Source organism: Ovis aries, chromosome 3 (assembly GCF_016772045.2).
Source record: "Ovis aries strain OAR_USU_Benz2616 breed Rambouillet chromosome 3, ARS-UI_Ramb_v3.0, whole genome shotgun sequence".
NCBI lineage: Eukaryota > Metazoa > Chordata > Mammalia > Artiodactyla > Bovidae > Ovis > Ovis aries.
Genome location: NC_056056.1, coordinates 203,187,918 through 203,476,275, shown reverse-complemented (window position 1 = coordinate 203,476,275; position 288,358 = coordinate 203,187,918). Strand labels below are relative to the sequence as shown.

Genomic DNA, 288,358 nt, shown 5'->3' with positions numbered 1-288,358 from the left:
TTACTCAGCTATAAAAAAGAGTGCACTTAAGTTAGTTCTAATGAGGTGGATGAAACTGGAGCCTATTATACAGAGTGAAGTAAGTCAATATAGTATGTTAACACATATATATGCAATTTAGAAAGACGGTCATGACAACACTATATGAAAGACAGCAAAAGAGACATAGATGTAAAGAAGAGACTTTTGGACTATGTGGGAAGTGAGGCTGGGATGATTTGAGAGAATAGCATTGAAACATGTATATTACCATAGGTAAAACAGATGATAAAAGCAACTTTGATGCATGAAGCAGGGCACTCAAAGCCTGTGCTCTGGGACAACCCAAGAGGGATGGGTTGGGGAATGTGGTGTGAGGGGAGTTCAGGATGGGGGGATACATGTACGTATGCCCATGGCTGATTCATGCTGATATATGGCAAAAACCACCACAATATTGTAAAATAACTAATCTCCAATTAAAGTAAATAATTAATTTTTTCTAAGTCAGACAAATTCATTTACAAACAAGCAGAAAGCCCCATGAAAATGTAATAACCAACAAGGACCTACTGCATAGCACAGGAAACTCTGCTTAATGTTATATGGCAGGCTGGATGGGAGGGGAATTTGAAGGAGAATGGATACGTGTATAAATATGGATGGCTGAGTCCCTTTACTGTCCACCTGAAATTATCACAACATTGTTAATCAGCTATACTTCAACACAAAATTAGTTTAAAAAAAAATTTTTTTAAGTAGTTTTTGAGGAAAAGAAAGGGAAAAGGAAATTCAGAAAACTGTTACTCAGAATTCCAGGGACTATTGTTTCCACCAAATCACCTATGACCTCCACACAGATAATAGCTAGGAAAGAAAACCAAAACCATTTTTTTAAGCTATTTTGTTTTTTCAAAAGCAAATATTTCCCTGGCATAAGTTAGCAGAGTAAATACAGACTTTTCCTTCCCTGCCTGGTGAAAACACAGGTGACTGAATGGATTTACATACTTGAAGAAGACCTGGCAACCTTCTCACTCTAATTTCAAGAATATTATTTATTTGAACTGAGGTCTCCTTTCTAAAAAAAAGCTCTTTGTGTCTTGAATAAGCATGTGTTAATACATTAGATAAACCAAAACAAACTCAAGCTAAGACTGTTGCACTATAGAAAGAGTTATCCTTTTATTTCATTATTTCCTAAATTCTTCTTTGCTTGTGGTTATGTTGCAGAACTATTTCATTAACATAAAAATTCAAAGCTTTACCAAAGAATGTAATTTTATAATTATTTCATTGATGTGTTTTTCACATCAATCAAATTCAAGCCTGCAAACACTGGTTGAGAGCCTTCCAGTGTGCTGGGCCCTAATGAATACAAAGATGAAGATTACTATGAGTTAAGGTGATAAATGCTGCTTTGGTAATAAGATCAAATTGTTGAGAGAACAGAGGAAAGAGCAATTAATCTTGTGTGGGCCAACTGGGAAAAGAAAAGTGGATTCAGAGTGACGTTGGTGGCTTTCAAGAGCTCCAGAGAGCAGTCTCTGGGTGTTTTCTGGGACAGAATGGTGCTGGGGGGCAGGGTGCCCAGCGCCCACTGTTGCTTCAATCCAAGTATATCTCCTTCCATCTGGTTTCTGGGTTGGAAGTCTGCATTAGACTTCTCAGACAAAATGCTTATCATTTGAAAAGTAATATTTTAAAACTACTAAAACAAGATGCCCTTTGATCTGAGCTTTCAAGGTTATAGAATTTATCCAAATGGAGATGAAATGCAGTGGTTTCAGCTCCCTTCAGATATTCAAATTCCCAAGCCCAAGTATTTAACCCTAACCTTTCTCCTAGCTCTAGTATCCCCCTTCTCCAGTCTACCGTCTATACTCTCTACCACATCCTAGAACTATCAATGGCTCCCCACTGCCTACCAGATAAAGTCCGGTCTCCTGACATGGCCTATGAAATCCTCCCTAATCAGGCTCTAAATGCCTTCCATCACCCATTTTCTCCACTTATCCAAAGATATTGCTGGAGACAGTTCTCCACAGGTCTTCCACGTTTCTGTACTTTCTGCAAATGGAGGCACTCACACATGTTGTCCCAGAATATCTCTCCAAGAATGTTTGTAAAGTGAGCAACTTTGGAAAACAGTGACAGTGAGTCTTCCCAGAATGGAGGGAAAGTCTGCTTGCTTTCCATCAAAGATAATATCTCCAGATGAATGAAGAAGATGCAGTGCACATATACAATGAAATGTTCAATTCAGTCAGTTCAGTCACTCAGTCATGTCCGACTCTTTGCGACCCCATGAATCGCAGCACGCTAGGCCTCCCTGTCCATCACCAACTCCCGGAGTTCAGTCAAGCTGATGTCCATCAAGTCAGTGATGCCATCCAGCCATCTCATCCTCTGTCATCCCCTTCTTCTCCTGCCCCCAATCCCTCCCAGCATCAGAGTCTTTTCCAATGAGTCAACTCTTCCCATGAGGTGGCCAAAGTATTGGAGTTTCAGCTTTAGTATCAGTCACTTCCAAAGAACACCCAGGGCTGATCTTCAGAATGGACTGGTTGGATCTCCTTGCAGTCCAAGGGACTCTCAAGAGTCTTCTCCAACACCACAGTTCAAAAGCATCAATTCTTTGGCGCTCAGCTTTCTTTATAGTCCAACTCTCACATCCATACATGACCACTGGAAAAACCTTAGCCTTGACTAGACAGACCTTTGTTGGCAGAGTAATGTCTCTGCTTACAATGAAATATTACTCAGCCATAAAAAAGGAATGAAATTGGGTCATCTGTAGAGACATGGATGGACCTAGAGTCTGTCATACAAAGTGAAGTAAGTCAGAAAAAGAACTGCAAATACATTAATGCATGTATGTGGAATTTAGAACAATGATACAGATAAATCTATTTCCAGGGCAAGAATAGACATATCAACATACAGAACAGACACGTGGACATAGGAGGAGGGGAAGAGAGGATGGGATGAATTGGGAGAGGAGCACTGACACCACCATGTGTATGACAAAAAGCTAGTGGGAAGCTGCTGTGTTGCACAGGGAGCTCAGCCTGGTGCTCTGTAATGACCTACAGGGGTAGGAGGGAGGCCCAAGAGGGAGGGGATATATGTACACATACAGCTGATTCACTTCATTGTACAGCAGAAACTAACACAACACATAAAGCAACTACATCCCATTCAAAAAACAAATAAATATAAAAAGATAATTGTAAAGTAAAATAAAGTAAAAAAAAAAAAAAAAAAAAGATAGTATGTCCTTTCAGGACAAAGTTCGGGCAGGTTGGTTCTAGTCCATTATAAAAAACTTGGGTTTCCCAAGCTTGAGGTTCCTTGGCTGTGACACACACCCACTGGGTACAGCATCCATCTGGGCCTGCAGGAAAGTGAAAAGCTGCCAACCACATGCCCAGAAGGATTGAGAGTTGGGCTATTCCTATCAGTAAGTCCACCCAATGACCACCAGAGCACATTGGTCTCCATTCGCATGAGATGACAGGTCTTCATGCAAACCTGCTAAACTCTCTCAGGTCTGTGTCTGGATTTGCAATTTCTTCTTCCCAGAACACAATGCTTCTTCTGGTTTCTTCACTGTTCCCATACCTCTTATTGCCTGGGAAATTCCTACTATTTTTCAACACCCAGCCTAAATATCACCTCTTTTTTAATGCTTTTTCTAACCACCCTCACCCAGAAAAATCTCTCTCTTCTTTACACTTCACTAGCACTCTATATAGTTCTATCAAGGCAATGAACACATTGTTTCATGCTGACTCATGAATTTAAGGTTTTCCATAAACCAAGATCTCCTGAGTAGAGAAGATGGAGATAAGCCTATCTTCTAAAAGATCATAAAAAGATGATTTTTTTATCTTTATGCAAATCTATTATTTTTATTAAAATATTTCAAGGACTTCTATTACTTAAGATTAAAAACAAAAACAAAATCCTTAACACATCTACAAAGCCCACAAAATCTAGCCACCTCCAGCCTTCAAACCCCACACCTTTGCCTCTGCCTGAAATCCCCTTGTTTCCCCATCCCCAGCCTTGTCTAATTAACCCTACCTCATCCTTCAGATGAGCAGAAGCATGGCTTCCTCAGGCAAGTCTTCCTGCCACCCACCCCCAGCCTAGACCAAATCCCCTCCTTGCCCCCGTTATAGGATCTCATGGTGCTGTGGACTTTCCCATCGCTGCACTTGGTGTAGCTAGTATTTCACAGTTATTTGTTTGCCCATTTTACTGTGTTTCATCCACTCTTGACCTGAAGATATGAGTTCATAAGGGCAGGAACCTTGCCTGATTTTGCCGCCATTGGACCTCTAGCACTTTTGGTATATTATCTGTCACGTGACATGACTCAACAAATACAGGTGAGTGAATAAGTGAATGAGTGGATGTAATAAGACATTCAATGTATGTGGGCTGGATTGAAGAATTCTAAGCAGAGGGGACAACAGAAAAGAAAAAAAGAGAGAGATGTACAGCCTGCAGGAAAAACTCTTTTTGAATAAAAAGAATAGCCAGGGAGACAAACCAAACTTTTCATAAATCCCCCATGGTTTTCATCTCAGTTTAGAATCTGAATTCTGAACAATCAACTCAGCAGACACTGGATTTCCAGGAGAGCTTAAGGATTTAATCTCATCATTTTGCAACTTCCATCTCCATGTATAGTTTATATCTAATTCTCTAAACAAAAGGAGATCTTCAAAGCCTGTCACTGTCATTATCTAATATTTATTTGATGATTTATGTATTCTCTTATGCTGCTATATTTTACACTAAACAACCCTAATAATCAAGATTAAAGTCATAGGCTCTGACTTTGATATCTTTATAAGATAATCTTTGGCTATATTTGTGTAATAACTATATGACAGGTCAGACAGAAAAGAGGCCCCCCCAAAGGCAAGAAGAGCAGAGACACAGGGAGGAAGATTAGAAAACAAAGAATTGAAAGGGGACAGGATATAACCTACAAGTCATGCGGGGGTGGTCTATGCAGTTGACTGACTGCTTGTGTCCCCTCTAAATCCTTAAGTCAAAATCCTAGCTCCTAACGTGAAAGTATTAGAAAGTGGAGTCACTGGGAGATAGTTAGCTCATGAGGGTGGCCCCTCATGAATGAGGTTAGTGCCCTTACAAGAGCCAAGAGCTCTCTTGCCTTCTTTCTCCCCTTTGAGAGCACAGAGGAAAAACTCACAGTCTGGAACTCAGAACCATCCTCTCACTGGAACCCAATCAAGCTAGCAACTTGACCTTGGACTTCCAATCTCCAGAACTGTGAGAAGTAAGTGTTCACTGTTTAAGACACCTGGTCTACAATAATTGATTATAGCAGCCTGAACTAAGACAGCTCACAAAGTAGGGAAGAGGGGGTGGTGATCTTTGAAGTTGGCATCAGTGAGTTGTAGAGAGTGGAGACAAACAACTGTGTGGTTTAAGAAATGAGTGAACATCTTATTAAAGGGACAAGTCTTAGAGGGGCAAGTCCCTGAGGCAAGAAAGACATAGAGTCTATAGGGAGCTTATAGGGACAAGAACTTGTCAACAGGAACATAAAATATAGTTTAAGGTGGTGGTGGTGGTGTTTAGTTACTCTGTGACCCCATGGACTGTAGCCCGCCGGGCTCCTCTGTCCATGGGATTTCCCAAGCAAGAATACTGGGGTGAACTGTCATTTCCTTCTCCAGGGGATCTTCCCAACCCAGGCATTGAACCACGGTCTCCTGCATTAGCAAGCAGATTCTTTACTACTGAGCCACCAGGGAAGCCCATAGTCTTAGGTGTGCATGCCATTAATAGATTTCTTATATGGGTGGATGGAGGTTGGAAGTTTTACTTAGAATTGTAAAATTCTAGAGATTAGGTAAGGCAATTGCAACGCACTCCAGTACTCTTGCCTGGAAAATCCCATGGAAGGAGGAGCCTGGTAGGCTGCAGTGCATAGAGTCACTAGGAGTCGGACATGAATGAGCAACTTCACTTTCACTTTTCACTTTCATGCATTGGAGAAGGAAATGGCAAACCACTCCAGTGTTCTTGCCTGGAGAATCCCAGGGACAGCAGAGCCTGGTGGGCTGCCATCTCTGGGGTCGCACAGAGTCGGACACGACTGAAGCGACTTAGCAGCAGCAGAGATTAGGTAAAAGGTCACAGAAAATGGGAATTAGTTATTACTGTTTGTCCTTGAGATTCCATCAGTATCTGGGAATGGGTAGTTGGGGAAATGAGCAACCTGAGAGTATGTAGGTGGGAATGGAGGTGGAGGGTGGAGGACACAACAGGATCCAAACAGGCTGGCAAGCTGTGAAGTAGACAATAAACGCCCTACTCATTTCACCGAGACATATACCATCTCCTGATGCCCCAGGAGCTCTGAGCCACTTATGGGAGGCTTGAGGAGACCTCGGAGCCCGAGCTGCCAACAGAGGCCTCTGTGGTCCTGGTTGGCATGGAGGCAAGGCTACTCCCCCAGTGGAGAGCCTCCAGCATGGCCAGCCCAGGGAACACTATAACCTTCCAGCCCCTAGCAAACACCTGGACGTTCTCCTTAACTTTTCTCTCACTTTCCTCCCCACGTCAGGTTGATTCTATGTTCTTACATCTCTCAAATCTACCCACATCTAGCTATGCCCACAACCTTAACACAGTTCAGGAAACCAGCCCTGAAGCAGGTTCAAACTTCCTCCCACCATCCACCTGGCTCCATTCCCATCTGTTTCTCATGCTGCAAAATTGCTCAAAGTCCTTCTTTGATTACTCTTTGTGAGCTCCCTTTGACCCTCAGGATAAAGTCCAAAGTTCCTAACATGTCTTCAGTACCCCTCATGAGCTGGCCTCTGGTCCCACCTCCAGGACTGGGTCCCTCACGCAGCTTTTGCAGCCACAGTGAACTACCTGAATCCCACCCAAGAGCCTTGCTATTTTTCACTCCTGGACTCAGAAAATGCTTCTTGCTTTCCCTGGAAATCCTCTTAACCTCACGTGCACTCCGTCCTGATTCCACCTGGTCAATTCCTACTCTTGACATCTCAGCTGTGATCTTTTCCACTTTACAAAATTACCCCAACTCCCTCTAGGCTGGTTAAGTGGCCCTGTCTATGTGCTCCCATAGCAACATGTATTTGCCAAAATCAGAGCATATGATGCTCTATGTTGTCAGGTTTTTGTTTTTTTTAAGCTTATCTGTAGCTCCATCTAGATCAGTGAATCTCTACTCTGCATGTTAGAATACCTAGAGACCTTATTTAAAAAAAAAAAAAAACATGAATGCCAGTTAAACAAGAAATTCTTAAGGTGGATCTGGACACAGGTGCTTTATTTTTGTTGTTCAGTCACTAAGTCACGTCCGACTCTTTGCAACCCCGTGGACTACAGCACAGCAGGCTTCCCTGTCCTTCACTATCTCCCAGAGTGCTCAAACACGTCTATTGAGTGGATGATGCCATCCAACCCTCTCATCCTCCGTCACCCCCTTCTCCTCTTGCCCTCAGTCTTTCCCTGAAATAGGATATTTTCCAATGAGTCGCTTCTTTGCATCGGGTGGCCAAAGTACTTGCCCTTCAGCATCTGTCCTTCCAATGAACATCCAGGGTGTTTTGTAAGTTTCCCCAAATAATTCTAATGGGTAGCCACCAGAATATCACACTTAGATGTTGGTAGCTAGGCACCACTGAGTAAACCATAATCCTTTGCTCTCAGAGAACATGCCAGATCCGTATCTGCTCCCCAGCACCCAGCAGAGGAGACAAGTCTCAGTGTTCGTCACCCAAACAAATCTTTGATCACTCTACTTGGGTCTGCAGGGTGGAAGCTCTGCTGAGCTGGTGTGGAGAAGAAGAGGTAGGTCTTGGAGGAGACCCTTCCCCTTCAAGACAGAGTGACTTGGGGTGGAAATCAGTCTCTTCAGCTTGTTCGAGTACAAAATCACACTCATATACAAGTGTGTCATTGTATGTCTACATTCTAGGAATCAGCGAACTAAAATGAACTGGAATGGGTGAATTTAACTCAGATGACCATTATATCTACTACTGCAGGAAGGAATCCCTCAGAAGAAATGGAGTAGCCATCATGGTTAACAAAAGAGTCTGAAATGCAGTACTTGGATGCAATCTCAAAAACAACAGAATCATCTCTGTTCATTTCCAAGGCAAACCATTCAATATCACAGTAATCCAAGTCTATCCCCCAACAGTAATGCTGAAGAAGACCTACAAGACTTTTAGAACTAACACCCAAAAAAGATGTCCTTTTCATTATAGGGGACTGGAATGCAAAAGTAGGAAGTCAAGAAACACCCGGAGTAACAGGCAAAGTTGGCCTTGGAATACGGAATGAAACAGGGCTAAGGCTAATAGAGTTTTGCCAAGAGAATGCACTGGTCACATCAAACACCCTCTTCCAACAACACAAGAAGACTCTACACATGGACATTACCAGATGGTCAACACCGAAATCAGATTGATTATATTTTTTGCAGCCAAAGATGGAGAAGCTCTATACAGTCAGCAAAAACAAGACCGGGAGCTGACTGTGGCTCAGATCATGAACGCCTTATTACCAAATTCAGACTGAAAGTGAAGAAAGTAGGGAAAACCACTAAACCATTCAGGTATGACCTAAATCAAATCCCTTCTGATTATACAGTGGAAGTGAGAAATAGATTTAAGGGACTAAATCTGATAGATAGAGTGCCTGATGGACTATGGAATGAGGTTCGTGACACTGTACAGGAGACAGGGATGAAGACCATCCCCATGGAAAAGAAATGCAAAAAAGCAAAATGGCTGTCCGGGGAGGCCTTACAAATAGCTGTGAAGAGAAGAGAAGCAAAAAAGCAAAGGAGAAAAGGAAAGATATAAGCATCTGAATGCAGAGTTCCAAAGAATAGCAAGGAGAGATAAGAAAGCCTTCCTCAGCAATCAATGCAAAGAAATAGAGGAAAACAACAGAATGGGAAAGACTAGAGATCTCTTCAAGAAAGTTAGAGATACCAAGGGAACATTTCATGCAAAGATGGGCTCGATAAAGGACAGAAATTGTATGGACCTAACAGAAGCAGAAGATATTAAGAAGAGGTGGCAAGAATACACAGAAGAACTGTACAAAAGAGATCTTCACAACCCAGATAATCATGATGGTGTGATCACTCACCTAGAGCCAGACATTCTAAGTGGGCCTTAGAAAACATCACTATGAACAAAGCTAGTAGAGGTGATGGAATTCCAGGTGAGCTATTTCAAATCCTGAAAGATGATGCTGTGAAAGTGCTGCACTCAATATGCCAGCAAATTTGGAAAACTCAGCCATGGTCACAGGACTGGAAAAGGTCAGTTTTCATTCCAGCCCCAAAGAAAGGCAATGCCAAAGAATGCTCAAACTACCCCACAACTGCATTCACTAGTAAAGTAATGCTCAAAATTCTCCAAGCCAGGCTTCAGCAATACATGAACTGTGAACTTCCAGATGTTCAAGCTGCTTTTAGAAATGGCAGAGGAACCAGAGATCAAATTGCCAACATCTGCTGGATCATGGAAAAAGCTAGAGAGTTCCAGAAAAACATCTATTTCTGCTTTATTGAGTATGCCAAAGCCTTTGACTGTGTGGGTCATAATAAACTGTGGGAAATTCTGAAAGAGATGGGAATTCCAGACCACCTGACCTGCCTCTTGAGAAATCTGTATGCAGGTCAGGAAGCAACAGTTAGAACTGGACATGGAACAACAGACTGGTTCCAAATAGGAAAAGGAGCACGTCAAGGCTGTATATTGTCACCCTGCTTGTTTAACTTATATGCAGAGTACCTCATGAGAAACACTGGGCTGGAAGAAGCACAAGCTGGAATCAAGATTGCTGGAAGAAATATCAATGACCTCAGATATGCAGATGACACCACCCTTATGGCAGAAAGTGAAGAGGAACTAAAAAGCCTCTTGATGAAGATGAAAGAGAAGAGTGAAAAAGTTGGCTTAAAGCTCAGCATTCAGAAAACTAAGATCATGGCATCTGGTCCCATCACTTCATGGGAAATAGATGGGGAAACAGTGGAAACAGTGGCTGACTTTATCTTTCTGGGCTCCAAAATGACTGCAGATGGTGACTGCACCCATGAAATTAAAAGACACTTACTCCTTGGAAGGAAAGTTATGACCAACCTAGACAGCATATTCAAAAGAAGAGACGTTACCTTGCCAACAAAGCTCCATTTAGTCAAGGCTATGGTTTTTCTAGTAGTCATGCATGGATGTGAGAGTTGGACTGTGAAGAAGGCTGAGCACCCAAGAATTGATGCTTTTGAACTGTGGTGTTGGAGAAGACTCTTGAGAGTCCCTTGGACTGCAAGGAGATCCTACCAGTCCATTCTAAAGGAGATCAGCCCTGGGTGTTTTTTGGAAGGAATGATGCTAAAGCTGAAACTCCAGTACTTTGGCCACCTCATGCGAAGAGTTGACTCATTGGAAAAGACTCTGATGCTGGGAGGGATTGAGGGCAGGAGGAGAAGGGGACGACAGAGGATGAGATGGCTGGATGGCATCACCGACTCAATGGACATGAGTCTGAGTGAACTCCAGGAGATGGTGATGGACAGGGAGGCTTGGCATGCTGCAGTTCATGGGGTCGCAAAGAGTCAGACACGACTGAGCAACTGAACTGAACTGAACTGATACAAGTGTGTCCTATTAGGAAAGCTTTGAGGTCAAACGGCAACATATTTCCCTGCACAGAGGAGACAGTACCCTTGGAAGGACGACTTTACTCTTCAGATGTCACTACCTCTCCAGAGAAAGCAGACAGATGGGTGAGCTGAAGCTCCATGAGTGGCCCACACTGTCATCCTCTCTAGCACAACACAGAGCACAAATCCACAGATGACTCACCAAGAACCCTCTGCTTCACAGCAGGGGACACAGACCCCCACTTTCCTGCCTCCCAGAGCAGGGCTTGCCCACTGTGCCATCCTGCCTCCCAGTGTTGATCGAGACACACCTGCAGGGCAGGAATCTACCCAGGAAGGCAGCAGAGAGCCAGAGGAAGAAGAGGAGTTTGCACCTGAGTGGCTCTTAATAAAAACAGGATCATGTTAGTTCCGCCTAAGGGAGGTAGCTGGAGATTTTATCAGGAAACCTATGGTCCTAATTAACCTCCCAGGTGGCGCTGATGGTAAAGAACCCGCCTGCCAATGCAGGAGATGTAAGAGATGCGGGTTTAATCCCTCTGTCAGGAAGATCCCCTGGAGAAGGGCGTGACAACCCACTCCAAAATTCTTGCCTGGAGAATCCCATGGACAGAGGAGCCTGGCTGACTACAGTCCATGGCGTCGCAAAGAGTAGGGCTTGATGGAAGCTTAGCTCGCATACATGGTCTTAATTAATACTGGAAGACAGATGTCTGTTAACATCACGCTGACTGGCCTCCTCCACACCACTCCCCCAGGGGGGCTCACAGTTAGAATCCTGGGGCTCCCTTCCCTGCCCAGTGGGTGTGACAGAGGCCGGGCAAGCAGGCAGGGCCAGGGCTGTATGGACTACTAGATGCCTGTGGGGCAGGATGGCTTTGGCAACACACCTGAACTCGAATCCTGCCTGGCTGTGACCCTAAGCAGCTCTTGACCCTGAGCAAGTAAAGATCATGAGTCTGGACTGTTGTTTACCTCTTAACAATGTCAGGATTTATTATTGTTGTCGTTACTGTTATTTTTGTTTTTACAAGGAACCCACTTTGTAGCTGCACTGAAAGCCCCTCATCCCAAAAGGGCAACAACAAACTACAAAAATGGAGAAGAACCCAGTGACCCAGCAAAGCTGCAAGCGAAACCAAACATGGTGTCCCGCTGTGGTTTGTGGTGTTGAATGTTCTTCCTCCGCTGATCATTGGGGAAGAGGTCAATGACCCTCCGAGGACCATCCGTGCTCCCTTCAAAGTCTCACTCTGACCAGGTGGCCCCGGGTTTGGCCACCCCAGTCTGATGCTGTGGCTCAGAATGCCTGGGACCTCGGGCAGGCTCCACACATTTCCTGCCTGCCTTTCCCCACACGCAATGGCTCCTGCGAAAGCGGAACCAAGGGCCATCCAGAATCCTTCCATAGATGACAACAATTGGGTTCCTGTTCTGAGCAGCCAGGCCCTGAACGTTATCTGCCACTTCTGTTCACAGTCAGCAAGGAAACGAGCGGACAGAGGGGTCCTTGAGCCACTGACCACCTCGGCCGTCAGGAAATAGAGATGGTGCTCCTTTAAGATGAAGGTGGTGGGCAGCCACCCATCTTCCCTAAACACAGACTCGCCTTGTTCTTCCATTTCTGGCTCAGTGATAAAAACGTTAAATGTCATTTCCTGTATCAGTGGTTAACCACGAGATGCTGGATCAGAGATTTACCAGAAGTGCTGAAGTTAAGGAAAAAAAAAAAGAAAACAACCCTACTGTTTTCAATAACCCTTTCTTGCACCCTGTGGGAACTACTTAACCTTTCTGGTAGGTGGGAGGGGAGCGGGGGACAGGAGCGGGTTGCTGGATTTGGCCTGAGCAATAAACTTCAGATTAGATTGGGCAAAGGCTTCCTCGCGCCACAGACAGGAAGTGGATGGAGGCATGATTTCACCGTTCTGCGTTTCTCCCAAGAGACTGAGTGTGTGTGCAGGGAAAGTGGGAGAAGACAGGAGGAACAACCTTCCACGAGCATTCAGCGCCCACCTCTCTCTCAGGACATCCGTGGTCATTTGGTTTTATTCACCCGATGTTTTTGTGGAGGACTGCGGCTCTGGTTACTTGTTTCCCCAGCTTTCTGCAGCATCATCCAGTGACAAGGAAGCATCCCAGCATCCCAAGAGAGAGGTACTCCCAGAACCAGGTTGAGCAGCTCTGGTCTTAAGGATGGAAAGCCCAGCTTGACTCCATGCTGTGTCTTCTTGGATTTCTCCATCATCTTCATTTGTGGGTTAGATCCATGGGTCGGGAAGATCCCCTGGAGGAGGGCATGGCAACCCACTCCAGTATTCTTGCCTGGAAAATCCCATGGGCAAAGAAGCCTGGCAGGCTACAGGCCATGGGGTCGCAAAGAGTCGGACACAACTGAGCCTGGTTTCTCCATTCAGTGAATTAAGTGCTTGGAAAGTGCAGCAGGGGAGGTTTGGCTTGGCCCCATGAAGACGTAGATGACTCACAGCTTTGCTCAAAGCCCCTGTACTCTGCTGGGCACTGTCTGCCCTGGGGTGACCTCCAGGGACAACACACAAACCCCTCCTGGGCTCCTCCTTGCTGTCCCCCAGGTACCCCTCTCAGTCTGGGCAGAACACACTAAAGAGCTCACTTTGCTCCAGCAAAAGCGTTTCCTCCCCCAACACCCTCTAGAAAGTTCTGCACACATACCAAGCAACCCCAGCGCTTTATGTCCATCTGGGGGACCAACAGTCCAGCTCTGCCTGGGACTAAAGGGATTCAGAGGAGGCGGGGCTTTTGTTTTTAAAACTAGGAAAGTCCCTGGCAAACCTGAATGAGTTGCTCACCCCAAGAGAAGCGTACATGCACGCGTGCTAAGTCACTTCAGTCCTGAGACTCTTTGTGACCCTCTAGACCATAGCCTGTCAGGCTCCTCTGTCCATGGGATTCTCCAGGCAAGAATACTGGAGTGGGTTGCCATGCCCTCTTCCAGGGGATCTTCCCGACCCAGGGATTGAACCCAGGTTTCTCCTGCATTGGCAGGCAGGTTCTTCACCACTAGTGCCACCTGGGACAGTGTGTGACAGGCAAATAGACATGCCACTCCTCAGCTGAAACCAATCATTTAGAATGGGCTCCAGCCAGGTCAAACGAGAAAGGGATGTCATGGCAGTGTAAGAGTTCCTTGGGGAAAATGATGTCTCACTGCTCCCCCACCACCCCCAGCACATTCAGCAGTTACTGGTGGAAATCTGAAATCAAAGTCAGAATTGGGAAGGAGGGCTTCCCTGGTGGTACAGCTGTCAAGAATCTGCCTTGCAATGCAGGGGACTCAAGTTTGATCCCTGATCCAGGAAGATCCTGCACATCATGGGGCAACTGTGCCTGTGTACCATAACTACTGAGCCTGTGTTTTAGAGCCTGAAAGGCACAACTGCTGAAGCCCAAACACCCTAGAGCCTGTGCTCCACAATAAGGGAAGCCACCGCAATGAGAAGTCCACTCTCTGCAACTAGAGAAAGCCTGCACACAGCAGTGAAGAATCAACACAGCCAAAAGTAAGTAAATAAAAACAAAATAAAAGAGTAAATATATTTTTAAAGTAAAAATTATATATTGGACTTTCCTCTTGGTTCATCGGTTAAGAATCTGCCTGCCAATGCAGAGGACATAGGTTTGATCCCTGGTCCAGAAAGATCCTACATACCAGTTAAGCCCATACATCACAACTCCTAAGGCCCAAGTACCTAGAACCTGTGCTCTGTAAGAGGAGAAGCCATGGCAATGAGAAGCCCAAGCACCATGACTTGACAATGCCCGCTCACAGCAATGAAGACACAGCACAGCCATAAATAATGTTTTCTTTTTGATTATATATTAATTATATATATTATTATATTAAAATTATATGATTATATATGTGTGTACATATATATATGTACACACACACATATATATATAAAGAACTGAAAGGGAAAAGATTCTGGAGGAAAATATATTCCACCAAAGTTCTTGGAAGTCGATGAAACTCAAACCCATTCTCCTTTTCATAATCTTGAGTGAAAGCACCCTTACCCACAAGAAAGATATAAAACTCAGAGCACTGTCTCCTCAGCTGACCTCTGTCCCGACCCCGCCAGGCCCCCCACCCCAGGCTTTCAACAAGCCCTGACTTTTCTCCCACCTTTTCGCTCTTCTCCCTCCTGCCGCTGCTACCTGAGCTCAGCTTCCAGCGTCCCTTGGCTGCCGCTTCCATCTCCCTCAAGCTCCATTCCATCCGCCCCCTACTGTCCCCTACTGACCTGTCCTACTTTCTCCTCTTTTCTAAATTTTGTTTCCACTGCACTTCACCTGTGTTTGAGGGGGTGGACTGTTCTAGGTCTTCTTTGCTACTCGCAGGCTATCTCTAGTTGTAAAAAGGAGCTTCTCATTGCAGAGGCTTCTCTTGGTACGGAGCATGGGCTCTAGGGTGTGAGGGTTCAGACGCTACGCCTCCCTGGCTCCAGAACACAGGCTCAGCAGTTGTGGCTCACGGGCTTAGCTGTCCCACAGCAGGTGGGGCCTTCCCAGACCCGGGATCAAATCTGTGTCTCCTGCATTGGCAGGCAGATTCTTGACCACTAAGCCACCAGGGAAGCTCTCCCCATTTTTGTTAAAATTAAATTCGAGAAACATTTATTCAGTACGTAGATCAGGAATGATGCCATGGATGTCATTCTCTGGATTTCATACGACTTTGGACATTTCTCACGGGCGACTTTCTAAATGAAATCACCTGCGATGTCTTCTCCACAGAATATCTCCCTGACATTTCCAGGCAAAGACAAGCCCTTCCCCCAAGCATGCTGGTTAATTCATATTGCCCTTGAGCCCTCATCACATTGCTGTGATGACTGGTTTATATTGCCATCACATCTACCAGCTGTGAACCCCTGGTGTCTCATTTATCTTGTTTCCCCAGAGTCAATCCCAGGCCTTGATAGATTGTAGCCATTAAATAAGAACAGAAAATGAGGTGGTCAGAGTTAAGAAAGGAAAATATCATCTGGGTGCTTTGTATACTTAGATGGGTCTACAGCCATTTGAAAAGATAAAATCCAAAGGTTCTTGATCATGGTTAGATCAACCTGGTAAGTCTCTAGTGGAGACCAAAGGTCTCCCTACCTTCAGCCACACCCTAACCAATGGTTTTATAAACATCCTGGATAAAGGTATAAACGGCATTTGAAACAGATTAGCAGAAAAACCAATGCTGTAATGGACCACTAATACATAGGATGTTAGGATAATGTTGCAAAATTATCTCAGCTTTGATCAATAGACCCAAACTAAGAAGATAAAAACTCACACGAATAAATGTAAATGGTACCACCCATGTGGTGACCTTATGCACTAGCCAACGACGCAGATCTGGTTTAGCAGCAGCTCAGATGAAAAACTTCTAGCACTTCTCACGGCCTTTGAGCGAGAAGAGAACCCAGCAACTCTCCAGTATGGAGACTCTCAAGTTTTTTTTTAACAACAGAATATTGTAATCGATTAGAATTTCACAGAGGCCAAGGAAAGAGATGTTTCAAAGGTACTGCTCTGAGGAGGCATAGACAAGTAGGCCATCACCTCTCGCTTCCACCTTAGGAAGACCCCCTAAGGCATCTCCCCAAGATTCTAGGCTCCGCTAGCACTATTTGAAACAGCTGATCTGAGTTCTCTCTTTGCTCAAAGGTGGAGTCTTGGTAAATTCGACACAGCTAGCTAGTGTCAGAACTCCTTCAATCCTTCACCCAGCTTTATTTTTGCTTGCTTTTAGTTTTTATCTATTGTTTCTGTCCCTCTCTGGCATTATACTATCCATTTGCCCACTTGTTCATCACCTGCCCCTTCGCTGGAGGTCCGCCATCTGTTTTGCTTATTGGTGACCCCTGTGCACAGCACAGGTGGGAGGAAACACCTGTTGGGAAAATGAATGGAAGAGCAGGAGAAGAACCCAGATGCCTTGACTCCCGCCCAATACCACACTCCCAGAGATGTGTCCCAAAGAGCAACAACACAAGTCAAGGTCATTAGGCTGCATACGACAGTGGGGTCCTCCCAATGTAACAGTGGGCAGAGAACCTAAACAGTCATTCTCCAAAGAAGATATACAGATGGCTAATAAACACATGAAAAGAAACTCAATATCACCCGTTATTAGAGAAGTGAAAAATTAACACTACAATAAGGTATCAGCTCATACCAATCAAAATGGCCATCATCAAAAAATCTACAAACAAGAAATGCTGGAAAGGGTGAGGAGAAGAGGGACCCTTCTGGCACAGTTGGTTCAGTTCAGTTCAGTCACTTAGGCGTGTCTGACTCTTTGGGACCCCATGGACTGCAGCATGCCAGGCCTCCCTGTCCATCACCAACACCTGGAATTTACCCAAACTCATGTCCATTGAGTTGGTGATACCATCTAACCATCTCATCCTCTGTTGTCCCCTTCTCCTCCTGCCTTCAGTCTTTCCCAGCATCAGGGTCTTTTCAAATGAGTCAGCTCTTCGCATCAGGTGGCCAGGAGTTTCAGCTTCAATATCAGTCCTTCCAATGAATATTCAGGACTGATTACCTTTAGGATGGACTTGTTGGATCTCCTTGCAGTCCAAGGGACTCTCAAGAGTCTTCTCCAACACCACAGTTCAAAAGCATCAATTCTTCAGTGCTCAGCTTTCTTTATAGTCCAACTCTCACATCCATACACGACTACTGGAAAAATCATAGCCTTGACTAGACGGACCTTTGTTGGCAAAGTAATGTCTCTGGTTTTGAATATGCTGTCTAGGTTGGTTATAACTTTTCTTCCAAGGAGTAAGTGTCTTTTTATTTCATGGCTGCAATCACCATCTGCAGTGATTTTGGAGCCCCCCAAAATAAAGTCTGACACTGTTTCCACTGTTTCCCTATCTATTTGCCATAAAGTGATGGGACCAGATGCCATGATCTTAGTTTTCTGAATGTTGAGCTTTAAGCCAACTTTTTCACTCTCCTCTTTCACTTTCATCAAGAGGCTCTTTAGTTCTTCTTCACTTTCTGCCATAAGGGTGGTGTCATCTGCATATCTGAGGTTATTGATATTTCTCCCGGCAATCTTGATTCCAGCTTGTGCTTCCTCCAGCCCAGTGTTTCTCATGATGTACTCTGCATATAAATTAAATAAGTGGGGTGACAATATACAGCCTTGACATACTCCTTTTCCTATTTGGAACCAGTCTGTTGTTCCATGACCAGTTCAAACTGTTGCTTCCTGGCCTGCATACAGATTTCTCAAGAGGAAGGTCAGGTGGTCTGGTATTTCCATCTCTTTCAGAATTTTCCACAGTTTATTGTGACCCACACAGTCAAAGACTTTGGCATAGTCAATAAACCAGAAATAGATGCACAGTTGTTAGGAATGTTAATTGATGTAGCCACTATGGAGAATAGTACAGAGGTTCCTTAGAAAACTAGGAATAAAACTACTATATGACCCAACAATCCCACTACTGGGCATATAACCTAAGGAAACCATCACTGAAAAGGACACATGTTCCCCAATGTTCATTGCAGCACTGCTTACAATAGTCGGGACATGGAAGCAACCTAGATGTCCACCGAAAGATGAATGGATAAAGAAGTTGTGGTGCATATATACAATGGAATATTACTCAGCCATAAAAAGTCATTTGAGTCCATTCCAAATAGTTGCAGTAGGCTGAGGTTGATGAATCTACAGCCTATTATACAGAGTGAAGTAAGTCAGAAAAATAAGCATATATTTACTCATATATATGGAATCTAGAAAGACAGTACTGATGAATCTATTCGAAGGGAAGCAGTAGAGATGCAGATGTAGAGAACAGACTTGTCCTCTAGGGAGGGAAGGAGAGGGTGGGACAAATTGACAGAGTAGGACTGAAACATATATATTATCATATGTAAAATAGATAGCCAGTAGAAATTTGCTGTATGATACAGGGAGCTCAATTCAGTGCTCATGACAACCTAGAGGGGTGAGATCGAGTGGGAGGGAGATTCAAGAGGTAGGAGACATATGTATCCCTATGGCTGATTCATGTTGATGTATGGCAGAAACCCGACACAATATTGCAAAGCAATTGTACTCCAATTAAAAATAAAAATTTTTTTACAAAGAAGGTGATTGTCCTAAGTACAGATGAAATAAGTACAGATGAAGCAATTATCCTCTGATTAAAAATAAAAATTTTTTACAAAGGTGATTGTCCTAAGTACAGATGAAATTGCACTCTTCATTGTTCAAGTCATATCAGCAATTTGGTATTAAGTTCTGAAAGCGCCATCAAAGAAAGAAGAAAGGAAAGCCAGTGTGGCAGGGCTGAGATTATAAATAATATTTGAGAGGCCAACTTTGCGCCAGGCATATTACACATTCATGTCATTTACTCATCACAGTTATAGTATAAAGTAATTATTATATTCCTTTTATGTCTGCAGAAATGGAGACTCAGAAAGCTGAAGTAATTAATTTCTCCAAAGCAACACAGCTAAAGACCCAGGATTAAACCCCTGGCAGGGCTTGTGTTTCTTCTGCTTCACCAAGATGCCCTGTGGAAGAGGTCCCCAAAAGGGCAAGCTGAGTGTGGAGGGTCTGGATACCATGACCAACGAGATCTCAGCCTGGAGAAGCCTCGGGATACATGCCGGACTGAGCGGGGCATGAGACGATGATAGCAGCAACCAAAGAGAGGAGGGAAGTACTGCAACTCAATGTCAACGTCCCCGTCCCCTGTCACGGAAGGTGGAGAGGAGACCCTTGGGTGGGTAGAAAGTTGGTCCAAGTCACTCTAAAATCTGTGCATGTGGGTCTACCTGCTCCTTGTGGGGTGGAGACAGTGCCTTGCACCCATTCTGCACATTCACACCATGCCTTCATCCCCGTACTTTACGTGCTACTGCCTCTCAAAAGCTATGTGAGGGGTTTGTTTTTCTTGGAGCGTGAATACTAAGCTGCTGCTGCTGCTGCTAAGTCACTTCAGTCGTGTCCGACTCTGTGCGACCCCATAGACGGCAGCCCACCAGGCTCCCCCGTCCCTGGGATTCTCCAAGAACACTGGAGTGGGTTGCCATTTCCTTCTCCAATGCATGAAAGTGAAAAGTGAAAGTGAAGTCGCTCAGTCATGTCCGACCCTCAGTGACCCCAAGGACTGCAGCCTACCAGGCTCCTCCGTCCATGGGATTTTCCAGGCAAGAGTACTGGAGTGGGGTGCCATTGCCTTCTCCCTGAATCCTAAGCAGAAGCTGTTTATAAGAACTGCCTGCAAGCTGTAGATGGAATCATTTTTCACAGCTGCTTGGCTTCTATGGTTAAAGAAACAGCCCCAGACGGAGCAGCTCACGCTGCAGTAAACAGTCACAGATCACAGTCTCAGGACAGTGGGCACCAAGGGGCAAGGCTGGGGTCCAAGTCAGAGACCTGGGCACTGGGGTAGGAGCAGTTAGGCCACAGGACCCCCTCCCCACAGGGCCAGCTTCTAATCCAGTGCTCCACTCCAGGTTGTGGGCATAAACTCTTGATCTGGTCTAACACCCAAAAGCCAAGAGCTAGAGAGGGAACTCAGAGGAAAATGGCCTTTCCCCAGCTAGAAGTCTACTGAGACCCTTCATAGAGGTTGGTCCTTGTCCCAAACCCACAAGAAAATCTGGCGTGAATCTGAATTTTCAGGGACACGAAGTTGACTGCAAAAATACTGGCTCAACTTGTTGATCAATATATAATTGTGACAACTAAGAAATGGTCTTCTGCTCTAATTTGAAAAGATACATGCACCCCAATGTTCACAGCAGCACTGTTTACAATAGCCAAGATAGGAAACAACCTGAGTGTCCACTGACAGATGAGTAGATACAGAAGATGTGGTGCACATAGGCAGTGGAATATTACTCAGCCATTAAAAAGAATAAAATAATGCCGTTTGCCGCAACATGGATGTAACTAGAGATTATCACAGTAAGTGAAGTCAGTCAGACAGAGTAAGACAGATACCATATGATGCTTATATATGGAATCTAAAATAGGACACAAATGAACTTATTAAAAAAAAAACAGACTTTGAGACACAGAAAACAAACCTAGGATTACCAAAGTGGAAAGGGGGTAGGGAAAGGATATATCGGGAGTTTGGGGATTAGCAGATACAAACTATTATATATAGGATGGATAAACAATGAGGTCCTACTGCAGAGCACAGGGTACTATATTCAATATCCTACAATAAACCATAATCTGGGACATAGTGGAGGACAGGGAAGACTGGCGTGCTGCAGTTCACGGAGTCACAAAGAGTCAGGCATGACTTAGCCACTGAACAACAAGACACCAGACCAGAAAAGGATATGTACATGTAATCGAGTCACTCTGCTGGACATCAGAAACCAACACAGTGTTGCAAATCAACTATACTTACTTTTTCTTAAAAGGCGAGCTAACAGGAATGGTTTTCTGCTCTATGTCCTACGTCACCACCCTCCCACTCCCCGTGGCCCCTACCAAGGTACCTTTCTTGAGAGCCCTGGGTTTCCAGCAACATACTCCTTGAATTACGCTTCCCTTGGCCGAACCCATCCAATCAGGACAGGGAAGGGCCAGATGGAGAATTCACAGGGAGAGCTGATGCCGATGGGGAGGTGGGAAGACCTCAAAGGTGAAGCAGTGCCCTGTCTAGAATGTGAGAGCCACGAGGGCCCTCCAGAGTCATCGGGTCCAGGGACTGGCAAACTTTCCATGAAAGGCCTGAGAGTGAACACCCTGGGCTTTGCAGGCTGTGTGTGGCTCTGTCACAACCCCTCACCTGGCACTGAGATACCAGAGCATGCATAGACAATACGCAAAGGAATGGACACGGCTGTGTCCTGTGTCTGGCTAGGGACACCTAATTTTGAATTTCAGATAATTTTCACGTGTCATGAAAGTGGTGGTCTTGGACTTCCCTGGGGGTCCAGAGGTTGAGAATTGACCTGCCAATGCAGGGAACACAGGTCCCATCCCTGGTCTGAGAAGACTCCACATGGCATGGAGCAACGAAACCCATGCACTGCAACTGCTGAAGCCCTTCCACCCCAGAGCCCCATGCCCCACGACAAGAGAAGCCACCACAATGAAAACCAGTGTACCACAACTAGAGAGTAGCCCCTGCTCGGTGTAACTAGAGAAAGTCTACTCACAGCAACAAAGACCCAGCACAGTCAAAAATAAACTAATTTTTAAAAAGAAAAATGTTGGCCTTAAATTTTTTTTCAATTATTTAAAAATATAAAAGCCATTCTTAGTTTACAAAAACAGGCCACAGGCTGGATGGAGCCTGTGAGCCACAGTTGGCCAATCCCTGGCCTGGTCTAAGCCCTTCCTGAAACATGACTCAGGGCAGCACAAGATGGGAGTCCACACGTGTGACTCTGTTGTGCTCTGGGCCCACAGGGAGAGGGGTCCTCTGCACCCCCCTCCCTTGAACACCAAGTGCCTCTGCTGCAGGGGTGGCAACCTGGGCCCCGCCTGCTGTCCCCTCCGGAAGGAACACCTGGACACAACACACTCCATGTCTGTCCCATTTCCATACCCCTTCACGGGACAACGTGGGCGGTCGATCCCCCTCCCTGGACTCAAACAGAAAGTACACACACGGGAACTCAACGCAGTCATCTCCAAGCCGGCCTCCATCCCACATCCCAGCCAGCCCCCTGCCTCTCGCTGTCCCGGGACGTTTTGGTCCTGGGACATCCTGGCCCCCTAACCAGTTGGTCCTGCCCACTGCCCTCACCAGCTACCACGGCAGCCACTGGTTGTGAAGTCACCAAAGGATAATGACTTCTGGGCAGGAGAAAACGCGAAACGGAAGCAGATGAAGTGTCTATTTTCGTGCAAATGAAGCCGTGGGAGGCTACATGATTCATGTGTGGCATGCTTTCTGAAGAGCGCGTTTCTCTCATTTTCTGGAAGACAGAGAGTTGGCTTCCCCTGGGGTGACTGGTGAGAATGTTTGGGGTTTCCTCTTTTAAAGGGGGGATTTGATTTGGTTTTGGTTGATGTTGTTTGGTTGGTGTCTTAGTTTTTGTTGTGCTGTGATTTGTTCCCAAGAGGAGCTGGAGATAAGAGTATCAAGGGAGAACGTTGAGCCCATGGATGGTACCTTCTCTCTTCACACAGAGAAGGTCCAAGTGGCCCAAAGTCATAGAGTCACATGTCTCAGCATCTACCAAACACCAGATGCCTTAGTTAGGAAACTGGTAATACTTAGACATCAGGGTTTCATGCAACTGCCATTCAAAGATAAGAAAGGAAAAGGGGAGAGTCCTGGCATGGAGGCCTGGTCTCATCCTTGCCATCACATTAAAGAATGTGGCCACTCTCCCTAGTTATGCAGGAAACCATGGCCCAGAGCCTGATCACCATCCAACCCAGAGAAGTATTCAGCACTGGTTCCCTCTGCTATTCTTTCCCAGGGCATCCAACTCCCAGAGAGGGCAGAGACCTTCAGTTAGACATGAGATCACTGGATCTTCTCGGGAGGGCTTCCCAGGTAGCACTAGTGTAGTGGTAAAGAATCTGCCTGCCAGTGTAGGAGATGCAAGAGACGCAGCTTCGATCCCTGGATCAGGAAGAACCCCTGGAGTAGGAAATGGCAACCCACTCCAGTATTCCTGCCTGGGAAATCCCATGGACAGACGAGACTGGCTGTCTGGCTTGTCCATGGGTTTGCAAAGGGTCAGGCACCAACTGAGCACATATACACGTGCGTGCACACACACACACACAACCCCCAACCAGGGTCTAGCTCATTGCTCCACACAGACCCCTGAGGGTAGGGATACAGCTAGGGCCCCCCCAACATAAGAGCCCCCTGGCTTATCCTTCAGTAGGACTCAGCCTGTGGCTATGTTTCATGTCCCTTTGGCTCACATCCATCAGATCACATTCAGATTGAGTCCATCCCCAGGCCGGTGACTAACATGAATACCACTCAACATCAATGTTGGAAAACTAGGTCCGTCCTGAGCAAAGCTGGTGAGTGGGTGCAACCACCTTCAGTGAGTCTTCCCACCTCTTGCCCACAATTCCAGGCCTATTCCTAACTCTTCATTGTCTTAATACTGGCCTGGCCCTTCCAAAAGAAAACACTTCATCAAAAACCTTTGTAGTATATTCCCTCCCTTGCTGTTGTTCAGTCACTAAGTTGTGTCCAGCTGTTTGCAACCTCATGGAGTGCAGCATGCCAGGCTCCTCTGTCCTCCACTGTCTCCCAAAGTTTGCTCAGATTCAAGTCCATTGAGTCAGTGGTGCCATCTAACCATCTGTCTTCCTTATTTCCACCCCCCCACCTCTTGCCACGAAACAAGGCCTGACAGCCATCGTTTCACAAAAGGGTAAAGAAACAAGGACCCCCTCCCACTAGACATATATTCCCTTTACTTCTTTTAATCTTATTTTATGTATTTATTCTTTTTTTTTTTTCTGCCACACCATGTGGCCTGTAGGATCTTAATTTCTCAACCAGGGATGGAACCCATATCCCCTGCAGTGAAAGTGCAGAGTCTTAACCACTGGACCTCCAGGGAAATCCTCCTTTACTTCTTCAGACACAGTTCTCCCCTTTCTGTCCTGTGTTGCCCTGTCTACCACAGGGTTGAAGTTTTCCACCTGCCCTGAGTCCTTTATCACTATAGCTATTCTTTATCATTATCTCTATTGTATGTCCTGGATGTCATTCACTCCCCTACCCTCCATCAAATCAGCTAAGGCAAGAAGGAAAAACAAAAAGCATCAGAAATCACTACCATTTAAATAGCACTTTGTGATAACAATAGCCTCCCAAAGCTCTTGATGAATTCTGATAACAATCCAACGCAGTAGACACACTCATTTTTACAGATGAGGACACAGAGGTTCAAAGGCTTTATGGCTCTTTCAGCTACCAAGTAGAAGACCTAGAATGGTAATCTTTATTCATCGAACTCCAAGGGCAATAGCATAACCAGGGTACTCCCTAAGAAATCACCTAATGAGAATCTTCAGGAATATTTGCCTTTTAACAGCAGTGTCTTAAAACTAGAGCCTAACAATCTAGCCAACAACACTCTAAGGGGCCATCACCAGCCATGGCTGATGCAGTCATACAGTAGGTCCTAAATGTGGGATTCGCTTACTGGTAACAACAGCAACTAGATAGACAGTCACCAGTGCAGCGGACCATAAAAACCAACCATACATGTAAACAATAAGCCTCAATCCCATGGGTCTGGAGGCTGAAAAGATGAGGCCCGCAACCCTAAATTCTGAATCAGAAATGGAGGCACAAACCCATATGCCAAAGTCTGGGCTTTCATCCACATCACTGAGGGAACCAGCACAGTAAGAGGTTCCCCAAGGTTGCCCAGCCCCTGGGACAGCAGTCAGGCTGTGCCTTCTCAAGCCCCCTGTGGTCTGGGACCTGTGTTACAAAACCTGATTTCCAATTCATTTTGGATGAACCCAAAGTACAGACTTGCAGGCCTTCCCAGAAATGAAGAGTAAGAAGTGTGAAGTAAGTGCAGACCACCAGAGGACTCTGATATATCTTAGAAACTTTATCAGTAAAAAGGGGTCCGGGTACTACAGGAACTTTCTGGTGCTTCCACTGGGAAGGTCCAATCTAAAGGCCACGTTCACAACTACAGTATGACTCAATTCGTGAGACTTGGGGAGTGATTAACTATCTTGTAGGACTAATAACGGTTGAGCATTGTAGAGCTTAGACTGGGGAAGTAGGAAATTGAACAGCTATCAGAAAAGCTTGAAAGAGTGGATATGTATATATGTATAACTGATTCACTTTGCTATATACCTGAAACTAACAACATTGTAAATCAACCAGACTCCAATAAATTTTTTTAAAAAAGAAAAAACAAGCTTGAGATATTTTCCTGGGTCTTTTTATATACAATAAAGACCTGCAAAAGAGGAAGCTCAAGAAATCATCTGAGTGTAATGTGAAGTCAATCTTTCAGCTACTGAGAATACAACCCTTACTACCTAATGTGTGTGTATGGCCCTTTGCTGAAGAACAGGCAGGCAGACTGTTGAAGAGCAGGTCATGAAAACATGGAGGCTGGAGCAGCTGGGCTGGATTCAAAGGTGCAAAACAAAAGGTGAGCTGGGAACACCTACCTGCTCAAATGGATTCAAGGAAACTACGTGGGACTGGGAGGCAAGGGAAGGGGTTCAGCAGAGCTTCCAGGAGGGAGGAAATAAAGACTGAGTTCAGCCTGTGATGGGGAACAATAGGGAAAGGAAAACCAAGAAAGAGGCCAGGGTATGGTGATCAAGTGCCCTGAGAAGACATCCAGGAAAAGAAAACTTCTGATGAGGAAAGGAGCCTAAGAGATAAGCCTGACTCCAGGGGGGATGTTCTGTGAAGTGCATGAAAGAAGAGGAGGAACAGCTATTCAAAGAGATAGAAAAGCTTGGCCAACACACTGTGGATGGATCCCAAGTCCTGGAGGAATGGGCGGAAAAAAAGGAGACAGAAGAAAGTAACTTTAAAAGGAGGCTTTGGAGACTAATTATATTTTCAACCAAAGAGGACAGTGAATAACTCAAAGTAAAAGCATGAAATTATCACTAACAAGAAGGCAAGCATTACTGCTCAACAGGCTCCAGGGAAAGAACGAGGCATGAGTTTGTGCAGGAAGTAGTCTGGGTATGACCTGTTTGGAGCAGATTATTCTCCAAATGGAGAAGAGAAGAACCAGATCCATGGGTTTCCCTACCAGGCAGTTTAAAAGAGACTTTTATTTATAGTGCATAGTGGGAACTTTCCAAAGATTTGTAGGATCTGGAACTGATGATACATAATGATGCTTGTTAATTAAAGAAGCAATTGATCTGCTTCATGGATATGCATATCTCCCCCAAAAGAAATCTTTATAACCCCCAAAAGAAATATGAAAAAGAAAAGCCATATATAAAACATCACTCATTTTCTAAATGCCACAAGAGGAGTATGAGGACTGGGTGGGAAGGAAGATTTCTACCAATTCCTCAGAAAAGAATGAAACGAGAGAGCTAAGAAAAGTTCCCTAACAAACCAAATAACCCCAACTGTACGTGCAGAGAATTAAAAGATGTTTGTTTAAACATATTCTCCAACAGTTGGCCACATGATTATCAAAACAGAAACTGAGCCAGGAGGGTTGACACTATTCATGCACAAAAAAGAAGAGAGGTGGCGACACGTAATGTAACTGACTCTCCCATTTTTGCTTTGTGAAGGTAATAGCCAAAGTTTGCTACTCAAAACCTAGAAGTCTGGCAGAGGCATAAAGAAGGGGGTAGATGACTGATGGAACAAGAAGAGATTAAAAACAAAAGAGGAAAGATCAAGCGGAGGGCAGGCCTCTGCTCTTTCCAGGCTGGCAGGGGTGGGTGTGTTAGAAAATGACATGATATGAGGAAGTGCTCAAGGACAGTGGCCCTGAAACCAAGGGTTTTAAAGAGAAAACCAGACTCCCTCAAGTAGAAGCAATAAACAGAGAGGCCTGGATGAAGAAACTGGAGTAGAAATGATGAAGTTTAAAGAACCACAGAGAGGTTTCTAGAGGAACTTGTACCAAGAACAAAATGAGGGAAAAGGAGAAAGATACAGCAAAAATAAACTGCATATGAAATTTTAGAGTATGCTAGAAATGTAAGGGGAAAAAAGAATAATGGTAAAAAGAAGAGAGAGAATTGGACAGATTTTAGTGGCATGATTGAAATGGATCATAAGGGGATCTTCATGAAATTGTTTCCAGGAGAAGAAAGGTATAGAAAGAAAAAGCAGTGCGCTCATTCCAGTATGCCAAGAATAATAAAGAAATGCATGAATCATCAGCCGACAACCCATAACCAACAAGAACCACATTCAAGCTGTGTATGGAGAGGCAGCTGGGCTCCCCAGCCTCCCCTTGACTCCTCAGGACCTGGGCTCCTCACCGAGGCCTCCCTGAGCACCTGTTTTCAATGGCATATGAGAAAAGGGTGAAAAGATGCATGAAATGAAACTCATTTCATCTTTGGTTCAGTTAAAATGTATAAAGCTATTAGTCATTCAGTCATGTCTGACTCTTTTGCAACCCCATGAACTGTAGCCCATCAAGCTCCTCTGTCCATGGAATTCTCCAGGCAAGAATACTGGATTCGGTAGCCATTTCCTTCTCCAGGCAAGAATACTGGATTCGGTAGTCATTTCCTTCCCCAGGCAAGAATACTGGAGTCGGTAGCCATTTCCTTCTCCAGAGGATCTTTCCGACCCAGGGATCAAATCCAGGTCTCCAGCATTGCAGGCAGATTCTTCACCATCTGAACCACCAGGAAAGTCTAAAATGTATAAATAGAAGTCTATATAGTGCTTTATGTGTAGAAAAACAAGAATAAATAAGAACCATGACTAGATATTCAGACATAAATAGAAGCAGAAAGGAGAGGGTAGATATTTAAGTTACAAATTGTGCCAGATAGGATGGAGCAAAGTTCAAAGCCATGAAAATGAGGGACAGTGGGAAATATGATAGAACTGAAAGTGTGACAGTGGACAAGAGATCACCATGTAGTCTTTTTAAAGAGAAACAAGATGGAAAAGGAAAAGTGATACAGAAAGGAAACGTGATCAGAAAGCCCTAGAACCAGGCAAGTGTGGGCTCAGAAGTGAGTCCCAGCCCTTACCCACTTGGCTCTGCTGTGACCTTGAGCAAGGTCACCTATGGACTCTGACTCTCCAGTCCCTCGACTCTTCAAGAAACCAATAATGTTTAACTACAGAGTAACCTCTGGTGTCACCATGACAGAGTAAGCTTATTGGGCTCACCCTTTCATCATAAACAATAAAACTAGACAAAATAGATTAAACGACTATTTTCAGGTGCAAAACTACAGAGGGTAGAGGGATGGGAACATCCCTTGAGAGAAGAGAAACAGAAGAGGTGAAATCCACATGTAGACTCATCTTTTGCCTGGGGGCTTTCCAAACCACAGCACAGGGAAGTAGAACCCAAACCAAGGTGGGAGGAAAAGATGACGGAACTCTAAGGCAGTGAAGAGGCTGAAATTAGCAAGGAAGGTCTCAGAGGAAGAAGCTGCACAGAGAAAAACAGCCTGAGTCTTTGGCTTCAAAGAGAGTTGCAAGTGTGCAGAGTGAAATGCCAGAGCCTAGGAGAGAACAGGGCTTGAACAGAGATCCCAAGCTCATGTGGTAGGGGAGACACTGATGTCCTTGGTGGGCATAAGGAAGAGAGTTCGATGAACACTCTGGTCATTCAACAGAGGTCCAGGAAAGGCCACATCTTAGGAGCTGGGCCACCTGGTCCTGGAGAAGGGCTGCACTGGACCTACTGTAACAAAGCCAAAAGCCAGCACTCAGCACCAGCAAGCTGACCCACCAATAAATCAGCTGCTACCAGAATAAAGTCAACACTCTTGAAAGGAAGACAATAAAGTCTAATAGAAAATTATGACATGTTTCAAAGAGGAAACAAAGCAGTCAAGAGATGATACAGATGGAATTAGGAGACAAAAACGTGAAAATGACTAGGATAAACATGTTCAGGAATTTCAAAGACATAAGGAATGAATAGATGGATAACCTTATCAGAGAATAGAAACTATGAAAAAGAACCAAACGGGAACTGTAAAATTCAAAAATACACAATAACCGCAATAACTCACAGGATGGGCTTAACAGCAGATTAGACACTGCAAAAGAAAAGATCAGTAAACTTGAAGACAGAATAATAGAAAGTATTCAAGTTGAAGCACACAGAAAAACAAGAACTGGAAAAAAGAATAGAGATTGAGTTACATGTGGTACAGTATTAATCAGTGCAACACACACATACATACACATACACACACACCTGAAGTCTCAAGAGAAAAACAAAGAGGAACTGGGGCAGAATAAACATTTCACAAAAGGAATGACTTTCAAATATGATGGAAAACACCAAGAATCTCAATTTACATACAGCAAGACAAACTAAACTATACTAAGCTTAGTTTCGGAGAAGGCAATGGCAACCCGCTCTGGTACTCTTGCCTGCAAAACCCCATGGACAGAGGAGCCTGGTAGTCGCTAAGAGTCAGACACGACTGAGCGACTTCACTTTCATTTTTCACTTTCATGCATTGGAGAAGGAAATGGCAACCCACTCCAGTGTTCTTGCCTGGAAAATCCCAGTGACAGGAGAGCCTGGTGGGCTTCCATCTATGGGGTTGCACAGAGTCGGACACGACTGAAGCGACTTAGCAAGCTTAGTTTGCCACATCTAAGTATGTCATAGTCAGATTGCTGGGAAACGAAGAGACAATCTTAAAAGCTTTCTGGAGACAGAAGGAAAAAAAACCTACCTTACTATAGGGGAACAATAAAAAGAATTATCACCAACTTCTCATCAGAATCTGTGCAAACCAGAAGACAGTGGAAGGACCTCTTAAAGCTCTGAGAGGGAAAACCCTGTTAACCTGGAATTCTATGTCTAGTGAAAACCTCTTCCAAAAATGAAGGCAAAAGAAAGACATGTTCAGACAAACAAAAACTGAAAGAATTTATCACCAGCTGAACTGCACAATAAAAAAATATAATGTCCACCTGATGTGAAGAACTGATCCATTGGAAAAGATCCTGATGCTGGGAAACATTAAGGCAAAAGGAGAAAGGGGCAGCAGAGGATAAGATGGTTGGATGGTATCACCGACTCAATGGACATGAATTTGAGCAAACTCTGGGAGATAGTGAAGAACAGAGGAGCCTGGCATCCTGTAGTCTGTGAGGTCGCAAAGAGTTGGACACAACTTACTGACTAAACAACAACAAAGGAAGGGAATTCCCTGGTGGTCCACCAATTAGGACCTCAGTGCTTTCATTGCAAGGGGCCCAGGTTTGATCCCTGGTTGAAGAACTAAAATCCTACAAGCCCTGCAGTGTGGGGAAAAAAAAAAAAAACTCAAAAAACAAACAAAAACAAAAATCAAAAGATGTTGCAGGCAATCTTTCCAGCCAAAGAGAAACATTACCAGGTAGAAACACAATCTATAATACACACTCTACAAAAAAAAAAAAAAAAAAAGATTGTTGAAAATGGTAAATATATGTGGTAGATATAACACGCCTTTTTTCTCTTTTTTTAATTTATTTAAAATACATTGACTGTTTAAAGCAAAAATAATGACAATGTGTTTCTGGGTTTATAATATATGTGGAAGAAAAAGGTATACTAACAACATCACAGAGGACGGGACAGGGGCAAATGGAAGTATACTGTAGGAAGGTTCTATTTCAGATGAAGTCTTATTAATCCAAGTCAGACTATGATAAACTGAAGATGCACATTTTCAGCAACCACTTAAGTAAACAAAAATTGTAGCCAAATAGCTAACACAGGCGATAAAATGGAATGCTAACAAATACTTCACTAATCCCAAAGGAAACAGGAGATGGGAAAGAATGAACAAAAGGCAACACAATAGAATTAGACACAACCTAACTTAGATCTGTTGTGAAAGTAAAATGGAAGCATGAACATGGAACTCTGCATCAAGCTGGCCTCAAAACAGATATGAGGTCTGAACAGAGGGTTTCTAGGTGAAGGAGAGGAGAGTAACAATTAAGGAAGTGGAAAAGTAACCCTGGGGTAAAGGGGGGATGTGAAAACTCTAAAAGAACAGGCTCTAAGTGGCTATGCAAGTTCCCACACTGACTTTTCTCGATACACATAGCCATGAGCCACTTATACGAATGGGGCCTGGAGCTGGTTGATTGAGTGCCATCTTCATGAATTTATGGGACAATGGCATGAACTTGGCTTAGGATCTACCCCCGTGGGAGGGGAAGCTGAGCTGGTCTGCAAGGCCTGTACTGGAGAGGTACGGAAGGCAGTACATGAACAACCAAATCTGCTCAAATGAACAGCTGCGGGGACAAGGGCATCCTATTAAAGAGAAAAAGGAAAAGGCTCTCTTCACTGAGAGGATCACATATAAAGATGGCAGAAGAGAACAAAGGCAGCAAATCCCGGCAGAAAAATGATAAGCAAACAGGGACTTCCCCGGTGGTCCAGGGATTAAAACTTTGTCTTCCAATGTAGGGGGCAAGGGTTCAATCCCTGGATAGGGAGCAAAGATCTCACGTGCCTTAAGGCCAAAACCCAAAACATAAAACAAGCAATATTGTAACCAATTTAATAAAGATGTTAAAAATGGCCCACATCAAAAAAAAAAAAATCTTAAAAAGATAAGCAAACACATGACATAGGAAGCGGGTAAGTGTAAAATTAAAATTCGACAAAGTACTTAACGGGCCAAACAGGTGTAGACAAACCTCGGGTATTTAACCCAGGAAGACTCTAAAAGTGTAGACACAGCACCATCTCAACTAAATGTATTCTCTCGTATTCGTAACTAGTCAGCAAAGAGAAGCAGCCAAGTATGATTCAGTGCAGCTCACGAATTTCCTGAGGACTTTCCAACACCGGGCTGTTGTGTGTCAGGAGCTGGGGGACCAAGATTACGGAGACCATATCTCTGCCTTCAAGAAATACCCAGCTCTCATGGGGGAAAGGCACCCGGAAACCAGTCAAAAAGTAGTGTGGCTTTGGTTCTTGTATCCCTCGGCCACTCACTGGCTGTGTGACTGTGGCCAAATGACTTAACCTCGGTTTTCTCATCTGTGAGATGGGGATAATAATTAGCAGCAGGCCAGACTATTATGAAGATCATTGTGACCACGAGTGAGAGAGCGCCTAGCGCACTGGATGGCCTGCAGTAACTCAAAGACTCTCAACTTGACAGCAGGAGGCATGTTCGAATGTGGGTAACAAGGAGAGCCCCTAATCCCCTCAATGTCTTGACTCCCCCAGGAGATGGTGTCCATCTATGCTGAGCCCATGACAAGCCCAGGAATAGGTAAACTTTGAGAATCACTCTAAGCGTCTAATACAATTCAGTACTTACAAAGAATTTTCTGTATGCCAGGTTCATAAAAACACTATAGTTAGCATTATTTCAGCATAGTGATAGAAGAATGCATAAAATGTTGCTGCTAAGTCGCTTCAGTCGTATCCAACTCTGTGCAACCCCATAGACGGCAGCCCACCAGGTTCCCCTGTCCCTGGGATTCTCCAGGCAAGAACACTGGAGTGGGTTGCCATTTCCTTCTCCAATGCATGAAAGTGAAAAGTAAAAGTGAAGCCGCTTAGTCATGTATGACTCTTAGCAACCCCATGGACTGCAGCCCACCAGGCTCCTCCATCCATGGGGTTTTCCAGGCAAGAGTACTGGAGTGAGGTGCCATTGCCTTCTCTCTGCATAAAATGTTAAAAGAGTACAAAAGAGACAGTTCCCTTACCTGACAGGGTCAGGTAAGACACAAAGACCCTGGCTGTTAGCCAGGCAAACAAGGGTGAGAACAGAAAGGCAGGAACATGGCTGTGTGCAAGGAAATACAACCCAAACTTTAAATGGTTGGCAAATTGTGTGTCTGGTAGACAAGGGCAAATTCATGAAAGACACACATGCCAAGAAACTCACCTAACCCTGGGGAAGGTGAGTGTACCTGAGAGTATGGACGGTGTGAAAGGGAGGCTCAGGGTTTGCGCTGTGCTCCAGGTGGTCTGGGAAAGCAGGTCCCAAGCTGAATGTAATGAGAGCACAGCCAGCCTCAGCTAGCCCAGTTTCAAAAGAAATTCCTCAAAGGTAGGGTCCTGCCTCACTCAGCTTGGCTTCCCAGACACCCATCAGAGTCTGACCCACAGGAACCATTCAGTTGAACAGAATCAAAATGAATCAACTTCCTTATCCAAACCTTTTGCATTTTAGACCTTATCTCCAACTCTGGGATTCATTCCATCACAGTTTTATTAAGCCACCCGATGGGTACATCCTCAAGTGGGGAGGGAAGATATGAAAGCAAATAATTACAATACAGTGAAATAAAGGTTATAATTCAAGTACATGCAAAGTACCTTAGGAGATAGACAAAGAAGCAATACACTGTCAGGGAAAGCCAGGAAGTTTTCACTATAGAAGGAATATTTGAACAGGGTTTTGAGGGAAACGTAGGAGTCTGGTAGTCAGTGACCTGCATCCTGAAGATGGGTAGAAGGAGGGAGATGCAAGAGAAGAGCTGGAAGCATTCCAGGATGGATGATCAGTACTTCTGTTCACTGGGGATTAGGTATAAGAAGACAAAGAGAAGAGCCTAGAATAGCAGGTTTCCATCTGGGCTGCACATTAGAAACACCTGGGAAGTCTATAACCATCAGATGCCCTAACCACCTTCCAAACCAATTAAATCAAGACCTCAGGCTGGGAGCCAGTCATAGGGATTTTTTTTAAAGCTCCCAGAGTGATTCAGTGTGCTGCCAAGTTTCAGGACCACTAGTCCAGAAAGAAGAGAGAAAGATTTGCAGCCCTCCCTGGAGGTCAGGCCCTTGCCCCCGCAGTCCAGGCACACATGCCCCCGTGGGAAAAAAAGACCAGCCAAACCACAGCCAGGGGCTTCCTCCTGCTGCTTCTCTTCCCCCACCAGGTCTGAAAAAGCGGTTCTCAAAGTGTGGTCCCCAGGCAGCCTCAGCCTCACAGGGGAACTTGGTAAAAATGCAAAGTTTCCACCTGTCCCTGAGACCAAGGCCAACTAGAGCGGAAAGTGCGGCCCAGCAGTCTGGCTTTCCAAGCCCCCAGATGATTTCGCTGCCTGCTAAGGTGTGAGAACCACTGCTCTGGAACACTGATTCCTCCAAGTTGTAGCCCAGCAGCATCTAGGTGTAGCTCTGAAAGTGTGGAGGTGGCAGCACCCCCAGGACCTGATGGAGTCTCTGCTTAATCAGCGGAGATACTGGAAGCTGACCTGTGCCTGGAGTTGAAGGGGCCAGAGGGTGGATACAGCAGGCTGCTTTCTATCAGACCAGGAAAATGCTTTAGGGTAGGGAGGCATGGGTTTTGCTTATTTTCTCCTTTCAACACAAAGTGGCCCCTTGTAAGCCTGCCAGGCTCCTCTGTCCATGGGAATTTTCCAGGCAAGAATACTGGAGTGGGTTGCCATGCCCTCCTCCAAGGGATCTTCCCAAATTCAGTGTCAAACACAGGTCTCCCACACTGCAGGCAGATTCTTTACTGTCTGAGCCACCAGGGAAGCCCCTTGTAAGCCAACCTTCAAGATGTTTTAAATCAGGACTGACAGGAAAACCCATGAGCATGGATCTACCGTATGCATTTTTCTTTTTGCAGAAAGCGGTCAGTTGGGGTGCTATAGGGCTTCCCAGGTGGTGCTAGTGGTAAAGAACCTGCCTGCCAATATAGGAGACATGCAGGTTCAATCCCTGGGTCAGGAAGATCCCTGGAGGAGGGCATGGCAACCCTCTCCAGTATTCTTGCCTGAAGAATCCCACAGACAGAGGAGCCTTGCAGGCTTTGGCCCATAGGGTCAAGAGTTGGACATGACTGAAGCAACTCAGCCCACGAGATGCTGGAAAGCCTTAGTAGGGGGAGGGGTGGGAAGGAAGAAAGGGCACTCACTGCTGGTTCACAGCTTCTTCCCTGCCCTCCTCACAGGTCCCAATCTGGCTGAGAATTCACAATTCTTGGGAGGAAAATAAAGGAAGCAACAAAGGAAATGAGTTTTCTGTATAGAAATGGAAATTGCCTTTCCCCTTAAGGTCAGACGGTCAGATGTGAAGGAGTACACCTTGCTGAATGACCCCGGGCTTTCTTGTTGCTGGAGCCAGTCGCTTCCTGAGTCCCCCACTCAGGGGACTTCCTGAGTCCCCATTGGCGAAGTCAGCCAGTTTCTCATTTACTCAGTGAATTCAAAGAACACTAGTGGATTCTCTGCCTCACAAATAAAGAGTGCTTTTGGGGGGCGGGGGCGGGGGAGGGGGTGGGCGGGTATACCATCTCCTTTCAGCTCTACTGGCCCATGCTGAAAAACTAGAACCGCGTGTTTGGTTTTCGTTTTTGTGTTTGTTTTTTCTGTTTCAGTAGACCAAATTCCCCAGACTGGGGAGGAAGAAAAGCTCATCTTCTGCTGCTAAGTCGCTTCAGTCTTGTCCGACTCTGTGCGACCCCATAGATGGCAGCCCACCAGGCTCCCCCGTCCGTGGGATTCTCCAGGCAAGAACACTGGCGTGAGAAAAGCTCATACACGTTGTTAATTTGACAGCGAGTGTGTAGCGCCACCTGGTGACCACTACTTATCAGAACAGCTTTCTTCCCAATTCTCTTGCTCATGTTTGTATCAAAGGCTCCAGCTTACAGACAGGTATACGTTCAGATCTCATGGCTGGTCTACTTTCCCGTGGGAATTTCAACCTTGGCTGAACACCTCCTGTGTTTTCACAGGCACCAACCACAATATAAATAAGCAGCAGAGCTTTTTCTCTCTCCCTTAAATAACCAAGCATTTTAAATCTCCTAAGGTAAAAAAAAGCTGGAGCTCCAATACTTTGGCCACCTGATGCAAAGAGCCGACTCATCTGAAAAAAGCCTCATGCTGGGAAAGATTGAGTGCAAGAGGAGAAGGGAGTGACAGAGGATGAGATAGTTAGATAGCATCACTGACTTAGTAGACATGAATTTGAGCGAACTGGGAAATAATGAAGGTCAGGGAAGTGTGGCATGCTGCTGTCTATAGGGTTGCAAAGAGTCAGACATGACTTAGCAACTCAACAAGAACAAGGTACAAATTAACTGACTGACAGAAGGAAGTGAGAAAGCAGTTTCTGGCTGTTCCTATCAATCAGGAAAAATTGTCAGGGGATACTTTTTCTCTTTGCCGACTAAGGTCCGTCTAGTCAAGGCTATGGTTTTTCCTGTGGTCATGTATGGATGTGAGAGTTGGACTGTGAAGAAGGCTGAGTGCCGAAGAATTGATGCTTTTGAACTGTGGTGTTGGAGAAGACTCTTGAGAGTCCCTTGGACTGCAAGGAGATCCAACCAGTCCATTCTGAAGGAGATCAGTCCTGGGATTTCTTTGGAAGTGACTGATGCTAAAGCTGAAACTCCAGTACTTTGACCACCTCATGCAGAGTTGACTCATTGGAAAAGACTTTGATGCTAGGAGGGATTGAGGGCAGGAGGAGAAGGGGATGTCAGAGCATGAGATGGCTGGATGGCATCACAGACTCGATGGACATGAGTCTGAGTGAACTCCGGGAGTTGGTGATGGACAGGGAGGCCTGGCGTGCTGTGATTCATGGGGTCGCAAAGAGTCGGACATGACTGAGTGACTGAACTGACTGACTGACTTTCTCTGTTACTTTGATTCCTGTGGTCCCAGCAAAACAAAGAGCTGAAGCACCTTTGACACTATTTATCCTGGTTTTTAAGTTTCCAAAGCAACATATTTTTTTTCAATTGAGGTATAATTTACGTACAACAGTGTTAGGTGTACAACATAACAATTTGACATTTGTATACACTGCAAAATGATCACCACTCTAAGTCTAGTTTACATCCAGCACCACACACGGTGGCTCCCCTGGTGGCTCAGTGGTAAAGAATCCGCCTGCCAATGCTGGAGACACGGGTTTGATCCCTGGGTCAGGAAGATCCCCTGGAGAAGGAAGTGGCAACCCACTCGAGTATTCTTGCCTGGAGAATCCCATGGATGGAAAATCCCAAGGACAGAGGAGCCTGCAGTCCATGGGGTCGCAGAGTCAGACACGACTTGGCGACTAACCACACATGGCACAGTGTTACGGTGACCAAAGAACTCTCTGGGGCTGAGACAGAAGGATGGTCTGCAGAGCTGCTGTAGGTAGTGGCTCTTGCAGACAATGAGACACCAGGACAAATCAGTCCTTGTCTGGGCTGCTGCTAACCTGCTGTGTGACCTTGGGCAGGAGTACTTCATCTATTTGCAAACAGTGTTCCAGACACATTACCCTCTTCACTGTTTTCCTATGATCCCAAAAGACGTTGCCTTCCAAAACGCAGCTCTAAAAGTAGCTAACAACTTCTCTATCTTTGGGAATCAGATGGACCCATGTCCACCGGAGCTTCTGAACATCATAGAGCAACCAGAGTTACTGCAATGACTTTACATTCCAGACAGAAGCCGAGACACCATATCCCTCCTTATCCTGATCCTTGGAACATGTGTGATTTCTATAAGGCTTTTAGAGTATCAAAACTAACTAACAGACCCTAGTTATGATGTTCCCAGGTCCTAAGGGCTGGGGAAGCCCAATGTGGGAATCAACACTGGATAATCTTGAAAGCAACTCGAGCTCTTATGAACTAACACAAGGGAATAAGGTAAGGCTGTGGTATGTGTGTACAGGCAGCATCTCGATTTAAGAAACATCATTACAAGGAGTTAACAGTTAAGAAATGCCTGCTCTGTGCTAGTTCTCAATGCAGAATGCCCATTGGTCCCCACACTAACCTCTGAAGTAGCCATGCAGACGAGGAGATAAGCATAGTAAAGTCAAATAAATTGCCTGCACCACACAACTGGGATCAGAATCAGGTCTAATCTCAGAGCACATGCTCATTTAAAATAGCGAACTTGTAAAATAAAACATGGTAATTCTTGAGTAGGAACCAACATCCCAACTTAAATCACTTTGTTGAATGAATACCCTAGGCATTGCAAGTTCCCATTTTCTTAACATGGATCATTTTTGGTTTAGTAGTTATGGACAAACCTCTTGGATATCTATGCAATGTTAATTATTTTTTACTATACAATCGTTTACTGTAGTAAAGCCAATTTCCTGACCTCCTGTCCACTTATCTGAAAGCAAACGTTGAAGTACTTCCATTCTACATCCTGCCAGTTTCTAGTGACTTGAACTCATGTGTTATTTCAAGATATGAAAGCCCAGTTTTGGAATATTTTCTTCTATTATTCCTTTGATAATTTTTCTACCCGTTATCTCTGTTCTCTCTTTCTGAAATTCCTAACAGTTGAATACTGGACCACTTGAATAGATATTCTGGTTTCTTAACTTTTCTCTTTGTATTAGGGAATATGATTCAGCTAGGAGTAGAAGAATAGCCAATTAGACAGTAATGTGAATAAACTGGGTTTGTTTTCCCCACACAAGAAGTCAAGAGCTAGCTGGGCTGGTATTATTTCCGAGGCTCGAGACTATCTGAGCAAGGCTCTCTGGAACTCTCTTGGCCTGTTAATCACGGCTGCACAATAATTGCTGCGGCTCCAGCTGTCAAATCCACATTCATAAAGAATAAGGAGGAAGCAGAAAATGCTGCATCTGTAGCAAGAAAGTAAAGGTTTTCCAGAAACCCCCAGCAGACTTCAACTTTTGACTCATTTACCACACATGTGTCAAAAGTCAAATCTAATTATAGGATAGTCTAGAAAAGGAAGTTTAGTATCCCACCCCCAACAGTGAGTGTAGAAGAGAGATGGGGCAGCATGATTTGTAAAGGAGAAAAGTACCAACCAGGTGTCCCACTGTACAGTCTTTTCTTTTATAATACTTTATACAAGAATTCTTCAATTTCACCTTCCAAATTGATTTTTTTAAATTTCTGCTCTAATCATTTTAGTTTCCAAGAGTTCCTTCTTATCTTCTAATACTCCTTTATTTTGTTGTTTTAATGGCACCCATTCTAATTTCATGGCTGCAATATTTTCAATAATTTTTCTTTAAATGTTTTGCCTCTTCCTTACAATATTTTCTTTTTCTTCAAATTGATAGTTTACGCACACACACTTTGATCTCTTTCATGTTGGTGGTGTCTGGTTTATGCTCAAAAGTGAAGTCTATCAGTCGTGTCCGACCCTTTGCGACCCCATGAACTGTGGCCTACCAGGCTCCTCCCTCCATGGGATTCTCCAGGCAAGAGTACTGGAGTGGGGTGCCACTTTCCTTCTCCAGGGGATCTTCCCAACCCAGGGATCAAACCCGGGTCTCCCACATTCCAGGAAGATGCTTTAACCTCTGAGCCACCGGGGAAGCCCCTTATGCTCAAAAATGAGACACAAAGAAGTTGTTTGGAGACGTTGTGTGATTCGATCAGTATTGTCACCTGACAGTTTGCAAAAATATCAGGTGTTGAGCCACTCTGGCATTAGGGGAGCACACACCTCTCCCAATTGTCATTCTGCGTGAGTATTTTCTCCGGGGCAAGTAAATTTTTCCATTGACTTCATCTGATCTTCTCTGACTTGATGGAGTTAAAGAACTCGGTCTGAGTAATGAGCCTGGAGCCATAGACAGAGAAGGGAGTCTCATGGGGGCTCACCCTAGTATGTCCCAGAGCCGGAGACTCTGGTCAATTTCTCCTGAGAAAGAACGGTGCTCTACACTAATCAGGGACAGGTTGTCCCATACTGGTGTAGGTCAGAGGGATAACAGATCCTTAGAGAAACTTTTAAACCGTCTCCCTATCCACAGTCCCCTGAGGGGCCCCATGTGCCCCCTCCACTGTCATTGTGTCTTCAATTGTATACGTTTCCACGGTTCTAGCAAATAAACCTGCTGTTGATCAGTCTTCCTCTCCACGGGCACTTGAGTTTTAGCCACCTCTTCTCAGCTAAGCCAGTGGCCGTCCTTCAAAACACTTTTCAATTCTCAGATGCTATCAGATCTCTCCCCTAATTCTTATCTCTCCTCCAATTCTCTGTGTCCTATGGATTTCTGCTCTTTATTCCTTCACTGTAATTTTAGATGGGGAGAGGGGAGGGAAGGTACAGCACAGAATATGTATGTATTTAATCTGCCATGCTTAACTGCAAGTCTCTCTCTCTATATATACCCAATTCCAAAGCACATCTCAAAAAAAAAAAAAAAACCCATATAGTTATTTATTATGAATGTGGCACCAGGCTTCTCTCATAGTAATAATATGTCTTAGCAAGTTTTTAGGCTTATACCAGGTTGAAAAAGTTTGACAAACACTATTCTGAAAACCACATTTAGTTGGTAATCCCTATAGATTTCTCCAAAATAAATAATTTTTTAAAGAGGAAGAAGGTGAAACAAATTCAGATTGTGTTCATGTTTATTTAGTAAGTCAAAAGTAGAGAGGGTTTTGAGAAGAAAACTCAGATCTTCCAACATTACAAGATCTGGAGGGCCAAGATAAAGTGAGCTAGGCTGGTATATTACCAAAATAGCTGAACACCTATTTTAAAAAATATGATTTCCAGGGAAAACCAAACTGTGAAATTTTATGAACAACCTCAAGATAATCAAACAAAAAAAATGCATTTTCATATCTAGGAATAAACTTACCTAAGGAGGCAAAAGAACTGTACACAGACAGTTATAAGACACTGATGAAAGAAATCAAAGACAACATAAACAGACGGAGAGTCATTCCATGTTCCTGGGCAAGAAGAATCAATATTGTGAAAATGACTATACTACCAAACACAACCTACAGATTCGGTGCACTCCCTACCACATTACCAATGGCATATTTCACAGAACTAGGACAAAAAATTTCACAATTCATATGGAAACACAAAAGACTCCAAATAGCCAAAGCAGTCTTGAGAAAGAAGAATGGAGCTGCAGAAATCAAGCTTCCTGACTTCAGATTATATTACAAAGCTACAATCATCAAGACAGTATAGTACTGGCACAAAAACAGAAATATAAACAAATGAAACAAGATAGAAAGCCCAGAAATAAACCTATGCACCTATGGGTACCTTATTTTTCACAAAGGAGGCAAGAATATACAATGTGACAAAGACAGACTCTTCATTAAATGGTGCTGGGAAAACTGGACAGCTACATGTAAAAAAATGAAATTAGAACACTTCCTAACACCATACATAAAGATCAACTCAAAATGTATTAAAGACCTAAATGTAAGACCAGAAAATATAAAACTCTTAGAGGAAAACATAGCAGAACACTCGATGATGTAAATCAAAGCAAGATCCTCTATGACCTCCCCCTCCTAGAGTAATGGAAATAAAAACAGAAGTAAATAAGTGGGACCTGATTAAATTTATAAGTTTTTGCACAGCAAAGGAAACCATAAGCAAGGTGAAAAGACAACCCTCAGAATGGGAGAAACTAATAGTAAATGAAACAATTGACAAAAGATTAATTTCCAAAATATACAAGCAGTTCATACAACTCAATACTAGAAAAACAAACAACCCAATCAAAAAGTGGGGAAAAAGACCTAAACAGACATTTCTCCAAAGAAGACATACAGATGGCTAACAAAAACATGAAAAGATGCTCAACATCGCTCATTATTCAGTTCAGTTCAGTCGCTCAGTCGTGTCCGACTCTTGGTGACCCCATGAATCACAGTATTCCAGGCCTCCCTGTCCATCACCAACTCCCAGAGTTCACTCAGACTCAAATCCATTGAGTCAGTGATGCCATCCTGCTATCTCATCCTCTGTCATCCCCTTCTCCTCCTGCCCCCGAGAAATGCAAATCAAAACTACAATGAAATATCACCTCACACCAGTCAGAATGGCCATCATCAAAAAGTCTATAAACAATAAATGCTGGAGAGGGTGTGGAGAAAAGGGATCCCTCTTGCACTGTTGATGGGAATGTAAATTGATATAACTACTATGGAAGACTGTATGGAGAGTCCTTAAAACTCAGAATAAAACCACCTTATGACCCAGGAATCCCACTCCTAGGCATATACCCTGAGGAAACCAAAATTGAAAAAGACACATGTATCCCACTGTTCATTGCAGCACTATTTACAAAAGCTAGAACATGGAAGCAACCTAGATGTCCATCGACAGATGAATGGATAAAGAAGTTGTGGTACATATACACAGTGGAATATTACTCAGCCATAAAAAGGAATGCATTTGAGTCAGTTCTAATGAGGTAGATGAACCTAGAGCCTATTATACAGAGCAAAGTAAGTCAGAAAGAGAAAGATAAATACTGTATACTAATGCATATATACAGAATCTAGAAAAATGGTACTGAAGAATTTATTTACAGGGCAGCAATCGAGAAACAGACATACAGAATAGACTTATGGACATGGGGAGAGGGGAGGAGAGGGTGAGATGTATGGAGAAAGTAACATGGAAACTTACATTACCACATGTTAAATAGATCACCAACAGGAATTGGCTCTGTGTCTCAGGAAACTCAAACAAGAGGCTCTGTATCAAACTAGAGGGGTGGGATGGGGAGGGAGATGGGAGGGAAGTGCAAAAAGGAGGGGATATATGTATACCTATGGCTGATTCATGTTGCGATTCGACAGAAGACAACAAAATTCTGTAAAGCAATTATCCTTCAATTAAAAAATAAATAAATTTTTTTAAAAAAGAAAATGCACTTTCAGAAGCTAAGAGACACAGAGGAAATAAGAGCTAGCTGAACTATATGGAGAATATTAATGAACCAAGGACTCAGCTATTAAGAGTGGCTTGTGAGGCTCACCTTTTGATCTAACAAAACTAAGTCTAGGGATCTGTTGTATGGAAACAGTTGCCCAAGTGTTCAATTATACTCATTCAGGTATGTTTATTTTGAAGTATTTAAAATAATAGCACAAAATGGAAACATCCTATAGACCCTTCAGTAAGGCCCACGAGACCCAGAGGTCCATGATATCTGATACCTGGGGAATGACACCTGAACCCTGAGTATAAACCAAAGGACTGTAAACCTGGGCCAAAGTTCAGCACCAGAAAGGTTTGTGGTGCAGCAGTGGGTGATATCTCACTGGGCTGAGCAGGGCCCATTCAACAGCAGAGGTTTAAGGCTGCTGGTGCTCAGCCTCTCCAACTCTCTGCCTGGCATCTGGAAACCACACTAACTTCTTAAAATTGAATAAATCCCTGGAATAGACCATGTGAGGAGCCAGGACTTCCTCCTCCACCTGGTGGTAAAGAGGAGGCTCTCCCTTCCCTGATGGGGTGATATCAAAGGAGGCAGGATTCTCACCACTGCCCAAAGGCTATGAGACCACTTTCCCATGGTGTCTGTGGGAGCCACACAGAATCTCAAGAACCCATGAAAGTGTTAGTTGCTCAGTCGTGTCCAATTCAACTGTCTGCGACCCCATGGACTGTAGCCTACCAGTCTTCTCTGTCCATGGAATTCTCCAGACAAGAATACTGGAGTATGTTGCTATTCTCTTCTCCAGGGGATCTTCCCAACTCAGAGATTAAACCTGGGTCTTCCACATTGCGGGCAGATTCTTTACCATCTGAGCCACCAGGGAAGCCCCCAAAGACCCATAGGATGATAATAAAAGATCTAATATTCATGTCATTGCGGTCCCAGAAGGAAAGAAGAAAGAAGGCAGAGCTAAAATAGTATTATCACAGACAAAAATAAATATGGTTGAAAACTTACCAAATTTGCCAAGACATAAAGCTAGTTTCAAAAAGTTGACTGAAACTCAAATAGAATAAACCCTAAGATACCCACACCAAGGTATGGCACAGTTAAATTTCCCAAAACTGAAAACAAAGAAAATCTTGAAATCTTCCAGAGAACAATAGGGACAAAACAGTTAATGACAGTAGACTTCATATCAGAAACCACAGATGCTAAAACGAAGTGGCAAAATGTCTTTCAAGTGCTAGAAAAATACTACCAGCAACCCAGAATCTTATACTTGGGCAAAAAAAAAAAAAATCCTTCCAAAAATAAAGGGAAATCAAGATATTCTCAGATGAAAGAATACTAAAAGAATTTGTTACCAGGAAGCTAAGAGAATTTGCTAGCCTAAAAGAATGACTAAAGGAAGTTATCCAAATGGAAAGGAAATAATAAGAAAGAATCTTAGAACATCATGAAGCAAGGCAGAGCATATACAGTAAGCAAAAATATGGGCAAATACAATAGACTTTCTTTCTCTGAGTTTCCAAAATTACATTTGATAATTGAAGCAAAATTGATTTACAGCACTTAACACTGATGTAGTTCTCAATGGGCATGAGGAAATATTTACAATAAATATACTATGTAAATAGAGAAGTCAAAGAAATGTAAAAGGGGAAGATTTATATGCTTCACAATAACCGATAAGATAATGATAGCAGTTGACTATGATAATTATATAAATTACGTATATATAATTTAATATGTAGAGCAGCCACTAAAAAGGCTATACAAAGAGACATTTAAAAACACTATTGGTAAATCAAAATGTAAAAATGTTTAACCCAAAGGAAAGCAGGAAAATGTATAGAGAAATGAAACTCAAGAAACAGGAAACAAAAACCAAAATGTCAAATCAACATTGACAAACCTCTAGCAAAACTGACCAAGAAAAAGATGGAGAAAACATAAACTACCAATGAATGAAACGGGGATGTCATTACAGACCCTGAGGACATCAAATGAATACTGAAGGAATTCTACAAGCAACGATGCTGCTGCTGCCAAGTCGCTTCAGTCGTGTCCGACTCTGTGCGACCCCAGAGACAGCAGCCCACCAGGCTCCCGTGTCCCTGGGATTCTCCAGGCAGAACACTGGAGTGGGTTGCCATTTCCTTCTACAATGTGTGAAAGTGAAAGTGAAGTCGCCCAGTCATGTCCAACCCTCAGCAACCCCATGGACTGCAGCCCTCCAGGCTCCTCTGTCCATGGGATTTTCCAGGCAAGAGTACTGGAGTAGGGTGCCATTGCCTTCTCCGACATAAATTTGAATACATTGATGAAATGGAACAATTCCTATAAACAACTAAACAAAAAACTGCAATTCACGCAATTTGAAATCAGTAACTTGAATAGCCTTGTGACTAATAAGAAAATTAAATTCATAATTTTAAAACTTGCAAAGAAGAAATCTCCAGGTCCAAATGGTTTTACTAGATAATCCACCAAATATTTAAAGAGTTAACACCAATTCTACATAATCTCTTCCAGAACAAAGAGAAGGAAACATTTCCCAATTCATTTGATTTATACCACAACCAAAGGCAGAAAAGCAGAAAACTATAGACCAACATCCCTCTTGAGTACAAAAGTCCCTTAAAAAAAAAAAAAAATCAGCAAATAGAATTCAGAAACATTCAAAAAGAATTATACACCATGAGGAAGCATGGTTTATTCCGGGGATATGACTCTTTTAATATTTAAAAATCAGTCAATGAGTCAATCACATTAACAGACTATAAATGAAAAAAATCACATGATCATATCAACTGACTATGTCAATATCAATATCCTGACTATGATACCGTACTACAGTTTTTGAGTGATATAACCATAGAGGAAAACCAGATAAAGGGTACTCAGGATCTCTTTTTATTATTTCCTACAAGAATCTGTGAATTTACAATTACCTCAAAATAAAACATTTAATTTTTTAAAACTCATGCATGACATAGCAAAAAAACCACACCACTTTATTTTCCATAAATCTGCAAGGTTCAGCTGATGTAGCTGGCTCTGCTGATCTTGGTTGGCCTCACTGATGTGCATGGGTTTCAACTAATCTAGGCTGTGTCCCTCTAAGTCAGTCTGGGAGCTTGGTTCTGATCTGTGTATCTCTCATCCTCAGCAGCCAGGCCTGGACATGTTCTCCCAGCTACTGCAGAGGTCATGAGAAAGCACATTATAGTGGATAAAGGTCTCTCAACCTGGACTTAGTCATGCCTTTTACATTATGATGGTTGAAGCAAGTAACATGACTGAGTCCAGTCTCAAGCGACAGAGTAGTTTATTCTACTCATGGGAGGGTCCTGGGAAGGTACAGACATGGACACAGGGAGCAGTGAAAAGCTGGAGCAGTGAGGGACTCTACCTCACCATCCCTGATCACCTCCAGGATTAAAAACACCTACTGCTACTCTTCCTTCCCGGAGGCAGGCTGTGGTTATTCTCCACTGTTTCAAGGGTCACATAACAGGATCTGAGTGTCTCTTTACCAAAGACAGGTCACAAGGGAAGAGAATATACGATGTCTAATAACTTCCTACACTGAGCCAAGCTCCCTCTAGACTGTCCCACCGCCCTTGTCTCCACCTTGCCCAACCCCGATCTAATCCTTATTCCATCTGTGACCCACCGCTGATTCTCTTCTCACCCCTTAATCTTGTAGACTGAAGTTCCTTTCCTGGCATTCACCAGACTCTTTTTTTTTTAGAATCTCTGTCTAAAGTCATTAAGATCAGTCTGTTTTGGTCTCCATTCTCATCTGTAAAGAGGGAATAATAGCAGTACCTACACTGCTCCATCAGAGGGTCCATGTGGGGATGAAACAATACAACTCACATAATGAGTTTACACTGCCTGGTACATAGTAATCTCTCAATAAATTGTATTGTGGTTTGTTTTTTTCTCCTTTTCTTTCAATATAGAGGTGAGAGGCATTCTCAGTCTAACTACAGTTACAGGAGAGTCAGCATTCCAAGTTGGAATTCTGAACATATTTTCCCATAGAAACACTGTTCTACACTGTGATGGTATTTTACACCACCATTACCACTCCTAAGGATTCCATAGTGCTGGTACTTCAGCTTAACCCTACAAGTTAAATGGGCTCTCCTGGACTGGTCTGGCAAAACTCACCACCATGAAGAATACTACTTCAAGAGAAAAATGTGAGTTCTAAATAAGTCCCTTACAAATGAACTTTTGAAGTAGAACCCACTCTTAAGTTTAGTGCTGGCTATAATGTTGTGAAGCCAGATGCTTTGGAGACTGTAGATGTATCAGGTTGACAAAGGGTAGATATTCCACAGACCTGACCTCTCTGAGCAAGAACCTTAGGGATGAGGCCAGACGGCAGAGAGGCTCAGGGCCAACGGTGAGAAGCAAAATTGTGTCGTGAAGAAAACTAGGTCGAACTTGGGGGCAGAGGCAAGATATGGGGATAACAGGAGGTCACAATTGATAGCTGGGTATACAGAGGCTGGGGAGATGTCTTGGAAAGGAGGCTCAAAAACAGGGCTTGAGGGCAATGCCAAAGGAGTAGGTACATACTTGTTGGTGGGAGGCTGTGAAAAACGAAACATTTTAAACCAGAAACTTATAGAAATATATCTGGAATCCAAACATAGCTAGATCCATCATTTGAAAATGAAATGGAGGGACTTCCCTGATGGTCCATCGCTTAGGATTCTGTGCTCCCACTGCCAGGAGCCCTGGGTTCCATCCCTGGTTGGGGAACTAAGACCCTGCAAACTCTGAGGCTGTGTGCAGCAAAAAAAAAAAAAAAGAAGAAGAAGAAAGAAAAATGAAAATGGAAGGGGATGATCAGAAGAAATGTAAAAACAATAGCTCTAAGGCTAAGAACCGAGAAGAGATAGATTGGGGCCTTTATGTGGAATGCTTGCAAGGTCTGAATCACCCTATAACCGGATGTTAAAAGCTAAGCTGAGAGCTTTGGGATATAACTGAGACACTCAGGACACTCCACTCTAGAAAGTTCACAGTGAAGGTGACCTTCTGGGTACACATGACAGCAATGAGCCGAGGAGGAAAGGGAAGGAAAGAGATTCTGCCGAACTAGAGGAAGTAGGGAGAGGAGCTGGCTGTCTGTGGCGGTGCAGGCCCTTTGCACCCTGGACTAGCAAAACTAAGAATGGACCTGAGAGAGGCCCAGGTGTCCCTGGGTAGTGCTGGGGTCCCTCTCAACCCTGCTGGACATCCTAAACCTCTGCTGTGTCTGCAGCTACATGTGGACCCTAAAATGGTACCAAGATCTTGAGTGATGCTGAGCGTAGCTAGCGAACAGGGAACTTGGCAGATATATCCTGCATTCCTGCTTACTTCGTCCCTGACGGTGGTCACCAAGCTTCCATCTGAATATCTTCACTGATGGAGACTCATGTCTCATAAGGTCCCCCTTTCCTTATTAAATGTCTGTCATTGCGAAGGGTTCTCTCCAAACAGCCAGACCAAATCTGCCCCCACCCTGGTCCTCCTCCTGTTCTCTGAAGCTAAGTAGCTAAATCCAATCCATCCTCCTCCTGAGAATCAGTTCCATTCCCTCCAGATCTTCTCCCTTCTGAGAAATAGTCCACATTGCACAACCTTAATAACCAAGTCCAACGATCATGTCAGGTTGGCCCATCTATGCAAAGCACCATGCAACATGCTAAGTGGGATCCTAAAGTGAATAAATGATCTCCTTGTTCTTCAGGCAAACAGGGTGAAGACAGAGGCGTAGACAATGGACCCTAATACAAAGAAGACTGATAAGTACTATAATCAATGTTCAAAACTTGCTATGGTGTAGCTAAGGGGAAAGAGGAGACCAATTCCATTCGGGAGCATCTAGAAAGGTTTCTAGGAAGAGGTGTGGTTTGAGTTGGAGTTTGAGAGACTTTGATGAGCAGGGGTGGGGAAGGGGTGGTGAGTGGAGAGAGCACACGATATGGACTAGACCTTGGTTCTTAACTTCCTATGTGACCTTGAGAATACTGAAAATGAGGGCACTGAATGCACTGATCACTAAAGTCTAGTGGTGGAGACCCCAAAGGGTATGAGTTTGAGCGTTCCAGTTTAGGGAAGAGTCCGAAACTGTTCTGAAGCCCCTCCTGTATCACGGGAGTGGTGGGTGTGTTTGAGCCAGGGGTAAGCGGAGAGGAGGAGGAGAATTTATTCAGTATTCTGCCTGTCACATGGGTGCACCCAGCACCATTCTGCTCATGTCATTGGGGGAAACTGCCAATGCCCTTCTTAGAATGGTGATGATACCACTACCACCAGCAGCAACAACACTTCTTTGGCAATTATTATGAGCCCAGATTTTAGAAGCACTTTATATGTTGACACTGACATTCCCATTGAATCCTCATGACAGCCCTAAGAGATAGGTATCAATTATACTATTCCTGTTTTACAGATGAAAAAGCAGAGGCACAGAGAGGTTGGGTAACTCACTCAAGGTCACAGAGCTAGTCTCATGGCAGAGCTGGGATTTGAACTCCTGCAGTCTAGCTTCCTGCTTTACTTCCTCAGTCAAAAACACAAGGGTGGAAATGACCCCAGCTCTGTAGGCGTGTTCTGCCTCCCCAAGAGGAGAGTATAAATGGCACCATAAGCCTCTCTGCACCCCCATTAATGCAGCCTAAGACAACACTGACTTTTTTGGAAGCCATACCACACTGATGATTCACATTCATCAGGCAGTTGTCCAAAATCCCTAAAATGATTTTGATATGAACTGCTCTTAAGCCAGGTCAGTCTCATCCTGTTCATATGCAGTTGAGTAGTTAATCCTAAACGTTGGGCTTTAGGCTTTAGTAAACCAGACTACATTCTAACTCTAGGCTCATAGTTTGGCCCTACAGTAATTTTTAAAACATACTATGTTATCCAATATAAATTCTCCCAATTTAGTGATAATGTAACAATAAGCGCTAACAATTATTGGAGAACTGTCTTTGGGCAAGGCACCTTGATAAGTCTTTTTTCATGTAGTATCTTATGTAGTTATGTAGTCTTTCAGTTCAGTTCAGTTCAGTTGCTCAGTCGTGTCTGACTCTTTGCGACCCCATGAACTGCAGCACGCCAGGCCTCCCTGTCCATCACCAACTCCCGGAGTTCACTCAGACTCACATCCATCGAGTCAGTGATGCCATCCAGCCATCTCATCATCTGTCGTCCCCTTCTCCTCCTGCCCTCAATCCCTCCCAACATCAGAATCTTTTCCAATGAGTCAACTCTTCACATGAGGTGGCCAAAGTACTGGAGTTTCAGCTTTAGCATCATTCCTTCCAAAAAACACCCAGGGCTGATCTCCTTTAGAATGGACTGGTTGGATCTCCTTGAAGTCCAAGGGACTCTCAAGAGTATTCTCCAACACCACAGTTCAAAAGCATCAATTCTTCAGCGCTCAGCCTTCTTCACAGTCCAACTCTCACATCCATACATGACCACTGGAAAAACCATAGCCTTGACTAGGATGGACCTTTGTTGGCAAAGTTATGTCTCTGCTTTTGAATATGCTATCTACATTGGTCATAACTTTCCTTCCAAGGAGTAAGTTAGTCTTTACATGGATTCTATTATTATTGTTACTGTTTTTGTTATTATTCAAGCAAATAGAAAATCAAGGCTAGCGAAGTTAAGAAATCTGCTCAAGATCCAGTTAGGAAGTGACAGACCCAAGGTTCATATTCCAGGATTGTCTGACCCTGGGGCTTGAACTCTTCTTCATCCATGTGTTCTCTCACCTCGTTGTATCAACCATGTACTTGCCATTAGATAAGTCAATCATGAAAAATGTCAAACAGAATCAAGGACAGAACTCAGAAATAAATTACATCCCTCCAGGCATACGTGAACCAATTTCTCATGGAGTTATAAACAACTAGAGATTCAAGCATTTTTTATATAATACTGAGAACCAGGGAAGCTGAGCGATTTGCCCAAGCTCACACACCCAAGGCAATGAAGGAGATGGAGAAGTAAGCAGTCCAGAGAATCAAGTGCTTCATTCCATCAACACACACTTTGAGTATAAAGGAAAAACTAACTGAAAAGTTTTGCAATTACAGCATCATCTAAATTGCAATTTTCCAATTTGTTCACATTGATCTCATGAGATTTTTACCAAAAACCTTGCTGGAGTCAATGTTCACTTCATCAAAATCACCCCCTGATCTGGGGAGATGGGATTAAACTGTCCCAACCAACTCACAGTGACACGTGGAACTCCCTACTCTAAAGGTTCATAAACCGTCTGCCTGATAATTCAGTAGAGGATTTTGTGGAGAATTAACATCGGTGTGAGGTTTTGCAAGGCTGCCAAGTCCTGACAACTATGCAAGTTATCCCCAGTCACCAAGCAAAATCCAACAGTGTTACTGAGTCCAAGCTCGTACTGCTCACCAAACCAAAACCATTTGGGTGTCGTTTCAGGAGCTCCAAAGAGCTCCAGGACCATAGTCCTTCATGTCTCAGCACAGAGAAGAATCCATCGAGAGCAAAGAGATAGATAAGAAGTGATTTATTAGAACAGGACACTTGTGAGGCTTAAAAGCAGGCAGGCGAGGGGGCGCCCCACCCTGAGAACTTACTGGGCTTTATAATCAAAGGAAAAGTGGGGGAGGGGAGAAGAACTTCTTTGTCTTTCTTGAGTGGATGTCATGCTTCCATCATCGCTTCCTCCTCCAGGTCTGGCAGGGGAGTTTTCTTGTCCCTACATGGTCAAGCTAGGTCTACCAATTACTGTCTTTTCTGTGTGCAGAGAGCATGTCCTAGGGATCTTTGAGTTACTGAGCTCTCATGTCACCATCATTTTATGGTGAGGGGCATGTCTCCTACTTCTGTTGCAATTTTTTTTTTTTTTTTTTTTTTTTGCTAAGCAAGCCTGCTTGGTTTTGTGGTTAAGCAAATCTGCTTTCCTGAGCAATCGTTAGCTTACAGAGAGTCTCCCATATTTTTTCTAGTTATTAATACAATCCCCTAGTGGGGTTAACTATTTAATCACCTGTTTTGTCTCTTCACTCTGTCCCTATCAAAATGACAAGTCAATTAATTGAGAGATGAGGTTTGTGGCAAGGAATAGTGATTTTCTTTGGAAAGCTAGCAGACGGAGATGCTGATGGACTTGTGTTCCAAAGAACCATTTAACTGCCTTCTGTACTAGAACAGGAGAGAAATGTGACTGCTTGTTACAAGCTTCTTAGTGCGGGAATCCTTTGTTCTTGCAGCTGTCTGCATAGGTTTGATCACGATGTTCCTATAAACCTCCAACAGGACAAATGTTATTCTCTGTTCTGCAACTTTTTATCTCTGTATGAATGGGAAAGTGCTGCCTCTTTAAAGGTCAGAGACCTGAGAATATGCTATCCTGTATATTTCAGGCTACAGAGAACATTCTTTTAGGAAAGATTCAGAGCCAGCATGACCAAGCACAGGAACACCACACCGGGGTTAGAGCTAAAGGAACAGATGCAATATGGAGTCAGATCTGTTCTTCTCTGTTACAAATGGTGGTTCTGGGTCTTCCTACTGTGGGCCTGAGACCAACTTAAAGACGCTCAACACATCTCTGTCATCTAAAGCTCCAACTTCTCTCTGTCATTCCCAAGTGAGACTGCTTTCCTTGGTACGGGAAAGAGGAGTCAAATTGAATCAGAGTGGTTCTGTTTTCTTTCTGCCTTCTGTTGTTGTAACTGAATCTGAAAAACCCCTTCTTTTGTCATTTACATTTTCAAGAACCTCGGCTCATGTGACACTTAACTCCAGACCTATCTTTGCTTTTTGTCACAGTCCTTGTCAAAGACTGTCCCTGAACAAACGTTAGTCAGGTTCCTCTGAGCCCAGCTAGGTCCCATCATTGGGCACATTATCCAAGAGCCCAGTTTTGGCAAGAATCCTGCTAAGTCAGTTTAGCCAGAATCTCCTACCCTTGATATCTGATTAAGTTCTTCATCCTCGATCATTCCTCAGGTAATGTCTGGTTACCCTGGCTTGCCTTCACCAAGAATCCTATCAGGTCATTTCAGCCAGAATCTCCCCTTACTCCTAATTCTTCCTTAGTAGTTTTTCATCTGCTGGTGCCATCTTCCCCCACCCCTCACTCTGCTGCTTGGCTATGAATTCCCACTTTTCCTTACTGTATTCGCAGCTAAGCCAAGTCTCTCTTCCCTATGCAAAGCCCCATTGAGGTAGTTCCTGCACCTATCACAACAGTCCTGATCACAACAGTGACACAACACAAGAGACAGAATATGTTTTCTTTAGCATCTCCTCCAGACATGTTTCATACGTGTAATTTTTAAGCCCAAGAACTTCCTTTCAGCCTCAACTTCAAATGTCTTTCTTCTACTTCCTTCTTCAGAAAACTCCCCTACCCCTCATTTAGTAAGAGGTGGGATCAGTATTCAACTGCAAACCACCTTTGGAGCCTCAGCCTTTTACTACTGTGCTATACTATACCTGCTGCTGCTAAGTCACTTCAGTTGTGACCGACTCTGTGCGACCCCACAGACGACAGCCCATCAGGCTCCCCCGTCCCTGGGACGCTCCAGGCAAGAACACTGGAGTGGGATGCCATTTCCTTCTCCAGTGCATGAAAGTGAAATGTGAAAGTGAAGTCGCTCAGTCATGTCTGACTCTTCACGACCCCATGGACTGCAGCCTACCAGGCTCCTCCATCCATGGGATTTTCCAGGCAAGAGTACTGGAGCGGGTTGCTATTTCCTTCTCCAATGTTATGCTATACCTCTATTACCTGCAAATGCACCAATAACTAAGGCATTGATTAAAACACAGCCACTAACAGAATATTGAGATTTCTACCCACCTGTCTCTCAGTCAGTTAAGCAGACAGTCAAAGAATAGCCTGAAGGGAACAGGAAGGGCCAGAGATTTTGAGTAATTTAATCAGTGTTAGCAGATAATTTTTTTAAAGGTAAACTCATGACTCTGGCAAAGACAAACTCAATAAATGTGCTAAGGACAGACTTTAATCAGTCATAGACTATGGCAGTAAAGAAACCAACGTGAACTGAATTTGGATTTGTGCATTTTGAAGGGAGAATGAGGGAATAGGGACAGAGTGGGGACTCGGTAGAGTCACAGGAGTGGTACATTACAGAAAATAGGAAAGGGAGGTTGGTCTGCACGAAACCATCTGCCTTCATTAGGCTTCTCTCCTCCTACAGACACTGGGGAACAGGGACCCTACATTTAGGTGCTGGTTGGAACAAATAGCAAATTATGTTCTCAGGTAGGCACTTGAAGGTGGGGGGTGGGGTGATGCGGGGGTTGGGTTGGCTCATCCTAGGGATGTAGCTATGAGCTGTTGGTGTTGTGTTCACATCTTTAAAGGACTAGTCAAGAAAGTCTCAGAATTTGATGAAGGCCAGAATCCTAGTCAACTCTCAGAACATGAGTCAAACATTTTACTTAACTCATTAATTAATAATAGAACCAATTAAAATGTTACAACCAATTCAAAGGAGAACTCAGGCTACTGCACACTTATAGTCAAATAAGACATACTGAAATGATTTTACAAATAGAGGCAAAAGTGGAAAAACCAGTCCATACTCATGGACTGGTTTTTCTCCACAATGATAAACAGTTGCATTACACAAGAGACAATTTGCACTTTATGAAAGGAATTATTTGCATTACTATCAAATAAATAAAACCAGAAATCAAAAAGGAGACATTACAAGTGAAAAATACAGAAATACTAAGAATCATAAGAAACTACTATAAACAATTATATGCCAACAGATTAGATAACCTAGAAGCTGCTGCTGCTGCTGCTAAGTCTCCAGTGCATGAAAGGAAAAGTGAAAGTGAAGTTGCTTAGTCATGTCCAACTTTTAGCAACCCATGGACTGCAGCCTACCAAGCTCCTCCATCCATGGGGTTTTCCAGGCAAGAGTACTGGAGTGGAGTGCCACTGCTTTCTCCATAACCTAGAAGAAATAAATACATTTCCTAGAAACATACATCCTACCAATATTGAATCATGAATGGAAAATCTAAATAGAATAATTACTAGTAAAGAAATTGAATCAGTAATAATAATAAAAAAAACTCCCAACAAACAAAAATCCAGGACTAGAGATGGCGTTAACTGGTAAATTCTACTGAGCATTTATAGAAAAATTTACACCAACATCTCTCAAAATTCTTCCCAAAAAAACAAAGAGGAAGGAATACCCAAAGTCATTTTATGAGGCCAGCACTTTTCTGATATCAAAACCAAATAAAGAACCTACAAGAAAAGAAAATTATAGGCTAATGTTCCTGATAAACATAGATATAAGTTCTCAAAAAGTACTAGAAAAAAAGTACATTAAAAAGATCATATACCATGATCATGTGAGATTTAGCCCTGGAATACAAGAATGTTTCAACATACACATCAATCAACGTGATATACCACATTAACAAAACGAAGGATAAAAATTATATGATCATCTCAATAAACATCTGAAGCAGCTGATAAAATTCAATCCTTCTATGATTAAAAACTCTCAACAAATTACGTATAAAAGAAACACGTATTATCTAAAGCCATATATGACAAGCCCACAGTTAACATACTCAACACTAAAAAGCTGAAAAAACAGGAAGAAGACACTCTTGCCACTTTTATCCAACATAATACTCAAAGTCCTAGCCAGAGGGATAAGCCAAGAGACAGCATCATCCAAAGAAGAAAGCCTTTATTAGATAGATAGATATTAACAGAGAGAAAGAGAAAGAAAGAGAATATTTTCAGATGTGAAACAGAAAAAAATCTTGCCATTTGCAAGAACATGGATGAAACTAAAGGGCATTATATCAAATGAAATAAGCCAGACAAAGACAAACACTGCATAGTATTACTTATATGTAGAATCTAAAAAAAAATTAAAATCAAACTCATAGAAACCAGAGATTACAATGATAGTTTGAAGGGAGTGGGGCAGGGGGCGGGGGGGGGGGGGGTGGGGAGAAGCAGAGAGGCTTAAAAGAGCACAAACTTTCAATTATAAGATGAGTAAGTTCTGAGGTTCTAATGTGTATCATGGTGACTACAGATGATAATACTATACTGTATTATCAAAATTTGCTGAGGAAGTAAAACCTGAGTGTTCTCACCAATAGGAAACTTAATAAGTAAGTATTAAATAAGTGAGGGGATGGATGTGTTCATTAATTCAATGGTTAAAACCCTTTCATAATGAAATACCTGTATCAAATCATCAAGTATATTTTAAGTATAGTTCAATTTTATTTGTCAAATTACCGCAATAAGACTGGGGGGGACAATAAATTTGTAGAGAAAAACAAGCTAAAGGAAAAGGGTTTCAGGCTTTGAGGGTGACAAACTGTGGGAAGGTAATGCACACAGGGAACTAATGGAAAAGCTGGATGTTTTTAGCAAGGGTTAGGGTTAGGGGTTAGGGTTAGGGTTAGGGATTAGTGGTTAGGATTAGGGGTTTTAGCAAGGTTCATTGTATAGATTCCTCACATGGAAGCTCTAAGCTATTAAGACTCGAGTTGTCTCCAGGGAGTAACAATCCTCCTTCCTTTCCGGTAGAAGTAGAAGGCAGAGAGCTTTTTTATGCATGCTTCTGCTTAATGACCTTCAACTCAAAATATCCCTGAGCCAAAGTGGCATGTTTTTGGGTAGCATACTATGAACCCCTTCACAGGTATTCTTCATAGTAACTGGTGCTCCTTTTGTCAAATGTTTCATTTAAGCCAACCTCATTCTTTGCTGTGGGAGGTTCCCCCTTTCAGGTAGTTCATATTGAATGATAACAGCATTACCAGCTTGGAAATTCCTTTATTCGCTTGTACAAGATGACCCATCAACAAACAAAATTAGATCAGGATTAGCCAAAGTGAAGTGAAAGTCGTGTCCAGTGCTTTTCAACTCCATGGACTATAGAGTCCATGGAATTCTCTAGGCCAGAATACTGGAGTGGGTAGCCTTTCCCTAGGGTCCCCATAAGTGGGGACACGGTGTCACAAAATAGGACATTAATGCCTCACAGTCTGGGGGCTCACCTTTGTGGCTCAGGGGTCATAATATAAAGGGCTTCCCTAGTGGCTCAGATGGTAAAGCGTCTGTCTGCAATGCAGGAGACCCAGGTTCGATCCCTGGGTTGGGAAGATCCCCTGGAGAAGGAAATGGCAGCCCACTCCAGTATTCTTGCCTGGAAAATCCCATGGACCACGGAGCCTGGTAGGTTACTGTCCATGGGGTCGCAAAGAGTCGGACACGACTGAGCGACTTCATTTTCACTTTCATAATATGGCAGGACTGAGAAAGCTGCAGTGTTAGCAAAGTGGGTGGACCTAGAGATTATCATACTAAATTCAGTATATCAGAAAGACAAATACCATACGATATCACTAATATGTGAAATCCAAACTATGACGCAAACGAACTTATCTATGAAACAGAAACAGGCTCATAGACATAAAAGAACAGACTTGTGATTGTCAAGGGGGAGGAGAGTCGGGGAAGGATGGATTGGGAGTTTCAGGTTAGCAGATGCAAACTATTATATATTTAGGATGGGTGAGCAATGAGGTCCCACTGTATAGCACAGGGAACGATATTCAACATCCTGCGATAAGCCATAGTGGAAAAGCATATGAAAAAGATACATGTATGTGTGTAACTGAATTGCTTTGCTATACAGCAGAAACTAACACAACACTAAATCAACTACACTTCAATAAAATAAATTTTAAATCAATAAAACATACATCACACACCAAAAAAAATTGCAGTGTTTAAGATGTAGGTTAGGTAGTGAAAGATCTCTTCTAGCAGAGAACCGGTCACTGTGGAGTTTGTCGATGTCTTTCCCTAGAGTTAGATCTGCTGAGGTTCTACTAACTTTGCAGCTGGCGCTCTAGCTTTGAGGCAGTTGGGACAGGCACCAGCAATTGGAGCTATCTGCATGCTGTAATAGGCAATCTGTGCTTATGGCCGTGTTCTTGTGTGAACATTCCCAGAGCTTGGTTATCTTTCTCATGTACAAATACGGTGAAAAGTTTTGAATCATTAGGTAGCCTGAGGGCAGGTGGCTCTTGGGGTGCTATTTTTAGTCTTAAAAAGGCCTGTTCCAGTTTCTCTTCCCAGGAAAGGGGCTTGGGAACTGAAGTTTTAGTAAGTTCATAAAGTAGAGAGAGCTTCCCTGGTGGCTCAGACAGTAAAGAATCCAACTGCAATGTGGGAGACCTGGGTTTGATCCCGGGTTGGGAAGATCCCTTGGAAAAGGAAATGTCAATCCACTCTAGCATTTTTGCCTGGAGAATCCCATGGACAGAAGGGCCTGGTAGGCTACACTCCATGGGGTCACAAAGAGTCAGACAGGACTGAGCAACTAAGCACAGCATAAAGTAGAGAAGCAATCAGAAGAAAATTAGGACCCCATAGTCTGCATAACCAGCTAGGCCTAAAAATTCACAAAGCTGTAGGCCTAGCTGTAGGCCTAGGAAATTCTTGGAGTAACTTAATTCTTTTTGGAAATAAGTAGATGACTTCAGTGCTTAGGTTCTGACCTTGGCAATGTTTGTGTGTGTTCAGTTGTGCCCAACTCTCTGACCCCATGAACTGTAGCCCTCCAGACTCCTCTGTCCATGGGATTTTTCAGGCAAGGACACTGGAATAGGTTGCCATTTCCTCCCTCTGGGGATCTTCCTGACCCAGGGATTGAACCCACATCTCCTGTGTCTGCTGCCCTGCAGGTAGATTCTTTACCTAGCTGATGAACAGCGTCCAAAAATAATTGGAATTCTATTCAGAGACTTCATGTCCTTTTTCAGCTAAGCGTTGCACAAGTAGATGGAATGTTTTATCGGTGCTTCTTTGGTAACTGAGCATGGCAAGAGGTCATCCCCATATTGTAAAAACATCGATTTCCCAGGGGGACTGGAGTGTGCTTAGACCTTGATGAACTAAGAAGGGGCCTCAGTGAATGCTTGGGGCATGATTGTCCAGGTATATTGTTGATTGTTCCAAGTAAAGGTGAATAAATATTGACTTGGGTCTCCAGGGATGCTGACAAAGGTTGAACAAGAGTCTACAGCACTGAGCCACCCTGAAATAATGACTAATTCTTAAGTCTTGGCTAAATCACCAGGCCCTCCCATCAGGTTTCTGGATTGGCAAGATCAGTGAGTTACGGGATACAGGGGACAATCCTGGGCAATTAGGTCTTTTATTATTAATATGAGGTCCTGTGTGGCTTCAGGTTTTAATGGATATTGAGGCCACTTAGGAAGAGGTTTAGTCACATCTCTGGATTTTTATAGGCTCTGCGCTTTTAAATTTCCCACTGTCAGAATTAAGAGCAGCCAACCGATTTTCAGGCACCTCGGCTACATGAAAGCATCTTTATTGGAATTCTTCTTCTTCTATTTCAAAGACAGATTTGTTTAAAAAAAAAATCGGAGATCATGTTCAGTTTGACCACGAAATTGTAAGGTGAGCAAAACATAGCTTAGCTTTTTTTAATTTAGAAAGGAGGTCTCTGCCATTTATTAAAATGGACCAGGGGTGGGTCACAGAGCAAAGCAGAATGCTCTTCAGTAAAAAGTCCCAGAACCATTTGTTACTGGTTGAGATGGTGTTTCTTTCTGAACTTCACTGGATACTCCCACTAAGGAAACCTTTTTTTTTTTTACACAAAGAGATTTCTGAGAGTGGGATTTAAACAAGCAAGTCTAGCCCTGGTATCTACCAAAATTTGGTAAGATTTTCAATTAATTTTGATTTCCTCTTGGCTGTTTAAGGGTAGCAGTTTACCTCAGAGTCCCTCAGAGCTGAATGAGTCCTGGGAGGAGCCGTATGGGGGTCCTTCCTTCGGGGCATTTGAGTGGATTTTGAGGAATTTGTATAGATCTTTGAAGATAACCTTTTTTTCCATTGCCCTAATTAATTACAAAGGAAACACCAATCCTCAGGCTGTGCTTGGATGGTGGAGCCCTAGGAGGGAGCCAGGTGGGGAAGTCAGGTGTTATTTAGGTCTCTGGCCTTGGAGCTGTTGAAGGGTCTTTATGATCTTGGTCCAAAGTCCTTTCAAAGTGGTTATGAGTTCAGTCAGGTCAGTGCTATTTTCTGCTTTCTTATCGACCCCCTGATCTTAGGGGATAATCCATTTACAGGGCAGCTAGGACGGGTTGGATGTCCTCCTTTGCTGTGTGTAATCCAGAATGCACTAGGAAGAGCCATTCCAAATAGGGCTTTCAAGTCTGCCACAAATTCACCATTTTTTTGTCTGCATGTTTGAATAAAAGACCAACCCATGTGGGTGGGAAGACCCTAAGATGGCTTTTAAAAGGTCAGATACTATCTTGTGAGCTTTATCTGGTCATAAAAAGGCCACCTGGAGACTCAGTCCAGTGGCTAAGACTCTGTGCTCCCAATGCAGGGGACCCAAGTCCGATCCCTAGTCAGGGAACTAGATCCCACCTGTGACAAGTAAGAGTTCAATGCCGCGACTTCACATGCTGGAAGATTCCGCATGTTGCAGCTAAGACCTGGAACAGCCAAATAAATAAATGTTACAAATAAATAAGCTGCTCATATTAAGAAAAAAAAAAAAAAAGGACCATGCTGGAGAGGATCTCTATTATCCTTAGGATTATGCCTTCTGTTTCCCTCATCTATCTTCAGGCTTCCCAAAGCCTACTGACATACTGTACAAGCTGATAAACAACTGGCAGCCTGCAGCAATAAACCCCAATAAGGATTCTGAACTCTTAAAAGAAAATATGAGGACCCTCCCTGAATTGAGGAAATTCTTTACTTATGGTCCTTCATTTTGTCTTTGACCAGGGAATGAACAGTTCCTAGGGAGGTATTGTTCTTAGGTACTGTTCACCTGCACCTTGGGAGGTTTTAACAGGTAACTGTTTAACAGTCTCTCCAATGGAAAGGCAGTTCAGAGAATCAGGAAAATGTGAGTTTTCACGTAAGGACGGACAATGGGGAGAAACAGGTGGTACCTCTTATCTCCTGTGTAGTTCATTTTTCCCTAGCCTTCCATAACAAGTTTTTTAATGAAGTTATTTTTAAGCTTTTGAGGAGCTCTGTAGACCAATTTGGTAGGCTTTATTTTGGGAGGCTCTAAAATCACTGCAGACGGTGGCTGAAGCCGTGAAATTAAAAGACGCTTACTCCTTGGAAGGGAAGTTATGACCAACCTAGACAGCATATTAAAAAGCAGAGACATTACTTTGCCAACAAAGGTCCATATAGTCAAGGCTATGGATTTTCCAGTAGTCATGTATGGATGTGAGAGTTGGACTATAAAGAAAGCTGAGCGCCAAAGAATTGATGCTTTTGAACTGTGGGGTTCGAGAAGACTCTTGAGAGTTCCTTGGACTGCAAGGAGATCCAACCAGTCCAACCTAAAGGAGATCAGTCCTGGGTGTTCATTGGAAGGACTGATGTTGAAGCTGAAACTCCAGTACTTTGGCCACCTGATGGAAAGAGCTGACTCATTTGAAAAGACTCTGATGTTGGGAAAAATTGAAGGTGGGAGGAGAAGGGGACGACAGAGGATGAGATGGTTGGATGGCATCTCCAACTCAATGGACATGAGTTTGAGCAAGCTCCAGGGGTTGGTGATGGACACAGCTGAGCAATAGAACTAAGAAGATGGCATGCTTGACTCTAGAATTTAAGAATCCAATGTAAAGAGAGCCCTTTAGAGAATGAGTTTGGGGTCGGTGGGGGAGTGGAAAGGGATAGTTAGGGAGTTTGGGAGGGACATGTACACACTGCTATATTTAAAATGGATAACGAACAAGGACCTACTGTATAGCACAGAGAATTTCACTCAATGTTACATGGTAGCCTGGATGGGAGGGAGTTTAGGGGAGACTAGATACTTGTATATGTATGGCTGAGTCCCTTCAAGTGTCCACCTGAAACTATCCCAACATTGTTAATCTGCTATACTCCAATACAAGGTAAAAAGTTTAAAAAAAAAAAAAAAAGAAAGAAAGAATTTAAGGATTCTGTGAGCTCAGTGTTTGGGTTGCTGCTGCTGCTGCCAAGTCACTTCAGTCGTGTCCGACTCTGTGCGACCCCACAGACAGCAGCCCACCAGGCTCCCCCATCCCTGGGATTCTCTAGGTAAGAACACTGGAGTGGGTTGCCATTTCCTTCTCTAATGCATGAAAGTGAAAAGTGAAAGTGAAGTCACTCAGTCGTGTCTGACTCTTAGCGATGCCATGGACTGCAGCCTACCAGGCTCCTCCGCCCATGGGATTTTCCAGGCAAGAGTACTGGAGTGGGGTGCCATCGCCTTCTCTCAGTGTTTGGGTTACTTGGAGCCAAAGGAAAAGGCTGCGAAGCTGGTTGGGTATTTTATGTGTTCTGCAGTGCACCTTGTTGCACAAAAGTTTCCCTGAAATTGGCAGGTAACCTTCTGTAGGTCTAACCTATTCCAAGACCAACTTGTCTTTACACTGGAGTTTTTGATTTAGGCAGCAATGGGTCACCTGTGCCCACCAATTGTTGCAGCTTTTTGGTCTCTGAGACTCCTGCTAGCTATAGCATTTACATAAAAAAAGACAAACATGTGCACTTTGACATACCAGCAGTGACCAAGAGATGCCACTGTGACCTGGCCCAGAGAAGGCCTGTGAACCATAACAATTTCTGCAGAACCTTGACCAGGCTAAAGGACTGAACCAACCATGGGGATTTAACATGTGAAAGTGCAGACGGGGCTCTACATGGACAGAATCAAGGGCTGGGGTTTTTCCACTTAAAACCTGCAAATTCTCTGAAAGGCTAGGGGCTTAACTCAGTTGGCGGGGGGTAGAACCACTCACCAGCAGAAGCTGACCTCCTCCATATGCCAAACAGATCAGGAGCTGGATGCAGAGAGAGAGGGATGGGACTTCTTTATTGGTTCAGTGGTCGAGACTTTACCTTACAATGCAGGGGGTGCTGGTTCGATCTCTGGTCTGGGAACTGAAATCCCACATGCCTCCGAGCCCCCAAAATCAGAACATAAACAGCAGAAGCAATACTGTAACAAATTCAATAAAGACATAAAAAAAAAAAAGAACCTAGAGGAAAATTACCCATAGCCCTCACTCAGAAAGACAGTGACCTCAAAAAGGGTCTCACAGGTACCTCACCAGTGTTTTTCATTGTCCGTGAAGCCATCAGGAGTCTCCTTCATCCCTCTGCTGCTGTCACATCTGTTAAATAACAAAAAGTCAACTGTTAAGGCTCTAATTGGCTTTATTGAATGATTCACGAACCAGGCAGGATCCCATCTAGCAAGTAAAGAGGAACTCTATTGAGCTGCAGAAAAGGAAAGGTTTTTAAAAGGCAGCAAGGGAGCAGAGGAAAGGAAATTATCAGCAAAGATGTATTGTTTTAGGCAAGGCCTCACTCCTGAGGGGAACAGAAGGGTCTATCTGCAAATTTCCCAAGACTGACCAGGAAATTCCAGCTTGGCTGGAATCACGTTCCTCGGAAGGCTGAAATTATAATCAGCTTAGGCATCCAGTCCTAGTCTTCTGCCATGGGCCCAACACAAGTGACTCCATTTGGGGTCTGTTGTTTCCTTCTTAACGAGGGGCAGGAGTCACTTGGTCCATGTGACTGCAGGGGAGCATCCTGGTAGATGCATGACTGAGGGCAGTAGGCAGAGAGCAGGCGGGGGCCACACACACACCTCAAGGGCAGCAAAGTGATACTGTCACGGAGGGAAGGAATTACACCAAGTTTTTAATCATTTATCACTGGATGACTGGATCATGGTGGTCTTTATTTTAGGTATGCTATTTTTTGTTTTACAAGTTTTCTACAACAAATGTGCTTTTTTTTTGTTTTACAGTGTTGTATTGGTTTCCGTCATACATCAGTCAGCCGTAATTATACATAGATCCTCTCCCTCTTGAGCCTCACTCTCTAATGTGTATTTTTAGAATCAGAAGAGAGTAGGTTTTGCTTCGTCTATTAATATATAACATGTATTGAGCCCCATCTGCTTTGTGCTAGTGTGTTGGGGGTGGAAGCCACAAAGCTGATGAATGAACATTCTCTGTCTTCAGCGAGCCTGACTCCCAGTGTTCATACTTCCTTGTGTTCATACTTCCTGCCAAGACCTCTAAACGGTTTCTGTCACCAATGTCATTAAGTTATGTAGCTCTGAACTCCAGTAACAACTGTCATCCCTACTATGTGATTTACTTATTGATTACAAGCATTTGTTGATTCTTAAATTATTTTGAATGAATGTATCTTTTCTTTCCCAAAAAAAGACCAAGCTGGTTTCTTTAAAAAAAAAAAATAGTAAGTATTTCTTTAATATCTCTCAAGTTGACTAGACTGGTATACATTATGGACAATAATATGAGTTTGCTGGTTAAAATTCACTTCAAATCACCAAAGAACTTTCCCATCACTGTGCACACGCTTCCTTCATCTTTACATTTTGACTAGCCAGCGCTCATGGATTTCAGTCAAGAATCTGGATAGAGCACAAAATCATATGTTTCTTTTTTCTTTTACATAGGAAATTCTATCCCTAAGCTGTGACACGTGGCCTTTATCAGCGTTTGCGGCTTTCACTATGGCTGGCATTGGATTCCATTTTGGAGGTGTTTCCAGTGGTTCTATCCGAATACAACCTATGCTATAGTGTAAAGCCAAAAAGACCTAGCTTTGGATTTCAACTCAGCTGATGGGGGACCACTAGCAAGATACCTTAGCTCTCTGAGCCTCAGTTTCCTAGCATATAAAATGGTAACCCTAACACCTGCCTCTTGCCGTGAAGAATACACATGTGTGACCATACCTGCCGCAGAGGCAATCAGCAAACATTTGCTAAACTGGTGAAGGCTTCCCAGGGGCGCAGTTGGTAAAGAACGGCCTGCCAATGCAGGAGACTCAAGAATGCGGGCTCAACCCCTGGGTCGGGAAGATCCCCTGGGAGAGGAAATGGCAACCCACTCCAGGATTCTTGCCTGGAGAATTCCATGGACAAGGAGCCTGGCAGGTTACAGTCCATGGAGTCGTAAAGAGTGGGACACAAGTGAGCCACACACGCGGTTGATTCAACTTGATTAAAACTGATGAAAGGAAAAGTCAAGTCCTATGAGGGGAGGGCATCCACATAACTGTCCCCGTCCTAAAGGGCAGTGAGAGTCCTTAATAAAGATGCAGAACTCCTAGAGTCAAATTACTTGGGCAAAGGTCAGTCCCTCCTTCAGCTAAATAGCTGCGGGCAGGGCTTAACAAGGAAGTGACTCCCTTCCTAAGCCTCCCTCCAGCCTCAGTCCCAACCTGAACGCGCTACACTCCGGTGGCGTCTTAGATCACAAGGCCCTTCTGAAATTAGGAGCCAAGAAGACTAGGCCACAGTTTCCTCTTAAGTTTCGTGGAAAGAGACTCAGATATAGACATATCCTTACAGCCACCTGACTCGAAGCAGGAGCAACCGCTGACAGCCTGAAGACCAGGTAACACCAGGAGAGAGTCAGCCTTCCCAGCAGGATGGGGGGGAGGGGGGCGGGAAACTACAGTCCTGGATGTGTTCATTAGGCGCTCCAACTGGGGGCTGGTAAACCTAATGTTTACTGCGTTTGTTTAGGAGTTCTGATCCTGTAAGTCTCAGGAAGCAAAAGTAAGAATCTAAAACTAAAAGCTAAGTGTACAGTTTATTAGGGGTTTTCAGGCAAGGGAAAGAGAGACATTTAGGTTTCCCTTTCATTTCTCCTTTGCTCCAGAATGGCTGGGGGAGTTAAGAAAATATAACTGGCTGAATCATTTTTCATATTATGCAGACCACTGAGTATGTGGCAGCATAACAGAAGCCCGTGGAAACACTAGGTCCCTCCCCCAGAGCACAGATGGGCTGAGGACAGGAGCCCCTGGATTTGAGCCCAGAGCATCTCTGGGCACAAGGTCTAGTCCTCCCAGAGACTTCCTTCAGTACCCGGCTCAGGTGAAATGGGGGATTCCCCCTCCCCTCTAGCAGGCTCCCTCCTGAGTTCCCTGCCCGCTCTGTTCTATAATCAGAGCCTGAGTCTGTGTTTAATTCATGAGACCTGAGGTTCTCTCAGTTTAGCTCCTATTGTGGAACAGTAAGACATTTTACCTCATTTCACCTTTAGGATTAAAGACCGTGTCCTACTCAGAAATGACAAGTGGGGGCGAGATAAGTATCCCAGAAGGTCTGAAGTTCAGGGAAAAAAGGGGAGGGGAGGCCTGTGAGAGGGCAGAGAGTGTGAAAGGAGAGGCGCCAGGCAACCAGACAAAACCCAGCTCATCAGCTGGTCTGCATACGTCCCTCTGGGATGAGCATCCCCCCCCCCACCCCACACCGTCTTACATGCAGGCCTTGCCTGTGTGTCCAGAGCGATGAAGTCAGCTCTGTGGCTGAGTCTGTTGGGCCAAGGGGTGTTCCATGCCCCTCACACCGGGGAAAGGCCAGGGCAGAGTTCTGTCCAGCTTTCTGGGTCACAGCCTCTGTGCACTGGGATCATGGAGCACGCGTGAGGGCTGTTTGCTCCACGACCTGTGACAGGAAGAGAAGCGAGATCTAAGCTTGACCAACAAATCCAGAGCTAGAAAAATCCCTACAGTGATTCCTGTGTATCCTGTGATCCTAGAGGTCAGCTGCAGCTCTGTGGTGTTCCCAGGGGATGAGCCACCACTGGGGACCCGGAGGACTTCAACTTGGGAGGGTGGTGGGGGGAGGAGAAGCAAGTCTCCAAGAAAGAAGAGAGACCAGGAAAAGATGCTGTGTAACCTAGCTTTGGGGAGTAGGTCTGCCAGAGTTTGTTGTAGATAAGGAAGAGAGTATATAAAGGAAGACTGGGTCAAAAGGGTAGGGCCACTGAGTCACTGAATTATAACAAGCCTCACGGAGAGCTTGTTATTCTGGAGCTATTCATAATTTCCACTCCAGGCTCTGAACTTACATTCTGGGGCCCCACCCAGGGCTTCATTTCCATCAGCGTTATATGTATAAAATTCATCTGTACGTTTCCATTAGGAGAAGCTTGACTTTAAATAGGAACAGCAAAGAGCAGAAAGGCTGCAATTTGCTATAAAGAAACTCAATCCTTTGCTTTAAAATAAGACTTCACTATCCATTTAACAGCTCTCCCTTCATTCCCAATGCAGATTAATAGGAAAAATACCCTACGCTTGTTAAGCACATCCAACGTGTTTTAACTGATACTTCGACTCAGCTGCAGGCACTTGCCCAGCCTGACTACCCTGCGCTCCTGGGGGCTGCCAGGCCCTCTGCTTCTTTTGCCCTTGGCCCGGCCTCTTGGTTGGGCCAAGCACTCAAATGCTTTCTAACCTGGAAAACCACAAAACCCTCTTCTTTCACCAACTGGAAGGGCTGTGTTCTCCACCTTGACCTCAGGTTTCCCCCTCTTTTCAGATGTTGCTCCTGAATCAATAATTAGCAAACTCTGGTTTCTTAAAGAAGTCAGGCCCTTTCTCTCTCCAACAGCAACGCTATTCCGGACCCAGGTGTAAGTCCTGCCTAAGGCATCCAGGGCTGCCCAACTCAAAAGGAAGGTCCAAATTAAAACCCTCATACATGCTCTCCTGGGGCCTTCCAGCGCTGCCCTCCAGCCCCTTCTACACCGAGTCACTGCCCCGAATCTGGAACCACGTGTCACACTCTCCTCTCACTTTTTAACCACTCTTTCTCTGGTGATACTCAGGTCGCTCAGTCTCCACCTGGGTCCTCTTTACTTGCTTCCAACAATCTCAGATCTCAATTTTTACAAGCAGCACTTGTTAATCACAGAATTGCCAGATTTGCACAAAAATACAAGAGGCCCTGTTAGGTATGAATTTCTGATAAACAGCAGACATGCTTAGTGTAAGCATGTCCTACACAATATTTGGGACTACCAAAAAATTATTTGTTGTTTACCTGACATTCAGATTTGACGAAATGTCTCATATATTATCTGGTAGCACTGTAACAGTTTTTTTCATTCCTCAAATATTTATCAAGAGGTTACCATGTGTCAGGCATTATGTTAGGTGCTGGGAAAGCCAGCCACGTTCCAGGCTTCATAGCTTATGGTATGTATACTTTACATAAATACACATACACACACTCTATGGTCATATATAGGCTTCCCTGGTGTCTCAGACAGTAAAGAATCTGCCTTGCAATGCAGGAGATCTGGGTTCAATCCCTGGGTTGGGAAGATCCCCTGGAGAAGGGAATGGCTACCCACTCCAGTAGTCTTGCCTGGAGAATTCAATGGACAGAGGACCCTGGCGGGCTGTAGTCCATGGGGTCACAAAGAGCTGGACACCACTGAGCGACTAACACTTTCACTTTTATGCAGTATTTTAAGTGATTCACATGTGCCAATTTTTTTTCTGTCCACCCACCCATGTTTTATAGGTTTAAAAAAATTTTTATTAAGGTATAGTTAATGTACAATATTGTATAAGCTTCAGATGTATAACAATTATTCACAATTTTTAAAGGCTATACTCCATTTACAGTTATTATAAAATATTGGCTATTTTCCCTGTCCTGTACAATATATCCTTGTAGCTTATTTCTTTATACCGAATAATTTGTACCTCTTAGTCCCCTACTGTTCTCTTACCCCTTCACCTTTTCCCTTCCCAATTGGTAACCACTAGTTTCTTCTCTGTATTTGTGAATCTGTTCCTTTGTTGTTATATGTATTAGTTTGTTGCACTTTTTAAGATTCTACATATAAATGATATCATACAGTATTTGTCTTTCTCTGTCTGGCTTATTTCACTTACTCTCCACGCTGTTGCAAATTTCATTCTCTTTTATAGCTTATATAATAGTATCTCACTGTGTGGAGTGGGTGTGTATACATGCATACCGCATCTTTTTATCCATTCATCTATTGATGGACACTTAGGTTGTTTACATATCTTGACAACTGTAAATATTGTTGCTATGAACATTGTGGTGCGTGTGTCCTTTTGAATCAGTGTTTTTGTTTTTTTTTCGGATAGATACACAGAAATGAGATTGCTGGGTCATATGGTACTTTTATGTTTTTTTGAGAAACAGCCACACTGTTTTCTGCAGTGGACACACCAATTTACATTCTCACCAGCAGTGTATGGGAGTTCCCTTTTCTTGATATCCTTGTCAGTTTTGCTCTTTGTAGACTTCTTGGTGAGAGCCACTCTGACAGGTGAGAGGTCATATCTCATTGTGGCTTTGATTTGCGTTTCTCTGATGATTAATGAGACTTTTGATATAACTAATAAGTTTTATTTTATAATCACATTTAGCAATGTACCTAACAACTGGAGCACACATATTCTGATCAAGCACACATGAAGTGTTTTTGAGAACTGACCATATAATAGACCCTCGAGCAAGAGTCAACAGATTTTTCAAAAACTGCCTCACATACAGGTCATATTTTCTCACCATTAGAGTGGGCGGCCATTCCCTTCTCCAGGGGATCTTCCCAGCCCAGGCATCAAACCTGGGTCTCCAGCATTGCAGGCAGATTCTTAACCATCTGAGCCACCAGGGAAGCCCAAGTTAGAAATTAATAACAAAATATAACTATGATAGAAAATACTTTAATAGAGAAGTAATCAACTGATTAGGTAAAATTCTTCTTTATAGAACAATTCAGCTATTAGATGCAGAAGTAATAATAGAATTAGGTGTTATTTTCAATAATTAATAAGATATGAACGCAGGCAACTAGGATTATTAACAATGTTGTCTCTTTTCCTGTACCCATTGGCCATCTATATTTCTTCATTGAGAAATGGTCTCTTCAGGTCTTCTGCCCACTTTTCAATTGGGTTGTTTGTTTTGGGTAGGGAAGTTTTCAGTTATTATGTCTTCAAATATGTTCTCAGCCCCTTTCTCACTCTCTTCTCCTTCTGCATCCCTAAAATGCAAATATTTGTGTGCTTTATGCTGTCCCAGAGGTCTCTTAAACTCTTGTTTCTTTTCATTCTTTTTTTTTTTCTGTTCAGCATTAATGATTGCCACGACTCTGTCTTCCAGCTTCTCTGTCATCCTCTGTATGTATGATGATGCAGAGGATGATACAATCCATTCCCCTGTATCATCCAGTCTATCATCATCCAGGCTTCCCCGTCCTTCACCATCTGCCTGAGCTTGCTCAGACTCATGTCCATCAAGTCAGTGATGCCATCCAACCATCTCATTGTCAGTTCCTTCGAGTGCATTTTTCATTTCGGTTTTGTATTCTTCATCTCTGGTTGTGCTTTTCTTTTCTCACTCTTTGTTAAAAGCCTCTGACTTCTCACTCTCAGTTCCTTCTCCTCCCCACTTCTTGCGTCATCTTTATGACCCCTCCCCTGAACTCTTTCTTGAGTAGATTGCCTATCTCCATGTCACTCAGTTCTTCTCCCGAGGCTTTATCTCATTCCTTTGTTTGAAACATGTTCCTCTGTTGCATCATTTTGCCTAACTTGTTCTTATTTCTATGTAGCCAGTGGGTTGGTTACATTTCCTGATCTTAGAGAAGTGGCTTTTTGAAGGAGTTCTCTGCATCCCAGAATTCACTCCCTTCTCATCACTAGTCTCCAAGGGTGCCCCCTACGTGGTTGCATGGGTCCTTCTGCTGTGGTGGGCTGCCTACCATGGGCAGTCTGGTAGGCTTGGTTGGCCCCCGACCCGGTTGGATGTCAGGCCCTGCCTTGTGCGAAGGCTTCCAGCTGCTGGTTGGCAGGGTCAAGTCACAAGGTGTCTGACTCTAGAACCCCAGGGAGACCCAGAGTTATTGCTGAGTTAACTAGAGGATTGAGTTAGGGTTCAGGGGGACTGTTGCCTTCCCATTGGTGGGTTGAAACCACATCCTGGGGCTAGTGCCCGCTTACTGGTGGGTGGGGCCAGGTCTGAGGGTCCAGTTGCAGGGCCCAGGGACACAACCTAAATTCACCTATGGTCTGCTCTGTGCCCAGATTGTTCTAAGCCCCAGGATCCAGCCACAAGGAGCCTGCACTTGCCTCTATTTGCAGCTCTCTGTTCCTCCCCCACCTCCTGTGTTTGCTCCAGTATCTTTGTTCAAGCTCCTAGCTCACTCTCTTGGTCTGGAGTTACCTATGTACACATCTCCTCATCTCTGCAAATCTGAACTTGCAGAAAGAACCCTGGCTTTTCCATCTCTGGCTACCCCCTGCCTCCTAGCACAAAGAGAATTTTTTCAGTCGCTCAGTTGTATCCGACTCTTTGTGACTCCATGGACTGCAGCAAGCCCGGCTTCCCCATCTTTCACCATCTGCCTGAGTTGCTCAAACTCATGTCCATCAAGTCAGTGATGCCATCCAACCATCTCATTTTCTGTCACCCCCATTCTCCTCCTGCCCTCAATCTTTCCCAGCATCAGGGTGTTTTCCAATCAGTCAAGCTCTTCATATCAGGTAGCCAACGTATTGGAGCTTCAGTTTCAGCATCAGTCCTTCCGGTGAATATTCAGGGTTGATTTTCTTTAGGACTGACTAGTTTGATCTCCTTGCAGTCCAAAGGACTCTCAAGAGTCTTCTCCAACACCACAAAGAGAATAGGTGCTCAGTAAATGCTTACTGACTTTCACCCCCTCTCCCCTTTCCTACCAAGAGTAGGTAGCTCCCAGGTGGAAGGACACATGTGGATTTTGTCATTGCAGCCCCACCATGTGCACTGCCAGCCCCTGTGACCTGGAAGAGATCCCCCTGGATGATGAGGACTCAGACAGCTTGGAGTTCAAAATCCTGGAGTTCTATGTCAAACACCACGTCTTCCAGAACACCTCTGCCGTCCTCTCACCAAAGCACCTGAGAACAAGGAGTCTGTCCCAGAAAGGGGCGGAGAGCTGGCCAGTGAATGAGGCATGGACTCAGGGGCCATGGCCCTGCAGAAATTCTCAGTCCAGCGAGAAGGCCATAAACCTCACCAAGAAAAAGCCCTCTTGGAGGACCCTCTTTGGGGTAGCAGAGAAGGAGGAAGACTCACAGAGCTCGCCTCCGGAAATCCTTGCCCAGGGACAAAGGGTGGGGGGACCTCAGGCCCGTCCTTGGAGTCCAAAATGGCCAAGGTCCCGCTCCAGCATGGACCAGCGCTTAGAGCATAAAGGTAAGCTTTGGGGGACCAACTGCACTTTCTCTCCCACAGCCACTTCTTTCTTTTGTGTGCCTGGGAGTCCACCTCCTCCCACCCTGAGGTAGGGAACTCTTTGAACCTCAGCTTCCCAACCTATTAATACTCAATTCTTTTGTTGGGTTGTTGTTTTTTGTTTTTTGTTTTTTTTTTCGGCTGTGCTGGGTCTTCGTCTCTGTGCAGGCTCTTCTCTAGTTTTGGAGACTGGGCTACTCCCTGTTGGGGTCTGTAGGCTTCTCACTGCTGTGATTCCTCCTGTTGCAGAGCACAGGCTCTGGGGCTCACAGGCTTCAGTAGCTGTAGCACATGGGCTCGAGAGCACAGGCTCGACACTTGTGGTGCATGGGCTCGGTGGCTCCACAACACGTGGGATCTTCCCAGATCAGGGATCAAATCTGCGTCTCCTGCATCAGCAGGCATATTCTTTACCACTCTGGTTGTTCCGTCATTGTCATGTCTGACTCTTTGCAGCTCCATAGACTACAGCACGCAAGGCTTCCCTGTTCTTAACTGTCTCCTAGAGTCTGCTCAAATTCATGTCCATCAAGTCGGTGACTCAATGTCCATCACTGACTCGATGGACATGAGTTTGAGCATGCTCTGGGAGTTGGTTTAGACAGGGAAGCCTGGAGTGCTACAGTCCATGGGGTCACAGTCAGACATGACGAGCAACTGAACTGAACTGATTAGTGATGCTATCTAACCATCTCATCCTCTGCTGCTCTCTTTTGCTTTTGCCTTCAATCTTTCCCAGCATCAAGGTCTTTTCCAATGAGCCAGCTCTTTGTATCAGGTGGCCAAATTATTAAAGTTTCAGCTTCAATATCATTGTTTCCAATGAATATTCAGGGTTGATTTTCTTTAGGATTGACTGGTTTGATCTCCTTGCAGTCCAAGGGACTCTCAAGAGTCTTCTCCAGTTCCACTGAGCCACCAGGGAAGCCCAATTCTCAATCCTAATTGTCCTACTTTCCTTAAGGCTGCGCAGAAAGGAAAAGTTTGGTGGTGATGGCTGACGGGACTGGTTTTCTGGCTCCACCATCTATAATTAAGGTTGCTGCCCAAATTCCTAATCCTCGGTGCCAGAGACCAATACAAAGGGAAGATCCCCAGATAGGCTCAGACTGTTCTCCCTGAGGGAAGTCAGCTCCCATCTCTGAGCCTCTGCATTTCCATCTGTACACTGGCTTCTTGAAGGTGGATGGAAAGATCAGACAACTATATATAAAAGTGATTTCAAAGTTCAAGCCACTCAAAAAACAACCGAGAAGCATTTTGACAAAATCTTCTTTCAGCGGGACAAAACACATTGTATTGAACATAACATTTTCATGCAAGGCTTTAACAGTGTTGCCCTTCATCCACAGACCTAGGCATAAACATCTTCCCCTCTAACCATATCTTCTGCCTGATGCCCTGATTTTAAAAGAAACCTGCTCTCTTGCTGGGCTGATTGGCCTGTGTCAATAATTAGTCAACAGGTGGCAGTAATGTCTCAAGTTTTAAATGTTGTGACTGTCAGGCTTATTGGAGATTCAGCGCACGCAATGACAGCTTTAGAGCACTCGCTGCGATCAAGGAAACTTCCATTTCCCATTAGACTTGTAAGCTTTAGGGAGGAGAAGTTACCATTGGGATTATCTGAGGAAATCCTCCTCCCTCCAGGGGTCCTTCTGCTGGGGGTGGGATCTGAGGTCCGGAGCAAACAGAACAGTTTGGCTTGCTTGCCTGTGTGTGTGTTGTCGTGTCCGACACTTTGTGACTCCACGGACGGCAGCCTGCCAGGCTCCTCTGTCCATGGGATTTTTCCCAGGAGGAATACTGGAGTGGGTTGCCATTTCCAGCACTCCAGGGGATCTTCCCGACCCAGGGATCCTACCTGGGTCTCTTGTGTTGCCTGCATTGGCAGGCATATTCTTTACCACTGAGCCACCTGGGAAGCCCCGTAGAACAGTTTGCTGCTGCTAAGTCGCTTCAGTTGTGTCAGACTCTGTGCGACCCCATAGACGGCAGGCCATCAGGCTCCCCCGTCCCTGGGATTCTCCAGGCAAGAACACTGGAGTGGGTTGCCATTTCCTTCTCCAATGCATGAAAGTGAAAAGTGAAAGTGAAGTCGCTCAGTCGCGTCCGACTCTTGGCGACCCCATGGACTGCAGTCTACCAGGCTCCTCCATCCATGGGATTTTCCAGGCAAGAGTGCTGGAGTGGGGTGCCATCGCCTTCTCTGATAGAACAGTTTAGAGGCACATAAATAGGTTTTTCTCCTTGTCCTGTTCTTTGAAGTTTGCCAGGAAACAGAAGACTTTACAGATTTAACTTTCTGGCTTTTCTGAGAAAAACAATGTTCTGTATTTCAAGATTACTGAAGGTCATTGGACCTTTGCTTACTTTCTAAAATTTCCAGATCTCTGTGTAGACCTATAGATATTCCTACAAAAGTAGAAATGGTTATCTCCTAATGAGGCTGAGCTTTAATGATTCATTAAGTTAATTCTCCCTCTCCCCTTTCTCTCTCTTTGCTTTCTTGTTTAGGTAATTATGTGGGGGGTTAGCTGGTTCTACTGGAGAAGGCAATGGCACCCCACTCCAGTACTCTTGCCTGGAAAATCCCATGGACAGAGGAGCCTGGTAGGCTGCAGTCCATGGCGTTGCTAAGGGTCGGACATGACTGAACGACTTCACTTTCAATTTTCACTTTCATGCACTGGAGAAGGAAATGGCAACCCACTCCAGTGTTCTTGCCTGGAGAATCCCAGGGACGGGGGAGCCTGGTGGGCTGCCATCTATGGGGTCGCACAGAATCGGACATGACTGAAGTGACTTAGCAGCAGCAGCAGCAGCAGCAGCTGGTTCTATGCTGGGTGTGACACAAGAGGGACTTGCCTTCTCTTTCTCTTTTGCCACATGTAAATCAGAACTCAGTAGTTGGTGTCCCCTGGGTTCTTTTAACTAAAGGTCGCAATTTAGCCTATGCTGCCATTTCAGACACCGGGCTGGACTAAGAACTATGAGATTATGTCCCAAGACCAAAGTCTAGTAGTGACAGGCCTTGGGATGTAGAAAAACAAATGGCAATACCAATTTGAGAAACAGCAACCCAGTTTTCCTGTGAATCTCTTTTTTCTCCACAGCTGTGATCTGCTGTAACTTCACTGACATAGAGATTATTTTTCTCTCCTATAAAAGAAAACCAGTTCGGCAGTTGAGGCTTGATCTGCCAGTTCCCCAGCCTTTAAGGATTCCATTCTGTTGTCCCTTAGCTAGTGGCTTCCAACCTCAAAGTCACCTTAAACCCCAAGATGGCTGCTCAGATTCCAGCCATCATGTCTACATTCTAAGCAGGGAGGAAGAGGAAGCAAGGAGAAGGGCAAAAGGTTATCGTCTTTCTGGATAATTCAGCTCCCTTTTAGAGAGCTTTCTTAAAACTGTAGCCAACTTCTTACATCTCAGTGCCTATACCTTATTGCAAAAGAGGCTGAGAAAGGTAGTTCTGTCAGCTTCCCCTGACATTTCAGGGGTCTGTTACTAAGGAAGATAAAGAAAAGGGATACTAGGTAGGAAATAGCAGACCCCCCTATATGGAATTCTCTTCCAAATGCCCTGTCCTTTCTCTTTAAAAGAAAAACCTCAAGCCAAATGCCTTCCCCACTCTCCTCTCCTTAACTGCACAATGAGTCCCCAGAATAAACTCCAAAGGAAGGGCAGCCTTTCCATTTTTTGTCCACCCTCATCCAATGTTTCCTTGCCTATCAGATCAGACCAACTCTGATCAGAAGGAAATCTTAAAAAAAAAAAAAGGTATTAGAATGGAAATTTTCTTTTTTTTTTTTTTTTTGCCATACTGCAAGGCATGTGGGATCTTATAGTTCCCTGACCAGGGATTGACACAGAACCTCCTGTGGTGGAAGCACAGACTCTTAACCACTGGACTGCCAGGGAAGTCCCTAGAATGGGAATCTTGACCAGATTAATTCATCAAACTGTGTTTGCTTATAGATTTTCCTGTACGCATTTTGTCTGCATTCCTCCAATCCGTAGAAACAGACACACAGGTTAGTCAGCTTGGGGACCACCTCTGTGTCCTCTGGTGGTCTTTGACCACGTGGTGGAGGCTGGGAGATGGGGAGGGACAGCCATGAGGGCCCTCATCTGCCTCCTTTGAAGGCAAGGTGGGCAGAGTGTGACTCTACCAAGGGAAAGAACATGCTGATCACCCAACCAACCGCACAAGGTTAGAGAGGCAAGGCGTGCAAGCTTTCCTCTCCCAGCTCCCGTGGACACAGGGGAAGGCTCCCACTGGTTTGGGGATCCAGCCTCTTGCCACCTCCTTGCGTGGGTGGCTAGCGTTCACAAGGCGGCTGGCTGGGCTGCAGTAAGGTGATTTAAAAGTGGAAAAGTCTTTTTGGTTGGATTGTTGTTAAACGGAAGGGAAAAGCATTGATCCTCCACTCCTTGACCTCTCCAGTTCTTCTCTCTCTAATCCACTGCTGATCTGTTTTTGAACCCAATGGAGCACCATGATAAACGTGGCTTTTTAAGGAAGCCATTATGTCTTCTTTTTAAAAGGAACGCATTGTGGGCAGGGCATCAGTGGCCTGTCAGTGAACACCCAGGAGGGTGATGAGAGAATCTGGGGATAGAGAATCAGACATCACCTGGCAGCTCCTCAGGAGGTCACTCCCAGCTCTTCACATGACACCCACACTTTGCCTTGCTCATCTATCCTGATTGACAAAGTCTGGGAGTTCCTCTGGGCACACTGACCCTCTGGCCCAAACCTGTTACTGTCAACAAGTCTTATGAGTTAAATACTGTTGTTCTTAAACATTACATGATACGACTGCTCCATATCAAAGGCAGAGCTTGTACAAGCTTCTACGTGTTAAGAGCGTAGTGACAGATTAACAGTGGAATTTTACTCCCAAATAACTCAGCAGTACTGCCTGCCCTCCTGCCCTAACCCCGTCTTCCCCCAGGGGCCAAGTTGACTTGTCCTTCACAGGCCATGACGTTCGGGGCCAGAGCCATTTAAACCTTCATGTCCCCAGATGCTTTACTCTCCAGTTACGTGTGCAAACGCTTGACATAAGTCTTTTCTAGGATTGTAAATTCTTGAGGGTCATGGGTTAGATTTTATGCATCCTTGTTTACCTATCCACATTTTCTGCATGTTTCCCAGCAGGCGTGGAGGCAGGGAAGACGACACGTGACCATACCAGCAAGGGGGGGGGGGGTCCGTGTTTCCTTGATAATGGACTTGAGTCAGGAATACAGCTCAAGAGAAGGGATATTTCTCTCTCCTCAGTGACCAGCCCCCAAAGGCTTGTCACACTGCTGAATGCCTTCCGAAGTGCATAGGGGCCAGCTCTCCGAGATATAAAGGATGCCCCAAAAAAGAATAAAAATAAAAGCGTAATGAGCGTTCCCTCAAGGAAAGAACTAAGCACTGCCTTTTGTGTTGCAAAGGGGCAAGGGGACCCTAATTTTGCAAGACTTCCAAAAGAGGGTGCAGAGGGGTAATTGTTTCAAGGTGGCAATCATTCCTGCGTGCCCCTCCCCCATCCCAGCCTCTGCCAGGCAACTGCCCAGGCTTTCTGAAGAATGCCACCACCTCCCCCCAAAACACACACTCCTGCTCGGCCCCAGGCCATTTCCTTTCCCTCTAGGCCCGGTGTTTTCATTTCGGGCAACCGTGCATACCAATGAGCCAGACAAAGTTCTGGGAAGGGCCTGTCAGCACCGTTTTGTCTTCTTTCAGCCACGGACCCCAGAGTCGCTTCCATTGCCAACCGAGTCGCTGAAATCGTTTATTCCTGGCCGCCGCCAGAAGAGCTCCACAGCCAGGGAGGAGGCTTCAAGTCCAAAGAGGTTCTGGTATTTCAGGGTCCCAAAGGGCAGTCTGGAGCTGAAAGTACCAAGAAAGGTAAACTTCCCTTCCGAGCGTTTGCCCCAGGGTGCTTGTTGGCCAAGCAGAGGTCCATGAGCTCGTATGTATTTATTCAGTTCAGGGCCCCGCCACTTAGGAATCTCTGCTGACCTGCACTCAGGGCACCACAAGCACACGCTGGAGGCACTGACCTTTAGCTGGAGAACCCAGCCCAAGCCAAGGGGAGTGCGCCAGCAGAGGGAAGCAGCGTGCCAAGCTCACTGCTAAGTCCAAAGAAAAGTCTTCTATTGAGGGGCAGGAGGAGGTACAAAGCGTACTGCTCAGTCTTGTTCACAGGTGGGGGGCGGCAGCGGGGGAATGCAGCATTAGATTGCACCATGTTAGCCACGGCCAAGGCCCGGTGTGCTCAAGCGAGTGCACAGGCTGTAGGTGGAGCATCCACCCAGGGGTTCACACTATTGCCTTGGGCTCCCGTGAAGAAGCAGGAGGCTTGTCAGGCACCAAGCCTAGAGGCAGACGTGAAGCAGACCTGAGAAGCAGTGACCAGGCTGGGTCAGTTGTCACCCAAACTGGAGCAGCAGGCAGGACTGTGGACCCCAACTGACCTGGAGGAATTCTAGATCTGGGGGAAAGGGAAAGTGAAGGTGTCAGTCGTTCAGTTGTGTCCAACTCTCTATGACTCCATGGACTGTACTCTGCCAGGCTCCTGTGTCCACTGGGTTTCCCAGGCAAGAATACTGGAGTGGGTTGCCACGCCCTCCTCCAGGGGATTGTCCCGACCCAGGGATGAAACCCACCTCTCCTGCATTGGCAGGCGATTCTTTACGGTCTGAGCTACCAGGGAAGCCCAGAGTTGAGAGAAACAGGACCAAGTGCCCGGGAAGAGGAGTTCAGTCTGACCTTCCCTCAATAATGACTGTCTAGCCTGTGGTTCTCTTTCTCAAACTCCAGTGGACGATGAGGGGCCCAGCTGGCTCTTGAGTTTGCAGCACATCAAGCGACAAGGCAGCAGGGGGTTCTACAATCATGGCGGTGCCCTCCCACCCCAGAACCAGACTGGTAAGTATGTCCACCCTTGCTGTGCTGCCAGGACCACAGACTACCAAAGGGGCTTCGAGTGAGGAGCTGGGAGAGCAGGGACCCCTGGAGAAAAAAAAAAAAACCCAAAGTGTTCCTACTTTACTGCTATCTCACGTGTGTCTGGGCCACAAAAATTGGCGACACGAAGCCAAGCCAAAGCTCAGGCCCCCATCCTCCAGCACGTGAGAAGCTGGGACTGCTGCTGCAGCAGCTTTCCCAGAAAGAGGCAACAGAGTCAGATACAAACTACATGTGGGCAGCGGAAGCACCCAGTCCTTCTTCTCTCAGGTGACTTGGGTCTCAGGCTTCCTACCTCATTGCCCTTCACACGACCTCATGGCAGGACTTTCCTGGCCTCTCCTCCCCTTCTCCTCTGGGACGCACATGAGGACTTCATGACTTCAGAGACTATGCCACAAGGAAAACATGCTGTTCCCTCAGTAACAGGCTTGTCTCTGTTTGGATTCAACGCTATAGCAATGACTGTTTTCCTAATATTATCTCACTGTTAGCACGTTTGGAGACAAGGGAAAGCAGACTCCACCTTCCCTGTTCCAACACACACAGCTCACACCAACTGGAGCCATCTCTGTCTCCATCTGCCATGTTAGCCTTTGGGGTGGGAGAACTTATTCATTGTATTTCCTTAGACTCTACCCTGTTGTAAAGACACAGCATACAAAGTACAGGTTTTAGTTAGATAAGTCCAATCTGAAAGATAATGTTAAAAAAAAAAAAAAAGTAGGAAAATAGGTGGGTTTAGGAATGACTTTAATTCCCCAAATTCAGGAAGACTGTACCTTCCTCTTAGGAGGCCACAGTTTGGCTCTGAGTTTTCTAGCAGTTAACACAAAGGATGAATATGATCAAATAGGGGTTTATGGTGTCTACATGGGAAAAGACCACCTGCTCAGGAAAAGCCCAAAGACCTGAGAGACATTTCTTCTAAGTATCAGGGGGGAAGGGACAGTTAGGGAGTTTTGGAGGGACATGTACACACTGCTATATTTAAAATGGATAACCAACAAGGACCTACTGTACAGCACAGGGAACTCTGCTCAGTGTTATGTGGCAGCCTGGAACATAGGGGAGTTTAGGGGAGAATGGATACATGTATATGTATGACTGAGTTCCTTCACTCTCCACCTGAAACAATTACAATGTTGTTAATCGGCTATACCCCAATACAAAATAAAAGTTAAAATTTTTTTCTTTTAAGTATCATTAGAGATAAGCTCATGCATCTTCACCAGCATTCTTTTTTTTTTTTTAATTTTTATTTTTACTTTACAATAGTGTATTGGTTTTGCCACACATTGACATGAATCCACCATGGGTGTACATGCGATCCCAAACATGAACCCCCCTCCCACCTCCCACCAGCATTCTTAGAGCAAATATAGTGATGAGTTTCACGGTGAGAATCAGGGGACTAGGGGAGGAAAGAAGGGGATGGAGGGAGAGGGTGTTTAGAATGCTTTGGGTATCATCAGAAGAGGTGAAATAAGGTTTACTTTGCTGGAAGTTACAAAGTGCATGGTCTTCCTCACTCCCTAACCAGGCTACAAGTTTGTCCCTGGAAACATACAAGATTTTTTTTTTTTTCTCTTGAAAGAAATAACTGTAATTTTCCCCTGACAGAAGAAGACCAAATAATAGCCAGAATTGTTGAGCTGCTGAAATATTCGGGGGAGCAGTTGGAAAGAGAGGTAGGGAGCGTCTTGAACTAATGGGTTTTCTTTCTGTGTCCCCGCCCTGTACCAGGGAATGGAACTGGACTGATGGTTGTACTCCTTTTTCAAAGTTCTGGTTTCCACTTAAGTCCTAAATTTTATTTCCCTTGGAGTCAAAACTCTTCATGCTGGCAGGGTCTCAAAAATGAATCACTTTGGAAAACATAAGTAAACCTTCTGGAGCCTCCTCGGAATTTTTGGAAAGGAAAAAAGTCACCAATAAATTAAAATTTGCTGAATAGAATTATGAATCTAGTTCCCCATGTAACTGATCCTCAGGGAAGTTTAGACTCTTGTGTTTGCCCTGCAGCCTGAATATCTGTGTCCCAAAGCTCCAAGTCTGGAGTGTTGTCTGAAATCTCCCCCTAGAACGGCCGGACTGTTCTCTCTCAGCAGTTTGGCCAGGGGACGGGTTAGCGTTACCTGGAGAATGTTGGGTTTCAGGCCAGTTAGAAGTTGAGACTGGTTACTCCCATCAGGAACGTGCAAGGGTTGCCTTCAGGTAAGGTGGCGGCGGGCAGGGCCCCCTGTGGTCGTGGCTTCTGAAGGCATCTCGTCTCTGTGTGTTACCCATGGCTGGCTATGAGGTCTCCTGCATCTGGCCATCAGGAGCTGGCCTGGGGACACACTCTCTTGTTTTGCAAGGATCCCTGGGCAGGAAGCCAAGTCCGTGGGGCTCTGCAGGAGGGGTTAACAGCTCTAACTAGCCAGCCACCCACCCTAGTCCACCCCAGCGTGCTCGGTGGCTCCTCAATGCCCTTATCAGAGGTGTCCCAGAGGACGGTGACCAGGATGGGGGAGGAATATGCAATGGTACAGAATGAGAAACATTGAGGAAACCAAGGCATCAGACCAAAGAAAAGAGGAGGAAATAGGAGAGCTTTGGGCCATAGTAGAGGGTGGTCAGGGGTGCAGAGGAAGCAGAAAACAGAACAGGGCATATGATGACCCTGTGTTTCTCTAGAACTAGCATCAGTGGACAGGAGTACAGGGCAAGTCATTTCTCCCCATTTGAAGGAGGAACCTTGTAGCTCTCAAGGCTGTCCACTGAGACTTCTCTGGTGGTCTAGCTGTTAAGACTCCATGCTCCCAATGCAGGGGACATGGGTTCAATCCCTGGTCAGGGAACTAAGATCCCATATGCTGTGCAGCATGGCAAAAAAAAAAAGCCAAGGCAGTATTGTTCTTTTTCTAAGACCATGATACTCTAAAGGGAGGAAAGCTAAGAAATAAAACGTTCAAGAGAGGAGTATAAGGTAAAATCAATTGAGTAGAACAATGGAAGGGAATCAATGGATTCAATTTTGTTTTTCTTTTCACATGAACTCAGGTAACTCATGAAGGTTTCCCTAATAACTCTGAGCTCTTGAAGCATCCTGGACACATGCTAACATTTCAAGAGCATTTCCTCCATGTTGGGCACAAGGCCAGGTGTTTCAAAATTACCCTGGGTTTCCCTGGTAGCTCAGACGGTAAAGAGTCTGCCTGCAGTGTGGGAGACCCAGGTTCAATCCCTGGGTTGGGAAGATCCCTTGGAGAAGGAAATGGCAACCCACTCTAGTATTCTTGCCTGGAAAATCCCATGGATGGAGGAATCTGGCAGGTTACAGTCCATCAGGTTGCAAAGAGTCAGCCACAACAGAGCGACTTCACTTTCACTTTTTCCATAGGGGCTGTCACCCCAGTTTAGAGATGACATAACTGAAACTGAAAAGTTAAGTAATTTCGCCAAGATTGCACAGCTAATAATAAGTGGAGCAAGAGTTTGAGCCAAAACAGCGATTTCCAGGTTGTGGATTCTGCCCATTACACAACCTCTAACAAAGCACCTTTCACTGGGTTACAAGTGTCGGTGGACTCTGAGCCCCTTGAGTGAGGATGCATCTTAATCGTTCACGGTACCTACCACCTGTCCTAAGTGCTAGGAAACATTTGTTGAATGTCCTGTGAATGGGCTGTTCAGTCTGTATTGGTTCCCACGGAAGGAAATCACAAAGAAAGTCCATGCCCTGTGGTCCTGCAGGATATGGTTCCGCATTTGAGATTAGAAACCAGGGTTTTCCACTGCGTGTTTCAGTTGTCCAGTGTTCAGCCGGAGAGTCTGCCTGCCCAGCCAAGGCTGACATATACTGTTTCTCCTCTCAAACACAGTTGAAGAAAGATAAAGTTTTGATGGCCTGCTTCCTGGATGGGTTATCCTATCCTGTTGTCAAGACCATCACAGACCAGTTCCTAAGGGGCGTGGATACCCGGGGAGAATCAGAGGTCAAAGCTCAGGGCTTTAAAGCTGCTCTTGCAATAGATGTCATAGCCAAGCTCACGACCATCGACAACCACCCCATGAACAGGGTGCTGGGTTTTGGAGCCAAGTACCTGAAAGAGAATTTCTCACCCTGGATCCAGCAGCATGGTGGATGGGTAAGTGCATTCTATCTAAAAATGAAATCTTCCCAGAACTCAGGGGGCACGGGACAGAAAGGGGTTTTTCTGGGGGTTGTTTTTTTAAATGAAGGGAACACATCTTTGAAGCGGTTCTCATGGGTTTAGGACACTTGAGTGGCAAGAGATTTACCCCATTGATGGGAACATATTTTTAGTTATTATCTTCATTATCAATAAATATTTACTGAGCTCCCAAAGGGTATGTGGGGTATGTGAGTGAGAGGAGAGGGACTGGTCAGACAGAACAGGAAATGAAGAGATGCTGAGATATAAAATGTTTGGATAGATACAATTTCTGTTTTCACAAATTTTGCAGGCAACGGAAGTCTGGCAGTGAGACTAGGAGACGTTCCTTATTCTCTCAGGGATGTGGGAATAATCTTTCACAGAGGTTCAGGGCTTATGACATTTTGTCATTGCTGTTGGGACCCAGACATTCCAACAGGGACATTTTGATACAAACTGAAGAGCAGTTTAATTTTCACCTATTTTTAAATTATCTGCTATCAGGCAAAACAGACATCTTTACCCTGATTCCTCAGCCTCAGCCCTTCCCCTACCCTTTTCCTTTGAGACTTCCTTAAAACTGTCCTGTTCAAATGGCCTCATAAGGGGAACCTTTTCAAAGTGCTTTACCCCAGAGCTCTAAACCTCAGCAGGCATAGGACATTTTTGTCTGATCCAGCCCTTCCTAGGAGGACATGCTCTACTATCATGAGTCCTCTTTCTACTAGGGTGGTCCAGAGGCCAGGAAAAGACCTGAGTCTGCTCTGGGCATGGCCAGCATGACCCCAGGGCCTCCAAACAGGCTTAGTCTCTTGGCTACCAGATGGGAAGTAAGCTGATCATGCCTATGGGGCTGATGTGCCCACCACAGTCACTGGTAGCTGCCCATCAAACTACCCAGACTTCTGTTCTTTCCTATTTTCCACTGTCGCACCAGATATGATAGCCCTTAAGTGGCTAATCTGAGCTTCCCAGGTGGTGCTAGTGATAAAAGAACCCACCTGCCAATGCAGGAGATGCAGGTTCTACCCCTGGGTCAGGAAGATCCCCTGGGGAAGGAAATGGCAACCCACTCCAGTATTCTTGCATGGAAAATTCCAAGGACAGAAGAGCCAGGTGGGCTACAGTCCATTGGGTTGCAAAGAGTCAGACATGACTGATGTGACTGCAGCAGCAGGAAGTGGCTAATCTGAACAAGGCTCTTGAATACTCCAAATTCAAGCTGCCTTAACTCACGGAGGAGGATAGATTCCTGAACATCACTTCAGATTTAACAGCTCTAAGGCCCATCAAGACCAGGGCCCCCTCAAGTCCCACCCCAGAGGCCCTCCTGACTACTCCAGCTCAAGACCCTTAGCAGCCTCTGAGCCTTTACAACACTTTATATTTGCACTACAATTATATACAGGAAATTACCATCATTGTTGGTCTTAATATATTCCAGAGGGACTGTAAGTATCAACTGGATTTGCAAGCTAGTTCTCAAAATCTAGTTAACTAATGTTGAAATGCCAAAAGTGTTCTATGAAATACAGTGTCTCTATACCAAAAGTACAAACAACAAAAGAAATAAAAGGGACTACGTCAAGATTAAGAACATTTCTGCTTCAAAGGATACCATCAAGAAGGTAAAGAGACAACCCACAGGATGGGAAAAAGTAGTTGCAAATTATATATTCAGAATATGTAATAAATTCTTACAAGTCAACAATAAAAGAACAACACTCCACCAATTTTTAAAATGGGTAGTCAATTTGAACAGACATTTCCAGGACTTCCCTGGTGGTCCAGTGGTTAAGAATCCACCTTGCAATGCAGAGGATGTGGGTTCGATCCCTGGTCAGGGAGCTAAGATCCCACATGCTGTGGAGCAACTAAGCCTGAGTGCCACAACTGCTGCACCTGTATGCTCTGGAGCGTGTGAGCCACAGCTAGAGAGTCAGCACACCACAACAAAAGAATGTGCATGACACAGTGAAGATCCCACGTGACACAACCAAGACCTGACACAGCCAAATGGTATTTTTTAAAAACAGACGTTTCTCCAAAGAAGATATACAAATGGCCAATGAGCACATGAAAAGATGTTTGCTTGACATCTGCATTTCAACATTCAGTTCAGTTCAGTCACTCAGTCGTGTCCGACTCTTTGCAACCCCATGAATCGCAGCATGCCAGGCCTCCCTGTCCATCACCAACTCCCGGAGTTCATTCAAACTCACATCCATCAAGTCAGTGATGCCATCCAGCCATCTCATCCTCTGTCATCCCCTTCTCCTCCTGCCCCTAATCCCTCCCAGCATCAGAGTCTTTTCCAATGAGTCAACTCTTCGCATGAGGTGGCCAAAGTACTGGAGTTTCAACATTAGGAAAATGCAAATCAAAACCACAATGAGATACCATTTCACACCCACTAGCATGGCTAAAACAAAAAAGACAAGTGTTGGTGAGGATGTGGAGAATTTGAACCCCCATACATTGCTGGCTGGATTCTAAAATGGTCCGACCTCTTTGGGAGACAATTTGGCAGTTCCTCATAATGTTAAATGTAGGGTTACCAATTCCATTCTCTGTCTATACCCAAGAAAACAGAAAACAAGTGTTCACATAAAAGCTTGTACATGAATGTTCAGAGCAGTATTCATTATTTATAAAGGCCCCAAAGTAGAAACAACACAGAAGTTTTTCCATGATGAATAATGCATGGAAAAACCAAATGTGAAATATCCATACAGTGGAGTAATATTCAGCCATAAAAAGGAATTAAATATGGACAGATGGATGAACCTTGAAAACATTATGCACAGTGAAAGAAGTCAGACAAAAAGGCCATATATTGTATGATTCCATTTATATGAAATGTCCAGAATAGACAGATTTGTAGAGTCAGTGATTTCCTAGGGCTCTGGGGAGAAAGAATGGCATGTGACTGTTAATGGACACTGTTTCTCTCTGTAGTAATGAAAATGTTCTAAAATCAGAGCTGATGGTTGCACAACTCTGAACGCCACTGAATTATACATTCTTAAAAGGGTGAATTTTATACTATATTTCATGAAATCTATCATTAAAAATAGTGGTTGTAATTCTAATAAGCAAATAAAAAGAATAAGTTCTATTATTTTTTAATTTGGCTGCTAGTGCTAGAAAGAAAAACAATTCCAATCAGAGAAATCAGATGGATTTTTTGGGGTAGAAAATAATACAGTGAATTTTCAAAGGCTTTATAATTCTGTGGCACTAGTTCTTTATCACATGTATTTTCAATTCAAAATTATTAGTTTACTTTTCCAGGTCATCATAAATCCTAATCTTACGTCTTGGCCACAGTTAGGTTTAATTTGGAGCACAAAGCTAGAAATTAGGAGAGGGAAGGGAAAAAAATAAAGGACTAATTTTTTCCAAAGTCAGAGACAGAGTTGCAAAAAATAAAGGATGCTGATGAAAGAATATTTATGAGTCGACATGACTATGGGAATGTGAAGGTGTGGATTGACATGTGAACTCAGTTTCACTGAACAGGAATGAGGGGACACTGGTGGCCAGCCTTCCCTTGCCCCAGGGATTTCAGTGGCTCTCTGGAGTGTCCCTGTAGTGGTGTGGAAGGAGAAAAGCTATTCCTAGGCATACAATTTCCAGGAGCCTCGGGGTTCCTAAGTATTATATCTCAGCATTCCACGTTGCACAGGAGTGCACCAAATCTTCCCAGTGGAACCACAAGCCTATGAAGGCAGGGTTATGTATTTCATCCTCTTCTTTCTCTCTCGTGGTTTCCATTACCTTCACATAAGTCACAGATGCTCAGCCAATACTTGAAGAGCAATGTGTGTGTTAGTTTCTCAGTCATGTCTGACTTTTTAGAGCCCACCAGGCTCCTCTGTCCATGGGATTCTCCAGGCAAGAATACTAGAGTGGGTTGCCATTCTCTTCCCCAGGGGATCTTCCTGACCCAGGGATAAACATGGGTCTCTCACATTGGAGGCAGATTCTTTACCATTTGAGCCACCAGGGAAGCCCTGGAGAGCAATAATTAATTAGTCAAATCAGTGAATAGTGACTCTATCCACAAAGCATGCCAAACAAGCCATGATTTGATTTTCATTTATTCCTTGGCCCTTTTTGCCTCACTTGAAGCACTATTCACATAGCTATCCTGTGGTCCTGCAACCTCACCCCTTCTACCGCACCTTGAAAGGAGAGATTAGCAACCTCCATAGTTATCAATCTTTCTGAATTTAAATACAGCATCAAAGACTCTTCCCATCTAGACTCTTCCCACACTCAACCCTGAGTGTGTAATGTAAGTCCTTAGCTGGTGTTTTCCTTTCAGGCATACCAAGGATGCTAGTCACCTTTCCAAACCCTCCCCCAACTTTAACACGTCTCCACGCCTCGGGTCAGGCTTGGGATGAGAAAGCAGAGTTAACAGGCATATGTTTTCACTTCAATACTGAATCAAATTTGGAATCCTAAAAACCTATTTCTCTTTTTCCCCTTCTAGGAGAAAATACTTAGGATACCACACGAAGAAGTAGACTGAGACATCAGAGGATCTGTAACCTGGAATACTCATGGTTCAGCTCTGGTCTCGTGTACATTGGTCTCAGCACAGACTACGGGAGAAAACACAAATGGAAAAGCCAGATGGAGCACCAAAGGCTGAAAAACCATTACTCCTGCAAGTCAAGAGGCATCAAGAGAGACCTTGACTGTTTCTGGCTCCTAGGCTGTAGAGCACAGCCTCCGGCATCCGTGTTTTCAGATTGTCCACTGAGTATGCAAGAAAGTCTAGGAAGACAAGTGATAACCTTCCATTCAAACGCTTACAACAGAAACCATCACCCAACCTCTCTTGGCCACTTTAGGGAAAGTGCGTGACAGACACTTGTTGACCTCATGAAGGTGAAATGATAAATGGTGCATGTGCTTACTCTCTGGTTTCTAGTACTGTTTATTTTTCAAAGCTCACTTGAGATGGTCTGACCTTGTTTCAAGCCTGCCTTTAGGCTGATGTAGCTGTTCATGTTGGTAGACAGAGGTCAAAGAGACTCTCGAGTTTATGGCCAGCCTGGGGAGAGACTGCCTGATCTGCCTTTTTTGGCTCCCTTCTCTAGACAATTCTTTGGCAGCTCGAAAAACTTCTATTTGGCAGAAAATGATTATTTCTGTCACCCTCAACTATCTCAGTGACCTCATCTCTACTTCTAGAGGTCCCTAGAACTTTGTTATTTGGGGGGCTAGTGTAATGATTAGTGCTTGGTGAAATAAATGTGTGGAAAGACAACTGTCAAAAGAGTATGTTTATGGTTAAAATAAACTGTAAGTAAAAGTATACGATTTCGGTGAGAATCGTAGAAGTTAATTTATATTAAGTGCTTAGAACAGTGCTTGTTATTTAATGCTGTGTTTACTTATGTCCACTACTGTGTGCTGCCCTCTGCTAAGCTGAAAATGTCTTCTCCTCTCAAAGCTGTCACTAATTGTTTTTCTGAAATTGATACTGTTCCATGTGAAATATGTGAAGTATGTGAAGTATGTTCCATAGTAGGTGTTTAAGGCACAAAACAATTTTTTAAAATACTATCAAATTATGGTCTTCCCTGGTGGCTCAAATGGTAAAGAATCCACCTGCCAATGCAGGAGATGCAGGTTCCATCCCTGGGTCGGGGGGATCCCCTGGAGAAGGGAATGGCAACCCACTCCAATATTGCCTGGAGAATTCCATGGACAGAGGAGCCTGGCAGGCTACATTCCATGGGATCCCAAAGAGTCAGTGCTATCAAATTAGTCTCACAACAAATTTCTGGCTCTCTAGTATCCAGCATGTAGCCTGATGTAAAACAAGAGTTTAACAGACCTTTGATGAACAAATAAATGAATGAGTTAATCAGACATTTTCATCTTCAAGGGAAAGCAAGAGCTATCTATTATGACATGTTTCACTACTCTACCCTTCTGGATAAAAAGGAGTTGTTCTCTTTTATTTTCTTCCCCCGCACTGAAACTCAGACATTTTAGGGACAAAGGAGTTTCCCTCTACAGAGGGAGACACTAGAGATCACTTCCTCTTTATTTCAAACTATCTGCAGTCCCCCAAATGTATGACATAACCTCATACCTCTGAGCCTCATAACAGCATTTTCTCCACTTGGACTGTTCTTGTTGGTCAGTCCTCTTTCCCCTATCTCCCCTATTGCAACTCATTCCAGCCCATTTTTCCAAATTTGCGTCTTCATTTTTTCCAAGAAGCATTTACTAGCCTTCCCTGGGCCACCATATGGAAAGGCCATTTGGATGCCTTTCCTCATAAAGATGTTCCATAACACCCTGTAGAGAGACATTATACCTAATATATTTTATACTCATAAAAATAAGTCTTTTGCATTGGATTATATAAATTATTTTGTAAACAAGTATTACATCTGGGCTTCCCTGGTGGTTCAGTAGTAAAGAATCTGACTGCAATGCAAGACACCTGGGTTCAATCCCTGGGTCAGGAAGATCCTCTGGAGAAGGAAATGGCAACCCACTCCAGTATTCTTGTCTGTGAAATTCCATGGACACAGGAGCCTGGAGGGCTACAGTCCATGGGGTCGCAAAACAGCTGGACACAACTCAGGGACTAAACAACAAGTATTAGGTCTAATTTAACTTTGTAAAAGCTTGGCACATTTTCAGTGCACAATTGCAGAATCACACCCTAGGCTCACTGCTATAACCTATAAATCAGTAAGGACAAAACACGGCCGAAGGTATGTGTACTTTTAACAACCATTCCAAGTGTTTCAGTATCATCTGCAGCTGCAAGATAAGATAAAGTACTAGTAACTGAATTTAATCTCCTGCTAAAGACAACTGGAAGAACACATGGGATATACGAAAGAACAGTTATCAACACACTGTGCATCAGGTAATGAAGGAATGGTCCCTGAGAGATAAGAAAAAAAGTGAGCCCAATGACTGCCCTAGATTACTGCAGGTAAAGAGTTCCCAGGCCACGTTACAGGAAAGGGAGCCCTCACAGGGCTGAACATTCTCCTTGGAGAAGAGGCAGAGCCTAGAAGTACAAAAAGGCCAAGGCAGCTCAAATTCGCAGGGCAAATGGAGAGAAAATGGCACACAAAGTTTTAGAGATCTGCAGACAGTTCCCCTTAAGTTTTCAGATGAATACCCATCAACACATGCGTGTGAAGAAGTTACCCAAGGCTTGGGAAAGAAATGCTTGAAAATATAAAGCTGAATACTCTCTTCCAGGCTCACACAGGGTTGGGAGCAGGGCCTATTTCCACTAACCAGAAAGGAAAAACCTCAAAATTCTCATGGCAATAGGCAGAGTACACAGTAGAATTTTGCCTCAGTAGTGGGGAAAAAATTAGCCGTAGACTAAACATACTTACAGTTCTCTCCAACAAAAGCGAAGAGCAAGTACCAAAAGGATTAAGCTGTTATCGTGTAATTTAGCTGTCTTCCAGAACAAAGCTCAAGAATCCTCAAAGGATCATAAAAATATGCAACACCCAACAAGGTAACAATCACAATTTTCGGTATATAATAAAAAATGACAAGGCATGTAAAGAAGCAGGAAAATTAGACCCATATAATGAGGGGAACGCTAAAACACACACACACATACAAATGATACAGTTGATAGAATTATTAAAAGATATCAAAACCATCCTGATTGTGTTCTGTATGTTCAACAAGCCAGAGGAAAGATAAATGTGATTCAAATCAAACTTCTAGGGAAGAAATTTATAACTCCAAGATGAAAAATACATTGGATTGGATTAATAGCAGACTTGGAGAAATAGCAGACTAGACACTGTAAAAGAATAGATAAGAAAACTTGAAGACACAGCAATAGATTCAAAATAAAACACAAAGAAATAAGACTAGGGTAGGCAGAGGGGGTAGGACAACAGAGCAACAGTGACTTGGGAAGCAATTTCTACCAGCCCAACAGACTGGTTCCAAATAGGAAAAGGAGTACGTCAAGGCTGTATATTGTCACCCTGCTTATTTAACTGCTATGCAGAGTACATCATGAGAAATGCTGGGCTGGAAGAAGCACAAGCTGGAATCAAGATTGCTGGGAGAAATATCAATAACCTCAGATATGCAGATGACACCACTCTTACGGCAGAAAGTGAAGAAGAACTAAAAGCCTCTTGATGAAAGTGAAAGAGGAGAGTGAAACAGTTGGCTTAAAGCTCAACATTCAGAAAACGAAGATCATGGCATCTGGTCCCATCACTTCATGGGAAATAGATGGGGAAACAGTGGAAACAGTGTCAGACTTTATTTTGGGGGGCTCCAAAATCACTGCAGATGGTGACTGCAGCCATGAAATTAAAAGACGCTTACTCCTTGGAAGAAAAGTTATGACCAACCTAGATAGCATATTCAAAAGCAGAGACATTACTTTGCCGACTAAGGTCTATCTAGTCAAGGCTATGGTTTTTCCAGTAGTCATGTATGGATGTGAGAGCTGGACTGTGAAGAAGGCTGAGTGCTGAAGAATTGATGCTTCTGAACTGTGGTGCTGTAGAAGACTCTTGAGAATCCCATGGACTGCAAGGAGATTCAACCAGTCCATTCTAAAGGAGATCAGCCCTGGGTGTTCTTTGGAAGGAATAATGCTAAAGCTCAAAGTCCAGTACTTTGGCCACCTCATGCGAAGGGTTGACTCATTGGAAAAGACTGATGCTGGGAGGGATTGGGGGCAGGAGGAGAAGGGAACAACAGAGGATGAGATGGCTGGATGGCATCACCGACTCGATGGAAGTGAGTTTGAGTGAACTCTGGGAGTTGGTGATGCACAGGGAGGCCCCAGTTCAGTTCAGTTGCTCAGTTATCTCTGACTCTGCAACCCCATGAATTGCAGCACTCCAGGCCTCCCTGTGATGTCAGTGATGTCATCCAGCCATCTCATCTTCTGTTGTCCCCTTCTCCTCCTGCCCCCAGTCCCTCCCAGCATCAGCCTTTTCCAATGAGTCAACTCTTCACATGAGGTGGCCAAAGGACTGGAGTTTCAGCTTTAGCATCATTCCTTCCAAAGAACACCCAGGGCTGATCTCCTTTAGAATGGACTGGTTGGATCTCCCTGCAGTCCAAGGGACTCTCAAGAGTCTTCTCCAACACCACAGTTCAAACACATCAATTCTTCGGTGCTCAGCTTTCTTCACAGTCCAACTCTCACATCCATACATGACTACTGGAAAAACCATAGCCTTGACTAGACGGACCTTTGTTGGCAAAGCAATGTCTCTGCTTTTGAATATGCTACCTAGGTTGGTCATAACTTTCCTTCCAAGGAGTAAGCATCTTTTAATTTCATGGCTGCAATCACCATCTGCAGTAATTTTGGAGCCCAGAAAGATAAAGTCTGACACTGTTTCCCCATCTATTTGCCACGAAGTGATGGGACCAGATACCATGATCTTCATTTTCTGAATGTTGAGCTTTAAGCCAACTGTTTCACTCTCCTCTTTCACTTTCATCAAGAGGCTTTTAGTTCTTCTTCACTTTCTGCTATAAGGATGGTGTCATCTGCATATCTGAAGTTATTGATATTTCTCCCAGCAATCTTGTTTCCAACTTGTGCTTCTTCCAGCCCAGCGTTTCTCATGATGTACTCTGCATAGAAGTTAAATAAGCAGGGTGACAATATACAGCCTTATGTACTCCTTTTCCTATTTGGAACCAGTCTGTTGTTCCATGTCCAGTTCTAACTGTTGCTTCCTGACCTGCATATAGGTTTCTCAAGAGGCAGGTCAGGTGCTCTGGTATTCCCATCTCTTTCAGAATTCTCCACAGTTTCTTGTGATCCACACAGTCAAAGGCTTTGGCATAGTCAATAAAGCAGAAATAGATGTTCTTCTGGAACTCTCTTGCTTTTTCGATGATCCAGCGGATGTTGGCAATTTGATCTCTGGTTCCTCTGTCTTTTCTAAAAGCAGCTTGAACATCTGGAAGTTCACGGTTCACTTGCTGAAGCCTGGCTTGGAGAATTTTGAGCATTACTTTACTAGCGTGTGAGATCACAGGGAGGCCTGGCGTGCTGCGATTCATGACGTCGCAAAGAGTCACACACGACGACTGAGCGAGTGAACTGAACTGAACTGAACAATTTGAAGATTTTCCAAATTTGAGGAAAACTATAAACCTACAGAGCCAAGAAACTCAATGCATGCCAAGCAACAACAACAACAGCCCAAAAAATGTAGAAAACTACACTAAGGTACATCATAAACTGCTCAAAGCCAATGATGATGAAAACAAAATCTTAAAAGTAGACAGAGAAAAAGGTACACTACATACAGAGAAACAAGAATAAAAATGACAGCAAATTTTCTTGATAAACAATACAAGACTGAAGAAGATTAATAAATTTAAAGCATGAAAAGAAAAAAGCAAACTTGTCAGCATAGAACTCTATACAACAAAAAGATGATTTTTTTAAATTAAACATGTTTTTTAACAGGGCAACTTCATTAATTTAACAGCATCTACAAAAATCCTACAATTATTAGGGTGCTAAAGCATCTTACTCTTTGCAACTCCATGGACTGTAGCCTACTAGGCTCCTCTGTCCTTGGGATTTTCCAGGCAAAAATACTGGAGTGGATTGCCATTTCCTTCTCCAAGGGATCTTCCCGACCCAGGGATTGAATCCACATCTCTTAGGTATCCTGCATTGGCAGGCGGGTTCTTTACCATTAGTGCCACCTGGGAAGCCCAATTATTAGGATACTGATGGTAAAAGGTTGCTTCCACTTAGGTCCACAAAAAGATGACTGTAAAAAGGCAGAAGGAAAATTATATCAAATAGAAATCTGTATCTCAAAGAACAGTGAGCACTGGAAATGATAAATATGATAAAATACTCTTATTTGAATCTCTTTAAAAGCTAATGGACCATTTAAAGAAAAAATAAAAACAACGTATTGTAGGATTTATAACATGTAGAATAAAATGTGTGATAGTACAGGGATATGGAGAGAGAGATGGAAATATAATTGCAAGATTCCATGCTCTACATGAAGTGCATAATTTCATTTGAAAGTAGCCTGTGGTAAGTTTAAAATGTATACTGTACATCTAAAAACATCACTAAAATATGCACATACGTATACACTCACACAAGACTTAACAGTTCATAAACCAACAGATGACAAGTCTAATCTACAGCAATTTTATTGTCCAGTAGTATTCTGGCTATGGAGAAGGAAATGGCTACCCACTCTAGTTTTCTTACCTAGAGAATTCTATGGACAGATAAACCTGGCGGGTTATGATCCATGGGGTCGCAAAGAGTCGGACATGCCTGAATGACTAACACACACATTCTGGCTAAAGAATCTAGCGCTTTCTGCTGGGAGACTATGGCTTGAGCCATTTGTTACTGTTCCCATAGTAAAAAGAAAATTTAATAGCTGTAAGAGAAGAACGTGAGATCATAAGGTTGCAGGTGGCAGCTCCCAGCAGACACTGCTTTGAGAATGGCTAGTTGCATCCCTGAGCCCGACACAGATCGCAGAATTCAAGTTCTCATCTCACCTCTCCATTCATATCCAAAACGGCCACCCAGCTCCACCCTGGATGCCTGAACCACAGCCACACCATTTTGACTTTCAAATGAATTTCCTTCCTTGGTGGCCAAAGCAGATATACAATGCATGATTGACAGGCCACAAAATAGGCCACCCTGATCAGAATAAAGTTCAAAAATAAAGCTCAAAAATAAAGTTAAATCATGTATAAGCCAGAATGACTTTTCCATAACTCAATATGTGAAGATTTCTTCAATCGTTTCCCCGTATGTTTACAAATCTTTTGATATATCAGAATATTTGTCCCTCAGTGCTAAAGCGGTTGCTGCCTGCCCTGGGTCCATAATGTCCCTCAGGGATAGGCCTCCTCTTTGATCATATATTTATATATAATTATATAAAAATATAAATATTAATATATATATATAAATCTGCCCCAATAAATATACATATCTGCCTTGTTGTCCATGTTGGGGGAAAATTAATCAGAAGCAGTGAAACAGCACAGAGCTACGCTAACAGAAAAATATTTTATAAGCTATACATTTTACCAGTTATGCTGAATTATAACACAAATATTATATATGTGCTTTTAGCAGTAGACTTGCAGTGAAATATGTCATGAGTAGTTATGATAATAATTCATAATTCTCTGTGACAACTTCACTAGAGAATTTCCTTACCATCCTAAACATTGAGGGCAACAGTACGTTTAGAAGTAATGTATGTTTAGAATGCAATGTTGATGGAGAGACACACATTTGGTAAGTAGTTCAATTAGATTAGCGGGATTGATTTTACCAACATGGTCCAGATTGTGGGTACAGCTGCCTACCTGCTGTTGTCTTCTCGTCCTAGTGTGGGTCTGGGTTTGGGGCGTCAGCAGTCCTTACTATAGACCAGTTCAATGCAGAGGCCCTTCTTAAGTGAGAAACACGAATTCAAGAGACAATTTCCTGTAGTTTTGCTGTGCATGAGCTCGTTAAGAGCACCTGGTAAACATCCTTTTATCTGGGATAGACAAAGTCCTTTAAATGATGCTTTTTCCAGTATATATAATCTCCTGGCTACAGGTCATGGGGCATCTGATCTTCATGCAAAGATAGAAGGCTGTGATAAGCTTCAGAAACAAACAAAGCATCCTTGAAATTATTCAGTTAAACTTTACAATTATGTAACATAACACAAGGAATTATCTGGGAGGTGAGTCTTAGACAGTAAATACAGACCTCAACTAACAAATTTTAGAACTTAATATCTACAGAAACATAATCTTTCTCTCACTAAAAGGAAACCTGTCTGCAAAATAAGTCTGGTTTCAATAAACTTGGCCTGTTTATTTATATATCTGTAATTGATGACACTGGGTTTCATTGTTTTTTGTGTTTTTTTTAATTAGTTGTGCTGGAACTTTTCACGAGGAATCTCAGATTGAATCTTTAAAAGATCTCGCAAGGCCAGAAAAACGATGCCAACGGCTTGTCAGATTCTGTCTATGATAGCTACAAATCTGGGTGAATTCCTCTCTTCTTGAGATCCTGAAAATATCTTGAGATTCCTGCACCATCAAGAAGGGACCTTCTTTATTCACCTGATAAGGCTGTTGGGAACATGCATACATATATGCATGTGCAGTCGCTCAGTTGGGTCCAACTCTTTGCGACCCACGGACAGTAGCCCACCAGGATCCTCTGCCTATGGAATTTCTCAGGCAAGAATAATGGAGTGAGTTGCCATTTTCTCCTCCAGGGGAACTTCCTGACCCAGGGCCTGAACCCACATCTCCTGTGGCTTCTCATTGGCAGGTGGATTCTTTATAACACCTGGGAAGCCCAAGTTTGGTTTCTAACTTCTAAAGGAATCAGGGAGAGAGAAAAGATAAATGTTTCCATCCTATTTACAAAAGTATAATTTACCAAGTCATTACAGGCCATAAGTACTTTGAGGGGAGTTCCTTGTATTTGGAAAACACAGATTAAAAGCCAGTAATATTTCAGACAAAACCCATAAAAATTATAACCATATTCACGCGAGCATTTAGTCTTATGTAATTAATCCTTTGTGTTACCAGTATTATGAAGCCACTGTATTTTGTCAGAATTCTTTCTTACCCAGTGCTTTAGTATGTTCTAAATGTTACGAAAATCTATACTTGTCAGAAAGTCCTTTCTATGAATCTTCTTGAAGATGAAACATTTTCTTTTTTGCAAAAGTACCAATAATAGCAAAACAACTCTATAAATGAAAAGACTTTAAAAGACACCGTTTAACACACAATTACATTGTAATGGACAAAGAAACTCGGTTATTGATGTAACAGATATTTTAATAACTAGAATTGTGACTGATAACATTATACCAAAATATACCAGATTTTTAAAATTTCATGCAATTTCTAAAATCCTTATATTAATGACATTTACCCATATAAGCTAAGAAAATTTATTACCAATCACTTGAATTTTAATATACCAAATAACCCTAACTATTTCAATCTCTCTCTCTCAGATGTTTTTGGTTTCCCCTGAAGCATTCTAAAGATAGCTGGGTATCAAACGCACTTCAATTAGAATTTGATATTTAGAAAGTCTGTCAGAAACATAAAAAAGTTTCAGAACACCTGGTCGAATCAGCTCATACGTCACTGTGAAACAATGCTTATTTACTTAACCAAAGTGACAATAAAAGATTTTAAGAGCAAATTCAGAAAGTTACAACAAATTACTTAAGAAGTTAAGAAACTTCACAATCTGTTATCAAAATCTGATCAATATGCTAATAAAATTTTGTTCCCTTAACAGAAAAACATAATTCAAGTTTTGTACTGCTTTACTATCAATCTTAAAATTTATTTACTCAGTGAAAGTCATTCTAATCCTAGTCCTGATCACACAAAGAATTCCTTTTAAAGATTCTTTTTCGTTTCTATAAATCTACAACTTTTTGTATCAATATTAGTTTATCCTTTATTTCCTTTCCCATTTAGAAGTAATCAGCTTTAGGACAAAATTACTTTCTTTTCCCTTAAAAAAATAATTTCAATTTCTTATTAATTCTTTTAATAAAAACACACCTCCAACTTTCCCTGCATACTGAAATGCTTTTCTTATTAGTTTAGTAGCTTTCAGTTCAGTTCAGTTCAGTCACTCAGTTGTGTCTGACTCTTTGCGACCCCATGAATCGCAGCACGCCAGGCCTCCCTGTCCATCACCAACTCCCGGAGTTCACTCAGACTCACGCCCATCGAGTCAGTAATGTCATCCAGCCATCTCATCCTTGGTCGTCCCCTTCTCCTCCTGCCCTCAATCCCTCCCAGCATCAGAGTCTTTTCCAATGAGTCAACTCTTTGCATGAGGTGGCCAAAGGACTGGAGTTTCAGCTTTAGCGTCATTCCTTCCAAAGAAATCAAAGGGTGGATCTCCTTCACAATGGACTGGTTGGATCTCCTTGCAGTGCAAGGGACTCTCAAGAGTCTTCTCCAACACCATTTACATACATATATATTACAAATTTTAACCATCAAAGACCTTAATCTCTAGTGAAAGCAACTGTGAACATACCAGCATTTCCTGATTGGCCGACTCATGAATACATTCTATAACCTCTAGAAACTAATATCTTTTCCTGGCACAATTTCCTTCCTCATAGTGGTACCAGATATGTGTCTAACAAACACAAACATTCTTAGTTTTTCTCTCACAAGAAGACAAAAGTAGGTAAACTTAGATTTATCTAACAATTAATGTTTCAGCATTTTACCTTATGTGAGATGACCTGGATATTCAATAAATTTCCATCATTTTAGTTTCAAGTTACCAAAACCTGGAGAGATGATTTTCAAGTAGATATTCCCAAATTAAATATTCGCAAAGACTAGTCAAGGCTATGGTTTTTCCAGTAGTCATGTATGGATGTGAGAGTTGGACTGTGAAGAAGGCTGAGTGCCGAAGAATTGATGCTTTTGAACTGTGGTGTTGGAGAAGACTCTCGAGAGTCCCTTGGACTGCAAGGAGATCCAGTCCATTCTAAAGGAGATCAGCCCTGGGATTTCTCTGGAAGGAAATGATGCTGAAGCTGAAACTCCAGTCCTTTGGCCACTTAATGCGAACAGTTGACTCACTGGAAAAGACTCTGATGCTGGGAGGGACTGGGGGCAGGAGAAGAAGGGGATGACAGAGGATGAGATGGCTGGATGGCATCACTGACTTGATGGACGTGAATCTGAGTGAACTCCGGGAGTTGATGATGGACAGGGAGGCCTGGCGTGCTGCGATTCACGGGGTCGCAGGGAGTTGGACACAACTGAGCGACTGAACTAACTGAACTGAACCACTTCATATACCTTAAAGTTTCATCATAACAACTTATTTTCCTTGCTGACAAATTTTGTAACAGGAATATTAAAATCTTACTGATGATCAGTAAAACTAGGTACAATAGAAATATTCTATTTAATGTCAATGAATCAAAACCATATCTACATTAAATCAATAAATTTTAATACCAGAAATATTTAATACTAAATATTTCCCAATTATGTGAATCTGAAATTCATTCGGGTGACTTTCTGAGAATTTATGTATGTGCTTACTTTCCTTTAAGCCAATTAAATGGAGACCATTTACAAATTAATTTTTATAGTATCAACCAGAGGTAAAAACATAGCATCCTTGTAACATACACATACATCCATCCATATGGCTCACAGTCTCAGGTTTTATGGTGATGGGATTAGTTTCCGGGTGGTCTTTTGGCCAATCATTCTAATTCAGAGTCTTTCCTGGTGGCGCACACATCACTCAGCCAAGATGGATGCTAGCAAGAGGGATTCCGGGAAGTGGACGGACACGCGGTGTCTCCTTCAGACCTTTCCTGAACTCTTCCGGTTGGTGGTGGCTTATTAGTTCCGTATTCCTCATCAGGATCTCCTGTCATAAAACAACTCATGCAAATGGTTACTATGGTGCCTGGCCAGGGTGGGCGGTTTCAATCAGTGTGCTTCCCCTAACAGGATTATAGAAAAAAATCTATGGACCCCAGCTGAGGGTGGCCTAATTTTGTAGGATGCATCATTCAGTTCAGTTCAGTCACTCAGTCGTGTCCAACTCTGCGACCCCATGAATCCCAGCACACCAGGCCTCCCTGTCCATCACCAACTCCCGGAGTTCACTCAAACTCATGTCGATAGAGTCTGTGATGCCATCCAGCCATCTCATCCTCTGTCGTCCCCTTCTCCTCCTGCCCCCAATCCCTCTCAGCATCAAAGTCCTTTCCAATGAGTCAGCTCTTCGCATGAGGTGGCCAAAGTACTGGAGCTTCAGCTTTAGCATCAGACCTTCCAAAGAACACCCAGGGCTAATCTCCTTTAGAATGGACTGGTTGGATCTCCTTGCAGTCCAAGGGACTCTCAAGAGTCTTCTCCAACACCACAGTTCAAAAGCATCAATTCTTCGGCACTCAGCTTTCTTCACAGTCCAACTCTCACATCCATACATGACCACTGGAAAAACCATAGCCTTAACTAGATGGACCTTTGTTGGCAAAGTAGTCTCTGCTTTTCAATATGCTATCTAGGTTGGTCATAACTTTTCTTCCAAGGAGTAAGCATCTTTTGATTTCATGGTTGCAGTCACCATATGCAGTGATTTTGGAGCCCCCAAAAATAAAGTCTGACACTGTTTCCACTGTTTCCTCATCTATTTCTCATGAAGTGATGGGACCAGATGTCATGATCTTCGTTTTCTGAATGTTGAGCTTTAAGCCAACTTTTTCACTCCTCTTTCACTTTCATCAAGAAGCTTTTAGTTCCTCTTCACTTTCTGCCTTAAAGGTGGTGTCATCTGAGGTTATTGATATTTCTCCTGGCAATCTTGATTCCAGCTTATGCTCATAAAGAGCTATTTTCAGGAAATGAATTTTTGTTTCTCAAGTCCACCAATCAAAACACTGCACCTTCTTTAATACAACTATACACTCACAATGCTCCCCCACCCCCAATACGTAAGCCAAACCAGTTCCAAAAGGCTCAAAGCCAAACCATTTTCAAAAGATTTAATTAGATACAACAGCATAAAAAGCCTATGCATAAGGAATTTCATCACATTTTCCTTCCCTTTTATAAAACAGTTCCAGTTGAAAGATGATGTTATAATTTAGACAGCCATTAGTGTCCATTGTTCTCCATATCTCAAGGAGTAACAAGGCCAAGCAGTTTTAAAAATTTTTTTCTTTCATGGGAGTATAGCTAAAGATCTCCCAGATCTACAAAATATACTGTAAGGGTCTACAAGATAGAGCTCAGGTTACCCGTCATTAATGATCCACGGATGGTACTGTCAGATATCCACCAGTAAGTACCAAAAGAAACACCAGCGCAATGAGGTCTCTCAGGATCACAGCTCCTTAGTTCAAGAGTGAGGAACCTCCTTTCTCTGTTCTAGATGGTGATGTGTGGGTCCTCGTCCAAACCAGAGATCTCCAGGTACAACACAGGTGGTACAAAAGGGTCAGAAAGACTCCTCAGTCCAAAAGGGAAAAGCCAATTAAAGCAGTGCTCCACTCAGACCAAAGCCAAATGACCAAGTCCCAAACACTGAAGAAAACTTCCAGCCAAGGCAACACAATAGGGAAGAAGACCCTGGTATCATCACACACAAGACTTCTGCTACTCACCAGACACTTCAACCACCTCCTTCAAATGCCATGTTTCCTTCACCACCAATATCAAGAGCTTGTGGGCCAATGACTCCCAGTCAGTGGCAAGCAACAAATGTGCTCAGGCGGCTGCTAGACAGAATCAGAACCACCACAAACTAGGGTCTAAGGTGCCACATGAGAGACACCCATGTGAGGTAATAAGTCGCTACGTGGTTGCAGAAACTGTTACCAAATCCAACTTGGGTCTGCTCATAAAGCCAACCTACTGACTCCAGGCTTTGGTATAGGAAAGTACAGCATTTATTTGCACAGTACAAGCCAAAGGCAAAGGAGGAAAGGAAAGGTATGGTATGCCCATTTGAATGCAAAGTTTCAAAGAATAGCATGGAGAGAGGAGAAAGCCTTTCTCAGTGATCAATGCAAAGAGATAAAGGAAAACAATAAAATGGGAAAGGCCAGAGATCTCGTCAAGAAAATTAGAGATACCAAGGGAACATTTCATGCAAAGAAATAAAGGACAGAAATGGTGTGGACAGAGCAGAAGATATTAAGAAGAGGTGGCAAGAATACACAGAAAAACTATACAAAAAAGATCTTCACGACCCAGATAATCACAATGGTGTGATCACTCACACTCACCTAGAGCCAGACATCCTGGTATGTGAAGTCAAGTGGGCCTTAGGAAGCATCACTACGAACAAAGCTAGTGGAGGTGATGGAATTTCAGTTGAGCTATTTCAAATCCTGAATGATGATGCTGTGAAAGTGCTGCACTCAATATGCCAGCAAATTTGGAAAACTCAGCAGTGGCCACAGGACTGGAAAAGGTCAGTTTTCATTCCAATCCCAAAGAAAGGCAGTGCCAAAGAATGCTCAAACTACTGCACAATTGCACTCATCTCACACACACCAGTAATGCTCAAAATTCTCCAAGCCAGGCTTCAGCAATACATAAACCATGAACTTCCAGATGTTCAAGCTGGTTTTAGAAAAGGCAGAGGAACCAAGGATCAAATTGCCAACATTTGCTGGATCACCAAAAAAGCAAGAGAGTTCCAGAAAAAGATCTATTTCTGCTTTATTGACTATGCCAAAGCCTTTGACTGTGTGGATCACAATAAACTGTGGAAAATTCTGAAGGAGATGGGAATACCAGAGCACCTGACCTGCCTCTTGAGAAACCTATATGCAGGTCAGGAAGAAACAGTTAGAACTGGACATGGAACAACAGACTGGTTCCAAACAGGAAAAGGAGTATGTCAAGGTTGTATACTGTCACCCTGCTTACTTAACTTATATGCAGAGTATATCACGAGAAATGCTCGGCTGGAGGAAGCAGAAGCTGGAGTCAAGATTGCCAGAAGAAATATCAATAACCTCAGATATGCTGATGACACCACCCTTATGGCAGATAATGAAGAACTAAAGGGTCTCTTGATGAAAGTGAAAGAGGAGAGTGAAAAAGTTGGCTTAAAGCTCAACATTCAGTAAATGAAGATCATGGCATCTGGTCCCAACACTTCATGGGAAATAGATGGGAAACAGTGGAAACAGTGGCTGACTTTATATTTTTGGGCTCCAGAATCACTGCAGATGGTGACTGCAGCCGTGAAATTAAAAGACACTCCTTGGAAGAAAAGTTATGACCAACCTAGACAGTCTATTAAAAAGCAGAGACATTACGTTGTCCACAAAGGTCTGTCTAGTCAAGGCTATGGTTTTTCCAGTAGTCATGTATGGATGTGAGAGTTGAACTATAAAGAAAGCTGAGCACCGAAGAATTGATGCTTTTGAACTGTGGTGTTGGAGAAGACTCTGGAGAGTCCCTTGGACTGCAAGGAGATCCAACCAGTCCATCCTAAAGGAAATCAGTCCTGGATGGTCATTGGAAGGACTGATGTGGCAGCTGAAACTCCATTATTTTGGTCACCTGATGTGAATAGCTGACTCATTTGAAAAGACTCTGATGCTGGGAAAGATTGAGGGCAGGAGGAGAAGGGGATGACAGAGGATGAGATGGTTGGATGGCATCACCGACTCAATGGACACGGATTTGTGTAGACTCCGGCAGTTGGTGATGGACAGGGAGGCCTGGCGTCCTGTGGTTCATGGGGTTGCAAACAGTCAGACACGGCTGAGCAACTGAACTTAACTCCTGTGATGTCAATCTTCCCTGGTTGATGAAACTCTCAGGAGAGAGAATTTATCATTTATGACAATTGTGTTCCTTTTAGATAATCTGTTTTTAGGTAGATAATGGGAATTCAGAGACAGCTTTTCTCTGCATTTGCTATTTTTTAAGGGCCTACTGATCAAAATAATCAAGATGCCAACATGGCATATTTTGCAGTGGTATACTCTGCTACCCTTCAGTATCATCATATCCTATTGGGCTCTGCACCAGGAAAAGCAATGTTCATTTTTAAAGAGAATTTGGAGGCGGAGAAGGGGGTGACTCAGAGCCTACATCAGGATGTCTTCCAGGAATTTACTAATAACAAGAGCATTCTGAAGCACAAATTGTGAAACTGAGCTGGAGCCTGTGGGGCCCTCCTGTTTCCTACCTGCAGAATAAGGCTTCAGTCTCCGAGATTCCTGAAGTTCCTGCTAATTAGGGAAGCGGGGGAATGTAGAAATAAAGGAAAAACAGTCAAGCAAGAAAAGTAATGACAATAGCTCTGTGATACAACAGCTCCTTCTCAAGGATATATATAACAATCTGATGCCTATCTCTGAGTTATTCCACAGAAATTAAGACCCTCCCAACCAGGTAGACGATGGTAACTACATGCTGACCACAGGTGGTATCACAAAGTTGATGATGGAGATTCCTGAAACACCACTGCTACATTACCACCAACCAATCAGAACAATTTGTGAGCCCTCCTCCGACAACCATTTTGCCTTTTTGCATTTCCTTTTCTTGGGGATGGTCTTGATCCCTGCCTCCTGTACAATGTCACGAAGCACCATCCATAGTTCTTCAGGCACTCTATCAAATCTAATCCCTTGAATCTATTTCTCACTTCCACTGTATAATCGTAAGGGATTTGATTTAGGTCATACCCCAATGGTCTAGTGGTCTTTCCTACTTTCTTCAATTTAAGTCTGATTTTGGAAATAAGGAGTTCATGATCTGAGCTACAGTCAGCTCCTGGTCTTGTTTTTGCTGACTATATAGAGTTTCTCCATCTTTGGTTGCAAAGAATATAATCAATATGATTTTGGTGTTGACCATCTGGTGATGTCCATCTGTAGAGTCTTGTGTTGTTGGAAGAGGGTGTTTGCTATGACCAGGCATTCTCTTGGCAGAACTCTATTAGCCTTTGCCCTGCTTCATTCTGTACTCCAAGTCCAAATTTCCCTGTTACTCCAGGTGTTTCTTGACTTCCTACTTTTACATGTCAGTCCCCTATAAAGAAAAGGACATCTTTTTTGGGTGTTAGTTCTAGAAGGTCTTGTAGGTTTTCATAGAACCATTCATCTTCAGCTTCTTCAGCATTACTGGTCAGAGCAAAGACTTGGATTACCATGATACTGAATGGTTTGCCTTGGAATTGAACAGAGATCATTCTGTCATTTTTAAGACCACATCCAAGTACTGCATTTTGGGCTCTTTTTGTTGACTATGATGGATACTCCATTTCTTCTAAGGGATTCTTGCCCACAGTAGTAGATATAATGGTCATGAGTTAAATTCACCCATTCCAGTCCATTTTAGTTCATTGATTCCTAAAATGCTGATGTTCACTCTTGCCATCTCCTGTTTGACCACTTCCAATTTACCTTGATTCATGGACCTAGCATTCCAGGTTCCTATGCAATATTGCTCTTTACAGCATCGGACTTTACTTCCATCACCAGTCACATCCACAACTGGGTGTTCTTTTTGCTTTGGCTCCATCTCTTCATTATTTCTGGAGTTATTTTTCCACTCATCTCCAGCAGCACATTGGGCACCTAAGACCTGGGGAGTTCCTCTTTCAGTGTCACGTCTTTTTGCCATTTCATACTGTTTATGGGGTTCTCGAGGCAAGAATGCTGAAGTAGTTTGCCGGTCCCTTCTCCAGTGGACCACATTCTGCAGAACTCTCCACGGTGACCTGTCCGTCTTGGGTGGCCCTACACGGCATGGCTCATAGTTTCATTGAGTTAGACAAGGCTGTAGTCCATGTGATCAGGCTGGTTTTCTGTGATTGTGGTTTTCAGTCTGTCTGCCCTCTGATGGAGAAGGTAAGAGGCTTAGGGAAGCTTCCTGATGGGAGAGACTGACTGAGGAGGAAACTGGGTCTTGTTCTGATGGGTGGGGCCATGCTCAGTACATCTTTAATCCAATTTCCTGTTGATGGGTGGGGCCACAGGACTGGAAAAGGTCAGTTTTCATTCCAATCCCAAAGAAAAGCAATGTCAAAGAATGCTCAAACTACCGCACAATTGCACTCATCTCACGCGCTAGTAATGCTCAAAATTCTCCAAGCCAGCCTCAACAGTATGTCAACCATGAACTTCCAGATGTTCAAGCTGGTTTTAGAAAAGGCAGAGAAACCAGAGATCAAACTGCCAACATTTGCTGGATAATCAAAAAAGCAAGAGAGTTCCAGAAAAACATATACTTTGGCTTTATCGACTATACCAAAGCCCTTGACTGTGTGGATCACAACAAACTGTGAAAAATTCTTAAAGAGATGGGAATACAGACCACCTGACCTGCCTCTTGAGAAATATGTATGCAGGTCAGGAAGCAATTAGAACTAGACACGGAATAACAGACTGGTTCCAAATTGGGAAAGGAGTATATCAAGGTTGTATATTGTCACCCTGCTTATTTAATTTATATGCAGAGTACATCATGCAAAATGGCGGGCTGGATGAAGCACAAGCTGGAATCAAGATTGCTGGGAGAAGTATCAATAACCTCAGACATGCAGATAACACCACCCTTACAGCAGAAAGCAAAGAAACACTAAAGAGCCTCTTGATGAAAGTGAAAGGAGAAAAGTGAAAAAGTTGGCTTAAAGCTCAACATTCAAAAAATTAAGATCATGGCATCTGGTCCCATCACTTTACGGCAAATAGATGGGGAAACAGTGGAAACAGTGTCAGACTTTATTTTCTTGGGCTCCAAAATCACTGCAGATGGTGACTCCAGCCATGAAATTAAAGATGCTTGCTCCTTGGAAGAAAAGTTATGACCAACCTAGACAGCATATTAAAAAGCAGAGATCAGAGACATTACTTTGTCAACAAAGGTCCATCTAGTCAAAGCTATGGTCTTTCCAGTAGTCATGTATGGATGTGAGAGTTGGACTATAAAGAAAGCTGAGCACCGAAGAATTGATGCTTTTGAACTGTGGTGTTGGAGAAGACTCTTGAGAGTCCCTTGGACTGCAAGGAGATCCATCTAGCCCATCCTAAAGGAAATCAGTCCTGATTATTCATTGGAAGATGCTGAAGCTGAAACTCCAATACTTTGGCCACCTGATGTGAAGACCTGTCTCATATGAAAAGACCCTGATGCTAGGAAAGACTGAAGGTGGGAGGAGAAGGGGATGACAGAGGATGAGATGGTTGGATGGCATCACCAAGTCAATGGACATGAGTTTGAGTAAGCTCCAAGAGTGGGTGATGGGACAGGGAGGCCCAGCATGCTGAAGTCCAAGGGGTCGCAAAGAGTCGGACACGAGTGAACGACTGAACTGAACAGAATCAGAACAAGGTCAAGTCCTTTGCAGTTTTTATCCCAAATGTTGCCTTTAAAAAACCTTTCCTGAAAGCCACTAGGGAGTTTGGGTCTTTGAGCACAAACTTCCCATTCTTTTTGCTTGGCGTCCTCCAAATGAATGCTGTGCTTTCCTTTATCACAACCTGGTGTCAGTAGATTGGCTTTGCTGTGCAGAGGATAAGCCGACTCAAATCTTCCTTATTTTGTTCCCAGTCACAGGTATTGTCAACACTGCACAAAGCAAAGCCTTGCTCAAACCTCTCTTCCAAAGTTGTTTATTTTATTTGAAATGCAAATAGTAAAGGTGAGTTCTGTTGTGTGTGAAACACAGCATTCATTTATCATAGCAAAGCACAACCGTTTTAATTTCTTGCTGAAAAGAAATGACACTTTTATTTTCCACTGTTTTATTATAAAAATCAACATTTCATTTGTTACAACTCAACTTATTGTAATAATCAAAAGGGGGATTTATACAAGGTATTTTTTATACAGTTTAAAATTAAAGCACTTATTTTACAAAAAGGGGGACGTGAATAGTGGACAAGGGCTGACCAAATGTTGGTCATTAAAATATAATTACATCCTTGCAAAGCACCATCGTACCAAAGTCCATGAACAAGAAACACCAGCTGACTTTAAGACAATGACGAAGATTAAAGCTTAAAAATTTTAAAAACACAGAGGATAAAACATCTGAAAGCAGCACCAGATCCTTCACTTGCAAATAAGGCTAGTCCAGCTTAAGCATCTCAGTATCCTCTTTACTCTCATTAAAATGTTCTCAATTAATCCTACTCAATTTCATGTAACCTTAATCAGACTTGTTTTATTTTCCTTTTCATATTCTTACTTAGGCATTAATATTTAGTGAGATACAATAGAGATCTCTCTCTCTCTCTCTCTCTCTATATATATATATATATATATCTTTCTATATATCTATACCCCTGCCCTGCTTATATGTGATGTTTACAAAATTATTTCTTAAAGAATGGACAGTTAAGCAAAGCAGACTGTATAATTCTTTGGTGTTAACTTTTGGACAAACCCGAAGTAATGGGAAAATTAAAAGTTATTTCCACTTCTGAGTATAAGACATCACTTTCTTTATAATTGTATCTGCAAAGTCATGATGATTTTCTTTCAGCAGTAACTTAAGAATGGTTTAAGAATGGCTTATAAAAAAAGAAAAAGGAACAATAAAGTTTACCTTAAGAAGGATGAGGTCAGTAATTTCATTCTAAATCATCTAGATAAACTGAAGACTCTCCCTCCCTCTCCATTCAGGTACAGAATTAGTTGAAAAAGAGGCAGAATCCAGCCAAATGTCTCAAGTATATGGATTCACAATTTTAAAATCATGTTATGTGTTAGGGTCCAAAATCCTTTCAAACTTTTGAGAATTTCCAAAGCTAAAGTTTGAGCCCATTGTAAAATGATGCAATTCCAAAAGTTGGAAACTACACATATGCTACAGTACTTTGTAAAATCATCTGTTATTTCTCTGGGTTCACTTAAGGTGTGAAATAAGGAAAGGAGTACCAAACAAAATTAAATCTCTTGAGTTTAAGAATTCTGAGAATATATATTAAACAGTGCTTGATTATGAACTTCTTTAAGACTTGGTCCATGTCTACACTTAGTCTGTAGTCTCATTTATTGATGCTCAAACATTTGTCAGCCATCTGATAATCTCACATTCATATCCACACTCCAGGCATACTACTCATGTCATTATTCAGAATGAAGTACTACACATACTGAAAGTACGACATACTTGGGAGGTATGAAACGGCCAAGGTTTTTGTTTTTTTTTTTTTTCTGAATCTTGTTAGATGTGTAATAGTAATAACCATCATGCTGCTTTTATGACATGCAAAATCAATGAACTAACAAGTTTTCCCCTGCAAGAGATTAAGCAATTTTTAAAACTATACTTTTTAAGAATCTAGTCTAGGCACAAAACAGCAGCAACAGACCTATCACAGAGAGCCAGGCTTGTTTGCTGAAGGCAAGCCTTTCCTGTACCCAAAATAGTCTCTATACTATGATTATTGATGTCGTGTCACATAAATATACACAGTTCATTAATAGGTTAGATAAGACACAGCTACTAAACCTACTGGCAGAATTCCTCATTAATGAGCCTCTATAGCAAAACCAAACAAAAAAATTATCCTGCCAAACTGACTGTAATCTAATGCAGACAGTGGCTATTTCTAGATCTTAGTATCAAGTGAACTGGTCTTATATAAATTATTAACTTTGGAATATTTTAAAATGATGAACAAAGTCAATCCTCTGCTCAAAGCGCCATCCCAATTAATGGTCTATATTAGATAAAAATGTACTGTAAAATCTTCATTTCTAAATATGAGTCCTTCAGAACAGCTGTTCTCAAACTGACTAAAGGGTCAGATATCTTTTGGTGGTACATCAGAGTATTTTTGTATTAAAATTAAAATAATGATAATTTTCTGCTAAACGTAATATCTCATGATATGCTAGATTTACAGCAAGTATCAGATGCATAATAAAATTTCCTGAAATAAAAATCAGTATTGAGAAAATTCTACGCCTTAATTGTTTTTTTGTTAATTGTGAATATGCCATTATCTGATATAAACAGCAAAATTCTTTGGGCCAGGGTTCAAAAAACCAAAGCTCTGCAGGAGCCAAGTTCAAGGTTATAAAAATTTAGAAGAATGAAAGACCACTTTAGTGAAGAAAAGCTTACTGTAGTGCACAGAAAGTATGCTATGCTAAAGTCCAATTCTCAGGTCATTTTAATCACATCACTAAGTGGGCACACTTCAAGATACACAATCACAAAAAATACTACTATATTTAAGGAATATAATGAAATTTTATTCATTGCCCCTCAGCATGGCTAATGCATCTAGCAATAATCCAAATTCAAAAATTCAAAATTGTTTTCTTTTTCCCCCGATTTGTGCTTATGTTAATTTTTTATCTTCCAATTAAAGATCTTGTGTTTCATAAACAAGATGGTCTACTTTAAAGCTTAACTGTCCATATAACCTGAGGACCAATAAATCCATCCTGAATTTTGACAATTTTCTCAAACTGTACCTTTCAAATATTCCCCAAAATGTTAAGACTCCATCTCAAAACATTGAGAAAGAGGATTCTGAGACTAAGCTGAACTGCCTTCAAATAATTTCAAACAAATTGGCACACAAATTAGTATTTTGCAAGAAGAGGCCATTGCCATCGCAGTACAAGCACTTGAACTGAGATATAACAAGGCAATATTCTTCTTAGTTCATTACAGTGCAAGTTTCCACATGGGAAGCCCACCAGATAAAGATGCACATTAAAAAATGTAAACATCAAGAATTCTCATATTTTAATTGATACCCAGTTATTGCTAACCTTTCCATCTTCATGTGAGTATCAAGTGCCTCTGTGTGTCACAGAATGCAATTTCAATTTCCATTCTGTTAGAACTTGAGCACTTTGTTTCGTCAACAGGAAGAGTTAACGCTCGTCTGACTGAAATGCAAGACACTGATGGATTACCATTTATTTATACGCAAAATCAAATGCACCAGATTCATATAAGGTACCCCAATAACTGACGTGATATTCTGAAACAGCATTTTTTAATTTTTTAAGAAGATTACTTAGGTATTTTTAATTGCTTAAAAAGTTAGTTCACCTCCACCAAAATTATAAATCCTTTCTTCCATTGTTTTCTCTTGGGCCCTGAAATCTAGACAGGGTGGCCTCAGCAAAACAGAATTAAAACAAAACAACAAAATCATCATTCATTAAGTAACTGACCAACATCTGTTAAGGTAAAAATACATTAGTTTAAAAACACATTCAACTTTAGCAGAGAAATGCTGGAAACATGTGAAAAAGCAGGAAACTGACTTCTGACAAGGTGGCAGAGCAGTGCCAGCGTGGTTTCACGGGTCAGCCCTGACAGCTGAAGCAGCAGCGGCCCCAGTGCCACACGGGGCAGGCAGAGCACGGAAGAGCCTTCCATTATCCCCCTCTTCTCAAGTTCTGACAGCTGAAAAGTTCAGTTTTCCTTCTCATGTAAGCCATATCGTTAAATTTGTTAAATCACCTTAATCCATAATGGAGTAAGAGAGAAGACACAAAAAATATATAAGAGGTGATTATAAGAGTAATTCATGGATAATTTGAAAACAATCTAATATTCACATTAGGTTAACAGAAAGATACTGTATTCAACTCACGCCACACATTAGAAAGAGGTTATGTGTGTAGAGATCATTCTGAGAAAAATCAGCCTAAAGAACATGAAAATGTCACCAACAACTAATAAAGGGAAAACCTAACGATAACAAAAAAAATCCTCTTTTAAAATAGATTGTCTCTAACCGGAACATATTTAAATGTCTTACTAGGAAAAAAATATATATAAAAATGATTTCATACTGTGATATTATATGCTGAAAGTACTGCAAGGATATATGATTAATTTACAACAAAAACTTAATGGCTAAATTTGTAACTCTTAAACACTTTCTATATGTGCTGTAAAAAGACACTGTATTGAGCATTAAAACAATCTTGGAATAAAGAGGAACCGTAACTTGTCTAACCTTTGATCCTTATGCAGACACAGCAGTCCAATTGAAGAGCTAAGCTGACTGGGGAAAGGAGTTAGTAGAAATATTAAAACAAAACTTTTATTTAGCAAATTCTATTTAATCAATCCCCAGATTTTATGGTGAATAAATTATGGTATCTTGGCAAAATATAATGCTGCTAAGGGAGGAAGCAAGGTGAAATCACCCAGGAAATAAACTGATGTATGACAGAGGGGTGACTTTTAAGATAGGGACAGAAGGCCTGCAAACAAAACGGCCCCATAGCCATACCAGACAGCTCATCTCTCCCACAACAGCAGCACCCCGAATGAATTTTTAGAAATATCTATCTTCCTCGCTAAAATTATTGGACCCCTAGAGAAAACAAAGCCTTTTATCCAAAATTAGTATTCTTTTCTTTTGCCTTTCGTTTCTTAAACTTGTTGGGATTCAAATGGTAGTTAACATGAAGGCCACTGGGCTCCTTCCGAGTATATACGGTTTGCTGCTGAGATGGACTTTAATTTCTTTGCTTTTTTTTTTTTTTTTTTTTAATTTTTGGTATCAATAAAACCCCAGACATTCCTGGTCAGTGATGCCGTTTTTAAAATTCCTGTTTCCTTTGTACTCAGTCACTTCACTGGGTTTAAGGCATGCTCTGTGTATTTAGTTTGCAAAAATAAAACTTTTAGTACAAATTTATTATTTATACAAATTTTTATGGCACAAGCAGCAAATCTGCTATTTTAAGAAAATATATAAATATCTTTTCCTTCTGTACAAATATCTCCAGTTTTCCCTACCCCATTTATAATTTTAACTGTACACGGTCTGCCTCATCCTTCAATAATAGCTCCCTCCCCCCCCTCCAGATCTCAACCAAATTCGTATTTACACTTTTGTGTTGGAGGCAGTCAGAGGAGGAGGGCCCCTCCTCAGGAGGAGTCTGTACAGGGAGAGGGTGGTGGTGGGTAGAGGTGATGAGAGTAGCTCCTCTCTGTGTAAGGAGAAGGTGGGCAGCTTTCATAGTTCTCTTCTGCTGACAAGTACTGGCTTCGGGGCGTAGGAGGTGGGGGCACAGGCTCTGAGTCATAGTTCAAGTCACTAGTGTAGCCCTTGGCTGTCACCACTGAGGTCATCCTTCGGCTAGGAGCATAGTCACTGTCACACACGTCTGTGCTGCAGGGCGTGGTGGGGGGTGCAAAGTGCCGGTAGCTGTACGGCCTGTAGCTGATACAGGGAAGAAACCAGGAGAAGATGAATTAGTTTATAGAAGAGTGGTTTCTCTATCCAAATACAAAGGCATTAAATGTAAACCTGACTTGGAAGACAATCAACTATGACAATTTAAACTGGCACCAACCAAGAGGCAATTTTCAAAGGCAGGCTGAAGGAGGAAGACAGCATTATCTTGTGAATGATGAACTCATCCTAACCTCTGGATGTGTGCTTACGTATTTAAGTTGGGCTTCCCTGGTGGCGCCACAGTAAAGAATCTGCCTGCAATGCAGGAGATGTGAGTTCGATCCCTGGGTTTGGAAGATCCCCTGGAGGAGAAAATAGTAACCCACTCTAGTATTCCTGTGTGGGAAACCCCATGGACAGAGGAGCCTGGCAGACTGCAGTCCATGGGACCATAAAGAGTCAGGCTAGATTTAGTGACTAAAAAACATCTTTAAGTAACATTGTATCAATAAAAAGGAACCACCCAAAGTTGTATTTAATTGTCATCTTTGGAAAAAATCTCTCATTTTGCATTTAGTCTGCATGCTGCTGCTGCTAAGTCGCTTCAGTTGTGTCCGTCTCTGTGCAACCCCAGAGACGGCAGCCCACCCTGGGATTTAGTCTGTATAGTGGACATCAATTTCTGCCTTTCCATGATCTGTGAGAATGTGTCTTTATGATTTTACATTACTCAAACATGTGAGCATTCCCTGAACATTCCTCAAACGCTCTATGATTTACCTGATGAATAATTTAATGATGACCGAAGACTTCATTACTCTCTTTACTTCATTCTCTCTTGTACAAATACTGTACAAGCCAGGCTGAATTTTGGTAGACAGCCTAAGGAACATATCTATCCCATTATTAATACTATCAGTACAGAGAAATTACCATGATTTGGGGAAAGGAGTATCAATTTCCTATACTGTATGTAGACAAGCATGTTGTCATAAGAGCAGCTCTAACTGAACACCAAAATGACAAATTCTAGGAATCCATACAGAACCAGTGAGTTTTCCAAAACATATTTCACAGACCTAATTTATTTCTGTACACCCTTTAAGCTATCTTTTCAACCAATCTATAACTGTTAAGTCTGTAGCATGGCTAACTAAAGAAAAAGGCACACTGGAAAGAGAAATGTACTAGTAAAATTAAGAGCTGACTTAAAAAGTGTTGATTTTTCCATCTTTTCTACTATAACTTCTTATACCACTTTATAGTCTAAGTATAGTAAAGCTGATCTTATTTCATATTTATCCCAGTCAGGATTTATTCATATGCTTTCTCATCAAATAAAATGACTGCAACAGTGGGGCAAGAGCAAGTGTAAAACTGAAGCAACAATTTATAAAACATCTGACGATGTGCCGGGTAACACACCTCAGGATACATGCCATTCGAGGCAAGCCCTCCATATCAAAAGAAATGGCTATAAAAGACCAGAAGTTACACGACCTGCTAAGCAGGTTCTCAAGCACTTTTACTACCAGTATTGACATGATGTCACAGTATTTTTTATGTCTTATCTTTCTGTCCAATCAGGTGGTGAGCCTTGGTGAAATTTCTTGGCTCAACATTTAAAAGGCCCAATACTTCCATTTCCACAGGAGAGGAGGAAAAAACAAAACACCAGAGGAGAGAAATGAAATAGATTAACAAAATGTATTAACTTTTGCAACTTTTCCCCAACCCTCAAGAAAATTTAAATGATAAAAAGTTTCACACTGAAGAAATAAACTGGGCTTAATTTGAGATGTGGGAAACAGTTAAATAAGAACTGTTCTTCAGAGATAGACAGACAGACAGACAGACACAAAGAACAAACTTAGCGCTGCTGGCGGAGGTAGGCGGCTGGAGAAACACAACATGGACCATGGGAGGAATGTATAGATGCAGAATTTGGGAAGGACATGTACACACTGATATCTTTAAAATGGTTAACCAAGAGCCTCCTGTACAGCCCAGAGAACTCTGCTCAATGTTACGTGGCAGCCTGGCTGGGAGGGAAGTTTGGGGGAGAATGGAAACAGGTGTTTGCATGGCCAAGTCACACTGCTGTGCACCGACACAATCAGCGTAAAACTGTTAATCAGCTGGTCCAATACAGAACAAAACAGTTTTCATAAAAAAGAACTGTTTTTGATGCAATTATGTCTACCTGAATCAAACAGTGTTTAATTTAAAGAAATTGTGTAAAAGTAAAATTTTAGCTCTTTCCTTTTGTTTTTTCAATTTTCAGGTTTCTGCCTTTCTATTTTGACTTTTTAGAACAAATCTGGGGTAGGGAAAGCAACTCTTTAAGTAAAACAAAATCAATCAGTTCGGAGTCAAAGCTATCTTATCCATGAAATACGGTATAAACAGTTTCCACTTCATTTCTACACATCTATAAGGTTATATATACATCAGGGCAATCGATTGGAATGCCAGGAAACACCTTATTGAGAAGATAACGGGTGATGCCAATAAGCACGGGCACTAAGTGTCTGAAGAGAATGTAAGTTTTTGACTTTCTGTTGGCTTGTCTAGTAAGAGTAAGAGTAAGGATGACACACTAGGACTGATCCTGTCCACTCTGCTCCACAGAGTCACAAATCAGCACAGAGGCATAGGATCTCCCCTTTTCTGGCTTACAAACACATTGCAGTTTATTTTAATGAGTCATGATTTATTCCATGCAACTGTATGAGAAAGCTTTCACTCCAGATTGTAATGACAACATATGTAAGCAAGAGCTAAACTTAAGCTTCTTTCAGCTTCTCTCAAATTCTGTGCCCTTAATACTTCTGCTATTTTAGAGCTCTCCTAACTCTCCGGACCTTCGTCTTATCCCAACATTCCACCGAGATGATCAATCAAACCTAACCTCAGCAGTAACATATTCTGAAATCAAGTCACTTTGGGGGTAACTTTTCCTTAGAATACTGCCAAAGCCTGGAGGCTCTATCTTAATACTACAAAAGCCAGCCACAAAAAAAAATTGCTGCTCTTTTTAAAAAATGTACAGTTCCCTGAAGGCCTGAACAGACATTTTTCCAAAGAGGAAATGCAGATGGCCAACAGGCACATGAAAAGATGCTTGATGCGGCTATTTATCAGCAAAGTGCAAATCAAAACCACAGTGAGTTATCACCTCACACGAGTCAGAACAACTATCACCAAAAAGAACACAAATAACAAGTGCTGGCAGGATGTGGAGAAAAGGGAATCCTTTTACACAGTTAGTGGGAATGCAAACTGGTGTAGCCATTGTTTCTCAAAAAACTGAAACAGAACTATCATATGACCTGACAGTTCCACTCTGGGGTATATATCCAGAAAACTGCAAACACTAATTTGAAAAGATACACACCCCCCAATATTTCCAGCAGTATTATCTGTAGTTGCCAAGATATGGACACAGCGTAAGTGTCCATCAACACATGAATAAAGAAGATGTAGTGTGTGTATACACACATACACACACACACAATGGACTACACTCAGCCATGAGAAAGAGTGCAATTTTGCCATTTGCAACAACACAGATGGACTTGGAGGATATTCACTAAGTAAAATAACTCAGACAGAGAAAGACATATTCTGTGTGATATCAATTATACGTGGAATCCAAAAAAATACAAGAAACCGGTGAAAATAATAAAAAAAGAAGCAGGCCCACAGACATAGAGAACAAACTAGTGATCACCACTGGGAAGAGGGAAGTGGGAAGGAGAAATCAAAGGACAGGGGAATGAGGTATGAACTATTAGGTGTAAAATAAGCTATACGGATATACTGTACAACACAGAACTATAGCCAATATTCTGTAATAACTACAGATGGAACAAAACAACCTCTAGAAATTGTGAATCACTACACAACTGCAACTTACATAATATTGTGCAGCAATGATACGTTAATTAATGGAAGTCTAATGCCCTGAAAGAAAAAGGTTTGCGGTAGAGGCAATACCAGCATTACCCAGACAAGATGCCTGTTCTCTCTTGGTGACCATCATCTACTCAGCCAGGGCCACAGCAAACTCACAACTCAAGCACTTCCTTCTAATAAATATGTGGACTGACACTGGAGGAGGATGTGTATTACCTGTAGGACCTGTGAGTGGAAGGGCTGTTTGAAGAATAACCGAATTCCATGGTGTAATGTGATCGCTCTGTGGCTGGGGATGGCGGAGGGTTCAAAATCTAAAAAGGAAAGAAAACCAAAGGATTGAAATAAGAATAGTCTATCCAGACAGAGACTATTAGCCTTTTCTCAACTTCTCTTCTTTCATCTCTGTTCATATTCCTCTTCACTTCCTCTTTTTCAAAGAATTAACCTAAAACAGTACTTTAGGACTGTGGCTCTCCACCCCTCAAGACACAATTTCATTAGGGTAAATAACACAAGGTGATGAGAAGGAAACCTGCAACCTACAAGTTACTGGTTTAAGTGTAGCACAACTCGGTTCTGATTTTTAAAACTATAAATGTTTAGAGAAAGATTACTTACTTAGGAGAAATACCACATGTTCTTCCTTCTTTTGGGAGGTCACAGAATGACGGTCCTTAGCCTCTCAGGAGGTACTACTCAACAGTTCTACTTTCACCTGGTATATGAGATTAATGTCCAATACTTTCAAATATGCTGGTTGCTACACAGTCATTAAATTGAGCACATTCTAAGTGCTCACATGGTGGTGGTAAATCCTTTGGGCCTTGTATGTCTAAATTCTATATTAAAACCTTTTTACACTACCATCGCTAAGTACCCATATTTAATAAATAAGTTAAACATCTAAGATCTTATTTATCTCAGCATTCAAAGTGAACAGAGGAAAACAGGCTGCTTACTGCAGGGAAGTAAGTGCCTTTGGTGCTTGATGAACTACTTGACGACGCTCCTGTGACGTGGGCTCGGTCATAAGGGGGTCCACTGCTCCCCCCCATGATACTGAGGGAACTGATCATTGATTTACCACGAGACATTCCTAAAATGAAGGATAAATACTGAAGTTGAGTGCAGTCTATAAGAAGGCATGAAATCATTTTATTTAGTCCTAGAATTACAAATATCAATAGTCAAATAGCTCCATTTTCAAACAACAGTATGCCCTCTTTTCCCAATAATCACTGAAAACACTTAATGGAAAAGGCAAACAAATGTTCTCTAGAAGTGGGGACTTCCATTGAGAGCTGGCCTATAACACAAGGCCAAGAATAGCTCCTGGCCCTTCCTACTCGCCAGAGTGGAAGCAGAGCTCTTCAAGACGAGAGGTTTTCAGTCTCTTAGAGGACCTGAGAAAAAACAGAACTGTGAAGAGCAAAAGTGCAAAGCAGGCTAGACAAAGCAATCGGTCTGCTCAAAAGAAAAATAAACCCATTGTTAAGAGCATAAATTCAATGTATGGGAAATTATTTCTTTATCTACTAGATGCAAATGTTGTTGTAATCACAACCACAATGCTAAAGAAGAAATCCTATTTTTCACAAGTGACTTCCCAAATTCCACCTTTAACAAACTAGGTATGGCAACAGGGAATCTATTAACAATTTAAAAATCATCTATTTCCTTACAGCTAACAACCAGAGTTAAGTTATTTTCACAGGGTTTTTGGCCTGGTATCTCTTTCTCCATATTCATTACAAGAAAGGCTTCTTTTCATTAAGGGTACCAAAAGACACTGAAAAGAAAGCTGTACTTTCCTAGAGGAATGCAGTCTTCCCCAAGGACAGAACATCTGGCACCCTGGCCATGCTTGAATAAACCCTCCTCCCACTGTCTTCATCTAAGTTAGGAGAAAACATAAGACGATGTATTCCTCCCTGCTATCAATCAGGCATTTCTAAATCTGCTGAAAAGGAAACCTCATCTGTTTTTTGGCCTCCTCTAATTCCTGGGCTCCGTAGTACAGGTCTCTTGGTAGTGAACCAAATGAACTGTGGTTTATAACTCTTTTCAACAAACGGCCAGTTGATTAACTTTAGTAGAGCACATCTAGAAATGCAGAGTGCATGCATGCTAAGTCACTTCAGTCTCTCTGTGACCCCATGGACTGTAGCCCACCAGGTTCCTCTGTCCATGGACTTTTCCAACCAGGAATACTGGCGTGCACTGCCATGGTCTCCTCTAGATGGTCCCGACCTAGGGATGGAACCCGTGTCTCCTGCATCTCCTGCATTGGCAGGCAGGTTCTTTACCACCAGCGCCACCTGGGAAGCCCAGAAATGAAGTATACATGTAATAACTGTATGATATATTAATATAGATGCTTGTATGTGCATGTATTCGCTTCGTATCCTTTGCCAATTTCTATCAAACCATACCTAAGGTCTTCCGTGTAAAAAGAAGGTACTAAAAGTAAGCGAACATTTGTCCTTGTAACTGTTTAAACCCAAAATAGTCTACATTGAAGTAGACTGTAGGCAGTATTCTGTTTCCATAACGGAAGCTTGGCAATCTTGCCAAGACTTGATTCTCAATGGGTCAGTCCTGGCTCACCTGGAAGAGATCCCGACAAAGAACTGGGGTGTGGCACGTAACCAAGGGGCACGGAAGCTGGTCCATGAACCACATAGTCATTAGTCATGGTTTCCCCATCGCCCTTCATCCGTGGACACAACATCCTCTGGCAGATGAAGTATATGGTTCCAGACACAAAGATGGTAACAATTACTCCAATAACAGAACCCACTGTATTGGTGGCCTGTGGTGCTGGCTCCTCAGTTGGATCTAAAATGGGAATGCAGTCCAGTTACATAATGGAAAAGCAACTGTAGGTTCAAAACAGTAATGGAAAGAGGGTGTGCAAGCAGAATTTGAGCCTAACAAAGACAACCCATACGCATTTTTCCTTTTTATGAATACATACACACCATGCCCCATGGATACGTAGACAGATAAATGTCACTGTTAGGAATCAAAACGAGACTCCTAGGTGAAAACAGACACAGGACAATACACTGGAAAGTATAACTGTAAATTGGTAACAAAAATGTTAAGTGAATTATAGATTAAAACACCATTAAGAAGTTTAAAAACACATATATAGACAAAATCTATCCTACTTCATTCTGTATATCATAAAAATCAATATTATTTGAAGATGTCTAAGAAAATTTTAGGGCCAAACGTTTTACCTGGAATGGTAAAGAAGCCAAAATCAGCTCTGAGCTTGATCTTAGATCTGAAAAGTGACATTTATGCCTGGTGAAGAGAAATTTGAAGCTACCGATGAGCATCAGCTCTCAGGCCCAAAATGCTGCTGCCTTAAGGGTGAGTCTAGTTGCCTGAGGGCAAGGAACATAAGGTCTCTGGTACCAGAGTAGCTGAGGGCTCACAGAGAAAAGTCGGAGCATGAGAGGACCATGTCAGCAACCTTCATGGGATCCCAGAGCTATCTGAGACTTTAAAACAGGGCATCAACATGAGAGAGGGGGAAAAATACAGTACAAGGGCTCACCAAATGCAGAACATTACTCTTCTACTGAGAAGGAAAATCCTTCCATTGTGAATAGTCAGACTGTATTTCACAACTGCGTATCTCTTAAAACTTTCCTTTTGTTCCACCTCACCTAAAAACCTCCCATCCTCCTATAAGATGAGCTAAACTCATGATTAAATCTAATAATTGAAAGAAAATTACATTACCAAGTTACATACCATGGAGGGGCTGTGGGTCACATATTATACCACCTATGGGCTCTGAGCCCATAGGCAACCAGCCCATCTTTCTCATTCCCTACCTCCCCCCTGCTTTGGCATTCCTTCTAACACCAACTTTCAAGAAAGAATAGTTTACACTCACTGTCTTCAATTTTTTGTCTCTGGGTCACATTTTAACTCATCGAAAGTAGACTTCTGTCCTTACTATTACAATGAAACTAGTCTGGTAAAGGTTAAAGTTCTCCTATATGCCATAGTCAATACACTCTTCATCTCACTCACAACTCTATACATTCAGTACTGCTGGCTCGTTTTCCCCTCAAAAATGTCGGATCCTTTCCCCTTCCAGGACACCATTCTCTTAGTTTTACCAGGTCCAATTATTTGTTATGTTTCCTCTTGTTGGCTTCATTCTCTTCCGTCTCCCTCAAGTACAGGTGCTTCCTAGAGTTCTGTTGACCTCCTGCTATTTTCCTCCTCTGGAGAAGGCAATGGCACCCCACTCCAGTACTCTTGCCTGGAAAATCCCATGGATGGAGGAGCCTGGTAGGCTGCAGTCCACGGGTTCGCTAAGAGTTTGGCACTACTGAGCAACTTCACTTTCACTTTTCACTTTCATGCATTGGAGAAGGAAATGGCAACCCACTCCAGTATTCTTGCCTGGAGAATCCCAGGGACAGGGGAGCCTAGTGGACTGCCGTCTATGGGGTCACACAGAGTCAGACACGACTGAAGCGACTTAGCAGCAGCATTTTCCTCCTCTGCTTCCTCTCCCTCAGAGATTTCATCAACTGCCTCAGCTATAATTATCAAGAAAAAACCAAAAAGCCCATCTCTCTCTCGAGCTACAGACTCACAGAGTTATTAACAGCTTTCTGAATAGCTTCAATGGGACACCCAAGGGGGCAGCTTCAATACCACGTAATCCAAACTGAACTCACAGTCACCACCATTTGTCAACATTTTCTAGATTCCAGGGACAAAGCAGATCATGAATAAATAACGGCATCAGTGGCAAATTATAAGCATTTAAATTTATATAAGAAGATAATTAAAAACCTACATCAGCTGAACATGATATCCACTGTCTTTTTAGTCTCTGCCATATAGTCTCATTTATGAGTGCAGTCATTCAATGAGGTTACCTGCTAATTCAACCTAAACTTATCACCTCTAAGCTGGGTTACTAAAACCTTTTCATTCTACTTCAAAATAACTTTGAAATCTATCCGCTCCCTCCTCTCCATCAGTGGTGCTTCCCTTGATTTAGACACCTACCATTTTCTGCTGAACTACAAGTCTCTGAAACATTTTAAAGGTACAGGCTGCAAGTCTTTAGTTGGTAAAAACAATTTAATGTGTTGAAACCAGCATTCTGAAACAGAAAACCTCAGAATGCATTCTACACAATACAGGTAAATACTGTTGCATGACTCTCATTTCTTTACGTGTACATCCACATCTTTGTATTCTTCTCCATGTGGTCAAAACATTTGAAAGCACCCAAGCTAACAGATTTCTTTGCCTATCATCTTATCACCTCCAATCCATCTACTTTACTACTTTCACAATTACATAGCCATGCCAGTCCTTCACTTCAGGTTTTTAATGGTTCTTCATCCTTCTGGGGGGGTTCCCTGGTGGCTCAGAGGGTAAAGAATCTGCCTGCAATGCGGGACACCCAGGTTCAGTCCCTGGGTTGGGAAGATCCCCTGGAGAAGGGAATAGCAACCCACTCCAGTATTCTTGCCTGGAGAATCCCATGGACAGAGGAGCCTGGCAGGCTACCATCCATGGAGTCGCAAAGAGTTGGACACGACTGAGTGACTAACACAATAGCAACAACATTATTCTGGAATACTGTCTACAGACTCTTTAGAGGAAAAGCAAAGTCCTTTGTGATCTCACCTTTACATATATCAGCTTCTGCCGACACACCTCAAGACAGAAGCCTATATTTCGGCAGTCCAATTTACAGGTTATTTCTCAAAAGTGCCCATTTCACTCTGGTTTTGGGCAGGACAAGAGAGTCCCTCTACCTAGAATGCAATCTCTCCACTTAACTGCACAAGTAAGGCTATTCACTGATCAACACCCAGCCAACCTTGCCGCATTTTTCTAAGATGTTTTCCTTGCTGAATCCCATCTTCATTTCTAAAGATCTGACCATTCTCTTCTTTGTCCTACTCCTTGTACAGATCTCTATTATAGCGCATTTATCATTACTCATCACACTCCTTTATCAATAACACCTACTCTGATTTAAGCTGTTTCATATAGATTAAATCATTTAATCCTCTCACAATCACCATACTAAATATTATCTTCATTTTAAAGATGGAGAAATTGAGATCTAACAAGAGCAAATAATTTACTGGTGGAGTTAGAATTCAAATCCATCTGCCTGGCTTGAACATCCCTCTTCCTACCCTCCTCTGGCCACAGAGAACTCTCAAGGAACCTCGCACAGGTGCAATGTACCCTCACCACATAGCAAGTACTCAGCAAGGTCTGCTGAATAAACGGAAACAGATCCCAGTAGTCTCAGTGAAGATCCCATTTGAATTTTGTAAAAACACCAGCTTGAAGTCTTTGTCACAGTCAAGAGAGTTTTAAAATGAGCTCTGTCTAAATTCCAGAAAATCAATTTTGACAGGGGAGACCTGGCTTGTGCTGAATGCCATCTGTCAATACTTGACAAATGGAATATTTGGATACATTTCACCTTAGAACGTTAGGCAGTAGCTGTGTACCTTAAAGAAACAACAGGCTATTTAGCCTAAGGTCTCTAGGCTCAGGAATATATATATGTGGTGGCTTAAGTATTCTCAGGCTGTGTTTTAAGGAAGCTCTTAAAGTCACTGAGAGACTGGTAGAAAATTATGCAAGAAAAAAAAATGGGAAATTTTAAACATGTGTTAACATGCAGAAGGGGCTTCCCAGGTAGCTCAGTGGTAAAGAACCCACCTGCCAATGCAGGAGACGCGGGTTCAGTTCTTGGGTTGGGAAGATCCTCTGGAGAAGGAAATGGCAACCCACTCCAGTATTCCTGCCAGGGAAAGCTCATGTAATGAGAAGCCTGGTGGGCTACAGTCCATGGAGTTGCAAAAAAGTCAGATATGACTTAGTAACTAAACAACAAATGTTCAGAAACTCTTAAGTTTAGACCACTAATTTCCACATATTGAAACTGAGAATTTCCTAACCTTAGTTTTCACAAAACAATATTCCTTTCTGATGCTTTGCTAAATGTTTCTGTGAAGATTTTTGAACATAAGAAAACTATCTTTAAGAAATTATTAAATGTAAAATGTAAGAAATCTCAGGTACAAATAACTAATATCAATAACTTCCTTCTTAAGAAGAAAGCACTGGTCATAAGTGAACCTCACACATAATGAAAAGGAAAAGAACATTAAAAATTCTCCCTTATCCACCTGCAATGTGGGAGACCTGGGTTCGATTCCTGGGTCAGGAAGATCCCCTGGAGAAGGGAAAGGCTACCCACTCCAGTATTCTGGCCTGAAGAATTCCACGGACTGTATAATACACAGGGTTACCAAGAGTCGGGCATAACTGAGCAAGCTTCACTTTCACACTTTCAAGACTAATAAAGTTATTTTAAAAAAGAAAATTCTACCTGAAGAGTAACACAAGGTTTTCATCATACTTACAACAATCCAGTTCATCTGATTTGTCACTGCAATCCAAATTATGATCACATTTTTTGTGTTTTCCAATGCATTGACCATTGGCACAGCGGAACTGATCAATTAAACAGAGTACTGTGGGGAAAAAAATGTAAATAGTTTTCTTAGTTTTGCTATTGTGTAAAATCTGGCAGAAGTCAAAGAGAGCTTTCCAGGCACACGTGAAAAATCAGACTTTTAGAGAAAACTTACAAATAATTCTCTGGGGATTTCAACTGAGAGATAGAAAAGAGAAGAAAAAGCAATTTAGCAGGAAACTTCCTATTTTGTCCTTTATATTAAATTCCATCTTTCACTAACAATTCTGTTAAGAATTAAAAGAATTCTACATGCATTTCTAGACACTAAAAATTTCCAGAGAATATTTTTGTTGTGGTTGTTTTACACTCTGTTAAAAGTTAGTGGATGAGAAGAAAACATGAAACTACTTTATGTTGTTAATAAGTGCGTCGTGTGTGTGCTTAGTCATTCAGTCATGTCCAGCTTTTTGTGACCCCATAGACTGTACCCCACCAGGCTCCTCTGTCCACGGAATTCTCCAGGCAAGAATACTGGAGTGGGTAGCTATTCCCTTCTCCAGGGGATCTTCCTGACCCAGGGATCAAACCCAAGTCTCCTGCATTGGCGGGTTCTTTACCAGCTGAGCTACCAGGGATGCCCCATTCAGAGCTCACTGCAAACAAGGACCATTTTTACATACTGAAGGGCTAATCTTTTGGTGTCATTTCTCAACTTCAAAGCTTATTAATGTGTATAGATCTTACACACATTAAGTGAATTAAGACAATTTAGAACATGCTACTATGTTTAGAAATAATAAAGTCAAACACACTTGAAAAACCCCAAATCTACCACTGAATGAGCCAAAGCAAAAGTCTGAATTTCGAACAACTTAATTGAGAAAGGAAATCTGTAACCAGGCCTAGGAATTGAGGATACCTTCACAGTTCTTCTCATCTGACTTATCCTGGCAGTTCGCATCTCCGTTGCACCGCAGGGCACCATCGATACACTGTCCGCTGGCGCACTGGAACTGGGACTCTGAGCACACAGGACAATTGAGTTCATCACTGTGGTCTTCACATTCAGTAAACCCATCACACCGCCAAGCCACAGGGATACAGTCAATTTCTCCCGTGAAACAAGTAAACTGCTGAGGAGAACATGTTGGGGGTTCTTCAAATGAATAGGGGGAGGGGAATGAAAAACACAATCATAGTCACACAGAGGTACTGACATTTACACCTGAGTGAAGCCCATTTAATGATTAACATATACAAAACATTTTATAATAGATAAAAACCTACAAATTATCTTACTGAATCGGAAAAGATATAATTTTTATACTACTTCACTGAGATTCACTAACTTACACAACTATAAGGCAGAAAGTTTTCTTATATATTATAATTTAAGTAGGAGTACTGAATTTGCAATTTGTTATAATCTCACACATAACCCAGGAATTACCATTATAATCATCCACCTTCAAATATTTTAAAGTTATCTTAGAATTCATAACTTTTCCAGCCCTGAGGTTCTCAAAGAATGATCTACGAACCCTGGGGGTTCCTGACCTGCGACCTCCTTCCAGGGAACTGACAGACAGTATTTTACAATACTAACGTATCACTTGCCTTTCTCACTACATGTGCATTGATGCCACGGAAGGTAAAACTCTTGGCACCTTAGCAGACTCAGGGCAAGGGCCCCAAACTGTATCAGTAGCATTCTACATAGTCATATACCATACATACACACGGCGGTGGGGCATGGGGGTTGCGGTGGGGCAGTGTCATTCACGAATGTTCTTGATGAATCAGTAAAAAATACTAATTACATTAAAGTCAATTCTCTGAGTACACATCTCCTCCATACTATTTGACAAAATGGAAAACATGTACAAAGCTCAGGCTGCATATCAAGGTTTCCAAAGGGAAAAACACTGAGCTGTAAATGCAACCCAAAACGTGACACCCTTTTAATATGAAAGAACAAATGGCAGATAAACTATTGATATTTGCTCTTGGGTATTTTGTGGGAAGTTTTTAAAAAATGAACCAGTGATTCAAACAATAGCAAATCATAACGTACTTTTGTGGCAAATTATACAACAATGGAACTTTTTTTCAGAAATTGTAATTTTAGAAGACCTGTATCCAACACTGTTAGCTTGACGGATTCCTAGTACTTAAAAATTCTTATGATGAGATTGGTGGTAATATTAATGTGATTGTTTTGCTACTGTATAATAAAATGCATCAAAACCTGATGATCTGGGAATTTCTGAATGGAATTCTAGTATTTCCAAATGACCGAGACACATAAGGTTATAAAATAGTGCATGGATAAAATATCCATTCATGGTACAAAATAATTAATGGATTTCAATATAAGAGACTATGAAAAGTGAACTGATATGGTTTCAAGTTCCACAGTGCAACTAACACTATAGAAAACTATCATATGTCAAGGTTTGGTGTAGAGTTCAATATGCATATACATAACTTATTTGAAAAGGCTATTTAATTATAGCCTCCAGTTTCCAACTACGTATCTTTGAGGCCAAAATTCTTCATACAGTTCAATGAAGCTACATACTACAACAGACTAAATGCGTAAGTAGACAAGAGAATCCAGCTCAACACTCAAAACATTTTTAAAAATGTAAAAACAATGCTATATTTCTCACTAAAATTATTTTGCTTTAGAAAATACCATCAATTTTCTTAAGAGTTTTAACTTGAGAACATGTAATGCTTTATTATTATTTTTAACAAGTATTTTTTAAAGTTCTTAGTTTCAAATCCTACCACAGTAAACATAGATAAACATAATCTACACAAACAAAAGCTCTCCTCAAAAATTTTTTAAAATGTAAAAATATGGTGAGACCACTTTGAAAACACATTCAGACTGGAAGAAGTACAAAATGAGATGATGGGGAGGTAACACAGGCTCAAATGAAAACACATCTTGAGAAGGTCAAGCAGAGAAATTCAGACTGTGTATTTCATTTGCCTCCACTGTAAAATCTGAGCTTCCCAGGTGGAATTAGTGGTTAAGAACCTGTCTGCCAATGCAGGAGGCATAAGAGATGTAGGTCTGATCCCTGGGTCAGTAAGTTCCCTGGAGGAGGGCATGGCAACCCACTCCAGTATTCTTGCCTGAAGAATCCCAGAGAGAGGAACCTAGCAGGCTACACAATTCAAGGGGTCGCAAAGAGTCAGACATGACTGAGGCATGCATGCATGCATGTAAAATCTACATTAAATCACAAGAAAAATCTTGTATATAAATTCAAGATTTATTGAATTCACAGTTCACTGCAGTTTCACTCTTAGTAACAAAAACTGCAAACAGTTAAAATGTCCCTGAACACAAGAATAATAAAACTGTGGCTTATTTGTATTGATACAATGAAACACACTATACAGCAATAAAAAGAAAACCACAGACTGCGGCACTCCACTCACTATAAGAATGAATCTCAAAATATTACAGTAAGCAAGAGAATCCAGACACAGAGTACATACATCATGATTCCTTATGTAAATTACGTTGAAAAATAAGTAAAGCTAAACCATGGAGATGGAAACTACTCCAGGAAGAGAACTGGGCGCCAAGACACAGGGAACTATTCTTAATGACAATACTGCATGTCTTGATCTGGGTGGGCTTCCCTGAGAGCTCAGCTGGTAGAGAATCGGCCTGCAATGGAGGAGACCTTAATTTGATTCCTGGTTCGGGAAGATCCACTGGAGAAGGGATAAGTTACCCACTCCAGTATCCTGGTCTGGAAAACTCAATGGACTGAACAGTCCATGGAGTTGCAAAGAGTCAGACATGACTGAGAGACTTTCACTTTCTTTCACTTGAAATGGGTGCTAGTAACATCACTACACATCTGTTAAAGCACACTGACTATTCGGTTAATACATATGTTAAAAACAATCACTAAATAGGAAGAAAAAAATACTGGTCTTTTAAAAGACACTTTCTAAATGAAAGGTGATATCATTGATTCAGTTTTATCTGTATCTACATAAAGGCATATTTTTCTAAGATTTGCCTTACTGGAGCAATAATCTAGCATTCTGACATGGAAACACTTGCTTTTTTTTTTTTTTTTTTTAAATTATGGCTCTGGTGGCTCAGATGGTAAAGAATCTGCTGGCAATGCAGAGATCCAGGTTCAACCCCTGGGTCAGGAAGATCCCCAGAGAAGGGAATGGCTACCCACTCCAGTATTCTTGCCTGGGAAATCCCATGGACAGAGGAGCCTGGTGGGCTACAGTCCTTGGGGTCAGAAAGAGTTGGACACAACTCAGCAACTAACACACACTTTAAGCAACTAGATTCTGTTTTGGGGCCTTCCCTTATAGCTCAGCGGGTAAAGAATCTGCCTGCAATGCAGGAGACCAGGGTTTAAGCCCTGGATCAGGACGATCCTCTGGAGGAAGAAATGGCTACCCACCCCAGTATTCTTGCTTGAAAAGAAATCTCATGGACGAGGAGCCTGGCAGGCTACAATCCAAAGGTTCGTGAAGAGTTGAACACAACTGAGCAACTAAGCACACACAAAATACATGTAACAAGTTTACCATTTTAACCATTTTTAAATGTTCAGATCAGTGCATTATATATATTTACATCATTGTGTAATACCTGCTATTCTGGGGACAGATACTTCAAGAACCAGAGCTTAACTTTCCCTGTGCACAAAGCTGATCTCCCCAACCAAACTGCATTCTCTGTGTCAAAGATCTTCACATCTCCTGCGGTCCAGACAGAGATCCTCATAGCTACTACTCAATACATGTCATTTATATTTTTTTAAAAACTTGAAAGTTAGAAGAATAAAGTATTCTTATAATACCATCTTATCAATAATTTTTATATTTTGAATGTAAACCCTTTCAATCTTTTTTTCAGAGATTTACTTTTTATGTAGTTCTCATCACACAATAAAACACCATTTTAATATTTTTTTCCCACCTGAGCCAACTTTGGGCTACATTTTTACATCAGTTTATGATCATAATTTTTAACAGCTACATAAGCTCAGTTATTTTATTAAATCATTTTCCTATCATTAGAAATTGTTTTTAAATTCCCGCCACTATAGAAAACAGTCCTTTTCCGTTGGCTGAATTCACATAGAATTATCCCCAGCAGGAGAATTTCTGAATTAAGGGAATAAATATTATAATGCATTTGATGCTACTATACTATGCTTTAATAAAGGGATACACCTTTGTTGTGGTCCTATGAGTAACTGAACCAATTTCACTACAACATTACTACTACTCAGTGATACCTTAAAAAAATATTTTTTTTTTTTTTATTGGCTAGATAAGTAAGAGAAACAACAGGCAACTGCTGATAGATCTGAACAGAAGAGTATTCTTTTCACTGGATACATTCGCAACAATGACACATAAACTGACAGAATTCAGTAGATTAAGATTACAGGAGGTGGAATTCATTCTTGTTACCCTTTGAGGGAGCAAAAACTACTTCATTATTAAGAAATACACTCGTTTACAGTTATGAGTTTCTCCCTAAAAGGGCTCTTCTGCCTTAGGCCCAGAGTCACGTCACACCTATCTCTGGTCACGATGCATTCAATCTTAGAAAACCCCAAAGCCTAGGATAGTGCAGATGTATGAAATACAAGGCACCAATCAAGTTAGGAGAAAGTAATTTCACTGTCAAAGAATGCTAGACTAAGTTTTGGAACATGTGATTGGAATTACACTTTTAGAAGAAAATAACAACATATTTACCTCCACATAATAGCTCATCTTGAAGAAGAACCAAGTGCATGGGGCAAGAACACCTTGTAGTACCATCTCCCTTTACAAGACAGATATGTGAACAGCCACCATTATCCTGAGCACAAGGGTGCTGTCCTGCAAGAAAAGACGAAAGAGAAGAGAATGAGAGAGAAAAAAAAGAAAGGGAAAAGAATAGCAAGGGAGGGAGGGAGGAGGAAAAGCCCAGCCAAAATCAATTATTTATGAGTTACCAAGAAAATCAAATTCAAAGTTCCTTTGGACTTTATTTCCATTGAATATAATTACTCACACCATCTCTACACAATCTACAAGAAAACAAGGACAATTTAAGACACAAAATATTTATATGTAGCCACTGTCTTTACATATTTATACATAAAATATTTTAAAGTATTTAAAGTAAGGTAATGGTACAGCTCATGTTAATTTTTGTGAGTAGGAAAAGCTGATTACTCAAAGTAAAAAAATTGCTGGGGAGAATGCTGAAATCTGGATCTTATTCTCTCTAAACTATAAAAATTCTTCTAAAGATTTTTAACTTTCTGAGAGAGACGATGATTTTGCCCAAAAAGTGTATTCTAAGGAGGAATCTGCTAAAAATTAATAGCTGTCAGAAGAAAAAACAAGTTCACATGAATTCAACCACTCAGAGACCATCATAATTATTTGCTTGGTCAACCACAAAAGAACTTGCAATGTTACAAACGTTTGATTTCTTCCTATTTGGGTTAAATTAAATAAATACACTGTCAGGCACATTTCAAAGTCTGTCTCATAAGTCTCATAAGTTATATTTAATGAAATCATTGCTCTGACTTCTCTACTTAGCTCACGTCCAAAGCAACTTGACAGCTATCATCCCAGAATACCAACAGCAAATGTGGCCACCCATTTATCATCTGACTCTGTCAGTAACACATCAGTCCCACTTCACTGTATGCTGACAAGATGGAGAGAGTCAGCTATGCACAAACGAGCAGACGCGCCATACTACACAGACGTCCCAAAGCAGACATCAGTCCTCGGATCAGAACGTACAACCTATACTGCAGTGTTTCTCAACCGTTTAATTCCAAGATACTCTTGATAAACAGTCTCCTTTTCTTCAATGTTTTTAGAAATTTTGAAAAATAAAGTTTTTCTAAATATAAACCAGATTTAAGTGTTGAACTATAAAAAAGACACTCCCCCTGAAATTCTGAAAACACCCATAGATTTTCTGTCATAAAAAGCTCATGTATCAACTGAATACGTAGCCATTACATCATCTCTACCTTATTTCTATTAAATACTCAGCATGAATTACACGTCATAAAATAGAATGACAATTCTAACTATTAAATCTCAAATACCTCTAATTAACTTCTAAGTTCACGAAGAGTGACAACCCAATAGACTTGAACAAGCTACGGCGTTCTCATTCCTGTTTCCTTCTTAAATACTCCAATTTGATTGGAAAACATTGTGCTGAGAAGTTCAGGAGTGAATACTTCTCTCACTAGTCCTCCATTTTAACATCTGCATTCCTGATGTAACTGTGTAAGACCTACAGTAGTGACTGCTGGGACAGTTCATCCGATGAGAGATATAACAGTATTATGTTAATAGAGTTAATAGTATTAATTACTGTTAATATTAACTTATTAATAATGTTGATACTAACTAAAATATTAATACTAACTCTAATATTAATACTGTATTAATAGAGTTAATAGTATTATATTAATACATATTATCTAAGCCAAGATGACTAGTCATTTTTAAGTTTTCAATAATTTATGGCCACTTTCCTAAGCCGTGAATTGAAAAACTTAACCAAAAGGGGAAAAAACAAGCACTTATTAAGCACAGTCTTCTCTAAGTTTATATACTAATTTTTAGTTTGTTTTGTTTTTGTCAAAGAATAGGTTTATTTTCATGATAACTATATTCATCATTATATAAATGTTAACTTCTGCTTCTGTGGAAACCATGGGGGTGTACGGATACAGGCTCTACACCAGTATTCTTAAAACGGTGAAGGGGAGAAAGAGAAAACATGAAAAGCAAGTCCTTGCTGTTCCTGGGTGGGGAGATTTCTGAAAATGAGACACACCATTCCTTTCTCTAACTCTTGTTTTATAGGGAAAACAAGTTTAATATGAAAAAATTTCCAGGCAAGGTTTTAAAGACATGAAGACTTTTTAAAAATGGCGAAACTAGAAGTGTATGAAAATCTTAAAATAGAAGACACACAACATCTTAATTTTTGTCACTTCTAATAACAAACATGAATCTTGGGACTAGCAACACACCATCAGCACTTACTATATTCCTGAAGATTCAGCTCCTTTACTGCGTGAATGTCACTAAGCTGGGCAATTCGAGCCTGGACTTTGGTTCTACCCTCTCGACCTGTCATGTCAATTTTTTCAATCATTTGCTGCTGCTTATCGATCCAGTACAGCCAGTTTTCAAACACAGTCAGTCCCACAGGCTGTAGAATGTTGGTGTCTTCTAATACTATTCGGTTGGCCCCTTGGAAAGGAGAATGTTCAACAGAAATGATTCATGTAGTCAAGTCATACATTCAACAGCAACTGACTGAAAACCCCGTTAAGATTCTAGAAGTACTGAGAAGGAAAATATAATAAGCTCTCCAACAGAAAACTTAAAAATCTTTCTCAGAAGATAACAGACTAGACATTTAAGTGCAATCAAGAGCAAATTAAGTGTCCAGTACACAGCAAATACTGAGTTCACAGAAATGTAGAAAAGAACTTTAGAGCCATTTTCAAAAAATATTTTTTTAACCAGTCCATTTTTTTCCAAATAAATCTTATGAGGATCTCTAATACATAAAACATACAAAACAGTGCTTCTCTATATGAAGTAGTGGTGGTGGGCAGAGTACTCTGTGTTGTTGGCCACGCAGACGTGCTGAGCACACTCACGGCATCTGTGGAGAACAACAGCCTCACTCACGCACTCAGCCACTCAGAACACTGGCAAAGACTCATACATTACCTGGTTCAAGCTTCGCCTCAAAATAAGCATTTCTAAAATACCCCAGACACAAAGCCAGCCAGATTCTGGAACGGCAACCAGTTCTGTTACTGAACTATGAGAAAGTTTTTTCACACCATATGCTGAAATCTGTGCCCCACTCCTCACCACCCCAACTGTTTCACCCTCATTCAAACAGAAAACATATATCCATTCGTTCCCTCTTCCTCCTAATCATCCTTCAAATATCTATAGAACTTTTCCCTGGTTCTTAATTGATGAGTTCAATCAAAGAAAGATACTAGCTTAATACTTCAGAAATATCAGGGGAAGTTCCAGGGAAGAGCCAAGCATAAAGCTAAGCTTAATAAATGACGAAAGGCGGGGACATACATGAGAAGGCACTAAGTCAACACTCAGATCCATGGAGAGTTAAACACAAGTCTATTTACGAGCCCTCCTAAAAATCTACTAAAATGATAGTAAACAATGAAGGCATAATAGGCATAAGGAAAAATAGGACATAAGAGTAGAAAAGCAATAGAAAATTTACAAGCTGGATAAGAGACAAGCAACAGATCTAGAATATTAATCTCCTATGAACCTCCTTTCAAGTAGCTAGTAGAGGATGCGATCTCTCAGGGAAAAGGAATGAGCCAAAGAAACAGAAACTAGGAAATAGCAGGTTTAGCACCAAGACAACTAGCAAGCACATCTCCGGGATAACGGTGAAAGGAGACTGGCCAAGAGCAAGCCAATCCAGATTGACTGAATCAGGATGATAAAGAGGTATGTCTTCAGTGAAACAGGAAAAAAACAAAAAAAGATGGATTGGTTGCTGCATCTGCACATATTGAATCAATATTTAAATTAGACAAGAATAATTTCAGAGAGGAAAAAAGCTGCAAAAAGAAATGAAGGTGATGGCTATATTTCCATACCCACAAATAACAAATAATTATGAGCTTAAAAATTATGATTTAATTTTTTTAAAAAAACTCAGTTTTTAAGATGAATGGGATAATTTTTTAGCTGGGTGGATGATAGAAAAGTTCATATCGGTATTTTAGTAATATATGGTTTAAGACAGCAAATTCTCATCTTCAACCAAAAAAAGTCAAATTGTGATGTCTAAAATTTAAACATCAAGAAGCAGCTGTTTTAAATCAGATATTTTAAAATGACTCTTGATTAAACCATCAGAGATGCCTCTAAGAGTAGGAACTAACAGGAGGAAGGAGCAGAGCAGTAAACTTGGATTTTGTTACAGGTCAAGTAGCATCACTTGCTTTCCACATTTACATGTATTATTTAAATAAAAATTAAAATTAAATTTAAAACAGCAGCAGAAAGAAATGATAAAAAAAAAAAATGAGTTGTTGGTAGTGTAAGGATGGCCTCAACTGAACAACTGGGGAAAATGAGGAGAAGTCAACAGTGCTGCTGGAGGACCCAAGATCTACTCTGAGAGCAGTTAAAAAACACCAGAACCAGCAATGAAAAAACATACTTATTCAACAAACTAAAGCATATACTAAATCTACTCCAGTATAAAAGACTTAAGTAGAAAGACAACCCATGACAAAAGTATAGGATTATTTGTGAACATATAAAAGGAAGGGGGAAAAGAAAGAAAACCCTATCAACATTAAATCAACCTTTTTCAGAAAACAGGAAAAAAGGAAATGTTTCTTTTTATGAGGCCAATGTAACCTTGATGGCAAAACTCCAACAAGTACATTATACTGGTAAGAAAGGAAAATCATGGGGTAATCTTTCTCATGAACACAAATGTAAACATCTTAAAACACTACCAAATCAAATTCAGCAATATAAAAAAGGGATAATGTATCAGGCCAAGTTTGATTTATTCTACAAAAATAACAAGAGTTCAGTTCAACTCTCAGTTGTGTCCAACTCTTTGCGACCACATGGAATGCAGCATGTCAGGCTTCCCTCTCCATCACCAACTCCCGGAGCTTGCTCAAACTCATGTCCATAGAGTCAGGGATGCCATCCAACCATCTCATCCTCTGTCATTTCCTTCTCTTTTTGCCTTCAATCTTCCCCAGCATCCGAAGAGTCAGCTCTTCACACCAGGTAGCCAAAGTACTGGAGTTTCAGCTTCAGCATCAGTCCTTCCAATGAATATTTAGGACTGATTTTCTTTAGGATGGACTGGTTGGATCTCCTTGCAGTCCAAGGGACTCTCAAAAGTCTTTTCCAATACCACAGTTCAAAAGTATCAATTCTTTGGTGCTCAGCTTTCTTTATAATCCAACTCTTACATCCATACATGACTACTGGAAAAGTCATAGCTTTGACCACAGTAAGTTGTCTAGGTTGGTCATAGCTTTTCTTCCAAGGAGTAAGCATCTTTCATGGCTGCAGTCACCATCTGCAGTGAATTTAAAGCCCCCCCAAATAAAGTTTGTCACTATTTCCCCATCTATTTGCCATGAAGTGATGGGACCAGATGCCATGATCTTAGTTTTCAGAATTTTGAGCTTTAAGCCAACTTTTTCACTCTCCTCTTTCATTTTCATCAAGAGGCTCTTCAGTTCTTCTTCACTTTCTGGCATAAGGGGTGTCATCTGCATCTCTGAGGCTATTGATATTTCTTTCGGCAATCTTGATTCCAGCTTGTGCTTCATCCAGCCTGGCATTTCACATGATGTACTCTGCATATAAATTAAATAAACAGGGTGACAATATACAATCTTGACATACTCCTTTCCCAATATGGAAGCAGTCTGTTGTTTCATGTCCAGTTCTAACTGTTGCTTCTTGACTTGCATACAGATTTCTCAGGAGGCAGGTAAGTGGTCTGGTATTTCTATCTCTTGAAAAATTTTCCAGTTTGTTGTGATTCACAGTTACAGACTTTGATATAGTCAATAAAGCAGATGTTTTTCTGGAACTCTCTTGTTTTTTCTATGATCCAACAGATGTTGGCAGTTTGATTTCTGGTTCCTCTGCCAAGAACAGAACTTCCTTAATCTGATTTTTAAAAGTTACCTGCAGAAAAACCTTAGCAAAAACCTAATAATGAAGTATTGGATGCTTTCTCCTCAAATCATGGCAAGCAAATACAAAATGAAACAAAAATACCTAGAGATTCTATTATTTTGTTCAATACTGTACTGGGCCGGGGGGTGGGGGTGGGGGGGTACCGGGGAGTGGTCCCCAGTCAACGTAGTAAGGCAACAAGGAAAAAAGGACTGAAAAAGAAAAAAATAAACTTTCCTCATTTGTAGACAAATGATTCCGTAACACAGAAAATTCTATTAACAATTTAGCAAGATCACTGGGAACAAACTCAATGCACTAGGGTAGGAGAAGAAAAGAAAAACTGTATTTCTGTATTCCAGCCACAGCCAGAAAATGAAATATTAAATATTCAGAATATTCTTTACCACTAGCATTCAACAGCATTAAATACCAAAGAATAACTCCAATGAAAGATAGGCAACCTCGATAGAGAAAATTACAAAACACTAAGGGAAATTAAAGTTTTAAATATATGGAGGGATATACCATGTTCATGGTTTAGAAGACTAATAAAAAGATAACAATTTTTCCTAAATCGCTATAAACTTAAAGCAAGGCCACTCAGAATTCTACTAGGTGTTTTTGTTTTTGGTGGAAACTCAGAGGCTGATTCTAAAATGTATATGGAAATGCAAAGTGTCAACAACTGCCAAAGTAATCTCTGGTAAGAAGTATTAAGGTAGTACTAATCAAGGTAAGAAATACTAAGGATAAACACTGCTAGATAAATCTGCTATAAATTAAGGCAAGACAAAGACAAGGTGACCAAGGGAACATTAGGGTCCAGAAATACTCATACAAATATAATCACTTTATCTGCAACAAAAGTAACAGGAAAAAAGAGTAGAGGAAGAAGGGTCTTCTCAAAAGAGATGGTACTGAATCAGTCACAAGGAAAACAAAATTAAACCCGTCTCACATTGTGCACAAGAATAAATTCCAAATGGATTAGAGATCTAAAATAAGACAAGTTAAACAAAAAAAATGTTAGGAAAAAAAAAACAAGAAAATATCTTTGTAACTAAGCAGTAGGCAAACATTTCTTAAACATAACATAAAAGAAACTAATCATACAGGGAAAACTTAATAAGCAGTGCAACACTAAAAATATGACTTCTTTTCATCTAAAGACACCACTGGGAGAGTGAAAAGATAAATCACAAGCAAAGATTTATATAAAACATATCTTTTTCTATAGAGGCAAGTATAAAGATGTACCAAAAAGTATTACATACGACTTTTAAATGGAAAGATACACCAGTCATAAATGAAAAGACTGAATTCTTTAACCATAACAATTCTCCCTGAATATGTATGTAACTTAATACTGCATTAATACACTGAATAAAGAATTTCTAGAAATCAGTAATAGAAAAATGGGCAAAAACTAAGAATTGCAATTCACAGAAGAAACATGAGTGAACAATAATTTCAATAGCAAACAGAAAAATTTGTATTCTATTAACAATCAGATATACCTTTAAAATTATTGGATTGGTAAAAATTCAGAAGTCTAACAGTACCAAGTACCAAAGGAAAAACTCATATACTTCTGGAGGGGATTTTAAACTGATACAATCACTTTGGAGAGCAGTCTGAACAGATATATTCAAGTTGAATATATACATACCACATTACATGGCAATCCCACTATTAGGTTCAGACTACTGCTTTTAATGGCAAAAAAATTGGAAACAGCAGTTTAGATAGCAGAATAGAAGTAGAGAAACTATAGAATGATCATACAACGAAACCACTATTTAGCAAAATAACTAACAGATTTGTGGCTCAATAGGGACCATCTCAAAACTGATATATCTGAAAAAGGCAAGTGAGAAAAGAATACATGAGACTATATTAAGTTTAAAAAGTAAAAAAGTTTAAATTTGTATCAGTATACACAGTAAAAAATACACACACAGAGAGCAAACCATGCATGGCAAAGAAACACATCAAAAGTTGCCTCTTAAGAAAAAGGAAAGAAAACAGAATTGGGGAAGGAGACGCAAGAGCTTCAAATTCTCCCTATGTCTTTTCAAGAGAGGAAGAAGGGAGGTTCAAAAGCAAATATGGCCAAACACTAAGATTTGACTAAGTTGGATGGCGGAAATTCTGTACTTTCTGTATGTTAGAACCATGTCATAATTAAGAGAGGAGAAACAAACAAAAAAAAGTATAGAAAAAAAGAAAGCTAATTCATTACAGTATCAATAATGATAGTGTTTTGGATTTTCTTTTTTCTTTTCTAAACTGTCTAAAGAACATGCATCACCTCTATTTAAAGAAAAAAAATCCTAAATGAAGAAAAAAGAGTAAAGGAAAAGTAGGGGAAAAAATCCACTGACATATTAGTAAGGGCTAAAACATGAATATAAGTAACTATTAAACAAATGAGATGGGATATAAGAGATACAGGTGATCAATTAAAGTAAAGAATATACTGTGCAAGGCGTGTGCATGACAGTTTGGAATCAAAGAAAACATAGTGGAAGGGAGTCTTTTGAACCTGACGAGAGAACTTGTTTAGTTTTTGAAAAATTACAAATACACTGAAATATATAAAACTTTAAATGATATAGAAATACTCTTAACATTATTAGCATGCTAAACTTTTAAACCTTTCTCAAGATATATTTGCTTGCATATTTTTCAGGGAATACACAAACATACATGTTTACTAATAGTTTATACATATATGTGCAATGTATGTGTGTATATATATATGCATTTATGTCTCTCTGTGTACAGGATATATTGCATTTTTGGAGGCAATCTGCCAGTGTATATAGTATATAGTGCGTGGGCATATATATATGTCTGTGTGTGTCTGTATATATATAAAACAGTTTTAAATTTTAAATAAAACTAAATCTTAATAACATTACACAACTTAATTTTAAAAAATCATCCTTCTATGTCACTACACACCTCATCTATTGAATGACTAATATTTCACACACTTATATATTAAGATGTATTTCTGTACATGTATTCTTTGTACATATTACAAAGAATGCTCAGCACATACCCCTGTACAACTGGTTCGGTATGTCTATAAGACAGCTCTCTGAAATGGAAATTCACCGGCACCTTTCCCTCTGAAAAGGTTCTACCAATTTTACTTCACAAAAGTATATGAGAGCATGCCACTTGTTACGTTTCTGGCCAATGCTGGGAATAGTCAACTTTACATTTTATGGCTCTCATATAGTGTATTATTTTAATTTCATTTCCTTGATCACCAGTAAGGCCACACAGAGTATCTGGACTTCAGAAACTGGGGGTATGGAAACAACTGTGATTGTAAACAGAGGGTCTCAGAGAAATGAAAAAGTACATTTGAAGATCAATAAATTATTTAATTTCATTAAAACACATCAAGAATGTTAAGCTCATTTGCATTTATGATGAGTTTGTGAAAGACAAATACCAGTGTAAGCATTCAACCAGACTTTTTTCTTTGGGTTATGAGACTACCCTGGAGGGTTTTTTCAGTATGGCAGTGACATGATTAGAAACCATGCTTTGGAAAATTAATTTAGGAACAGTGTGTAAACTTCCAGGGAGGAAAAATCAACAGGGAGGAGACTAATCATAGGCTAGAATTCAGGCCATAGATGATGAGAAGAAAAGCAGAGTGGAAGAATTAGAAAAAGAGAAGAGATGCATTCAAAACATACTATTTACAGAGCCCAAATCAAGAAAATTGGCAAGTTATTAGATAACAGATGGGAGTAAGCATTTTGATGGTTAAAGAAAAAGTGCTTCCCAACCAACTTGCTGCTGACTACTCTTAGCGAATAGAACTGTAAAGAAATGTGTACAACAGAAGGAAAATACAAATGCTATCAGTGAATCATCTCAATTATTGAAACAGAAATAATATTTCTTGGTTACCTGAAAGATCACTGCTTTCAATTCGCCGGAGATCTGAATCAGCCCAAAAGAGTTTGCCCAATCTGCTATCAAGAGCTAAAGCAATTGGTTTACTTAAACCACTGAAAAAGAGGACCTCCCGTTCTGTTCCATCTAAAGCAGCTCGTTCAATTTTGGGAGACCTTTCCTGAAGATTGGTAAAATACATATACCTGAAAAGAAAGGAGGAAACTCTAAGTTTACTGAAGTAAGAAACCACACAAAATGAGAATATTTCTGTTAAGACAAAAGCAAGTAGAATAATATTGTCATTTTTTAAGGTTTTAGAGTTTTTTAAAAGATCATGGAATATATTTCTTAATTTCAAAAACAGTAACAAAGGTTGCACAGAAGTTCTTAGAGAGTTAACTTTCAGGAATTAATAAAGCAAAATGTTAGACACAGGCACCCTTATGCTTTTGGAATAATACGATAAATGAAAGATATAGCAGTAATCAGATTTGGACACAAACTTTTAAATTTCTTTTCTAGTCCATTTCATAACTGAAAATAAGTCATATGTGAATTATTTCTTATATTTAACTTCTTCAGTTCATCTCTTGCCTGTAACTCTTCTGAAGTAAGCTACTTTCCTTGCTGAATTCCTTATCATTCATTCATATTCAATTAAGTACTATTAACTGAATGCAAAGCTCTGTATTAAAGACATACTAGTTAGCTCTGTATTAAAGACATACTAGTTCTTATCATAAAGGAATCTAAAGCCGAGAAAATACAAGCCTGAAAATAATCAAGTATAAGGTAAACTGGAAAGGACTAAAGAGGCACAGACATAGACTAATGGGCATATAAGAGAGGAGGACGTCACATTCGGGGGAGGGGCGCACAGGGGAGATCAAGGGGAAATTACTGGAGGACGACATAGTTCCAACAGTTCTGGAGGTATGGGTAGAAACGACAGATGAAGCAGTAGTGACTAAGGAAAGACATTCTAGGCAGAAAAACAGAGAAAGCAAGAATATAAATGGGATAAACAGGAAGGCTGATGAGGGTTTCAGACTCCCCCTTGGTAACATACCCTTTTTCTGGGTTTACCACAATGGCTCGAGGTCTGTCTTGCTCGCCCTTTAGCACCACTCCAATTGATCTCCCATCTAATCTCGTTACATTAATGACATTGGTGGCCTCGCAAGTCCAATAGATGTAGCGGCTATAAATATCAATGCTGAGGTCATAGGGCTGGATTTCTAGGTTCTGATTCGGAACTGAGCTCACAACCACAGTAAAGCCCTAAAGAGGGAAAAAGAAACATACACAGAACATGAGACTCCAAGCCAGACAGCCCTGAGATCACTCACAATACTTACACGCACATGGTCACACACCTGAGTGGAAGTCTTAAGTTTCAAGGGACATTTCTTAGTGCGCATTTCAAATGTTCCCTTGGTTATTATGACATAAAGCAGAAGAGTGGCAGAGGCTGTTTTAGTTGCTCTAAGAACATGACAGTGCACTGATGAGACACAGGAGTGAGAAGGTGGCAGCTGCTTCCTATAAACTCGAGACAGCTGTGGCTAGAAGAACACTCTAGAAATAGCTCTAAAGCAGTGGTGCTCAACCAGGAGCAATTCTGCATTTGCAAGTGCCCCTGGAGAAGGAAATGGCAACCCACTCCAGTATTCTTGTCTGGAGAATCCCATGGACAGAGGAGCCTGGCAGGCTACAGTCTAGTCTATGGGGTTGCAAGAGTCGGACACGACTTTGCAACTAAACCACCACCTACCAGGGACACTGGTCAATGGCTGGAGACATTTCTGACTGCTACACCTATGGGGGTATAACTGGCTTTTAAAGGGGCAGAGGCCAGTGCATGCGTGCTTAGTCAGTCATGTCCAACTCTTTGCAATCCTTTTGGACTGTAGTCCGCCAGGCTCCTCAGCCCATGGGATTTTTCAGGCAAGAATACTAGAACGGGCTGCCATTTCCTTCACTAGGGGATCTACCCGACCCAGGGATGGAATCTGTGTCTCCTGCATTGCAGGGGTGGATTCTTTAACTGCTGAGCCGTCAGGGAAGCCTTGCTGAACATTCTTTAGCCTTGCTAAAATGTGATATATAGGTCAGACCTCCCCCACACAGAATTATCCAGCCAAAAATGTTAATAGTGCATAGTTGAGAATCTCTGCTCTAGAGACAACAGCAGTTAGTCAGGGCTACAAACCGCATCTATCAGTCATGTCCTCTAATCCTCAAATCTACCCCCTCAAAACAATTAAAAAAAAACACACACACACCAGGCACTGTTCATCTGTTTTATCTGCATAAATGGTAGTTTATTTACTCGGCATCTCCAAGGTAACACTCCTTACTGAGGCTGTCTCATTTATTTGCTACGTCCTTGGCTATAAAACAACAGTTACAATTTCTATCAACTAGTTATCAGCCAATCAGTCCTGACCTACACAGTGTAAACTGCATCTGTAATATACAGCTATAACTATACCTTGAATTATCTCTCAGCAGACCTAAATACATTATCTCCTCGCTCTTTTTTTGGTCAGATCAGATATTAAAAAAAAAACTAGCAATCTAATTTTCATACATTAAAAATCTAACAACATTAGTGCTACAAGGAAGATGATAAATAATTATTTATAGTGATCCTGGTGTAATACTGCCTGGACACAAAAAGAAAGCAAATTATGGACAGTGGTGTGTGACTCATGATTAGAATGTAAACACAGATAAGATGTGTTGATAATACTTTCATTCCTATGCCACAGTCACCAAGTAATATTTACCAAAACAAAAACAAAACCAAAAACCATTAGATTAATAACAACATATCTTAGATGCTTTTAATTTTACTGAGATTGTGTTTTATGCTTCCCATTCTCTGAAACTTTTAAATGATAGTTACTAGTAAAAGAACTACTATTTATAGAGTACCTATTGTGTAATAGGTAATGGGCTATGTGCTTTACATTCTTTTCACCTAAAGATTCTTAAGAATCCTAGTGAGTGACAGAGCTGAGATTAGAACCAAGGGTCTGTTTGCTTTCAAAGTTTCCAACACTCCATGTAAACGAAACAAAATATAAAATGGAATATAAATGGATATGGGTGGACTGACAAAGTCATTCTAATATATGAGCAGAAGTTATTTTAATACAATACAATCTTCATTTCAATAGCACTAGCAAACAACTGTTTACTCAAAGATCATTTAGGAGAGAAAAAGTGCTGCCAGGTTCAGAATTCCAGCTTTATACACACACACAAGCAGAGTCATTGCATAAGTAGACTAGGATGGCCAGCTGGTCCAATAACTACACAGAAGAACCAGATTTTGAACTGAGCCCTGGATTACCTGGCTGCCATCTTCTTGTGCTTTTCGGATCATGTTTTGTCTTGAGTCAATCCAATAGAGTTGCTTGTCCAGGGGGTCATAGTCAATGGCCCGGACATTCCGAAGGCTGTGGATAGGAAGGATGATGTCAGGGCTCTGCTGTTCATCAATCACCATGCGGTTGATGGCGCTCTTCTGACTGAAGAGCAGGAAAGTAGTTGGAGCTTAAAGAGAGAAGGAAGCAAATATGAAACAGTTATCCTAAGTCTCAGATCACTCAAAGATTTGATTGGTCTGTTGTCTGTATCTCACAAAAACAGACATGTATGTTGAAGACCTGTATGAGACAAAGCCCTTTGGAATGCCTTCAGAACTCTTAGAGGAAACACTGATCACACTCTGGATACTAAACCAGTTATGAATTTTACGCTATAACACAGCCAACTAGCCAATTTTTCTCTGTCCAATGTCCACAGTGGCATCATCACAGGACACCTGATTTCAATGAAGCATTTGACAAACAAAATTCCCCTGTCTACCAAGTAAATAATCCTAACTCCTCCCTCATCTATTCTTGTGGGTGAAAGAAGTCTGGGTCTCCACAGGTCAAAAAAGAGACTTCAATAGTGGTTTTAGTTTCAGTTCTCACATAATTTAGTCACTTGATCTTAACTACAGCCTTCAACCTCGTGGGGTCGAAATTTACTCAACTAGGTTATGGTTATGCTGTCCTGCTCACTGAGTTGCTGTAAGAATTTTATAACACGAGTAAAAATAAAAAGGTAAGGTATCATGTCAATTGTACAATGTTGTTGTTCTTTAGTCACAAAGTCATGTCTCTTTTACAACCTCAAGGACTGTAGCCCACCAGGCTCCTCTCCATGGGATTCTCCAGGCAAGAATACTGGAGTGGGTTGCAATTTCCTTCTCCAGAGGATCTTCCTCACCCAGGGACTGGACCCACATCTCCAGCACTGGCAGTAGGATTCTTTACTACTGAGCCACCAGGGAAGCCCCAATTGTACAATACCTGAACAAAAAACCTATAAGACATTATATAAATGTCAAGTAAAAATAGCTATTGCTTATCATCAGTAGTGGCAATAATAAATGTGGTGTTAGTACGAATGAAACAAACCCTCATGGGTTGTAGATATATAGGCTTTGTTTTACACTGTGGGGATGTAATGGTTGCAAGGAGAGGGAACCATTAAAAAAAAAAAAAAATTCACACACTAGTTGATGCCTGAAGTCTATGAAACAGGGAAATGCAGCCGAGACAACACTTCCCTGTCCCAGGGACTAGGCCTCTGATTACTATGCAGTCATCTTTAAGGAGGAGAGTATCTAGAAAAGAACACCATCTGACAACGCTACCAAAAACTTCAAAGTCTAACAGTCTTTTTTAAAATCTTCTTTAAAACAAATGTAAAAATTCCCAAATTATACACTCTACTCTTGTTGGTCAGTCATCACCTAAATCCAGCAGAATTTTGTCCTTATCAGGGATATAAACACAAATGGCCAAAACAGAACTCCTTGCTTTATCTCCTCCTAAACCCCATTCTTCACAGTGTTAAACCTACACCCATATGTACATCAGTTTAAATCTTGAAGAAATCACTGCTTCTCACAAAGAAACTTGGTATTCACAACCCCGAAATTCTGCTTTAAGTTACCCACTGGCTCAAAGTCCACACCTAGCTTGGAAGATTTAAAAAATATTTCAGTGACTCCACTGCACTCTCCATTGTGTAGAGTCCAGAGCATACTGATTTAACAACTTTCAGCAATTTTAGTAGAACCAACACCTTAATTAGTAAGAATACATGTCACAACAGAGTAGTTAACAAGTCTCCCATTAAAAAAAAAAAAAAAAAAAGAATTATTTTTTGGCAGTACTACTTCCTTATAAATCAAGAAAATAGGGGAAAAAAAAAAAAAAAAGGTCCTGATAGTAAGCTTCCAACAAAATAGCATATTAAGACATACAATGAAACTCAGAAGAAAGACCCCATAGTTTTAGCTGCCTAATTTTCCTGCCTGGGAAATAATTAATCAAATATATATTGGGCTCCTAGTTATGTTTCACTTTGTATTGTTTTTTTCTTTCTTTGAGTCAAATTTTAACCTTTAGTAAAACATTTAGTAAGCTTTCACGATTAAGTGTTCTAGAAACATAGATGATGACAAAGCCAAATATGGCTCCAAACAAATACTCATTTCAAAAAGTCTATGGATGACATTAATTACAGTTGGCTAAATAGTTCCAGGAGGAAGCTGATATTTTGACTTATTTACAAAAGGGACAAAGAATATGCAGTTCTGTAAGCCTAAACCCATGCTAATTTATGTCACCTCTAACCACCACCCCCTCGTCTCTTGCAGAAGGCTTCAAAACGGTCCTGTCGGGCTGTCTCAGTGTTGCACTCCCACATGCAGAAGCTGGAGGAGAAGGTGTAAGCAGGCAGGAGCTTTTCAGCTCTCCTCTGAAGACACAAGTGTTCGCCTAAAGCTTAAAGAAAGGTACCACTCTGGTATAAGAACATTGTAAGTGACCAGCCCAAGCCCACCACGATGGATTGTGCTATCTCTGAGCTGTGCCAAAGGCCTCAAGCGGACTTAAGTCCAGGCTGCACCTGGGTAGCCAAGTCAAGCACCTGTGCAGCTGCATGTGCCCAGAGGAAACACCTTTTCTCAATGTGCACAAAGATGCCACAAAGGCCAACTGCTTCAGTACTGAACACAGGATTACACAATGTGGCCTCCTGCTTCCTCTCTGACTTAATCCCTTTACACTCTGTTCCAGAGACACTGGCCCCCAGGTGTTTCTCCAACATGCCAGACATGTTCCCCTCTGCTTGACAGGTCTTCTCCCAGGGAGCCAGCAAAGCTCATTTCCTCACCTCCCTCAGTACCTGACATAGTGTCACTTTTATGCCAGGACTTCTCTCGTGATCCTATTTAACATCAAGATCCTCCTACGCACCCTTTCCTGCTCATAATTTTCTCCATAACACTCATCTCCATCTACCTCATGATACAGTTTACTTATTTAGTTCATTATCTATCCTGATGGAACGTAACCTCCACAAGGGCAGGGATTAATGTCTGTTTCATTCAGCAATACATTCTTCATTGGCTCAAATAATGCCCAGTGTGGATTAGCTGTTCAGTAAATATTCACTGAAAGAATACACGAGTAAACAAATGAAGAAAAAGCATGAGATGACATCATTAAGGAGAGCCCTGTAGCCATGATTTTGAAAGAAAACAAAATTTTTTCCAAGAACTGGGGGAAAAAAAGAAACAAGCATTCATTTAGAACCTCCAACATGCCACACATCATACTAGATGTCTTCTAGTCCCCCAAATTATTCCACTTTACAGGTGAGCAAATAGAATAGTTAACTAATTTGTAAAGAAAGGTTAAGAAACTGTTCCCAGGTCACAAAGCTGCTGAATGGAAAAGCACCTGTTTTTCCAAATCCTGTCTTGCTTCTTCATTCTTCTACTGAACAATGATTTCTTGAATGACTATTATTTACTGAAAACTATTTTAGGCACCATAGATATACATCAGTTAAAAACACAGGGAAAAAAAAATTGCTTCCTGGAGTTTACATTTCAATAAACAGACAGTAAGTAATAAACATAATAAAGGTGCTATAGTATATATAAGTAATGAATTACACAGTATACCGGAGAGTGATTAAGAGTCATGGGAAAAAGAATTGTAGATAAGGGGGACTTGGCAACGCGAGACAGGGTGGAAGGAGGACTTGAAACTTTAAATAGGGCAGATTAGGTCTCTCTGGGGAGGTCACGATTAAGTCAAGACATGGAGGTGAAGTATATGCATGCAAATATCTGCAGGAAAACATTCCAAGTAGAGGAGCTACACAGTACCACAGTCCTGAAGCAGCAGTCACTGGCACCTGTGAAAAGAGCACTGAGGCTAGCATGACTGCCATGGAGAGAGAAAGCACAGTAAAAGCTGCAGTCAGAGAAGCAAGGCGGTGGGGACGCTGTGAAGGAAATTGTGCAGGAACTTGTAGGTCATTAGAAGAACGAGCTTTTCACTCCTCGTGAAATAGGAGCTTTTGAGCAGAAAAAGGCCATGATCTGATTTAGCTTTTGAAACACAGGTCCAGGAGTAAACAACACAACGTTAGAAAACTTTCTGAGGGCAAGTACTTTGTGTTAAACTTCTCTTGTAATCTCCTTTGGGATTTAATACACCTATGCGCAAATATTAAATAATACACGTTACAAAAAAAGAATACATGGACAGGAAGCCTCTGGAAACACTGCTGATCATCTCAGAAACAGCCCAAGAGAGACATCAGGGACACTCAGCAGTGATTTCTCATAACCTTCATCTACCACCTAGAACACACTGGTATAAACATCCCAAACAATGATCTCGAAAGGCCTTTCCATATTCTTCTATCTCCATCCTCCATCACTTCTTACCCCTATTTTCTCCTTCCAAAGTCAAACTCCTTTAAGAAAAAAAAAAAAAGTCTACATGACATATACACTATTATCCCCTTTCTGTGCTCCATTCACTTGTTGATCTATTTCCATCTTTCACTGTTACTTTCCTGAAATTATGTTCTTTCAGGATTATTAACCATCTTGCCCAAATATCCAGTGGATATTTTAGGCCTCACCTTACTCAGCCTCTCAGCAGCAATCACAACACGGTCCTACTCTGAAACAGTCCTCTCTCCCACCTCATGGGTCCTATCCTTTGGCCTCTCTGGCTGCTGCTCTACAATGTCTACTGTGAACTTTCCCTCCTCCAGCAGAGCTCCTGAGGTTACCAGACCCCTCCTTTTCTCCAGACCAGGAACTGGCAAACTATGGCTCACAAGGAAAATCTGGCCTGCTGCCTGTTTTTATAACAAAGTTTATCAGAACTCATCCAAGTTTAAAAACACATCATCTGTGGCTGCTTTCACGTCACAGTGGACAGGGCTCAAGAGGTGTGTGAGAGACCACAGGCTTCACGAAGCCTAAATATTCACTCCCTGGCTCATTAAAGAAAAGGTTTGCTGACGGCCAGGTATACAGTTCAGTTCAGTTCAGTCACTCATTCGTGTCTGACTCTTTGCGACCCCATGAATTGCAGCACGCCAGGCCTCCCTGTCCATCACCATCTCCCGGAGTTCACTCAGATTCACGTCCATCGAGTCCATGATGCCATCCAGCCATCTCATCCTCTGTCGTCCCCTTCTCCTCCTGCCCCCAATCCCTCCCAGCATCAGAGCCTTTTCCAATGAGTCAATTCTTCACATGAGGTGGCCAAAGTACTGGACTTTCAGCTTTAGCATCAGTCCTTCCAAAGAAATCCCAAGGTTGATCTCCTTCAGAATGGACTGGCTGGATCTCCTTGCAGTCCAAGGGACTCTCAAGACTCTTCTCCAACACCACAGTTCAAACGTTATCAATTCTTCGGCGTTCAGCCTTCTTCACAGTCCAACTCTCACATCCATACATGACTACTGGTAAAACCATAGCCTTGACTAGACGGACCTTAGTCTGCAAAGTAACGTCTCTGCTTTTCAATATGCTATCTAGGTTGGTCATAACTTTTCTTCCAAGGAGTAAGTGTCTTTTAATTTCATGGCTGCAGTCACCATCTGCAGTGATTTTGGAGCCCCAAAAAATAAACGTCTGACACTGTTTCTACTGTTTCCCCATCTATTTCCCATGAAGTGATGAGACCAGATGCCATGATCTTCGTTTTCTGAATGTTGAGCTTTAAGCCAACTGTTTCACTCTCCTCTTTCACTTTCATCAAGAGGCTTTTAGTTCCTCTTCACTTTCTGCCATAAGGGTGGTGTCATCTACATATCTGAGGTTATTGATATTTCTCCCAGCAATCTTGATTCCAGCTTGTGCTTCTTCCAGTCCAGCGTTCCTCATGATGTACTCTGCATAGAAGTTAAATAAGCAGGGTGACAATACACAGCCTTGATGTACTCCTTTTCCTATTTGGAACCAATCTGTTGTTCCATGTCCAGTTAGAACTGTTGCTTCCTGACCTGCACACAGATTTCTCAAGAGGCAAGTTAGGTGGTCTGGTATTCCCATCTCTTTCAGAATTTTCCACAGTTTATTGTGATCCACACAGTCAAAGCCTTTGGCACAGTCAATAAAGCAGAAATAGATGTTTTTCTGGAACTCTCTTGCTTTTTCCATGATCCAATGGATGTTGGCAATTTGATCTCTGGTTCCTCTGCCTTTTCTAAAACCAGCTTGAACATCAGGGAGTTCATGGTTCACGTATTGCTGAACTCTGGCTTGGAGAATGAAACGCCATTATGGTCAACAAAAGAATCCAAAATGCAGTACTTGGATGCAATCTCAAAACGACAGAATGATCTCTGTTCGTCTCCAAGGCAAACCATTCAATATCACAGTTATCCAAGTCTATGCCCCAACCAGTAACGCTGAAGAAGCTGAAGTTGAACGGTTTTATGAAGACCTACAAGATCTTTTAGAACTAACACCCAAAAAAGATGTCCTTTTCATTATAGGGGACTGGAATGCAAAAGTAGGAAGTCAAGAAATACCTGGAGTAACAGGCAAATTTGGCCTCGGAATGCGGAATGAAGCAGGGCAAAGACTAATAGAGTTTTGCCAAGAAAATGCACTGGTCATAGCAAACACCCTCTTCCAACAACACAAGAGAAGACTCTACACATGGACGTCACCAGATAGTCAACACCGAAATCAGATTGATTATATTCTTTGCAGCCAAAGATGGAGAAGCTCTATACAGTCAACAAAAACAAGACCAGGAGCTGACTGTGGCTCAGATCATGAACGCCTTATTGCCAAATTCAGACTGAAATTGAAGAAAGTAGGGAAAACCACTAGACCATTCAGGTATGACCTAAATCAAATCCCTTATGATTATACAGTGGAAGTGAGAAATAGATTTAAGGGCCTAGATCTGATAGATAGAGTGCCTGATGAACTATGGAATGCGGTTCATGACACTGTACATGAGACAGGGATCAAGACCATCCCCATGGAAAAGAAATGCAAAAAAGCAAAATGGCTGTCTGGGGAGGCCTTACAAATAGCTGTGAAAAGAAGAGAAGCCAAGAGCAAAGGAGAAAAGGAAAGATATAAGCATCTGAATGCAGAGTTCCAAAGAATAGCAAGAAGACATAAGAAAGCCTTCTTCAGTGATCAATACAAAGAAATAGAGGAAAACAGCAGAATGGAAAAGACTAGAGATCTCTTCAAGAAAATTAGAGACACTGAGGGAACATTTCATGCTAAGATGGGCTCCATAAAGGACAGAAATGGTATGGACCTAACAGAAGCAGAAGATATTAAGAAGAGGTGGCAAGAATACACAGGCAGAACTGTACAAAAAAGATCTTCACGACCCAGATAATCATGATGATGTGATCACTAATCTAGAGCCAGACATCCTGGAATGTGAAGTCAAGTGGGCCTTAGAAAGCATCACTATGAACAAAGCTAGTGGAGGTGATGGAATTCCAGTTGAGCTCTTTCAAATCCTGAAAGATGATGCTGTGAAAGTGCTGCACTCAATATGCCCTCAAGTTTGGAAAACTCAGCAGTGTCCACAGGACTGGAAAAGGTCAGTTTTCATTCTAATTCCAAAGAAAGGCAATGCCAAAGAATGCTCAAACTACCGCCAGGTATACACCTTCTCCCTAAGTGCCCATTTTAAATACATGCTGGCATTTCTAAAACTTATGCCCCCTTCCCTGAGCTAGAGATTCCTCTATCTAATTACCTATTTAATGTTTCTATTTCCCATGGGAAAATCCACATAAACCTGACTAAAATTACTTTTTAATTGTTCTTGAAAATTAATCTTTCCCATTTATTATCAACTGCTCAAATAAAAAATCTAGGCATCATCCTGCTTCCTCCCTCCTCTCCTTCTTCATATACAATCCATTACCAAGTTTCGTTCATTCAAAATACATCCTGAATCCATCAACATCTCTCTACAACTTCCACCACTTCAGTTCAAACTGACCTGCGTTATCACAGCAGTCTGACTGACTTAGCTGCTCCCACTTATTTTCCTCCTCAAATACAGTCTCCAGAGCAATCAAATCATGCTATACTTTATTCAATTTTCACAGCAATCCTACAAGGTAGTTACTATTACTATTCCCACTGTCCAAATAAGAAAAATCAAAAGGCTTAAAAAAATCTCTGACTTGCTTCAAGTAAACACAAACTAATGTGTGACAGAGACTCCAAATCATTCAACTATAAATTGATGTTCTTTCTTTCTCAGAACTAAGCCTTGGGTGAGAACACATTAAATCCTTGCCTAGGTGACCTCCTATACTTTCAGGCACAGAATAAAGTAATTTCAGTCATTCATTATATCCAATATCCTATAGCAACTGTTACCTTCTAACATAGTGAACCATACCCTACCTTTCTCCTACAAATCTACTTTTCCTGATCTAATTCTCTATTTCTTTATCGTATCTACCAATTTCTAATTTGTTCTTGTGTATCCAAAAGACATGGACGTTCACACACATGTGAGTCATACATCAGGATTCCCCAAGCCAACAATGTTTTGTCATACACTGTGTCCTGGCGTTCCAAGCAGAGTGTGTGTGTGTGTGTCTTTGTGCATGTGAACCCAGATTCATGGGCTGGATGAGACGACCTGCTACCATTAGCTAGAATAAGGTGGCAAGCACTCACTGTGTTCAGAGCCTGTGCTCTCTAGCTTGCCTCTCCATCTACTTACTATTGTTTCATACTGGCTACATTTACTCATAAGCCTGGCCTCTTGCACACTTACATTTTTCATCTTTCACCTATTCTGTGAATTTCAAAGGACAAGCATATTACATTTTGTAGAGTCTCTTTGTGTACTATTTGTACTGTTCTTTTCTTCCCTCACATGAATAAATATGAATTATGTCTAGCACACGAGCATGTTCTCTCAAAGAAACTATGCAAATTTTGCTATTCATGTTTAATCCCCAAGGATAAAATACTTACTTTTCCTATAATATCAATTTTTCCATAAAATCAACCAGTTATTACTGAAAAACCTGCACTTTTTCACTTTTAGTCCTTCTCTTTTATACAAACAAATGATCAACTCTGGACTTTGACAACTTCTCCCTCTAGAAAGAATATGAACTACAGTGTTTTCAAAAGCACGCTTCCTTCTCTAACTTTAGTTTGCATTGAGGAGGGGAATGCAGCTTACCACTGCAAGTCCTGTTGTCAGCATTCAGAGAGTAGTGGGCAGGGCATCCACAAACAAAACCTCCAACTGGCACGGCCAAGCAGAGGTGGGAGCAGTGCCCATTGCTGGAAGCACACTCGTTCCATCCTGCCTGCCGTGAGGAGTGAAACACGAGGATGTCCATCACATAATCCAAGTGGCCTTGAATGATGGTGCGGTTTTGGCCACTAGTTTTGTTGGCACGCTCAATGCTGCGTCGGCTCCAGTCCGTCCAGTAGATGTAATCTTGGTACTGAGTTAAGCCAAAAGGATGAGGCAAGTCATCTGCTATAACTTCACGGTTGAGTCCTGTTTTCAGAAAGGCAGCAGACAGGGGAGACGCAGAAAGATGTAATATGTGAAAAAGCGAGTCTTGTTGGCAAAGAAAAAGAAAAGGTAACATTTAAAACATTACTTTTGTAAGCAATTTAAAGTAGAAAAATTCCTTCAAAAGCAATTCTAAAACCAGACAAGTCTTCTGAAATCAATCCATCTGCAGTCTGACCCCACAACTCAAACTAATATTTTTTTGTTTTAAAAATCACTGAGTTTGTTTAAACTCATGTAGACGGTCTATTTTGACTGTGGTCTTATTTCCCTCCATAAAGGTCTACAGTTCAACTCTCTTTCCTTCCATAAAAAGATGGAAATGTATATATTTATTTTACTGCTACAAAAAGTCACTTCAGAAATATCCAGGGAGTTATAAATTTCAACATAAGCCCAACAGTAATGAAATTTCCACATATTAAAGAGATATGAATCCAAGTCCTTGGCCCACTATTAATAAATAGGATACAATGTGAGACAGAGGATGAACCTAGACATTCATATGAAGTTTTATTAACAGTATCATATCTAACCTATGGTAAACAGCAGCCACTGATTTTTTTCACAGAAAGGATTATATACTATCCCTCTGAACAACAACAAAAAAAAGAGTACAGCTTACCAAGCATATTTGAAGACTCTATCAAGTTGGTGTCCAGGTCTGTCCAATAAAGCCTCCTTTTAGCATAATCAATGGTTAAGCCGTTTGCTCGTCCTACATTGGGAACTAGCGTAGTACGTTCACTTCCATCCATGGCAGCTCTGTCTATTTTAGGTTTTCCACCCCATTCAGTCCAGTACATAAATCTAAATTCAAACCAATGGATACTTAACATTTCACTTTTGATTACTTGGGAGAAACGATCATATTCATGTATGGTAACTAAGTAAATTTAAAGAAAATATACACTAAATCAAGGAAATTGGCAAAGCAAAATCAAAGCTATTAATTTTTTCAATTACATTGGCAGTCTCAACTAAATATTTTTTCTCATATCCTAAAAAGGAAGTGAGTCAACTTTCCTTAGTGTTTCCAATGAATCTGTTCCATCCAAAACCTAGGAATTGGACACAAACCCATGGTTTCCTTATTGCAGCACTTGCATTTATAAAACTAATATTCAAAAAGAAGATAGCAAAGGATTAAAGTGCTGGTCTCAGAATTTGACTCACTTCAGAACAAAATACATGTATTTCTGAAGACAAGAAATTCGACTTTTTAAATTTTTAAAACTTACTTTCTGATTTGTGTAAATCACTCTCCCAAAAACCAAGCTGCCGCAGTACATCAAAGGTACAACTTAACAACTGTGAACTGAAGTTTAAAAGCAAAGTTTGAAATGCATTTGGTCACATTGTCCAAGGTAACATACTACTGAATCGCACACATCCCTTAGTGTGTCAGCTGAGCAATGAACACTACTACTACAGTCCCTGTGAATGTACTCTTTTGGGTTTTTCACATTAACTGTAGAGCAACCGCACAGTACAGACTTTTGCAGATGAGGATGACAAGGTCCAACAAGAAGTGCAACTGATCTGTCTAATGTCTTCAAGCCAGGCATATGGCAGAGCTAGAACTAGAAGGTAATTCTCAGCCAAATGCCTTTTGGACTGAACCAGTAGTGCTAGTTTCAAGACGCTTTGAATACTGGGTCTAGGAAAGTTCTCCGCGTGCCAGGTCTCATCAACTACTCAAAGGAGACATTCATTCACCAGCCCATCGGCTGATGGTTGACTTGGTAGCAATGTATAAACACATTTTTCTGAAAACTCAAGCTGTCTTGGGCTTTGTTCTTTGTTTGCATTTGTACTTGTCAGCTAACAGGCACGAGTACATCCCAAGAGCCAAAGAGAAAACAACTGTGGGAGAAACGTCACAGTTGCCAGCAGCCACGTAAACTAGAGTCCTTTGTCCCAACTACTAAATTTATCTGTCTGGTAACTAGTAGCCAGAGTAAAAATCACCATAAACTAATCAAAACATGTCAGCACAGAGATGGTGCCTTTGGTATGACTTTCTAACTGCATGGCCAGCAAGCTAACCAGGGAATTGACTGATTCAGGGAAACAACTTTGCAATATGGCCATGGTCAATGTGCTGCTATGTTCACAAGGTTAACTTCTGCTTTTTAAAATGGAGTTATTCTTCAAAATTCAGCATTCTTACATGATGGATTTTTTTGTTGCTGTTGTTCAGTCGTCCAGTTGTGTCCAATTCTTTGCGACCCCATGGACTGCAGCACACCAGGCCTCCCAGTCCCTCACCATCTCCCAGAGTTTCCCCAAGTTCATGTCCATTGCATCAGTGATGCCATCCAGCCATCTCATCCTCTGACACCCTCCTCTCCTTCTGCCCACAATCTTTCCCAGCATCAGGGACTTTTACAATGAGCCAGCTGTTTGCATCAGATGACCAAAATACTGGAGCTTCAGCTTCAGTATCAGTCCTTCCAATGAGTATTCAGGGTTGATTTCCCTTATGATTGACTGGTTTGATCTCCTTGCTGACCAAGGGACTTTCAGGAGTCTTCTCCAGCACCACAGTTTGAAGGCATCAATTCTTTGGCATTCTGCCTTTACAGTCCAGCTCTCAAGACCATATGTGACCACTGTGAATACTGTAGCCTTGACTATACAGATCTCTTTTTAAAACTTGCTAAATCATGTAAGAAGGATCATCTATCCTTGAAAAACATGTCATGTTGTACATAAATTTATCAGAAAGTTCACTGTTTAATATCAAAGTTTCTCCAAGTTTATAATAATAACGAATTATCCATTCTTGAGTTAATGAACATTCTAAAGTAGAGCCTTTTAATGTAGTTATTTCTTAGCACACATTATTTCAGTGGGTTTATTTTCAGAGGTTTAGAATCTGGTATAACTTGGGAGAGAGTGGAAGCAAATAGATTTCATGACACCTTTCAAAAGGCTGTCTACTTAGCATATAAATACAATCATTAATATTTAACTAATAACTCATTTCACTAATTTTTATTCACCTAATGCTAATAATGACAAAAGTAAAATTTAGCTAATTATTTATCCTACATCAGTGAAATCTCAACTAACGATTTTAAGATAAAACGTTGATTTACCTGTCAGCTCCCCAAAAAGCATGATTTAAAGACATCAAGAATACAATCCATAACTAGGCCATGTGCAATACAGTTGCAAAGAACGGATATGAAAAGCTGTTTACCCTTCAGCGGGGTCCAACGCAAGAGCTCTAGGACTATCTAGGTCTTTCCACACCAAAACTTGTCGGTGCTGCCCATCCAACTTTGACACCTCAATTCGATTGGTTCCCGTGTCTGCCCAGTACAAGTTCTTCCCAAGCCAGTCTACGGCCATGCCTTCTGGATAATCTAAGCCAAATTCTACCACGTGTTCCAGGGCACTGCCATTCATAAAGGCTCTGCTGATAGTCTGCAGAAATAAGATTAACAACGTCACACGGCTTAGGTACCAAACCCTAAGATTTTAAGGGAAGATACAGAAGAGCCAAAGGCACAGTTTCTCAATACAATTCACCTATTTTATGAGCACAGAAAAAAAAAAAAAAAATGACGTCAACCTCCAATGAACACAACTGCGACCTCAAGTTTTATTGTCAATTCAGGGAGAAATTTTTCAAAGTCTTAAGAATCAGAAATTTATTCTAGTAATACAGTGGAGCGACTATTCTTATAAAACTTATTATTAGTAATCAAGTGAAAAAGATGTGACCAGAGTATTGTGGACTTTTAACTGGTTGCCAGTTTCCTGACTTCCAACCTGGTGGCTCAGATGGTAAAGAATCCGTCTGCATTGTAAGGGGCCCAAGTTCTGCCTCTGGGTCGGGAAGACTCCCTGAAGAAGGGAACAGCAACTCACTACAATATTCCTGCCTGGAGAATTCCATGGACAGAGGAGCCTGGCGGGCTACAGTCTATGGGGTTGCAAAGAGTCAGACATGACTGAGCGACTAACACACACAGAGCTTCCTAAAGGTGCTTGAGAGTATGCGAAGTCATTGCATTAACTGAGGAAGAGCTCAACAACCTTATACCTTATAAAATGCATATGACACTACTCATATCATTACCATTATAGCTATGAATCACCTAAAAATTAAAACAGTCATAATTTAAGCTATTAATAATAGCTCCTACTTCATAGAAAGTACCATCCTAAGTGCTTGGTGTACATATATTTTCTCATTTAATGCTCACAAAAGCATCTCTGCTTTCAAGATGAGGAAAGTCACAAGTCCACATAATAAAGCATTTATTTACTCACTCATTTAACAGATTTTACTGGCCACCATTACAGTCTAACCCTGGCTCTAACATGATTTTTGCATATTAGACAAAGTTTTACATAAGCTATCTAAAACAGGTCCAGAAGAATCTGGAAGAAGGAAGAATTATACTCCAGATTTCCTGGTCAAGAGCTCCTCCTTACTGACTCAGTAAGCTTGTCAATATTTATTCTAGGGATGGGAGGGGTGGGGGAGAAAAGGTATGCTATAACTCATAATTGGCATTTTCTACCTCAGTCAGGTGCCAAAAAATTTTTAATGAATCAAGAGTCAAGTCTCTATAAGCCATTTGTGAAGCATACAAGTGCTTATTACTCTCTAGCTGAGGAAAACGTCACTTACGTATTCAAACAGAATGAAGCACAGGAAGATTATGTCTTGCAGATTTAGAATACTCAAACTATCTTGCACTAAAAACACTAGAGATACTTAACAAAATACTGAGTGGGCCTTCTCCTTGGCTTCTTTTAAAACGTTAAGGGTTTTTTGTTGAACTCTTGCCTATTAAGTAATGAAGGAAGCTGGTAACATCATGAAGACTCAGACATTCTTGAAGCTCTCCCAATTAGTCCCCAGTTTTAATATTCCAATTCTTTGGCTAACCTTGAGTGATATGTCAGTCCAGTAAATCCGGTTGTCTGTCACGTCAAAATCCAAAGCAGAAGCTTCTTTGACACCAGAGAGTGGAATGGCCACATTATTATTATTAGTTTCCAAAGAAATTCTCCTGATGTCAGCTCTTCGTGAAAACAGAAGGAAAGCCTCTGGGACAATGCAGGTCTTCATGTCACTGATGAGTTCAAAGCCAATGGGGCAGGCACAGCGAAGGCCCTGGGGTCTATAGAGGCAGAGATGGCTACATCCCCCATTATCCTCAGCACAGGGGTTGGAACCTAAAATACAAATTCATTATAAAAGGACACACAATTGACATAATCAACATATTTTCAATTTAAATGACTAACACTTGTTTGACAAAGACATAGGATTATATTTGCTCCCAAATCTAGAGTTTCAGTTCTAATCTCACAAATAAGTATTATGAGGATTAACAGGGAATAAAAGGCCAGGCAGTGTGCAGGCCTGCAGTCCCAGCTACGCCAGAGGCTGAGCAGGATGGTTCCAGCCCAGGAGTTCTGACTGGAGCTGCACTAGGCTGACTGGGTGTCTGACTAAGTTGGTGGCAGTATGGTGACCTCCCAGGAGCGGTGAACTGGCCCAACCTGAAAATGGAGCAGGTCAGGAAGCAACCATTAGAACTGGACATGGAACAACAGACTGGTTCCAAATAGGAAAAGGAGTACATCAAGGCTGTATATTGTCACCCTACTTATTTAACTTATATGCAGAGTACATCACGAGAAACGCTGGGCTGGAGGAAGCACAAGCTGGAATCAAGATTGCTGGGAGAAATATCAGTAGCCTCAGATATGCAGATGACACCACCGTTACGGCAGAAAGTAAAGAACTAAACGGCCTCTTGGTGAAAGTGAAAGTGGAGAGTGAAAAAGTTGGCTTAAAGCTCAACATTCAGAAAACGAAGATCATGGCATCCAGTCCCATCACTTCATGGCAATTAGATGGGGAAACAGTGGAAAGAGAGGCTGACTTTATTTTGGGGGGCTCCAAAATCACTGCAGATGGTGACTGCAGCCATGAAATTAAAAGACGCTTACTCATTGGAAGGAAAGTTATGACCAACCCAGACAGCATATTAAAAACCAGAGACATTACTTTGTCAACAAAGTTTCGTCTAGTCAAGGCTATGGTTTTCCAGTGGTCATGTATGGATGTGAGAGTTGGACTATAAACAAAGCTGAGTGCCAAAGATTTGATGCCTTTGAACTGTGGTGTTGGAGAAGACTCTTGAAAGTCCCTTGGACTGCAAGGAGATCCTATCAGTCCATCCTAAAGGAGATCAGTCCTCGTTGTTCATTGGAAGGACTGATGTTGAAGCTGAAACTCCAATACTTTGGCCACCTGATGCGAAGAGCTGACTCTTTTGAAATGACCCTGCTGCTGGGAAAGATTGAGGGCAGGAGGAAAAGGGGACAGACAACAGAGGATGAGATGGTTGGATGGCATCACCGACTCAATGGACACAGGTTTGGGTGGACTCCGGGAGATGGTGATGGACAGGGAGGCCTGGCGTGCTGCGGTTCATGGGGTCGCAAAGAGTTGGACACGACTGAGTGACTGAACTGAAAACAGAGCAGATCAAAACTCTTGTGCTGATCAACTGGGAATAAACGTATGACAAAATTACTTTCCTGTGCACCCATAGGAAGCTTTAAGCAAACTGCATTATTCATACAATAATGCATACACACTTTTTCTGACAGTGTGTGGGTGTTAAGTTTAGCCCTTCAGTTCAAACTATGCAGCCAGTATTGAACCAACATTTAAAGATCCATCCTTGCCAATCGATCCAATGACTTGAGTTCTCATTTGTCCCTGGATAAACACTTTTAAAGAAACTTGATTCAAAAATTATTCATGGAAACCTAGATGGTACCCAGCACTGGGTCATCCACAAGTATCACTGAACTTGGTGATATGCTGAAAACTCGTCTGGAGGTTTCAGGAACCAGAAGAAAGTGATTTGGAGTATTTCTTCCTGGGACGTTTATTTGGGTTTGACTGTGGGATGTGGAAGGAAGTTGACTGATATAGCCTTGGAAATAAGGTAATTGTCTAAAAACTGTTCACTGTCTTCCTTGACTTAGCCATTATGAAACACCATGGGATATGAAGTGAAAGGCAACAAATTTTTAAGAAAAATTGTAAAATGTGCTTGTACCACAAAGAATTTATTAACTTTGTGAGCTTCAACAAAATCAATAATCTCCTTAAAAGAGGGAAAAAAAAAAAGGTCCATTTCTCATTACAGAAGGCTTAACAGATGATTTTTACATCCCCTCAAAACATCAACAATTTACACTGCTGACGTTATAGGCTGCTAACTATATCTTTTCTCATTCCTGGTTCATCCTCTAAGAGAACTGTGCAATTACCTACCAATGACTCGATGAACATTTGTGGCCTTCAGGCCCATGAGGTCAGGGAGCTGATCTATGATGACCTCCCGCTCTGCACTTCGTTTGTGTACTCTTTCGATGCTCCGCCTCTGCCAGTCAGTCCAGTAGACATAGTCCCCCAACAAGGTAAACCCAAATATGTGGGGGATTTTGTCTTCCACGAGCACTCGTCTCCCAGTCCCATCGGTATTCATAACCTTCAAGTTTAAGTTTAAAGAGAAGGAAGAAGAAAAGATGTGTACTTATTCTCTCTATACATAAAAAACAACAAAAATCAACCATACTTTTGTCAAAATCCAAGAGATCTTAGTTACTTCTATTACAATGCTTTCACAAAATGACAACATGCTGTTTAATAAGAATGATTTCAAAGACTCAATACAGGCTCATATTTAACTTCTATTTCTCCATTCTCTTATTAACCTTCCTTCTAGAAATTCTGACATTAGATTTAGTATGCATCTCCTATATTAAATGACCAAATAAAAGTACAATATTATCACCTTAAGTTTGCTTGTCCATCTGTCTTCAAATTAGTGTACCTTTGCGAACATTATATCAGTATATATTCTGTTTTATGACACACTTTATCCTGAGAGTTTTGCCTTTTTAACATCTGAGGAAACATTCAAATAAGGTCACACAGCTTGTAAATAGAATTGGTGTCTTTTTTAGGACTCCTCCAGTGAATTTCTTATTCACTGTTCGAAGATTTTTTTTAACTACACATAATAGGATTCTCAATAACCTCTCAGTCCTCTAAGGTTCTAATCACAAAACTGTCAAGTGTCTGACATTCTAGATACTCTCTCCACAACTAAGTTTCAAATAACTAGGCTGTATCTACAGTAACATGATTAAATTCACCCTGACACTTTCATTACACACAGAAGCAATTTCTCTAGAAGTGGCAAAGGCATCTAACCTGTCTCTGACACTGCAGACACACGTATTAATATTCTGCTCTAAAAGACAGGAAGTCTTCCAAAGCACCAACTTTCAAATTCCCAAATGATAACATTTCTAGCATTTAAAGTGGCCTGGGGGATCTCCCTGGTGGTCCTCTGGCTAAGATTTTGATCTCCCAAATAAAAGACGCTTACTCCTTGGAAGAAAAGTTATGACCAACCTAGATAGTATATTCAAAAGCAGAGACATTACTTTGCCAACTAAGGTCTGTCTAGTCAAGGCTATGGTTTTTCCTGCGGTCATGTATGGGTGTGAGAGTTGAACTGTGAAGAAGGCTGAGCGCCAAAGAATTGATGTTTTTGAACTGTGGTGTTGGAGAAGACTCTTGAGGGTCCCTTGGACTGCAAGGAGAGCCAACCAGTCCATTCTGAAGGAGATCAGCCCTGGGATTTCTTTGGAAGGAATGATGCTAAAGCTGAAGCTCCAGTACTTAGGCCACCTCATGTGAAGAGTTGACTCATTGGAAAAGACTCTGATGCTGGGAGGGATTGGGGGCAGGAGGAGAAGGGGACGACCCAGGATGAGATGGCTGGATGGCATCATGGACTCGATGGACGTGAGTCTGAGTGAACTCCAGGAGATGGTGATGGACAGGGAGGCCTGTCGTGGTGCGATTCATGGGGTCGCAAAGAGTCGGACACGACTGAGCAAAGGAACTGAACTGAACTGGGTTCAATCCCTGGTCAGGGAACTAAATTTCACATGCTTCAACTAAAAATCCCATTAGAAACAACTAAAACTCAGTGCAGCCAAATAAATAAATAAAAACTTTAAAAAAAAAAAGTAGTCTGGGTGCCAGGCAAATCAGCTTTCAGAAATGTCATTCTGTGGCTAAAAACCTGTACATACAAACATCTGCCACCCACTCAGCTAAAAAGAAGTATCAGGTATAATCAATCTTAGGCAAGTACTAATTTTTTATCTATAAATTATATTCCATGTAAATCAATACTATGATGCCTAGATGGAATGATAAGCAAATACTACTATCTTTCTCTCTCCTCTCTAAAAATTTTAAAATATTTGCTGACCTTCCCAAAACAGCCAACTCTTTGAAACAAAATGTTTAAAATCTGAGCAAAATTGTGCTATATTCTTATATCTTCAACTGCAAATATTGATTTATATCTGATGGAAGAGAGATTATAGTAAATGTTCGTATCTGATACAACAGGACTTCTATTAATCCAACTGAATAAATCTATCCTTAAACAGAATGTTTCTAAAAGTAAAAAATATAGTTCAAAATCATTAATTACTACTCTAACCCCTAATATTAAACACTTTTAAGGTTAATAATTTCTCCTTGAGACATGAGTTTAGATTTTTTTATATTCACATTTTCTAGCAACAGACCATTCCTGGATATATTTCATGATGTCTATGGCTTATCTTGAAGTTATTTTGATGTTTAATAAAAGTAAAATGACTAAGTGGTCACCTTTGATAATCTGTTTACTTATCTAACTAGAAAGTCATCTCAAGAATACCAGGAACCTAAATCATCTACTCCCTTATTACATTGTTCATAGCTATGATTAGAGTCTGATGAAGAACTCAATAAATATTTTTAAAACAATTTTTAAAAGGAGAGCAGTTTCCTCAGACACTCAAGAAACCTTCTTAAAAATGGAAATGAAAATGTACAGAACAGTTCTTATCCTCAGATCCTAGTTTGGCCATGTGCATGAATAAAAATTATCCTTGCTCAAATTTTAAATTCATATAAAAATGCACACTACAGTCTACTTTGGGAGAATGAATACATTCCTGATTTCCTCCTATAACCAGAGCTCCAAGAAAAATTTCTGGCCCCATTTTACTACTTACTGCCTAGAAACTCTGATCAGGGTGAAAAACCTTTCCTATATAAGATCTAATTTAAAAAAAGACTGGCATTTCGAAGGAAGGCTTATGCATGTGTATTTTTAAAAAGTATATGTGAAATTTTAACACAGTATATTAGCATATTTTTCGTTGTTTCATCACTAAGATGTGTCCGACTCTTTGTGACCCTGCCAGGTCCCTCTGCTCATGGGATTATCCAGACAAGAAAACTGGAGCGGACTGCCATTTCCTTCTCCAGGCGACCTTCCCAACCCAGGGGTCGAACCATATCTCCTGCTATGGCAGGCAGATTCCTCATCACTGAGCCACCAGGGAAGCCCTATTAAGATATTAAAAAACATAATTTAGAATAGTCGTTATTGTAGGTAGGAAAAGCTTACTTTAAAACTTGGTCTTTTTTGCTTTCATCATAATATGGACATTATCTCTTGACTCTGGTATCCTCCTTTACCCTCCTTGCAAGAATTTCCTCCCAATACTATTTCCTTCTTTACCAGTAGCTCCAATTTCTCCCTCTCTATAAAGTCCTTCTTTTTTGCCTTTAACACAACAGTTTCCACCATCTTAGAAAGATGTTTAAAAGCTGAAAGATTCCGTTTTTATTCTTTGACAGTGATCTGTAACTGCTGCCTCTACCTAACATCACTCAGTCCCTTCACTTCCTACAACCGGCTGACAACCTGTGACTCAGACAAAGTAACTACTGAAAATGATCAATGAGTACTTCCTTATTTTTCTCAGCTTTTGTTAAGGTTTGCCTCTTTTGACTCACTGAAACTCTACACTGGGTCTTCATGGCACGGATCTGATGTTACTTCTTTTTCTATACAAAGACTGCTTTCTAACTCTTCATTTCACTGGTTCCTCTTTCCTTTTTCAAACCTGGCTGGGGATTTTCCAAGATTTCCTGAGTTGTTCTCTGTAAAACATCATTTAACAAGACAATCAATTCTTATGCCTTTACTATTTACTGCCTTCTGCAGAAAAATTACAAATATGGCAAGCTCTGGTCTAAGACCTCATTAGTCTATGCTGCAGTAGTATTTCCCAAGGCATCTCCCTGAAAATGTACTGTTACCTCACCCAAAATGTCATATACGGAACAGGAAACCTATCTCCTCCATTAGGGGCAGGAGTTCATCATCCTATTAGATAGTATCTAACACAGACTGCGGAACAGTCTGTAGTTTAGAACCCTAAAATAACAGTCTCTTCTAAGTGTACAGTACATTAACACGTTTTTATTTTATTCCTAGATTAAGTATTGTCTTGTATCAGCTATTTTACTTTTAATAAATTAACACTAATTTTGCTGATTACTAACTCAAATACTGGCCTTTCTGTTAAAATTTACTTGCTGATCTAAAAGTATACACCAGTTGCCCAATACTGAACTTGTTTTTAAAAATAAAACCTAAATTTCTACTTCAAAAATACTACAGGATTAACTAACTCTCCTTTTTCAGTTATATGACCTGCAACATTCCTGATGGTTCATTTTGACAAATTAACAATTTAAACACAAGATAGCTGACTAAATATAAATTCAGATAACAGGCAAAGAATAAAACTGAAAATCACAGGGAGAAATATAACAAAGAAACAATTCCAAAAGATTCTCCTGGTTCACAAAACCCAGCATTTTCTCTTTAGCATTTACTCTTCATTCTTTTGCTCTCTAAAAATCACGTATGGGGAAATTCACTGGTGATCCCATGGTTAGGACTCTGCTTCCACTTCAGGGGGCACAGGTTCGATCTTTGGTTGGGGAACTAAGATCCCGCATGCCTCATGACTCAGCCAAACACAACAAAACAGAACATCTCTTACGATTATCTAACAATTTTCTGGCAGAATTCAATAGATCTGGATTTTACATATAAACTCTATCACTCATGAGATAAGGCAATTTCTCACACAAAAAACAGGAGAACATATCATGCTAAATTATTTAATGAATAAAGAATGTTTACTTATTAGCACAGTATCAGATGTTTTCTAAATGCTGTTTTTCCCCCTTTGTTGTTCTTAGTAAAATGCTTTAGTCCCTAAAAGTAAATAGCTACACTTAAATGACTACATTTAATTTAGCAAAATAAAGCACTTCAAAATAAAAATAAATAAATAAATATAAAAGGATATGTGGAAATAAAAAACCAAACCATCACACACTTTTCAACAGAATAAAAAGCAACACAGACCTTTCTATATCCTGGCCACTAGTGGGAAACTGCGAGGCTACAGCCTTATGCTCATCTCTAACGCCCATTTTTACTGTTTGCTTATGCAACTTAGATGCACATTAACTAAAACAGTAAGCACAAAGGAGCAAACAGTTGGGCAACTTAACTGGAATACACTTTCACTGTTCTATCAGACCCTCACTTCAATCCCCACAATCAATGACCATACTTGCTAAATGCCAATCACGTGAAAAACATGATACATGCTGAGAAGGTCGCAACAGGCCCCTTCTGGCTAAGGGTCACCATCCAAGTGAGGGGGTAGTCTACGCCTGTATTACAACCACACACATGCATCCTTCTCTGGTCTACAGCTGATCAGAAAAAACTCGAGCAAGTAGCAGTTCAAATCCACCTCCAAGAATTAGAAGAATTTTGACAAAGAAAAAGAGAAAATGATTTAAATGAATGAAAAAGGAATTTATTTAAATGAATAAAAAAAGTAACACACGTTAAGATGCAGTCCAGAATGTCTTGTTTGACTAAAAGAAACGCTGTGAGGTAAAAAGAATACAAAAGGGACTCAAAGAGACAGCTTCAGGCAGATATCACCTATGAAATTCCAGATAAGAAAACTACAGAAAACAAAAGTGAAAGTGAAGTCACTCAGTCGTGTCCAACTCTTTGCGACCCCGTGGACTGTAGCCTACCAGGCTCCTCTGTCCATGAGATTCTCCAGGCAAGAATACTGGAGTGGGTTGCCATTTCCTTCTCCAAGAAACTTATGAAAGCCACTTTAAGGAGAGTGACATAACACAGCTGTGTTTCAGGAAGACCTCATGTAGCGTATCACTGTGTCCTGACTGTGCTAAAGAGAACTATCTCAAATGCAGAATTACGGTTAATAGGGCATTCCTAGTGGCTCAATAGGAAAGAATTTGCCTGCCAGTGCAGGAGACAAGGGTTCAATCCCTGGTCCAGAATCCCACTTGCCACAGAGCAGCTAAGCCCATGCACCACAACTATGGAGCCTGTGCTCTAGAGCCCGGGAGCCCCAACTACTGAGCCCATGCACCCCAACTACTGAAGCTGGCGCGCCCTAGAGCCCATGTTCCACAACAAGAGAATGCACCACAAGGAGAGGCCTGCACACCACAACTGGAGAGTAGTCCATGCTCATCACAACGGAGAAAAGCCAGCACGGCAACAAAGACCCAGGACAGCAACAAAGACCCAGCACAGCCCCCTCCCCCAAAACTAAGTATTACAGTTAATAAAATATTTTCAATTTTCGTGGGATGATAACATGTCTGTGTGTACAGGTCTGACTCTTTGCGATTCCATGGACTGTAGCCCACCAGGTTCCTCTGTCCATGGGATTTCCCAGGCAACAGAACTGGAATGGGTTGTCATTTCTTTCTCCAGGGGATCTTCCCCACCCAGGGATCCAAACCTGTATTGTCAGGCAGATTATTTACCACCATGCCACCTAGGAAGCCACAGAATAATAGAGGTCCAAAAATTCCCTTTTCTGAAAGGCTTGGGGTTAATTAGCCCTGTTTCAGAATTCAGAATTTTTTCCTGAAATATAGAAAGGTTAACACAATGCACACAGCATATCACCCCTACCTGAGTCCAGGGCAACACTTCATTGCCAAGCATGATAATATTTTTGCTGAAAGACATACACATATTCCCACAAAGGAGCAAAAACAGAGTCTACAATTAGTTTTACACTGCTTTAAGTCAGGGTCTTTACCAACTTAATTAACAAAAACAATTTTCAGTTTTGAGAGCTTTTTAGATTTCAGAATTGCACATAAGGACTGCAGGTTAGGAGTGCTTTGCTGACCTTTACTCTGATCCCCTGACAAAACTGAGGCTTAGATCAGTTAATGCTGCTCTAAGGTGGCTCAGAGGGTAAAGCGTCTGCCTGCAATGCAGGAGACCTGGGTTCGATCCCTGGGCCAGGAAGATCCCCTGGAGAAGGAAATGGCAATCTACCTCAGTACTCTTGCCTGGAAAATCCCATGGACAGAGAAGCCTAGTAGACTACAGTCCATGGGATCGCAAAGAGTCGGACACGACTGAGCGACTTCACTTTCTTTCTTAAGTGCAAGCAAGGGTCTCAGGAAAAAGAAAAACACATGCAAAGGACATGCTTAAAAGGTAAGGTAACTTTTAGCAACATCTGGCAAAACAACAATTGATAATCTTTAGAACAGCAGAGTCCAAGGACTCAAATACAGTTCCCTAAAAGCCACAGCTAAGGATTCTATATAGCTTTGCACATTAGAACATTAGTCCCTTCTAGCTAGCTATTCCTTCTTCTCTCACTTGAAAGGCAAAACTAAAAGTCTTTTGTTTTGGGGTTTTTTTTTTGGGCGGGGGCTGGTTAGTGGAGTAAATACAGTACTCACTTAAAGCTAGATGTAGCATCTCTTTCAAATTCAACAGTGTAACTAAGATATGCTAAAGACACTTTCAATATAACTTTGTAAGCACACCTGTCCCCTTAACTATCTTCCCATTCTTGACTGCTGTAGCTTTTTACAACAGAGTTGAGTCTAGAATAGTGCTGGCCGAACAAAGAATAATACAAGTCACAAATATGAGTCCTGTGTAATTTAAATTTTTCTAGAAGCCAGATTTTTTTTTAAGTTTAAAAAACATATACTTAATTTATTCAAATATATCCAAATTATTTTTACTTCAAAATGTAATCTTTAGAACTTTTGCTGAGATTTTAATACTAATATTTACAGTCTTCTCAGTATGCATTTAACACTTTAAGCATCTCAATTCAGAGTAACCGCACTGTAGATGCTCTGTGGATACACATGGCCACTGACTACCACAGTGGACTGTGCAGGATTAGAATTTAATGGTGGTGACTATACAGCCCACAATAAAGTTAATTTATTCCTGCTTTAAATTGGACCTCCATCCCCTCTCAAACCTGCCTGCCACCTTCGAGGCTGCCCTAGACTCTCAGGCTCGGTAGGACCACAAACAAATGTTTTCCATTTGAGCTTTCCTCCCTCCCCAGCTAAACTAAATTCTAATATGGTTAAAATTACTTCAAAAAATGATTTCTCATGAGAAGAATGAACAAAACTCCACTTGTTTCATCTTTTATCACATTTGCAAGTTTACATTTCAAAGTACCAGCCGAGATTTGTTAAGAATGAAGACAAAGTCCAGATTTCATTTCTTTTCAGTTATCTCAAAATAGAAGTATTAAAACAACATTTATATTAATAAGATTACTGCAGATGGTGATTGCAGCCATGAAATTAAAAGATGCTTACTCCTTGGAAGGAAAGTTATGACCAATCTAGACAGCATGTTAAAAAGCAGAGATATTACTTTGCCAACAAAGGTTCGTCTAGTCAAGGCTATGGTTTTTCCAGTGGTCATGTATGGATGTGAGAGTTGGACTATAAAGAAAGCTGAGCGCCGAAGAATTGATGCTTTTGAACTGTGGTGCTGGAGAAGACTCTTGAGAGTCCTTTGGACTGCAAGGAGATCCAATCAGTCCATTCTGAAGGAGATCAGTCCTGGTTGTTCACTGGAAGGACTGATGTTGAAGCTGAAACTCCAATACTTTGGCCACCTGATGCGAAGAGCTGACTCTTTTGAAAAGACCCTGATGCTGGGAAAGATTGAGGGCAGGAGGAGAAGGGGACAACAGAGGATGAGATGGTTGGACGGCATCACCGACTCAATGGACATGGTGGACATGGGTTTGGGCAGACTCCGTGAGTTGGTGATGAACAGGGAGGCCTGGCATGCTGCAGTTCATGGGGTCGCAAAGAGTCGGACACAACTGAGCAACTGAACTGAACTGAACCTGCCATTACATTTATATCTGCCATCTCCTTGGCTCTCCCCATCTCACTGGCTCTCACTAGGGAGAAGCTGGGTGGTTCCTGAGTATCTTTACTCTACTTTACAATGTGCCTGAAATTTTCCATAAGTAAAAAAAAATTTTTTTTAATTGAAAAAAAAAATGGAGGAAAGATAATAGTCCAAGGGCATGTGAATAAGTTATTAATAAATGCTGTTAGCATTTTTGTTATTCATACAATATAGGAAGCAATTTATAAGAATAGTCTGAAGAGATTAAGGGATCAAAAGTTTAAACAAAACGTGACTGTGAGACCTCACACCTAAAGAACTCTGTATTTCCCTTTATACTGAGTCTAAGGATTACTTTGTGAAATCTTTTCCTTCCATTACTTTTGCAGAGTTGACACTTCTTAGCAAATTGGCTTCTACCCTAAACATTTCTTTTATCAACCACACAATCTCTCTTCTAGGCAAAAGCAACACAGTAAAACAAGATCATGTTGCTCTGTCTCAAAGAAAATACTGTTACATTCTCATACCCAAGGAGTAACAGTTTTGGACAGGTTACTAGGTTTGTAAATACCATTTTAAGCCTCTTTATGTTTAAAATAACAACCCAAATCCTGGTAAAAGACTGCTTGTACACTGTGAACCCAGAACAAATGCACCATTTTAGCAGATTCCAAAAGATTACCCTTATGCTTTAAAAGTTGAGCCAACACTAATTAAATCTTCTGGCAACTCTTGAGGTTGTGCTTCATCGTATTACCTCAGAGTGGTTTAATTAAACTGAAATTAGGCTTCTGTCACTCCTAAAATCTACCTCCAAATCTGAACCAGAGTCTCCAGTGGTTTCAGCTGCTTCAACCGCATTGTGGTACGGATTTAACATTCTGAGGCATTCCCCAATATTACAAACCACACTTAGAATATGGGCTACAACAAGAAACAGATGTGGGTTAACCAGAACATTATCTTCACAGATAGGAGGTAATGGCAAACCTTCTGTAGACATGACATCCGTTTTTGAGCAGTTTCGTCAGCTCATTAAAAGTCAACACAGGATTACCCATCTTGGAATGCAGCCAGTCTGCTACCAAAGTTGCTGCTATGCAACTTCTCTTGACTAGACATGTCCAAAAAATAGATGACAACAGGACAATCAGGCACCCATCATGAAATGAACTGGGAATACTATCAAGTTCCAAAAGAAAATTCAAACGAACCATTCCTCTTATAATAGCCCAGACAATATTCAAAACAATCAGTGAATTATTAGTTTATATATTACATATGTTAACATAATTAATATATAATTATATATATATATATGACAAATAGGTATCATTGGGGCTGATTCATATACTCCATAGGGTATAAAGTATAATTTCACAGAAATGGCATTTTTTGAAAACATACAACAATATATATTGATGGCAGTAACATTTCAGTCACGCAGAATCTCACTGGAGTGAGAAGTGAAGAGAAATGCTTTGCACCCAGTAGGGGAAACAGAGGCATACTCTCCATCTGTTTAAGAGAGCAGTAAGAGCAAATGCAGCGCTGCACTTAAAGACTTTAACCTACTTCAAGACATTCTAAGTCTAAGTAAATACAAGTGATCTTCAATACGGAAGGAGAAGGTATCACACTCGCACCAGGTAGTTTTACAGTATTTTTACAAGGAGTCATGCTTAAAATACCAAACATTTGCAGTTACTATGCTCTTTTACAGACAAGTGAAAGTGAAAGTGAAGTCGATCAGTCATGCCCGACTCTTTGCAACCCCATGGACTGTAGCCTATCAGGCTCTTCCGTCCATGGGATTTTCCAGGCAAGAGTGCTGGAGTGGATTGCCCACATTGCAGGCAGACGCTTTACCGTCTGTGCCACAAGAGCTACAAATTGCTATTGTGACCGAAGCATTCTAAAACAAGAATTACTCAGCAAAACTATAAAACTGAGAACAGATTTTCAGCTAAAGGTATCGTTAATATGAAAACCAACACCACCTTAATCAATTTACTCAAATGCTTCAGAGACACCTCTGAGAATCCCACTGACCTGGAGCCTCTAATAAACCCTACTGAGGGAAACATCAGCATATAACAAGGGAAAACTGATCCCTTTCCTCTCACTCAAGAACAACTTATGTACACTCTATTTGGAGTCTCAGTAGGGAAAAAAATTGACTCTAACATCTTAGTAATTAAGGCAAATTACTCCAGTACCAATGAGCATGCCTTATGTCCAGATTCTGGTTTTTAAATACTCTTCTTCATTAAAAAGAACCATGGCTCCTTGGCATGGGAAATAAGAGAAAGCTGGACTATACTGTTGTTTCAAAAAGTGTTTTTAAAATGATGGGGACTCCTTACAAAATTAAGATTAAATTCCCATATGATCCAGCTATTCTACTTCTGGTACAGATTGCAAAATGGGATGCCAAAGAGGTATCTGCACCTCATATTCATTGTGGTATGGTTATTCACAATAGCCCAGAGGTGGAACTAACTTAAATGCCCATCAAAAGATGAATGGTTAGAGAAAATGTAGTATATGCATAAAATGGAATATTATTCAGCCAAGAAAAAGATGGGAATCCTATCACATGACACAAACATGGATAAACCTTGAGGACACTATCCTACGTGAGATACAGCCAGTCACAAGAAGGTAATACTGTGTAATTCCACTTAGACAAGTTATCTAAAGTAATCAAATCCTGAGAATCAGAAATAAAATGGTGTTTGCCAGGAGTTGTTCAATAGGAATGGAGATTCAATTTTGCAAGATAAAGTTCAAGAGATCTTGAACAGTAATACACATACAATTAGCACCACTGTATGTTCTAAAATGGTTAAGGTGGTAGCTTTTATGTTATGCGTTTTTCACCACAATCAAAAAAAAAAAAGGACACGTGAAAAGAACATGGAATCACCTTGATGGTACTCCTAGTGCCAATTCTGGGATAATCTTTGCAACAATATAATGATGACAATGGAATGCAATCTGTGGAATAAACTGAACATCCATGGGTTCATACATACATATAGAAATGTGTACGTACAAATATACATGAATAGCGGAATAAATAGGAAAGGGGACACCTCTTCCTTATGAGAGAATTCCAATTAATATAACAGGAATAATGGAAATGGTATAAGTGTTCATTTCCTGGTGATCACTATTCTCTGAGTATATAAAACAAATCTGGGTGAAAGTTTCACTACTATTGCCAATTTTTTGTTGAAGTCTGAAATTACTTCAAAAACAAACAGGCAGCAGAACTCAACACAAAAAGTACCGTACAGGAAACCTGAATTCTATTGTTTTCTTTCTAAGTAGAAAGTTCTATGACCTTTGGCAAATAAAAGAAGCTAATCTGAAAGCAACAAGCACTGCTCCATTTTAAGAAATAAGAATTGAATCGCCAATCTATGTCTGACGCAGGATGCAGCATGCTTGGGGCTGGTGCATGGGGATGACCCAGAGAGATGTTACGGGGAGGGAGATGGGAGGGGGGTTCATGTTTGGGAACACATGTAAGAATTAAAGATTTTAAAATCTAAAAAATAAAAAAACTAAAAAAAAAAATTAAAAAATTTAAAAAAAAAATAAAACAATGCCAAAACAATAAAAAAAAAAAGAAAAAAGAAATGTTTGCTTGAGTATAGGGAATTATGCAGAAACCATCTGATAATTATATCTAAACTGTCTGAACATGGCTTTTTTCCCCCAAAGACAATGATACTCTGAAGAAACATGAAATACCATTTCCTTACTATCTGCAGACTAATGAAATCCACTGTAACCCAGAAGAGTTTGGGGTTTTCTCCCCCATATTTTAAGAACAACACTGTGACTAACACAAAAATAGTATTATAAATCTCAACCAGACATAAAAACCAAGTCATAAGTCAATCCAAAATCAAAAATGAATGAACAACAAAACTAAGTAACTCTGAGCAAGGGCTAGATTAATAGAAGCCTGGCAGATTTCAGAAGCTCAAAATTATAAATGAAATAACAAAACAAGAGTCTACTGAAAATCTAAGCACAATAAAAGGGATTCTAACTCCTTCCCTGAGATTATTATTTCAGATCATATCTACCAAAAAAAAAACAATCACAGTACAATGAATGAAGAGTCTGGGAACTCAGAGTTCAATCAAAAAATTAACAGGGCCTGCATTATAACATTCTTAACATTTTAAAACTGAAAACTAATTTAAAGTGGGGGGAAAAAAAGACTGAAGGTGAATCCTTTGCTCATTATGGATAACTTTATAAACAACTATTACACAAATTCCTTAAATAGCTGGTGATAAGGTGAAAATACTTGTCATTGTTAACACTGTTCAATGTTTTGCAAATTCCCTCCCAACAAGTCCCAAAATTGTGGTCCTCGCCATTTATATGACTGTTTACCCTTTCCAAATCTAATAACAATAAAAATAAAATCTCTGTGACCCCTTTAAAAGTATATATAATAGCTTCCAAGCTACAGGGAAATAACCGCCTGAAGAATGTTTTACATGGACTCTATTAGTATCTACATGTTTGGCAAGCTTCAAACAACAGCTTTCAACATTTATTTAAACCCGTCACACACGTTAATAATGAAGTAGTCTGCATAGAGGTCAATGCAAAATCTAAATGAGTAGCTTACCAGAAGTTAATATCAGTAAAACTGAGTTACAAAGATACTGAACCTCCAACACGCCAAGTTTTCCTTAGGTGAGAGGAATTACTGGCACAGTGTATAAGGAAAAATTTAAAAGAAAAAACAAAACAAAACAGTAATGTCATCTGTGATATACATTCCTTCTTAGCAATCTCCCAGGCAAAATGTTTTATTTGTTCTTACCCTATGATATGCAATTAGTATAAAAGGCATCAGAAAATGTTAAAGCTGGAAGGAACGTCAAGATCATCAGCTTCAAATGATATCAATGGTCAAAATACAAAGACCAACAATTATGTGAATTATCTATAGTCACCCAGGTAAATGGCAAAATCGTATGAGAACTAGGTCAAGTATCACAAAATGATTCAATAAAGATCTAGAGATTATCTCCGTAAGAACTAAAAACTGTTATAAATTGTAAAGAGGTTGACATCTCTTCTTAAGAAAGGACAACACTGAAAGTCAGCATTCCTGCTACAGGGGTAAAGAAACCAAAGGAACAAAACAGGCACTTCCAAAATAATCAGACTGTAACTAAAAATAGCTCCCCACATATTAAATAGCTTAATACTAAAACATGAGATGAAAACGTATAATAGGATAATATTTTAAAAATGATACAAGTGCAAGTTCAAACTTGGTCACTAAAATACTTTCTAAGTACCAACGTATATCAGATTATCCTAATTTACACAGATAAAATTATTCTAACTCCAAAGTGAGGTAAATGCATCTTGCCTGGTGAGACTCACGGGTTTGTTGCAGCAGTTCAGGAAAAGTATGATTACACCTATCATCAAGCAAGTTTCTCTCATCATAAATACGTCCAATAATTATTTTAGAGCCAAAGTAGAGTGGATAATGAGATGACAGAGCTTATAATTGGATGATGTACTACTCTGCCTACTGCAGATTGTAGTAACAAGTTTAAAAATGTTGTTAGAACTGTACATCAACCTTCATATAGGTATGAAACAGGTAACTTTCATACAGAAGCTTAAAGATGTACATAATCGTAAGATACATCACAAACAGAAATAAGAAATATAATGGGAGAGCATCATGTTTACAACTCAATGAATACAGGCCCCAAAGCCAGGTGTTCTGTTGAGCTGAGGAATCTAACAGTGGAATTTATCAGTATTTTTCTGTTATAATATGTCGAGAATACATGGGGAAAAAAATATATGTTCACATACATATATACTGTGGTAAAGCAGTAGGAATGGGCAAAGATTCAGATTATTTAAGTTCATTATCTGAACCTTTCTCTAAAACTAGAAGTAAAATCAATTTTACAGAACAGTGTTATAAACTGGCAAAGATTTAAAAGGAAGAACTTGTTGGTACTTGTCATATACTCAGGAGAGCTTTACCTCAACAGATGAGATGATTACCCCAATAATGATTACATTATTATAATTTCTTAAGGAGGAATTAATCTTAGAAACAAACAATAAGGAAAACCATCATAAATGGGTCCTTGTGTGTTTCAACAGACTTTCACAATACTCAGGCTAAAGATGCCAGACAAAGAAATTACTTTAAAAAGAAATCTGAATACTTGGGAAACAAATTTCTTTATAAGAGTATTGATTAAATAGAGGAAGTTGTCATGAGAGGAAAACGTAGCCCTGCAATTTCAGGCTTAGACTGTGAAACAGAACATTCACCAAAGGCCAAGTTTTCAGTACACATCCTACACAATAATACCCTCTTTATTCAAAAATTCCTTGGTACTCAAGGTTCTAGTAATCTCTGTTTCTCTTTCCCAACAGAATTGTGCCAGGCATAACTAGATTTTGGAGAAACTATCTATGGATGCTGTATTCTCTAAAATAGGGAAATTTACAATAAAAGAGATTTGAAAAAAAATTCTACATGTCTTTGACATAGATCAGAAAATCTTTATCTCCACTAGCTCTTGCTGCATTTGTCAGCATAAGCTCTGAAATAAAAAGGGGGAAAAAACAAATAACAAGTATATATTGAGAAAATAAATCGTGAGAAAATCTCAAAGATTTTAATACTAAAATCTCTATGATAGTATTATTATTTTCAATATAACCAGTGATTGAAATCACATTAATAATGTCAAGTTAAACTGGTATGTAAAAATCATCAAGAAAAAACAAGCTAACGGTATATTAATTTTATATAAATATTTTAAACTTATAAATTTTCTATGATATGTCTTCACTATTGGTAAGCAATACTGCAGGCCAGTAGTGCAACAAATGCTTAATGCTTTTGGCATTAAGTGGATCAAGAAACATGAGAATATTGTTAAGACACAATGTGCTTCTGCCTACTGTAAGGCCTTACAACACAGAAATGAAGGCTTGTTTAATGTCACCTACCAGAAAAAAAGAAACATCCTTTTTGGCTAATGCTTTAGTATTTATTATCAGAAAGTATTTTAATATTTATTATTTTAACACCTGAGTAGAGGGTAGAGGGGACTCCAGTGCAGGCAAGCAAACTAGAAGCCTGTGTGTAAAAGGCGATGAAATGATTTGAACATAATGTAGAAGCATAAACAAGTACCTACAGTTTAGTGGTCCCTATCAGTTCACAAATACGAAAATCAGACATGCACTCACAGAAACATTCTTAAAGCACCAGTCAATACAATGATCGTCTTTTTTAAAAGAGAAAGGAAGGGAAAAAAGAGACATCATTAGCACTTCACTATATGGCACTGCTCTCTGAGGAAGTTGGTTATAAATCTCCGGTAAACCTATTTATTTTTTCTTGCAACTCTGGACAACAAAAATGAAGTCTGAAACCCAAAGCTCCCTATCAATTTTCTCTGGTTTTCCCAATCCTCAAACCTAGCTCCCCAACATATCCAGCACCTGGTTACATCACCACTTACCAAAAGAAGTGAGTGAGAACCTGGTCTAAGTCATCTCCACTGAGGGAGCAGAGAGCATAACGGAATGAACATTTTGAGCTCTTCCCATAAGATTCACGCAAAACACAAGAGCGTACTATGCCTTACAGTGCTACGTGATCATTTACCAAACCCCTATTTTTAACTCCCAAATGTACTGGAAACATACAACCCAGGTAAATTTGAAGTCTTCCAGAAGAGAACAGGGCCACTACAACTGTAATTTAATATTTTCTTATAGTCCCAGGAAAAAGCACCTTTCATTCTTAGGCATGACAGAAAAGGCGGGGAAGCTTTCTAAAGAGAAGGGGACTAGCAAGGAGCATGTGACCTAGACTAGGTCAGATGAGCACTAAGGATAAGTTGATTACTTGCGAGCTAGCAAGTAATCTAAGAAAAGAGAGCATTTTTAAAATTATGTATCTTCCCAAAAGTTTTATTCGACCTACTATCAAGTAAGGCAAGATGAAAAGCTGGGGTCACAGCTGCTCCTATAATCACTACTTGTCTCAGAGTAGGAACCTAACAGTTTTTCATTTAGATGGACAGCTGTGCTCTTTCCTTAGTTTGTCATATACCAGCAGTTTTAGATAACAGTATCAGCTCTATTTCCCAGATGCATCAGTAAAAAAAAAAAAAAAAATTTATACTGTAATTGTAATTAAAATTACAAATGCATTGAATGCTCAATTAGGGAAACTTCATCAGAATCTCCAGGGGAAAAAACAAGGGGAGGTCTTTGTGTGTATGATTTGGTAGAAGGAGATGTATCATCAACCCTAAACAATCTGTCAAAAAGAGAACAAAGAGCAAATAGCAGTTGTGTTCCAATAAATCTGGAAGAAAACTGAGTGCCAAAGAATTGATGCTTTTGAACTGTGGTGTTGGAGAAGACTCTTGAGAGTCCCTTGGACTGCAAGGAGATCCAACCAGTCCATCCTAAAGAAACCAGTCCTGAATATTCACTGGAAGGACCGATACTGAAGGGGAAACACCAATACTTTGGCCACCTGATGTGAAGAACTGACTCACTGGAAAAGACCCTGATGCTGGGAAAGATTGAGAGCAGGAGGAGAAGGCGAAGACAGAGGATGAGATGGTTGGACGGCATCACTGACTCAACGGACATGAGTTTGAGTAAACTCTGGGAGATGGTGATGAACAGGGAGGCCTGGCGTGCTGCAGTCCATGGGGTTTCACAAAGAGTCTGACACGACTGAACAAGTGAACTGAACTGACTGAAACCTGCAAGAAGAGAAGCAGATCTGAAAGGACAGTTTAAGGATGATGGTGCAAGTCAAGGAAGAAAAAGGAAGTGAGAAAGCAAATGACATCACATACATTTATATACACACACAGCTCAAGAGGCCAGAATTAACCCTAATTTTTAGATCCTACTGCACTTCCCACAAAATAAGAAAATAAATCCTGTAAAGTATTCTATATTGTTATATGATATGTATGCATTTTTACTCTTAAACACTGTCATTCAGAACCTCCATAAATTCCCATTTCTCTACTTGAATCTCTCAACTTCTTGTGATTTCAAATAAATTTCTCTAAATAAAGTAACCTAATTTCAGCCACCTCATGCGAAGAGTTGACTCACTGGAAAAGACTTTGATGCTGGGAGGGGTTGGGGGCAGGAGGAGAAGGGGACGACCCAGGATGAGATGGCTGGACGGCATCACTGACTCGATGGACGTGAGTCTGAGTGAACTCCGGGAGTTGGTGATGGACAGGGAGGCCTGGCGGGCTGCGATTCATGGGGTCACAAAGAGTCGGACACGACTGAGTGACTGAACTGAACATAGATAAGACGTGAAAAATTCCTAGAAAGAAATCAATGTTTTATTTACAATCTAAATAGTCATAATAAGCTAAGAAAGATAAGATCAAATACGGAATTTTTTAAGTCCCTATGAAATAAAAAATCACGTTCTCTTCTCTAATGTAAACTATGTGCTCCTGCCTTATATGCAGACAGTCCTCTGGGACACATGGGCCGAAACTGTTTTTCTAAGAGTAGTAACACATATACACTCATGGAGACTCCAGGGTGGATCAACAATTCGCAGTTCATGAACTGGAGGGGAATGGTGTGTGATCTGTACCCCAGTGATGCTCACGGCCTGTCTGAAAAGTAACCTCAGCAGCACCGCACTCCAGTTGCTAAAAATTCCAACACTAAGGTGGATTTAGAGGGGGTGGGGGCAGTGAAACACTAACAACAGGGAAGATATTTGCATAGTCAAGTCTATGCAAAGTTTTCTATTAATGGAAACCAGCTGCAAGAGCAGAAGATGGTTTTCAGGATTTAAGCCCAGTGGAATGAGGTTTTTTCCTATTCCAAGATTCCAATCTGAAACGAAAGCCCTTCATCTCATTATTCCCTGAGAGTCCCTGTCACTCCCAAGAATTACCTTTCTAAAGTAACTGCTCTATAGCCCAAATTATCTATTACAAGATGTGTGCTGTGGCTTTGAAGAGACATTCAAACCTACACCTTATATAAGAAGTCATGTGTTCTCCAAAGAAACACTACGATCAGAACTCTGTTTTAAGTATGTGACCCACAACACCTCTAGCAGAGCCCAATTTAAAGTTGTAGAATTCAGACTTCACATTCATTATCAGGGACTTTCACCCTTTACAAAACAAAGTAATAAAATATTCACATATGGTGGCTATTTCCACCATAATTCTATTCTGGCTGCCCAACTTAGTTCTATGATTTGTTAAATATTTTCCCTCAAGCCCTGGCTAATTAATTTTCCCCCCACATAGCTCATAAATCAATTTTAAAACTGTTTGCATGTAACCATCTTAATATATACCACCACCTTCCCCAACACCAACAAAAAGTATGCTTTGTTTTGCTGACAATGACTACCAGCTCTTCCAGTAGCAAGCTTATTTAACATATGATTCACGCAAACTGCCCCTAGGAAATTCAAGCAGTGGTTTTACCCATAATGAGAAAAATCATTCACATAAGCTTTTAAGACTAGAAATAGATGAACATCTATTTCTCATGCAAGTTTAACTCAAAAATCTTCTGATGAGTTGAAAGAAAAGATGTTAATTCCTAGAATCCTAAAGGTTGATTAAAATACAAGAAACCTCTGGCATCCCACTGAAGAGACAAGAATATCTGCATCAGATCACCATCAACTCAAAAACCCTTATAAATGTGGTTTTAAAGTGAAAAAGCAAGAAACAAACCTCAATTTTGTCTGTTTTGGCATCTCCCCAGTATATTTTGCCTTCGTCATAATCCAAGGCTAAACCATTTGGCCAACCAAGAGAAGTGTTAACCAACACTACTCGATCAGAACCATCCAAAGCTGCTCGCTCAATTTTCGGGATTTCTCCCCAGTCAGTCCAATACATGTACCTACAGAAGTATACAGAGTATGAGCTAAAAACGGATAATAAACTGTAAATTTCAGATATCCTAAAGGTGAGATCCAACCTTCTTTTACATTGGTTACCAGTTAACATCTACAGAAGGAAAAACTAGTTAAGACTTAAAACATACAAAGAGTCCATTTAATACATTTATAATTGCAGGGTATAAGCCTTGTAAAAAATTTTTTTCAGATAAAACAGTGTTTTCTAGGAGTGATAATGAAAAATGCCTTCCAATAATGAGATTCTATGTTTAGGTTTTTTTGTGTTCCTTATCAGGAACAATCTTCTCTCTCTTTCTAGCTTATCATCTCTGACAAAAAAAAAGGTTATCCCAGTAGTAATATTCAGATGGAAAACCAATTTCCCCAAATAACTAACTCTTCTCGTTGCGCTGGTTCCTACGGCTCCTGAGAGTTTAAGGGGCTCAAAGGCATTGGTATGCACTGAAGTGTAATAATTTGCCATTATGTTCACCCTCAGAATGAATCTCATAGTAACAAATAACACTGATGAGTATGTAGAAAGCTGTGTTTCCCTGGATCATGATCAGGGTGTAATAGCCCCCCAAAAAAGGAAGACAGACCAGGCGTATAGCTGCATGTCCTGACCAAGTTTTAGAAATCAGGCCATTCATATATTTAGGGACATTTAAAAAATACATATTCTTTACCAAACCGTCCTAGAAGTACTGAAAATGAGATGAAATTAAATTTTCTAGGGGAAGAGAAAGAGTTCTGAAAACAATTTCTCTCCATATTTTTCATGGTCATGATGCAACCTTGGCAAAATCTGCAGCCAACACCCAAAGTCAGCAAGTATGGACTTAATTTAGAAAGCAAACGTATTCAAAACATTCAAGGAAAAAAACTAGCAATTCATTCACTTGAGGTTTTATTCCAATCACTGTATTCTAAATATGCACAGTCATTAAAGAACTATTTATTGGAAAGCAACATATACTTCACGTTGTTTTTGTCAATGTTTTGGGTACCTGCGGAAATAGAAACCCCTGGCAAAATTTTCTGTCAGCAGAGCCTCTTACCCAACCATGGGATCTAGCACAATAGCCCGGGGTTCTTCTAAGTCCTCTGAAATCAAGATCTTCCTCATGGTCCCGTTGAGCCTTGTCACTTCTATCCGATCAGTGCCAGTGTCTGTCCAATAAAGATTTCGGGCAACCCAATCAACAGCAATACCATCAGGATGGGCAATTTGGGCAGTGACCACAAACTGACTGCCAGATCCATCTATGAAGGAGCGGCGGATGGCCCTCACTTCATCATCAGTCCAGTAGATATAGCCTTCCACGGGATCATAATCTATGGCAATGGCATGGCGGATGTCTTCTAACTGTAGAACAATGTCAGTGAAATCTGGTGTATCCAAAGAAATGCGTCTCAAGTCTGTCCTTCGGGCTAGAAGCAGTAATTCAGTGGCACCTAGAACAACAAAGTGAAAAACAATGAAGAAAAAATGGAAACCCACAGGCCAAATTTAGTCTCTAAATAAAGAGTGCAGAACTTTTTCAGGAACTGAGAAGCGGGTATAAAAGGATACTAGGGTCTATTTAGGGTAGAATAGAAAGTAATACAGTAAAACAGGAATAGCTGGACTAAGAGGTCATGCTCTGTAATGGCTGAACTCTCCAAATCAACTTCTGATTCTCTCTCTGGCTTCACTCATTATATAGCCCCTGGAATTAACAACAGCCACTTAAAGGGGAAATGAATATAACTAAGTAATGTCTAAGAAGCTAAGCAGCTAAATATTAGAGGAAGTATAGGATATAGGTCCTTTGTTCAAGAAAGATGTTTAAAAAGGTAAGGAATCCAGAACAAGGATCTTTTGTGATTAATGAGAATGTTCTAAAATTGGATGGATTGTGATGGTTGCACAACTCTGTAAATTGACTAAAAATCACTAAATTATACACTTGAAAAGGCTGAATTTTATGATATGTAAATTACCTCAGAGAAGTTGTTTTAACAAAAAGAACTATAGGGCAACGTCTGACAGAACTAAGGACAAAAGACGCTATGGAGGAGGAAACAGCAGCAGAAGAGAGGGAATGTGAGGGGAGGTAACCAAATAAATGTGACCCAGTGGATAAAGGCGAGAGCTTTGTATGTAACAGAACCAGATTCAAGCAGTTACACAAAGTCAGGCAAAACACCTCGTCTCTCTAAGCCTGATATCTTCGTCGATATCTCATAGAATTGCTGAGACTTAGAGGAAATAAATATAAAACTCAAAAATGTACCAAATATATAAGTACTCAATAAATACTAGCTAATACATTATTTTCTAATAAACTCTTATATTTTATTTCGCTGAGTTTTTAAAATCAGATTTATTTATCAAGTGTTTTAAACCCAAAGCAGCAATCAATACAAATACAGCTCAGAATGAGAACATTAACTCAATCTTGTTTTTTTTATTTTAAATGCTCAAGTCAACCACTAGCAAAAAATCATCTAACATTATACAAAAGTTAACAAAAAGACAGCAAACAAGTTGACACCTGAAAGAGTGAAAAAAGATTCCCAACCAAAGAAATGAGTCTGAAAGAAAATACTGATATTAAACTTCAAGCATTAACCTGGAATTATAGTAGAAAAAATTAAGGAGAGAAGAAGCTCTCAGCATCAGCTTTTTGACTCATGGATTAATTATAAATAAACCCTACCTTGGAGAGAATACAACCCTAAAGGCCACAGTGGGCACCAAGCAGGAATAACTTTATAAAATTCACTGCCTCCACTAACTACCAAAAGGAGCCAGCACCATAAACTCTTCAAACAAAGAAGTCTTAGAAAGTGAAGCTGTTAATTTGGCAAGGTGATCAAAACAAAATAGTTAACTTAAGGCTACTACATGCCAAATGTATTTCTGAAATTAAGATGCTCGTTAAACAGGTACATTTGCACTGCTCTAAGGCTGTACCAGACCACTATGGCTAAAATAAATCCACTGTTTTAAAGTCAAGCTACATTTTTTAACAAAAAAGCAACATTACATAAACCTTTTGTTTTAAATTGAAACCAAATTATTGTTTTCTATGGAAACCTCTCACAAGAATCAGCCAGTTTCACCTCTGACTAGGAGGATAATTTATCAATGCCAACTCATGACAAATATCCTGCACACCAACTCAATCCCATCTCTCTGACTCCCTGATCCCCTTGCCAGGAACTCTAACCCACTCCTAAATAAAGGCTTATACTTTTCAGAGTTAGATAAAGAAGCCACTGCTAAATACAACAATTTTCTTACCAGGTCTTGCTGGTGGCTAGAGAACCAGATGGTGATCCATAGGGTTAAGAATGAAGAACAACATTCTCATTAAGAAGAAAATGAGAACTGGCATTCTCCCAAACCAGAAGTACCTTGAAATGTCCTAAATCAGAACATTTCTCCTACATGCCCTCTCTCTACAGGGGACTCAGAGTAAGGAGAAGAGGCAGTGTGGTGGTTAAGGACAGCAACAGGTTGCTTTGAGCAGAACAATAAGGAATTCTTTTCTTCTTCTGAAGGCACTTCTCTGTTGTTAAAAGGCAATTAAAAGTATCATTCAATCATTTTTCAGAAAACGTATCTATCCCATGATAGTCTTTATAATTAAAAGTTTAATATACATCTTTTCCTTGTAACGGTTCTTTATTTACAAATGTTACCTGTTAAATATATATTCTTTATGAGAATATTCATTTCCACAAGAAAAATACTAAAATAATTTATAAAACAACATTCAAGAGATGCCATAAAATGCAAAACACTCCTATTATATAAGCCACTGTGAAGACTGAGGGATTAAGTGACTAGTTTCCCAAAGCGCTGTAATTTACAGAGCTAATTATAGAGAAATAAAATAATCATTACTATCCAGAATTCTTCCTTCTTGGCAACCAACTTCTTACCATCTTTGCAGGTTTTTCCATTCTCCAGGAGTGTGACCCCAGTTGGGCAAGCACACTGATAAAAAGGCTTGACTGGAGACATCAAACATAAATGGGAACAACCACCATTATCAATTCCACATGGATTTGTAGCTGTCAAATATAAATCACACTGGTTAATACCAATGATTATGGATGACTTCCTCCACTCTAGGTACATAAAGGTTAACGACCATAACATGAGCACCTCTGATAAACCAAATTATTACCAAATGTCATCTGGGTGCTTGACAACCAGACCATCCGCAAGGAAGGGAATTAAACAGAGAAAAATCTACTTAGCATTCTGTATCCAAAAAGGAATACACAAGAAGTAAAGCAGGCTGTCCCTGCCCCAAAAGAGCTTGCAATCTAGCCAGGAAGCCAAAATTCATGAACAGTAATAATGGAAAACAGTACAGAACAAAGAAATTGAGATCTTGCACATTCAGACTGTAAATAAGTAGAGAGTCAAATGGGAAATAAAGTACTAAAGGATTGAAGAACTGAAGAAAAGCTCCATAGCAGATACAGGACATGGCAGAAGCCTTGAAAGATAGGAAGGACAGATAGGAGGACAGTCAAGTGTGGCAAAACCACATGAATGAAAGCCTGGAGGCTGTACACTGTGTGAGATTAGTAAGGTGATCGAGTAATTGAAGATTAAGATTTGACTAACAACAATAAAAGCTGAATGAGCACAGAGAAGGGAATGTCTGTGGTGGAGGCATTGAGAGGCAAGAAAAGCTACACCGTGGAAAGATTTACATGGAGCAGGTAAGCATAATGGGTTTTAAAAGGGGAAACTTAGAACGAGAGATTAATTAGAAAATCTGAAGCAACAATAGAAAAGGATGGATTTAAACAATATTCAGAGAAAAATCAACATGGAAACAAAAGTATGAAAGATAAAAGGCAGTATCACATATAACTGCAAATTCTCAAACAAGTAAAACAAAGGATCAACAGCGCCATTAAAAAGCCGAGAATGATAAGACATTTATTCTCGTGAGTAAACACTCTTTTTTTTTTTTTACAAAAGAGTAACACAAACATTTTAAAAAATTTTTATGAACTCATGATCACTGGATTCCAATATGACACACTCAATATTTGACTATCTCCCCTTCAGTAGAAAGAGCTAATACAAAGTAATGCATAATCCAAAAGCCCTGCATTTTTGGCTCTGGAATACAATCTGAAACACACTCAGACACACGTCAGACATTTATTTACACACAAGTGCCAAACACTTAACATTCTCCTGCAAGAAACTGTTGTCAGCAGTCACAGTCCAAATCATTATACAAGGCGACCAGAAACAGAAGAAAAAGGAGGGGGAGACACACACAGAAAAGGGATAAGCACGTACTTACTGAAGCAACCCGAGGCACTTAAATGAAGCAGTTACAGTAATAGTTACATTAACTAATAATTAACAGGTTCCACTCAAGGAAAGTGTCTGTTTCTAAACATACAATGGACGAAATCACTCATTAGTGAGAAATAATATGAATACAAAATGTATTTGCACAGAATCTTAATATATGAGCTATCTCAATTTTTTTTCTCTCTTCTTTACCTTCATAACCCCAGACTAAAACAAAGGGCTGAGGTGGTCTGCAGCGATAGATACTAAGCTACAAATGGTTTAGACTACTGTCTTCCTTGAATTTTGACATCTTTCCAATTTTTTATTCCTTTCCACTCTGAATACATCCTCTCCTCTTGCCCCCTCAGTAAAGCTAGACATCAGAGTGCTACAAAGCTATTCCAACTTGCAATTTAAAAATCAAGATCACTTACCATTTGGCTGCCTCTGTTGGCTGAAGACATGTATATCCATGGGAGAGAAGATGTTAGAATGGATTTCACGCAGACCCTCGCCAGTGTACTTGTTGCAAGCCAAAATGGAATGTGTATTCCAGTCAGTCCAGTACAATGTGTCCTCAAATAACGTCAGGGCAAAAGGATGTGGAAGGGAACCTTTAACCACCGCCTGCCTAGTAACCCAAAGAGAAAAGCGCAAACATTTCTAAATTTTCTTTTTTAATCAAAACTTTTTCACTCCCACTGAAATGGTCTTGTAGTCCACATTAACACATAACAAATCCTGGATAACACGTATCTTAAAGTCAAATATACCTATGAAAAATAGTCAGAGAGTAAATTCAAAGTTATTTGAATTCATGGGCGCCAGGCACACACTCCACACAGACAAGGTGAGCGCTAACGCACGAGCACTGCTGTCAATTCCCATCTCCCACCCTGCCACAGGATTCATGTCATCAGAAGGAGAAAGGCAGCAACATGAAAAACCCCAGGGTTTAAAGATGCCACTGGGAAGTAGTTTTAATTAGCAGTAAGTTTCCCCCTTCTTCATGCGGAAGAACAAAGAATCTGAGCCTGTTTCTTCAGTCACTTTTATGGGTTTCATAAGTGAAAAGTAAACACACGCACATGAGGCTAGAAAGTCATTCTGGGAGAGCTCTCTCTCTGCAAACCCCAGATTAGCTTCAGCGAATAATCATCTTAGCTGGCTTTCCGCTCTACCGTTACTTCATCTCCACAAGCCAGGGGGCAAAGAGGAAGCCCAACCACTGGCAGAACATGTTCAAGAGACAAAGCAGATCCCCAAATTCACAAGCAATCCTAACTATCGGAAGGAGAGGTAGAGAGCCTGACCAGTACTCAAGATACAGAACTTTGCAGTCTCATGGAGAGTTATGTGATTAGTAAATAAGAAAATTCTTGAATAATGAATAAATCACATGTAAACCACAGTAATAAATCAAGAAAATAAATGCTTCGATATTTTCATAATACCAAATCTTAATATTTTCATAAATCACTCAGCGAGGAGAGAAAGAAGAAAATGTAAGCAATTAAAGAGAAATAAAGGAAAACACACTCAAAGACAATCCAACTTTTAGGTCCATAAGGTTATCTGATGCTCTCTAATACCTAACAGACCACCAACACTAAATTAAAAAGCAGTAAGATCATTTTCAAAGAGTATCTCAAGGCTGTATATTTTCACCCTGCTTATTTAACTTCTATGCAGAGTACATCATGAGAAACACTGGACTGGAAGAAACACAAGCTGGAATCAAGATTGCTGGGAGAAATATCAATAACCTCAGATACACAGATGATACCACCCTTATGGCAGAAAGTGAAGAGGAACTAAAAAGCCTCTTGATGAAAGTGAAAGTGGAAAGTGAAAAAGTTGGCTTAAAGCTCAACATTCAGAAAATGAAGATCATGGCATCTGGTCCCATCACTTATGGGAAATAGTTGGGGAAAGAGTGGAAACAGTGTCAGACTTTATTTTTGGGGGCTCCAAAATCACTGCAGATGGTGACTTCAGCCATGAAATTAAAAGACGCTTACTCCTTGGAAGGAAAGTTATGACCAACCTAGATAGTATATTCAAAAGCAGAGACATTAGTTTGTCAACTAAGGTCCATCTAGTCAAGGCTATGGTTTTTCCAGTAAGTCATGTATGGATGTGAGAGTTGGACTGTGAAGAAGGCTGAGCGCCAAAGAATTGATGCTTTTGAACTGTGGTGTTGGAGAAGACTCTTGAGAGTCCCTTGGACTGCAAGGAGATCCAACCAGTCCATTCTGAAGGAGATCAGTCCTGGGATTTCTTTGAAGGAATGATGCTAAAGCTGAAGCTCCAGTACTTTGGCCACCTCATGTGAAGAGTTGACTCATTGGAAAAGACTCTGATGCTGGGAGGGATTGGGGGGCAGGAGGAGAAGGGGACGACCCAGGATGAGATGGCTGGATGACATCACTGACTCGATGGACGTGAATCTGAGTGAACTCTGGGAGTTGGTGATGGACAGACAGGGGGGCCCGTCGTGCTGTGATTCATGGGGTCGCAAAGAGTCGGACACGACTGAGTGACTGAACTGAACTGAACTGAAGATCATTTTCATCTAAGCAGAATTAGCATGTGTTAGCATTCATGGAATGATTCTAGCCTAAGGTGTTTAAAATTTGAGCCAGATTTTTAAATAACTGAATTCAAATTAGAATGACTAGTTTCACAAACTTTCTATTTTAAAACCTCACAACTATGCCAGCCATCACCACAATTTCCTCCTCTCATTTTTCTTCTCATTTCCCTAGCATATTACTTTCTCTCTCTTTTCCCAGTAACAACTGTCACAATGTCTACTTCTGAAGTGGACTTTCTTTCACTTTTTAAATGAACAGCTTTATAACATTTACGATTGTTACTATGTGAGTGATATCATATAGTTCAAGTTCAAATTTAAATAGGCCTGCATATTTTACAGTTAAGTATCCCAAAATTCATTATGGTAAAACATAAACAGAGAGAGTTCTGAGAAGCTGCCAAGAAAGTAAAGTAACATGACTGAGAAATATAAGTAATACTAAAGATGAAATTACTTAGGCTTTCATTAGACATCTTAAAGTATCAGAAATTACAAAATCAGTTCTCTAAAAGACTTTGGGGAGAAGAAATGAGACAGAACTGAGTTCAAATGTCCCCCTGCAATTACAATAGCTTATTTCCACAAATTCCTCACCATTAAAAGATGATAATCTAACCTGAGTTACTGTGAAGATTAAATCATAATATATGAAAAATCGTTTAGGCATTATGCTTGGTACTTAATAAACATTTCATAAATAGCTCCTCAACTTTAGGATGTCTGTTTTCAGTATTTTAGTATTTCTGATTCAGGGATAAAACTTTATAATTTTAGTAAACATTTCATGTGCTAGTTTTTAAGTCAATAAAAAGCTTACTAGAGTCAAGTAAATACTAGACTTTGGCTTATTTATATTCCCAGGATCTCACACAATACAGTATGTATGAATTAGTTAGATTTATTGCACACTTAGTAATGCCTGATAAACTGAAACATTTTAAATTAAATATGAAATTAACAAAAAGCACAGCTAAGATGGCTATCATGCATTGTCATATTCTTTGGTAATTTGTCTAGCCAATGGTGATCTGCTCCTAAAAGTACAGATTAGTGTACATTGTCTTCCCTCTCGTTGGGATTACTCCCCTGGAAACTGAAGTGAAAAGGAGAAGTTGATCATGGATACTGAGAACAAATGTGGCAGGCAAGATTGAAGCCCAGTTCTTCAGTAGTATGCCTCAACTATAACAGGAATTAAAAAGTGGATCCCTACCATGGGTACCGAAAGAAAGAAATCAAGACCCCAAGTGATGTCATGCTTCAGTGCTGGCAATCTCTAAGCATCATCTCCTCTACCTGTCCATCATTTTCTTAAGAGTTCACTCTCACCGGTATCCCAAGTACAGGTGTGCACTTGCTATCTATCTCAGATTCCATGGCTGACAGGTGCCTCTTTCAAATTCTGAACCAACTAGACTTAGCCTTTATAAAACGCCTGTGCACTTGTATTCATTTTCTGTTCCTGGACCTCCTGCCAGAAAGTTGTCCTCCGCCCCTGACTCAGAACTCCCCATGTGTGCAGGAAACAAATCTTCTCAATCACATCAAAGTACTACTCTGATAAATTCTGACATCTGAACTTAACCTTAGAAGATAGTTTCTCCACGTCACAGTGAGGTTTTCATAACACCTAAAAATATGACAACAGCAGTAGCAGTATAGTGTTTGAAAAAATCTCTACAAGTCTTTCACAAGAAAACAGAACAACTAGGAAGGAAAACCAAAACCTCATGGACAACACTTACAATGAAGACAGATAAGAAGGTATTACCACAAAACCCTAGACACAGAAAGGAAAACTACCAACAGCTGTTAAGATCTGATTAGCATCAGCACTTCTGCAGGAGGAATCAGAAGGAAAAAAATAGGGCATTTGGCAGATCCAGGCCCAGGAGAACACGCAAACAGATAGCAATGGAAAGCTTCACAAACCAATCTGAGAATAGCAGCTGACAAGGAATGGTTCTGGCCACTTGGAGAGTGAGTGAATACAAAGACTGGATGGATGGTACGGAAGGGACTGGCATCCTAACAAGGAACTCTCTCAGTGACCCAACAGAGCTCCCTTCCAGACAAAGGCCCAACCTGACCATACACTACTGGGAACAGAAAGACAGTGAGGATGACAGTGCAAGAGATATAATGGAAAATAAGGTGCAGAAAAAGTGGCAGAAGGAAACAGAGCCAGGAGTTCACACAAAGCAAGCTGCCAACTTTTCAAACACACACACTCAAGACTTCTGTGAAGTGAATGAAGTTATGATAAATTCTGCCTTCTTCAACAAGTTTCAGAAAAACAATTTCATGTGAAAATATAAAAATATATTAAGATCAAGCCCTATTTTAAAAGTTAGTATTAAAGGGACTTCTCTGGAGGCCCAGTGGTTAAGACTCTGTACATTCAATTGAGGGGCACAGGTTCAATCCCTGGTCAGGGAACTGACATCCCACAGGCCACAGACATGGCCAAAGAAATAAAATAAAAAGTTAATATTAAAAACAAAAAAGAATAAAGAAAATAACATCCCTAAAGACAATACAAATATGCCAGAGAAACTGGCTCTAGAACAAATAGTTCACAACCTATTGCAATATTTTAAATTTTAAATGCTTGAGAGTAGTATACTTGTGATAAAAGAATAACAAAAATTTAAATTTAAAACCTCAAACTGAGGTGAAAGAACTAATGAAAGAAGTCACTTCAGAAGTCAGAAGTCACTTCAATGAATTATCAACTAGAAATAACAGAAGAGTGAATAAACAAAACAGATAAGGAAATAGAAACAGCTGGTGAAAAGAAAGAATTTTTTCTTTTTTAGTGATTTTTTTTCTGTTTTATTAAGTAATAATTAACATACTGGGTTGACCAAAAAGTTCATTTGGGTTTTTCTGTAAGATGTTACAGAAAACATCTTACATATTATTATACATATTGTGTGTGTGTGCATATATGTATATAAAAGGCAAAGGTTGTTAAACTGGGTAAAACTGAACAAGATTCAACTGTATGCTGTCTACAAAAGACACACATACCCAAAGACCCAAATTTACTGAAAGCCAACAGTAACCATAAGTGAGATGAAGTGGTCTATCAGACAAAACATACTTTCAGACAAAAAAAAAATTACTAGAGCTAAACCAGCACGTTTTATGATGACAGTCGAATCAAGAAGATACAGCGATTATAAACATACACAAGTGAAAACAGCCCCAAACAAATGAAGCAAAACCTGACAGAACTGAGAGAAACAATAAGACAACAGTAACAGTCTGAGATCTCAACCTCCTATTTTCATTAATAGGCAGGACAACTAGAGGATATGGGACTTTGAACATTAGGACAAGTATCAATCAATCTTAAAACACTGAAATTATGTTCATCGCAGCACTGTTTATAATAGCCAGGACATGGAAACAACCTAGATGTCCATCAGCAGATGAATGGATAAGAAAGCTGCGGTACATATACACAATGGAGTATTACTCAGCCGTTAAAAAGAATACATTTGAATCAGCTCTGATGAGATGGATGAAACTGGAGCCGATTATACAGAGTGAAGTAAGCCAGAAAGAAAAACACCAATACAGTATACTAACACATATATATGGAATTTAGAAAGATGGCAATGATGACCTTGTATGCAAGACAGCAAAAAAGACACAGATGTGTATAACGGACTTTTGGACTCTGAGGGAGAGGGAGAGGGTGGGATGATTTGGGAGAATGGCATTGTAACATGTATACTATCATGTAAGAATCGAATCGCCAGTCTATGTCTGACGCAGGATACAGCATGCTTGGGGCTGGTGCATGGTGATGACCCAGAGAGATGTTACGGGGAGGGAGGTGGGAGGGGGGTTCATGTTTGGGAACGCAGATACACCTGTGCTGGATTCATGTCAATGTATGGCAAAACCAATACAGTATTGTAAAGTAAAATAAAGTAAAAAAGAAAAAATTCAAAAAAAAAAAAAGAAAAAAAAGAAAACACTGAAATTGTACAAAGTGTACTCTCTAAGATCCTGATCAATGGCGAAAAAAAAAAATCACTTCTTTCCCCCAAAGGTCAGGAACAAAGCAAGAATGTCCTCTATTCAGCAGAGGGTCTAGTGAGTATTATGAAATAAGACTAAAAGGCAACCAGATGGGAAGGGAAGAAATAAAACTGTCATTATTCACAGATGACATGATTCTGTATGCAGGGAACACTAAAGAATTTAAAAGAAAAAAAAGCCTCAGATGTACTTAATTCAACAAGGTTGCAGCATACAAGATCAATATACAGAAATAAATTTCTACAGACTAGCAGTGAAAAATGGAGAAGGCAATGGCAACCCACTCCAGTACACTTGCCTAGCAAATCCCATGGATGGAGGAGCCTGGTAGGCTACAGTCCACAGGGTCGCTAGGAGTTGGACACCACTGAGCGACTTCACTTTCACTTTTGACTTTCATGCACTGGAGAAGGAAATGGCAACCTGCTCCAGTGTTCTTGTCTGGAGAATCCCAGGGACAGGGGAGCCTGGTGGGCTGCCATCTCTGGGGTCACACAGAGTCGAACACAACTGAAGCGACTTAGCAGCAGCAGTGAAAAATACAAAAAGTGATAATAGCCAACCAATATTTAGCAAGGGAACCAAAAACAGCCAATGGAGAAAAAGCAGTTTCTTTAATAAATGGTGCTGAGAAAAACGGCAAAATAGAAATTTATTAAATAATTTTTTCATAACACCACAAAAAAATAACCAAATATTCGGAAGTGAATTAATAAAAGACTGTTAAGACATCATACATAAAGTGGATCACAGATCTAAATGTTAGGAATTAAAACAATAAAACTCTTAGAAGAGAAAAGCATCAATCCTATGACTTTGGTTTAAGCAAAGATTTCTTAGTACTTCAAAAACACCTAACAAAACCAAGAAAAGCTAGCAGATTGAACTTTTATTTCTAAATAATATTTCCAATGAAGAACTCGTATCTAGAATACATAAAATTCTTACAGCTGAATAATAAGAGAAATAACCAAATTTCAGTTCAGTCGCTCAGTCATGTCCAACTCTTTGCGACCCCATGAATCGCAGCACGCCAGGCCTCCCTGTCCATCACCTACTCCCAGAGTTCACTCAGACTCACGTCCATCGAGTCCGTGATGTCATCCAGCCATCTCATCCTGGGTCGTCCCCTTGTCCTCCTGCCCCCAATCTCTCCCAGCATCAGAGTCTTTTCCAATAAGTCAGCTCTTCGCATGAGGGGGCCAAAGTACTGGAGTCTCAGCTTTAGCATCATTCCTTCCAAAGAAATCCCAGGGTTGATCTCCTTCAGAATGGACTGGTTGGATCTCCTTGCAGTCCAAGGGACTCTCAAGAGTCTTCTCCAAGAACACAGTTCAAAAGTATCAATTCTTCGGTGCTCAGCTTTCCTCAAAGTCAAACTCTTACATCCATACATGACCACTGGAAAAACCATAGCCTTGACTAGATTTACCTTTGTTGTCAAACTAATGTCTCTGCTTTTGAATATGCTATCTAGGTTGGTCATAACTTTTCTTCCAAGGAGTAAGCATCTTTTAATTTCATGGCTGCAGTCACCATCTGCAGTGATTTTGGAGCCCCCCAAAATAAAAGTCAGACACTGTTTCCCCATCTATTTCCCATGAAGTGATGGGACCAGATGCCATGATCTTCGTTTTCTGAATGTTGAGCTTTAAGCCAACTTTCTCATCCTCCACGTTCATCAAGAGGCTTTTAGTTCCTCTTCACTTTCTGCCATAAGGGTGGTGTCATCTGCATATCTGAGGTTATTGATGTTTCTCCCGGCAATCTTGATTCCAGCTTGTGCTTCTTCCAGCCCAGTGTTTCTCATGATGTACTCTGCATAGAAGTTAAATAAGCAGGGTGACAATATACAGCCTTGATGTACTCCTTTTCCTATCTGGAACTAGTCTGTTGTTCCATGTCCATTTCTAACTGTTGCTGCCTGACCTGCATATAGGTTTCCCAAGAGGCAGGTCAGGTAGTCTGGTATTCCCATCTCTTTCAGAATTTCCCACAGATTATTGTGATCCACACAGTCAAAGGCTTTGGCATAGTCAATAAAGCAAAATTGATGTTTTTCTGGAACTCTCTTGCTTTTCCATGATCCAATGGATGTTGGCAATTTGATCTCTGGTTCCTCTGCCTTTTCTAAAACCAGCTTGAACATCAGGGAGTTCACGGTTCATGTACTGCTGAGGCCTGACTTGGAGAATTTTGAGCATTACTTTACTAGCATGTGAGATGAGTGCAATTGCGCGGTAGTTTGAGCATCCTTTGTCATTACCTTTCTTTGGGATTGGAATGAAAACTGACCTTTTCTAATCCTGTGGCTACTGCTGAGTTTTCCAAATTTGCTGGCATATTGAGTGCAGCACTTTCACAGCATCATCTTTCAGTATTTGAAATAGCTCAACTGGAATTCCATCGCCTCCACTAGCTTTGTTCGTAGTGATGCTTTCTAAGGCCCACTTGACTTCACATTCCAGGATGTCTGGCTCTAGGTGAGTGATCACACCATCATGATTATCTTGGTCATGAAGATCTTTGTTCTATAGTTCTGTGTATTCTTGCCACCTCTTCTTAATATCTTCTTAATATCTTAATATCTTCTGCTTCTGTTAGGTCCATACCATTTCTGCCCTTTATCGAGCCCATCTTTGCATGAAATGTTCCCTTGGTATCTCTAATTTTCTTGAAGAGATGTTTTCCTCTTTCTTTGCACTGATCGCTGAGGAAGGCTTTCTTATCTCTTCTTGATATTCTTTGGAACTCTGCATTCAGATGCTTATATCTTTCCTTTTCTCCTTGGCTTTTTGCTTCTCTTCCTTTCACAGCTATTTGTAAGGCTTCCCCAGACAGCCATGTTGCTTTTTTGCATTTCTCTTCCATGGGGATGGTCTTGATCCGTCTCCTGTACAATGTCACGAACCTCTGTCCATAGTTCATCAGCCACTCTATCTATCAGATCTAGGCCCTTAAATCTATTTCTCACTTCCACTGTATAATCATAAGGGATTTGATTTAGGTCATATCTGAATGGTCTAGTGGTTTTCCCTACTTTCTTCAATTTCAGTCTGAATTTGGTAATAAGGAGTTCATGATCTGAGTCACAGTCAGCTCCTGGTCTTGTTTTTGTTGACTGTATGGACCTTCTCCATCTTTGGCTGAAAAGAATATAATCAATCTGATTTCGGTGTTGACCACCTGGTGACGTCCATGTGTAGAGTCTTCTCTTGTGTTGTTGGAAGAGGGTGTTTGCTATGACCAGTGCATTTTCTTGGCAAAACTCTATTAGTCTTTGCCCTGCTTCATTCCGCATTCCAAGGCCAAATTTGCCTGTTACTCCAGGTGTTTCTTGACTTCCTACTTTTGCATTCCAGTCCCCTATAATGAAAAGGACATCTTTTTTGGGTATTAGTTCTAAAAGATCTTGTAGGTCTTCATAGAACCGTTCAACTTCAGCTTCTTCAGTGTTACTGGTTGGGGCATAGACTTGGATTACTGTGATATTGAATGGTCTGCCTTGGAAACAAACAGAGATCATTCTGTCATGTTTGAGATTGCATCCAAGTACTGCATTTTGGACTCTTTTGTTGACCATGATGGCTACTCCATTTCTTCTGAGGGATTCCTGCCCGCAGTAGTAGATATAATGGTCATCAGAGTTAAATTCACCCATTCCAGTCCATTTTAGTTCGCTGATTCCTAGAATGTCGACGTTCACTCTTGCCATCTCCTGTTTGACAACTTCCAATTTGCCTTGATTCATGGACCTGAGATTCCAGGTTCCTATGCAATATTGCTCTTTACAGCATTGGACCTTGCTTCTATCACCAGTCACATCCACAACTGGATACTGTTTTTGCTTTGGCTCCATCCCTTCACTCTTTCTGGAGTTATTTCTGATAATTGACCTCACTTGAATAGTGTCTTAAATATTTAACTGAGCCTCATGTGAAGGAAGACAGAACTCAACTGTATTCAAGAAGATTATAAGCAAAACAGATTAAAGGAATGTTAATAATGTATCTTCTGGAGTAGTGGCAGAAGAGAAGCATAAAGGATCCTAAACCACACTGGCAAAATCTGGTATTACTTTGTCCAAAGTAATCGTTTTCTCCTGATTGCATAAAGAATACATGTATGTTCACTAGAAAAAAACTGGAAATAGAAATACAAAGTGTATCTTTCCATTCCTTTAGTAGGCGCACGTGTGCAGCGTGTACATGTATATACACAAACACAAGCGATTTCCAAAGGTCAAGGCATGGAAAACTGGTTTCTGTTATAAAGAGCTGCGGCACAACATGAAACCAACTAAGACAGTACAGGAAACCAACCAACCAATGGAATTCTGAATTAATAATTTGGTAAAATTCATTAGCTCTAAATCACAGCCCCCAACAGGACGAAACAAAACAGCTGAGCCAAAGCAAGAAATAACTGAGGCACCCGCACCAAACCATGAATAAAGAGCATTTATGACCCATCATTACTGAGCTTCTTCACAGGATTATACGCAGTGGCCCCAAGGACCTTGTTACATCTTAATAATGATTAATATGCCCTGAGGAAAAAATGGTTAATTTATGTATTCTGAAAGACTCCACTGTCATCTTATTTAAACAACATCTTTTTTTTTTAAAGAGAGTGAATTTCTGTAAATGCCCAGCATTTAATACATCATAATGACCTGTCTTCATTTCATAATGTAAAGATTTTCATATTATTAAATACTGGTTTCATATTAACTTTAGAGGCTATATAACACTGCACTGAACGTACTATAATTAAAAAACCCATATTTCCAACATTATATATTAAATAAAGCATCTTTAAACATAAACATATATTTTTAAAATTATATAATCATCAGTTGACAAAAATTTTTTGACCACAGTCTAGCAGGAACCTAACTGTATTTCTCCTGAGAACATGGTTCACTACCCACTGTATTTCAGTGTTCTGCTCACACCAAGAAGTCTGCTGATACCATGATCCTGCTTATTCTCTGGCACCACTGAACTCACTCACAGCCAGCTTTAACTACACCTCTGATCTTTGCCTAACATGTTCAATCATGTCAAGTTTGGCTGCCATAAGGTGCATGTCCTTTAGTGTCTGGTATATTCAGTATTTCCCAGAGATGCTAACAGAATCCAGATGAGGCCCATCTTCCACCCTATCCCATCTGCCTCTCACCAGCCTCACCTTCAGCCCTCCATCCTAGAGTTGTGGTTATTACTGTTTATGTGGGTAAATCTCTTCAATTTGCTTCTGTGGGAAGCAGATTCTTCACAGGCTCAGTAGATGACCAACCATGCTGATCTGCCTGGGTTTGAGGGTGTTCCTGGAAACCAGGCAAACAGGGATGGCTGATCAGGAGCAGCTCGGACTGGGACATCCCTCAGTCTTGAAGAAATTCTTCAACATATCTGGTATGTGGTTGTTGTCTCTGCCTAAGTCTCTAGCACTCATGCAAAATACCCCTATGTTTACAGTCCATGGCTTTAACAACCATTAACTTGATAATGGCTATAAATCTAAGTCTCCCTCTGAGACTACCCTGCTGAGCAGCAGGCTCATCCATCCAAAGCTCCCCAGACTTCATCATCATAGTTTTCCATTAGCAACTCAAATGCAAATGCAAACTTGTCCAAATTTGAATTCAATCTCATTCTCTTTCTACATTTAAAAAAAAAAAAAAAGGAAGGAAGGAAAAAGAATCTATCTTCCTTTCCAGAATCTTCTATCTCACTGAATGGCATTTCCATCGAATAATTCTGAAAGAGATGGAAATACCAAACCACCTAACCTGCCTCTTGAGAAATCTGTATGCAGGTCAGGAAGCAACAGTTAGAACTGGACATGGAACAACAGACTGGTTCCAAATAGGAAAAGGAGTATGTCAAGGCTGTATATTGCCACCCTGCTTATTTAACTTCTATGCAGAGTACATCATGAGAAACGCTGGACTGGAAGAAACACAAGCTGGAATCAAGATTGCTGGGAGAAATATCAATAACCTCAGATATGCAGATGACACCACCTTTATGGCAGAAATAACTAAAAAGCCTCTTGATAAAAGTGAAAGAGGAGAGTGAAAAAGTTGGCTTAAAGCTCAACATTCAGAAAACGAAGATCATGGCATCTGGTCCCATCACTTCATGGGAAATAGATGGGAAACAGCAGAAACAGTGTCAGACTTTATTTTTGGGGGTTCCAAAATCACTGCAGATGGTGACTGCAGCCGTGAAATTAAAAGACGCTTACTCCCTGGAAGAAAAGTTATGACCAACCTAGACAGTATATTCAAAAGCAGAGACATACTTTGCTGACTAAGGTCCGTCTAGTCAAGGCTATGGTTTTTCCAGTGGTCATGTATGGATGTGAGAGTTGGACTGTGAAGAAGGCTGAGCACCAAAGAATTGATGCTTTTGAACTGTGGTGTTGGAGAAGACTCTTGAGAGTCCCTTGGACTGCAAGGAGATCCAACCAGTCCATTCTGAAGGAGATCAACCCTGGGATTTCTTTGGAAGGAATGATGCTAAAGCTGAAGCTCCAGTACTTTGGCCACCTCATGTGAAGAGTTGACTCATTGGAAAAGACTCTGATGCTGGGAGGGATTGGGGGCACGAGGAGAAAGGGACGACCCAGGATGAGACGGCTGGATGGCATCACTGACTCCACGGGCGTGAGTCTGAGTGAACTCTGGGAGATGGTGATGGACAGGGAGGCCTGGCGTGCTGCGATTCATGGGGTCGCAAAGAGTCGGACACGACTGAGCGGCTGAACTGAACTGAAGCCATTCAAAGCAGAAACCTAGGAGCCATCATAAACACCATCAGGGAGCCACAAGCGGTTTGACAGGATTGGGGCATAGCAGACAACGGCGGAAGTGGTAAGAATATTGTCTAAAACAAGGTAAATAAATGAGATCATGTAAATTACAGTGAAGAGATTGTACTTTTTTGGAGAATGATGATGACTAACTGGAAGACTTAACGAAATGAAATCATTAGTCTTCATTCTCTATACAACTACCAAAGGTATTTCTAAAAGACAAATCCATCCATGTCAATCTGCACCTTCAAAATCTCCAGTGACTCAACACCTACCAGCTAAAATTCAAATGCCTCATTTTAGAATACTAGACCCTGTGTGATCTGGCTCTTAGCCAGTTCTCTACACTTGCCTCCAACCATCCCTCACATTTCCAACTGCATTTGAACAGGAGGAACACTGACAAACCAAAGCATTAATAACCTTCATAACTTTAATAACCATAACTTGAAAACCTGACTCTAGTCATCAGGAATTTAAAATTTTTCACAGAAAGAGCTTTTATATTCCTCCCAGTTTTGAGTTTATTATCTTTCTTCAGTGTCTGTCAAGGCCGGTTAAAAGTGTGTATTTATCCAAGATATCCAAGATACCTATGTCACAAAGTCAACTAACCATATACATGTACGCCACCTTCTGAACCCTATTCTGTTCCACTGACATCTATCTAGGCTCAGATTTAGTACCTCATTGTTTCAACTACTCTGGCTTTACAGGAAGCCCTGAAATCCAGTGCAAAGTCATAGTACCTGAAGTCCACAGTTTACCTTAAAGATCAGTCTTGGTGGTGGTATACACATATACCTATCATTATCCTACAAGTTTTTTCACTGTCCTAAATTTAAATCTGCTGTGCCTATTCATGCCTTCACCCACCCTCTTTTCAGTCTCTTTTTAACTGAAATATTGATAGCTGATTTACAATTCTCTGCTAGTTTCAGGTGTACTGCAAAGTGATTCAGTTCTATATATATGTAACATACATCTATATATATTCTTTTCAAGATTCTTTCCCACTATAAGTTATTAAAAAATATTGAATATAATTCCCTGTGCTATACAGTAGGTCCTTGTTGGGTATCTATTGTATATATAGTAGTATGCATATTTTAATCCCAAACTCCTAATTTAATCCCTCCTCTCGCCCTTTCCCCTTTAGTAAATTTCTTTTCTATGTGTGTTTTAATCTCTAAGTTCCCTTATCATCTTTGCAGCTTATCTGTTCAACAACCCATGTTATTTGACCTGTTGTATGTCAGAATCTGCTGACGCATACCCATGGTACAGTTCAATGTTTCCCTGTCCTCTACTTTTCCCACAAATTTGCTGCAAATACCAAGTCTGATCAGACTCCTAATGAACTGATCCTTTTGGCAAGATAAAAGGGGGTGACGCTCTTTTCTTCCATCAAACAGTGTCTGTTCTTTTCCTTATGAAGCAGCCACTGATGTTCAATGCCTAGACCGAACAGTTCACTGGAAGTAATAAAATGCTGATATTCTAATTATTTCTCATTTACTAGCTGGAATAGCTTTTTTATATCTACTAATTTGTTAGCTACTGGTAGACTCCTGTAGAAAAGGGGGGATAAACTGCTGGATTCTTTCTCTTTATTACCAACATTCAAGCTAATGAACTGGTTGGTTCCCTTTCATCCTCTGAAAGTAACTACTTCCTTTTCTTAAAATTTAAAAAAAAAAGAAAGAAAGAAAATCAGTATGAACTCAAGGATTTAAACAAACTTGGTGGGTTTCAATCAATCTCTGACCAAAGAGAGACTTTTCAAGTTATTTCTCTGGGCTTTACAAAATGACGCTAATAGCCTATAATAGTTTCCATGCTATCCACTATGATATAACATCCCAGCTCAACTTGGATATTTCCTGTAAGAGACTTAGGGTTAACCAAATCATACCTAAGGTATGATTTCTTTTAAGGTGGAACAGTTTTCCAAGAATGCAGTCAGGGTGGGATTTTCCCCCCCCTAGTCCTCATCAGTGGTCATAATAAATAAACATACATATTTCTGTGTATTTTTATAACTTACAATAACTAATGAGCTCACACCAGTATTCTCAATTAAAACTCAGAATTCTCAATTTCTCTTAAACTCCACAATACTACATCTATACATCTTTTCTTCCACTTAGAGAGTTCTACATATTCATTGGCATTTGAATATATCCAAAAACTACTCACTTATTTGATCCAAAATTAAAAATATTTATACCAATACACCAATGTAATTACTATAAAGAGTTAAACAAAATCTCTGAATATAGTACCTGTACTTCTCACTCTGATTTTTTATTTTACTCCATTTTTTATTTTTTAGCTATGCTGCAAAACGTGCATGATCTTAGTTCCCCAACCAAGAATCGAACTCATGTCCCCTGCAATAGAAGCCACGGCATCTTAACCACCAGATGGCCAGGGAAGTCCCTTCATTCCAATTTTTCAGAATGGTACTTTATTTACATTATCTAAACATACAATCATTACATACCATACTCTCAATTTTAACCATCCGTTAATCTTCACACAAGTCAATTATATGTTTACTGCTCTTCACCAAGCCTTATTTTGTCATCTTGCTCATCACTGTGACTATCTAAAGCTCAGCCACTAGTTCATTTCCACAGTGACTCAGGGAAATAGTGTTTCTTGATTTCTTTCATGTTCATAACAGTTCATCCATAGCTTTGTATACGGAAAGTCAATTTTGCTGGGGGTAAAAATAACTGGCTCACACTCTCCCTGAGTATCTTTTAAAAATACTACTTCACTTAATTCTGACAGGGAGTGTTGCTGTGAGAAAGCCTAATGTGAATCTAATTTTCTTTTCCATTTGAAAAATTATTTATTTTACTCTTAAAGGCCCAGAGAATATTTTCCTTTTTCTACACAGTGTAACTTTACTAGAATATATCTTGGTGCTGTTTGCTTTAACTTGTATTACCAAGTACATAATGTTCTCTTATCAATCTGTAGATTTGAATCTCCTTTTAAGAAACTTTTCCTGAATTACAGTTCCTCATATTTGTTCTCTTACTTTGCTTAGCTTACCTTCCTAACAGGGTTTATTATCTATGTGTTTTTCCTTCTTTGTCTATCTTTAATATTTGTCACTTTCTCTCAAATCCTTTTCATCTATTTCCATTTCTTTTTAGTCCTTAATTTTCCCCCCTTTACAACTTCAATTTAAAATCTTTTTGGATAAGTCACTCTTGTGTCCCTTCTAGTTTAGCTGGCTTTTCTGAAATTAGTTTTTTCTTTTATTTGTAATTATTTCCTCAGTTCTGGTATCTCATCTCAGAACTTTCTCATCCTAACTTATGTTGGTCTGTCATATGTAATACTGGTGTCTCAATTAGTGATAGTGCATTTTAAAGTGGAGGTTTGATCTGTTCTGGGCTTCCCTGGTAGCTCAGTTGGTAAAGAATCCGCCTGCAATGCAGGAGACCCCAGTTCGTTTCCTGGGTCAGGAAGATCTGCTGGAGAAGGCATAGGCTATCCACTCCAGTATTCTTTGGCTTCCCTGGTGGCTCAGCTGGTAAAGAATCCACCAGCAATGTGGGAGACCTGGGTTCAAACCCTGAGTTGGGAAGATTCCCTGGAGAAGGGAACTGCTACCTACTCCAGTATTCTGGCCTGGAGAATTCCATGGATTGTTTAGTCTATGGGGTCATAATGAGTTGGACACAACTGAGAGCCTTTGGAACAAGAGACTGGTTCCAAATAGGAAAAGGAGTACATCAAGGCTGTATATTGTCACCCTGCTTATTTAACTTATTTGCAGAGTACATCATGAGAAATGCTGGGCTGGATAAAGCACAAGTTGGAATCAAGGTTGCCAAGAGAAATATCAATAACCTCAGATATGCAGATGACACCACCCTTATGGCGGAAAGCAAAGATGAACTAAAGAGCCTCTTGATGAAAGTGAAAAGGAGAGTGAAAAAGTTGGCTTAAAACTTAACATTTAAAAACTAAGATCATGGCATCACTATTCCATCACTGCATGGCAAATAAATGAGGAAACAATGGAAACAATGAGAGACTTTTTTTGAGGGGGGTCCAAAATCACTGCATGGTGACTGCAGCCATGAAATTAAAAGATGCTTGCTCCTTGAAAGAAAAGTTATGACCAACCTAGACAGCATATTAAAAAGCAGAGACTTCCTTTGCCAACGAAGGTCCATCTAGTCAAGGCTACGGTTTTTCCAGCAGTCATGTATGGATGTGAGAATTGGACTATAAAGAAAGCTGAGCACCAAAGAATTGATGCTTTTGAACTGTGGTGTTGGAGAAGACTCCTGAGAGTCCCTTGGACAGCAAGGAGATCCAACCAGTCAATCCTAAAGGAAATCAATCTTTAATATTCATTAGAAGGACTGATGCTGAAGCTGAAGCTCCAATACTTAGACCACCTGATGAAAAGAACTGACTCATTTGAAAAGACCCTGATGCTGGGAAAGATTGAAGGCAGGAGGAGAAGGGGACAACAGAGGATGAAATGGTTGTATTGCATCACTGACTCGACGGACATGAACTTGAGTAGGCTCCAGGAGTTGGTGATGGACAGGGAAGCCTGGCATGGTGAAGTCCTTGGTGTCGCAGAGTTGGACACAACCAAGCGACTAAACTGAACTGACTGAACTGAGCGTCTTTCACTTGATCTGTTCTATAATCATATTTTTCTGGGGAGTTTTCTACCTAAGGACATTATTTTTCTGTTTCCCCCCCCCCCCCCCCCGCCAGCTTTACCAGGTATAATCAACAAACAAATCTGTATGAGAAACTGTATACAGTGATGATATGATACACATATGCAAGAATACTGATCCAGCTATTTATAGTATCTCACACACTGACGAGGGTTTCCTTTTTAGGGTTTTTTTTTAAATGGGAACATCTATTTCCTCCAACTCCTTGACAGCCAGTTTTCTTTTGTTTCTATGAGTTTGTGACATTTTTTAAGATTCCACATATATGTGACACACCCAATATTTGTCTTCCTTTATCTGGCTCATTTCACTGATCACTATGGCCTCAAAGTCCGTACATGTAACCACAAACAGCAGGATGTCCTTCCTTCTCGTGGCTGAACGATAGTCTACTGAATGCATATATTCCACATCTTCTTTATCCTTTCATCCACTGACAGACATTTTGATTGTTTCATGTATTGGATACTGTGAATAACGCCACTATAAACATGGAAGTGCAGATATCGCCTCAAGATTGTTCTCATTTCCTCTGGATAAGAATTCCAGAAGTGGGATTACTGGATCATATGGAAGTAATATTTTAAATTTTTTGAGGAGGCGCCATACTGTTTGCTTGAGGTTTCAAACACATGCTCACAAAGTCATAACCAACACCAATGTCAAGGAGCTTGTCTCCTGTTTCTTCTCTAAAAATAGTTATAGTTTCAGGTCTTATACTGGCGTCTTGAATTCATTTTTAGTTGACTTTGTGTGTGGTATAAGACAGGGATCTAGTTTCATCCTTTCAGGTGTGGATATCCAGTTTTCTCACACTATTTGGTGAAGATGCTACAGTAACTATAACGAAGACATTAGTTTCCCCACTGAACATTCTTGGCTCCTCTGCCATAAACTGACCAAATATGCATGGGTTTGTTTCTGGGCTCTCTACTCCATTCCACTGATCTAGTGTCTACGTCTTTACGCCAGTACCATACCACTTTGAGTAATACAGTTTGCAAATATAGTTTGAAGTTAGAAGTATAATGCCTCCAGCTTTATTCTTTCTCAAGATTCCTTTGGCTATTTGCATTTTTTTGCAATTCCACACAAATTTTAGTATTGTTTGTTCTACTTCTGTGAAAAGTGCACTGAAAATCTGATTTGTGCACTGGACTGCACTACATTTACAGATGGATTTCCACAGTATGGATGTTTTAACAAATTAATTTTTCTAATCTGTGAGCATGAAATCTCTCTCAATTTATTTGTGTCTTCTTCAATATCTTTCATCAGCATCATAGTTCTCAGTGTCTTTTACTTCTTTGGTTAAACTTGTTAGGTATTTTTTTGTATGATACAATAAATAAGATTGTTTTCTTAATTTCTCTGACAGTTATGAACACACAGAAATATAGGTGATTTTTGTATATTGATTTTGTATCCAGCAATCTAACTGAATCTGTTTATTAGTTCGAACAGTTTTGTGGTGGAGTTTCCAGGATTCCCTATGTATAACATGAGACCATCTGCAAATAGTTTTACTTCTTCCTTTTTACTGAGATGCATTTTCTTTCTTTTCCTTGCCTAATGACTCTGGTTAGAACCTCTAGCACCATGCTGATTAAAAATGGCAAGAGTAAACATCATTATCTTGCTCTGACCTTAGATGAAAAACTTACAGTTTTCCACTTTTGAATATATTATTAGTTGTGGGTTTGTCATACAAAGCTTTCACTATTGAGGTATGTTCCCTCCATACTCACTTTGTTGAGAATTAATCATGAATGGATGTTGAATTTTAGCAAATGCTTTTTCTGCATCTATTGAGATGATCACACGATTCTCATCCTTCATTTTATTAATGTGCTGAATCACATTAATTTGCATATACTGAACAATCCTTGTGTCCACTTGATTGTGGAGTATGATCCTTTTAATGTGCTGCTGAATTCAGTTTGCTAGTTCTGAGTTGAGATTTGTTAAGAATATTGGCCTGTAATTTTCTTTTGTAGGTTTCTTGTTTGGTTTTGGTATCAAGGTAATGCTAACCACATAAATTGAGTTTTTAAGAATTCCAACCTCTTCTATTTTTTCAGGAGACTTTGAGAAAGATTGGTATTAATTCTTTTTCAAATGTTCGGTAGAATTCGCCAGCCAAGTCTTCTGGTCCTTTACTTTTGTTTTGGGGAGGTTTTTGATTACTGATTTAATCTCCTTTAATTGGTTTGTTCAAATTTTCTATTTCTTCATGATTCAGTCATGATCCCTTTCTTCTAAGCTGTTCAATTTGATGGCATATATTGTTGACAGTAGTCTCTTATGATCCTCTGTATTTATAGTTGTAACATCTCCTCTTTCTGATTTTATTTCAGTCTCCTCTCTTTCTTATTAAGTCGAACTAAAGGTTTGTGTATTTTGTTTCTCTTCAAAAAACCAACTCTTGCTTTTTCACTGATCTTTCCTACTGTATTTTTAATTTCTATTTCATTTATTTCCACTCTGATTTGTTATTCCCTTCTTTCTGGCAACTGTGGGCTTACTTTGTCCCTCTTTATCTAGCTCTTTGAGGTATAACGTTAGGTTGTTTATTTGAGACTTTTCTTGTTTCAAATGTAAGCATTTATCACTATGAACTTCCCTCTTAGAAACCCCATAAGTTTTGGTATGTTGTATTTCTATTCTCATTTGTCTCCAGATATTATTATCCTTTGACAGCTTCCTTCAACCACAGGTTTTTCAGGAGAATCTTGTTTAATCCCCCATGTAATCCTGAATTTTCCACTTTTCTTTTGTTTTTAATTAAGGCATAATTGACATACAACATTAGTTTCAGGTTTACAACATAATAATTTAATACTTGTATATAATGTATAATGATTGCAACAAGTCTAGTTAGCAACCACTGCATACCCTGCTAACTGGAAAAGACACATGCATCCCTATGTTCACTCAACATAATTCACAACAGGAAATGAAAAGGAAACAACCCAAGTGTCACTGATGGTGGGATGGATAAAGAAGATATGCTATAATATGTACAACAGAATATTAGTCAGCCATACAAAAGAATGAAATATTACTAGTTTTGACAATATGAATAGACTTTGAGGGCATCATGCTAAGCGAAATAAGACAGAGAAAGAGGAATACTGTATGATCTCACTTATATGTTGAATCTAAACAACAAACAAATGAACTAAAAACCAAGCTCACAGATAGAACAGGTCGATGGTTGCCACAGGCAAGGTATGGAGGCTGGTGAAATGGCTAACAGGAGTCAAAAAGATACAAACTTCCAGGTACTAAAGAAAAAAAAGTTAAGTCCTGAGAATGTAATCCACAGCATTGCCACTATAGTTAATAATACTATCATCTTATATATTTCCAAGTTCAGTTCAGTCCCTCAGTCACGTCCGACTCTTTGTGACCCCATGAACCACAGCACGCCAGGCCTCCCTGTCCATCACCAACTCCCAGAGACAACCCAAACCCATTTCCATTGAGTCAGTGATGCCATCCAACCATCTCATCCTCTGTTGTCCCCTTCTTCTCCTGCCCTCAATCTTTTCCAGCATCAGAGCCTTTTCCAGTGAGTTAGCTCTTCGCATCAGGTGGCCAAAGTATTGGAGTTTCAGCTTCAACATCAGTCCTTCCAATGAACATCCAGGACCAATCTCCTTAGGATGGACTGTTTGGATCTCCTTGCAGTCCAAGGGACTCTCCAACACTACAGTTCAAAAGCATCAATTCTTCAGCACTCAGCCTTCTTCACAGTCCAACTCTCACACCCATACAGGACCACTGGAAAAACCAAGGCCTTGTAACATTTCAAAGTTACTAAAACAGTAAATCTTAAAGGTTCTCATCACAAGAAAAAAATAAAAATAGTGCAACTATATATGGCAACAGATGTTTTCACTTCGACAAATTCCTTCAATTATCTAAGGCTTTCTGTTTCTGCTGGGGTCTTAGAATGAGACCACTAGAAACCCAAATAATCTCCCAAGCACAAGGACATCAAGCGTCTTTAAAAATATGAACACAACAACCTTGTAAATCAACTACTTTTGAATAAAAAACTTAATTAATTAAATAAAAAAAATCTGAACATGATCTGAGTAGGAATTCCATGTTTATATATTATATCTTTGTCTTCTGGGGACACCAGGATACAGCAAACCTGCAGTAGGTTTTCTCCTGATCTAGAGGTCAGCAAACCAGAGTCCACTGGCTCAAAAATGTTTCACTGGAACAAAACCATGCCCATCCCCTTAAGTATTCTATATAGCTTCTTTCACACTACAACAGCAGAGGTCAATAGTTGCAACAGAGATATGGCCCACAAAATGTATAATGACTTCACTCTTCACAGGAAAAATTGGCCAACCCTATCCTGGTTTAGAGGTTTATCAAATAAGCTTCCAGAAACAGCACCTGGTAGGCTCTGTCAGCAATTCGAAAGGATGAACTCTTTGTCCTTCTAGGAGTCCAGCACATTACAGAATGTTTAGTATCCCTGGCCCGCCAGGGAACTAAAATGTTAGCAGTACTCCCAGTCTCTGTGTCAACCAAAATTCCCCACACACTTCCAAACACTCTGGAAGAGAGTGGAAGTATTATCCCTGATTGAGAACCACTGAAGAACTAAATTAGCTCAGAGTAAAGGAGGAGAAAATATAGTCCATAAATTCTAAATGCCACCAAGACAGATGAGAAATGTCATTACCTTCATAAAAAGCAAACTAAAAAATCTATTCTTCTTCACTTTTGACACTTAAGCCAAAAATATGTTAACAACTTCTTGATAAAATTAGGCTTTATAATTTGATTACTCTATCATGGAGCTGACTTAAAGTGGTGGTTGTTTTTTTGTTTTTTTTGGGTTTTTTTTTGCTTTACAATACTGTATTGGTTTTGCCATACATTGACATGAATCTGCCACGGGTATACATGAGTTCCCAATCCTGAGGCAATCTTACCGATTCGTTCCATCCAGATTTGATCGGTGAATGAAATTAAGTTTTGCATCTGCCCAATAAAGCTTCCGTTCCTCATAATCCAAAGTCAGTCCATTTGGCCAGTAAATTTCAGTGTTTATTATGACGAAGCGATCTGAACCATCCATTCCAGCACGTTCTATCTTTGGTACTTCTCCCCAGTCTGTCCAGTACATGAACCTAAAAAAAATATGAAAAATAAACCCATGACATAAGCAAGTTAACTACCAAGTATCTTACAATCATCACTACTGGATAAAGAAAGCTCTCTCAGAAACACTAAAACTGAAATTCCTAGAAATTGTTATTGAAATTTTAATCATCTATCTTTTTGCTTCTATGATGGTAATAACTGATTCAAGTCCAGCATCATCCATGACAAGAAAACCATGTGATCAAAGCTTTTAGGAGAAAAGGGTATTTACACTGTCTCAGTGTATCTCCCCATAAATTATTAATAACGTAAGAGAAAATAAACTTGGTGGACAACACCTTACTCACACCATCCATCATCAATTAAGGAAAACACTGGCATTATGTATGTAGTATGTTGGGGAAAACTGTACCATTTTTTATGTTAAGTTCTCTTACATAGTATTTCTGCCCAAAAATGCGTAACTTGAACAAAATTATGAAGGAAACAGACTACCAAATTAAAGAACATTCTAGAAAACAACCACCTTTGAACATATTGATGTTAATAAAGTCAAAGAAAGGCAGATAAATTAATCTGGGTAAAAGGAGAACAAAGAGACATAGTAACTCCTGCATACAGTGTATCAATCTGGTCTGACAGGTTGGGGAAACTGCTGCTGCTGCGGCTGCTAAGTTGCTTAAGGCGAGTCCGACCCGGAGCTATGGACGGCAACCCACCAGACTCCCCTGTCCCTGGGATCCTCCAGGCAAGAACACTGGAGGGAAACTGCTACAAAGATATTATTGGGAAACTTGGCAAAATCTGACGGTATGTCAAATTCTATAATAGAAATGTATTAATGTTAATTTACTAGGTATGATCATTTTACTGTGGTTTGGGTAAAGAAAATTTCACTGTGAGAATGCAAGACTTCCCAGTTTCCAAACAGTCTTATATGCAAGATAACCTTACTAAATACTTTTTTTTAAAAAGACTGCTTAAGGTGATTATTACAACACAGTATTATACAATATTAGAGCTTTATATACAGAACCATAATATATGACAGAAGCAGCAAAACAGAGAAGGAAAAACAAAGATTAGTACTGAAGCAAAGTTTCTGTATTTTACTGGAATTAAATTAGCATTAATCTTAAGTCCAATGTGATTAAAAATGATATTATAATCTCTTAAATACTAAGGAAACATCTAAAAAATTATAGCTAAAAATTTAACCAAGAAATTAAAATTATACCCTATAAAAAATCTGCTTAATGGAGGCAGTAAAGTTAAAGCAAAATAACAAAAAAGCAGGACATAAGGAAAACTTAAATTGAGGAAAGTAGAGAAAACCACTAGACCATTCAGGTATGACCTAAATCAAATCCCTTACGACTATACAGTGAAAGAAAGTGAAGTTGCTCAGTCGTGTCCAGCTCTCTGCCACCCCATGGACTGCAGCCTATCAGGCTCCTCCGTCCATGGGATTTTCCAGGCAAGAGTACTGGCGTAGGTTTCCATTTCCTCCTCCAGGGGATCTTCCTAACCCAGGGATCGAACCTGGGTCTCCTGCATTGCAGGCAGACTCATTACCATCTGAGCCACCAGGGAAGCCCACGATTATACAGTGGAAATAGAAATCCCTTACAATTATACAGTGGAAGTGAGAAATAGATTCAAGAGATTAGATCTGATAGATAGAGTGTCTGATGAACTATGGACGGAGGTTCGAGACATGACACAAGAGACAGTGATGAAGACCATCCCCAACAAAAAGAAATGCACAAAAGCAAAATGGCTGTCTGGGGAAGCCTTACAGAGAGCTATGAAAAGAAGAGAAGCAAAAAGCAAAGGAGAAAAAGAAAGATATACTCATTTGAATGCAGAGTTCCAAAGAATAGCAAGGAGAGATAAGAAAACCTTCCTCAAGATCAGTGCAAATAAATAGAGGAAAACAATAGAATGGGGAAGACTAGAGATCTCTTCAAGAAAATTAGAGATACCAAGGCAACATTTCATGCAAAGACAGGCTCAATAAAGGACAGAAATGGTATGGACCTAACAGAAGCAGAAGATATTAAGAAGAGGTGGCAAGAATACACAGAACAACTATACAAAAAAAGACCTTCACAACCCAGATAATCACAATGGTGTGATCACTCACCTAGAGCCAGACATCCTGGAACGTGAAGATAAGTGGGCCTTAGAAAGAAAGCATCACTATGAACAAAGCTAGTGGAGGTGATGGAATTCCAGTTGAGCTATTTCAAATCCTGAAAGATGATGCTGTGAACGGCTGCACTCAATATGCCAGCAAATTTGGAAAATTCAGCAATGGCCACAGGACTGGAAAAGGTCAGTTTTCATTCCAATTCCAAAGAAAAGCAATGCCAAAGAATGCTCAAACTACCACACAACTGCACTCATCTCACACGCTAGTAAAGTAATGCTCAAAATTCTCCTGCTGATGCTGCTAAGTCGCTTCAGTTGAATCCGACTCTGTGCAACTACAGAGATGGCAGCCCACCAGGCCCCACCGTCCCTGGGATTATCCAGGTAAGAACACTGGAGTGGGTTGCCATTTCCTTCTCCAGTGCATGAAAGTGAAAAGTGAAAGTGAAGTCGCTCAGTCGTGTCCAACTCTTAGCGACTCCATGGACTGCAGCCCACCAGACTCCTCCGTCCACGGAATTTTGCAGGCAAGAGTACAGGAGTGGGGTGCCATTGCCTTCAAAAATTCTCCTAGCCAGGCTTCAACATTACGTGGACTATGAACTTCCAGATGTTCAAGAAAAGGTGGTTTTAGAAATGGCAGAGGAACCAGATATCAAACTGCCAGCATTCACTGGATTACTGAAAAAGCAAGAGTTCAAGAAAACATCTACTTCTACTTTACTGACTATGCCAAAGTCTTTGACTATGTGGATCACTACGAACTGTGGAAAATTCTTCAAGAGATGGGAATACAGACCACCTGACCTGCCTCTTGAGAAATCTCTATGCAGGTCAGGAAGCAACACTTAGAAACGGACATGGAATAACAGACTGCTGCCAAATAGGAAAAGGAGCAGTCAAGGCTATATACTGTCACCTTGCTTATTTAACTTCTATGCAGAGTACATCATGAGAAACGCTGGGCTGGAAGAAACACAAGCTGGAATCAAGATTGCTGGGAGAAATATCAATAACCTCAGATATGCAGATGATATCACCCTTATGGCAGAAAGAGAAGAAGAACTAAAAAGCCTCTTGATGAAAGTGAAAGAGGAGAGTGAAAAAGGCGGCTTAAAGCTCAACATTCAGAAAATGAAGATCATGGTATCTGGTCCCATCACTTCGTGGCAAACAGATGGGGAAACAGTGGAAACAGTGGCTGACTTTATTTGGGGGGGGGGCTCCAAAATCACTGCAGATGGTGACTTCAGCCACGAAATTAAAAGACGCTTACTCCTTGGAAGGCAAGTTATGACCAACCTAGATAGCAGACTGAAAAGCAGAGACATTAAACATTACTTTGTCAACAAAGGTCCATCTAGTCAAGGCTATGGTTTTTCCAATAGTCATGTATGGATGTGAGAGTTGGACTATAAAGAAAGCTAAGTGCCGAAAAATTTATGCTTTTGAACTGTGGTGTTGGAGAAGACTCTTGAGTCCCTTGGGCTGCAAGGAGATCCATCCAGTCCATCCTAAAGGAGATCAGTCCTGGGTGTTCATTGGAAGGACTGATGTTGAAGCTGAAACTCCAATACTTTGGCCACCTGATGGGAAGAACTGACTCACTGGAAAAGACCCTAATACTGGGAAAGACTGAAGGTGGGAGGAGAAGGGGACGAAAGAGGATGAGTTGGTTGGATGGCACCACCGACTCAATGTACATGAGTATGAGTAAACTCTGGGAGCTGGTGATGGACAGGGAAGCCTGGTGTGCTGCAGTCCATGGGATCGCAAAGAGTCAGACGCGACTGAACTGAAGGAAAACAAAATGACAGACATAGCTACATTCAAGTAAATAACAACAATAAAATATAAATGGATTAAAGATTCCATTCAAAAAAGTAATCAGAGGGTAGAGCCAACAGGTATTTGGGAAGAAAAAACTGACAGGACTTGGCTTGAGTAGTGACGAAGAGCAGGAACTAAAGATGATTTCTAGGTCTCTCGTCAAAAAAGGGATGCCTTAAAAGAGGTAAATATTAATAAACATTAAAATAAATATACAGCTATTAAAGTAAAAGATGTTCAGCCATATACCACCAAGCAGTATGATGTCACATTTGAGATATCACTATAACAGGAACTGTTCCTTTGTTTGAACTCTTCAATTATAAATCATCTAATTTATAACTACAAGTACTTTAAGTGTGGAAAAGTTAGATTATAAAAGATAAGGAGCGATGATGTAAAGCAGAGATTCCAGAGCTAAGGTGCTCAGGCCCGCCACTCCCAGACACATGATTTTGAGCAAGTTATTTCACCTTTCTATCCCTCATATTCCTTATAACACAAGGATTAAAAACAGATGCATGTCAAACGGTTTCTGTCAGAATATAGTTAATATATGCAAAGCACTTAGAAGCTGTATCTATGCCCTATTGTTTTTTACATCATAAATCTCTTGTTCATGGTTTCACTTTTAGAATGAACGGCAAAGTTATTAACACAATCTTTATACTATCTGGCTCCTAACCATCTCTTCAGCTTCAATTAACACCACTCTTCTCTTCATCACCTTGGGTTTCCCAGGTGATGCACTGGGAAAGAATACACCTGTCAATGCTTGAGATGAAGGAGATGTGGGTTTGATCCCTGGGTTGGAAAGATTCCCTGGAGTAGGAAATGGCAACCGACTCCAGTATTCTTGCCTGGGAAATTCTATTGACAGACAAGCATGGTGGGCTATAGTCCATGAGATTGCAAAGAGTCAGACACAACTGAACACACACACATCCTTATTTATTATATGCCAGGTACCATACTCCCTGGCAGTACAGGGCTTTCCCTTTACCTATTATCTTCTCTTTCAGAGTTCAACTTAAATCAAGGTTTCTCTAACAGGCCTTCTTTAAATTACAAATTAGGTCATACAGTCCCATGTAAGCTCTCAGAGTACTTTACAGTCATAGCATTACAACTATACTTGATCATTTGCTTCATGTTTATTACCTCTAACTTACACACTTATGTTTTTGGCAATTTCTGGATTAAGAAAAGGTTTTTTTAAGTAAATGAGGAAAAAATTTTCCATTTGCTGATTTGGTAAAGTATTCCTTTTGCAGAGGCATATAAATACCTCTTAATAATGCTATTACATGAAAGAACTCTTGTCTACAACAGTCAGCAGAAAAGAAAACAACACGTTCAAAGAATAAGCTGGCAGAGAAGCTGACGAGAGGTTTCCCATGGTCACAGACTGAATCTGATGGCAGTATTTCTCCATGTCCTTTGACATGCTAATCTCATGTCTCAGTGCCAACTGTTCAAAGGTCATTCTATCAGTAGATATTTTACTAATGTTCTAGCTAACAGCTCACCTCTGGTTTATATCTCATGAAGTCAAACATAAGAAAGCTAGAATGCAATTATCCTAAGAATTCAGATCTCTTACCATAAGAATTTTAAAAAAGAAAGCAACCAGTCAATGACAAAATACTAAATCAACCCATGTATTATTTGTTCTTTTATTACTATACACTCCAGGTCCAAAGTTTTCCTATCCTGAATGTTTTTTCCTTCTTTAAACTGAAATATAACTGACACATAACATCATGTGAGTTAAAGATGTACAACATGTTGGTTTGATACTTATATACCAAAATATGACTATCATAGCATTAGCTGACACACTTATCACTTCACATAATTACTTTCTTTTGTTCAGTGGGAACAAATATGATCTCATTGTTTATAAATAGCATTGTTGACTATAATCTATACATTGTGCATTTGATCTCTAGGACTTATTTACCTACTAGCTCTAGGTTTGTACCCTTAAACAACACATTCGCAATTCCTCCAGCTCCCAGCTTCTGATAACCACCAGTCTACACTGTTTTTGTAAGTTTGGCTCTTTTAGATTCCACATGTAAGTGATGCTATATAATATTTGTCTTTCTCTGACCGACTTATCTAACTTAGAATAATCCCCTCAAGGTCCACCTATGTTTCCACACATGGCAGATTATTTTTTCTCAATGGCTAACTTATATGCAGAGCACATCATGAGAAACACTGGGCTCGAAGAAGCGTAAGCTGGAATCAAGATTGCCGGGAGAAATATCAATAACCTCAGATATGCAGATGACACCACCCTTATGGCAGAAAGTGAAGAGGAACTAAAAAGCCTCTTGATGAAAGTGAAAGTGGAGAGTGAAAGAGTTGGCTTAAAGCTCAACATTCAGAAAACAAAAATCATGGCATCCAGTCCCATCACTTCATGGGAAATAGACAGGGAAACATGGAAACAGTGTCAGACTTAATTTTGGGGGGCTCCAAAATCACTGCTTCCCTGATGGCTCAGAGGTTAAAGCGTCTGCCTCCAATGCGGGAGACCCAGGTTTGATCCCCGGGTTGGAAAGATCCCCTAGAGAAGGAAATGGCAACACACTCCAGTATTCTTGCCTGGAGAATCCCATGGACTGAGGAGCCTGGTGGGCTGCAGTCCACAGGGTCACAAAGAGCCGGACATGACTGAGTGACTTTACTTACTTACTTAAAATCACTGCAGATGGTGACTGCAGCCATGAAATTAAAAGATGCTTAGTCCTTGGAAGAAAAGTTATGACCAACCTAGACAGCATATTCAAAAGCAGAGACATTACTTTGCCGACTAAGGTCCGTCTAGTCAAGGCTATGGTTTTTCCAGTAGTCATGTATGGATGTAAGAGTTGGACTGTGAAGAAGGCTGAGCACCAAAGAATCGATGCTTTTGAACTGTGGTGTTGGAGAAGACTCTTGAGAGTCCCTTGGACGGCAAGGAGATCGAACCAGTCCATTCTGAAGGAGATCAGCCCTGGGATTTCTTTGGAAGGACTGATGCTAAAGCTGAAACTCCAGTACTTTGACCACCTCATGCAAAGAGTGGACTCACTGGAAAAGACTCATGCTGGGAGGGATTGGGGGCAGGAAGAGAAGGGGACGACAGAGGATGAGATGGCTGGATGGCATCACTGACTCAATGGACGTTAGTCTGAGTGAACTCCGGGAGTTGGTGATGGATAGGGAGGCCTGGCGTGCTGCAATTCATGGGGTCGCAGAAAGTCGGACACGACTGATCGACTGAACTGAACTGAATATTCCATTGTGCATATATACGGCAACTTCTTCATCCATTTATCTACTGAAGAACGTGTAGGTTGTTTCTGTATCTTAGCTATTGTGAATATCTAACAATGAATATAGGATTATATACATCTCTTCAATTCCTGTTTTCATTTCCTTTGGGTATACAGCTGAGCTGTGAACAACAGAAATTGAAACTGCACAGGTCCACATACAAATTTTCTTTTCAACAATGAAATACTACAGTACCACACAATCCAGTCAATCTTAAGAGAAATCAATCATGAATACTTGTTGGAAGGATCATCTGATGAGAACAGACAACTCATTGGAAAAGTCCCAAATGCTGAGAAAGATTGAGGGCAGAAGGAGAGGAGGGTGTCAGAGGATGAGATGGCTGGATGGCACCACCAATGCAATGGACATGAACTTGGGCAAACTTCAGAACCTGGTGAGGGACAGGGAGGCCTAGCAGGCTGCAGTCCATGGGGTCACAAAGCGTCAGACACAACTGAGTGACTGAATAGCAAAAACAGTGACAACCACACAATCCCTGGTAGGTTAAATCTACAAATGTAGAACCTCAGATACAGAGCAACCATGTATATACAAAAGGAAGACTACAAGTTACAAGTGGATTTTCAACTGCACAGAGGGCCGGCACCCCTAACCCACATTGTTCAAATTCAAGTATAGACCCTCCCTGGTGGTACAGTGGTAAGAATCCACCTGCCAATGCAGGGGTCAAGGGTTCAATCCTGGTCCAGGAAGATTCCACGTGCCATGGAGCAACTAAGCCTGTGCGCCACAACTGCTGAAGCCCAAGCACCCTACAGTCTGTACACTGCAGCTACTGAGCTACTGAGCATGTGCACCTAGGGCCCAAACTCCACAATAAAAGAAGCCACAGCAATGAGAACCCGAAACACCAAGAGGAAGAATAGCCCCACTTGCCACAACTAGAGAAAGCCTACATGCAGCAACAAATACCCAACACAATCAAGAAAAATTAAAAATAATAATAAGCTCAACTGTACATCCAGAAGTGGAATTGCTGAATCATAAGGCAGTTGCATTTTTAATTTTTTAAAGACTTCCATATTGGTTTCCATAGGAACTAAACCAATTTACATGCCTAACAACAGTGTACAAGAATTCCCTTATCTCCACATCCTCAGCATCAGTTATCTCTGGTCTTCTTGATAATAAACATTCCAACAGGTGAGAGGTGATATCTCATTGTGGTTTTGCCTTGCATTTCCCTAATGATTATCAATACGAAGCACCTTTTCATGGCCATTTAGGTTTATTTTCTTTTGAAAAATATCTATTTAGTTCCTCTGCCCATTTTTTTAAATGGATTGGTTTAAGTTGTGTTAAGTTCTTACTCTATTTTGGATACTAACCCTTATCTAATATATGACTTACAAACATTTTCTCCCACTCTGTAGGGCTTGGCAGGGGGACTATTTCCTTTGCTGTGCAGAAACTTTAGTACGATGAAGTCCCACTTGCTGATTTTTGTTCCAGTTGCTTGTGTTGATCTAATTCTTTTCACTTTTACCTGTGAGTTTTTTCACTGTTCTGGATCTCAATAAACAGTAGTAAAAAGAGGCAGGTGGGAAGATAAACTGAATATCTATGTTTATCTTTTCCCAATCAGCTATTAGACCCATAAATTAAGTGCTTGGCTAAGAAGTAGTCATGTATATGGACAACAACATAAAAATGGCAAAATCATATAGAAGATTTCTTAAAAAAAATTGATGTTTAAACTCTATCTGTACCAAAATACACAATTTTTCAGACTTTCTTTAGTTCATCATTGTATATAGCATGTAACCACTCAGAAGCAGATCTACCATAAATGAAGCATAAGTAAACTTCAGGATTCCTCGTGTAGGTTCATTCTAGTACCTTGCCTTTAATTTTGCACAGGAAGTCACTGCTTTGCACGATTCCACCATAGATGAATTTCAGTTAAATAACATCATCCCACATACACACAACATGGTCAGATTTCACTTATGGTAACCACAAATTTCACTACCAGCTCCACAAATCACTGTGTAAATGACAGATGTGTTTCATGATCCATCATCAATCACACTCCTCTTTCAAAATCTATTACTGGTTTCCACTCAACTGTTATTCAGCTCACACACAGACAGCAAAGTGCATGGCTGTGCTGTCTCTTTGTGCTGATAAAGCTATGTGACATTCTATGAAAATATATTATCAAAAGAAAATCGGCCAAGATAGATGAAAGTGCAGCAAAGAAATGAAAAGTGGTAAGTATAGGAGATGAAATCTGTACTGAATATAGAGTTATAGAAGGAACAGTTGGCTATGGGATGTTGACACCACTGTCATTCAACATTCTAGACAGATACGGAGCCAGGAGAACTTAGTCAAAGCCAGCTTACCAACATAAATGAGCAAAGTGGTTGTGCCCAAAAGGATAAACACATCCCAGAGTGATGCCACTAAAAATAACTTCACATTGAAGGAACTCTTTCAGATAATTCACAACACTGGAAACACAAAATTAAATATTATTTATTAATATTAAATATTTTGAAAGCTTCCTCCAAATACAGAGAGGAATATTATAATTCACCAGGGCACAGAAAACATGCTTGCTCTATATAGTAAGTTATACAGTGAGAAGACAGTAGCATTCTCTGCTCAAACTATTTTTAATGATACTTCTAATATTTTATAGTATGTAAATACATACTAGTTTTACTGTTTTCCTACTTCCCTATACATTTACAGACAGTAATAATATTTAATATTTTGATGAAAAATTTTTAAGTCACAAAAGAACTGTTATTTATATACTAATTAGTAAGATTGCTTTATGTAATTGTGGCTTTGCATGGTGTTCCCCCCTTTTTGTTTTTAATTTTTTGTTTAATTACTTACGTTGCTCTTCCCTGCTATGCAGGCTTTTCTCTAGTTGTGGTGCACCGGCCTCTCATTAATGTGGTTTCTCTTCTTACAGAACGCAGGCTCTAGGCAACGAGAGCTTCAGTAGCCACGGCACAAAGGCTCAGTAACTGTGGTTTCCGGGCTGCAGAGCACAGGTTTAGCTGTTCTGAGGCATGTGGCATCTTCCCAGACCAGGGATAGAACCCATGTCCCATGCAATGGCAGGTGGATTCTTTACCACTGAGTCACCAGTGAAGCCCAATGTTGCACACTTCAGCGTTTGTCTCCATACAAAAAGCTTTTTCTCTTTAGTTAATCTTGTTTCATTTTCATCAATTCAGTTCAATGCAGTAGGATTAACACTGAGCACCTCACCCCAGTTCAGTTCATTGCAGTCGCTCAGTCGTATCTGAGTCTTGGCTACCCCACGGACTGCAACACGCATGGACTGTCCATGGACTGTCCATCACCAACTCCCAGAGTTCACTCAAACTCATGTCCATTGAGTCAGTGATGCCATCCAACCACCTCATACTCTGCCATCCCCTTCTCCTTCCGCCTTCCATCTTTCCCAGCATCAGGGTCTTTCCAATGAGTCAGTTCTTCCCATTAGGTGGCCAAAGTATTGGAGTATCAGTTTTAACATCAGTCCTGCCAATAAATATTCAGGAATGATCTCCTTTAGGATGGACTGGTTGGATCTCCTTGCAGTCGAAGGGACTCTCAAGAGTCTTCTCCAACATCACAGTTCAAAAGCATCAATTCTTCGGCGCTCAGCTTTCTTCACAGTTCGACTCTCACATCCACACATGACCACTGGAAAACCATAGCCTTGACTAAACGGACCTTTGTTGGCAAAGTGATGTCTCTGCTTTTTAACATGCTGTCTAGGTTGGTCATGGAAATTTGGAAAACTCAGCAGTGGCCACAGGCCTGGAAAAGGTCAGTTTTCATTTCTATCCCAAAGAAAGGCAAAGCCAAAGAATGCTCAAACTACTGCACCATTGCACTCATCTCACACGTTAGTAAAGTAATGCTTGAAATTCTCCAAGCCAGGCTTCAGCAATACATGAACCGTGAACTTCCAGATGTTCAAGGTGGTTTTAGAAAAGGCAGAGGAACCAGAGGTCAAATAGTCAACATCCGCTGGATCCTGGAAAAAGCAAGTTCAGTTCAGGTCAGTCGCTCAGTCGTGTCTGACTCTTCGCAATCCCATGAATCACAGCACGCCAGGCCTCCCTGTCCATCACCAAATCCCGGAGTTCACTCAGACTCACGTCCATCAAGCCAGTGATACCATCCAGCCATCTCATCCTTGGTCGTCCCCTTCTCCGCCTGCCCCCAATCCTTCCCAGCATCAGAGTCTTTTCCAATGAGCCAACCCTTCGCATGAGGTGGCCAAAGTATTGGAGTTTCAGCTTCAGCATCATTCCTTCCAAAGAACACCCAGGACTGATCTCCTTCAGAATGGACTGGTTGGATCTCTTTGCAGTCCAAGGGACTCTCAAGAGTCTTCTCCAACACTACAGTTCAAAAGCATCAATTCTTCGGCACTCAGCTTTCTTCACAGGCCAACTCTCACATCCATACATGACCAATGGAAAAACCATAGCCTTGACTAGACAGACCTTTGTTGGCAAAGTAATGTCTCTGCTTTTCAATATGCTATCTAGGTTGGTCATAACTTTTCTTCCCAGGAGTAAGCGTCTTTTAATTTCATGGCAGTAGTCACCATTTGCAGTGATTTTGGAGCCCCAAAAAAGAAAATCTGTCACTGTCTCCACTGTTTCCCCATCTATTCGTGATGAAGTGATGGGACTAGATGCCATGATCTTAGTTTTCTGAATGTGGAGCTTTAAGCCAAATTTTTCACTCTTTCATCAAGAGACTCTTTAGTTCTTTGATTTTTGCCCTAAGGGTGGTGTCATCTGCATATCCGAGGTTATTGATATTTCTCCCGGCAGTGTGTTTTTTTCCAACCTGTGTTTCATCCAGCCCAGAGTTTCTCATGATGTACTCTGCATATAAGTTAAATAAGCAGGGTGACAATATACAGCCTTAACTACCCCTTTTCCTATTTGGAACCAGTCTTTGTTCCATGCCCAGTTCTGACTGTTGCTTCCTGACCTGCATACAGATTTCTCAAGAGGCACATCAGATGGTCTGGTATGCCCATCTCTTTCAGAATTTTCCATGGTTTGTGACGATCCACACAGCCAAGGGTTTTGGCATAGTCAATAAAGCAGATGTTTTTTGGAACTCTCTTGATTTTTTGATAATCCAATGGATATTGGCAATTTGATCTCTGATTCCTCTGCCTTTTCTAAAACCAGCTTGACCATCTGGAAGTTCACAGTTCACGTACTGTTGAAGCCTGGCTTGGAGACTTTTGAGCATTACTTTACTGACATGTGAGGTGAGTCCAACTGTGCAGTAGTTTGAGCATTCTTTGGCATTGCCTTTCATTCCAAGGGATTGGAATGAAAACTGATCTTTTCCAGTCCTGCGGCCGCTGCTGAGTTTTCCAAATTTGCTGGTATATTGAGTGCTGCACTTTCACAGCATCATCTTTTAGGATTTGAAATAGCTCACTTGGAATTCCGTCACCTCCACTAGCTTTGTTCGTCGTCATGCTTCCTAAGGCCCAGGAATTCACTTCGCATTCCAGGATGTCTGGCTCTAGGTGAGTGATCACACCATCGTGATTAACTGGGCTGTGAAGATCTTTTTGGATAGTTGTTCTCTGTATTCTTGCCACCTTTGTCCTTTATTGAACCCATCTTTGCATGAAATGTTCCCTTGGTATCTCTAATTTTCTTGAAGAGATCTCTAGTCTTTCCCATTCTATTGTTTTCCTCTATTTATTTGCACTGATCACTGAGGAAGGCTTTCTTATCTCTCCTTGCTATTCTTTGGAACTCTGCATTCAAATGGGTATCTATTTCCTTTTCTCCTTTGCTTTTCACTTCTCTTCTTTTCACAGCTATTTATAAGGCCTCCTCAGACAGCCATTTTGCTTTTTTGCATGTCTTCTTCTTGGGGATGGTCTTGATGACTGTCTCCTATTCAATGTCTCGAACCTCAGCCCATAGTTCATCAGGCAGTCTATCTATCAGATCTAGTCACTTAAATCTATTTCTCACTTCCACTGTACAACGGTTAAGGGATGAGCACCTACCAAGTGACAAACATCCCTTGAGGGATGGTCCTGGCATTCAAAGGGTTCTCAGAATAGACAGTTTTCAAATATCATAGGGCTATAAGACAGGTAAGTATAACCTCTCTGCACTGGCAGCAACAGAAGAGGGGCCTTGAGGCCAATCAAGAGATAATGACACCTGAGCTGAGCCTTGAAGGAGAAGCAGGTTGGATTATAAGAAATTAGAAGGAAAAAACATTACAGTGAAGCACAAATTATATGTGAAAGGAACTACATGCATTCCAATATTACTACAGCATAAAATCAAAAGTCTGAGGTCAGGGATGAATTCTACTCCAAGACCCTGAGCAAAGCGGTAAATGAAAAAAACAAAGTATTACAAAAGCACTCTTTCCACTGCTGTATACATGCTATTTTATTGTGAATAGTATTATGGTTCCAATTAAACTGAGGCATTATTTTGAGACCAATCACTCAGAGTTTAAAGAAAAATGAACTGCCTAGGTTAAATGTAAATATGACTTCATTAAAAGCCAAACAATGTTTATTACAGCTTTCCAGGTGAAGAAACACACAAAAACTGGGAGACTAACAAAGCTTTCTCCAGCTAACATTACTGAATTCCTCCTACAAGAAAAGTCAATAAAAGAAATCATAGTGCCACCAATTTCCAAAGATACAGTAACACGAAATTTAAGATTTAGCTGCAAACACACACACAGAAGATCATCTAAGAAACTGTGCTTTCACCTTAGTGGTGGTGGTGGTGTAGTCGTCAAGTTGTGTCTGACTCTTGTGACCCCATGGACCATAGCCCACCTGGCTCCTCTGTCCTCCATGCATGGGATTTCCCAGGCAAGAATACTAGAGTGGGTTGCCATTTCATTCTCCAAGGGATCTTCCTGACCCAGGGATCAAACCGGGGCCTCCTGCATTGCAGGCAGATTCTTTACCAACTGAGCCACCAGGGAAGCCCCACCTTACGTAAGACTGAATCTAAGGAGATGGCCAGACTTATGTTTTGTTTGTTCAACAGGTGTCAGTACCAACTAATCATCAAAAATCTTCTATGTGAATGTTCAGATCAATAAACATTCAAAGTGTTGAATAACTCTGTTGAATTGCACAGACTGCCCTGAATGAACTGTCTTTATTGTTGTTATTCAGTTGCCCAGTTGTGTCCGACTCTTTGAGACACCATGGACTGCAGCACACCAGACTTCACCATCTCCCAGAAATTGCTCACACTCATATCCATTGAGTCAATGATACCACCCAACCATCTCATCCTCTGTTGTCCCCTTCTCTTCCTGCCTTCAATCTTTCCCAGCATCAAGGTCTTTTCAAATGAGTTGGCTCTTTGCATCAGGTGGCCAAAGTATTGGAACTTCAGCATCACTTCTTCCAACGAATATTCAGGGTTGATTTCCCTTAGGATTGACTGGTTTGATCTCCTTGCAGTCCAAGCAACTTTCAAGAGTCTTCTCCAACACCACAGTTCAAAAGCATCAATTCTTCAGTACACAGCCTTCTTTATGATTCAACTCTCACATCCATACATGACTACTGGAAAACCCATAGCTTTGACTAGATGGGCCTTCGTCGGAAAAGTAATGTCTCTATTTTTTAATATGCTGTCTTGGTTGGTCATAGCTTTTCTTCCAAGGAATAAGTGTCTTTTAATTTCATGGCTGCAGTCACCAATTGCAATGATTTTGAAGCCCAAGAAAATAAAGTCTGTCACTATTTCCAGTTTCCCCATCTATTTCCCATGAAGTGATGGGACCAGATGCCATGATCTTAGTTTTGTGAATGTTGAGTTTTAAGTCAGCTTTTTCACTTTCCTCTTTCACTTTCCTCAAGAGTTCCTCCTCACTTTCTGCCATAAGGGTGGTGTTATCTGCATATCTGAGGCTACTGATATTTCTCCCAGCAATCTTGATTTCAGCTTGTGCTTCACCCAGCCCAACATTTCTCATGATGTACTCTGCATATAAATTAAATAAGCAGGGTGGCAATATATAGCCTTGACATACTCCTTTCCCAATTCTGAACCACTCCATTATTCCACATCCGACTCTAACTGCTGCTTTGTGATCTGCACACAGGTTTCACAGGATGCAGGTAAGGTGGTCTGATACTCCCATCTCTTTAAGAACTTTTCACAGTTTGTTGTGATCCACACAATCAAAGGCTTTAGCGTAGTCACTGAAGCAGAAGCTTTTCTGGAATTCTCTTGATTTTTCTATGATCCAACGGATGTTAGCAATTTGATCTCTGGTTCCTCTGCCTTTTCTAAATTCAGCTTAAACATCTGGGAGTTCTTGGTTCACATACTGTTGAAGCCTAGCTTGGAGAATTCTGAGTATTACTTTGCTAGCATGTGAAATGAGTGTAATTGTGTGATAGTCTAAACATTCTTTGGCATTGCCCTTCTTTGGGTTTGGAATGAAAACCGACCTTTACCAGTCCTGTGGCCACTGCTGAGTTTTCCAGATTTCCCAGGCAAGAATATTAAAGTGGGTTACTACTTCCTTCTCCAGGGGATCTTGCCGACCCAGGAACTGAACCCATGTCTCCTGCACTGGCAGGCAGATTCTTTACCACTGAGCCACCTGGGAAGCTCCCTGAACTGCCTACCTGTGTTGATATTTGCACTGATGAAAAAGCAATGGTGGGTAAAACTGCAGGGAGTGACAATCAACTGTATGAACAGTCACTGCATTTATTCTTCACCATATACAAAAGAAAAGCCAGTATCAATGAATACTGACATTGGTAAGGTGGAAAATTATTAATTTCATTAAGTCACCTTTGACTATGCATTTAATATTCTGTGTGACAAAATGCAATCTACAGAGAAAGGACTTCTGCTGTACATGAAAGTAGAATGGTTGTCTTGAGAAAAAGCACCTGGCCAACTGAGATAGATGTTTTCATGGAATGCAATTTCTCACTTTAAAAAAATTAATGACAAACCGTGATTAATAAAACTTAGGTATCAGGCAGATACTTTCGTAGAAATAGATGAAATGACCTTGTCACTTCAATTTGTTGCCAGTAACAAAATCTGAGCTTTCCGCATTCAATCTGTTGCAGTACATTATATATATCTGACAAAGGACTTATATTTACAATGTATGAAGAACCCCTAAAATTCAGTAGAAGACAAACAACCAAATTAAAACCTGAGCAAAAGATCTGAACAGAAAAATCAACAAGACATACAAATGGCAAAGAATCACACAAAAAAGAAGTCAACATAATTATTCATCTCAAAAATGAAAATTTAAACTCTAATGAGATATTACTACGTATCTATCAGGATGGATAAACTTAAAAAAAATAGACAATACAAAGTACTAGCTAGCAAAGATGCAGAGCAACTGAAACTCTTAGACATTCCTAGTGTTAATGCAAAATGGTGCATCTACTTCGGAAAACTGTTTGGCAGTTCCCTATGTTAAGTAAACATCCCCATAAGATCTAGTAACCCCATTCCTCTTTTCAAGGGAAATTAAATATGTATTCACACAGGAATCTGTATGATAATATTTATAGCAAATGTATTCATAGTCACCAAAAATTACGGAATGTTCTTCAAATGGGGGTAGACAAACTGTGGCACATTCGAACAATGGAATACTCTAAGCAATGAAAAAAAAAACCACTGTAATAAAAATAAAATTTAAAAAGACATAAAGCAAACCATTTTAGCTGTTAGAAGTCAAAGTAATGGTTATTTCTGGGGAAGGAATGGAACATGGCGGGGGGGCTTCGAGAGTGCTGGCACTGTACTGTTTTTTAATCTGTATGCTGCTCACATTGGTGTGATCACATTTATAAACTTAATTTGCTCTCTTAATATGATGTGTACATTTTCTGTATCTGTGTTATAATAAATGTTTACAGTTTTAGGGAAAAGAACCACCAACACACACAACAACATATATAAACTTCGAATGCTTTATCACAAGAGAGAGTAGCTGGAGTCAAACACTAGAAGATACAAGATTCCATTTATGTTACTTTCTGGAAAAAACAAAACTGTGTGGAGTCAGAAAACAAATCATTGGTTGCCTAGAGCTGCAGGTAGAGGAAAAGGTTAATGACAAAAAGAAAAAAGTTTTGGGAGCCCATGAATTACTCTGTTTTAATTATGTCAGTGATTACCCGAAGGCATGTGTGTGCTCAGTCCCTCAGCTGTGTCCGACTCCGAGACCCATGGGCGGCAGCCCACCAGGTCCCTCTCTGTCCACGGAATTTCCCAGGCCAGAATACTGGAGTGGGTTGCCATTTTCTACTCCAGGGGATCTTCCCGACCCAGGGATGGAACCAGCATCTCTTCCATTGGCGGGGGGATTCTTTACCACTGCACCAATGAGGATCAACACCCAAATGTATATATTTGTCTAAATTCAGGAATGGCCACCAAAAAGAATAAATTTAATGTATACAAATTTTACTCTTTTTTAATAGGTAGAAGACTTCACTAAATACTTTACACAAGAAGATATATGAATGGACAGCTGGCACATAAAAAGATGCTCAATCTTAATCATCACAGAAGTAGAATAAGATACCACTTCACACCCACTAAAATGGCTAACATTAAAAAGATCAATAATTCCAAGTGTCGGTAAGGATGGAGCAAATGAAACTCTCATACACAACTAGTATAAACTTTGAAAACTACTTCGGCAATTTATTACAAAGTTAAATGCACACTTAACCCTATGAACCAGTAATTCTAGTTTTAGGTGTTTACTCAAGAGAAATTAAAACATATCCACACAATGATCTCTACATTTAAGTTCAGAGAAGTTTTATTCATAATAACCAAAAACTGGAAATAACACAAACACCCATCAAGAGGATGATAAACCAACTCTAGCATATTCATACAATGGAATATGAATTCCATTGTACTCGGCAATGTAAAAGAACTACTTACATATTCAACAATAAGGATGTCTTTTTAAAATTATGGTAAACAAAGAATTCAGTCTCAAACGAGTACCTACACAAGGACTCCACTACATCAAGTTCTAGATTCAGCAGAACTAACCTACGGTGATAGACGTTAGATCAGTAGTTGTGGCGGTAGAAGTAGGAACTGACTTGAAACAGACTATGGCAGTTTTCTGGACTGACGTGATAAAACGGGTTTGTTGTTGTTGTCTTTTTTTAAGGGGGTTAATGGTAGATACACACATATATGAAAACTCATGAAGCTTTAAATATTAAAAAATATATATTTTATATGTAAATTTTATCTCAAAAAAGTTGCTTAAAACACAAACAGGAAACAGACTATTTTCTGAGTTACACAAAGATACCTTCTTCTCTACAGAAGCTTTTCCCAGCCTGTCTAGACAAAGCAGAGTTACTCTCTCATGTTCCAATGGCTTGTTTTGCTAAGTCGGAATATTAACACTTATCATGGTTTGTAGATCAACTATGAAGAACTCACAGTGGCAGACCACAAGCAATTTGCACACTACCAAAACGCAGACCACAAGTAAGCACTACTGTCCTTTCTGTATAATTTACAGAGGTCTCACAACTGTCATTAAGCTTGTCTAAAGAAGCACCAAATTTATAAGAACTCAGTGTCTAGTTTATGACATAATAAAAAGTCACAAATGAACTAGTCAGCTCAAGAAGAATTTTAGCAATAAGTAAAATTATCTGTATGCCTCTGCTCATCAAAACTAATAAATAATACTTCCATTACTTAATACTAAGAAATATATCGTGTCATGTTACTTCACAGGTCACATTCATATAAAGGCTTCAAGTGCAACAAATGAAACGGAGGCATTTGTCAGGCGACAATTGGATAAAAATTTAGAATTTTTAAATGAAGCCCGTTGGTATTTTCATTTGTTCTAATGTTTCAAATCTGAAGTAATAAATTTCATCTATAAATACTAAACACTTCCATGTGTAATCTGATTAACTTTTAAGTTTAGAAACTCATTACAAACTTAATAGAGAAAGGGAAAGAGAAACAGGCGGCAGAAAAAGACAATTTTATAAGTTACTAAGGTATTAATTTTTTTTAATGTATTGAGCATCTATTAGAAGCTTTTTGGCATCATGTCTGACATGGTAATACAAAAACAAGCAAGGCAAAAATATTGGTAAAATTATCCTTTTACAAAATCACTGATGATTACATTGAGGTCCTGGCTAGAGGGAGAAGCAATTAGATAAAGAGAAAGCACAGAACTTCTCAAATATTTTAAATGAGAACTGAAGAAGATAAAAGTTGAGGGATGGATCCATGTGGGAAAGGAAAGATAAAGGACAGGGTAGGCTGGCAGTCCATATTGGTGTCATTCAACAAATACGCAATATAAACAGATTAGGAGGCAATGTATCAAGTTCAGATAAAGATGGAATAAGCACACTGACCTCACTGTTCTTCCTTCTATTAATATATTCAAAGAATCAGCCAAAAGACAAAAAACAAACAAAAAAGTGCAAAAATTAAGGAAGGGCTGGACTGAAAAAGCAAATAAAATAAAAAGTAGTTAACAGTCATTGAAGTTGAACTATAGCATTAACAAGGCAAAAGAAACAATTAAGAGCTGCATATGAAACCAAGTGAGCTCCAAAGTGTAAGCAAGAGTCAGGCCACCCTTTAAGGACACAGTGTAACAGATATTTGGTAAAAATCTAACTATAAAAAGCCATGGAGGCCTCAAGAACATTCTCCTACTATAAAATCTGTTTTGAGAAAACGTCTAAAATCACATCCATAATTAATCAAACGGGAACTAAAGCCAGTGAAAAAAAATCTGACCTAATGAGAGTGAAAAGAAAAGGGCCATGTAGAATTCACACGGCCTTCCTCTTCATCCCTGAAGCAGTTCCGTTATACTTTGGTTACGTAGCTATCTCTTTTCAGTGAAATTTTTACGGAGAAGATATAGTAACCAGATTAAAAAAAAAAAAAAAGATTCTATTACTGAGGCACAGGAAAGAACATGGGTTCTATTAAACACAATCCTTGCTCTGAAAATATGTATGCATCATAATGGAATTCTGCATGTATAAACTGATTACCCTGGAGAAAAATGATCCTCAGGCACCCAGTCTGGCTGACAAATTTAAGAGTGAGTGGACACAATACAAAGAACATATTTAATTCAGAAATAACATCGATGTAACACTACTGGAAAATAAAGCTTATAAATCTGAATTAAATAACAGGCCAAATCAATTTAATTCCCTACTCTTATCAAAGAAAATGTTAACTACAGCAATTCTACCAAACTGCTGTTATCCACATTCCTTTCTGAAGAAAACAAGGTGATGCATTTTGAGCTCCTTTGAAAATAATAAAAATGATACATTAACTTTTGGAATGTCATCCTCCTCCTTTTAGACACTCACAAATATCCTGAAATGTCACACCTAAGTGAAAGCATTTCATGAGTTCCTCAAGCATACCCTCCTCTGTACTCCTCCAGTGCTCTGTACATTTCAAACACATATAATATTAGGATGGTTTTCACATTTCCTACCCCTCTATACTCCAGGGCTTTGTTTCATTCATAACTGTATCCCCTATCCTAAAACCATCTAATAAAATGGCAAGCATACTTATATCAGTACTCAAATGTTTAATAATGGTCTGCACTCATCAGCTCTTGGACCATCGTGCATGTGGGTCTCATTAGAGATGATATTCTTGAAAAATACAGGTAAGCTTTTATTTTAACGAATACCATTATTCCTCTTCTATGCTCCAGTAACAACAAGCTGTTTGTTATTTCTTGAATGTATAATGAATGGCATGACAAAGGTCTGGTACATAGTGTTCCTACTGACTAAAATCCATTAGTCATTTCCATACCTTGTCCCTCTTGCCAACAACTGCTCACCTAGAAAGCACAAACTGAAATAGCCTCCTGAGTAAAACTGATCACTCCCTCCACTGCACGGATTCCCAAAGCGACACCTACAAAGCTTTATTACACACATTATTTCCCTAAATTTAAAACTGCTGCTGCTGCTGCTAAGTCGCCTCAGTCATGTCCGACTCTGTGCGACCCCATAGACGATACCTAATAAATCTGTGTAATTGGTCTCGTCTCTGTGCACATTTTGTTACCAGGTCACCTCACAGAATGTATTGGAATATCTCATTGCTCAAACACAGAAACTATACAAATAGCTTCACTGACTGCTTTTTTAATGGCCTGGTGAAGAGAACAAAGGTAAAATTATTTCAATCATGCCCTGTGAGGACTTCAACTACATGTCTGATGTACTACAGGAATCCCAAAATTAAGTTTCTGGGAGAATCTTGCCCTTGCCCCTGAGTGCTCAGTGACATTTCCCGCTCCTCTTACCTGCTTTTACTGAACTGCACTGTGCCCTGATGCTGGGAAACACTGAAGGCAGGAGGAGAAGGGGATGGACAACAGAGGATGAGATGGTTGGATGGCATCACCGACTCAATGGACATGAGTTTGAGCCAGCTCCGAGAGTTGGAGACGGACAGGGAAGCCTGGCGTGCTGCGGTCCATGGGTTCGCACAGAGTCGGACAGGACTGAGGGACTGAACCGAACTGACCTACTTTTACTAAACTGCAATATGCACTGATGCTGCAGGACAAAGGCCAAACTAATGTGTCACTGGTGATACTACAAGGGTGCTGTTCACACTTCATACAGCAGCTTCTTTATGAGGACTACTGGGGCAGAAACTGGTTTCAATAATATGAGTAAAGATGATTTCCCACTGAATGGTATTACTCTTATAATCAGTAATCTGTTCTTTAGACTGGCTTAGATAATTCCTAAGGCCTAGCCCACTTCCAAATTTTATATTTCTATTAAATTCTTCTTCCTTTATATCTATCATCCCACTCCATTCATTCTTTCAACATCAGAAAGGAAAATAAATATAACATTCACGGCATGGGACACATACAGACAAATCCTATGACCATTCACTTACAAAATGTGCTGTCATGGATAGTCAGCATCTAAACTACCCTCCTATGGCTGAAGAATCCTCACCTTATGAGGCAGAACCACTAACTGGAACTAAAGAAACTGAAAACACCAGCTATTTGCCTTCCAAACCTTCCTTGCAATTGGGACAGGTGCATGAGATCTGGGTTGACCAGTCAGACAAACCCAGGAGAGGAGAAGGAAACAGCTGCAGGAGCAGCAGGGACCACAGCCACTCATTCTGGTGAGGCTGTGGGTAAGAACAAAGACTAGTTAAATCCAGTTTAACCTAACTCATCCAGGGGCTTCCCTCCTTCTTCAGTTGGTAAAGAATCTGCCTGCAATGCAGGAGACCTGGGTTCGATTCCTGGGTCGGGAAGATCCCCTGGAGAAGGAAATGGCAACCCCCTCCAGTATTCTTGCCTGGAGAATCCCATGGACAGAGGAGCCTGGTGGGCTACAGTCCATGAGGTCACAAGAGTCGGACACGACTGAGAGACTAAACCACCACCACCATCCTTCTTTTATCCAATTTTTCAAGGGAGCACAGGCATACCTGTTGCCTCAGGTGAGAGAGAGAGTATAAAGAGTGGTGAGTATGCCACCCAACAGTGGTGCCTTCACCACACCAGGTACGTGCTATGATCTGTTACATAGCTCCTGGATGCGGATTCCAGCCTGGTTCTTCTACCATTTAGGAAATTCTATGAGTAACCCAATATCTTCTTTAAAAATACTTTTTCTGTTTAAATTAGAGGAATCTTCCATCTGTACACTGAAACAACAGCTTAATGAAAACTGATGAAAAAGCAACAATTTGGAAAAGCCAGCTTAACATTAAAACATTATACGTATGTCCCCAAACAATAAGGCATAAAACAAAATTTAACTTAACTGTTTGCTTTATCTACATGTTTATAACTTCAAAATCCAATAATCACCAATATATAATGACCATGAGATAATCAGTTCTTGAATATTCAGAAACTAGAATTGTACGTTTAACAGTTCTTGTATGTACATATAACATGTAATGGTTATGCTATGGCCTGAATGTCCCCTCACCCTCTACAACCATATGTTAAAATCTGAACTCCCAAGGTAATGGTTATTAGGAGGTATGGCCTCCAGGGTGGAGCCCTCATGAATGGAATTAATACTTTTATTTAAAAAGCCCCCAAAAGTTCCCTTGCCCCCTCTACCATGTGCAGTCAGAGTGAAGAAAAAAAAAAAAGCCGACTAGGAAGCAGGCTCTCACCTGACCCCAAATCTGCCAGTACCTTGATCTTGGACTTCTCAACCTCCAGAACTGTGAGAAATAAACTTCTGTTGTTTATAAGCCACCAGTTATGGTATATTGTTACAGAAGCCCAAACATACTAATGCAAGTTATCTTGAACACCATATTTCTTATATTATGCACCCCCTTCCCCACACAGACACAACAGTAATAAAAATAATGGTAACACGAATACCACGAATACCAACAACAATAGCAGCAACAGCATGATATACCTAATGCATATATTTTTTAACTGTAGTAGCATTTGAGAATGATCTGAAAAACTCATTAAAAATACAGACTAACTTGAGTTCCTCCATCAGAGATTCTGATTAAACTGGTCTGAGCTGGGGACCAGGCATCAATATTGTCTAAAAGCTTCCAAAGCAATGTTAGTACACTCAGATGGGTTTACAAACAGTAAAGAGGAATCTGGCTTTCCCATCTGCCTGTCTATCCATAGCACTCTGCTCTCATACAGGTGGTGTTGATGTGTTTAAATCATTAACCAGCTGACCCTAAATATTAGCTAACAACTAGCCCCAGATGGTACTCACTCAAGCTGCAGAAGACTAATGAGAAACGAAGTACCATACAAATTCCTTCCCACACAATAGCTTTCCATGTTTCTTTCAAGTTCTATAATGTAAGAACTGGGATTCTGAAAGTTCACAATTAGTTTAACTTCTACTAAGAATACATATACAAATATCTGTGAGGATAAAAACTGAGTTTTCAAATTTCTTCTAAAACTTTTCAAGCTTTTGGTATCCCATTCTTTATATATACACTGGCAATTCTTCACTGGAGGTTTAAATTTGCTAATTGATTCAATATTACACATAACATGGTCTCTTTCTACTTATAAGATATGAAAAGTATGGAGGTTCCTGAAAAGTTTCTTAAAATAAGAAAACAGAGCTACCATCTGATCCAGCAATCCCATTCCTGGGCATACATTCAGAGAAAAACACTGTTTGAGAAGATAAACGTGCCCCCAGTGTTCATTTCAGCACTCATTACAACATCTAAGACATGGAAGCAACCTAAACATCCATCAACAGAGGACTAGATAAAGAAGATTTGGAACATATATACAACGGAATACTACTCAGCCATAAGAAAGAATGAAATAATGCCCTTTGCAGCTACAGAGATGAACTTGAAGATTATTATACTAAGTGAACCAAGTCAGAGAAAGACAAATAGCATATGCTATTGCTTATATGTGGAATCTAAAACTAAAAAATAATACAAATGAACTTATTCACAAAACAGAAACAGACTATGGTTACCAGGGGGGAGAAACAGATTGCGACTTTGGGACTGACATGTACACACTGCTATTCTTAAAACAGATAACCAGCAAGGACCTACTGTATAGCACAAGAAACTCTGCTCAGTATTTTGTAACAACCTAAATGGGAAAAGAATTTCAAAAAGAAGAGATACATGCATATATATAAATGAATCCCTACACACCTGAAACTAACACATTCATAAATCAACTACGCTCCAATGTAAAATAATTTTAAAAAAATTTTAAAAAAGCCACCATGCCTTAAACAAAACTGCATTGTTCAAAAAACATGTGGTAATTCTGAATTTGATATGCCCCAAAGCTAGCCCCTTCTTTTAAGTATGTATGGAGGCATCATTAAGATTCTTTGACTAAATCACAAAGTTTCTGCCCAAGAACCCAAGAATCAGAGTGAAACAGCATCCAGAGGATCTACAGTTGTCTGATACATGTCAGTTTTAGAGCCACCTGGATACTACCTAGTGCTAACAGGTACCTCCAATTTCACCTCGAGGTCAAGCAAGTCCACAGAATAAACATCAAGATAACCACCAAAAACACAACAGAAATACTTTTCTAAAAAATAAAAATAAAAACCACCAGAAACATGTATTTTAGATTTACTCTCCAGTTAGAAAAGGAACTAAGTAAAAAGGTTATTTTAAATAGGTGCAAAATAATTTATAAAGTATTGGGTGAAAGATTAATTTGTTAATAAACTCTACACAAGATGAACAATATGTTTGAGTAGGCAATTCATTAATCTACCAGAGGTGGAAAGCAGGTGAAACAGAAAAAGGGTAAAATCAACTGAAAGCTAACAGAATCAACTTTTTCCTTAAATGAAATAACTGAGAAAAGGAAAATGGCACTAGATTAGGAATTAATTTCTAATCCAAGTCTCAAATTTATTCAAATTAAAATCCTAACATGTATTTCAAAAGCTCTTGGTTGGAGCAGCTACTTATAGTCTCACTCTACTTCATATTCCCCAAAACAAAGAACTAATGTATGGTATAGGAGGCAACCAGTACAGGGAGCAAACTGCGCTAGGAATGTTCTTTTTTTTTTTTTTTCACTAGGAATGTTCTATTGCTTAGCTGACATAGTAGGCCCAGTGTTCATTATGTTATTCTTTTTATCTTCTTGTATACATGAAATGCAACTATGTGAATGATATATGAGGTTGGTACAAACATAACTGCGGTTTCCAATCATGAATTTTAAACAATCATTACCAGGGTCAAGCACATCTTTATTAACCAAAATAGGAACCATTACAATCAATACAATTTTGCCAATGATAAATAAGTTTGTTTATTCTTGCAGCATAAAAATTTGTGCTTTGGGAGTCAATGAACTCTTGGAAAGTATTTTCTGCCTCCTGCTGACTGTGGAAGCATTTTCAGGACAGCCCTGAAAAAAGCTGTCCTGTCGACATGCTTGAAGTGGTAGTCAGCTGGCGAGAAGTCAGATGAATACGGCGGATGAGGCAAAACCTCGTAGCCCAATTCATTCAACTTTTGAAGCACTGGTTGTGTGACATGCACTCAGGCATTGTCAAGCATGTGTCCACACACGTGCACACACACACTCACTCACTCACACACCCGGGTTGGTGGGGAGGGAAATGGTAGGAATACATTACTGTATGAAGAGATAAAGACAGGTTATCATAAAAAATACATGGAAGAGTAAGGAAAACAGATGTCTACTTAAGAGTTCTAAAAGAAAATAAAGGGAGAAAGGCAGTATTTGAAGAGAATTGTCTATAGTTAATGAAAGACATCAGCCCACAGAACCAAGAAACCCAATATATTCCAAGCAGCAAAATAAGAAATAAAAATCTAGACAAACTATATGAAACTGAAGTCTGTAAGAACAACAGATTATTTTTTAAAAGAAAAACTACAGAAAGAGACACATGTACCTCAATGTTCATCACAGCACTGTTTATAATAGCCAGGACATGGAAGCAACCTAGATGTCCATCAGCAGATGAATGGGTAAGAAAGCTGTGGTACATATACACAATGGAGTATTACTCAGCCATTAAAAAGAATACATTTGAGTCAATTCTAATGAGGCGGATGAAACTGGAGCCTATTATACAGAGTAAAGTAAGCCAGAAAGAAAAACATCAATACAGTATACTAACGCTTATATATGGAATTTACAAAGAAGGTAACAATAACCCCCTTTATGCGAGACAGCAAAAGAGACACAGATGTACTGAACAGTCTTTTGGACTCTGGGAGAGGGCAAGGGCGGGATGATATGGGAGAATGGTACTGAAACATGTAAAATATCATATGTGAAACAAATCGCCAGTCCAGGTTTGATGCATGATACAGGGTGCTCGGGGCTGGTGCACTGGGATGACCCAGAGGGATGGGATGGGGAGGGAAGTGGGAGGAGGGTTCAGGATGGGGAACACATGTACACCCATGATGGATTCAAGTCAATGTATGGCAAAATCAATACAATATTGTAAAGTAAAATAAATTAATTAATTTAAATAAATTAAGAAAAGAAAAACTACAGATTATTTCAACCATGAAGAATGCCAATAGACAGTAGAATGCCTGCCATCAACATGGTAAAAAAAAAAAAAAAAAAACCTATTGACTTGGAATGGGGGCATAACAGACAGACAAAACCTGAAGAAAGCCAGCCACCAACACACCTTTACTAATGTACATTCTAAAGATTCAGAAAAATTATCTCAACTGAAGGTCTAATGTGCAAGATGACATGATAAATTTAAATTTTAACAATGTCTAGTGAGTTATAGACATGCAAGCAGAACTGAAATGCATGGTAATGACATTATATAAGACAGGAAGGTAAAAACCAGAGGTCAAGTGTACTAAGAATTCATAAGTATACATGTGAATAATTCCCAGAGTATCTTCAAAAAGAACAGAATGCATACAATTAATTGGCAAGATGGGGAAACAGTGGAAACAGTGTCAGACTTTATTTTGGGGGGCTCCAAAATCCCTGCAGATGGTGACTGCAGCCATGAAATTAAAAGACGCTTACTCCTTGGAAGAAAAGTTATGACCAACCTAGATAGCATATTCAAAAGCAGAGACATTACTTTGCCAACTAAGGTCTGTCTAGTCAAGGCTATGGTTTTTCCAGTGGTCATGTATGGATGTGAGAGTTGGACTGTGAAGAAGGCTGAGCGCCGAAGAATTGATGCTTTTGAACTGCGGTGTTGGAGAAGACTCTTGAGAGTCCCTTGGACTGCAAGGAGATCCAACCAGTCCACTCTGAAGGAGATCAGCCCTGGGATTTCTTTGGAAGGAATGATGCTAAAGCTGAAACTCCAGTACTTTGGCCACCTCATGAGAAGAGTTGACTCATTGGAAAAGACTCTGATGCTGGGAGGGATTGGGGGCAAGAGAAGGGGACGACAGAGGATGAGATGGCTGGATGACATCACTGACTCGATGGACGCAAGTCTGAGTGAACTCCGGGAATTGGTGATGGACAGGGAGGCCTGGCGTGCTGCGATTCATGGTGTCGCAAAGAGTCAGACACGACTGAGCGACTGAACTGAACTGAACTGAGAGGGGGAAAACTGAATGACAAATGTAATCAATAAGAAAGAAGCCACAGAAGAACAGAAAAAGAAACAGAAATGGACAGGACAAACAGAAAGCTCAAAATAAGATATCAGTAGTTAATCCAAATACATTAGTAACTATAATAAGCACAAATGGACTAACAGCTTCAGTAGAAGACAAACTGTAATGAACTTAAAAATCAAACTACAAGCTACATAAAAAAGAAATACCAGGAAAGCAAAGGCACAGAAAATTCAAAAGCAGGTAACTATTTATCAGCCAAAATGAACTGACAGAAACTGAACATAGTTAGTAAAACTAAACAAAACAGACCTTAAGTCAGAATGCATTAGTAATAAAGTCAGTCACTAAAAAATAGTATGTAGTACATAAGAAGATAATCTACCTACACTTCAAAAATGCCTCAAAGCACACTTTTTAAAAGCAAAATAGGCAGATCGATCGATAGAAACTGTCAGATCAAGATTTTTAACACATTTCTCTCAGCAACAGATAAATCAAACAATCATAAACCAGTCAGACGATTTCAGCACAACTCAACACAACACACATGCTTGATTTAATGAATACACCCAGAAGACTGCAGTCAGAAACTGTAGTACAATCTTTTCAAGCACACATGGGCTATTTTAAAGTCTAACCACACACTGGGCCATAACGCAAATCTTAAATATTAGATGCCTGATACACATCACACAGGATGACTGCAATGTAATCAAGCAAGAAATAATAATAGAAAAAATCCATATATGTCAGAAAATTAAAAATTACATTTCTAAAATAACAGAGCTCAAAGAAATAAAGCTTAGTGGAAATTATAACAAGATACTAAGTTACTAGATGCAGAAAATAAGACCCCTGAGGTACAGGTGAAACAGCACTCGTGTGTGCCCAGCTGCTCAGTCACGCCCAGCTCTCTGTGACTTCATGGACTGTAGCCCGTCAGGGTCCTCTGTCCGTTGGATCATTCTAACAAGAATACTGGAGTAGGTCGCCGTTTCCTCCTCCAGAGGAGACAGGGATTGAACCCATGTCTCCTGCGACTCCTGCACTGGTAGGCAGATTCTTTACCACTGAGCCACCTAGGAATCCTTAAGACAGCACTGAAGGTGTGTAAACCGGAAAAGCTGCAAGGATTAAAAAGAGCTAAGCCAAAGAAAGTGTAAGAAAAATAAAGAAGGGAGAAGAAATCCTTAAAGTTTTAAAAAAAAAAAAAAAAAAAGGAAAAGCACTACAGAGAAAAGTAAAGGGGAAAAAAAAGGTGCTAAAAAAAAAAACTGTGTCAAGATAAAAGTTTTAAAAACCTGAACAGAGAAGGAGAGTAGTTCATCTTTTCCAGAGGGGGAGAAACAGGGAAAACAAAGCCCAAATATTTACTGGTAAATTCTATAAAAATCTGAAGAACCAAATAACTTAAACAAAAATATGTCAGTGTACAGGAAAGTAAGACAGCCCAAAACAGCAGAATAAACAATCTTGTCAAGCACATATGGAATATTCAAAGACATGAGCCATGCAACTAAAAAGAATTAAATTCATTCAAGTATATTTTCTGGCCACAAATATGTAGAACTGATCTCGGTAAGAGAAAGATATCTAGATAAACATTAAAACTTCAAAATTAACTAATATACTCCTCTGAACACATGTAGGCAGTAAATTATTAACCTTGTCTTTGGCCCTCAGCTACTAGCAGGTAATGTCTAAACTGCTGGACTGTCTGCCCAGTAAGTGTGCTTTTGCTTATGTGGAGCCCTGGGCCAGCACAGGCAGCCTATGCTAACAATGTGATTTATGGTGGGTGCTTTGGGCCACGCAGTATCAGCTCACTCTCTTGGAGGGGCTGCTGCTGCTGCTAAGTCGCGTCAGTCGTGTCTGACTCTGTGCGACCCCATAGACGGCAGCCCACCAGGCTCTGCCGTCCCTGGGATTCTCCAGGCAAGAACACTGGAGTGGGTTGCCATTTCCTTCTCCAATGCATGAAAGTGAAAAGTGAAAGTGAAAGTCGCTCAGTCGTGTCTGACTCTTCGCGACCTCATGGACTGCAGCCCACCAGGCTCCTCCGTCCATGGGATTTCCCAGGCAAGAGTAATGGAGCGGGGTGCTGGAGGAGACTAAAAGGTCAGTCAAGCAGGCACTCTGTCTGCCCCAAGAAAACTGCACTATAGGCCTCAGGTGAGCTTCTCTCGTTTGCGTTGCTCTGCATAAGGTCACACAACTCCACTGAGAGAAGACAACTGGAGGCTCTCTTCCCTTGGGTGACTTATTTGAATCCTTTCATTGAAATAAACTAGAACAGGCATATTACAATTTCAAGTGATTCCATGAGTTATTCTAATTCTCCAGTGAATAACTGAACCTAAGAGTAGTCTTGAGGACTCCAAATTTGCATCTGGTATCAAAAGTGAGTGTGATTTGGGGGACTTCTTCCAACTTCTCGTAAGAATCAAAATAAAGTAAAGGAAATTAGAAAATATTTATAATTTAATGAAACCAGAAACACATCATATCAAAATAATATGGTGCAATTAAACACGTTCAAAGAAAAGTAAGATTAAATGCTTATATTATAAAAGAATAAAGTTTCTCAATCAATGACCTAGGCTTCCACCTTAAGGAACTAGAAAAAAATTAAAATTGAAGCATAAGGAAGGAAATAAAGATAACATAAATCAATGCAATTGAAAACAGAAAAAAAGAAAATCAATAAAACAAAAAACCAAGGCATCTGAAACTATCAGTAAACTTGATAAAACTTGAACTAACCAAGAAAAAAAAAAGCCACATTCCTACTAACGTCAGGAACAAAAGAACTATACAACACACCAGATAAACATTAAACAGCTATCAGTTACAACTTAATTACCCCAAGTGTGACAGACTGAAGACACGAAGTATGAAAGCTCTCCTATGAACATTTAATATGTCGATTAAACAAGAGCTTCACAATTTAAAGTCTTACAGTAAAGAAAACTCAAGGACGGTCTAGATGGCTGAATTGGTGAATTTCACCAAAGATTTCAAGACTAAATACCAATTTCACACAAATTTGCCCCCAAAAACAGGAGGGAAAAACAAATATCCAATGCATTTTATGAAGTCAGCATTACCCTGATCCCCAAATCTGAAAATGACAAGAGGAAAAAAACCTATAAACCAGAATCTGTCATGAAGACAAACACAAAAAGGCTCAACAAAATTTTAGCAAATCAACCTAATATATAAGAAGGGTAACTGTCGTTGTTTAATCACTAAGTTGTGTCCAACTCTTTTGTGACCCCATGGACTGTAGCCTGCCAGGCTCCTTTGTCCATGGGACTTCCCAAGCAAGAATACTGGAATGGGCTGCCATCTCCTCAAGGGGATCTTCCCAACCCAGGGATCGAACCTGCATCCCCTGCACTGGCAGATGTGTTCTTTACCACTGAGGCACCAAGGAAACCCCTATAAAAACTTTCAAACTCCTAGACTCAGTATGTGAGCTGAGCAAGATCTCAGAATAGAAAGTTAATATAAAAATCAATTTATTCTATACAAAAGCAATGAACAATTGGAAATTAAAATTTCTAAATAGTATCATTTACAGCAGAATGATAAAACAAAGTTTTTTAGTAAAAATGTAATAATGTGTATAACCTATGTGCTGAAAACTACAAAACAGTAATTAAAAAATCAAAGACCTAAATAAAAATAATCTATGTTCATGGATGGTGGTTAATATGTCAATTCTCCCAAAACTAATTAGGATTTACAATCAAAATTCCAACAAGATTTAATTAGAGTTTGACAAGCTGATACTAATATTCATTCAAAACATCAAAGACTAGAGTTGCCACAACATTTCTGAAAATGAAAACAATCTTGGAGAACTCATACTAACTGCTTTCAAGACTTCCTATCTTGACTACCGTAGTGAAGAGAGCATGCTATTGACAAAACAATGGACACAAAGATCAAATGAACAATCCAGAAACAGACTCACATATTTGGTTTTCAATAAAGATACAAAGACAGTTTAATGGAAGACAGTCTTTTCAACAAATGATGCTAGAACAACTGGATATTCACATGCCCAAAGACGTACTTCAATCACACCACAAATTATACACAAATTTTAAGTTAAAATGGGTCATAGAGTTAAATGTAAAACCTAAGACTTCTAGAAGAAAACACAGGAGAAAACTGTTGCGACCCTAGATTAGGCAAAGGTTTCCAAGATTTAGTGTCTGTGTGTGTGTGCGTGTGTTTGCATGTGCGCGCTCAGTCACGTCTGACTCTTTGCAACCCCATGGACTACAGCCTACTAAGCTCCTCTATCCAAGGGATTTCCCAGGCAAGAATACTGGAGTAGGTTGCCATTTCCTCAGTGATCGATGCAAACAAATGGAGGAAAACAATAGAATGGGAGAGACTAGAGATCTCTTCAAAAAATAGAGATGCCAAGGGAACATTTCATGCCAAGATGGGCACAATAAAGAACAGAAAAGGTATGGACCTAACAGAAGCAGAAGATATTAAGAAGAGGTGGCAAGAATACACAGAACAACTATACAAAAACGATCATGACCCAGATAATCACGATGGTATGATCACTCACCTAGAGCCAGACATCCTGGAGTACGAAGTTCAGTGGGCGTTAGGAAGCATCACTGCTAACAAAGCTAGTGGAGGTGATGGAATTCCAGTTGAGCTATTTCAAATTCTAAAAGATGATGCTGTGAAATTGCTGCACTCAATATGCCAGCAAATTTGGAAAACTCAGCAATGGCCACAGGACTGGAAAAGGTCAGTTTTCATTCCAATCCCAAAGAAAGGCAGTGCCAAAGAATGCTCCGACTACCACACAATTGCACTCATCTCACACACTAGTAAAGTAATGCTCAAAATTCTCCTTGTTATTCTTGCTAGCAAAGATATACAAGTAACGTTAAATATATAAAGACAAGCTCACCATCATTAGCTATCAGAGAAATATAAATTAAAACCACAATGAGATCACAATATACATATAATAATAGCTCTTGGTAAAGAATCCACCTGCAATGCAGGAGATCGCAGTTCGATTCCTGGGTCAGAAAGATCCGCTGGAGAAGGGATAGGGTACCCACTCCAGCATTCTTGGGCTTCCCTTGTGGCTCAGCTGGTAAAGAATTCGCCTGCAATGTGGGAGACCTAGGTTCGACCCCTGGGTTGGGAAGACCCCCTGGAGAAGGGGGTGGCTGTCCACTCCAGTATTATGGACTAGAGAATTCCATAGAATGTATAGTCCATGGGGTCACAGAGAGTCCGACACGACTGAGCGACTTTTACTTCACAAAGGAAATTGACATTACAAATGCCAATGAGGCTGCAGAACAACTGAAACTTTCAAAGACTGCTAGTGGGAATAAAATACGATATAACCACTTCAGGAAATTTTCAATTTCTTATGAAGTTATTTACAGTTACCACAGAATCCAACAATCCGACTTCTAGGCATTACCCAAGAGGAGGAAGAGACACGAAAACTAATGTTCACACAAAAACCTGTACGTGAATGTTTACAATGGATTTGTAATTACCAAAACTGAAAACAACTCAAAAATCCTTGGACTAATTAATGGAAAAACTAATAGATCAATATCACAGGATACCACTCAGCTACAACAGAAACAACAAAAACTACAGCTACTCACAACAACACAGATGAATCTCAAGTGTATCATGCTGAGTCAAAGAAGCCAGTCTCAAAAATCTATATTGTTTCATTTACATCATTTCATTTACATGACAGTCTGGAAAAGACAAAATAATAGGAACAGAGAACAAAACAGTAATTACCAAGAGCTGAGGACGGGACAAGAAGGTAAGTACAAAAAAGCATGTGGAAATGTGGGGGATGTGGGGGGGCGGGGGCGGGATGATGATAGAACAGTTCCACATCTTGACTGTTTGACTGTGGCGGTGATACGACAAAGACTTCAAACTCTAGCCGGCTCCTGAGTCCTTTCTCAACTATGCCTATGAAGACTTATGTCTTTATGGCTGATAAAGACTTGCATAAAACACTAACACAGTTTCATAGCTGCAGCCCTAGGATGCCCCAGCTCCTCCTAAAGCACCTGCCTGAAAATACGCAAAGGTGCAAGAATTTACTGTTTGTTCCTGCAAACACCTGAGCTGCTTCTGTCTGGCAGGATGTGTGGGATGGGGAGAGCTTTTGATGGGCAACAATTAATCAATCCAGGTAGTTTCACATGAACCAATAACAAAAAGCTTCTCTTCCAGTTTTTTGTTATTTATCACTTCCCCGACTCCAGTGAACCCCCACTAATCCCTTCTCAATTGCACCATTCTCCCTTTAAAACCCCAAGTCACTGCTGTACAAATAAAAGTCCAGTTCCAGTCACACTGCAGTTTCTTCCATAATGCAATAATAAATTACTGATTAAAATCTGTCCTTACAATTTTAACTAGGGTCCAGCTTTGTTCATCTTGAACAGTACACAACTATATCCATTTGTTAAAATTCATAACACCATACAATAAAGATGATAATTTTATTGTATGTAACACTATACCCCTATTAAAATAAGAGAAACTTTTGTAAACAACAAAGAGCTTCTGAACCATCAGCAATAACGCCTTGTAAATGTGGTCCACAGACCAACAGCCTTAGCAAAATGTCAAGCTCCATCCAAAACTACTAAATCAGAATTTGCGTTGTAATAAGAGAATGAAACCACAGTATTATCTTTCATTATATATCTGTTTTTGCAACATCAGAAAATACACAGTAAAACATAGTAGTATACACAACTCTAGAAAACACTAAGCAATATTCCTAGGATAAATCTATAAAGCATTTGGCAAAATGCTCCTTGGTTAATTTGGAAAAACCATCCATTAAATTTCAATCATATTGTGACTATTTTCTGAACCCAAAATTATAGCTGACACAGTCCAACACCAAGATAAAATATTTTAAATCATTCTTCCCAAAAATGTGGTCAAGTATTCATGCCATTAGCCAAGCATAAAAATTATAAAGACACTCCAAGGTTTTAAAGAAATATTTCCCCAGTCATTTCATTCAATCAAACCCATCCTTTCATCAAAAGAAAAAACTGAACTTAAATTTTCCCAAATCTTTATATGCACGTTATAGCCATTTAGCTCAGCCTCCCAGAATGACTAGGAAATGGCCATTCTACAGTCTTTCCACAAACTGTTTAACTGAAAATTACATACAAGTATTAGCGCCATTCAAACACTGTTGCTGTGTTTCCCTCTGGGAATGAGAGAGAGCGAGAGAAGGAGCATATCACATATATTTAAAAATAATTTATATAAAATTACAAATACTGCAACATATGATCATAACTGTGATCAAGGGATTGTATTTGTATCAATACAAATCTCCAAGAGATCATTCAAGAACATGGCAATAGTACTGGCCAACACTTGGGTCTGGATTTCAGTCAGTTCAGTCGCTCGGTTATGTCCAACTCTTTGCGACCCCATGAATTCCAGCGCGCCAGGCCTCCCTGTCCATCACCAGCTCCTGGAGTTCACCCAAACCCATGTCCATTGAGTTGGTGATGCCATCCAGCCATCTCATCCTCTGTCATCCCCTCTCCTCCTGCCCTCAATCCCTCCCAGAATCAGAGTCTTTTCCAATGAGTCAACTCTTTGCATGAGGTGGCCAAAGTACTGTTAGCATCATTCGTTCCAAAGAACACCCAGGACTGATCTCCTTTAGGATGGACTAGTTGGATCTCCTTGCAGTCCAAGGGACTCTCAAGAGTCTTCTCCAACACCACACTGGATTTAGGACTCTCTAATTCTGTAAGATGTGAAAAATCCCACAATACTTATTGAGGCAAACACCTAAAATATTAGCTACAATATACTTTTCAACTACTCCCACCTTGATTATTGGAGAAGGCAATGGCACCCCACTCTAGTACTCTTGCCTGGAAAATCCCATGGACGGAGGAGCCTGGTGGGCTGCAGTCCATGGGGTCGCTGAGAGTCGGGCATGACTGAGCGACTTCACTTTCATTTTTATACACTGGAGAAGGAAATGGCAGCCCACTCCAGTGTTCTTGCCCAGAGAATCCCAGGGATGGGAGAGCCTGGTGGGCTGCTGTCTATGGGGTCGCACAGAGTCGGACACGACTGAAGTGACTTAGCAGCACCTTGATTATAAAAAACCATTCATTCTAGGAATGAAATTTCTGTTTTTGATTGCTCTGAGGCTAATGAACTAAACTCGTATATGATGTATACTTGTATCGACATTAAATTAAGTGTGAGCTCATACTAATGTCTCCAATTCTAATCCATGACCACATGGATCACTGTAGCCTCCTTCCCTTGCTTGTCTGTAACCACCTACTCCAACACTGAGAAACCTTGTTCCCACCACCTACCACCTATCTTCCTGACCTGGTGAATTCTAGTATAGAATCAGAATTGTTAACTATTCCTCTGTGGGAAGAAACATTCAACTTGAGGACACTACTTATGCGCAGTTCCTTTTGCCTTCAGTCTAACAGGTTCCATGCATTTCCAAAGTTACTTAGGTGAGCCCCTTTCCTCCCCCATTCTATTCAGATTTTTTTCATACATTTCTAACAGAATTAGATTTGTTTGGCTCTATCTACATTTTATCCTGGAATCCTCCAAACACCTACAAGGTTGGTTTTTTTTCAATTTGCATACGGTAAGGTTCAATTTCTGCTGTAGAGTTCTATGAGCTTTGACAAATTAACAGTGTGCTCTTTGATGATGCTTCTCATCTTCTACATACATACAACAGCTTACAATTTACTACTTATTCTTCAGGCAAACACACAAACTTCCAGAGTCCTCTTTAATTCTACTAAACAGGGTGTAGGGTCTCCATGTTGCAGGCTTATCTCCATCCATATACCACTGTTTTCACTCTCGGAGGAGACATTTCAGAAAACTTACTTTCAGATTACAAACAGTTGTCTGCTCATGATTAGGCTTCAAAGGAAAATGTTACAGAGTTGTAAGAAAACAGATTTCATATCTTATTTTACAACCAAGTTCTGAGAGTTTCACTTAAGCCTCTATCATTAATAAATTAATGAAAACTTTAAAAGACAGTTATGAATTCATTTCACTGCTTTCATTTCCACTTCGGTTTTCTTACATATAAACTGAGATGATATGGGTTCACTTCCTTAGTTCAGTCTCACTGTAAGGAGTCTTAAAGTCAGTCTAGTCTAAAAGGTATGTTTACTGTAGTTAAACAGTATGTAATAAAGAAAAGTTATCATCAGACCCATTATCAATGGCTTAGGGAACTAGAGACCATGACTAAGGATAGAAATAAGATATAAAAGCATATAGGTTCTATTCCCTGGATGCCTGCCCCAATCCAAATTAAAATTTCTGAACATGTCTGAAGCTCATCTATCAAAATTAAGACTCTAGATTATATTATGTAACATTCTTCCAGTTAATAAATACTGTATTACTTAAGATTTATGTATTTGGATTTTTAATACAAAAAAGCAAAGCCCTAACTTTCAATTGCTGGTACAGCATGTAAGAAGCTTAGAACTCATCACTCCATCCTAATGACAAACACAGACCTGAACAAACTGAAAAAATGTCAACAATTCTTAGATCCATCAGAGAACTGCGTTACAGAACAATCTGCTGATCCAAAAATTGGAGAGACAAGTAGATACAGAGACTAATAATTGAGCAGAGCAAAAATCCGAAAGGAGAAACCTACGTGGGAACCAGAACCAGGGCAGTGAAATCTGAACTGTTGAGTGATGAACTGCTAGAGGCTTGGTATAAACAAACCTCAGAAACTCTCGAACGCCAGCCAAGAGGTGAGCCTCACACTCTGGAAGGTCCTCCCCCAGCAACTCTGCCAGGCGCTCACTGTGAGGACCAAAGCCAAACACTCTCCCCCTTGCAGCAACGGCAAAGACGAAAATAGTAACTTTTGAACTACATCGGTATTCTATTCTTCTTAACAAGGCCTGCCCTCAAGATCAAGAGAGACTATCTCAACCTACTGGGTGCTTCATCAGAGCCTTCCAGACCTGAGAGGAAGGAAATCCAAACTCAGCCCCCTCCAGCTATCCCACTGCTCTCATGGGGATGAAAAACATCAGAGATGAATTTGTGGTGCTACCACCCCAGCAACTAAAAGACTCACTAAAAGACCGAGACCTACTCACAGAACTATAGAACACATCCCCTCTCCTAACACTTAACACATTCAGTTCAGTCACTCAGTCGTGTCTGACTCTGTGACCCCATGAATCGCAGCACGCCAGGCCTCCCTGTCCATCACCAACTCCTAGAGTTTCCCCAAACACATGTCCATCAAGTCAGTGATGCCATCCAGCCATCTCATCCTCTGTCGTCCCCTTCTCCTCCTGCCCCCAATCCCTCCCAGCATCAGGGTCTTTTTCCAATGAGTCAACTCTTCGCATGAGGTGGCCAAAGTACTAGAGTTTCAGCTTCAGCATCAGTCCTTCCAATGAACACCCAGAACTGATCTCCTTTAGGATGGACTGGTTGGATCTCCCTGCAGTCCAAGGGACTCTCAAGAGTCTTTAACACATTACTAAATATTTATTTACCACAGTTCTTTTTGCCCAGTATATAATGTCAGTTTTCAACAAAAAAATTGTAAGTCTTACTAAAAGGGAAAAAAAAATTGGACAGAGCAAGCATCAGAACCAGACTTAGATATGGCAGCAATGTTGGAATTATCAGACCAGGAATTAAGACACAACCATGATTAATATGCTAAGGACTCAAATGAGAAAAAAAGGCAACATGCAAGAACAGATGCAATAACCAGAAAGATTCTAAAAAATTCTAAGAAAGATCCAGAAAGAATCACCGGAGACTGAAAACACTGTAACAGAAACAAGTGTCTTCAATGGGCTCTTTGGTAGACTGGAGAGAGCTGAAGAAAGAATCTCTGCATTTGTGAGATGTCCATTCAAATTCCCAAGCTAAAAAGCGAAGAAAAAATAGACTGAGGGGGCCAGGGGAATAGAAAACAATATTCAAGAACTTCGGGACAACTACAAAAGGTGTATCATACGCAGGGCTTTCCTGGCGGCTCAGCTGGGAAAGAATCCGCCTGCAATGCGGGAGACCTAGGTTCGATCCCTGGGTTGGGAAGATCCCCTGGAGAAGGGAACAGCTACCCGGCTCCAGTATTTTGGCCTGGAGAATTTCATGAACTGTATAGTCCATGGGGTCACAAAGAGTCGGATGTAACTGGGCGAGTTTCGCCTTTCACTTTCATACCATATGCATAATGGGAATTCTAGAAAGAAAAGAAAAAGAACTACTTGAAACATATTCTAATTTGAAGAAAATTCTAATAACTTAGAATTTTCCCAAATTAGTATCAGATACCAAACCATACACCCAAGAACCTCAGAGAAGAGCAAGCAGAAAAAATGAATTATGAGGGGAAAACCTACCAATCAAGAACACTCTACCCTGCAAAATTATCCTTCAAAAGTAAAGGAGAAATAAAGACTTTCTCAGACAAACAAAACTTTAGGGAATTCATTATCTAGAGACCCACTTTGTAAGAAGACATTCTTTCAGAGAGAAGGAAAATGATTACAGGTAAGAAACTCAGACCTACATTTTTTAAAAAGTAAGCGTTATTACAGAAGGAATAAATGAATATCAAAAAAACTGTTCATTTTACTTATTCTTAATTGATCAAACAGCAATTTGTTCAAAATAACAACAGCAACAATGTATTTGATAATTTCATATATATGTGTGTATGTGTGTGAAACAAAGGACAGCAGTAATGTAAGATACAGAAGGAAGGAATTAGGAATATCTGTCCCAGTCAATTCTGCTGTGAACCTAAAAAACTATAAAAATAAAGTCTATTTTTCTTAAAAAAAAAAAAAAAAAGGCAAAGCTGTTTCTACTTCAGTTTACCATTCCATAAACCCTGGTACTCATTTTTAGTGGTAAGACTGGTACCAAATCTTCATTCTGTGCATTTCCCCAAAGGCAGCTAAATTATGTCTCCAAAGGAAAGAATAAGAAAGAGAGACTGAAGAGATTAAATGTCATTCCTAAAAGGCAGTGACCTTCCTGCAGAATGAGGCTCTCTGATGTGTCTTCTCCTCAATACAGTGTTTCCTAGGTTTCAGCCTCAGAATCTGCTTTATGAGACTTGGTCCTTCTCCGGGGAGTACAGGGAAAAAAATGGCAATGGGCCCTGGTGAGCCAGGAAAGCGGAATTCATGGCACTTGGGGATGAAGCACTGAAGCTGATTCAAATGAATGGAAGCTACTGAGCCCTGTGCTCAAGACCCTTGCACAGGTATGTGATGTTGGACAGCTACAACAGCTGATCTCGTCACCAGGTATTCCATTTCTGTAAACCCAAACTCATCATTCAACATGAGGGGAGGAGAAAAATCCTTAGGGGAGAGGGGGAAACAACCCACTGGTATTTTCCTCCAAAATCAAAGTATCCTCTCTATCCAAAGTAGACACAGAGGATTTACTACTCTGCATTTTGAGTTTGATTATCTAAGAGCATTATTTGGTCCAGGTGAGGGGACAAAGTTTGAGTTACAACATTTTAACACTGTTAAATGAATATCAATTTACATCCCTTAGTACAACACAAGACTAGTATGCTCTGCTTTCAAATATATGTAATCCAGACATGGCACAAATATACAATATTTCTATAAATATAACAGACTCTAGTATTCTAGGTACTGGAAGAAACTTAAGGTTTATTCTATGTATCAGAAAGATTATGTAACTTAGAAAAATTCCAAGTAAAGTCTACAAAAGAGATTCAAAATTTACCAGTTAATTTTAACTTTACGATTTTTCACATTAATTTATTATACAGTATATAATTTAAAACAAAATTGAACCCTTTACAAGTTTGTTGTTTTTCAAGATGATTCTGACTGCAAAATTCCCAGAAGAAACTTTACACAGTTAGAAGACAGGTGCCAACAGAAAGCATCATGGGGGTAATGCATGTCAAATAAGCCATCAAGAGTTGTATCTGCACTGGAGAGGTGAGGGAATGTCATTTCCAGGACTAAAATACGGAACATGAATACAGACTCTTGCTCTAACTATTAAGCTGCATAAAACAATATGAAGAAATTAGGCTGATACGGTAAAGAGCATCTTCTAAAAGCTTGAACATCATAGATACTAGATTTAATAAAGGCATTAGATTTAATGAAGAACAATATTTAGAGGCTACTTCTTCTAAGACAGTTACTCCTAAAGGAGGGTGTGCACCAGCCAGTAAAAGAAAAGCATAAACTTTTTATCTAAAGAGCAGCTAGTAGAATGGAGAACATCAAGACTGCTAGCAGACTAGAGACTTCATGATGCAGAGAAAAAAGAAAATTCCTGAAGAAGAAAATTAACATTCTCCAGATTATCTGGAGGATATGATATAAACAGTTTCAATTATTAGAATGAATAATATTTAACATTGGGGCCTGAAAACCTCCACCCTTAACCCAGCTGCCTAAAAGTTAGACTATTAGGTAAACTCCTGGACTATCTCATTTTATTCTGGACTCTTTCCAAAAATAAATAATTGAGGTACACATACTAACTAGCCAGTTTGGTTTTGCTTGTTTTGTTTTTGTTTGGATAGTTAACCTGGCTTAGTAACCTAGGGTTACCCAAAAGCACTTAACAGTAAAGCTGCTAAATTTAACTAGCTGTGTAATATATTCTGCAAACACTTTTTTATCAGCATCATATTTAAAAGCCAAAAGGGTACTTAAAGTATCCTCTATGAAATGCATTAAGTGTTTGATAAATATCTCCCATGGCTTCGTAAAAGCCAAGTAACAGGCTCATTCATATAAGAGAAATCTTTCTTCAGCAACAATTATCACTAACTTTCGAATTATGTAGCCTATTTGGCCTCTTATTTTGGCTTATGCATTTTATCTTGGCTTTGAATTAAGAGAATATAAACGTATTTAATTGATACTGAAGAATTAAATATATGTGGTTACAACTCCACTTTGCAATAGTATGGACATCTGCTATCCATCAAAAATCAGGAAAACCAGTACTAGGTTGTTATGTTCACTACTTTCCACACAAATGCAATTTTATTGCTGTATCTGGCATGATACCCATTTGCAATGCTTTCTGGAAAATAATTTTTTAAATGGAGTGAAGGGTACAGACAGGGTTTAATTAAGAAATAACTAATGTAAGTAAACTGACTTTTCAAGATACCAAAATTTCTTATGCCAATAAAATTAAAATATCTCAAATGTCAATCAGACTAGATAGCAGCCATTTTAGACAAATTTATTATGATTCTAAGCATGTAACTTCTAAGATTATATAAGGAAAAAACAATAAATTTTCCAAAATATTCACAAACTCCTAATCTAGTATGTATACTTAATCTGAATCCAGCTTCCCCTAACAAAAATACTTAGAAATGTTCACTTTCAATAAAGCTGAACAGAAGGGATAAATTTTCATCCTTTACAAGATGTAATTACATACAAAGGTGGCTAATTAAGACAACATTTAGAATTGAGTCATAAAAACTAAGTGAACCAGATCTATACTGGGTCATAAATCACTCCATGATCCTTGAAGTTACTTACATAACCCTACCTATAATTAAAAGAAGTCATTAGCACAGATAGTACTAAGTATGAATAATGCCCAACTATCATGCACATATATTCCCAAGAAGAGAAGGTAATATTTAAGAACATAAAAGTTAGAGTTTCTATTTCTGGTAGTTTGTTAACAACATAACCAGAAAACCTTCCTTTTCCTAGAATCAGTGGCGAGTCTTTTGATTTACACATTGCTATGGTCTGAATGTTTATGTTTCTTCAAAATTCCAATGTTGAAATCCTCAGAGATGATATTATTAGAATGTGGGGCCTCTGGGAGGTGCTTAGATTCAAGGGCAGAGCTATGAGGAGCAGGATTAGTGCCTTATGAAAGAGAGATCCCTGAAGCCCTTCCACCACATGAGGACACAGAAGGAAGGTGCATGAACCAGGAGGAAGGCCCTCACCATAAAGGGACCAAGCTGGCACCTTGACTTTGGACTTTTCAGCCTCTAGAACTATAAGCAGCAAAATCTCTGTTGTTATAAACTACTCAGTCACTGAGGAGCTTCTGGTGTGTTATAATTGGTCAAATGGACTTGATACCTATATATACACATACACAAAATAAAAATACATAAACACTACTTTAAATGGACAACTAAGGTATGAAAGCAGAGGAAATCAAATCTCTCAAGAGCCAAAAGGTAATAGGGAAGCAAAAAGAAGTACTTAGCAAGTAAACAACAACACCACCACAGCAGGACATGCTTGATGCCACAGCCACCCTGAAGGACATTCTCAACTCAGAGTTCTGTTTCAATGGCAAAACAGGAAAACAAGGCCCGGACGCACAAGAAGCACTGTGTTATAACTAAGATTTTTGCACAAAGCACAGACCTTCAGGGAACAATCAAGTACAAAAACCTGCCACTGGTAGAAGGAGGCAAAGAAATTTTCTGCCTTGGCCTAAGCTCTGAAAAGGTAGGAAAAACCACCAAAAACTCTAATCACAATGCCCTCACATAGGTTTAAGCGTCTGAATTTATTCTATCTACACTGTACGGCAACTCCTAACTTCAAAATTAAACACAAAAAATCATCTCTGCTTGAACTGGGTAGTAATACAGGTACATACGTATATCAAAACAGCACAGAAAACCTGTGCATTTTAGTACATCTAAGTTATACTTCAGTTTAAAAATAAAGTGGTCCCTGGAAACACCTGTAGTGTGCGTGGCAAAAACAAACCTCTCTTCCTGACCCTCTACCTGAAGCCACTACCTGAAGCCACTCAAGATTCACACAAACAACCCCTCTGAAGATCAACTCACATTTTATTTTTTTTAAGTTTTATTTGCATTTATTTTTTGTGGCATTTATTCCCGGGCCATAAGTTTTTGTTTCTTTAGTTTCTTCTGGGATATCTCTTTCTTCTGTGCAACCTCCTCTTCTGGTTTAGGAACAATCTGTTCTTTTTCATCTCATCTCAATGTGGCAGGGAGAGCTCATGTAGAGGTTGATCCGACCGTGAGCTCTGTAAGCCCTGCGTCGCATCTTGGGGGCTTTGTTCACTTGTATGTGCTCAATGACCAGAGAATCTACATCTAAGCCCTTAAGTTCACCATTACACTCTGCATTTTTGAGCATGTGTAGTAAAAACTCATCGCTCTTTTTGGGCCACCGACCCTGCGTCCGGCCCCACTGTTCGGCCTGTGCACACCTACCAGCTCCACCATTGTAACAACGGAACAGCACACATTGCTTCTTTAACGTGACATCCTTCAGGTACTTGGTGGCTTTTCGGATATGCATATCCTTTATGGCCTGGGCGGTTTCACGAGTGTTCTTAAAAGTGAACACGAAGATATCAACCTCTTGATTTGCATGATTTTGTGGGGTTTTCTGGGTCAAGTGAATAGCCCGCCATTTTTAGGGGTCACTTCAGGCCACTTACTGGAAAAGGAAGCCAACTCACAATTTAAAACTATACAACACCGAAGGAAACAGTTCACCTTAAGAATCAGGAAATATAACAAAGAACAGAAGTGGATGTCTAAGAACTTCAGACAACTGAATAATCTGGATAGAGACTGTAACTATTTTAAATTACCGAAACACATAAAAGATAGACTAAAACACATGGGACAGACATCATAAAAAAGTAACAGACATCCTTAACAAAACAAGAAGTGATCATCAGTGGATGTTAAAATAATCAGTAGATGAGGAACTGGATGTTGGCACTGTACAAAAGGGTCATTGCACAGATTACTTGAAGGATATAAAAGGAAAAGCTCAATATTATGATAAAAATATAAACTTTCATCATCTATTGAGCCATCTTAACATCGCTACAGGTAGAACAAAATACTATGCACTTCCTGATGTGATAAAGTACTCAATACTACCTATGACGCACTTGTGCCAAAACAATGAATTCATTAACCAAGTCTCCTATCATAAATTTTAATTTATACAAGAAACATAAAGGAGTAAAAATAAATCAAACAGCCCAAGTATCTCCTAGAAAACTCCAAATCGTAACATTCTACAAGACAACTATAGAACCTTCTCAAAAAAAAAAAAAAAAGACAACTACAGAACCTTCTCAATAAAAGCATGAGAAAAAAACAGATAGGGAGGGACTATTCCACAGAAACTAAGAGACATCATCAAGTACAATCTGTGAACTTTGTTTTAAATCCTCATTCAAGTATACCAACTGTAAAATAGCACTTCTGAGGCTATGACAGATATCAGAATATGGACTGAGTCATCTACAATAATAAAGACTTGCTCATTTGGGGTGCATGGAAGAAGATGGTATTGTGGTTATAGAGGAAAATACCCACTTTTCAGAGTGAGATGTCACTGTGTGGATTTGCTTTAAAACACCTCAGCTAACAAAACAGGAGAGTAGCTGAATACATTATGCTATAATCACACAATGGAATACTAGGCAGTCGCCAAAAAAAAAAAAAAACAAGGAAGATCTCTACAAAGTGATATGGAGTGATATTCCGGATACATTGTTAGTTAAAAAAGAAAGTGCAAGAGAGCATCTTTAGTATGTTCCTCTTTCATGTAAAAAAAATTAAAAAATTTACATGAAACAGCTCATCTGTGCAAAAAGGAATTCAATTAGATAAAACTAGAAATAAATAATAATAAGATATCCTAGGGGGTAAACAGGGAGGGACAAGCTGGAAAGAAAGGGGAAATGGGACCATCGCACAAGGATCAGGAGGAAGGACGCTACTGAGTCAAGCTTTTTGTGTTATTTCTAACTCTAGGAAACATGGCAATTGCTTCACACAACCCAAAAATAAATTGATAATTAAAATCAACCAGGATACAGGCAGACATTCCAAAAGGAACACAAACAGTAATATATTACAAATGCCACACTGCAACTGATGAGAAGGAAAATTTACCTAAATACATTTGGAAGACAGCATTCTGACTGACAGGATTTTCACAGTAGTGTATTCCAGACAAAAAATTTGTTTCTCACAAGAGTACAGGTTGGCAATTCTGAAATTTGTACACTAGGATTGAGGAAATAAGAAAATACATTGTGGACAATGAGAACCCTGTTTCTCACTATCATAAACTGGAATAACAAAGAAAAGGTGTTGGGGAGAAAGGGGAAAAGACTGTAACATAATTTTGTAAGTGGTGGGTTGGAACTGGAGATAAACATAAGTTCATTTTTTTAATATGTAGATACAGACATACACACACGAACTAGGTGTGTGTGTGTGTACACACACACATGCACATGTTATTTCCTACATGTATCTCTCAACTATTCACTGCAATGAAAATCCAGTGTGAACACACCCAACTCCCAGATCTTAGTTTCTCAACAGCATCTTCCAATAAAGGAGACAGAGCTCCTTGGAGAAAGGGTTGAGTCAAAGGGTGAAGCAAAAGGACAAGATGAAAGTGGAACATCTTGTGCTCTGCAGATAGTAAATAAGTGTTTAAAAATGATGAGGGCCTCTCAAAAGAACACAGGAGCCAACCTGAAGAACTCCCAATGGCAAAATCTAGGGCAACTGGAGCAAGAAATAATGACAGTAATGGATTATAACTTATAGAATAAACAAATGCCCCTGAGTTCATATTCATATAAATTATTGGATAAATGCCTAAGTAGGAAAGACAAGACAGTTCTTCCTTAAGGTGGAATTCTAGCTAGTAACGCATGTTTACGAGAACAATGGAACTACAAATATCACCATTTGGCAGAAAACCATAGTATTAACTGTTGCAGGCAAAAACCAACAAAGGTTGCTTAAAAGTAATGTAAGAAGTGGACTTCTCAGGTGGCTCAGTACTAGAGAATCCACCTACCAGCGCAGGAGACTTCGGAGATGTGGGTTCGAGCTTATGTGGGTTCAATCTCTGGGTCGGGAAGATCCCTTGGAGAAGGAAATGACAACCCACTCCAGTATCCTTCCCTAGAAAATTCCATGTACAGTGGAGCCTGGCAGGCTATGGTTCATGGGGTCACAAAGAGTCAGACATGACTGAGGATGCAGGCTGTAGCTGTATGATAAGCAGCAAGATAGCTGCACAGTTTCAGGCAGTTATTGTAAGGGGGAAAATGTAAACACACACACAAAACCTGGCAGAGAAAGCCGTAAGTGATCAAATAATACATCACCAATACCCACATCACGTATCTGCCGATACGATGCCCTGAGGGGAGAACGTGACCTCTGCTATGCCAAAAACATATAGCTGATCAAAGGAAAACCTCAGACAAATCCTAAATGAGGGACATTCTGCAAACTGATTGGTCAGTAACCTTCAAAAGGTCATGGTTATGAAGACAAAGACTGGTAAAATGTCCCAGATTAGAAAAGACTAAGGAAATAACAACTAAATGCAACATGGAACCCTCAACCACAAAAAGGACCCTTGTGGGAAAATTAAAGAAATTCAAGTACAGTCTAGAGATTAGTTAACCATATTGTATCAACATTAATTTCCTGATCTAGATAACTCTTCTATGATTACATAAAATATAATATTAAGGGAAGCAAGGTAAAGATTATGGGTTTCTTAAGTGGCTCAGGGATAAAGAATCCACCTGTCAATGCAGAAGCCACAGGAGATTCAAGTTCAATCCCTGGGTTAGAATGATCCCCTGGAGAAGAAATGACAACCCACTCTAGTACTCCTGCCAGGAAAATCCTAAGGACAGAGAAGCCTGGCAGGCTACAGCCCATGAAGCTCACAGAGAGTTAGACAAGACTGAAGGACTACTGTGCATGCAGGTAAAAGTTATACAAGAACTATTAACTATTTTTCTAACACTTTGTAAGTCTAATATTATTGATACAATATTTCTTCTTTTATGTAGGGTAACCATCTCATAGTAAGTTTTAAATGAAGGGCATAAAGAAATTCTACAAAAGCAAAACACAATCACTGATACTAAGCTGCAAAATTAGGCACAGCTGAACAAAGAATTATCTGGAAGGCAGGTGCAAAAAATAACCGCAAGCCCAGAGAGATAAAGTGAGAGAAGATATGAAAGCAAGATTAAGGGGCATGGAGCATAAAATCAGGTGGTCCACATACATCAAACAGGAATTCCAGAGCAGACTAAAGAGAATAAAGGAAAAGTAAGAAAATGATGGATAGCTTTCTAGAAGAAATAACAATGATGATTATATTCTAGAAACAAGGGTTCTAAGCAGGATAAGTAAAACACAGCCACATCTGGACACAAAGTGAACAAAGCTGAAAAGTATCAAAAATTTAGGAATGCAGGGGCTGCTTTTAATAAACCAGAAAAAAACTAATTACAAAGCAACAATAATTAGAGAACAGACTTTTCACAGCAACAATTAAAAGTCATAATACCCTCGAAGGACTGAGTGAAATAACAATCACAGAGAATTCTATAATCAAATAATTATCTTTCCAAGAATGAGGACAAAATAAATATATTTGCAGACAAACTCCAGAAACTTACCATTAACAGACTTCTGCTGAAATATTAAACAACATACTGCAAGCAGAAAGAAGCTAAAACCAACTGGATTAAGTGGGATGCCAAAAAAATAGTAGAAGAAGAAATCAGTATGGTGAATATATCTAAAAACACAGAATTTATAAAATCCTCTATTAAATAAAACAACCAGGTTGCATTTTTAAAGTAATTCAACGTGCAAAAAAGACAAGGGGAAAAAAAAAAAAAGAAAAAGCTTCAGCAGGACACTTTTCATGGGGAAAAAAAGGACCTAACGTGGAATTGGAAAATCTCAACCAAGAATCTGACTTTCTCTTATTTTACCCAAAGGACTAGGTTTGTTCAGCCAAAAAGTAAAGGTCATTTATCAAGAAGATCCTTAAAATTCCCTACCACTCCCAGGATTTAATTGGCAGAAAACAGGCTTCCCCAACTGACCAAGAGGACACCTTTCAAAATTGTACGTTATTGAGAGTTCAGACAGAGCGAGAGCTTTTATACACAGAACTAGTGTTTCAGGATATGGAGCTTTATGGATAATTGGCTATCTGCTTCTATGCAAAAGCTGTGGGAACGTATACGATCTTAGGCAAAGAATAAACGATATACTTTTAAACTTAAGAGTTATTAAGAAAGGAAAAGGGTGGTCCGAGAGGTAGGAAAGCCAACAGTATAAAAATCAGAAAATCTTGGGAAGAATTTCTAAAAGGAATATGGTATCAATATCAAATGCTACCAAAAAAAAAAAAAAAAAAACTAAAGACAATCATTTCATTTCTACTTCACAAATTAGCTGTCATAGACTCCTTCCAAAATCTTAAAGATTCAACAACACAAATATCAGGTGTGCTGAAACTAATTTGCTAAAATTTCTAAAAAGCCAATCACTGAAATACAGCAAGGATATATAAGAGCACCACAATGCAGAAAACTCAGTTAAAGGTACCCTATATTCATTACTCTCATAGAATATCATTCTTCTCTTTTGCTAGGATAAATCAAAAGGTCAATGTGCAAGCAAGGAAAGCTTGTATTTATTGATAAAAGGCAAAGAAAGCTATTGAGACTAGGCTGCTGCTGCTGCTGCTGCTGCTGCCGCTAAGTCGCTTCAGTCATGTCCGACTCTGTGCGACCTCATAGACGGCAGCCCACCAGGCTCCCCCGTCCCTGGGATTCTCCAGGCAAGAACACTGGAGTGGGTTGCCATTTCCTTTTCCAATGCGTGAAAGTGAAGTTGCTCAGTCGTGTCCGACTCTTAGCGACCCCAGGGACTGCAGCCTACCAGGCTCCTCCGTCCATGGGATTTTCCAGGCATGAGTACTGGAGTGGGGCTACTCAGAGTCATTCAGTCATATTGCAAATACTCCCTTTTAATATTCCCTCAATAAAAGTAGGCCTGGAGACACAGAACATAAAAATGGTAAACCACACAATCAAAACTCAATGAGATGTGATATGTATCACTAGATATAAAGGATTAAAAGCTGGATGACACTCAACACTAACATTTGAGAATACATACAATTAAATATACACATTTATTTATTCTTAAAAAAAAATTTTACCTTCCATGGGCCTTGATTTCTATCCCAGAGGCTAATAAAGTAAACCTATCCAGGTTTCCTGGATTAGTGTCTTTCCAACACACTCTTTTTAGGTAATTTCAAAAACACCTATCTACAAGCATATCTGAATATATACAACCTGCTTGAAAGTAATGGGCCACATTTTCCATTCTTCATACAAAACATATCCTTTGATATTTTAAAGTGCTTTTCAGTTTACATCAAGTGGAACTGGAAAAAAGGTTTAAGCTAGTTTTAGAGGTGAAACAGCCTAAAGGAGGAGGCTGAATGTGACAGCATGTGCAATAAGGGCAGTAGAAACAAAATCTAAAGAATCTTTTCTGAGAAACACAAGTATAAAATATCTAAATTAGACTGAATGTGTAACGGTAAAATACAGTTTTTAAAATGAGAGTACTTTCTTTAAATGCCTGGCTTTTAAAGCTTAAATAATGTATTTAAAATGAGATAGACTACTTTTTTTAAATGTCTGGCTTTTAAAGTTCAAAATTGAAAGGAACTCATTTTAGAAATGAGGAAACTGATATCCAAGAAAACAAAGTGACTTGCTTGATAATTAACAAAGCTAGATGTGACATAAAACATTCTCCAATGAGTGTATCTTTAAAATACGATTTGGATAACTTCTAATGAAAGACTAAAACTCTTAACCATGTTTCAAATTAACAATTGCAATCAAAGCCATACTGATTTAGAATTCACAAGACCATACTAAAGTTTACATTGCTTAGGAAACAAATGTCCCTCACAAGGACGATTAATAAAGGATTATAAAAGAAATATTTACTGAAATTTTTACTGAACATCTACTATGTGGTAGCAACTATTTTAGCTATCTGGGATACAACCAGTATAGAAAATACTTTTAAACATACTCAAGTTATGACAATTACACATACTTAACTGACAGGGAAATTATAAATCATTCTCTTTCCACTGAACTAGTTCTGCAGCTCCTCAACATCTCTAAGATTAGAACAGTCGCTGTGGATCAGATTCAGGAGCTCCACCATCAGGAGCAGCCACATAAGAATCACCTCTCACCGTAAAGCAAGGATACTGCTTTCTCTAACTACGACTGTTCACTTATGGAACCATTTCCATACACGTTTTTCCCGTTCCTTATTCAGAATTCTACACTGCCAGTCACTCAAAAGAAAGAAAGAAGAAAAAAAAAATCTCAGGCTAATAGAAGCCAAATTTAGAGAGGGAAATAAAAATCTTCCTTCAGTCTAGGCTAAATGGACTGACTGCACAAAGAACTCCATACATCCGAAAGCACACAGATGTCTGCACCAGTTCCCAGGGCTCAAACAATGCCAGCCATTCAGGAGCTTTGCTTTTACATAAGCTGATGTGAGAGCGCTCAGTCAGCTCTTCTGAACCTCATAGCCCAGGATCCCGGAACTCTGATACAGCCACCGTTTTCCTCAGCTCTGTTTTCATGTGCTTTCTCTGGTAAGCAAACTTCATTTTTCCCCCAAAAAACAGATCTGGAAATCATCTCTCCTGTTTGCTACTAACTGATACGAGTGACATAATTTAATCCAAAACTACTATTCCATTAAAACTAAAAGTGTTAACACAAATCTAAGATCAACACTGAAAAAACTATTTGAAAAAATATATTTTTAAATACAGAAGTTTAAAATATAATTTTAAACATGCTTCATCACGCTAAGTATGAAATGACACCATTTGGCTGCATTCTATCTGCTTCCAGTTGCACAAAGTAAAAAACAGCCATACAACACAGAGTAACTTTCCAAAAATTAAAAGAAACTTTCGGAGAACTGCTAAAGAGTTGAAAAAGTGAATTTACACATGCACACTCACACATATGCAACACTAACTACAGACATCAAAAATAATGAAAGGTATTTGACTGTTTTACCAAAACCCCATTTAGATCTCAGGAAAAATATTTTTCAGTGAATGTCCCTCAGAAGCTTAAATAACAGTACTGTCACCTTCAAAGTACATTACTATTGATTCTTTCAATAATATCCTTTACTTGCTGAGTCTGGCAAATTTGAGATTCAAACATTAGTAAATATTTAAGCCACAGAAACGCTAATGTACTTTTTCATCACATGGGAAACTTACTTCCTAAGACACTTATCAGACCTGCCAGCAAGAAGTTAAAGCTCAAGTTTTAAGGGACAAAATGAGAATGACTCATTTAGTTATTAAATTATTAGATCCCGAATAGTCAAGAGAGTTCCCTATAAATTCACCTCCCTTAACTATGTACTATCCTTAAGAGATTTGTGGCTCTTATAATACTCTTTCCCTCTCCACATACACACTACATAATGCAAATAAACATGCTCTGAAGAAGGAAACGTTCTCTCCTAAGTTTTCTCTCCTTAAACAGTAAATCCTTAAAGATATTCCCCACCTCTCCCCAAGGAACACAAAAAAGCAGAGCTCTGAACATACTAACCATTTAATAGATATTTGGGAAATTTTCCATCATCCTTAGAGTTATAAGACTGAATCTGTCAAAAAGGAGATGGGGAGAACTATTTATCTTTTCATCAAAGTATTACTTCCTAATAAGCATGGAAAGCAACAAAACCCTGTATGTTCTACAAAGCAGTAACCTCAGAGACATTTCAACACTCCCTGAGACTTAACAACAAACTTTGTTGGCAAAACAGATTCCATTTCTCAAAAACACCTTGCAAGTTCTCGAGAACCAGATTGTTCAATTAGGACAGTTTACCATACATTCAACATATATGACCTTCTTGGAACACACAACGGTTTCCTACCACTAGAGTCAGTATAATATTTTCTGATGCTTTATTAAAAGAACATCTGACTTTAGCGGACACCGCCTAATGCTTCTCTAAAAATACATCTTTATATATTATATAAAGTATATATATATGCTTTCTAGAACTTCTCGCTCTAAAATTTCACTCACTATTGCCCATGTTATCTTTTATAGTCAGACAAAGCTTCTCATTTTCCTATAATATGGCACTGTCTTAAGACTTTGTTACCAAAAGGACCTGATATCAAGACAAAAGAGCATACATAAACTTTTTATTTTTTCCCAAATTTTAATTTATTACATTAATCCACTCCCTCCATAAATGAGTTTTAAAGCATTCCAATATACTTGAAAGTCAAAGAAGTAGTACTAAAAGAGTTATTCACAGGTATTTATCTTTTGATTTTAACCAATTAATAGTAGTTCATTTCAGGTTCACACTTTACTATCTATACCCGGCCATGGCAGACTCTGGCGTGACAATGTGGTCAGCAGAGACACAGCGAGGACTCGCACAGGCAGGACTGAGACATGGTAAGAGAGAGGCACCTGGGGGCCAGGTCACATCCTACACTGCAAGATTTGCCCACAGGTTTAAGTTTCTCTCATTAGAAAATAAACTTCATGACAATAACATGTTTAGTGAACTAGATATGAGTGAACAACTTACATTTCATTCAACACTGAAATACTAAAAAATCAGCTTAATAAAAAAACACTAGTATTATAAAATAATGGTGTATATAATAAAAGGTATAAATTCAGAAGATTTGATCTCAGACCACTCTTGTTATCATTCCTTTTTCTCTGCCTTCTAATGATTCTCTCATAATTATGAAATATGCAGAAGATAAAACAAGAACTATAAACATGGCTATCCCCTGATACTAGAAACACAGAACTATTTATAGACACACCTTACTTTAAGAACATGACCTAACTTCCCACATTCAAGTCTACTTGACAAAGAAGTCCAAAGAACCTAAAAGTGGGGTCTCGTGTTTCTTTTCTCTTGGAGTGAGGGGTGTCTATGCTAATGGAAAGAAAACAGCCAGGAGGAGATACAATGACCTTTGTACATTATACAAAACTTACCCACTTGAAGGATCTAAGGCAATTGCTCTAGGTTGATCCAACTCTTGCCAAAATAAAACTTTTCGTAAAGATCCATCTAAATTAGAAACTTCAATACGATTAGTTTCAGAATCTGTCCAGTACAATTTTTCTCCAAGCCAATCACATGCCAGCCCATCAGGGGACAATAATCCAGAAACAACAACATTCTGTACACTCTCAGTTTTGTTGAACTCTATTCGTTTAATGGCTTCTTCGCTGACATCACTCCAGTATATCAAGCCATGACTAAACACAAAGTCCAACGCAGCTGCATCCTCCAAGCCTCCAACTACAATCGTAGCATTCTCTTTGCCATTTGCAGCATCAACCAATCGCAAGTCCCGTCTGTTTGCATAAAGCAACAAAGGGGCCGCTAGAACAAAAAGAGAAAAGTACGTAAGTCAAAATGAACAAAATGTATTGATTCCCATAAACTGAGTTTCAAATCAGAAATGGTAAGCAAATACTATCAAAGAGTAAATAAATGTATAGGAAAACTGTCGAAATCTTTTCACAAACAAAGCATTATTTCTGCAGCATTTTAAATACAAAAGACTTGTAAGAGGGGGAAATCAATTCTACCAGGACAGTCTGTTCTTATTAAAACAGTCTGTCAGATAAAATAAAAAAGCTTGATCATGTCAAGAATTTGACAAGGATATGGAGCCAGTGGACCACTCATACTTTATTGAGGGGGGACCTGTAAAATGGTGCAGCATTTTTGGAAAGCAGTTTGGCAGTTTCTTAAAAGAGTAAATAAACAACCTACTATATGATCCAGCCATTCTATGTCTAGATATTTACTTCAGAGAAACAAAAGTGTAATGTCAGTACAAAGACCTATGTATAAAGTTCATAGCAGCTTATATGTAATAACCCAAGCTGGAACCAACCCAAATGTCATCAACAGACTAATGGATGAATAAACTGTGATATATCCATACGATAAAAAGTAATGAACTATTGGGACTTCCCTGGCAGTTCAGTAATTAAGACTCTGAGCCTCCACTGAAGGGAGGCTGGGTTCAATCCCTGGTAGAAAAACTACTGATAAAATCCTACATGCCACACAGCATAGCCCCCTCCTCCCGAAAAAAAGTAGTGAACTATCTGTTCATGTAACTTCAGCGAATCTCAAAATAGTTATGTAGAATGAAAGAAGTTAGACAGAGAGAAGTATATATTGCATACTCCATTTATACAAAATTTTAGAAAACTGAGATTAATCTATTGTGACAAAAAGCAGTTCAGTGGTTATCTGGAGGTGGGGAGAGAAGGTGGAAAAGAAAAGGAAGGAGGAATGATAGCGGAGCATGAGGAAACCTTTGTAGGTGATGACTATATTGTGGTGACTGATGATGGTTCCAGAAGTGTATACATCTGTCAAAACTTATTAAACTTCACTTATGTGTAATTTACTCTATTATCAAGTATACCTTAATAAAACTGTTCAGTCCGGCAGATATAGTTAATACAACTATTTTTATTGCTTTATATTATTATTAAAATGATCTTCAAATAAGACAATACTAAAAATTATACATAAAGCCTATCCTAAGAGACAATATTTAACTCTGAGAAAGCAGAAGCCATTAGGAATAAAGCAGTATAAATGGTGTTCTTTTTTTACCCAAAATATTGGTTTGGGTTTTTTTTTAAAGCATTTAGTCCAAGCTTCTGACATTTACTTTCCTGGTATCAATAGTTACTAAATATCAATATCCAACAGAAATTTCTACAATGACAGATGTGTTCTCTCCACTGTGCAATACAATAACCACTGGCCACATGTGGCTATTACAACTAAAAAATTAATTTTTTAACTTTATTTAATCCTAAGTCATTTAAATTTAAGTAGACAAGTGGTCAAATGGACAGCACAGATCCACAGGCTAAGATGAAGAACACAAATGAGGCATCCAAACAAAAAGCCCAGGGTTAAGAAGAAATGACCTACACGGTCTTCTCTCACAGTACTCACTAAGGGCCTGTCATCCAAGGCGAAGGCCAACTACCACTGAAAACTAACCACGCCCCATTCAAGAAATTAATCTTTGAAAAAGTAAAGTGTTCAAAAGGAGTAAATAAAAAAGTGATGTTCAAGCCAATTTATGGGCTGTGCTGGCCAGACAGACTTATGAGGGCCACTATTTTCATCAGTAAGCACAACATGAATTTTCCTTCTAAGTCTAAATCCAACTTTCTTAGTTAAAACCAAATGGGCAGATAGCTTTTTCTGAAAGTGATAGCCCTTTCTGCTTGTTTGTGTACCTACAGCTGCTATTGGCAAATTAGCAAATTTCCATCACAGATTCCCTTTTGGCTCACTTCAGCCCTTAATACATCACACTATCAGTCCACATTGTGTTCAAGGCACTGTCTAAAACTGAGTCCCTCATACTATGCGTCCATTACAAAAACCAGGAAAAAGGTCACATTAGTCAAGGATATAACGCTAAGTGCTGCATAAGGCTAAGAAACAGCCCCAAAACATTTACAATTTAAAATGCAAGGGTGGTAATAATCCGCTATTTATTGGGCACCTTTCTTTATGGTACTTTCCTTGGAAAACTACAAAATCTGCATACAACATTAAGTGGCAGCTAAATGTCTTTTATGACTTTCAAGTCAAACATTATAATTTCTACTAAACATCTGGTCTACAAAATCCAAAGAACCTTTCTGGTCATGTAAGTCCTCACAAGTCTTAAGAGTAACAACAAAAAAAAGCACGGGGCGGGGCGGGGGTGGGGGGAGTGGACAAGTCAATCTAAGTTAGCAATACTGATTACAACCAAGGATTTCTAAAGGACTACGTATAAATCTATACACACTATTAAAAAGAAATCCCAGAGTTCATCCTGTCCAAACATCCTTCTGATACTTGAATACTTTCTACAATATTGTCATCAATATCTATTTAGCAATATATTAAATGGGATATCTAAAAGGTGTAATTTGATTTCCAATACTGTTTTAATCTACTAAAGTAATACGCTGGATCCCCACACACTTTCTGAGTTGTAGCATATATGCCATGCATTCAATATTTTCATTCCAAGGCACTTACCTTCAGACTTCCTAATACCCAGACTTCCTAACTCAAATAATCACCACATCTCTTTAGTGAACCCTCACAAGAGCTCGGAAATCCTTATTTTCCTTTATTAACTTCCTACCAATCTTTCTCTGTTGCTACTGCTGAGTCGCTTCAGTCGTGTCCGACTCTGTGCGACCCCACAGACGGCAGCCCACCAGGCTCCCCCGTCCCTGGGATTCTCCAGGCAAAAACACTGGAGTGGGTTGCCATTTCCTTCTCCAATGCATGAAAGTGAAAAGTGAAAGTGAAGTTGCTCAGTCCTGTCCGACTCTTCGCAACCCCATGGACTGCAGCCCACCAGGCTCCTCCATCCATGGGATTTTCCAGGCAAAAGTACTGGAGTGGGGTGCCATCGCCTTCTCCGAATCTTTCTCTAGTGCCATTCTAACCTTTTTCTGCTTTCCTGAAGACAAATTCCATGCTCTGAATCCTTCATCCCACATCATCTCACAAAGTAATCTCAACGAAGCAGGAAGTGAGGTAAACATTATACATCCCCAACATCTTAAACCTCTCAAAAATCTCTTTATATCCCATCCATCAGCCTCTATGTTGTCCTCAGTCTCAAATGACAAGTTTCCCTTCCTCCCTTCTCAGTCTATACCTATATTTGCAACTAAAAGGCAGGTTAAGCATGACCAGAATAATTAACACTATATTATATGGAGAACATTCTACATAGGTGGGGATACGGTCAACATTTTTTTTCCAACTGGAAACAGACCTTTTAGGAAGCTCAATGAGCTCATCCTCTCATATACTCTCTCGTTTGAATGGTATATATATATTGGTCATTCTGTGAAATCTTTTTTCTTTTGTATATATGTTACATCATTTATATTCAATAAAATGCACAGATACATATTTAAAGTGTACAGTTCAATAAACTTTAATAAATGTATGCAACTGTGACAACCACTCCAATCAAGACAGAATATTTCCATTACTCCCAAAGTTCTCTGTTCCTTTGCCATACATCCCAGTTACTCCTGGCCCTGCCAACCACTGATCTGCTTTCTGTTGCTACTGATCAGCTTTGCCTGTTATCTAGATTTTTGTGGAATCTTGTATACTCTTTTGTTGGCATATTTTTGAGATTCATCCATTTTGTTGTATGTATCAACATTACTGTTGAGCAGAATTCCATTGTATGTATATACTAAAATTTGTTTATCCATTTTCCAGTGTGTAGACATTCAGACTGTTTACAGTTTTTAGCTATTATTAGTGACGCTGCTGTAACAATTCATGTACAAATTTTTGTGGAGTCATACATTTTCACTTCTCTTGAATAAACAAGTAGGAATGGGACTGCTGGGTCACATAGGAAGTTCGTATGCTGATCAACATTTTTGAATGCTGCAAAAAAGTCAAGAATTAAGGACAGATTGGCAAGTTGGATCTGGTTATGAAAACTTGGAGAAAGCAGTTTAGCTGAGCGATAGATGGGAAGTTGGACTAAAGGAGTCAATAGCTAACAGATGGTTAAATGAAGCGTACATCAATATTGTAAGATTTTGTGGTTAATTATTCTCTTGGTGATATAAAGGTTAGCTTTATTAAAAACAAAATGTTTTGATAGAGGGGACCTGGCAGGAGCCATTGCAGATATAAGCAGCAGGATGACGAGATGGCCAACCAGAAGCTGTATGGGTAGACCTGAAACTCGGGCTGGAGATGACTTGAAAATCACTGGACTCCGAGCTGCTTGTGATCAGGTAAACTCAGCTAACCTTCTCTTCTATACTTCCGTACTTAAAGAACAAGAGAATGGACAAGAAAATTTTACAAGTTGGCCATCTCTCCCTGCCATAAAATTAAATTCATCACCTTTCTCCCACAGGAAACCCTCAAGTCAATGATATCACAATTTTCCTAATTTCTCTGTTGTGTCATGGAGCCATCCTTGAGACCTTCCTTTCCCCCTTCTCTCCAGCCCCCATCTGCCAATTACAATCTTCTTGATTCTTCCTTAGCAGGTCCTTATCTCTGCCTCTTGTTTTGCACTTTTTAGACCACTACCCTACCCTACCCCTTCATTACCCCATGCTAAACTACCTCAACAGTAAAAGATCTCAACACTCTCCCTTCCCTTTTCTACTTCTTGTGTGTGTGTTAGTTGCTCAGTCGTGTCTGACTCTTTGTGACCCCATGGACTGGGTCCTGAGGGGTCCTGCCAGGATCCTCTGTCCATAGCATTCTCCCGGCAGGAATACTAGAATGGGTTGCCATTCCCTTCTCCAGGCGATATTCCCAATCCAGGGACTGAACCGGAGTCTCTTGCATTGAAGGCAGATTCTTTACCATCTGAATCACCAGGAAGCCTACTTCTAATACTTGTTATTTTATCCAATTCAAAAAGGTTTCTGATTTCCTTTGCCTAAAATTAAAAAGCCTCAATACCTCAGGGCTCCACTAGGTGACTTTTACCTATAACTCTACCTTACCCTGGGAGAAGACGATGGCACCCCACTCCAGTACTCCTGCCTGGAAAATCCCATGGACGGAGGAGCCTGGTAGGCTACAGTCCACAGGGTCGCAAAGAGTCGGACACGACTGAGCAACTTCATTTTCACTTTTCACTTTCATGCATTGGAGAAGGAAATAGCAACCCACTCCAGTGTTTTTGCCTGGAGAATCCCAGGGACGGCAGAGCCTGGTGGGCTGCCGTCTATGGATGGGGTCACACAGAGTTGGACACAACTGAAGCGACTTAGCAGCAGCAGCAGCAGCCCAGCTGACTCACTGACTTGGTCTGACCAGTTTAGTCAGGTTTCTCTGTTCCCCCACAGACCCCTAAACTTTGGCTAGCTCTAAGCTTAAGCAAGCCCATCCAGAACACCCTCTCTTAAGAACTCATTTGAAGTACCAGCTGACCACACACACACACACACACACACCCCACCCCACCCCTCCTGTTAAAACTGCCCGGGTCATGTCATCCACTAACCTCTAACCACTTGTCCCACTTTCCCACAAAGATCCTGCTGGTACTATTCACTGAAAGCCGTTTTTGTGTTTGATTCTGAGATACCTGCATACCTTGAGGTCAGGGCAATCTCCTTATTGCAAAAGCCTTTTCAAACAGAATCTCTCCTTGCCAAGTAGGAATTTATTTTTATTTGACATCTGTATAGTGACATGACTTGGATGAGGATTGGACCTCATCCATGCCACCCCCACCTCAATAATCATATTTCGAGAGTCATTTCAACTCCTCTCCTGCTAAGAGATTCAGGTATCTTTCCCGGAGTTTAAATCCTGAACCAGTGCTGCTGCTGCTGCTGCTAAGTCACTTCAGTCATGTCCGACTCTGTGCGAACCAATGCTATAGCCATCTTATCTACTACAACATGGTGAGAAGTTACTTTAATATTTTCCAGCAAAGAATTTTTTTGACTCTCTGACCCCAACACACCTCAACCATCACATTCCAATTCTTGAGTGGGAATATTCCCAGCTCTTCTGTGAGGCCTCTTTCCCGACTCCTACAGTGGAGATGACAGAAGGGAATTTCCTTGGTTCCTCACAAAGGAATACTCTTTCCCAGCTCTTTCAAAGTCTCATGTCTGGTTTAACTATCTAATCCCATAGATAATTCTCACTACACTGAACGCCCTTCCATCTTACCCAACATGCTTCACCATTACAGCACTAATTCAGTCCAGTATCTTCAAAAAATGGCAGACTTTTACTACGACAATTTAGAACTTCCATATCCTCCTTGAGAAACAGGATGGATCTCCCTAAAACCTCACCTTTTCCACCATCCTCTCCCTTCCTCCTTTTTACCACCCTCAAGCTTCCCTTCAGATCCGCCTGAATCCTTAACTGTCCTCCTTTAATACCTCAATCTCCTCCACCCTCCTTATCCACTCTTCTCACACCAACCCCTCAGCTCCCTGTAGTCACTATCACTTTAAGGCTCCCTTTAACTCACTAGGGACTCTTGGACCTGGAGTCAAAAGTACAAATTGGAAACAGGCTAGATCTTTTATCCACTCAAATTGAGCTTCTGAGACACCCAGACAGCCTGTGGTCTCTCTTCCACCCCTCACTCAAAAGGCAGTCCACAGTCTCCGTGAGATTACATGTCAGGGCAAAGAAAATCCAAAAGGTCTCCTCCACAAATCATGGTGGGAAGACGCTAGCCTTCACAGTGACTGAGTAGGTAACCTCAACCTGCCCTATCTGCCAGAAACACAATTAAAAATAAAGGAAGGAAGAGAATGAACTCTTCTATACAAACCATCAGTGAGCTGAAACTTTAAACTGAAGCTGTAGTAAGCTCTCTATTTAAGTGTTCCTATGTGTACATGTGTATGCATGTTATATGTATATGTGTAGATGTGTGTATATGTACATACATATGCATACATGTATCTATATGTGTGTATATATATCTATATATAGAATATATTAAAAAATTACTTCCCTACCTTCAGTTGGTATTGCCAAGTTTAATCTTACATTATGAAACCCCTTAAAGGAGTTCTATTCTGAGTAGAACTGATGGTGGTGGTGGTGGTGGCAGTGGCACAATTCTGTGAAAAGACTAAAAACTACTGAATTATACACTTGAATTGTATGGTGTCACTAAAGCTGTTAAAATGAAAACAACAGAAAGTGCTCATAGAAGATATTTCCAGAAATTAAGGAAATTAAAATTCTTAAACTTTCACAACTTTAATTATAGAAACTAACCCAAATGTACATTTAGGCAAATCTTTGGTATGTGAGACTAGTTTGATATCATAGGTTTAATAAAAACAGCTATGTCATCTGAGTTACAGGTATTAAGTATAACACAAGAGTACATTTTTGTTCTACTTGAAAACTCTCTTCCTAAACTTTTACAGGTTTATTGATAGAATAAACTAGCATTATATCTATATCTGTATTTAGACAAGTTGAGTCATTATTCTGACAAAGTGTATTTTGAAAGTAATTATATCTTGTAATAGCCCAACTTGAAGATCATTTCCAAAATCTTTTAGCATAAGTCTAAGGCTTTAAGTTACTAAGTTAGTTCGTGAATATTCATTAAATACCTAGGTCATTTCTATGTAAGACAGAACACTGAGGCATAAACATTTCAAGTTTATATAGGTTTCTGACTCTTATTTTCATGGCACCAAGAAGCTATGTATATTTGAGTCTTTAATAAATACATTCACTTCTGCCACACTGAGAAGTTGTACTATTTGGAAGAATATGACTATAAGAAGTTGTAAGTTGTAAGATGTATATTCATAAGCTCCGCCAGCCTACTACAAAATGCTGGTGTATGACAATTCACAATTCTTTACCTCATAGTTCTCTCTGTAAAATAGAAGTTACTGTAATTATAAATTACAATCTTGTATGTAAAGGAGACATTTTAAAGGAGAAATGATAACAGAAAGGAACAACTCTGTATACAAGTTATGCAAGATGTTGCTGTTAAGGAAAAAGAAAACAGTACTGAAGTAAAATGACTAGAAGTGTTTCAGAATGAGAAAAAGGGACATGTATACAACAAAACCTGAATAGAACAGAATGTTTTAACAAATTCTTGAAAAAAATAATTTTGTCATCAAAGCCACTAAGACCTGACAGATTTGTAAGATTTTCAGAAAATGCTTCACTATCAAATATACTTATATAAAACTAAAATCTGATTTTCTACTAAAATGACAAAAATTTTTTGGGTTACTGATCTGCTCTTAAAGAGGTTATAAAAGGTTTTTCTTTGCCTTCTGAGTAACCAATCTCCCAGGAAGCCAAAAATTCGGTGTCTTTTCAGAATTTCCTGTACTTGGTCTTAATTTTATCACATCTTACTATTTTTAAAAAGTCTTCTCACTTTTGAAAGAGCTAAGGTTGCTTCCTATGTTCACTTTCAAAAAATATTTGTTTTTGACACTGATCCATGATCCTATTTAATAGAATGTTCAAATTTCCTGACAGTTTTTGACATTCTGTTTTTTTAAAATAAAATACTAAATGATGTGTTTTGCACCTATAACTCTTTAGAATTTCCTAAAGGGCCTCTGGAAGTTCACAAAGGATTAATCCTTTCACCTTGTAAAAAGAGAGGCATTAAAAATAATTGGTTTATTTGATCAATGTTATGCTTCCAATGTTACGGGAAGCACAGTCAAGTCAGAAGAGATGCTTACCCTCCCTAAATTAAATCTGAATGGGTAAAATGTCAATATGATTAAAAGTTGAATGAGGTTCCTGGAAATTTATCATTAGTCTCAGCGTCCACAACATGTTTCTATTAATCAACAGACTGAGCAGTGCTTTCTCCAATATTACACAATAGTACAGTGTCAATTACAATTTTCATTACTCTTTTATGATTGTTTTTAGTATTATCTTGGTCATAACTTCATTTCTTTAATTTGAATACAGTATATTCTTGGTAGACCACTGAGGGTTCTCCATCAGGGACTCACACAACTTATTTATGGAATTTTATTAGACAGATGTTCACGATTTACTTGATAACCTTGATATTATTCTTCATATGCTCTAACTATATGCTTTAAGATACATTATGTCTCAGGATTACTACATACCTTTAAGTCTTCTTCTCTGCAAAGATTGTATTCCTTTATACTCATGAATCAATGTAATATCTACTTCTTAAAAATAAGATTAATCATTATGTTTACAGGTATTTTGCCTAAAACTTCTCTGAACTTATTTTGGTGTGCATACCATAAAAACAACCAAACTTATTTATCAGCTGCATTATTTTCTATAACAAACTCTCATCGCATCTTTCAGTTTTGAAATTACCCATAATAAACTATCACCATCACTTTAAGTCTTGTCATTAGAGTGCTGAGTGTTGTTTTACTTTGATGTTTCTCTGAAAGCACCTGCAAACCAGCTACAGGCCAAGCATTTGTCTTCAACAAGTATTGCTGAAAGAGGACTGTACTCTTGGACACAAGCTTCTGATGGCATCACTGAAATAACTTTGAGACTATACTGAGTCAGGATTATGAATCCATGAGACTGCTAACCCAAGATTTAGCAGAATAAGAATTAATCACTCAGGACTGAATAAACTGACACAGTGACTGTGAGTTTTAAAATACTGCTGATGCTTTAATGTCCTATTCTCTAGATATAAGGAATGTTTCTCTTTTCTCTTAAGCTACATGTAATTCAATGACAATGTAAGTAACCTACAATGCAAGTTTACTTCTGTAAATGAAAATAAGACATTTATCTTTATCTCCCTGATTCCATCATTCAAAAACAACACTCAGGTATTAACTGAGTTTTCTTATTTTCATGGCAATATAATTATTTGCATAAGTTCAATAAGAGTCTGAAACATTATTATGCAACCAAGGCTTTGACTGGATGTCATATTTGAAAGTCATGTTCCTTTAATCTAATACCACCAGACACTTTCAAGGAGCTGTGGTTGATTTAATGGAGCAATGCTTACAGTCCTCTTGGGAAAACCAGACTGGTACTTGGCTTACATAGTTCTCAGACTTAAAGGTAAAGTAAGCAAAGTTAATTTCAGGCAGGAACCCCAGGATATTCTGGGGACTTCAAGAATTCACCCAAATCTCTAAGTACTGCAAGTGAAATCCAATGGTGAGTACCTGACTTGGCTTTCTTGGCCTCAAGGGGCTTTTAAAGTTCATTCCAAGATTCCTTATTAAAAAATCCCACTGAAGCAAACTTAAAATGCCTACACCTACATAAATAATCAGACCAAACTTACAATGACTTTAGCCTACCTTGTTGTGGACTGAATGTTTGTGCCCCTCAAAATTCATATGCTGAAACCTTACACTCCCCCTCAAGTGAATGTTATCAGGAGGCAGGGCCTTGGGGAGGTCATAAGGGCGAAATCCTCATAAATGGGACCAGTACCCTTATAAGAGTCCAGGGAGAGCTCTTTTCTCTCTGCCCTGAGAGGATACAAAATGAAGTCTTAGCTGTTGCAACCTGAAGAGAGTCCTGACCAGAATCTGACCATACTGAGACCCTGCTGTTGGGCTATCAGCCTCCAGACTGTGATAAATGAAGTTCTGTTGTTTATAAGTCATCCAGTCTATAGTCTGTTAGAGCAGACTGAGTGGACTGAAACATATTCCTAAGACTGACAAATTTTGTTTTAAGCAACAGTAGGACTGACCAAGTGCTCAAAATGGCCCCTGCTTAGCCACTGACTTGGCTCGACCAAAAAGTCTAACTTTAGTCAGAATTTTCTCTTTCCTACAAGCCCCTAAAGTTTGGTTAGCCCTAAATTTAAGCAAGCTGATGTTTAGGTCCCCAACAGCTCTTTCCAGGCCATCAACCGACTCTGCAGGAAATTAGAAACTCCAGTTTCACTTTCCTCATCTTGAATCTGCTCACCATCACCCACTCAGCTCACACTCCTACAAAGTTCCTGCTAGACTGCTCACCCTTCATACAAATCTTTTTGTGTTTTATTTTGAAATGCCTGCAGATGGTGCAGTCAGAGCATTCTCCCTATTGCAATTATCTTTCTGAATAAAGTCTTTCCTTACTCAAACCTGGATTGGCTTTTACTTATCAGTAATACAACAAACCACCTACATGCAAACTCCAAAATTTAGTTCAGTTCAGTCGTGTCTGACTCTGCAATCCCATAGACCGCAGCCCGTCCGGCCTCCCTGTCCATCACCAACTAACCGGAGTTTACTCAAACTCATGCCCGTTGAGTCGGTGATGCCATCCAACCATCTCAATCCCTATCGTCCCCTTCTCCCGCCTTCAATCTTTCCCAGCATCAGGGTCTTTTCCAGTGAGTCACTTCTTAGCATCAGGTGGCCAAAGTATTGGGAGTTTCAGCTTCAGCATCAGTCCTTCCAATGAATATTCAGGACTGATTTCCTTTAGGACTGGTTGGATCTCCTTGCAGTCCAAGGGACTCTCAAGAGTCTTCTCCAACACCACAGTTCAAAAGCATCAATTCTTCAGCACTCAGCTCTCTTTATAGTCCAACTTTCACATCCATACATGACTACTGGAAAAACCATAGCTTTAACTAGACTGACCTTTGTTGGCAAAGTAATGTTTCTGCTTTTGAATATACTATCTAGGTTGGTCATAACTTTTCTTCCAAGGAGTAAGCGTCTTTTAATTTCATGGCTGCCGTCACCATCTGCAGTGATTTTGGAGCCCAAAAATAAACTCTGTCACTGTTTCCACTGTTTCCCCATCTATTTGTCATGAAGTGATGGGACCAGATGCCATGATCTTAAGTTTTCTGAATGTTGAGTTTTAAGCCAATTTTTTCACTCTCCTCTTTCACTTTCATCAAGAGGCTCTTTAGTTCTTCTTCGCTTTCTGCCATAAGGGTGGTGTCATCTGCATATCTGAAGTTATTGATATTTCTCCCGGCAATCTTGATTCCAGCTTGTGCTTCTTCCACCCCAGGGTTTCTCATGATGTACTCTGCAGATAAGTTAAATAAGCAGGGTGACAGTATACAGCCTTGACGTACTCCTTTTCCTATTTGGAACCAGTCTGTTGTCACCCTGCTTATTTAACTTATCTGCAGAGTACATCCTGAGAAACCCTGGGGTGGAAGAAGCACAAGCTGGAATCAAGATTGCTGGGCAAAAGAGCCTCTTGACCTCCAAAATTACAATGATATTTATTTTCCCCTATCAAAAGTGATTGGTATCACTTTCAAATCCATAAGGTACAGGTGAATTCAGATGCACACAGAAGGCACTGTGTGTAAAATTACTGTCCAGAGTACAAGCAATCTGGCCTTAGGTCAGTCATTCATCTTTCTAGTGTCAATTAGCAACTTAAAAATTCACTATTTTATTTTTTTGCCTAAAAGTATGATTTCACTCCACATCCCCAAGCTCCTGGCCCTTCCAAGCAAGGTATTACAGAAACAAAATTTAGCACTGAATTACTTAGTTTTCACTAAACTGAGCCCAGGCACATTTCAGAATTTTCCAATCTCTCATGTGAATGACCTAAACCTTTTGTGCGAAAAGTCACTACTGCCACAAATAACACTAACAGCTTGAGAAACAAAAGCAGGTACTAATAATAACAAATAACTGTTTTCCTTATACTTATGATGAATTATGTTTTAAATCAATAATCTCAAAGGCAAACATTCTATTCTTTAGGTTGCCTAGTCCAGGTATCTGACTAAATTTCCAAGTTATTCACAAGAAGCAGAATTCTATTCATTAAGGGGAGGCTCCTTTTACAGAAGAAATATAAAGACTCTCTCTCATATAAAGCATGAAACATACAAGGCAGGAGCTCAGTATAGTATTTACCCACCCTACAGGGAGAAGTCCATCAATCGAATGATTTTAATTATTATAAACAAATAATACAATGACAAACATTTCAATTAGAAATACTTTATTTTCTCCATAAATATGGGCAATTTTAAAATAAATATCATAACCAACTATTTATTCTTATTTATAATAATCACATAAAAGGTTCAAGTTGTAATCCCTTAAAAGGTAAGATAAATTAAGTAGATAGAGGCCGTGTTGTTTATTTAAATTAAAACAGAAAATATCGAAGTATTTCATGTAGTTCTAGTTGCAGAATAATCAAGTTCAAAACCTACTGGCCTAAAACAGTGCCCAAAACATGTTTTGTCTTTCCTGAGCATTAATATTTCTTTTAAATTAGCCATTTAACAATAGAAACTCTTCACACAAAATCTACTACTGACCATGCATTATGCTATCTATCCCTTTGCAAACAAAAAATGAGTTCTCACAGAAATCTTGGAAGATACTATCCCCATCTAATAGTAGGAACCAAAGCTAGGTAACCTGTCCAAGGGTGCCAAAGTGGTAGAAGACTTGAACTTGGTTTGTCAATAAAGCCTATAGCTTTCTGCTACAGTGCCCCTCCGTATAGTCTTCTGAGAATATGTTTGCAATAAAATTTCCATGATAAAAATCAATTTTCTCATAGTACTTACCCATGGCCTAAACATAACTATAACCTGTTTACTTATTTTTCTATTATGTTCAGTTTATAAATTCACATAGAATACTTTCCATTTATATACTCCTTCAAAGAACCTTCCTTGATACTCAAAAAAAGACTAACCTTTCTGATAGTCAGAGCATATACAATTAACTATACAGAAAAGCATTTCAGTTCAGCAAATGGAAAAATTTCAATTAAAGAAAAGAAAAATTCTCTGAAAAACTGAACCATGGGAAATTACTGTTAGGCCTGATGAAAACAATGAGCTGAAACCCAAAAGTTTCATAACCAAATTATTTCCTAGCCAGATGAGCAAATCTAAAGCCAAGTAAGTAAGCAGGGATTAAAGTATCAAATTTAATTATATGAAACTGTCATCAAATATCAATTCACATGACTCACCCTAATGCTTAAAAGGCTACCTAGCTCAGGTTCTCTCTACATGTGTTCTTGGAACACAGGTTCAGCAGAATGTTACAAAATTACAGAATTCACCAAAAAAAGTTCATTGTTGAGTTTGGGAAACAGTAGATTTTAACAAAGTTAAAACTGGTCTCTACCCTATAACCTCTCAGAGCCCTTAGTGTGTTACTATGAATTAAGAACCTGCAAAAGAAGATTCATTATCCTAATGAAGCTAATGAAGGTGTACAAAGATGAAATGACCTATCCAAGGTCACACAGCTAGCTACTGGCAAACTTAGAATGAGAATCAATTCTGATTCCCACTCCAAAATTCATTCTATCCTCCTAAGGTCTCATTATACTGGATATTAATTAATTCGCCAAGGACCACTCCTATAAAAATTTGAGATGGAAAACACTAGTGGCTTGTGCTAACAGTATTTACCACCACTGCCCCCCCCAACCCCACCAAAACAAATTAACAACAAAAGATGAGTAGCACAGGATTCTTACAAAACAACAAAGCCTTCTCAAAATATGCTGGGACACAGTATTTATAAAATTTACACACCTACGGTATTCCAAAACTTTTCAGTTCAGTCGCTCAGTCGTGTCCGACTCTTTTCAACCCCATGAATTGCAGCAAGCCAGGCCTCCCTGTCCATCACCATCTCCTGGAGTTCACTCAAACTCATGTCCATCAAGTCAGTGATGCCATCCAGCCATCTCATCCTCTGTCGTCCCCTTTCCCTCCTGCCCCCAATCCCTTCCAGCATCAAAGTCTTTTCCAATGAGTCAGCTCTTCGAATGAGGTGGCCAAAGGACTGGAGTTTGAGCTTCAGCATCATTCCCTCCAAAGAAATCCCAGGACCGATCTCCTTGCAGTCCAAGGGACTCTCAAGAGTCTTCTCCAACACCACAGTTCAAAAGTATCAATTCTCACGTGCTCAGCTTCTTCACAGTCCAACTCTCACATCCATACATGACTACTGGAAAAACCATAGCCTTGACTAGACAGACCTTTGTTGGCAAAGTAATGTCTCTGCTTTTGAATATGCTATCTAGGTTGGTCATAACTTTCCTTTTCTAGGAAATCAGAGCTATAATCTTTTCTAACCAGTAACTGGATGGAAGTTAAGGATGGCAACCTAGATGGTGAGGTCCATCAGAGCAGGGCCCATGTTGATTTTGCTTACCAATGTACCATCAGAGTCTGATACACAGTAGGTATTCCACAGCTAATCGCTGAAAGAATGAACAATAAATCCATGCTCTAATATTAATCAGCTGTAAGATTTTGATCAAGTTATAATCTCTCTGAATGTGAGTTTCCCCACTTGCAAATGAAGTGGTTAGACCAGAGGATCAAAATCTTTAAGAACTTGTGAATCTCATAGAAATTAAATCTCAAATCCCCAGCATCTGAGGATATGTCTACCATTGAAAATTGTAACAAAAAATAACATTTGCAAATCACTTTATATTCAGTATTTCATTTAATATGACCAAAAAATTTGCAAACTAGCTTGGTAATACTACCCACATTTTACATATAAAGAAACTGGAGCCCAGAGAAACTGACTAGATCAGAATCATAAGGTTATTTGGTAGTGAAGCACGGACTTTAGGAGAAGGCAATGGCAACCCACTCCAGTACTTTTGCCTGGAAAATCCCATGGACGGAGGAGCCTGGCAGGCTGGAGTCCATGGGGTCGCGAAGAGTCAGACAGGACTGAACGACTTCACTTTCACTTTTCACTTTTCTGCATTGGAGAAGGAAATGGCAACCCACTCCAGTGTTCTTGCCTAGAGAATCCCAGGGACAGGATTCCACATCTGTGGGGTCACACAGAATTGGACACAACTGAAGTGACTTAACAGCGGCAGCATGGACTTTAAACTCAAGATTTGGGTGCTGAAGTCCCCCAATCTTTCCATTACACCTTGTCCTCTGATGATAAGGATGAGGACACAGTCCAGATAATGATAGCATTATTTCCCGGCTTTCAGCTATTGATTTAACTGGGCCAGAGGACCAAAGGTCTCCCAAACTCTCCCATCATCCCATCTTCCCAATGTTAAACCTCCAACTCTTCTGTGAAGAAAAGTGATCTTAATACAACAAGTGATCTTAATACAACAAAGTAATCACTTCTCCCTGGAGTCCAAGATTAACTAATAACACAATTTTAAGAGGATGACATTATCAAGGAATGAGAAGAACCTAAATTATGAATAAAAATCTTTCACAGTAAAAATAGTTTTAGTTCAAATATATACCCATGGTTAAGTATGTTAAATTCAAAGGCCACCTTAAACCATGATTAGACTATATTTAAAATAAGAGCTTCACTTTTGGAAATTCTGTTGGTGGAAATGAAGCAATTTGCACTATTAACTTTTCTAGGTCTTCTTACATAATATCATACGTCACAATATTATTTCAAATGTAACTTCTCTTAACTCCAATAATGAATAAACTCAATTCTGGGCTCAATTCTGGTGTTAAACAAGTGGCATTTACAACATAACCTCCTCTTCCAAGAAATACAACTGGGCAACCAGAAGCATCTGGGTAATGGAATGCAATTTCACCAAGGCTTTAACCCAACAGGGGACTCTATTTGTTAATTCTATTAACCTTCTGTCTTAAAATATACCCATATTCTATGTCAAATAAAATTGTTTCTCACAACTATAGCAAAATCCCCTTCAATAGGAACTATATCATACTAAAATGAATATATAATTACTAGACCTCTCAAGTACATACCACTACATCCAATTCTCTGCCAAGAAAATAAAATAAGCACTAGCTTTCTAAAGTTTACACGTGGAAATAGTTTAGAATACGCTTACAATGAGTTGTAATTAAGTATAAGTATATAAAACAGGCAGACCTAATAATCCTGCTGTTGCGGCTGCTGTTCAGTCACTTCAGCTGTGTCTCAGTTAAATCAACAGCTCTTTTGTGACCCCCAAGGACTGTAGCTTGCCAGACTCCTTGGTCCATGGGATTTCCCAGGCAAGAACATTGGAGTGGGTTGCCATTTCCTTCTCCAGGGGATCTCCCTGAATAATCCTGAAGTGTAACTAAAGAAAAAAATTCCTCCTCCAAAACAATGTCAATCACGCTTATCCAATAAACATATACTCAGAAATGGCATATCCAGCTCATTTATAACACAAGACTGTTACTATTGTGTTCTGGAAACTAAAGTAAGTGTGCACATTGAACATAAATTTAGCCTATTAAATTAACAGCTAAAAATCTCCTTAGACCCAAGAGGTCCCATACCTGAAAAGAACTGACCGTGAACACAAGCGAGAATTGTTAACTGAAACCAAAGCTTCAAGTCATTCCATCAATTGGTACTTAAATTCCTCTGCTGGTAAATGCCCCATAGCATCAGAGTCATCACCACTTCACCACTGATGTGAGAAGAGCTGTTGAAATCTTGCAGGCCAGTCAAAAACCTCAGTGAACTGTCACAAAAAAGTCGCAGCATGTGTGACAGTTTCGCAGGCCAATCTAAAAAACAAAACCTGGGACCATTGAATTTACGCGATTCTCAGGGCAAATTACCTAGAATAGCCTATGTTATTTACCAACGTGCCACGCAGTCTCCAGGGGAGCGCAGCAGATGATAACTTAGGTCCCAGGACAGGCTCCTCTCCACCAAGGATGACTTTCCTACTTGGTGCCAACTGTACACTTGCATGCTCCGAAAATAGGGGCAAGTCCTGAATGCCAGAGGTTGCAAGGGCAACGTTTCTATTTTATTACGGGCTGGAGCCCAGGCGATTCCCCAAGGCTGAAAACACTCGACCTATAACCTCGGAGTCCCTTTCCAACTATGCTCTCACCCACGATCATTACATCCTCCACGGAAACCAGTTATTAGTTGCTACAAGGCCTGGAAAAAATAGTAAGAGGGCTCTAAAAGTTCACGGGACCCACAGGGAAAAGGTGGGGGCTTGGAGGGAGAAATCCAAGCGCTGAAGCATCTTGGGCTCCAACGTTCCGAGAGCCAAGATCCATACAAAGCCCCTCGTCCCCGGTGACTGCAGGCAGGAGACCCACCGATCTCCAGTCACTCGGACAGGATGGGGCTCCGGGGGGAGGTCACCCCGCCAGGCAGCCCGGACGAACGCTCTGTCCGGACGCGGTGGGGCAAGCGAGGCGGGGGCTGCAGCGTGGCCGGGCGGAGCGCGCAGCCCCTTCTCCCGGGCCCCTTGCTCCCTCCTTCCCCACGACCAGGCCTCTCCCAACTCCTTCCCCAGCTTCGCCTCCCCCACCCTCCCCTCCCCTCCGTAGACACAACAGAACGAGACCCCCTCCTTCCCTCCCGCAAACCCCACCAACTTTCCCGTCCCCCCGCTTTCTCTCCCACCTCTCAGGAGCACGCAGAAACTGCAGGCCAGGAGGCTCCTCAGGACGGCCCCCATCTTCCCTGCTCGCGTTCGCTTCTCTCACCGGCGAGGGGCGGCCCGAAGAGGGGGAGGCGAGGAGCCGGGGCGGCCGCCGCAGCGGCAGGTCTGCACGCTCATGCTTCCCAGCTTTCCAGAGAGAAGAAAGAAAAGGGGGCCCGTCAAGGCTCCGCGCGCGCTGCCGCCGCCGCCGCCCTCTCTACCGCGCCGCTCCGCCCGGAGCTCGCGCGACGCCAGCGTCTGCTTCCATCCCGCCGCCTCCTCCCCCGGCGCCCCGCTTCCCCCGCGCAGCTCCTCATTCAGCCTCTTCCTCTCACGCAGCGGCGCAGGGATACGCCTCCCACCGTCACGGATCGCCGCCGAGGTCTCCCTGCGCGCGGGCGAGCCCTCCCCTCCCTCGGTGCCGCCTCCCGGGCAGGTTAGAAAAGGAGAGGAAACCGTGCGCACAGCCTCGGCGAGGAGACCCCGGGAGATCTGCGGGACCAGTAGAAGCGGGCCAGAGGGGACAGGCCGCCCAGTGGCGCATTCCGAAGGGATTCTTTCCCGGGCCGGACCCTTCGGCCCTCCCCGCGGAGGGCGTGAAGCGACGTCGAACAACATCGGGAGCCGGCGTGGTCGGGACTACTTTCTGCGGCTCGGCCCGGCAGCCGCCTGCGCCGCTCTTTGTGCGGCCGCCGCCGACCGAGCCAGGTGAGGCTCCAGGTCCACGCCGGCCGCCACCTGGGCCGGGGCCAAGGTGGGCGGCAGGAGACGGCTGGCTGGGCCTGCAGAGCCGCAGGTCCACGCTCGGAGATTCACCTAGATCCCGATACGAGGCATGACTTTAGTCCCAGGGTTGGAAATCTGTTTAAGCATCTTTTTTTTTTTTTTTTAAGGAAAATGAAAACTAATATTGCTTCCATCGGCTTTCAACATGGATCTGGTGAAGGGTATTCAAACGCCAACAGAAAACTGAATTTTTTTTTTAATTTTCTCCTGGTTTCCCAGAACTACAGACTGCCCCCCCCCCCCCCCCCCCCAAGGACTAAAGGATTTCTAACCCGGCAGATAAAATTCCAAGATAAATGCGTCAGCACCTAACAAAGCAAAGGGACGGTGGGCAGAACGGTGCTAGGATTTTGCAAACTGCGTTTAGTGATGAATGTCTGGCATGTTGTGACGATCCGCTCTCAGATTGAGGAGGAAAAGATTCCTCGGAATCTCAGACTCGATTTTGCACAGCCTCTGGCCGGCTGCTCGCCGCAGCAGCCGCCTTTCACTGGGCGTTCAGGAGTAACGGCCCAGAAGCCCTTGGAATCACGTGGCAGCTTGGGGGTGGGGGGTGCGGGTGAAGCTGGGATGGCACCACTGAGAGTTAACCTAAAGGAGCCATCAGCAGCAATCCATCCACCTGTCACTCAACCTTACTGTGGGCAGGTGGCGCGGAGCTGGAGCTACTCCAGCAGTGGTACTCAATATCGTAGTAACACTGAGGTTCACCAAGTGCTGCTCACAGTCAGATTTGACACTCATAACTACCCTGGGGTAAGACAGGTTGTGTCACTTGGCATCCTCATTGCAGAAGAGGAAAATGGGAAACTAGGGGATTCAATGACTTTCCCAAGGTCACTCACGTAGACTATAGCAAGTCCTAACCTAACCCAGGTCTTCCGACCACAGATGCTCTGCTATTTCCAGGAAATGGACACCGAGCCAAGGTGATGCGTGTCTGTAAGCAGATTGTTTAGCGAATCAGTCGTGTCCGACTCTCATGGGACCCCGGAGACTGTAGGCCGCCAGGCTCCTCCGTCCATGGGATTTTCCAGGCAAGAGTACTGGAGTGGGATGCCATTGCCTTCTCTATCCAGGCAGGCTCAGTTCAGTTCAGTCGCTCAGTCGTGTAGGACTCTTTGCGACCCCATGAATGGCAGCCCGCCAGGCCTCCCTGTCCATCACCATCTCTGGGAGCTCATTCAGACTCACGTCCATCGAGTCTGTGATGCCATCCAGCCATCTCATCCTGGGTCATCCCCTTCTCCTCCTGCCCCCAATCCCTCCCAGCATCAGAGCCTTTTCCAATGAGTCAACTCTCCACATGAGGTGGCCAAAGTACTGGAGCTTCAGCTTCAGCATCATTCCTTCCAAAGAAATCCCAGGGTTGATCTCCTTCAGACTGGACTGGTTGGATCTCCTTGTAGTCCAAGGGACTCTCAAGACTCTTCTCCAACACCACAGTTCAAAAGCATCAATTCTTCGGCGCTCAGCCTTCTTCACAGTCCAACTCTCACATCCATACATGACCACAGGAAAAACCATAGCCTTGACTAGATGGACCTTAGTCGGCAAAGTAATGTCTCTGCTTTTCAATAGGTCTAGGTTGGTCATAACTTTTCTTCCAAGGAGTAAGCGTCTTTTAATTTCATGGCTGCAGTCACCATCTGCAGGGATTTTGGAGCCCAAAAAAATAGAGTCTGACACTGTTTCCACTGTTTCCCCATCTATTTCCCATGAAGTGATGGGACCAGATGCCATGATCTTCATTTTCTGAATGTTGAGCTTTAAGCCAACTTTTTCACTCTCCTCTTTCACTTTCATCAAGAGGCTTTTTAGCTCCTCTTCACTTTCTGCCATAAGGGTGGTGTCATCTGCATATCTAAAGTTACTGATATTTCTCCTGGCAGTCTTGATTCCAGCTTGTGTTTCTTCCAGTCCAGCGTTTCTCTTGATGTACTCTGCACATAAGTTAAATAAGCAGGGTGACAATATACAGCCTTGACGTACTCCTTTTCCTATTTGGAACCAGTCTGTTGTTCCATGTCCAGTTCTAACTGTTGCTTCCTGACCTGCATACAGATTTCTCAAGAGGCAGGTTAGGTGGTCTGGTATTCCTAGAAAGAGCCAAATCTTTCTCCTAAATGCACCTGTGAAAGTCTAGCCACCACTGATCTAAATTACCTTCTTCCATTAACCGTGTCAGGATTCTGCAAGTTTTGTATTCTGTCATCCTCAAAACAAATCACTAATAACCGGATTTCCACAATAACCTAGAAAACATTACCTTGAAGCTATGAGGCTGTGGAGACACCCTGATGTAGTCAGGAAGGTATGAGCTTTGGAATAAGACCAGAAGGGTCCAACCCTTTCAGTCACTAGATGTGTAACTCTGGGCATACGATTTAAGCGCACTGCACCTCAGTTTTCTCATCTGTAACATGGAGATTTTAGTTTTCAGGCTTGTGGTAGGAATTAAATTTAAAAATATATAGAAACTGGTCATTATGTAATAGGTGCTCAATAAATGACCATTTCCTTTCCCAACCCCCACAAGGCAAATGGGATCCTGGTAACTGGGAATCCTTTAGACACCATGGAAGCAAAGGGGAAAACAAATTCAGGCTCAAAATGTTTAGTCCAGGATTATTTCTAGTTGGAGGTCAATAACTGCAAAGCCAATGAAAATTAACCTTCAGGACTCCCTTCCCACTTTCACAGGCCCCTGTGAAACACAATGTGTTCACATGGTTCTATTTGCAAAAGTAAGATAATTTTGTGTTCTTTTTCTGAAAACGTCACTCAAAATTGTATAAATTTCAGGTTCACAAAACCTGGATCTATTCCTATTTATAATAGAAAACTGGGTATAACCTAAGTCTCATTTAGACTATCAACCTTAGTAGGGAGTTGAGATATTTGTAGTCCTGGAAAATAATAATTTGGAGGCTATAAAACTGTTAGAAAAATGTTTACAGTTCGCTAAGCTTGAAAACTTATAAAAATGCTTTTTTAAAAAAAACTTATTTATTTGGCTGCACCAGGTCTTAGTACAGATTGTAGGATCTTTAGTATGGCATGCAAAGTCTTAGTTGTGGCATGTGGGATCTAGTTCCTGACCAGGGATTGAACTGGGGTCCCTTGCATTGAGATCACAGAATCTCAGCCACTGGACCACCAGGGAAATCCCAAAGTGCATGTAGATTTTAATTGCTGCTGCTGCTAAGTTGCTTGAGTCGTGTCCGACTCTGTGAGACCTCATAGATGGCAGCCCACCAGGCTCTGCCGTCCCTGGGATTTCTCCAGGCAAGAACGCTTCTCCAATAGACTTTAATTACAGCTATATAAAATATAAATATATACATACATGTTTCAACATAAACATATATATATTAATATCACATGCTTGAGAAAAGATGAAAACTAAATGCACTAAAACAGTGATTAGGATAGTGTAATAATAGGAAATTTACTTTAGTTTTCTGTTCTTAAATTTGCTTTAATGTATTATTTATTTTTTGCAATTTCTTTAAAACTACTTAGGTGAAAATCAATAGCTTAAGTTCAGTCAGGTTGCTGTTCTTCTTAATAATTTGTTTCACATGCATTCAAGTGCCTATTAAAAATATTCAAGGCCAGTCTCAGTAAAGTGCTGAGCATGCAAAGATGAGATTAATCATATAGTCCCTACTGTCTAGAAGCTCACAACCTAGTTTAAAAAATCCAATTAATGAAACAAAAATAAAGTTAAAATTTATTTATAGTGCATGTTTGTACCATATCAACAAGGAACTCAAGTACACAGCACATATGGCGAACTGAACAATTTAAAGAAGGGAAAATAACCCTGCAGTTGAGTCTTGAAATTTAAGTCAGAGTTTGTCAAGCCATCACGACTGACAAGGAATTCCAAGCAGAAGGAGAGCAGGTGCAAAGGCACTGAATTATTAGAGAGAGAGCTTGGCATGTTGGGAATTTGAAAGTAGATCCATATATCTGAAGCCTAGGGCGCTTTCAGAGAATATCAGGAAATGAGGCAAGACCGTTAAGTAGGTATTGGATAATAAAGAGCTTTTAAAGTCATGCTAAGAAGTTTAGATTTTCACCTCTTGACAGTATGGATATTGAAGGATTTTTCTCATGGTGAGAATTGATTTGAATGTTAAGTAATTCCTCTGGCAGCAGTGTGGGTAACAGAAGGGAGGCAAGGCAAAAAAAAAAAAAAAAAAAGTAGGAAGACCAGTGATGAAGTTATTTTTAGTCTATGAAAGAGATGGTCAGGACAGCAGCACTCGAGTTTGAAAAGAGGTGGTGGATTTCAGGAATATGAGATCAAAACTGCAGGACTTGGTGACCTATCAGATGTGAATTGGGAGAGACAGAAGTAGACTAGGATGAATTTCCAGGTTTCTAAATTATGCATCCCAGTGAATGGCAGTCTAATTTACTAAGAAAAGAAATGCATAAGGAGCATTTCAAGAGGGACTGATGGTAAGTTCAACAATGGGCCTTTTATACTGGCAATGTTTGTAAAACACCGAGCTGCAGCTATCCAGGAGAATGTGTTGTTCTGTTTTTCTTAAATTTTTATTGGAGTGTAGTTGGTTTACATATAATGTGATGTTAGTTTCAGGTATATAGCAAAGTCAATCAGTTACACATATATGTACTCCTGTTTTAGATTCTTTTCCCATATAGGCAATTACAGAATATTGAGTAGAGTTCGCTGTGCCATACAGTAGGTTCTTATTAGTTATTTATTTCATATAGTAGTATGTATATGTCCATCCCAGTCTCCCAGTTTATCCCCCCACATACCTCCTGATAACCATAAGTTGGTTTCTACATCTATAGTTCTGTTTCTGTGTCTTTTTTTTTTTTAATAGATTCCACGTATAAGCCATCAGTTCAGTCGCTCAGCCATGCAATATCATATGATATTTGTCTTTGTCTGATTTAATTCACTCAGTATGACAATCCCTACGTCCATCCATGTTGCTGCAAATGGCATTGTTTCATTCTTTTTTTTAGGGCTTCCTAATGGCAAAGATAATAAAGAATTTTCCTGCATTGCAGGAGACCTGAGTTCAATTCTTGCCTGGAGAATTCCTGAATTCCATGGAGCCTGGTGGGCTATAGTCCATGGGGTTGCAAAGTCAGCTGAGTGATATTCCAC

General features: G+C 40.5%; 2 protein-coding genes and 1 non-coding gene across 5 annotated transcripts; 2 read left to right on the top strand and 1 right to left on the bottom strand.

Moving 5' to 3' along the window:
- Positions 1–57,112: 57,112 nt before the first annotated feature.
- Positions 57,113–57,184, top strand: TRNAC-GCA (transfer RNA cysteine (anticodon GCA)). The gene has a single exon. It is a non-coding gene; the product is annotated as a tRNA-Cys (tRNA).
- Positions 57,185–65,336: 8,152 nt separating this feature from the next.
- On the top strand, positions 65,337–88,648 carry BCL2L14 (BCL2 like 14). Its single transcript, XM_004006858.5, has 7 exons — positions 65,337–65,521; positions 71,699–72,144; positions 77,927–78,091; positions 79,007–79,114; positions 80,777–80,844; positions 83,020–83,286; positions 87,818–88,648. Exons 2-7 carry the CDS (start codon positions 71,706–71,708, stop codon positions 87,854–87,856), a joined length of 1,086 nt encoding a protein of 361 aa, XP_004006907.1. The 5' UTR covers positions 65,337–65,521; positions 71,699–71,705; the 3' UTR covers positions 87,857–88,648.
- Positions 88,649–107,637: 18,989 nt separating this feature from the next.
- Positions 107,638–283,030, bottom strand: LRP6 (LDL receptor related protein 6). Of its 3 annotated transcripts, none has more exons than XM_042247517.2 (23): positions 282,880–283,030; positions 282,396–282,561; positions 208,758–208,955; positions 186,021–186,217; positions 184,197–184,328; positions 181,322–181,718; positions 180,091–180,262; positions 160,408–160,624; positions 157,993–158,282; positions 156,289–156,515; positions 153,706–153,890; positions 152,736–153,062; positions 143,510–143,712; positions 141,218–141,429; positions 140,161–140,351; positions 132,535–132,744; positions 130,216–130,341; positions 125,366–125,602; positions 124,391–124,501; positions 119,553–119,783; positions 117,905–118,041; positions 117,159–117,256; positions 107,638–113,069 (listed from the first exon to the last, which is right to left on the bottom strand). In XM_042247517.2, the coding sequence occupies exons 1-23, from the start codon at positions 282,956–282,958 to the stop codon at positions 112,775–112,777; spliced, it is 4,638 nt and encodes a 1,545-aa protein (XP_042103451.1). In that variant the 5' UTR covers positions 282,959–283,030; the 3' UTR covers positions 107,638–112,774. The 3 variants fall into 3 exon arrangements, with proteins under 3 accessions (XP_042103451.1, XP_004006904.1, XP_004006905.1); XM_004006855.5 differs by lacking the exon at positions 282,880–283,030 and adding an exon at positions 263,502–263,895 and having other exon boundaries at positions 282,396–282,767; XM_004006856.5 differs by lacking the exon at positions 282,880–283,030 and adding an exon at positions 263,502–263,895 and having other exon boundaries at positions 125,366–125,467; positions 282,396–282,767.
- Between the last annotated feature and the right edge of the window lie 5,328 nt (positions 283,031–288,358).

What these genes read in the sequence shown, in the direction of transcription:
- BCL2L14 (XM_004006858.5), top strand. Translation starts at nt 71,706, where the DNA reads ATGTGCACTGCCAGCCCCTGTGACCTGGAAGAGATCCCCCTGGATGAT. An exon ending in CCCACCCCAGAACCAGACTG is followed by an intron (nt 79,115 to 80,776) that starts GTAAGTATGTCC and finishes TTCCCCTGACAG; the next exon opens with AAGAAGACCAAATAATAGCC. An exon ending in TCCAGCAGCATGGTGGATGG is followed by an intron (nt 83,287 to 87,817) that starts GTAAGTGCATTC and finishes TTCCCCTTCTAG; the next exon opens with GAGAAAATACTTAGGATACC.
- LRP6 (XM_004006855.5), bottom strand. Translation starts at nt 282,450, where the DNA reads ATGGGGGCCGTCCTGAGGAGCCTCCTGGCCTGCAGTTTCTGCGTGCTC. An exon ending in AATCTGGATGGAACGAATCG is followed by an intron (nt 186,218 to 208,757) that starts GTAAGATTGCCT and finishes TTGGGTTACTAG; the next exon opens with GCAGGCGGTGGTTAAAGGTT. An exon ending in CCAAAACAGACAAAATTGAG is followed by an intron (nt 160,625 to 180,090) that starts GTTTGTTTCTTG and finishes TTAAACTTGAAG; the next exon opens with GTTATGAATACCGATGGGAC.